Here is a 288,358-nt window from a genome sequence, read left to right as displayed (position 1 = left end):
ATATTAATATTCAGATCTCTGAGAATTACTGAATAATCATAGGCCACTAAAAGATGTGGATCCACTTCTTCCAGGAAATTTATAATTTCAAACGCTTTCTATTTAGGGGGCCTGTATATTTTAGGTATTGCAATATTGTGTATACGAAATTTAACAAGTAAATAGTAGCTTAAGCCGGCCTCACACGACTGGTGTACTTGACAAGTACATCAATACTCGTATACTTGGCAAGTATCTCAGCTCAACACACCAATACACAAGCCATGGCGTTCACACGACGTGTGCATTGTTTGTTGATGTTGCTGTTAAATGTTGGTGGTAGTTGATGTAGGTGTTATATGAGTGTCGGCCATCATGAATAGAGTTTGTTCTGAAAATGTCATAGCTGCTGCAGCGTTTGTGGTTATGAGTGGGTGTTATTTAAAATAAAATAAAAAAAAAACAAATTAAGCAGAGACAATGGTGGATGGTATCTTTAAATAGAAGTCGAGAAAGGTAAGAAGTTACGTGAAAGGTACCACTTTATTAAAAAAGTTTTATTTAACTGATTTGACCGCCTGACTGTTGTCAGCATATACGAGTACATATATACAGGGTGACAATTTGAAAACTTGAAATGGCCATATCTTAGGAACAAGAAACTAAATAAAAAAAAGGCTGAAAACACTTTCTGTAAAATAAAGGGGGAACAAAAATAAGCATATTATGCAACTATTGTTAGTTAGTACACTGTATATTGTATATCTTGTAGAAATTTGTGGACATCTGTTTGGACCCTGGGTTTGTCGATGTTCCGTTTGTTGATTAAATAAATAAATAAATAAAATAAAATAAAAAAAGAACTTTCTATATAAAATTTCATCCCCCATTACACGCCCTTAATGTACCCCTGACATAAAAAAAATTAAAACCGTAATTTTTATTTCAAATGAACTGCTTAAATACAAATTTTCATAAGTATATCTTCATAAATAAAGAACTGTATATAAACTTTCATCCCCAATTACACCCCCTTAATGCAGCCCTGACATAAAAAAAATTAAAACCGTATTTTTTTTTAAATGAATTACTCAGATACCTACCAATTTTCAAGGGGAAGGAAGTAACTATTCAATATACACGCTATGTATTATCAAAACTAATTTAAACTATTTATAACATTTAAATAATAAAACGTAAATAATAAATTTATGCTTACCTCTGTGTTTTGAGTATTTCGAGGTTTACAGATTCCCTGTAAAAAACCAGCCATTTTCTCGTAAGCAAACCAAGTTGGTTTGTAAACTTCATCTGCACCGCTACCTGTTCCTGATGTAGCTTTAACTTTATTTAATAAAGGACGCAATGTTGACACCAAAGATTCTTTTTTCTTTTTTAGCTCTTGAACATTCAACACTTATTTTGTTTTGGATTCTTTTCCAAGCATCATTAACTGCATTGCGGTTTTTATGTTCTGAATATTTTACGTACCATATGACGGATTCGTTTTCATATAAATCCAGAAACTCTAATACTACTTCGTTTGACCACTCCATTTTCAAATGTTAAACGCAAAAAAGAACCCAGTTTTTAGACCTACAGACCCACTCCCTACAACATTAGAATACACACTATTTAGTATGACGACACCGAAAGGCACAGGCATACTACAGCTCGTGTGAGCGCAACCACAAATATAGAAATGCATGAACTGGTCAAGTGTACCAATGGTAATCCCTTTGACTGGCGATAATTTTTACCGACAGACGGCGGGACTCTGACCAGTACTCACCAGTCACCAATAATTGTAAGTAAACCACTCACACGACATGGAAAGTATTCGCCAGTGACAAATATTGGCCAAGTATACCAGTCGTGTGAGGCCGGCTTTAAATAAATACATTACTTGTCGAAACTAATTTTGTTTAATTTGAAGTAAAATTTTAAACTCCATTGTGTTTTTATGCAAGAATTTACAAGTAATGTATAGCAACTTAACAAATACAGTTTAATTCTTAATTAGTTTTAGCAGGAAAACTAAGACGGCGGCATAACGATAGAATGATTTATAAGCCAATAGTTCAAAATTATAACATTTATTTAAGAACCAAGGAATATCGTTTATTAAAAGTTTTATTAATATATTTTTTTTATATATTATAAGGTCAATAAATTTATTTATTAAAACAGCTTTAAAGTTCAGCACGTACATTGTAAATTTAAAATTCTAAAGGCCAACCCGTATTTTGTTTATTTTAAGCTTGGCCGCTAGAATTGTTTGTATGTAGCGTATAATGAAAAGCAAAGAGACCTGCCTGTAACTGAGTTGGTAATTTATTTATAACACTCAAATGGAAATCCTGAAAAGTAAAAGTCTTATAGCCGTATTTGTGGTTACTCCAAATTCATTAGTACCTAAACGTGAAAATTAACGTAGGTCTTATTGTAAAAAATTCACGTTTTGTTTAAAATTTTTCTTTGTCAGATTTTAACTCATATTTAATTCTCTACAACCAGATTTCTTAATGTGCTAAAAATGTTTTATGTTCTCTTTTTGCAAACGCGAGAACCGCGCTAGGGATTTCTCTAGAAAATTTTCAGTTTATTTCTTTTTAATACAGAAAAAATACTTTTTAAGTTTCATTTATTTTGCACTTTAAGTCAGAAACTTTAGTCGCGGTTTGTGTAACTGCAGCTCTAATTACGTATGAAAATTCGGCTTATTTCTGCATAATGATTTTAAATGAAGTTTAATTATTTTTACGTTTTATGTGCTTTACTGTAATATGAACTTATTGTCTTCAACAAATAGAGCATGATATAAAATACTTAAACCTATGGGAATGTTTCTAAAGGTTTCCTTAAGGATTCCAGATCAATGAGCATAGAATATGCTGCTCCAATAGCCATAACATTCACTGAAGGGAAACGGATCTTTTAAAATGATTAATGAGTTGGCTTGATTTGTAATCTGATTTTGTTAAACTTAAGTTTAGTTAGAAGGAGTAGTCAATCGAGAAAATGGCGGTTATAATACAGTAATTCCAAAGTTGATGTAATGGACTAAATAAAATATTACCCAAATTATTAAACTCACACAAGTGACATCTATGTTGAGAAGTTCTTGAGACTTTTCACTAAAAGTCTTGGTACTTTTCGAACTTCTCAACATAGATGTTACTTAGGTTTGAATTAAATAATTTTGGTAATATAATTTAGTCTATGGCACCAGATTTGGAAACATTGTAATAAAACTGATTTTTTTAACTAAAATTATTCGCATCTTTTATCGATTTATAGTCTCCGAAACTTTCCTTATTACAACCAAATAATTTTCCCACTATACATAAAAATGAGGTCTGTCAAATGCCCTGATGATGGACACTGCTGTGTCCGAAACATGCTTGGAATAGTAAGCTATGTGTAGAAGAAACGAGTGAAGGAAGACGGTGTGTTTTTCGCTTTAGCTTTATAGTGGATTTTTCATAGCACACTGTAAGTAACAAGAAGCAACGAAAACACCTAAGAAAACATCTTGATCTATAGGATTTTTAGTGAACTATACTTAATAAAAGGTCATTTCTATTACTAAATGAATGTTCTATGAAGAACTCCATATTTACTAGAAGTTTTATTTATCCAAACTAATTTATTAAAAACTCTACTTTTCTTAATTTGGAAAATCATGACTTCATCTAGAGTTTCAGAGCGCGACAAGTTCTACTACTACTCTTATAATAACATATTTCAAAAACAAACTGCAACGCCGTATGTGCTTTACAATTCCACTTTAGTTGGAAAAGTTACTAAATTGTAGAAGTTTTGTACGTTTAAAATTATTTTGTGTTTTGTAAGTTGTGGTAACATGCAGGGGTTGAGTATTCTGTGTAATTGCATACGAAACCGACTATTGTCTTAATCGCGGTTATGAGTCCATTAGAGGTTGTCAACGTTAGAGGTTTTGATATTTTATCGTAAATTGCATATCATAGCATTTTATTAGCTATTTTAATTCAAAATAAGATTTTTAATCTTTTTTATAAATGTAACTTTATGGAATATTGTTGCTATCTAAATAGTTATGGCTATTCACTGTAGTATAGGAACATTACAAACATTACTACTATTATTATTTTTGTGAATACTTTGTTATTTATTTCCACTTTTCAATATAATAATAAATACGTTCCCTATTAACGCAGGTTTTGGGTTCAGCAAGCAATATATTAACTTTAAAAGAGAAGGATAGCGTTTCTTCGACGCCATCTCGCCTAACTATCGGTCTCTCTTTAACTTCACGTTTTGTCTATGAATTTTTGCTAATGCATGGGTATTGAGGCGCCCAAAAAGGAAATTTACCAGGCGTGTATATTAAAAATAATGCAATAGAAGTAAAATATAACATTGATAAATCATTAATAAATCACTCAATTACTTCTGGCACCTTTGCTACAGTATTTAAAACTGCAAAAGCAATTTCCCTCCTTAAGGGTTAGGGCTCAGTTGATGATCATAATAATTACCGTCCAATCTTTCTTCTGCCTATCCTTTCTAAAGTGTATGAACGCATTTTAAAAACACAAATTAATGACTATCTTGATTGATCAATTTTTCAGTTTGGATTCCGTAAAAACAGAACAACACGTCTTGCTGTGGACCATCTTACTAGTGTTTTGAAAGGATTTTAAAAACTTTTTCGATACCCTAGGCACTTTCCTTGATCTCACGTTTTCGATTATGTAACATGCAGTATTCTTCTTGAAAAACTTTATGCCTATAATTTTTATCCTGAAGCAGTTGAGTTGATTGAGTCATACCTGTCCCACGGAGTTCAATATGTTTGCTTTAATAAGAATAAATCTGATATTAAACCACCGAAGTATGGAGTGCTACGTGCATACCACTTTTCCGCTATGTTTTTGAAAAAAACTTACTGGAAGAATGACATTGGGCGGCGAAAATGTAATTAATGGGCGCAATCAGTAAACATGTTTACCATATGAAATTTTAGTACAGGGTTATTATAAATATGTACAAAAAAGTAAAGAATATGTTACTGTGATTTTTTAATTCATCCAGATGCAAAATATCAATTTTCTAAATTTCTACTTTAAGGGAGTTAGACCACTTTTGCGCTGAACGGCTCATATGTTTTTGTAATTGCAGTGTTATAGTTTTTGAATGTAATAGTTTTATAATTTTAAATTTTTATTTTAGTTTTAGTTCACATACCTTAATGAGCTTCTGCTTTGGAAACTTCACCTCTATGGTTTCAGTAATGGTAAGGTATGGTTTGTAAAAAATCTCAGATAGGCGTCATGCAAAGACCTATCTTCTATCATTGAATTTGAATGAAACGAAGGTTTCGTGTTTCAAGGGTCTTATAGATGGAATCTGAATTGAAGGTATTCCAACTATACAGGAAAATACCATTAAGTTTCTTTGCTAAATCATAAATAAAAAATCGAAGTTTGAAGAACACATGCAAAATCTTGTCAAAAGAAATACTTCTGGTACTTTTGCAGTGAGGGTAATAATTTAGAAACTTGGTCTCTAGGTTGGTAGGTCACTATATTTTGCCTTACTTTCATCTTAGATATGGAATCTTTTTTTGGGGAACTGCTGGTCACTATCTTTTACAATTGCTCTTCATAATACAAGAACGTACCGTTTGTTCTATTTGTAATGCAAAATCTAGGAATACATGCAGGGCTTATAAATATTAATTACATACTGGAAGTTGCTAGCTTTTCACATAAATATCGCCATAGGTTCTTTGCAGATAATCCTAGGTATGTGAGATGCCAACTATGAAACTTGCAACTGCCTATTCCAACTTGCACCCTGACGTGGAAATCTATCTTCTATTATAAAGGCGTAAGGGTTTTCAATTACTTACCACACAATATTAAACTGGCATCGATACTAGCTGTGCACAGTATTCCCTTGTAGAATTTTATTCTTGTATTTTAATATTCTTGCTTTTCGTTTTAAAATATAACTATCTTTTTATAGCGTGTTTTCATTTTATATCGGTGAATATCTTGTCGGATATTCATACATGTTAGTGCTTAACCATCGCAGCATACTCTTTACCTTGTGAAAAAAATTAATATTATATGAAATACTAAATTTAATATTTAAAAAAAACAACTTTACAACTTTGCCAAGCAAAATTACAGCTATTCTGAGAAAATTATGATGTTGTTTTATTGATTAACAGTAATATTTAGAGAATAAGATGATCGTCTATGCGAAAAATAATGGTACTTTTTTTAATCTTAAATGTATTAAATTTTTGGAAGTATAAGAGCTTTCATTTGACCTATACTATTTATTTGAAAGTATTTACATCAGACATTTCTACATAGATCACTTCGGATGACGTTTTTGATAAACCTCCACAATAATAAGAAGCTAATAAAAGGAAAAGAGGCAGGTCTTAACTTACAGGTACTCACCTGGAAATCTAAAGAAGAAATGAAAAGAAAAGGTGTTTTGGTTAGTTTTGAGCAAAACCTGAATGTGTATTTTATGGGAGTTTCCCTTCATAATGGGCTAAAAACCCAGACTGCCGTTAACCGTTGACATAATAAAAAAAAATTAAAAATCTACTTTAAACAAGCATTTGCTTAATCAAAATATCAAAGTATTATGAGTTTATCGTTAATGAAATACCTCGACCCAGCACCTGTCTCTTTTACAAATAATACATATATATTCTTCATATACAAATATATTCTTCAGTTTTAAATAAGAAGTTAGGTGAATCTAAGGTAAACATGCAGAAAATATACTTGTATATTTTTTAATACGAATCACATTGTCAGTACGATCATAAATTCAGCCGGCAAATATCTAACTAGGATAAACTAAAACTGCAGCTACACGGTCGGACGTTCTAAGTTTCTTTTTAGAAGGTCTAATTACAAAAGTAGCAGTGAAACTTTACGGCTCTTCTCTCGCAATAAGAAATAAAGAGACTATTTTCAAAACAATTCGCAAGAACAGATATCGCAAGAAATTTAGAGGTTTAGTTTACTAAGATGTCTGGTGCTGTTTTTATGTTTTCAGTTGCAGAAGCCAAAATTTTATTCAAAAAAACCAAAGCTTTAGAAGCCATAAGTGTAATAGGGTTTGAAAACTCTGTTGACTCTATAAAGTAACTCTTGCAGATTTAATAAAGTTGATACATACAATGCACTAATTAAAAATGTTAATAATTTTATTGAAAGTTGTTACTTGGCGAAAGTTGATTAATTATAAATTAATAAATTGACAAAATTTTGAAATTTTATTTGAGTAAAAACAATGTTGATTTTCAACAAAATTCAGACTAATTCAGAAAAAACTTCAATAAGCTTGGAACAGGACAGCACAGTAAAAAAAATAATTAAATTTTTTTAGTGGCATAGTTATTGGGAGCACCACTTCTCATTTCCCTAAAGAAATTTTAATATCTGATTTACCTGTTTAAGAACTGTCTTAGCTAAATTTGCTGAAAGCATCTTGAAAGTTCAATCAAAAGTGTTGGCTTTAAAAACTTTAATAAAAACTACAATAAAGTTTTAAATTAACTACATAATATTAATATTGTGTAATTATTGTTCTAGTTCTGTCTATAGGTTTGTACTTAAAGTTACCATAAAAGAGGCGTAAATATAGAACTGTATAATAAATATATTTTTTAGCACTTTATCATTTAAATATGAATCAATTCATAGGTTTTCAATAAATTTTGCATTTTCTCATAATTCTGAATAGGTATGCCTAGTTAGCCACTTTAAATTTGGCAGTTATATTCAGAATTAAAAGACCTTTAAAATAAGGTATCACACGACCCCTCTTTCTATTTAAGATTTTAGGGGTGATCCCACCCCCTCGAAGAGGGTTACTGGTGTGAGGGTGCCTTGGTAAGGAAAAGTTGTCCCCCTCGAAAATAAAATCGACGTGTTCGAGATTTTTGTAAAAAATTTTTTTTTCATACCAAAAATACCTCTGTTTCGTTTTCGCTGGGACACCCTGTATAGCAAATTGATCTGACTCAACGAATACGGTGAAAGTATATTCGAATAATTCTACCTATAGGTTGAAAATAATAAGAATATAATACATATCAATAGAATTAACTTGCCAATAAAAAGCCGTCGTATGCTGACGAATTATGCCTTAGTATAAAAGTATAAGTTGCTTAGGTAACTAAAGGTTGTCACACTAAATTCCCATTGTAAAAATAACATACTTCTACTTTTGGTTAATAAGTGAGGTTGTAGAGGAACATTTGCTGAATGTTAATTTATTTGTGTATGTAAAACTAGTAAATCATTTCTTCTTTTCTTCTGTTAAAAACAAGACATTTTAAATTACGGAAAACATATTAAAATGTAAAAACAAATTACATTATTTTACTATTTGACAAAGAATATAGCTTCGACACAAGGATAGGTAGTTTGCTATAAGTAGATATCTCCTAACGTTTTGAATATGAAAAATGACACGATATTGTGAAAATAAATAAAATCGGATATATATTTAATTAGGTAATAAGCATTTCATAAAACTTTAAAACTTTTAAATATTTAAACAATTCTTTATAACAAATAACTAATTAATTTGAATTAACAAAGTATTTTTTTTTTCAGGCTCTTCTTCAAGCCCACGACGTAGTGGCCCATGAGGTCTATGGAGAAGACGCGGTCCGGGTCACGCCTCCCCCTCTGCTGCCGTACCTCAACGGAGGGGATGACCTGGATGGGCCAAATGGGGATGTGGAACTGGAAAATGTTACCAGGGTGCGGCTGGTTCAATTTCAAAAAAATACGGATGAACCAATGGTAAGATTTAGGTTCTGGATTTATTAATTATTTTTAATTTGTTCCTAATCTACCAGTAGTTTTGAATCCGTTAGCTTTTACAAAATGAAAATTACTATTGCCTTAAAAAATTGTTCATTGTTGCCTCATCATTTATAAAAAGAAAACCTATCAAACCCACATTTCAGTAAAATTTTCTTAATATCGGAAGCTTCAAGAAGCTACTCTTTCTGAAGTATTTAATGTTATAAATGATTTTAACATAAACCACTGGAACTCTGGATTAGATAAAAAGTCTGCTTAATTAACTGACAGGACCTTTATGTCATATCTTTATTAAATAATTAGCTACAATTCACAATAATTGCTCTTGCTATAAAAGCTCACTATTGTTAAAGTTCTTCATAAAAATGTCACAAAGATTTCCATATTCTAGAGAGCTACAATCCAGTTATTGTATTCTTTGCTAAAAAGTTTTTCAAAACGCTTTGCAATTGCAATTACGTTTTTCTTTATAAACTAATATAATAAAATCTTATTAACCTTTGTTTTTTACAGAAGCTTATAAAATTAGATAATTTTAAATTTATTGATAGCAATGTGGATAGTCTGAAGAGACAAGAGATAGGTTTGGCTAATTAGTAGAACTTGTTAAAAGCCTTTAGCTATTTGGATTATAATACTAAATATATGAGTCATCTGAGAAACACCAATAACACTAGTGAGATCTTTTTGTAGACCAAAAGCAAGTTGTGTGATAAGGAGGATCTTAATTTTTATTCTGTGGATATAATTTTTTTTCCGATTCTCCCAAGAGCCAATGTCTTATTTCTTATACTGCATAAAGGAGCTTATGGTCAGATTTAATTCTGACTTTTTAAGTTTTAATTTCACAAGACATTCAGACTACAAGTTTTTAGCATTTTAAAAGAAAAAAGTGTTTTGGGAAATTTTTAAAAAAATGTTGGAGATTAGAGTCTGGAATATTTATATGAAATCCTGATTCTTACTGGTTTCTGTGTACAGTACTTTTTATTACTTCTTCCTTCTTTCCACTTATATTTTTATGGAAATCTTTAACAATTTAAAAAATTCAAAGTTCTGATATAGAAATTAATGCATGACATTAATTAACGTCTACATTATATTGATAATTGAAAATATTAAGATGAAGAAACCTATATTATATATTTTTCAATAATATAGTTGTATAACGTCCTAAGTGTGGAGCTGTGAACTATGGCAGAACTAGTAATCCCGAATAAACTTGCCAAGTTAACAAAGATCATCATGGAAGTGTACTATGGATCGAAGGGCAGCACGAACCCTTTCTACTACATTTCTTCAAGCCTTCTTATAATAACTTTAGAGAAAGTAGTAAGGAACGTAAAAAGGGAGATATCTTTTATTCAGAAATCGGCTCCCATCTTATATCGGCCTTTATGGGTGATATATACATCGTTGTTAAAGAAGAATTTCTAAAAATCAAATCTGCAGCGGAAATTATAAGACAAAAAATAAATGAGATTATAACCAAGAACATGGTCACATGAAGAACTGAGCGTAGCGTAGTTAGCGTAGGATAAAATTTGACCATGTCAAATTTTATGAATTTAAATATCTGAATGCCGCTAGCACGTCAGATAATAATATGACGAAGAAAATTTACATCAGAATACAAAGTGCCGATCGTTGTTTTGCATTACAGAAAATAATAAAATCCAAAACTATATCTTGGATGACTAAAATAAGAATATACCACTCCATTGTAAAGTCAAATATGATTTATATGATAAAAAAGATCATACTGAGAATTCCAGAAAGAAAATTTCTATGGAGTTTATAGAACTATATCACCAAGCGGATATTGTTTTAAAATAATTAAAGCCGAATGAGTGAGATGAGCCGGCCATGTCAAAAGACAGGAAGATGCAAGGGTTGTTAAAGGGAACAGACTACAACCGGTAGAAGATCATTAGAAAGACCACGACTACGGTCAAGGGACAACATAGCTTCAGATCTTAGAACTTGATTATCATGAAAGCTGAAGAAATCTTAGAAAGATTTCTTCAGCTTGAAGGCCTTTCAATGTTCTAAGGAAGAAATAGTGATGAACAAAATTCAGTGAAGAAAAATTGTTGAGTCAACCAAGACCCACCCTGGGTTGTAACAGCTACAGAGACAAAGAAAGCGTATAACAATAAGCATCATGCTGCAATTTTAATTTAATAATATTTCCACAAGTATTATTTAAAATTTAATGATACTTATAATTAATCTTTAACAGTTTACTCTTACCACTGCATAAAAATAAATTTCACCCGTAGAATATCAATTAACGAAAGATGACTCGGACCAAAGAATATCTTTCTGTAAAAAAACTACTCTTTTACCTACCTAGACTATCTTATCCACATCGTCAGTATATTTTTCAGATATAAATTCCTTCCTAATGATAATGTACATAGACAATATTATCGTTATTTGAGTAATACCAATCCTTATACTTTCAGAAAAACCATTTTTAACTTAAAAAAAAAAACAGAAATTTTATAAGGAATCCGGTTCATTCTTAATTCTGTACTTGAAAAGGTAGAAAAAAGCCCTTAACCTGATAATCCTTATGAATTTGATATGAGCTTTGTATTTTAATAAGATAGTAAGAAATATTCAAAAAATTTTAAATAGTCTTTTTCTTGATCACTAGATTTATCCTTGTAGCTTACGAAATGGCCAGCAAGATCAGCGGACTTAACAGCTTTTGACTCTTCTTTCTGGATTCACATAAAGCAACAAATGTATGTAACCTAACTATCTTCTATTTTCGATGATGTTGATGTGAAATTTTGAAAATATTTAAGGGAAAATATTGAGTAGGTGGTTTTTAAGTTCATAAGGAAATACTTATCAAAATTAAGACTTTCTTTTTAAATATTGAAGAAGTAGTCCATCCTGCAGAGGAGTAGTATAAATTGATAAACAATTCACTCTAAGTCATCTTCCACTCAATTTAAAAAATAATAAACCAGTACAGGATAACAGAGTGAATTTTTCGATTACGCTTTTGAAACGATTTAGTGAAAATGGCGTTATATTCTGTAGTACTTTGATACCAAAATATAAGAGTCAGTTTTTGAGTTTTAAGGATATAGAAAAATAATAAATATCCCATCATTTTCAATGATTATTAAGTTGAAACTTAGTATTTGGATTTAACAGTCAATTTTACCCTACAGTATAGTAATCATCTACCAAATTGTTTAAATAGGGTGGCAAGTTCCGAATATAAATTAAATTATAACTTAATTTTCTATAAATGGTTTACGTAAATTTTCATACTTAAAATAGTTCTATAAGACTCTTTTCTGAATAAAGAAAAGCAAAATACAAAGCAATTTGTAAAATTTGTGGGTATAGAACAAGAAAGAACTTTAGCTTTCTTATTCAAAAAAGTTTCAATGTTTCAACTTTATTTTTAAGTCTCCATTAAGGGTACAATGAGAAACAAAAATTATTTACAGCTTAGCGAAGAAAAACTCAGCATGTATGCTGACATGAGCAATCATAAAAAAATGCTTCATCACAAACAATAACAAATTAATTTAATCAAGAATCAAGCAGACCTAATAACTTAAAAATGATAATTTTTTATCCTAAGCCTTTTAGGATAGCTGCTTTAAGTGTTTGTTTTTAATCTACAAGCAAAACCTAAGAAAAAGAACTGATCTGTATCAAATTCCAATATCGCAAAAGGAGAAAACATATTTTTATTTTATCGTTTTTATTTCATAATTGCCCATGAGAATTATGAATAAAAGCCCATCTAAAATGCCTATACAATCCCCAAAAATGCCGTTATGTATAAAATTGAGGCCATTCGCTCTCTATTTTATGACTTTATAGAATATATTCCGCTTAGGGATAAAAGTTCTCGGCACCCTTCATGAAAAGAACCCTTTAAAAGATATTCTAATATAAATTTCCTCCTAATGAAAATGAGAGATGCACGGTGCCGCGCCTTTGTAGAATTATGACTTATAATATTAAAATGTCTTCTTTAAATAGATCCTAAATGAAATTTTTGTCAGAAAAATATCATTTTTAATAAAAAAGAATAAACCATTATATGAAAAATAACTTATATATTAGCTTAAAATCAGTACTGATACTTTCAAGTTATTCTCTCAGATTTTAGGCATTAGCTTAAATTAAGCTTTAGTCAAATTACTTTTCGGAAGCCTAAGTATTTCTCAAGATTTGCATACACCTGGCCCGAATCCTGGAAGTGCAGCGTTCACATTGAAAGTAAATTGTAGGTTTCCATTGCCAGTCAAATCATGGAAATTCAGCGCTTAAGAAAGTTTGATCTACTTTATGATATATGAAAGCGGAAATGGTGCTACCGGTAATGGAATTTGGATAAGAAGATGTATAGCCGTAGGAAATCAGTTGTAAAAAATATATATCTTTATTTTTAGTTACGAGATTTTAAAGTGGAAGTCCTATGTATTTGCCTTGTAAAGGCTCGACAGTTGCTAATAACCTTTTATATTTGCGATATCATGAAAAATGTTATCTTATAATTTAATTTTAACAAATAATTGCAAATAGTGGCGAAAAAAAATTAAACATGGTTTTACAAAAACACTACTAAAAAAAACAAGAAACAGCATTATAGTGAAGTTGTTTTAAAAATTTGCCTTTCAAATCCGCTCAATCTTACTAACATATATATTTTTATAATTGTATTTTTTTTCATGTAAAATGTTTTATAAACTTGTCTCTGATATGTAGTATGTATTATAAGATGCATACTATATTTTCTTAATGTATACGTCAAATAATTCAGATCATGATATAAGATTGGCTAAGCTAAAGGAAAATTTAAAAAAATCTGGATTGGACATCGAAAAAATTTGTCATCCTTTAGACTAAAAAACTAGTTTCTTTTATCGCTTTACAATAGTAACTTTTCTTTTTTAAATTTGCTTACATAGTGAATGTTCAAGTCCAATGGGTTGTCAGAAACTAAGTGGAGAACGCAGCAAATATCTGTTAGTAGCAACCAGCACTGGGATTCTAAAATTACGATTCGACACGATTACTCGATATGACTGATCTAAATAAAATTTTCAACCGTGAGTGTCTTGCGGATTGCCTAGTTTTTATCGATTTGTCGACGACACGCTTGGGTATATCGTATGCACCAGACGATATAGCTTCTTCCTTATTTAATACGTGCATAATATGCCAGCATCCTTTTTTAAATGAATTTGTTGCATTGATTGTTTACCAATAGTCATACCAAGTTTTCATTAGTATATTATCAAGAAGCTTTCTTAAAAACAACTAATAGATCTAATTCGACCCTATTTTCCACAATCTTCTGTTAATAATAGAGGCAGACGAAGTAGAGTTACCATTGAATGGGCAGTTTTAGAATGTCAAGATTTTATTTCACAGATTGTTACTAAAGATGCATTGGACAAAATTTTAAATTTGGAATTAGCGAAACTACTGCAAGTCGTTGGATCCATAAAATTACTGAAATAATTGACAATTACCTTGCTGATCGATTTATTAATTTTCCAAATATGAGAGATGAGAGACAAATTAATAAATTAACATTTATGGTGAGATCAAATTACCCTGGCTATTGATTGCACCCATGTTGCCATATTAAAATCAAAAGTGAACGAACACAACAAGTTTTTGTGACTTTCCATGAATTCAATTATTATTTCCCAATGGGTAGGGGTGATTTTAAATGGCATTTTTTTTTATTTTAAAGAAATAGTATAGATATATATTTAAATAAAAAAACACGGAGGTGAAAAAAATTAACAAAATAAATGAAAATTCTTAGTGTTTATCAATAGAAAAGACAATTGACGCTTCCATCTGTCAAGTATTAGGGAAAATAACAAATATTTACCAAGAAACCTAAATCAAATCGAATAAAACGAGTTTAGCTGACGATTGAAATTTAGAATCACCCTTGTCTGTGAGTCGCGATCGAATTCGAAGTCATGATCGTATCGAGATCGAGTCGTGATTTTAGAATCCCAGTCCTATTTATTTATCTGAGGCCATTGTAAATGTCAAGACAACCCTATATAAATCGATTGACATATTCGTCCTACATATTTAATTTTTAATATGAAAGTTTTACAGGTTAGTTAACCCGCGATCACTCGCGCGGTTAATTATTACGTTGTCACTCGCGTGTTAGATTTAATCTAACATATGAATTTCAGACAATTTTATATAAAAATAAAATACAGTGTGATATTATTTTGTTTTAACATTTATTCAAGAAACATAGAACATAAAGTACATTCGTAAAATAAACAGAAATTCGCACTTTGGCCATTAAAAGACAATTGAAGGGTGCAAGTGCTTTTTTTCGATAATTTGGTTTTCGGCCATAATTCAAAAGTTAAGATGCATATTTATTGGAATAAAAAGGATCCAAGTGATTTTTAATACTCCTAGCGCCATCTCTTGGTCACTGAATTAAGTAGGTTATTAAATGTTAATATTTGTTTAGAATAGAAAAGGTACAAGTGCACTTGTACCCTTTTTATTTTAAATATTCTAGAATATTTAATACGTTTGGTATACGCACATGCGGCAATCTGAGGTGTTTTTTTGTATGAAATTGACCATAAATTTTTGGAGCCTGGTCACACACATATATGGAATGTGATAGGTCTTTTGGCCTTATTGAAAAATCCAAAAGAAAAATGCCACAAGTATTTATTCCTTTCGATTGGATCAACGTAATAAAATCATCTTCGAAGCGATTTTTGGTACAGGAAATGACCAAAGAGCAGTTTTACTCCTTTGAACATCTCAATGCTGCAATAGGTGATCCAAAAAAAGATACCAACATGAAAAAAAATTAACTTTGGACAAATTTGTCACTTTAATTATGCCAAAACTTCAAAATCATATTTAATTTCAAGTGCACACTTAACAATGATTTTCCATTTTGTACGCGTGAATGTGATTCATTGGCTTCTGGTCGACCATGTAATCGTATGGAAAATATGTTCTGAACATTATTAAATAATGAATCTTTATCTATCAGCGTTGACAAATGGAAGAATTTACAATCTCTTATGGAGTACATACCACCTCGACACCATAAGTTTTACCAAGAGTTGACACATGGAAATAAAAAGAAAAATCAAAAAGTTAGTGCAAAAAAGAAAAATAATAATAAAACAGGAGCATCTACATCGGCTGTTATTGATAATGTTCTTCCGAACGATACATCAGAATCTGAAGGGGACGACATGGGACTTCTAATATCTGATGATGATACTGATTAGTTTTAAGTTTATATTAATCACTGTTTATTAAAATTAAATTTTATTTTTGATTTTTTTTTAATTTTTACTAAACTACCTCTCTGAGTTGTTAGAATAAAAAGGGTATAAGTGCTTTTTTTTTTGTTAAAAACACTTTTATTTAAATATCATATTATAAATTTAATAATACCATATTTTAAGTATTATATTTAAAAAAAAATGGAAGTAAAAATATTTATTGGATTTTTTTATATTAACACAACTTTAAGCCTAATTATCTCAAAACTGTTTCTATGTTACTTGCACCCTTTTTATTCTAACCCCTTCAATTATTAAAATAGTGCAATCAGTCTATTCGTCTTCTTGCATAACACAGTCATGGCATAAAACTGTAGTTTTTATCGTATGTTCCTTACAAATAGGTTTGGAGCATACATCACACTGGTAATTTGTAAATCTATTTTTTCTGATTTGACAAAAAGAGCATCTAGGTTTTCTCTGGGTACCAATTCGTTCTTCGCTGGCTCGTTCTGCTAGACGTGCTTCAGAACCAAGGACATTTCGAATTTTTTGCTTCAAGGGGATTGAAAAATGTTGAATTCTAGCACGCTTTAGTAAATGTTTAGCAAGTTGTTTTGCAAGCTCACTAAGTAATTGTCTTCGAGAAACGTTATTTTCGATGTTGGAGGTATAAATAATCCTGGAATTTATTCCTCCAATGTTTAGCATTGAGCAAAAAAAAGTGAGTGGCCACCTGTTGCTTATCCTTGTAACGGAGTACTCCGTTTTCATCCTGTCTACAACGTCCACTGCTCCCTTTGTAAGGTTATAAAATGTAATAACCGAAGGCTTATGTTCGTCACCAGATTCGACATGAATTTCGTCGGTATCGTGGAACGTGGATAACATAAGAACATTTTTGCTAGGCCTTGGTATGTAAGATGTAAACATGAATTAATTGGGGTCTTTCCCATATGCAAACATACTACTTTTAGGTTTACGAATTTTTGTATTTAGAATTAAGTTAGGGATTTCCCTTTTGTTTTTCCTTAGCGTTCCTACTAAGGTCAGTTTTTGATTTTGATATAGATCATTCGCTAGCGGTACCGAAGTAAAGTAATTGTCAACGGTTACATTCCTACCACTTCCATTGCAATGCGTAAGAAGACGTTTTACGATACTTGCTGCATCATTAGGTAATTGAAACTGGCCATTGGACATTTGACATTTTATATCTCCAAATTGTGGGTATAAAATGTTCTTGCATCAGCTGCTGCATAGATTTCGATACCATACTTTGCTGGTTTATTGGCAATATATTGTCTGAAACGGCAACGTCCCCTAAACGCCTCTAGCATTGCGTCTATGGTTATGTATTCCCCAAGGGAATAGTACTAAACACATTTTTCCACAAAATGATCAAAAATATAGCGCAGTGGAGCCAGATTGTCTTCTTTTGCTCTTTCCTGCCTGGTTGCCTTATGGTCGAATCGAATACCTTGTACTAGCAAGTGAAATCGGCTCTTAGACATAACTGCCGCAAAACACTCCGGAGCTGTTCCATCTGTTAGCCATAGCTCATTTGTATTTAAATGTTGAGATTTTTTACCCCAGCTAAGTACAGAACTCCCAAAAAAGGGTGCATTTCTTCAAAGTTAGTCGACAAACAATCTCTCTCACGTTGATATTTAGGTCTCATCAGGTCAAGCTGTAGAAATGTACATTTCACGATATACACTATAATTTCATCTAGAAAAAATATTTTCCAGCAATATATGTTTTAGCATTCTTAGCAGTATTTTTTACTCCCGGTAATTTTATTACAATATTTTTAGAACGCGTTTTACTTCGAATAATGCCTTTATGCTTTCACCACTTTGTTACACCATCTTTCCCAATGTAATATAGTTCATTGAGAGTCACCGTTTTAGTCCATTGAGGTTCAAGGTCGTCGATATCAGATTGCTCGGTGTCCGTGTCATGGTCGCTGTGTTCAGATGGTGCATCTTCATCTGAGACATCACACTCTACTGCAGGTAAAAAATCTGTTTCTTCAGAAGCTTCCCAAAGTGCTAATAACCTTTGCTGTTCCTTTTCATATGACATTTTGTAAAAGTGCAACTTTAAATACTTCTAACAGGATCACTCGCGTAGTTAGATATTTTCTAACAACTTTGTAAAAAAACGTGAACGTAATAACTCGCGCGTTAGATTCCGTCTAACAGCTTCGTCATGCTCGCCTAAAAGCTACTAAAACAAATTTCGTGGATGGCGTTAGACAAAAGGCAATATGGGACGAGTACTGCGATAGATGAACTAGAAATTCACCGGACCGACGTTGCCGCACTACTATTCTTGGTCTTTTACTGATGGAAAATGTTAAAATGTTAGAAAAAATCTAACAGCGCCAGTGATCGCGGGTTAAGTTAGAGCGAATTTAACTTTTTTCAGCAAAGTTTTTTCCGCAACAGACATAAGCTGCGTTCTTAATTTTAGTTGCTGACAACCAATGGAACGCTAACTTATTTTTAACAAACATATTTTTAAAAGACTTTTTGTGGAAACTAATAGGGGAGAACGGTATGAGTCACGGGAGCAATAAGAGGCTTAAAATATTTACGAAAATATATGCAGGGCGACATCTATTAATAATTTCGTCAAATATCAGTATTTTTGGAATAAATCCGTTGAGATGAGTGTTATTCGATACGCTGCATCAGTAAACACATGCATTTTTGCGGTGAAAGGTAAAAAACACCTGAAATAAAAGCGAAAAAGACAATATTTTGGTCAGTCTTCGTGATTTATCTTACTTTTAGTAAACGTGAAGACACCTTAAAGGTAAGATTCAGTTTTTTTTTTAATATACATTAACACAGTTTAATAACCGATTTTCGAGAACATTGATCTTGGGGTAACAACGAGACGATCACTAAAGAGTAATAATGACGTATCCATTATTCCCCAACGATAAATAACTTCGTTTATAAAATTAAATTATAATTACTTTAGAGTTAATAAAATGCAAGAAAATATATAGGTTCCCCTTATATATACCGATTAAATATAAATTATCTTATGATTTATTAAAAAAAAATTAAATCGAGCCTTTTTTGTCAAATGTTTACAACATTTTTCCTCAAGGATCAAGGATCTTTTCCTAAAGAAGTAATGCAGGACCTTGTAAACCTAATAAATGAAGGAAGATGTATTCGTTCAGTAGCAAAAGACAAAAAGCCTGTTCCTGCTACTTTGGCCAGATATATCCAGAAATAAACCCTGGGCAAATTATAAGAATGACAACCAAAAAATTAGCGTTAACGAAACAAGAAGATAATCTAGCGGATTATGTATTAACATGTTTAAAAATATTCTATGGCTTGTCAGTGGTAGAAATAAGACAGATAGCTTTTGAAATGGCGGCCATAAATCAAATAAAGTGTCCGGATAAATGGCAAAAGTAACAAATAGCAGGAATTGAATGGATGCCAGGTTTTATGCATAGACATAAAAATTAATTTTTGAGAAGAGTGTTGCTTATCACGAGCTACTTCATCTAATAAACATAATGGTTCAAAATTTTTCACTAATTTGGAAAATATTAGCAAATAGCAGCAGAACTTTAAACCTAGACGAAACGTCTACAAAAACTGTTTCAGGCGAGTGTCGTGTTCTTGCGGAAAAGGGTAATAAACAAGTCTGTAAAGTAACTAGTGCTGACAAGGGTACCTTGGTTACAACTTGTTCTTTTGTGAGTGCTATGGAAAATTATCCCCCCGCCATGATCTTCTAGGATTCATTTAAAGCAACACATGTTACTTGGAGGACCTCCTGGCACTTGCGTACCTTTGGGACTTGCGCAGCCTACAGGGTGGATGACTTCTCAAGTCTTTGTTGAAGTGATAAATCATTTTATTCAGCACACCAATATCTCTTTACAAAATCTATCTCGATTAATAGTTGACAATCATGAGAGCTATATAGCTTATCAGGCAATTAAATAAGTAAAAGAATCTAGAGTCAAGATTATTACCGCCTCATGCAAGCCCATGATTCCGGGATGTCTAGAAATCCAGGCAAGACTATTTCTACCTATAATGTTGCAGAATGCGTTGGAATCGCCCAAGCTAAAGCATTGACTAAATTAAGTTATTCTTAAATATGGTATCTGACTCTTCAACTTTTAATATAGCAATTCCATTAACATGAGCTCCTCCATCGCTAGCTTTAATTAATCAGCTTATGAAAAACCTCGCGAGTTTGTTTCACCGAAGGATCTTAAAGGATTTCCTATAGCGTAAGAGGGAAGTCAAACAGGAAACCCAGAAAAAAGGAAATAAATGTTATATCTACAGACACTCCCATGCTGGACTTAAAGAGTCACAAGTCCCTAAAAAAGTAACCAAAGCAATTAATGAAATAAAAAAAAATATTTTTAATCAGACAAATCTGATGTTGAATCATTCAATGAGATTTGGCTTTTAGAGCACATTCATAAGAATCCTGAGCAAGGAGATTATGTTTTGGTTAAATTTAATAAATGCATGTTTTATATGGGACGAGTTCTTACTGAAATAGATAATAGAATGAAAATATTTTTCTTGCGATAAGCCTTAAAACTAAATGGATTTGTAATACAGAAAAAAAGTTTATTTAGGCATATTTAACTTAGATTCAATCGAAATGGTATTGCCAAAATTAAAGCCAATTAAGCTGACAAACCGTTAACAATCAGCAGTGTCATTTGAGATTTGAAAATGTAATGTACGTTAGTTTTAAATATATAACTACTTTTGTATGCATTTTTTGTTATATACCTACTTAAAATATATATTTTTTTATTTATTCTGATGTCTTTTTGTACCTTTTGAAATGTCTCACTGTTTGTCTACTACGAGTCATTAGGTCTTTTGACAAAATTTAATGAAATTTATGTTTTTCCCCAATAAAATGTAAATTTAAAAAACGTTTTTTTTTTATAGGAATTATTTATATATGAGTGTTAAACTAACATTAATTAAGGAAAAAAATATTGAAAAATTAAAAAAAGTGTTATTGTTACCCGTTCACCCCTAAAATTTAATGGTCTATAAGTGGTTTCATACATTAGTATGTGAAATGTAGGATTGTGCTGTTCACTTAATTATTTGTTATGAAAACTTTCCCAAAAACTTAGGACTTTAAGGCAAATAATAGAATTGTTGAATACCTTTCTAACTGTGCTTCCATTATTATTTCTTATACTACATAATGGCTGACATTAATTATTCTTTACTTGTTCTTCCTTGATTTCCCTATCCGCATTATTCAAGATTTTCCGGACAAGTAATTTTTAATTTCCTGTTACTTTATAAAGGTCGAAGATTTCTATTTTTTGACGGGTTTGTTAATATCCGACCCTTGTTCCTGCAAATCCCGCTGGAATCAAAAAGAAGTTTTATTAGAAAATTTAATAAGAAAAGGAACAGAATTAATGTTTTATTAAGTAATTTTCCGTTTTCTGGAAATTGTGGAAATCAGATTACTTTAGTAGCTTGCAGTCATAAAATTATTTTATTTCTATATAAGTTAAATACGCTTAAAAATTTGTTTTTTGCAGGGAATTACATTAAAAATGAACGAGGATGGAAAATGTATAGTAGCAAGAATAATGCATGGAGGGATGATACATCGACAAGCAACTCTTCATGTAGGAGATGAAATTAGGGAAATAAATGGAATACCTGTTGCAAATCAGCCAGTCGGTGCATTACAGAAAATACTCGTAGGAAATTTTATATAATAATTTAATACCACTTAAATAAATATGTTATTTTTAGAGGGAAGCTAGAGGATCTGTGACGTTTAAAATAGTTCCCTCTTACCGAAGTGCCCCACCGCCCTGCGAGGTAAGCCTATATGTTTATTTAGAGGTAGTTTTTAGGCATCATCATCATCATTTCGAACTATTTTTATTTTTCGTTTTTTTTCATGTTATTTTTAGCACATCCCATCAAACCAGTGAAAAATATCTTAGTGTTTTTTTTTCTTTATTGCTTTTTGATCAATTAGAAAACGCTTTAATGCGAAATTTTATTAGAGTTTTTAGTAGACTTTATAGTTTATTTTAAGGCAATTTTGAATAGTGTGCCTTTTATAATGTACTGTTTTATTATAATTTAGATATTTTAAAAAAATCGAAAAATAACAAATTTAACACTTTTTAGGATAAAATTGTATACAAGCACGTTGTACATAATAATTCATCAAGATTCTTCTCATTTCATACTATTTGGCTTTTTACAATTTAAAATTGCTTTACTTTACTTACTCTCTGCTGCTTTCAAATTAATAATAATTTTTATTTTCTTTAGTTGTTCAGGATTAAACCACTGCCGGTACTTGTAAGTACTTAATTATTTTAGTTAGGACAATTATAATATTTACTGGTGTTTGGTGTGATGTGCTGTGTGTTTAAGTTACTAGAATTTTTATTTGTTTTTTTCCCAATGCGAACATATCTTATTATATTGGATTTTAATTTGTTCATATTTTTCTTTGTTTTTAAATATTGATAGATTCTTTTTGCCACTAAGCCATAGGCATTCCTCTTACTTATTGCGAAGACATATTTGGGAGCCATTAGGGTTAAAACTTTGTCTTAATCCTACATTATAAATGAAAATATTGTTTTTAGGTTCAGGAAATAATAAGTAATAATTTTATTAGTCGTCCACATAAATGAAAAACGAATCCAATCAAATTATAAACTTGCTCACTTTTTACAAAAATACTTGTAACATATGAGCATTTATTGAATTTGTAATAAAGAAGGAACGTTACTCACTATTGACACAATTTATTTATCGAGAGCAAATAAGATTTTCATGGATTTAAAAAAGTAGAGAAATTTGTAACCGCTTAGATGAAGCTGCTAAGATAAAGTGATTTTCGTAAACGAAAGATAGAAAAAGCTAAAATTTACGTAATATTGGATTCAAGTTATAATAAAATCAGAAGAGATAAAATAGAAAAAAAAAACTTCTCAATTCCTACACCATATCCAATATTTAAAGCAAATTGATTTTAAAAGATTTTATATTGAAGTTACTGAAAAGCTTACTAATTATACTATCATTAAGAACGTTGTATGTTAAACTAATGTTACTTTTATAACTGCTGGAATAAATTATATTTAATTTTTTTTTCTTGAGATCTCATTCAGATCTCATGTCCGGAAATCAACTTGCAATAGCAAATCTGAGAGATAAAAAAAATATTGATAGATTTTCGGCTAGTCGTCCTCTTCTATTATATCATATATAATATTTAGGTCCATATAACTATCACCGGGAATAAAATTGTAGATCAGTTAGCTAAAAATGGTACCGTCAATACAAGTCCCATATTCTAATTAAGCTCAATGACGTGATTAAATTAAACAGACGCTATTTACTTACGTAGCTATAATAAAGATATAATAATTTTCTACAAAATACTTTTATTTCACCCACAAGATTTCTTCAACATATTATCATAAAGTTCTTAATAATGTTCCTAAGCTATTTATTACCACTATAATTAGAATGAAATTTAAATATAGCTTTTATCAAGTTTTTTGTCAAATATCTAGTCAAACTGAACTACGAGGAAATCTTAATAAGTTATTTTTTATTTTTGAGAAATATGCCTTGCACATTTTTTTTTCATCAATCAGCACTTACTTTACCTTAAAGGTATAGATAATTGTACAATTTAGTGAAATGTTAAAACTTAAAGACAATTTAAATTAAAATTGAATATTTGTATTAGTCAGTATTAGATTTACTTATGCTATAATAGGACGAAAAGATCTACCTTCCTGCAAGTCTTGTAACATACAAAATTTTCCCTAAATTCTGTTCCACGTAGGTGAACAATGGGTTCGAGAATTTGATGCCGATATTCGTTTGCTATTTAATGGGAGCAGATTAGTACGAAAACCTATCAAAACTTTAGTTCAAACAATCAAAATTCCGCCTTGGTACCTGTCAACTTCTTGAATAGCTTCTTCGTTGCCAGGTATTTGCCACACTGCCAGCCTTTTTGACTTAGAAAGTAGACCAAACCTTGATTCATCAGTAAGAAAAATGTATCTCCATTCACGGTCTTACCAATTCTGATGTTCTTCGGTCAATCCTAATCTGTTTCCACGATTTCCACGGGTTAGTACTGGACATCTTACGGGACGTGTGACGTCAAGATAGTTTTCGTGTAACCTATTATTGTTTGAATATTGACACCAAACAGACCCTGAACATTTTGAAACTCGCTTTGTAACTGATTGGTAGTAATATACTGCGGGTTCCTAATGTTTGAAGGCGAATAACCTATCATTTATATCTCCTGTTGCTTTTGCTAGCCTATGTTCTTTCACATCACTAAAAGTCTCTTCAAATCTCTGTCTATAGTACTCTTGTTATAATTTACGAGATCGCAGATGTTTATACCTCTCTATGTCATACTAACAACTAGTAATTCTGTTTCAGGATCCAGATTTTGACTATGTTGCATACACAATCAAAACAAATTCTCACTACGCTAGCAGCAGAAATTAAATTTAATACGTTTTTCAGTTACGCCCTAAAGATTTTTAACACTTTATTTAAAAATAACTTAATTTAATAAATGTGATTACCTATGTTCAAAGGAACGCCCAGCAAAATAATAAACACAACTTATCTTGGAAACAAATTTTTTCGTCTAAGAATAAAATGATATTTTTTCCTTCCTTTCCATTTTAATGTGTAGTTTCTCTTATACATATGTATAAGATGTATATTTTATGTATAAGATGGTTAGAAGAAAGAGTTAAAAAAAAAACAAAAAATAAATAATAATTTAATTGTGTTTATGAATTACTAACTTTAGGAATATACTTGTGCTCCAATTTTAGCCTGGAATAGTTTATTAATTCGATGTTTTGTATAAAGTAATTGATGGTACTCGCATAATTATGGTAAAATTTCATAATATTATCGTAGATACGCAACCCAAGGTCGCAGAAAAACAAACACTACAATTTTGTGTCAAAAGATCTTGACAGTTTTGACTGTAATGTATGTATAAGACTTAATAAAATTTTGACGGTTTGTCGGATTCGGTATTAGCAAGATTTTTGACATTCATTCCCGAAAATATTAAATAATAAAACTCATTTAGTTGGCTTAAAACTTCACGTTCATTGTCGTTAGCATAATGTCAGAAGGCCTGGTTGTTAATAAGTGATTCTGATAAAAGCACTGGATCCTGGAACATTTTAAAGAGAAATAGATAAGGGATTTGAAGTATTAATTTTAAAAAATTAAAAAAAACATTACTTTTGCAGAATAATAATATATACAGCCAAATGTAATTGTTCAAAAGTTGTTTTAATCTATATTTGCAAATGACAAGCAATTTTTAGTTTATTGATTAAGGGTAAAATTAATTGAATTTGTTTTTAAAATGAAAAACAAAATATTGTAAATTAGCGAGTCAGGGTTTTTTCTCTTTTTAATTTTTTGTTGTTTTTAATATCCGTGCTCTACTAAGTGTCTTCAATAAAAAAATATGGGGTCCTATTATTAATTGATATGAGCCAAACCTAGTATTTTGGTTCACTATAGCCAACTGACAATTTTTTTACAATCCTATAATTAATTTATTTATTGTAATTAAATTATTATTATTTCACCTGTCAATATACAATATACAATAGCATCATTCAATAAGTCATATAAATTAGTTGCTTTAAGTATATAGTTATACAATTTTTGCGATTTTAGTAAAATCAATCTAGTATCTGGTGTTTTCAAAAATTCAAACCACTTGTGGTCCATGAATTAAGCTTTAAAATGAAAACCTATATCCGTAGACCACTTGAATTTTATTTTTTAGCTAAACGGTAAGTCCTACAGAAAAATTTATACCTATAGACCAAAACATGAAAATAATTCATTAAGGTTATTCAATATTCATTAACGAGCGAAGCTCTATAACCATCAAATTTGTAATTTTTTTTCTACGCAAGGTTTTATAAGGTAAAGAGCACCGCAAAATCTACTAAATATATGTTTATTCCTAAAGCATGCATTTTAGTTTGCCAGGAAGTTGTAATTAAGATTAAAATTTGTTAAAAATGATTGGTTTGAAAACCAAAAGTTAGAAATGGAACTAAATGTGTCTTAAATTTTATCATATAGAGCAAAATAACTTTTGCAAAAGTTAGATGTTGAATTTAACAACAGTAAGTTTTGCTACTAATTAAAAAAAAACTCAATAAAGCCAAATGCACCGCAATTGAGTTACTTCAAAATTACAAAAATATTACTAAAAGACAAATTATTTTGGTGAATTTGACGACTCCAATTTTTTCTCCGTTGTTTGTCAAGCTTCGGTCTTTCCAAAGATAAAGTGTTAAAAATATTAATAATCTAATTTTTTTTGTTCTGGTATGCATTGGTTTGTAATGCTATTAGTAAGAATATAATAATAGTAAGTAAGAATATAAGAATATAAGAAGTAGAATTTTTACACTAACATATATATTATATAGATAATCTCCCTAGCAAACAATTAGATATTATATACGATATATGATAGATATAATTACAAGTAAATTAGATTTGCTTCTATTTACACATTTTTTTTTAACAATATTCCATTTTATATCTATTTTCACACCAAACTTTTTCACTTTCTCTACTTTTATATTAAATATACAACTAAGGCTTCCAACATAAGACCTGAAGTGCTTATATCCGAGGCCTTTTTCGAAATGCAAACACATTTTTACCGATATCGCGTTGCACGTATTCTAGTCTATTGGATTTCGATTTAGACTCACACCTATAGAAATGGTAATGCACCCGGGGTAATACTTTGCAGCAAAATATAAGATTGAAATTTAATTCTTCAATAGATTAGAAATTGTTTTTTTATTTTAGTAAGATTTAATAAGGTCTTGTGCTATTAGTATAAAATGAGATAAAATAGTACTGTCAATCTGTAACTTTTTTTGCTAAAATTAGATAGGATTTCTCTGATGAAATATTGATGCTTTGCGAAAAGTTAGTGTTAAAGTTTGCCTTAAGAAAAACCTAAAAACAACAAATTGCGATCCCTTTCTCCGTACTTTTTGGAAAACTCAATTTTTGTTTGTAATCTAATGAACTATCTAATGTGTACCTTTTTGTAATTTAATTTTTATTTCAGGATCTTATCTGTTAAATAAAATGCGCAGAAGTTAGAGGGCGCTAAAGCTATGATGTATGCATTTTTTTTCATTATCTCGTTATCGACATACAGCTCGGTTATTTTCCAAAATTCACATTATATCAATATGAATGGCTCGTAATAATTTACTGGCGCTGTTCTATTTCACTTAAGGTTCCGGGAGCATGTTATTTATCAAAAAATTGTGTTATTCTCCCCTCCTTGGATGATCTTTGGTTTACTCAAAATTTTTTTGGATTTTCTTTTTTACGAAAATTACTCAATTTAAAGAAAAATTTCTAAGACAAAAGAAGGGTAGAATCTAATTGTCTACAATAATTGCTACCTGTATTTGTCACCGTACATCAATAATTGCACAAAATAGAGGCATCAAAGACACATACCACCTCCGTTTAGTCGTCTGTGCATTACTGACTTGGTAATAGACTGACTCTCTCTTTTGGGTTGGGTTGAAATTTGTTCTATTTTCTATGTTTTTTTTCATACAATCACAAATGAGGATTTCGTTTCAATTTTTTATTTTTCACTTTTTCACATATAGAAGACTAACACTTTATTAGTTTATTGATGGAATAATTCCACAATAAATCAAATTAATTCAAGTATAATGAATTGCAAAAAGAATTATGTAGATTGTATCTTAAAAATTGCTTTTAAACAAGTTTGTTTTTAAAGGACTTAAATAACTGATATAGTATGGATAGATGGACCCCATTTAACTTGAAGAGCCTAAAATATCCTTATAGATCCAAAACCACTTTTTTATGTTCATAGCGAAGCTTGATTAGATCTTTGTTTATAACACATGTTTTTCTTAAAATAACTTAAAGAATCATGGTTTGGTCATATCTTAAACTCATTTACTTTACATACTTTTTACATAAATAACTGTTGCGTAAAACGATAACTCTCTTGAAAATCACTCTCACTAAGAAGAAAAAAACGTAAACCTGTAAGCTGGTTAAGAGAAATGAAATTAATGAATCTTATTTTTAATGCAACTGCAATGCATGCAATAATGCAACAATGCATTTAATTTTTATTAAATAAGAAAAATACTTTTGCTTGTTTCTTCTTGGAATATCAACTCGTAATATTATTAAGCTGACTCTGCAGTAATCTTTTTTCCAATCAAATAATAGAAAACTAAGCCTACGTATTAAACAAACCCATTTCTATTTTAATTTTAAAAGAAACTGTCATCACTTAAAATTCTAGGAAAGCAAATAATTTCTTTTAGTAAAAAAAATAGAGAAGGAAATGAAAATTTGTAGTCAAAAGATTAAAGGTACTTACTTAATTTTGAATACTTACTATAGTCATAATATAAACTATTTTAGCTAGTTTCATTAGTTTAAGTAGTTTCCATTTTATCATACAGTAAAACGAGTAAACTCATTGATAGTTGGAGCACGGGATTTTGTTTCTTTGAATTTCAATTCAACTTGGATAAGTAGAGGAGTGTATAGTTTCTGAACTTTGTTAGGACGGTTCAAAGTAACTATTTATGTCAGCCAGCTAAGTTTTTGTGGATCTTAATGTTAGGATTTTTTTTATATGTATTCTATTTAAATTTTTAATAACATTCTTTGACATTAAAGCTGAGAGTATAATATTTATTGAGTGGCCTCTATTTGTGTTCAGATAAATTTAATCTAATAGATAATTTTTGATTGTTTCAATTACAAATTATTATAGAATGATGCAACGGGAGTGTGAAACTATATAAGCCATCAAAATGTAAAGTATAAGAAGAGTTTTTAGAGACTATAAAAGAAAAAGGTAAGCGTAGATTTCGCCTAAAGGTTTTGTTTTATGAAAAGTTTATTGCATAGAGTTTAGAATTTGCGGTTCATCATGTAGTTGACTTAAAGAAGTAAAATCTTTACATTTTTTAAAGCCTTTACTGTTTTTGTCAGAGTCAAATATTTTCCAGAAATGAAATTTAATTGAAATAATATACGTAATAATTAAATGCATTAAATTGCATAACGATAGTCGTGAAAACTATGTAAAAGGCAAAAGTTAACAAAACTTGATTCTTTTCCGATAAAATTAAAAAAAAAATTATACCAAATTCACTGAAATTAGGTTACAAAAAAAATTATTGGCAATTTTATTGTTTCCGTTTATTATGCAGTTTCGCTCTCGAAAGTGAATGATTGAATTATCTTCATTTTTGTTTTGTACATTTTTCTATACGACCAGAAAATCAAGTTCAAAAAATTAGCCCCAATAAACCGCAAGGGTGCAAGATACACATTTTCCTTTTTCAGCATTTTTTCTTATAGACCACTAATAACTTACAAAAGATAAAGGTGGATTGGATTTTTTAAGCCCACAAACCTGTTTAGATATCAGGTTGACTGTATTATTGATAAAATTTTGAATCTCATTCAAAGAGATTTCTTCTTGACGAGAACACGTTACAAAATTAATTTTAGCTAATTTTAATTGCTTAGCATTTCTCAAAATTCTGCATTTTAGCATTCTTTTACACGATGAATATTGTCGAGTTAATATGAGCCTTTCTATGCCGTCCTTTTGAAGGCGGAATTTTCGGAGCGGAATTCTGGCCAAACATTTACGCAAAATTAAATTTGAATTCGCAACTCTTTATTGTTTCCACATTTTAGATTGCATTGTTTTTTTTTTTACTAAAACTACCACAACTTATATGTAATGTGCAACCAGATTATTTTATTTTAAAATTTTGCTTAAGGCTTATTTAATCGTGCACCATGATTGATTTAATTAACTTTTTGTAAGAAGCTTTTGAAATAAATGGATTTTAGAAGTCGAACAATCGCCCTTTGAATTCTGAATTCGGATATTAGAGAAGAACTAGAGAGAAGAGTAGACAATAGCTTATCCAAACCATTAACGTGTTAAATTATCTGCAATTGAAATCAATCTTATAAGAACCTACTTCCATTATGTTCCAGAAATTAATTGAACCTTTTAAGTGAATAAACAAATTTCCACTCCTCTATGACGCCCCAAAGGAAAAATCAGATAAAGTGTCCACGGCAGAATGTCTGTATTCGTTGATTGAATAGTGCTTCAACTTGTTTTCAATTAACGGTTTAATGAAAAGAAAAAAATTTAACTTATTCACCGATAGGAAATTTAAAAAGGGATTTTATCTCGTTCAATGCTTCATTCGAAATATCTGTTAAAGTAAAAATTGCCAGTGGTATTTCCATATCTTTAGTAAATGTAAAATTTTTGTAACACACCAAAAAGCTTTGCAAATATTTTCTAAATTATATTTAAGAATATCTTTGGAATTGATATAAAGACAAAATAAGAAGAGATAACAGAGCTTGTTTTCGGTTTTTTTTTAACATTGTTTTAAATTTTTGTAGGCGTCTTTAATGATTTGCTTTGGTATAAAGAAATGAAATGCTGAAAATTATATTGTTACCCTTCGTTTATTGTGAATCGTCAAACAAAGCGTCTTTTTGTTCATTCACAAAGGGAACTTAATTTATTTGCTTATTTTTCAATTATAGTTGTAAGAACGAACAATGGAGCTTAAAGTTATTAGATTAATTTAAAGATAACGGATGATGTAAATGTGAATACTAAGACATCAACTTGAATTGACTTGAATGTATTTAATTAAACTCAAAAGGGATGAAATCTGGTACGAAGAATTCATAACGGTAACAATATGCTTTGTATCAATTTATTCAAGTATTGCAAATATATGTGTGGTGTGTTGTTTGACTTTCACTATTGTGCAGTATTTATATACAGGGTGTTTCACTAAGCGTAGATGGTAGCTATATGTCTTCTTCTTCTTCCTCAAATACAATGGACTCGCGTCGTATTTCGACGGCCGCCCAATATTGTTGTTTATGGACCTACAGTTTAACGTGGGTTCCGAACCACAATGTTTGGCTTTTTATAAGACAAACACAAACAACTATGCCCATGCCGGGATTTGAACCCGAGACCACACGATTGCATCGTGAAGAATGGGGACGAAAATGCTGAAAATTATTTGTTTGAAACTCGGCCATTAGGGGGCGTAATAAAAAGTCAATAATTAAATTCTCTGGATTCATTCTCTAGAAAATCTTTGCTTAAGGTACCTTCCCTTAACATAATTAAAAAGCTTGGAACATTTTTTATCATTTTAATAAAAAACTCGTTGCCCTACCGACTTTTATAAAGTAGGGAAAGCTATTGAAAGTATAATTGTTTAAATTGCTATAACTTTTAAAAGACTTATCTGATTTTGTTTAATCCGTTTTTTAACAGTGAAATGTAAGGACTTTTAACTATTGTATCCAGTAGCACTAGAAAGTTTTTCGTACAATTGGTAGGAGGCGTCGTTTCAATTAAAAACTGTCGATTTCATAATGCTTTGAAGGCGTACCATCTGGAAAAAGCCTTGTACGCAGTGAAGGATTTTTTTCTAGGATAACTTTTTGGGTATCACACACACACTGGCTCTTTTTATATCTTAAAATAGAGAATATATTAGTTTTTTTTTAGTAAATAAATTGCACTTTCATTTTGTATTTAATTAATTTACTGTTATTGACTATTGTGTTTATTTTTATTGACATTTGATATATCATGATGTATATTGACCAGGTACATTGCTTTTGTACAGTTTTGCAGGTATTTTAGTAGTACATTTTGTTTGTATATTTATTTTTATTTTTTTATTTTGTATGTTTTGTTTTTATATGTTTTTTTTTTATTAGCTTTGTCTATAAAATTTTGTAATTTTTTGACAATAAGGCATATGATTGATTGATTGATTGTTACTTTGATTTTTCCACAAAGCTATAAATGGTACGGTATAACTTTTATAGCATAATCGAAAAGTAGATTAAAATAGAGCTGTAACATTTCCTGAACGCACGCATTATAGCAGAAAAGTATTTCGATAACAGTAACTGGGTATACGTTTAAGGACAACAAGAAGTATACAGCCCCTTCATGGTCCAATTAAGAGGCGTCCGGTAAGAAACCATGAAGAAAATGTTATAAACGTTTTCGCATACGTTGAAGCTGTACCGTATTTAAGCACGAAAGAAATTTTGCTTTATCTATAAATTAGTCATCATTCACTATTCCAAATTTTGAAAGAGTCAGCACTATCAAAAAATTATTTTAACAAACCACTCCACTATTGTTAGTGGCTTGAAAAAATGTGCAACGAGAACTCTCAGTTTCTCTTTTAAATGGTATGGACTGAAGAAGCTAGTTTTTCTACTTGTGATAATGTTAATTTGCATAAAATGTAATATTGGTTCTGGGAAAACGTTCACTAGATGCGGCAAGTAGATCACCAAAACATGTGGAGTCTAATTAATTATTAACTATTGAGCCATTTGTTATTGATACACATTTAAATGGTGAAACTTACTCTTTACTTTCTAAGAAATACCTTGCCAACACTATTAGAAGACCTAATAACATGGACCCATAGGTTTTCATTAACCTAAGGATAAACATGTGGAATCAGTATGATGGTTATCGAGAACATTTATTTTCAAAGGGTTCGTTTTTTTCTAAGCGACAGTTACCTAAACAGAGCCCACAACAAGGAAAGATGTAATATATCGTCAATATTGAGGAAGGTTATTGGGTGGAGTCATAAATAAATCAGAAACTTGTTTACTCAAATGTCTACGTTTCGACTTATATTAAGTCATCCTTAGGACACTAAGTCTAAGTTTCTTTAGTTATAATTAAAATACATTTATAATAGGAGCGCAGAATTGTTTCTTGGCTTATTGTTGATTCTAGGTTGCTTACAATAACACCTACAATTAAACCCATGTTAAAAATGTCTTGGTGTCCTAAGAATGACCTAATATAAGTCGAAATGTCTACATTTAAGTAAACAGGTTTCTGTTTTATTTCTGACCCGACCCGACAACCCTCCGCAATATTGAAGATATTGGGTCACAAACACGAAACTGAAAATAATATATCATATTTAAAATGCTCAAAATTCCACTCCTCAATCGTCAATTGAAATACCTGTTCTGTTTGTAGGGAAATAGTTAAGATCTGTATTTTATAAAATAGTGGACACTTGGAACATTAGTAAAGTTTGTTTATTTGGTAAAGTTTTTGTTCTTTAATTTTAACTTTAAACATATTGTAACATTTAAACATACTTTAATTTCTTTAGAATTATTGTGTTTCAATTTAATTATCTTTTTATTATGATAAATTTTAGAAATTTTGGTTATTTGGATTAGTCTGGTGCCTAGATAAACTGTAAACTGTTTGGCACCTCCCTGCCAAATGAAACTCAATAATTATTAATGTTAAGTGACATATCCGCATTAAGCGTCAGAAATTCTAATTTCGGTAATGGCTCGAAAAGTTAAAAAAACCGACTGCGAGTCTCCAGTTTTTCCTACTTTTTGATTTTACTAAAAAATTCTACCGTACTATTTAAACTTACTGAGGCGTCCGGTTTCAAAAGTTTCTAGATCCAAGTAACCAGTTTTACAGAAAATGTAAAAAACCTGTAGTATCAAAACTATTTAAAATACATTTATAAAATTTATTATGTGTAAAAATAGGACCCTTCTAATAAGGTTTTTTGACAAAAAACATATTTTTAGGTGTAACTAGAGAAACAATTTGATAAAAAAGTTTGGATGTAACGAGTTTTGTTAACAAACAGTTTTTGTTAAAAAACAAATTTAAAGAGTTATGAAAACCCGAAAGTAATAAATGATCCGTATAGTTTATGAAATAATACGAAATATTTTGAAAGTGTAACCTACAAAGTTATATTTTCATTAATGTACAAAATAAAATTAAATTCTAAGCCCATCGTCTTAATATTATATAGTCTTAATATTATTGTCTTTAATATTATAGATGACATCTTCAGTATTTGCATTGTCTTCCTGTTCTATCGCACTATTATTGTCAATAATATTCTTGTAGAAAGTCAAATCTTCGTTTGGTGTATATCTCCAGTCCAATCCGAAATGTTTTTTCAAAAGAGCATCAACATCTTTAATTTTAGCTTCTTTAATAGAACGAACTTTTGGCAACGGCTCAGGCTTTATTAAAGTAAGGCTTTTCCCTTTTTTTAGCACTGATTTATAGGTACCAAGATCCGATCTAAAGTTTACTTCTCCTTTAATAACAATACTTTTACCTGTTTGTTGGTTTTGTTTCTTTATAGATATTCTCTTTGCAGTTGAAAATTGGAAATGCCATTGATTAGGTGGCTTAATACAGACCTCAATTACTCTTTGCCAGTCAAAGATATCAAAATCTTTTTCAAGATCAAGTACGGTCGCACCATCAGATAATATTGCTCGATATTCTCGTCGATGAAGGATAACTTCCTTCTTTTTAATTTTTTTTTTAGCTCTTCCAAAGACTCTATCAGGTGGCAAAAACGAATGTCCTACAATGGGAAATATTACGTGAATCTCTTGAACTGAAGTTTCTGTAAAGTAAATCCAATGCATAAGCATGCCAATCATGATGGAGTTTTTATTTTGCCCAGGACAACCATCGCAAAATAGTTTTAAACCACTTAGTTTCTGCCAGATTAAGTGTGGACAATTTGTGATTAACCATTGAAACTATTTCATTAGATCCCTTTCCTCCTATGTTCTCGGTCTAAGTGTAAGAAGTTACAGTATCTTTTGTTTGTGTTGCCTTAGAATGACCTTCACATATGGTAAAGTTATACCAATAAAATTGTCTTGAATAATAGACTGACTGGTTTGGAACGCGCGGCAGCAACAAGTTTTTTTTACAATCAAAACTAAGTTTAATGGTATTATCTTCTGGCTATTTAAGAAGCTCATAAAATGCTTTGGACTTAAGTTTGTGAACTCGTGATTTGCACATTAATTCTGCCTTGGTTTCAGGATTCGAAACAGCTGTAATTTGACATTTTAAGCTAATGCATTCAGAACTTGCATCTGTAGCTGGGGTTTGAAAGCTTATATTAAAATCTTTTGTAAAAATGTCCCTGAAGTAATCATATTTCACTATCAGATCTTTATTTTCACTACAGTATATTTTCCAAAGTTTCCTAATACTCAGATCACTTGCCATATATTGACGTTCGGACTTATTTCTCGTGTAATGAGACTCTACACAGTTTAATCTTTTAATAAAATTTGTGACCCATTGCTTTTTTTGAACATAATGCCTGCTTTTTCGGTCACCACCCCGATTTTCTTTGGGAGGACAACCATCCGATAAGAATTTTTTGCTCAAATTCTGAACTCTAAATCTTGAGATTTCAAGAATTGATAAAAATGCATTGCTGCAAACCGATAGTGTTCCTTTTTTTGTTTTAATAAAATAAGATAAAGAAATTGAATTGCTGCGTGTGCCTTTAAGTGGACGGCGTCTCTTCGGAACATTTTGGGAAGTATGCTTCAGAATAAAATTGTCCTGTTCAATCTTTGTTATTAAAAATTATTTTGATAAAAGCATGCATGAAATTTCCTAATTTCCTGCATACTCAGATCAGTACAAGCAAAGGTCTTCTTATGGCTTCATTTTGGTAGACTTGGAAGCGATTTGGGTCTGTATCTACAAAAAAACGTACTTTTATGTATCTAACTAATTACATAAATACATGAGTACTGACCTTGCACTTTTTGCTTGTGTAGATTTCCATTTCGAGGAATATGCTATTTTCTTTCTACCTTTACCAGGTGTTATAACCATAATAGAATAATTCTCCATAACGCTTTACTCACAGTAAATTAATAATTGTTATAAGTTGTGTTATTAAAAAAAACGTGGAAAATAACAAAACGAAAATGAAATCGTTATTGTATTGCAGTCGGATGTTTACTAAACGCGGGCAAACAAAATCAAAACAACTTGCAGAATTAAGACAGTTTTGAAACCGTACGACAATAATATAATATTTTATTATGGGATGTAAGCAGTTTTGATAATGGAATAAATGAAAGGACCTAAAGAGTTTTGAAATAGTATCTACAAAGGAGTGAGAGAGTTCTGCTACCGTGGCCGGAATATTACATATAATTTTTATTGGATTGAAGAAGTTTTAGTGCAGATATTATTTAGAGAAAGATAAAAAAGCAATTATAGATGGCAGCAGGGCCCTTACCTCGTTTTTTGTATAAAATGGATTTAGAGAGTTTAGAAACCGGACGCCTAAATTACACTTTCACTATCTTGAATCTTTGACCCAAATGATGGAAGATGTTTCAAGGTTTCTAATTATGTTAAAAAAAGGTACCTTAAGCTGACATTTACCAGAGAAAATTAGAATAGAATTATGGACCTTTTGATTCTGCCATTTTGTGGTCAAATATTAAACTTGAAAATAATCTCCAGCATTTTCTTTTGGCTACTTTTATAATATAAAAAAAAATCAATTAATTTCTGAATTACAGTTCTCGAGACAGCTGCGATCCACGCTTAGTGAAATACCCCATATAATTTAAAATTTGTTATGATTATGTGGTTTAAACAGAATTTTTTATTTTCGTTTTACCAAAAACCATTTGAGACATGGACGAGTGTGTAAATACTGTTACGCAAAATATACTCGTATCAACAAAAAGTTATCTAATATATGAAAGGCAGGGATGCAAGAGGTGTAATAAGATGGACGTTAAATACTTTTTTAAAGAATGTGATTAGTTAACGTTACTCTTTTAATTAGAACTTAACTACCGAAGGAAAAAGTCACTTTTCCTCCTATGGCGAATACAAATTTGATGAATTGAGTGATGATATTTACTTATGAACAAAAGAGCCTAGTAAAAAATAATTAAATCGAATAAGGGAGAAACATGTAACGAATTCTGTTAAATCTAATAAATTACGTTATTGAGTAACCAGATGGCACTTAAATGTGAGTCTTTCATTTTGCACCTGATAAATAAATAATAACATTTGGTGGATTTAGCTTAGAGTATTAAAAATATTTATGTTTCCAGTGTTTCTTATGTCCCTAGATATTAAAAACTTATTTTTAAGTATTTTTATATCTCACGACATTGTCATCCGGAAAAATCGTCTTATAGAAAAATTAAATACTTTAGCGAACTTAGAAAGTTAAATAATGATAGTTATTTTCAACATAACCTAGTATTCTACAAAAGGTTCCTTGCTGAGGTCTGATAAGAAGATATGATACGAGCTATTTATTGGTCTAAACAGTTCTAACCCTAAATAAGGTTTATAGAAGGTACACAAAAAAATGAATAAAAATTAATCATGACTGTGAAATAACAAACATATAAAAAAAAGAGTGAAAATCTCCCTATAAAATAATTGTTTATTTTTCAGTACTTAATATTTCCACTATATTAAATATAATATCTTTTTTTTACTTTTGATTCAAATAGATTGATATCATTAACTAAATATAATAATAATATCATTCTATTTAAAGTTCCAAAGAAAATTAAAAAAAGGGAAATATGGTAAACAGAACTATGGTAACTCGTTTGCCTCTGAGATACAGGGTGAAAACTAAAGATTTGGGTTTTGTGGTGGCTTCAATTTCCAATATAAGCTTAATTGTATTTGTTTCACAAAAAAGTAATATAGGTTTGCCATAACTGCAAAATTAGATCATTTCAAATTATTGAGATACCCTGCAATTATATTCAAAATGGTACACAGTTTATACAACAACTATATCTAGGAGTAAGTGATTAGTTATTATAATTAAACCAAAATTATAAAGGCTTTTAAAACTATTTTTTTGCCTCCCCTCTTGCCTTATTTGATATTCTGAGCACATAGTATTAAACCAAAAATATATTGAATTTTAATGAGATTATCGATATAATATTTTTATTTATAACTTTCAAGGGGATGTCTAAAATATTTTTTTTTTATCTTAACTGTAGTAATTACGTCCCCTATTAGCAATTTCTGTTGCCACTTTTATCAACCATTTTTTTTCTAAGACTCCTGGATTATGCATTCTCGATATAATCTAGCGTTGATTAAATACTGGTTATTCAAATATTCAATCAGCGAGACTAGCATTGTGTTAACGACCAATTGACTAACTGTACAATGTGCTAAGACTATTATTGGATCGGATAATTACAGCGGGAATCCAATTATTGCCGGAACCCTTTGAGATACTAATATGAAGGTATTTTGTGCTGCACAATGACTAATGAATATCAGTTCAGGCGATGACACTTACTTAATTTAACTGCAGGTGCCTTACTTAGATATCTAGTAAATAGTAATAATAACTCTAGTTTATTTAATTTTATATAGCTTGTCAACGAGAAATTAAATTATAAAATGTTTCTCCTAAAATATATTCTTTTCGGAATTACAATACCTAGTAATAACTACTACAATTTTTTTTTATTACAAAGATTAACACATAATGATAGAATCATATTATATCAATATGAAATCGTAATTCGGAGTGAATTATACCAAGTTTTATTATTTTTAAAAAACTGTTTAAGTTCTTGAATTTGCGATTCAGAATTTACAATATGGTTTATATCAATCTCAATCGATCGATCTCAGATCCACGTATGTTTTTTTTTATTAAATTTTAGAAATATGCTCGACTCTTGAATTTTTGATTATTTGACTTTTATTATGAATCTATTCTGCATAACTTAAATGCCTACGGTAAACTGTTTACTAATACGTTCAAAAACTAATGAACCACAGGCAGTAATACGGCGAAAGTAAAGTAAAATTTAAAACTATTAATTATGTTTAGGCATTTACCATGATTTACGCAGCTATTGAAATATAGAAGAAGCAAGAAGAAAATAAAGTCAGAAATATACTGTTATTTTAGAGATGAGACATGGGACCTTTGAACCTTTAAACACAAGCAACTCAAACAACTTTTCTGTTATTTGTTCTTCATTAAAATATTGATGGGGATCTGGTTTTCATAATTTAAAGGTAATTCGTTTATTACCGACGAACGAATTATTTGGAAAATTAGAAATCAGGGATTTAGTCAGCAGTAAAAAAAAAACAGAAAGGAGTTTTAAGGGTCGAAATTGGATCTAGTGTCTATATTAGGGTTTTAAGACCGAGAATAAAAATACGCCGAATAATATTAATTATTTACTAAAATTTTAAATACTGATCAGCATTTTTTTCTACATTATTATCGAGAAATTTCATAGAATGGTCAAATATTTATTTTTTTCAATTTTGCTTTTGACATATAATAACTAAGTATTTTTTGCATTTAAATGACATGCGAATGCGTTATTTCATTAAGGTTATCATGTTTTTTTTTAATTACCTAAATATTACATTATAAAGATATTATTATTGTAAGGAAATCCGAGAAATAATACCAATTCTTGTTTAAAATGATTCTTAAAATCTGCTTTGAATTATTTCTAGTAGTCTAGTTTGTATCTAAATTAGATTTTTCTAGTTTGTTTACAATATGTTTAATCAGATTAATAATTAAAAAAACCCAAAAAAGAAAGAGCAAGTATAAATAATTTTAGAATACGTCACCAAATAGAACACTATTGCTCCTGAAAACCTATTGTATCATAAAGAGGAGGTTGTGATTGTTTCTGAGATCATGTGCTGTAGGTGTGAGTAACTTGAAATTATCAAATATTTTTCTATTTTTGTAAACATACACAACTTTTTCTAAAATGTATATGGAGAAAACTTAAAAAAAGTATCAAAATTGTGTTATCACTGAAAGATGATCAGCATTATTTTATTATTTGCAGTTTAAATTGAATTCTCATGGAATAGTACTAAACTAGATAAGCTCTTTAAATCTGTGCCTAATTAAACCATATCTTTGATAGTCCTATGGTTAGAACCTTAGATAGTCCTATAGTGGGACCTAAATCACGAGACAGTTTAACTAATAACCAAAACTCTTTATGTCAAATTTGTCTAGTGATTTGTATATCTTAGATGACTAAGTTGTTTTCCTATACCGTTCTGAAGGAGTTCTGAAGCTAGAACAAGAATTACAACCTCAAGTATATACTTGTTGACTCTATTTAAATTTGTTGTTAAATACAGTTCATAGCACACTAATAAATTAGCGCTCGCAAAGAAACGATTTTCTAAAATCAGCTCAGTGATTTAACTTTTGCTTTAGATGACTAGCTGTGAAAAAAATATTATTATCATCAGTATAAGTAAAATCTATATTGTTGTGACGAATTCATAATAAGTGACCTATTTTTTTGGGTACGACGTCAGTACTTCAGTGAATAAGCATATTATTGTATTTAAGAATTATTGGAATACCTTTAAATTATCCTATGCAATACAAGTCTCATAATATGTGGATAACCTCCCCGAATGCAAATATACAAGAAAAAAAAGCGAACTTTTAACCTAAAGGGCGCCTCTGAAAAGCATGTTTATTTTAAATAATTTTTAAAAATTTTAGAATTTTGATTAGCAGAAGAGTCTCCTTAAAATTAACTTCTTAGATATCTGGATAATTTTGCTTTCGGGCGAACTACCTTCAACAGGTTCTTAGCCTTTTTTACACGTTGTGTGTTAAAAGTAAAAAGCATAGTATAGTTTTTTTAATAGTACGGATCTTATTCTAACAAAAGATACTCCGAATCATTGTCGATAAAATAAACAATTTTCGAGAAAAAAACAATTTTTATTTTATTAACGAATTTATCGGCATTTCAGCCAAATATTTGATTCTATTTGATAATTGAGTAGAAATTAAATAAATTGAATTTAATAATAATAATATTATCTTAGTTAAGTTAAATTCTCATTATCCTCACAATAAAATGCAAATCGTTTTTTTTAAACTGATGTTTTATGCATCAGATACTAAAAAATACAAAAATTATAAACTTTATATCTTAATTAGTTTTAAAAACCTACCAGAACATTATAAAAAGCAGCACAAAAGTCTTACAAATTTTGACCAAAATATTTATTTAATGATAAAATTAACAAAAATAATAGAATATTAAAAATAATACAGCTAGAAACGCCTATCTTAAGTACACTACCGCTCAAAAGTATTTGCCCACATATGACTGTTTTAAAGTTATAACTAAAAATAATAAATCTAAAAATCTAAAAATCTAATTAAATTTAAAAAAATCAAATTTTAGATTCATCTACATGTCCTCCTCGATTTTTAATAATAGCCTCACAGAGTTTTGGTAGTCTTCTAATTAATTTGTCCAAAGTTTCCTAAGGTATCTTGTGCCACTCATCTTGCATGATCCTCCACAAGTCTTCTTTTGATGTGGGGCATGATTTTCGCACTTGTCTATCCAGGTCATCCGACAATAATTCGATAGGATTGAGGTCCGGTGATTGTGAGGGCCATACCATAACTTTCAGAAAATGTTGCCTTTGTAATTGACCTAAATATTACTTGCACAATTTCGACGTGTGCTTGGGATCATTGTCATGTTGAAAGATGAAGTTTTCCCCAATTATTCGAGTACCAGAAGGAAGTACATTGTCACTTAAAATTGTTTTGTAACCCTCTTTTCAAAGAATTCCCTCTATTCTAATTAGATCGCCCACTGCAGATCCTCCAAAACAACCCCACACCATCACCGAACCACCACCGTACAGTTCTTAGCGATCCTTTCATTGCCATAACGGCGAACAAAAACTCGCCTCTTCGTTCCAAAAACCTCGAATTTCGACTCGTCACTCCAGAGAACTTTCTTCCAGTCATCAATGGTCCATTTTTTGTATGATTGGGCTCACTCAAGTCTTTTCTTCTTATTAACATCCTTCAGTAGCGATTTTGATACACCTAAACGTCCTTTAAGACCAGTATTATAAAGTCGCCGTTTTATTGTCGAAACACTGACCGCTTTTTTACGCTCCTTGTTGATTTTTACTGTGATTTCAGGGGCGGAAGGCGTCTATTGCGTTTGCTTGTAATTATAATATTTAAATCCTCCTTTGAACTTGTTGCCCTTAGCCTTCCCGATCGAGGTTTGTTGTAATAGTCCCTTCTCTGGTGAATTTTCTAACATTATAATCGACAGTCCGCCTTGGAATTCCCAAATCCGTCGAAATTTGACGGTTAGTCTTTCCAGCCCTATGAAGTCCAATGATAATACCTTTTGTTTCTACTGATAACTCTTTTGTTTTAGCCATTTTAAAGAATGTTGAAAAACCAGCAAAGAAACGGTGACAATCATCAATAAGCAAGCGAAATTATTTACACAAAATCAATTCTTGAAGGCTAAACAGGAACTTAAGAGGAAAAATATGGAAAAATAAATATTTATTATTATTTATTTCTTTAAAAGAGCTAAATAAGTTCAAAAATCGCAAGTGTCAAAGTTAGTCTGTTTATTAACGTCAGGAGATTATATCACTCTATTTATTTCTAAAGTTTGCAATAAATCCAATTTAAACCCGTTCTGAGAGATATAAAGAACTTCTGTATTGAGTGTCGAATTAAAGTTATGATCTGACTTCAGAATATGTTTGGCAAAAGAAAAACTTTTTTCGGTTTTCATCATTTTAATTATTATTTAGGTCTGATGATGCTCTAGTCGAGCGAAACATGTAACCTTTGTCGTTTTATTAAATGTATATTTTGTGATGCTGTAGATTTTGTGTGTTTACCTTTTATAAAAGTGTATGACCAGCATCTTTGGGATAATGGATGAATTTTTGAGAGTTAAAAATTGTTGTTGGTTAAATTAAAGTTTTCTGTTAATGAATCTGAGGTATTCGTTTACTCTGACCTCAGTTCTCTTTCTGCTTCGACCCACGTAGCAAACCTTACATTTTAGATGGCAACAATTAATTCGGTAAACACCAGACCTGTGTATTTTCACTGTAACTTTGTCTTTATTGTTTGACTAAGTGTTTCGCCAGCCAAGCTATCCTCTTTTAAAATATATATTAGGCTTTAATTGTGATTCGTTAGAGTGAAAATACTTAGCCAGCAGGACACAGGCAGTACGAGACATTCCCAAAATAAATCAGAGAACAGTATGTTTTGAGTTTTGGAAACTTCGGCAGATTGCGTCAAAAGCAGTGATTTTCTTTGAATGCTGAAATGCATAATACACTTATTTAAAAAAATGTTTTATATTCAATTGTGGGATAAATGACAGCCTTGCTTAACTTACATAATTCCACTAGTACAGACTTCTTCACTAATATGGTATAGTCATTTTACTCCTAGAATCTTGGACAGTTTTATAATCCTTAATATTTCATCTACATTAAACTATGATAAATAAATGATTTTATTGACATTTTTATGTTATGGATGAAAATAGGATTTTTTTATTGGTTTTGGTAAAAGTTATTTTATAAATACTCTAATAATTCTTTAATATATATTTTTTTCAGATATTCGTCAGGGCACAATTCGACTACGATCCTCTAGAGGACGATCTGATTCCGTGTGCGCAAGCGGGTATAGCCTTTAAAACTGGTGATATATTACAAGTAAGAGTTTCGTAAATTATCATAAGATCTTTAAAGTAAATTATTTAAATTTAAATTCACTAAATCATAACGCATTCTTTAGATTATTAGTAAAGATGATCATCACTGGTGGCAAGCTCGCAAAGATCAAGCAGGATCAGCTGGTCTGATCCCATCACCTGAATTGCAAGAATGGAGGGCTGCATGTGCAGCAATGGAAAAGACTAAACAGGAACAAGGTGCGAATTATAAAAATTAAAATAATATATTTATAAGAGAAACTAAAAATTGCTGTATATTTTTGGTTGCCTATTAAATAATATTGATATATATGTACATATAAAGTTTCTTGAATAAGTAGCCAAGAGTAACCAAAATTTGTATGCACTTCATAATTAAAATAATTATTTTATAATTCTGACAACTTTTATTAGATTTATTTATTACTCTTCGTTTTTCATCGTAAAAGTGAAAACTAAAATGAGGCATTCTCTATTTTTAAGCATATATACAAGACACACATTCAAATAACGCTAAAAATATTTTGAAATTCGATTTTTTTTTACAAGCTAATCTTTGCGTTATTTTGTCGATCACCCCAAGTTACCATAATTTTTTTTATCAACTAACTGAGTGATGAGTTGAACCAAACAAAAATAACCATGTATAAATAGATGACATAATCACATTAAGCATAATATTTTTATTTACCTAATTATATTTTTAATTTATTTAAGTACTTTCTTAAAAATCTTTACTTAAGTAAAAAAAATGTTTTATTTTACAGCAGATCATTGCAATACAAATTGAATATTTTCAACTCTTTGCACCTTTTTCTTATTCAACACTATTTACTCTACTTATTAGCATTTAACGTACACCTAGACCCTATGCATGGTACATAATTCTATTTGTACCTCTAAATCCTTATTTACGAAAATGCTAAATGTAATATACCTGTACAAATATATTTATTTAATATTTTTTACTTAAAGCATGTTACACATTTTAATTATACGATATTATATGGTTTTAAGTTTTTTTTTTACAATGTGTATTTTAGAACTATGGGACCTTTAAACTTACATTCAATCTTTTTAATTTTTATATTATTATTTAAAAATTTGTGAAACAAAAAAAATTGAAAAAATATTGAATAAATATAAATATTTGTGTAATATTTAACAAAAAAAAGATCTGATTTTCCCAGATACAATCTATATTTGTATTATCTTGATATTAATTACAAATATTAAAATAGTTCTAAACTACCTATATAAATGTAAATATGTATTATATGTTGTGATTTATATTTCTGTTGTAATGATAGATTTCGAAAAAGGATGTACTTCACACGCTAACGGGTGTGATGGTTCAACAGGTATAGAATAAGAATCTAGTTCAGTTTGTAGATAAATATAGCAGCATATATTAAATTAAAAAATATGTATAAAAAAATTAGAAGTGATTGGATTTTTCAAAATAAAGAGTAAAATATAAATTTTATAATGAAGCTTTTATCCAAACAATTCGTGCCGATGGGAAAATTCACCCTATTAGTCTAGATTTCGCTTCTCTAATCCATCGATTTAATTCAAGCTTAACTCGAAGATACGATTTTGCTTTTAGGCAATATTTTATTCTATTTTCATCTTAATTTTAGCAAACTTCTTTTTTCTCTAACAGTCTCTGCATGCCTTAGGTGCTTTTTGATTTATATTTGTCTCTAGATGTGAATGAATGATATGCTGGGAAAAATAAAACATTTAAATATGCATGCGGTTAATTAAAATGAAATCTGTACAATTAATTAACAGATGCCTTCTTTACAGTCAATTGCTCAATATTTGGAAGAAAAAAGAAGCAGTACAAGGATAAATATTTGGCTAAGCACAACGCAGTTTTTGACCAATTAGATTTAGTTACTTATGAAGAAGTTGTCAAATTACCTAGTAAGTTTTCTTTTTTAAAATTAATAAATTGAAATAATTTAATATAAATCTATAGTGACCGATCCAGCATTTCAAAGAAGAACTCTTGTACTGCTCGGAGCACACGGAGTTGGCAGGAGGCATATAAAGAACACACTTATAGCAAGACATCCTGATCAATACGCCTACCCAATTCCACGTAAGTATATTACTGGTTCGTATGTTTAATAATTACAAAAATGTTAATATCAATGCCTGTTGATGCATATGTTGTACGGGCAAACTTTCACTAGCTTTTCCTTCTCAGTTCGTTCATCAAATAAACAAATTACAAACTTTGCTGTTCAACAACGCATTTTTAATGTTTTAGGTTCAATATATACGTTAAACTTTTTGACATTCGATATTGAACTACTTCTACAAACCCAGCAACACTAAGTTGACAATTTTCTTGGAACAGAGACTTTCTGAATGTTAATCAAGGAGTTCGTTTTACCTAAGAATCAAATTCAACTGAAGATTTCTTTTTATCTGAAACATCGTAATCTTGTTGTGTGAAATGTTTATATGAACATTGCGCTCTTAATAAAGATATTCCTAGAAAACTATCACTAACTTTTTCTTCTTCAGTTTGGTCATGAAACAAGAACAAAATTTGCTGTTGCAACAACAATGCGTGTTTCAACTTTGGAGAAAATATTTTAACCCAAATTTATAAAGATCCGATATCAAACTCCTTAAAGCTCTGTGATACTAAGTCAACGACTTGCCTGCACCAGATCTGTGACTTTCTATGAACGAAGTAGTTCGTCCTAGCTAAGAATCAAATTCAACTAAAGATTACTATTGAATCAAGGAGGGCACTTGTAAAATCTGAAGCATCGTAATGTATTTGTGTCAAAAGTTTTGATAAACATTTTCTTTTATTTTACGCTGTTTATGAAGAACTTTTTTTGCAGCAAACTGGTATTATCTTCTTTTTAATAGTTTAGTCATCTTCAATTTTCTTGACAAATTAGCCTGAATTTATCGAGATCCAATAATGAATCCCTTGAAAGTTTTCTGGCAGTAACTCAAGAATTTTCCCGCATCGGATTTGTGACTTTGTGAAAGTGAATGAGGAAGTTTATGCTAGCTAGCTAGAGAATCTAATTCAACTGAAGATTACTTTTCAAATCAAATTAAAACAATTTTATTACCCTTTAGAAATACAAAAATAAAACATAAATAGTATGCTTTTAACTATTAATTAACTGTATATTGAGCTGTAAGCAAGTCTAGTATGTGAAAAGATACACCTGCATAGTGTTGCATTTTAGAATATTATAGGCCATCCTTCATATCAGCTACATAGTTAGAAAGTAGTAGTCCCAATATAGACCCCTATGGGACACATGTAATTAATGGCAAGAAATTTGAGTATCTTAGATAAGAATCCTTAAAATTCGACTTTCAAGATAAGATTTAAAAAATGTAATACTGCTTTTTGAAAACCCAGTGCTGTAATTTAGCTAATAATCTTAATTAAACTCCAGCAGAGTTAGACACGCTATTTATTTAATGTAATTTTTGGGCTCTGATATCATTAATCGTACTCAAAAGACTTGTGGTAGTATTAAATAATTTTCGGAAACCTGATTGAAATTAATTAATTACATATATTTTAAACTTACACAGAGACTCCAAAATTTTATTCTAAATATGAGGTACTACTTTTGAATCAACAATGCGACTCGTAAAATCTTATTTTAAAATATTGAACTTTTAAACTAAGTGCTTCTAAAACTACTACTATTTTGAATAAAATATCTTACAAGTTTGAAGCTAGTCGCTAGAATTTGCTAAATAATAATAATAATAATAATAATAATAATAATAATAATAATAATAATAATAATAATAATAATCGTCTTTTATTCAAAAAAAAACAACAGATTGACAAATATTACAAATGAAAAAAAAGTCTAGCCTAAGGCTACTCAAACTTAACCCTAATGAATAATAAATAAATGTCGGTAATCATACATAATAATAAGAATAAGAAAAATAATATTAAGATGAAATATTATAAAGAAATAATTGCTCCCACCAAAAAATACTTATACCATTCTTTATACCCAAGACGGGGGAGATATAACACTTACAACCTGCACCAAAACAATACTGTACACAAACAAACACCCTTGTATGCAATCGTATACAACCATCATGCTACCTCTGGAGCACACGATACTAGTGAGTTAAAAAATAGGAGCTTAACTGTTCTCTAAATAAATACAGCCTAAATCCTGACTTAAACTTGGTTAAATTATGAAGTAGTAAATCATTGTTTGGCAAGGAGTTACATGTTTTAATCGCATTGTAAGTAAAAGACCTCTTGTATGTTCTTGTATTATGTCGAGGAATAACATATTTAAATTTTCAAAGCAAAATAATAGACGAAGGGTCCTGTTTACTTCACAATCTTTATCTCAAGAATCCCGACGCGTTTCGGTTGTTAAACCATTGTCAAGTGAAAAATGATAATATTACAAAATGTCCATAAAAAGTTTAAAAAACGGCACACACATAACATTAAAATACATCAATACAAAAACATCTTATCACACCGTATTTACAAAAAATAACAAACATCTTATCACACTTTCAATAAAATTTTTTTCGATGTGCTGAATTTGTTGTCTTCGTAAAATTCTATAGTTTCATCACAGTCATTAAATCTGTTGATAAAAAATTGAGAAAAATGCTGGTTTATTAAGTTTGGATCTGTTAAATTAGGAGATAACTTGCTATCATTTGAGTTTAGGACACTTAAAGATCTTAGTGCTGATCACCTTTTTTGTCTAGAAATAAGATTGAAATAGGCCTTTTTTTCGGATCTCACTACAGAAACTGTAAAATTACGCAGTTCTTTGTACCGGTCCCAATCCTGAGGTTCTTTAGTACGCTTAAATTTTTGTAAGGCTTTATCTCGCTCTTTCATGACAGCCTTAAAATTTTCTGTTAGCTACGGAGCATGAGGTTTTGTCACTCTAAAAAGTGTGTTCAGATTCAAATCAGTAAAAAGAAGTAATTTTTTGTCTATATCGTTCTCATTAACAATGTCCATCCAAGTCAAATTGAAGAGATCGGACAAAAAATCATTTAGAACAAAAACTTTAAAACAACGATACGTAACAGGTTTTGATAAAGGTTTATTAGATTTTACTTTTAAGTCAACAAAAACGAGTCTGTGATCAGAGATTTTATCGGCAGAGGGTGTACCAGAGGATGTAACTAATGTGGTATCACTGATAAAAATTGGATCTATAAGCTTGCTTGAATTTTGAGTTATGCGAGTTGGTTCGTTAAGTACCTGTACAAGATTATATGAGTCAAAACAGTTAAGGACATCATTACTAAAATCAAAGAAATTAATTTTAAAGTCTCCTAAATATAATACCACATCAAAATTTGGAACAACTTCAGATAAAATATTATCAAAATCTTTCTAAAGAGGACCTATTCAACTTTTTATTTTAACCTTTTCTACATATGTATGAGTTGTGTAAGAATGTAATAGAAGTAGATCCAGAATACCCCTGTATCACATTAACATCGACTACGAGAAAATACCAGGAATGTAACCGATCTGAACGATTAAACTGTTTATTATAGTTTTTTCGGGCAAAGTTTATTAATCTATTTGGCCGAATGACTTGCTGATATCCATATCGAGCTGACTTTTCTTGACTTTAGTAAAAGGGAGAACAGTATTAATGCCACAAATTGCAAAGATTCATTTTATATGATGTTTTTGAAAAAGAGCCATGTTGGTCAATTAAAAGTGATGATTATAACCTCAATTTAAATAATATAATAATTTCAAAAATATAGAGGTAAATTGCTACGGAAATAGGGTTATACTTTTAACCACGTATAATTTTATCTACGAAAATCGATTGGGATATATCAATTAAAACTGTGTATAAAACTCAATTCCTAAATTGCGGTAAATATTACATTGAAATAACAAAACAACATCTGCAGGATTCTCTATACCGACACAAATACGACTGCAGGGCAATTAGCATAAATAAAAACAAAAAAACTGCTTTGCTCTCAGCAATTTTCTTCACGAGTCGTATATTTAAATTTTAATTGATCACCATATTTGACAATAAAAAATTTTAATTAAGGGAAATCACTGCAAAATAAATAAAATTAATAAGGTAAGCTTTAATAAGGCTAAATTAGTAAAGAAAAATGACTAATACAGCTCGTGCAGGCTTTTGCGGTGAGGTCTCGTGTATCTGCAAGAGCTACTCTCTGGGGAACATGCTACTGTAAACAAAGTTGTAGTATTCGCTCTGTTAAAATACTTATACAATATTTCTAATTATCGAATACTCTGATATAGCAGAGCTGCCATTGACCCTCCAGAAGTCGGATGGGGTCTGTCAGGCCAATGAGAATTTTACAGTATTGGCCCCACTATTATTTTTTGTTTGAACACGTGTTGATTTTCAGTATCTCTTCCTCTGACGGTGAAGAATCAGTTGTTTACGGGTCATATGGATAAATACGTACGTAAAAAATCCAGACATTACAGCAGTTGCATGATGAAATAAAAATTGAGAATATCGATTTAAAAATCACAATACGGATACTGAGGAAGAATTAGAGAAAGAACTACAAAAAAGAATTAAAGACTGAGCCTAAAACTTCAGATTACTTTCAGGCTAATGAAAAAAGTCATCGACACTTTTATTAAGCAAAAGATGGTGCAACTTGAAAAACATGCCCTCCCAAAAATTTTTGAATAAAAAGTTGCAACATAATCTGAAAAGTGTCAGAAGTAGTTATGCTAACAGCATACCCAAATTATGTGTCAAGAATGCATAAAAAATGGACAAAGATGTTTTTTATTCAGAAAGAATAAAAGAATTAATTAAAATAAATAGAAGATTAAATAAAATAGGTAAAAACAATTATTAAAATTAAATAGATGTCACAAATAAAATAAAAATTGCGGTCTAGCAGTATTTGTTTATTTTGTTTTTCAATTTTTAGTTGCCAAATAAAATCTGGGTCCAATAGGCCTTGCCCGAATATTAATGTAATTTTAGGGTACCCGCTTACTAAAGGGTTAAGTCTAATTCAGCCAAGAAGGTGAGCTTCAAACTTGTGCAGTTTGCTAAAGACCTTATAAGGTGTAAGTATAAGGTGAAGAAGGGCTGCAGAGTTCAGCTTCTCTGAAAACTGACTATGGGCTATACGCAGCAGGCATACGTGCTAGGTGCCAAGACCCGGTAATACAATTTGCCCAATGATATATATATCTCAGGCTAGTGTGGTACATTGGCTTTTCCAAGGCTATTAATTTTTATTAACCCTCTGTGGGGTATGATGGATCATATATGCATTACAGCCTCCTTGGCTTCCTACTGTCTAACTTTCTACCTCGAATTTCAAAACTACAGTTAATTAAAATATGTATTAATAAACAATGATAAAACCTGCAATGTGAGTTAGAAATACAGAGAACGTAATTATTCCAAAAATTTACAAATAAAACTTAAGAGCCGATTATTTCAGAAACGGTTAAGAATCGGATTAAAACATATGGCTTAATTTATCTTATTTTGACCTTCTGAATATGTTCCCAAAATATTTCCCTTTCCTTCCGAAACACCCTGCATATTAAATGAGTTTTGAGATATTGTAGCAAATTAGAACTATTTACCTCTTATTATTTATTTAGGTACTATGCCATTTATTTTGAATTGAGAAAGATTTTATTAAATTAAAAAAGATTTATTCTCAAGCTATCGTCTAATTGTTAAATATAATAAACTATATAAGTAAAATATAATAAATCATCATACAAAATTGTTTATATGAAGCCTTTGCTTTTATATTTTTTTTATTAAAATTATAAAAGAAAAACCTAATTTTTGTAAATGAAAGTTTAATTAACGTCGCAGCAATTTTACCTCTAATATTTTTTAAGGCAAGTTATATACTACTTATCAATATTTTTCCTTGAATTTCGAAATGCGCGTTAAAACTTATCTACTGCCACAATGAACTTTTTCGAAGTTTTAATTTTAACTTTAACTTTAACCTAAAGTTTTAAAGTCTTGTTGAATAATTTAAATTATTTTCCTGGAATCTATTATCAACTTCATCTACTTGCCGAAACTTTAACCAATTTTGGCAAAACTCTTTTTGATAAATCGAAAAACGAAGATTACCGTATTTTCCTTAGGCAATTTAAACTTAAATTTAGTTTATGATATAATACTCCTTTTAATATACTAAAAATATTTTTATATAGATACAACGAGACATCCCAAGGCAGACGAAGAAAATGGACGGAACTACTTCTTTGTAACTCATGACGAGATGATGACCGATATTACAGCTAATGAATATCTTGAATATGGAACACACGAGGATGCTATGTATGGAACTAAGGTGTGAACTTTCCATTATACGTTTGAATATATTTTTATAATTAAAATATTTATTTTAGTTGGACACAATAAGAAAAATACATCAAGAAGGCAAGATGGCAATATTGGATGTGGAACCTCAAGCTTTAAAAGTACTTAGAACAGCGGAGTTTGCTCCATATGTTGTTTTTATTGCTGCACCGCAATTACAAAATATTGCTGATGTAAGTGCAATTTTAAGGTAGCAAGCAGATAACATGGAAACTGAGTATTTTGTTGCTGCTTGATTAAATTTTAATAAAATATTCAAACTCTTAAGCTCTTATTAAAGAACCAACGAATAAAAGGGTATTAAAATAAAAGCAAAAGATAAAACTTGCCAAACTTTTTCGCGTAATATTCCTATAAACTCTGAATTGCTTTTAACTTTTCACAGCACTGTTCATAATACTTTAATACCAATTTAATTGAATTGTGCAACTTCTTGTTTCGCATAAAAAAATATAGTGAGTAACATAGCTAATAATTGAGGCATAAAATGTATAAATCAGGTGTTGGATAATTATTTGATTTATTTTAAATTACCATAAGAAAAAGTTAAGGAGAGTTTTTGGGCAATATTTTTGGCACTGTTGAGAGAACTTTCCATCTTCTTTTCTTGATGGTAGTGTTAATGGTAACATTACAAAAAGTAGTAACATGAAATTTTACCTTTCCGTTAAAAACAATTTATTTGATTTATGATTGTTTAATTTTTGGACGCGATTTTCGAAAAAAAAAAGTTTTCGCTTCTATATTTTTTGGACTACAAGGAATTGAGTATCAAAAGTTTATTTACTTTTAAAAACGGGTAATTTTTGCAAACTTATTTAAATTGAATTAAACCGAGTTTTGCATTTTTTTGAAATTAAAATTAAAAGTAATTTAGAATTAACATATATAATATTATTTAATTGCATATATCAAATTCTTTACAATGTTTATAAAATAAATATTTTTTTAAATATAAAGAAGAATAATGAATAATATTTTGCATTAAGGTCTTTTTTTTAAAGTGGAATACAAAAAGTTTAAACTACTGAAAAGAGCAATTATACCTTTGAAAATACAATATTGCTTGCAACTGGGAGTTTTTAATATTCGACACGTGTGCCGTGTCGTAAAATTTTTCATTAAAAATACACAAACAGTAAACTTCAGATAATCAATAAGTCCTTTGTATTAGTTTATAATGCAAAAACAGTAAATATTTTTAACGTTTTAAAATAAATTATATTGCGTTTTGATATTACTCGATACGTATATTAGGAGAGAAAAGTCGACTGTAATTACATTCTGATAAATGGAATAAAAGATACTTGTACTAGGTTAAAGGAAGAAGGGTTTAAGGGTTAAGGATTTACATTGTAAAAAAATTAATAATACAAACTATACGCGATCGTGTTTTAAGATGTATTGAAATATATATTAAAATATATAAGGAAAATACATTCGGTTGACTTTATGTGAAAATACACCCAAATTCAATATAAACTAATTCTTCATTCTGCCGATTAAAAAAAAGGTACAAAACACCCCTTTTTTTAAAAAAACTAGCTAGCGGATATAGTTTAACTATACGTTATGTTTCAATAAACCATTCACAGTGGCACGCACTGTGAATGGAATCAATACCTTAACTACGTCAGAGTATGGATACACTTCTACAACTAGTCCCATTCGGTACTGCATGCTGGGTAGATCAATTGTATTAGGACAGTTATCATCTCCTCGTATGTTAAGTTTTGAGTGCCAGTAACTCTAAATAGATGAATTTTTACTGACTTGACTCCTAATTCTCGTAAGCCACCGAAATGGGGTGCTGAAGGCGGGTTAAAATTCCACTAACTATTTTCAGACTTACTGATGCGTTTTCCATTAATTTATTCAGGAGTTTAAGTCTACCACGCCTTAATAAATCTATGAAGTGCTACTAAGAAAACATCGCTAGATAAGTTGGAAACTAATTTCAAATGTACTGCTTTCGTAGCAGAACAGACTTAGCAGACTTAGACATAAGCAAAAATATATCTTTGAAAATCTAGCACCTCTATGTCTACACATAAGTATATTAAAGAGACCGGCAAAATGAACCCTGGTGTGAAGAAAAGCCTTGACTTGACTAACTCTTCGCTTTGGAAGAGCGCTTATAGAAGGCTGTAATGATACCGGATTTCTTTTCCAACATCTCAGACACAAAAACATGACAAAACATGACTGATATTGGGAAACGATATATTGAACAGATTGATGCATGATTGCATGTTTCAAATGTACCGTATCAAAAGCTCAGTAAAATAACAACTACTCGGGAGTAATGCAGGGAATTTTTATTGATATGATAACTTCAAATGAAATTATCTACTACCAAGCCTAGATAATCTAGATTGTATGTGCTTTATTAGACGAAACAGAGTTTGAACTACAAGGCGTAAAGAACCATAAATATGAATTTTAGTCTTAAAGTTATTTAAAAATCGCAAAACATAAGCAAACATTTTTTTTAGTTTCTCAAAATTAGAATATTTATTAATCAGAGCAACAAACATATGTGGTTTAACTAGGTCCTAACAAGAGAAATTGAACGTTCCTCAGGGAAATCATCAGATTGCGTAATGGCATCTAATCCATCCATAAGAATCTATGGAAACCATTAAGAACTTAGGACCAGACCACCACAATATGGAACTCTCAGCTATCTGAGGTGGTATATAAGGATCCTCGTGAACCAAGATAGCGATATTGTTTCCTGAAGAAACGTGATGCCAGTTAGAAAATAATAGACTGCTCTTATGATATAGGCTCTTAAATAAATGTAATTCTATAACTAAAAAATGCCTTCCATTGATGAGGAGGCAATTTTATTCAAGAGAGAACTATTAATGGCAATCATAAAACATAACAAGTGACTTAACAAAGCCGCTTCATAAAACTCCAATCAAGGAATTGAATTGAAATAATTGTTTTGAGATGAGCAATTTTAGACTTGAAAATTACAAATTTGACCTCCATTTGACGATACTCAAGACGAAAGTATACCACTGCACAATATCCTTATCCAACCATGTACTTCACAAGATTTCTAATCAATTTACGGTTAATTTTACAATTACACAAGATGTAAATTTTAGTAAAATATTTCTTCCAGATCTATAATACATCCACAGGTGTATCAGTATCGCAGTTTAATTTTAAAGGCCATAAGTGTCACTGGAGTTAGGAGCCCTAAAGGTTCGAGTATTCTAGCATAATTACTAAGGATATTACGCTTGGTATACAAAGTGCCAAATGAGCTAATGGAGAACCGATAAACATTAAAAAAAGGATTCCATTCTAACTGTAACACCTTGTGAAAATTGTTTAGATCAATATCAAATGATAAGTTTTGATTACATAGGTATGCAGCCGGAAAATGACTTAATCTAGGACTATTCGCATTTCATTTACATAAGTTCGAAACCACCTTTTTTTAAAAGACGTATCAGATCTTATTGCAATTTGAGAGCTTCGTCAATGGTAAGTCATTTTATGAATATATAGTCAATATAGGAATGAGATATGATTAATTCAGCTGCTTTAGGGTAATTTGGTTTTTCATGTTCAGCCAGTGATAGTTGTTCAGACACTAACTTACGTTGTACAAACATTAAAAATATTAACTATATGCAACCGCGTTTTAAGGTCTAGTGAAGTTTGCAAAAATACATTCCGTTAACTTTATGTAAAAATTTGTCTGTCAATGATGATCTACAGAGGGAATACAGGTTTAAAATATCCTTTAAACAAATAGAAAAATTATTAAAGTAATAGTTACCCAAATAAAATTCAACTTAAAAGAAAATATACCCACATTTCAAGAAAACTCAGCAAATTACTTTATTTAAAACTTTTTGTTCCTCCTTAATAATCACACGATGTTTTTAACCACAGTTTGATGGAAGCTTAGAACGTCTCGCCAAAGAGTCCGAAATGTTAAAGCAAGCATATGGACACTACTTCGACCTGATCATAGTGAACAACGACATCGATGAGACCATTAGCGCACTGGAAACCGCCATCGAAAAAGTCCAGACGACGCCCCAATGGATTCCGGTGTCGTGGGTGTACTGACATCACGCAAACCTGGACTACTACGGGTCTCTTCAGTATTTTTAACAGTGAATATGACGGCGACCTTGTGTAAGGTTCGCCATGGATTATCAGGAAAATTAATCAGTCTAGCAATGTAACGTGTATATGGTATAAAAGTCAAGCAGTTTTGGTTACTGGTTTAAATGTTATTAAATTTATGAAATTTGTTTTTAAATTCAAATATATAACAGCATATGGTGCTTTAAGCACTAAATGAGTATACAGTTTAAAGAGTATTTTGTATATTAATAGGATTTAAAAGGTTGTCTTCTAGTTCTCTGGTTAAATTTGCTAAATCTAGTTTTTTACCACACAATATTGCAATTTATCAAATCAAATTATATTTTAAACTTAAAACAAATAGGATTCAACGGACATGATATCATTAAATTAATTTTCAATAATCATGAAAAAATAAATCATTTTATAATAACACAAAGCATATAGAGGCGATCATTTCAGACAAATTGGCTTTCAAAGCCTATAACTTAAATATTAATAACAATTTTTGACAATTATTATACTACGTTCTCAATATGATATAGGCATCAGCAGGTACGAAAAATTGTTATAAATTTTTTAATTAAGTTGTGTCATTGGTGGTGGTTGTACTACATTAATGGTGGTTTTTTACACTAGCATATGTAATAAGATCTGATTGTTTTACTGAATACTTTAGGATTTCTTTAATCTATATCTCAATTAAAAAAAAACATATTTCATATTAATAAACAAATTGAAGAGCCTTTCAAGTTTTTCATTATGAGAGTTGTATATAAACTAAGAACTCTATTAATAAGAGAAACCTATTATAATTCATTATATCCTATTATGAGCTGTTTTTGGGGAGTTTTAAGAAAGCCATTAGAATTCCTTGTAAAGTCAATAATTTAGTTTGTTTTTTTAAAATACTACTCTTTAAATATATTTTAAAAAATTTTATAGATAAATTAGAAATAACCAATATTTAAATGCTACAATTGCATCTGATTCGCCTTTAATAAAAACTCTTTCGAAAACTTACTTAGCAGTGTTTTTAAATGTTAATTTATTAAATGAATTTAAAATAATAAATAATTGTTTAATAATGAATTATTATTAAATCAAAGCTACTAACTATTAATATTAATATATATTATATTTAATATTTAAAAATTAATAAATATTTAATACGAAATAATTCGTATTCGGAAAATGAACTATAGTTAAATGAAGCCTGCTTGTAGCGTTACTTGCTTATGAAAGTATACTGAGCTATTCTTTTGATGTAAAAAATCTTTGTTTTTTTTTAAATATATAAACGATTGATGCTATTATAAACTCATCAATGCATTTATGAAGATACTCTAATTAAATGTAACACTCTTTGGCGTATTTAGGTTTTATTAAGATAAGCGAGTCTACGGCACCTTTGAAGTGTAACATATTAAATAATTTAATTTTTTTTGGCTTTACTACTTTACGATAACATTTTAATAAAACATTTATAATATCGGGTATCTTTTAGTTTTATCGGATTACTATTGCTATGCCTTAATAAAATTTCTTCGCTTTATATTTTTTGTTGTTCGTTAAGTTTAAAGTTTATTTCTAAAATTAATTTTTTTTAATTCCTGTAAAAATTACTTAAAATCAAGTTATTAAAACAAATTGTAGTTTTTAAACCATTATTGAAAAACCAGCTTGACTTTTATATGATATTTTTTAGCGCAAGCTCTAATACAAATGTAACTAAAGAAAAATACTGATTTTACTCTTAAAAATTACACATTTAAAATGTCATACTTTATTTCTTTAAAACAACAATTTCATATTTAGGCAAATTTGATTATGTTCTTATAATTTAGGTTATTATTAAGTGTATGAAATTTTCTATAATTAAATATTTAACCAAAAAACTAATACATTTAATCTAGTTTACAAGTGAGGAAGCATTTCTCGACGATCCACTTAAATTAATTACGTGTTAACAATAATTTATATATTTTATAAATATATGACACACACGTTTTTTTTTTTGATGAACTTTTATTTGTTAGCAAAATCAATGCACTTAAAAAAATCGGTTAAAATATTTTTATCAAAATAAGTACGGATGCATAACAAAGTAAAGTGAATGTCCTTTAAAAGTAATGAAATCTCCGTTAAACACAAATGGACTTCCAAGGATCAATTATACAAGTTAGATAGGTAGATTTTTAATTACATCACGATGTAAACTGTAGTGTTGCCTTTTGCCTTAATTATCGTTTAATATTAATTAATCATTTAGTTGTAAGAAAATGTTATGTTCGTAGCAGAAGTGTAAAATTATAAGGGTTTAACTGAATCTATCATAATTGTTTTTTTTTTATGATAATTAAACAAAAATTATAAGGCGAAAACAAAATGAATGTATTGCGGTAAGTTGGCATTGTATCATTTAGTAGATTGTGCTGTATTCTAGTAAAATTGAAACAAAATATGTTTACATTTAAATAAGCTCAAAAAATAATATTAGTAGCAATATTTAAGTATTATTATGTGGTAGGGATATTTCATTACATTTATTTATTCTTTTTAAATTTCCTTTTTAAATCATATCTTGTACTTGGGATTATATGTAGATCGTAAAAATTGCTCAAAATTTTTGGAATATTGCAATTGATTGGATAGGTAATATCAAAATTATCTATCATATTTTTATAATATTTTTCCCCCGAAAACCTAAGAAAAGTGATAAATTAAAATATAAATTGACGGGGTCTATATTTTAAAAAGGTTCGAAAGTTTGCGTATATCCTCACTTATTACAGTCTATGGTAAAAAAGTCTCGTACATAGCCATTCTATTTATTTGAATTTATTTATACTGAACCTTTTCCAAATAAGGGCTTAAAAGGAAAAACCAGATATTAAAACTTTTCAAATTTAGGTATAAGAAAACCTTAAATCTAATAACAGTAATGCATCATCTTAATTTTTTTTTTTTTTAATTAATATGAATTTAAAAAATACTTGAATTTGAAGATATCTCTTTTATTTCCTATTTCGATAATTTTAAGAATATGATATTATCTAAATTTAAAAAGAAACAACGCCATTCAGCTCTTGAAATTAAAAAAGATTATTTGAAATTTTAGACATCTTTTTTGAAGTTTTATAATCTTCTTAGAATCTTATACCTGATTCTAGAATAATAACCTTTGCCTTCAGCCAAGCCTAATATATACCAGTTAAAATAGCACACATTATCAATAACTATTGAAACATATACCACTAAAATCAATAGCACAATTGGGACAGAAATTCATTAAAGCTAAAAAGCTTGAATTTGGCTTGAAAAATGTGGGATTTTTAAAAAAAGATCTACGCCATATTTTAAACACTGTAATTTGAATTTAATCTATTATTATTTATTAATTTAATTATTTAAATCTAAAGAGAGTTAAATGCACAAAGCTTAAGGAACCTTAATCTAACAAATCCTTTAATGAACAAGATAAAGACTAGGACTATTTATTAGAATTGATAAATATAATGTAACTAGGAGTTCACACTAAGAGTTCCTTGGTAAGAAGGTCTGTCATAATAACGAAAAGATTGAGTATGGATTTAATGGCTAAACAATTTAATTTAGAAGCATTTAAGTTTCTTCAAAGATATTTGGATCTATTTTGAATTCTTGTTTTATACTTAGTTTGGTAAAAAAGGAAATTCCTATGTTGAGAAAAACGTAGTCAACAGCCTGAAAAATAGTATCAACTACCTGAAATAAACTGCTTTCACCACATATAAAGACCACTACGATTTCTGGGAGAAACACAAAATGAGTTTAGCAACCTGAAAGAAAAAGAAATTAATGTCTTCGACTTTGACTTCTTAGAGAAATACAGTTAGAAGAAAAATAAAAACCTCTGTAGAAACTCAATGAAAATATTAATAGTTTCAAACAAAAACCTAATCATTTTCGATAATCTTTATAAATAACCACTAACATGCAAAAGTAAATGTGGTTGTTTGTGCTTACTGCCTCTATTTGAAAGTTAACAGTCTAATTAATAATTTCTGTATTTTATTTTTTTAGTTGTTAGCTTTACTTGAGGTGATATCAATATCAGTTTTGTTAAGTAAATGTTACTCTCTAAGTTTATGGGTTCAATTTTTCTCATACAATTTGTAATTTTTTTTCAAAAAAACTTAATATAGTTTTCATGGGTTCTCAGCCCCCGATTACATCTATTATGAAAAAACTAAGTAGTTTATTCTCCTGTCCTGAAATTATTATGATTATAGTAATTTAGGATACGGAAGAAAATAGTATCAATTAAATAGTTTCGTGTTATTTTAAACCTAATAAGGCAAACTGCCTCCACGATGCTCAATAATCCCAAGTAATTCGTTAGAAACTTACTGAAATATTAAAGAAAAACTGTTACGAAAAAAGTAGACTGTATATTCATGTGATATATACGTTCTTTGCTAACCTAATTTTTGTTAAAAATTACGAATTAAATGTTAAAATTTTATGCTTGCTCTGAATTGAAATTTAAAAAAATACTACATTTGAGTTACTTTATAGTCTAAAACGTTAAAACTCCTTTCTACCCTATAAAATACATAAACAAAAACATAGATACAGTTTGTCTTAAATACGTGTGTCACTACTGATGTATCCAAATGGTTAAATGCCAGAAAGTTCGATAAATTAAAGAGCAAAGTTGTCGTTTTTAATGGTCATTTGAGATTTTATTGCCTTTTTGCACTGTTCTTATTTTTCATCAGAATACAGGGTAATTTATAAGAACTTCTTTTGAATTACTGAATTTTGTTTTTAGTTTTTAGAGCTAAAAATCATTATTAACAATTTGCTGAATCATCTCCTCTAAAAGAACATGACGTTTATGCCTTCCGAGATGGTTTTCCTAAGATATGGTCTATAATATTTTCAAGAAAGCACATTGTGACTATAAATCCTCTTATAAGTATTACAACTTTCACGTAGCGCAATGCTTTAAGAGAGACAGGAAAATAGATAGGTCTACAGAATATGCTTGATTCACAGCAGATTGAAACGTCACTGAATTTTTCTCATCTCTTTGGCCTTTTTTCATGGCAATTCCTAGCGTTTTCCTTAGATTTTGTTGGCATATTTTCATCAATTTCTACCAGCGAAATCATCGGGGTCTTTTAATCGCTAGCCCTGATAGACTCTCTAATTTTGCTTGCTTGTTGGTCCTATATCGTCGTTTAAGTTACATTTTTATTCTTATCTTAAAACCAGTAAATTGTTAAAAGCTTGTAAATCTTTGGAATTTATTCACAAAAAAGTTAATCATCTATTTCCATACTTTTATGAGGTTATTATTCATATTGACTTCTAATAACATAAAACAGATCATTGATTTAGATATTTGACCCACTTGGTTTTTTCTTTTATGAACATGACATCTCTGCATCTGTTTCGCCCGTAATCAGAAAAGTCAGTCATATGCATAGTATATAAAATGTGACAGAAAAAGAATGAGACTAATTATTTATTTATCATAGTTATTTGTTTTTTAAATATTAATGTTACCCACTTTAAAATAGTTCTTATAGGTAGCTGCAAACCAATAAAGACGTACTTTTTCAGTGTTAGTAGCAACGCTGCAGGTCTTCAACCGTTATGGCTTTCAGCATGTCCATTGAACACTTTTGGAAGTGACGTCCTTTGAGAATATTATTCAGTTTAGAAAATATAAAAAAGTGGCAGGAATGCAATCACAGGAGTGCTATTTAATGTCACAAATTCTGCGATGGAGAGAATAGTGCGATGTTAAGCATTGTGATGATTGAGCATTTTTCTGCATGCAATGTCTGGGTAAGGAACCACATTTCTTCTTAGCCTCTCAAGAATACCTTCATAAAACACCTGTTTGACAATTTGGAAGAATACGTTCTTTATAGATGATTCTGTCAAAAAGACAAATCAGCATTGATTCGATTTGCAAGTTATTCATTCGGGCTTTCTTTGATCGAGACGAGCTGCTCTGAGCGTGCAACTTCTCAGTTTGCTTGTTAGTCTCTGGTTTCGAAATCCATGGTTCATCCATCACCTGTTTTCACATAACTAAAGAAATATTGCCCACTGGCAATTCTGTCAAGAAGATCGAGACACTTGTTTATTTAATTCTCCTTCCGCTCTTGCTTTTTCGGCACTATTTTGGTACAGACCTTTCGCATCTTTAGATGTTCAGTAAATATTTGATGAACAGAAAATTTGGTCAAATTTGATTGCTCAATATCTTTCTATCTGTAACTGCAGAGGGTGATGAGAACTACACTGCATTTAGGCATCAGTAGGCCCATTTTGTCTCTGTTCAAGGCGTTGGAAACCTCTCCCTCAACTCGTCATTCAGCCTAACGAATCAACTAGAGCAACAACGTCACCAAGGAACTTCTTGATTTCTTTAAGTAATAAGTGGAATATGCCTAAAATTCTACTGCGTATAGACGAGAGAGCAGGGCAGTTTTAAAGTTTATGCACCATTGCCTCGTCTTCATAGTTGCATTCTCTACATAATGGACTTCTGCTTAGATTCATTTTAAAAAGGTGGTTATTTAGTTGACAAATTTCAAACTTGTGTATCATCCCACCACTTTTTGAAAAGCATTTGAGATTATGATTTCATTAGTTCTGAGATATTCACCATCCACGAAAAGCTCTGGCACTCTTAGTAAGAGAGTCAGCGGCAGGACTATTCTACTTTTTTAAACATAACATTTGCCGATCGTTCAAACCTAAACAAAATTTAATGGAATAACGCTTCTCTAAATTTTGCTTCTTTATTTTGCGTAATGTAGAAACAGAAAGCAGCTGAAAAAATTACATAATTAATGGAAGGCGTTGAAATTCGCAGTGTTGCCAAATTTATTATTTTTCTTCTACATCTTGTAAATAAGTTTAGGTTAACTTTTTTCTAATTTGTATAAAATTTATTTTTCAATCTCTATTTTAGGTTGTAAACTAGCCCAGCTGAGCTCTAAAGATCTTGAATGGATTAAAAAGCAACCTTTCTCTAATTTAACTGTAACTTTTTTCGTTTAGAAGATAGAAATAGTGGCATGCGCTATTTAAGATAGACCCTGAATTCAAGATACATAGAAAATATTTAAATAAGATTTCACCGCTTGCGCAATATTAGAAAAGAATCTAAAATATTCTCTAATATAATTTTATCAATGGAGGAAATATTATTAGATTTAGTAGATTAAATCACATGCTTCAAAGACTTTAATAGAGATGTTAGTTAGATGTGCTTTGTTATTTTAAAATAATTTTTAAGTAGAAAAATTAAACAAGAACCTAATTTATTAAGCAGGAGTTTGATTATAAATTTTCTAATGTAACTATAATTAGGATATCGTTGAGTATTAGCCAAAACAAGTATCATCATTTAAATATTGTTGTGTACATATTATTTCATTTTATACATAGATATGTTCACTGTTGCCTGTAAATTGACCCATTTAAGACATCATTTTATATAATACCAAAAAAAGCATATTGAAAGATGCTAGTGTTCATCTAACTTGTCCAAGAAGAGACTAACATACGTAAATACTTATTTAAAGAAATAAAAGCAGATTAAGTCACTTAGTGTTTAACGGAAAATTATATCAATCCTAAAGAATTATACTGATTAAAATACTAAGATGTTTGCGTTAGTCTCATTTCGGACAAAGAAAAAGATAAAACCCCAAATCATGAGACGTAAAGTAAGTTTTTTGCTTCCTGATAAATATAAAAAATGTACCTATAATAAAATTTTTATAAGACTAGGTTAAGAAGGATCTTAAAAGAAATTAACAAAGGAGTCTAAAATGTCATTAGTTATTTGTTAAATATTTCTAAGAGAACGTTACCCATTAAAACTACTGCCATTAAAAAAAAGGCTACGTAAATGAGTCTTTTGAAGCACAGCTCTGCATATTCTAAGCATTTTATTTTTAATGTGTGGAAATGAAGCTCTCTAGGCAATTAATTACCCATCATGTCTTAAAAAATTAAACTTTTAAGATCTTTCTCTTTTATAAAATGAAAGCATTTTAATGGATGAAATCGATGAAAAAAATCCAATATTTTAGAATAGAAGAACGAGTTCGCATTTATTAAAAATTAAAGCGATAGGTGAGAACAATGTAGTTAAATATTTCTGAAATAAAGAAAATGTACCGTTATGATTTAATGAGTTTTAATGCAAACCTCTTTATTTTATTAACGTAGGGCATATACACAATATTGTTCAAAAATAATATAAAAATGCAAGAAACCTCCTTAAGGTCCAAATTTCTATCTTTATCTGCTCCAATTCACATATTTTGATCAAAATTTTCTTTCTACTTCTTCTTCTTCTTCTTTTCTATAGCTATGTCAGCGTCCAGGCCTTTACTCCGCGTATCAGCACCAGGATAAGGTAGCATTTCACTATTAGTATCTTGTCTGTGTCGTGTCTAATCTCAGGTCACCGCAGCACAGTGAGTATAAATGCGAAGCGTTTATTAAATTGAACATTATCAAATTGAACGCTTCGCATTTATTATCCCAGTAAATGCGAAGCATTCAATTTCGATTCGGACCTGATTCCCTCAGCGTGATCCTATTGCGAGTGGGATGGTTCCGAGGTACACGAATCTGTCGACTCGATCTCCTTACTTTGTGTCAGTAGCGCCCTTGGGTCCGAATTGGTCCGACAGATCGTCATGAATTTGATTTTTTCTGATGTTCAGGTCTAGGTCTATAATACTTCTTGCTCGTATTTTTCACACGATTCTGTAATAACTGTAGGTCTCACAGGCTGGTTGCGAGCAGCACAGTGTAACCGATGTTACCGTAATTCGAATTCCCAGTTCTAATTATGGACGGTTTGATCTGTGTTGCATCATCAAAAGACATTTCAATAGAGTCAGTTAATTTGTAGAGCTCAAATAAAATTGTTTAAGCTCGTTTAAGACTTGCTTGACCCTAATGTCACCAAATTTTGCTAACCTGTTTTTCTTTTCTTTAATATCTTCTACTTCTTTAGATATGTATAAAAGTTGTCTCACTTCTGAAAATTTTTCATTTTATCAAAATGTAAATCAGATCGTGTAAGGATATATTTTACTTTTTTACTTGAACATGTCACTATTTTAGTTTTCAAGCCTGCATTTAGTTCCTATATAAACTTTACAGAAATCGGTTCTGTTGGCAAAAACCTTGACTTGTATAAAATAAAAACGTTAAAGTTACATTCTTGAGCATGTTGCTATAGCTAACTCCAATTTTGCTTTAATAAAGAAGTAAATCGTCACAACTGCAGGTATTGCAGTGACAGTAACCCCCATTTAATCCGTGTAACGCACACCCAGTCTCCTTTAAAGCTAAACGTGTGGGCGTAAATTCTAGGCAATCATATTGTTGGACCTTTCTTCATAGAGGCCAATTTTAATAGTAAAATTTATTTAAATTTACCTAAAAATTTTTATCAATCCTTAGGTCACAAGAATTTTACAAAACGACCCGGATTTAGTCGAAGATCAAGTCTTTTAACAAAATCAGCACCATATTAACCACCACCACATTAACAAAAGGAGCACCTCTTCACTACGCTCGTCCTGTAAGAGATTTTCTAAATTAGACTTTTGCTGGTCGATGAATTGGTAGGAGAGGCCTAATAGACTGGCTGGCACGATCACCTGATTTAACACCGTTGGAGTCGTTTCTTTAGAAACACCGAAAATCAGTTGTTTATAAAACGCAGCCAGAATCACTTAAGTATTTAAAACAACGAGTCGTAGTTTAATGCCGTCAGCTAACACCTGAAACATTTCAAAAGGTTCGAAAAATTTTAAAGCTCAATTGAATCACTGCATGGTAGTAATCAACGAACATTTTGAACAATTTTTAAATTATTCTTTGCACAAAACATTAATTACATTTAGTATTATTAAAAAATCACACAAAGTTTTTTGTTTTTATCTCAACACGAGGAATACTCCAGCAAAAAATTTTTGCCTTTTCAAATTAAAAAAAATGTTTGAAATAATCCCATCTAATCGTACAAATTCCCTTTTTTAAACTACACTTTGGTTATTTTAACATCTTCTCTACATCTTCTCACCCCCGATCATTAGTCTCGAAGTTTAAAGCAACTAATTTTTGTGATTAGTTAATTAAAATTAAAAAATATCAAATCTACTTACTATTTCAACAGAAATGACAGTACAGACCTCAAACTTGGCAGAGATCTGTGGCGCTATATAATTAAGCTAATCTAGATTAAGCAGATCAGACAACAAGACAAAATAATTTATGTTTCACGACAAAGCGGCGGCAAATCTAATATATTTCCTAAACAGTTTTGTCTCTTTTTGGTATAATTTTCAAAATCCGGTGATTTTTATCTGTCCCGAGTCGGCAAAGATGAAAGGGTCTCTGTTTTTTTATGTGTATTTTACAAGTTGTCAGTTTAGTGTGGCAAAAGTAGTAGACCAGAAAAAATCAAGTGAATTGAGTTTTGTCATATTATGCTATAGTAGGAATCGCCTATTATTGCTCAATCTTAAATTGATTGCTAATTTTTATGTTAAACTTATAGCAACAAACGTTTGCATTTTCTCAACTTTGCAACATTCTATAACGAGAAAGAGATAAAACCTAATTTCTTATTGAAAATTTTCTCCCGTGCTTTATTTTTATCTGCCTGGTCTATGCCCGTTATAACCGCCATGTTTTAAAATATTAAGGTATTGTTTTTTAGTCGTAGATTTTTTTTGAATATTTCTTTAAGCACTGCATTAAAAATGTAAACTTGACAAGCCCTAGAGAGGACGAATGTATTTTTTGCAATTTTTCAATTAATTATTTCCCTTTATTAAGTTTTTTTTAATATTGGTTTCTTTTACTCTGTATTTTTTTGCTGCAAATTCAAAGCTTTACTACTACAAAGAAATTACATTCACCTATTTCCTTACAGACTATACACTCTATATAGAGGAATTGTGCCTGAGATGGCATACTTGGATGAGATGGCTTATGTATCTCTTTTGTTACTTTTTAATTGGTTTGGCAACAGCGGGCCTCGATTTAGGTGCACGTGGACGTGTAACGGCTGCTTCGGGAATTTAGTTTGCTTGTGAGTGGGGATTGAGAAGCTATGGTCTATTTGCATCAAAGGTAAGTGCAGACTTTTTACCCAGCATCATATAAATTGGTGCTATAATTAAGTATTTTGTTTAAAAAAAATTACAAACCTATAACGGTGTTTATTTATAAAATAGTTATTAATATGCCTTCGTAAATAAGATAGAATAGGAATTGAAATTTTAGAAATGTACGTCGAAAGTAAAAAACTCAGCTCAGGGTGAGACGTGTAGCTTTTAGCATTAAAAACTTGCTTTAAACGTGCCGCAAACAACGCTTAGGAGAAGAGCTAGAAATAATCGTAGAGCCAGTAAAGGTTACCTAGGATATTCCAACTTTAAATGCAGATCAGGAAGATGAGTTAGTTCGACATATAAAAGAATTGTGTGATGTACGTTTTCTTAGACTTACAACTTAGACGTAAACATTCTTAGAATTGCCTGTAAAATTGCCAAGATAGAAAAAAATTCTGAACAGTTTTCAAAAAAAAAAAATCTCCCAACTAAGATAAGCTTAAAGGATTTCGCTTACGAAATCCTACGATCTCGCTTCGAACACCAGAGGCAACATCCGCTACAAGAGCTCGTGCTTTTAATAAAGTTCAGATTAATAAGTACTTTAATGATCTTGAAACAGTTTTGGACGAATACAAATTTTCGCCAGAAAAGATATATAATATAGACAAGTCTGGACTTTCAACAGTTCCATCAAAAAATACTAAAATACTAGCAACAAATCGTAGAAAGCAAGTAGGTATTTTAACGAGTACGGAGAGAAGACAACATCTTACAATTGCGTGCTACTTTAAAGCTGTTGGAACCTTTGTACTTCTTGTCCTATGATTTCCTAGAAAAAATATGAAGAACCAACTAATGAGCCATGCTCCACCCAAGCAGCCTTGGGTTTAGCTCAAGAAAATGGTTTGGTGCCTGGAGAAGGATTCCTTTCCCGAAGTACTTTGGCAAGTATGTCAAAAAATAAAGTTGTTCTTAGATGGACACAGGGGCCATAAAAGTTATACAGCTCTAACATATGCGAAAGAAAACGGGAATGTCGTATTTTGCTTTTCTCCTAATTGCATCCACCGGATGCAACCTGTTTTTGAGGTTTGTTTTTTGGGGTCACTTCCGACATACTAAAAGGAGTAATTATCACATTGTCTTAAATTAAACCCTGGAAGAAATAATATAACCTATTTTCAAGTAGGTGATCTGCTAAGAGAAGCCTATAATAAAGCTGCAACAATAAGAAATGCAGTCAACAACTGCAGTTAAATACCGGTATACCTTCATTTAATAGAGACGTCTTTCCAGATTGGATGTTTCAACCAGCAAAAGTTACTATTGCCCAAGATAAAGATAAGGAGATAAGAGGATTTGAGAACATTTAAACTGTTTTAAAAAAAAGTAATAAAACTGCCGATCTATTTAAAAATACAAATATTTCAATGACATCTACGTCAGAAGAAAGTAATTCTCAAAACTTTAATATTTCTATAAAAGTGTATTTTTCTACTACCTGTTAATTTTTTGACAAAAGGTTGTAGATCAAGAAATAGAGGAAAATACGCTAAAAAGTACCCCTGAAATGGAAATTGTCATCAGTTAAGGAAAAAGAAGCCATAATGTTTCGAAAATTGGCAAGAACAACAAAGAGAAAGTTACCGCTCATAGAAGAAACTACGGAACACTATCAAGGAGATGAGAAAGAAGTTGCATGTACTTATTGCATATATGATTTGTATTCCCACTCCCCATCCCACGAAAACTGCATTCGCTGTCAGGAATGCAATAAGTGCTGTCATTTGTGCTGTCTGTTCTGAATGTGCTAGAGTAAGCAAAGGAGAAAAGAGTTGTATTTGCAAAGTATGCCAATGGGAAATATAAAGTTTATGTTGTACGCTCTCCTGGTATTTAAAATGTTTATTATGTCAGTTTTTGGTAGAAACTTATTTTTGTTTATTACTATTTCTTACTTATCTATGTTTGGCAGTATTAAACTATTAAAGTATTATTTATCAGAAACATGAATTTTATTGCTTTGGGTAAGATGCACGATAATTTGCCATCTTACCCTAAGCTATTCGTATGAAATGGAATATGACCACTTTTTTATCTCATAATTGGAAACAATAGATTTTTAAATTACATTCATTTTACTCTTTTTAATTAAAGGATATGTTAGCAAAATTAACACGAACAGGAATTTAATCATTTATGGAATTTGGATTGAAGGTTTACGATAACCTTACCAAAAAGGATGCCACCTTAGGCACAATTCCCCTATAACATAAGAACCTATACAATTTAAATAAAAGTAAGACTCTTCTGCGTTCGAGAATGCTTCAACTCTCACATGTAAACCCATGCAAAAACCCATGTACACATTCGATCACTCTCGCTCTCTAACAGCCGATAGACATAACTCACATCTTCGCGATGCGATGGCCTTTTACCTCTCCCACGAAAGGTCGCACGATACCGGTGCTACGGTGCTTTTTTGGAGAAGAGCATCTTCAGGAGGGTGCATGGTGGGGAAGTACCGAACTGCCTGGGGGAAACTCTTGAGGCATCTTCGACGGTTCATCGAAGAAGCGGTTCGCGGTAGTCCATCAATGCCGTCGTGCTCGACTGAATGCGACCTCATACTCATATTGTACATCACCGTATAATACTTTCGTAATATTTATTTTACCGTGTGGTTAAGACAGTGTTTGTCGCGAAGTTTGAGACGTTGCTTTAGGCGCAGCAAGGTAGTTGGACTTGCGGGGTGGTTATTGTGACTTTTGGCTTATATTTTGTTTAAAGGTGAGTAATTTTTTGTTATACTTTTTTTAGAATTTTTTTTCACCCTCATAAATATTTTAAGATACTAATATGGGGTTGAATGTTAATTTTACGTTGTGATTAAATATTTTGTTTAATATTAAATTTTGGCATTTATGTAACGAATAATAATGAAGCGCTATTTTTTAGTCTATAAATATTTTAAACGAACAATAACGAGCATTAAAAAAAACAATTGCTTCTTTCTGCAAGTATCTTTTATTAATAATTTTGTTACTTAATTAAAAATAAATAATTAAGTCTTTATCTTGACTGGTCTTCCATATGATTACCTATAAATACGCTTCTTATTTGCATATCTTTATTTCATTTAATCATAGGGGAAGGATGTACAACACTTAAAACAATATATTATCAACAACCATTTTTCTATTGTAGAAATCACTCAGCGAAATATTTTACTCTCATAGAAACAAAGTCAAGGCAAAAAAAATGAAACTTATTTTCTTACTAAATTGTAAAATAACACAGGCTTATTTCTAACAGCAAAGTTCACAAATATATATTTTGTTTTTCTGTCGGTTCCTGGGGAATCTCCATGAGCCCGTTTTGTGCAAGAACAGCGCTGGAACGGCATTGGTTTAGCTGTTTTCGACATCTTGTATGTTTCTGTGCAGTATAAGCAAGTACTTTCTACATCGTCGTCCTCGGAAAAAGCTTTGGTTTCCTGTTTTAAATTCCGATTTCTGAAGAACTTTTCAAGTAACAAGAACTTTTCTTTTCTCTTTTTTTATTGGTTCAATAATTTTCACCATTTGGTTTTTCTTCTTCTTTTAATTTGCATCTTTTAATTTGGGGTTGAATCTATTACACGCATATCTTAACGTTTTCTTTTCCCTTGTCCAGATACAAAACGATCCACTGGAGGTGGGCTTACGTCAAATGGAGTGACTTTAAGCGTACTCGGTCCTCTATTGTTGGTTTGTGGTCAGACTCAGATTAAATTTGCTGGACTGGCTTTGAATAGCTGTAGAATCAGAATTAATGTTGTTGGTGGTGGTTCCAGGTTCAGAGTTTTCATTAAGTGAAACGGATGCAGCTTATCGTTAAATAAAGGACAAATTTGAAATTCCGTGACCGCTTTAGCTGGATGCTTTTTTAGACTCGAGTGACCGTCGACAATTAACAAAACTTTATCTTGCCTTGGTGTGTTTTTTGAAATGCTCCAATTATTTAAGAAGAACTGGACCTGTCTGTCCAGACTTTTGAGCTGGCAACCATGTTCCTGGAAAAATATGATATTCTAATTCTTTCTTCCAAAAATCCTAAAGATATTTCTAAAAATTTTAGATGCTCGAAAAGCGTTCCACATCTAAAAGAATTATTGTTTTATGTTTTCCTAGCATTTCCTCTTCTGGCTTCAGCTCCTTTTTTTTATTTTTTTTAATACAAGCCTTCGTAATGTAGCCTGAGGCACAGTACATACTTTTGAGGTTTTAAGCCATCCCATTTTATTGTTTTTTATACCTTTTATAGCAATTACCATAGGCTTCAATCTTCAGTACTGCCTTTCAGTCTTCCTCTTATAGTTGCGCGACATAATCTGCAATCATTATAAAAAAACAAGCAAAAGCCTATAGGGCAAAATGGAATACGTTATTGTACGGCAAAATTGTATAGTAGGTCATTTTGCCCTACTCAATCACACATAAGAGAAAAACTAACAGAAATAAAAGTTAATAGACTAGTTTTTGTTAAAGTTAAATCCCCACTACTCGATCTAAAAATATTGTTTTATCTGGTTATTTTGTTTACACATTATATGCTTTTCAAAAAACACGAAAATAACAATTGCCTTATTAACCACGTATCACTCATATAGTTCCTCAAGGGAAACTAAATTATGATACACACTACAGAGTAGCATAACGGCATGTACTAAGGATTGCAGGGGCGCCATCTAGCAAAACGTTTCGGCAAAACCTATAATATGTCGTTTAGCACCATTATGTCGTTTTGCACGCCCTTCCCCTATATAAAATATTATTAATAATTTGGTTATGTTTTCCTTAAAATTAGATCAAAATATGGTTATAATAATAGATAATTTTAGTTACTATCTAATTAATAGTTATAAAATAAATAATAAGTTAAAACTTTGTACTTACGCTATGATTAACGATATGAAGCAATTTTTTTATGAAAAAATTAAATTTATTAAGCGAGAAATGACGCCAATTGAAAAGCAATTATATAGATTTGCAGATCATTATAACTTTGGTGTTTTACTTAAGATTTTTTTTCTTAAAAATTTAACAAAATTTAAAGAATGTATTCTAAATAATAATATTAAATAATATAAAAATAATATTAAATAATTATATTTAATAATAATATTATATAATTATATAATATTCTAAATAATAAACATTGTTTTGTATTATATAGTATTACATAGTACCAGTTTTAAGACCACTTTAATATGAATTTTAATTTTCTCCGAAATTTTGAGATAGATAAATAGCAAATAAATTTTCATTAATATTAGAGCTTTGGTAACTATACTGAAAACTCATTCGACAGTCAAGCATTATGCTGCAACCATTTTCAACAAACTTATTATGTTTTCTAGTGAAAACAAGAATTTTTAGCTAATATGAATTTAATGGCAATTTTCTAACAAATTTTCAAATGAAATTTTCATAAAAAAATCTCTCCTTTGTTATCATGAAATGTTTTTAAGTTAACTGAAAATTTCCTACTAGCAACTTCTAGGACATGTCTATGTCTATAATTTCCCATAGCGCAAAGATATGATGCATGATCTCTATAAATCGTAATTCCATAAATAAATTTATATTTATTATCGAAACTTTGGAAGGTAGTAGTGATAAAAACCACATCATTACCGCTAGTTACCCTCTCTAGTCTTCCGTAGTAAGCGACCCATCACCCTAGTGAGATATAGCAGGCCTTCTTAGTTAAGATCCTTTAGTTCCTCTTGTGGCAGGAAGGAAAAACCCATGCTTTGCTCCTGATCGTACCCCTGAATCTTTCTAATTCTCCTATAAAATGATATCGGTATATAATTTCCCCACGGCACAACTAGGGCATCACACCTAAGATATGCAGTTGTTGGTTGAGTCTACAGTGACCTGTTAGGACTCCAGTCAGCTCTGCTATAATCCCTAATGCTATATATATAATATTTATAATTATTACAAAAAAATCTATTCATTCATAATATCAAAACCAAATTTTGTTCCTATTTTTCATAGGAATCATTGTCGACTCGTCTGTGTCAAATAATTGTTTTCCGTGCTTGATTTCCAGATCATTGGTGATTCGGGTTATGTAGATTAGCTTCATCATATTCTCAGTAAACAGTAAAAATCAAGGTAAATACACAGTATAACAGTTTTTAATCTGTCTTCATATTGTGTGTTTAAGCACATCCCTGCAATCAGTGTAGAAGTGGTCATGGCTACTTGGAAGAGTCCTGAAAAAGATGTATGTCATAAATAAGTTTTTAGAAATGGAAAGTTTTATTACAATTTAAATCATTTTAACATCTATAGTTTCAAATATCTTTTGGAAATATATATCTAAGCATGCAAGCACCTCATTATTATTAAAATTTTTGGTTCATCAGAAAATAAAATTGGTTTAATGATTAAGCAATATTATCATTTTAAGATAGCTTTAATAATAGTTATTTTCATGTCTTGCTGGACCTATAATATGATTGACAACCAATAATTTCTTATTTAAATATGTATGATTTAACTTGCCTGGAGCTAGAAATAATTGTCATTTATTCCCTATAATTTTAATAAATTTTGTTAGGGTAAAGAGAGTTTCAAATTTCGTTAAAATTAGTTACGTTATTGTTGCCACTTTTTAAAGGTTACAAGGACTGGTTTCTGTTATAAGTTTGAGTAATTTATTGCAACTTATTTAAATAATGATCTTGTATTAATACATTAAAATATAATTAATTTTACGAAAGTGAAGTAAGATATTTTGGGCGTGAGCGTAATTTATTTATTTTTGTTTGGAATTAATTTCTTAAATTTATGTAAGATCATAAAATTTTTAAGTTTATTTGTAGTAATTTAGCAAAATGGTGACCAGTAAATAGGTTATCCTCTATAATTTGTGCTAAGATGTTTTTTTTTAATATTAATGTTTTCTTTTTTGTTACTTTTTGGGTGACCTGTTAACTAAAATAATTAAAATAAGGTATGTAGATATGTTACGAAAATGTGGATATTTACCTTGTATGGTTCCATCGCCCTGAGCTAACTGACAGGTAAAAAAAATCGATTTAGTTGTAAGTTATTAACTTAAACTTTCAGCAGAACTAATCATTTTCTCCAAGAGTTTAAACATTTTTAAAGAGCAAGGTGATATTTAGTTTAAATAGTTTTTTACAAGTTTCAAGTTACTGACCATCATCCCACTTTACACTTATAATTTAATATACTATGAGATATTCAGTTGCTAAAAAGTGGCACATAAAAAATATGTATTGAAAAATTCTTATTATTCCGCAAAATTATATACTAATTTCTTAAATTGTTATTTCTCTATTTAAAAATATTCCAACTGACCTCACCATACAAATAATTTAGAAAAAATGACCAGACATTCAACCACATTGCAATCTATCAAAAGAACAATTTCTTCAACTTCTAAATTTCACATTTGATAACAATTATTTTCATTTTGATGGAAAATTTTATAAACAGATTTTCGGTTTGGGTATGGGAAACTGTTTGTCACCAATATGCGCAGATATCATTATGTCAGAGCTACAAAAGAGATGCTTATCAGACCTTAATTTTGAAGGCTCTCACGAGATGTGTAATGTGGACGATATTATTACTTGTATTACTTGTTTACCAATAAACGAGGTTCGATTAATTATAAACACATTTAACAGTTTCCATGATAAATTACAGTTTATCGCTGAAGTTAAGAAAAACAACAAAATTATATTTCTAAATATTTTACTTAGGACAGAAAACAACATTATTGAAACTGACTGGTTTTCTGAAAGATTACTCAATTAGAAGTCAATGCATCGCTTTCAACACAAAATCAATATAATTTATAAGTTGAAACGCAGAGCTTTAAAACTATTACACCCTCATTTTTACAGCAAAAATATAAAGAACATTAAAATCTTACTTACAAAAAAAAGCTACCCTGTAAAACTATTCAATAGAATTCTAAAACAGGAACCAACCACCCATAATAACTTAACCTTCACCACCAAAAAACATTTTTTTTAATTCCATATGTCAAATATTTGTCTAAAAGATTGACCGGTAGGTACTCTTAATAATCAACTCTTCAGAATTGCGTTCAAATGTGAAAATACAGTACAACAACTATATAGTAGACAAAAAACGCCAACACCCTACAAAGAACTACAAAGTGGTGTTATTTACAATTGTTTACAATTCCATGCTCTGACTGTTGAGGTGTATATATAGGTCAAACAGGTTGTTAGTTAAAAACTAGGATATCCGAACACAGAAGAAGCGTCAACCTAAAACACTATTAAGGTCAAAAAATAAAACAGCTCTGGCAGAACATGCTGACGCAACATACACCAATTTTATTTTGAAGAAGTAAAGATCATCTAGATCTAAAATAGCTATAAGAAAAGATTAATCTCAGAAATAATAAACATAAAAAAACATCAAGACAATGCAAACAAAAAACAAGATATTGACAACTTAAGCACATCTTATACAAATTTAATTAATCTAATAAAACTTAAAAATTAAATTTGAATACACTTTAAATAACCATTCAACAACATTTAAAAACATACCTAAATATATTACTTATCTTAAAATATTTATATCGATAACTTAAAAAAAGCGGAAAAAAATCCTTTTTTGTGATTACATTATCTAAACACCTTAAAAATTAAAGCCCAGAACTAAAATATTGTTCATTATTGTTAAGTACGTTGATACTTACACACCAACAGGAACATATTCCTTAACAACAAATAAACCAAATACAATCATATGAATCCACTATATTCTATTTATCACAATTAAACGAAGAGCTTTTATGTTTCTGTTATAAGTATATTCAAATGTTCCCATTTAATTTTTAATTTTTTAATTTAAACCATAACTCCTTTTAGTTTTAATATACTTATTTAATTTGTTTTTACAGTATTTTTAATGTATTTTAATTGTTGATATTTTTTTTGACCACTGTATAACATATCGTTTTGACTGTCTATAAATGTTTTTACTATGTTTTTTTTAAATTTTGTAGTGCCCTGAAGGAGGCCTAATATAGGCCGAAACGTTGGCAATTAAAGAAAAAATTTGAAAACCTTGGATTTTTTTTTAACCATTTATCCAACTAAACCCTTAAAATTTAAAAAATTCTTAAAATGTTGAATAATATGTATTTAATTAAAAAATGTTTCCTTTTAATTTTAATTGATTAAGTTGTTAGGCAAGGTATTATAAAACTTTACTGCATAGAAGGTTAGGCCGCTGTGTAAATGGTATTTGAATATAGTCTTCGATACGAAGGAGAAGGCACTTCTACTAAGTCGTGGGGAATCTAAAAAGTGTCACAAACGTAGAATAGTCATTAATGCTGCTTCATAATAGGGTCAGAACTTTTAGATATTTGAAGTGAATTTGACAGCAATTTCTGTAATCGTGTGGTGCAATTACCCTAAAGCTTCGACACTGTAGTCCATCTGTTTGCTTACCGAATGTTATTAACTAAAACCAGCAATAACCTATCCAGAGTACACATAATATACTTTGTCCTTATACTAAACCAGACATGTTACGGGTAAGAAATATCAGCATCTCGATGAGAAAAATAAGTTCTAATTTATTTAAACGCTATTTAGAAATAGCCCGGTCTCTAAAAAAGTAGAAGATAATGTGCCCTAAATTAAATTTTCAAGTAACTATTATCTGCAATCAAAGAAATAATGTCGTCAGCATAAGAGATTGGTAAGTCATTAGAGTTCCAGTAACTTGCTAAGCTGAGAAGTTTTTTCTAAAGTAAAAAAACGTTTACCATTTAATTAAATAGAACTACAGTAGTATAACACTATGATGGTAAATGCATAATAATTGAGCATATAAATTAAAATAGTCCACTTAGCACAATGATCGAAATCCCTAGAAAAATAATAAAAAGTAGCATAGGACTAAAGAACCTGTTCGAGTGCCTCAAGAATACTTTGCACAAGTCCATAACTGGTTTTCAGAAAGATAAAATGGCCAGATACTCATCAGATAGCTCTGAGTTATTTATACTTCAGTACATTTGCGGGTGTGTATGATTTTTTATTAAAATTATAAATTCAATTCGAACTAATTAATAATAATAAACATCTAGTTAACAATGATAGTTTATTTCTAGAAGAGTATTTTAATGATTATCCCTAAGATGTTTCTTTTTTATTTATTTGTAAGTTCTTTCGTCAATTTTCCTACACTTGCATTAAAACAATGGGCATACGTAACTTGATCTTGAATTAAAAACAAGTTTTTTAATACTTGACTTGCAGTTGTGAGTATTTTCGTAATGTATTTTTAAGGTTGTTAAAGTTTACCTGTGACTTAATATTGTTTAAAATATGTATGAATTAACGAATATAATGGTTTAATTTAAATACTTAAGTCTAAGATTTTATCTATAGTAAGTAAACATGCATTTTTATTTATAGTTTGTATATAGTATCTAGTTGAGTTTTATCTCAAGGAGATGGCTTATGAAGGGTTGCAAAATCGAATAAATACGAAGTCTTGTTTTTAATAATGTGTCATAGATCTTGTTGTTTTATCTTTTCATTTAAAACACATAATTTTTCATTAGAATAAGGCTTATGAAATAAAAATTCATCAATTAGCAATATTACCAGGTGCAAAACACAATTCATTAATAATGATTTTATTTTAAGTTTTTTTCAAGAAAACTGTTGATAAATCTTGCTCAACTTCAAAATAATAGATTGTCACAGGTCTCAATTTTAATAAGATTAGTGATAGCTAAGTAAAAAAACAATAAAAAAAGTTTGCCCTTAAAATTAACCTGTTTTAAATTCTTTTTAATTATTTTAAAAAAGGAAACTTGTATCTTAAATAATATCAATACTCGCATTTGTTAAATCTTTGCTAACACATCCTTTACTCTATACCACTATTAATTTAAAACCTGGTAAAGTCCTTATAGCAATGCAAATTTATAATGTAATGCTACACTGGTGAATCTCTAATTATCCAATTTATTGTAAATGATGCGGATTTCCTTGGCCTATAGCCTAAATGGGGAAATAGAAATAATTATACTATATAACAATTAAGGTATTAAAAAGATTGCATATAATTTAAATGGTGTAAAACAAATATTGTAATAGGGTATTGTAATAGGGGAAGCGAAAGTCTCAAATCATAATTTTCGAACTATCAATAATTTTTTTGAGATTAAATTTTTGACGGTAATAAATATTTTATTAAATGTATTTTAGGAAGTGTCAGAAACTAAAATTCGAAAATATTTAGAGAATTTTTTCATATTTCTTTTCTGTCTGGACCTTTATAAATAAAACAGGTATGATTTTTTCCTGCGTTATTTACAAAGATTTTTAAAATAATGGATAATAACTTTGTTACTAGCATTTTTACTCCTAAACAATATAAGCTTGCTAAATTTAGAATCCGATGTATCGCTTTTAAGCCTTAATCATTAGCTACATCTTATTAATTGGAACCATGTGTTTTTATTTAATTTTTGTTTTACTTCAAGGATTTTTTATACAGCCATGGCTTAGTAAAATTATTATCAAGTCCAATTTCTCTAGAAAAAAAAAATTATTTTAAAATAAATGCTTATGTGTAAAATTAGGTAAAAAAGTTTTGTAAAATTAGGGTGATATAAACTTTTAAATGTCTATGTACAATAAAATAGGTAAAGGATGCAAATAATAAATATATTTGGGATATTAAGTTGATAAGCGTCAATCAAAGCTAAAACGACACAGTTTAAAGTTGTAAGCATCTTGTTCATGAGCGATAAAAGCTCAAATTTCATTTATTTGAAATTTTATATTTTTTTCATATAATTTGTGAACAGTGATCAATCTAAATTAATTTAAACTCCAAAAATATTTTGTCTATAAAATGAACAAAACAAATTGCTCTTAAATAAATAATTTGCTCCAGATCAGAAAAACAAGTTTAAGAAATAATAATACAACTTTCTTAATTAAAGCGGAGAATCAGTTTACTGAAAATTTTGTATGCGATAATTTGATCTTGAATTTCTTTGCGATTATTAAAGCATCCCTGGAAGTAGAAGCCATTCAATTATAAACAACCTTTTAAAGAAATTAAATTTTTTCAGTTTCGTGTTTGTGACCCAATATCTTCAATATTGCGGAGGGTTGTTGGGTGGGGTCAGAAATAAAACAGAAACCTGTTTACCTAACTGTCGACGTTTCGACTTATATTAAGTCATCCTCAGGACACTGAAATGGATTCAAGTAATTACAGAAATAAAACAAAGTAATTTCAAGTACATAAAAAACACTATTAAAATAAATGTTCTTTAAGTGTACAAAAATTAAAACAACAAAAAACAAAAACCACGACACAGTTAAAATTACATTCAGGTACAATCCGTTAATTTTTTCATCATCATAATCTCTTTTTTAAAAGTTTTATAGCCCCTAGTAGACACTGAGATTCCCATATACAGGGTGTCTCGAAATTACATCGCAATATTTTACCAGCCGCATGTTTGTCTAAAAATAAGACAAAAAGTCCATATACAGTATGGTTCAAAAGTGCATCGTTTTGACCAATTGATTTTCCAATTGACTTTTTTTCTAGCAACTCCGTGATAATTTTGGTATTAGAATTAAAAAGAACAAACATTTTTACATAAAAAAGGTGCTCCTGTCTAATTTCGATAGGAGCTTCCGTTTTCGAAAAAATCAATTATTAATAAATCATGAATTAGTATTTCAAAAAGTAACTACAAATAACATCTTGTAAAATAATAGTTGGCTGTATTTGTTGACAATTAGTTTATTTGTTAAATTTTGTTTAAAGTTTTGTTGACATTTCACATTTTCTAAATTTGCTTTGGCAAAGTAAATTAGTTCTTTTTTGTGATTCATTTTTCAAAAATTATCGATAGGTAGATTTACAAATCAAGAGTTAGCTAACATGTATTTTGTTTATGGTTTGTATAATGGCAGTTCTTTAGCGGCTGTCCGTGAGTATCGCCGAAGATTTCCCCTAAGACATGTTCCAGATCGTCAAGTTTTTATAAAAATACACCGAAATTTATGCAATAACGGAAGTTTTCAAAGAGCTCGTGGACAAGGCAGACCACAAGAAGATTATAATTATTTAGAAAATGTTTTAAATGTTTTTGAAGAAAATCCGGGGGCAAGTATAAGAAATGTGTCAAGAGCCATACATATCCCTCGCTTTATAGTAAGTAATTACAAAAATTACTTATTGTTACGATAGTAATTTAATTTTTATTATATAGGAAGAATACTAAGATCCCAAGGGTAACATCCGTTTCATTACCAGCGGGTCCAAGATTTAGAGCCAGACGATTTTCCGTTGAGGATCCAATTTTGTCAATGGGTAATTAATAATCCAAACTTAATTCCTTCCATTTTATGGACGGACGAAGCCACTTTCACACGAAATGGTTCATTTAACATGCATAATATGTATTTTTGGGCAGATCAAAATCCAAGAGCCATCAGGCGTAGTAATTTTTTAAGAAGGTTTCGGTAAATTTGTGGGCGGGATTAATCGGGGACCAACTTATTGGCCCGATAGAATTACCCAATCGGCTAACTTCGGAGAATTATCTTCATATGCTGGAAAATAATCTTGTGGAGCTTCTGGAAGAAGTTCCTCTTATCTTACGCCAAAACATGATTTTGCAACAAGACGGAGCGCCTGCTCATTTTGGTCGCAATGTGCGTGAGTGGATGAATAACCATTTGATTGGTCGAGGTGGTCCTATAAATTGGCCTCCTCGATCTCCAGATCTAAGTTCGTTAGATTATTATTTATGGGGACATTTAAATGAGTTGGTATATGCCGTAGAGATAAATACCCGTGAACAACTGATGCAAAGGATTAATTGGGCTGTTAATGAAATAAAGAGAAATCCGTTTTTTGTTTTAAGGGCTACTCGCGCAGTAACGCGTAGGGCAAGATTGTGTCTTCAGCAAAATGGAAACCACCTTGAATATTTGTTGTAATTTGTGCTTTTTTGTTTGGTATTTTTATGTTTTTTTTTACGTAATAAATTAATTGTTCCTTTTTTTTACCTATTCAATTACATTAAAAAAAAAACAATTGAACTCGAAAAACAATATTTGATCTTAAATAAAGTATTCGTGATAGTCTTAGGTCATGTTTATCCCCAACGGATTTTTAAGATGCTTTTTAATTTTATTAACTGTTACCAAAATAACTTACGCGTTCTCTTTGCAAAACATTTACATCTAATTTTTTCGAAAACGGAAGCTCCTATCGAAATTAGACAAGAGCACTTTTTTTATGTAAAAATATTTGTTCTTTTCAATTCTAATACCAAAATTATCACGGAGTTGCTAGAAAAAAAGTTTTAAAAATTTAAACTTTACCGACCACTTATTTTACATGACTCGGTATACATTTTGGCAAAAATGGTTGCAATATCAGTTTTTAATAAAATCAATAGTAAATGTTGAACATTTCAAAAGATAACAACTAGGCGTTCCGAATATATTAATAAAAAACCATCTTTAACATGATTCATAAAACACCCTATAACTTAAAAACGATGCACTTTTAAACCATACTGTATATGGACTTTTTGTCTTATTTTTAGACAAAGATGCGGCTGGTGAAATATTGCGATGTAATTTCGGGACACCCTGTATAAGAAAGAAAAGGAGATTCATTTTTTAAAAAACAGTAATATAGTCTTAACATTTTAACATGATCTTATATTGAATGGAAGTACTGAGTCTGCGCTGTGTAATTTCCAATGTCACATTGTTTCGTGTATGATTTTTTGTAGGTTTTTCACAAGCTTTCGATTTTGTACTTCATATTCTTTTATCAATAAGTATGAGAGATATGGAATTAGAGGCAATTGATAAGTCTATTCTCTAGCAACTTGGAGAATAGGCTGCAGACTGTCAAGGCCCAATACTATTTTAAGCTTTTATTATTGACTAATAGACGTAACAGTCTATTATAACCATTATATTATAATGGCGAAATGTCAGTTCTAAATTGAGCATCTAATAGTAAAGTTACAACAAATGAAGCAAAGGCACATATACTGATGCTTAATAACTTCATCAACCAGAAAAGCTTTCTTTAATGAAATTATTTCTCTCAAAAATGTTGTGCTTAATTCTTGATTAGAATATTAGTTGGCTGTCATATGTTAACAATATACAGGCTGTTCGAAAAATAGACGGAGATATTTCAATGGGTGATTTCTTGTAAAGAAATATGAAAAAAAGTTTCTATAAACCTGGGTCCGGAAATGCACAGTTTTCAAGATACAGGGTGATAAATTTTTTTTTTAATTAATTTTTTATTAATAATAATAATAATTTTTCTAGGAGAACTGACACTTTCTGACACTGTCAATGTCAAACCTCCATTCAGAAATAATTTTTTGTTTTCCAAGGTACCTGTGATTTTTTTACCAAAAATTAATAAACCAATTTTGTCCAGTGGTATGCAATAAACGGTAAAGTGAGATACGAAAAAAATACAAGAGACAAAAAAGTTACTTTTGTACTTTTAAATATTTAATCAAACAACAAATACTAAAGTTGAAAGAAAGGCAGTGTCATAAATTTTTTTGCCAATAATATTTGCTAAGATGTCCCGCGGGACGCCACTGCACCTTATAATTTTAATCTAATTAAGGCTAAATTAGTCTTTTAATATAACAAGTAATACTGCCAAATTTCAAAACAATCGAGTACATTTTTTTATATTAATACAAAAATAATATTTTAAAAAAAATTTATTACCCTGTATCTTGAAGACTGTGCATTTTCGGACCCATGTTTATAGAAACTTTTTCTCATATTTTTTTACAAGGAATCACCCATTGAAATATCTCTTTCTATTTTTCGAACACCTTGTATGCTGCTACAAGCTCAGGAGCAGTAAATGTGCCTTAAAATATATATCGAATCACCATAGCAGAAATATTATTATGTTCTTTTATTATGCAAATATTGGTTTAAATGTAAGATATGGTATATTAAATTGAGGTAATAGTTCTCATACCATACATATTCTTGAATTGTGTGTATATATTTTAAGGAATATAATGAAATTTTGCTCTACTAATTCATTACATCGCTACAAAATATGATATCGGCTTTTGCTACTTGCTGGTCTACATAGCACTACTATTTATAAGCATGATGCATTTTTAATGGTTACAAACTTTACCATAAATTGCTCCTAATAAAAACGATGGCAACAGCAGGCAAATTTAAAAGATATTTAAGAAAATACCAAATGGAAAATATTACATTAATTAGTGTTCCTGATATAACTAATTAAATGCGTAAATTTATCTCATTTTAAAAAATTCTCTATATATTTGGTTCTTTTACTAAGACTAATAAGAAATAATATATTTTTTTGAATTTATGCATATCTACAATATAATTCATATAAAAAGAATATAAGTATAGTATAAATACAATAAATAATATTAATATAATAAAATTAATTTATAGAAATTAGAGTAACTTAGTAGTTATGTCATATGTTAAAAATTTATAAAATATGTAACTTAAAAATACTGAAACAACTAATATTAAGGTATAACATATAGCAACTTATTAATATTACTTGTTAACTGTAATGTAACTTTGCACAATAAATTTCAGTACCCACATCAAAATTAAATTGGCATTTCTTTAGAGGACAGCAAAATAATAGAAAGAAAATTTATATTCTGTGTCTTAGTAATTTTACTTAAAAGGTTCATATTATTTAGAATTCAGTACTTCTGGCAGTGAAAGCGGCAAAAATATATAAACAGTGAATGAAATGCTAACTTATTAAAATAACGAAGCATTATTTAAGTATTTTTATTAGTGTTAAAGGTTAGTTGTCTATAAGTTCTGAAATTTATTTCTTTATTCATCATATAATCTATAAATGAAATTTCTGTTTAATTATTTTATTGTGTTAGACTTTTTACTACAGTTTGTACTCTCTTGTCTTGTTTTCATATCAAAAAAGTAATCAAATAATAAGATTAAAGAACTGATCAATTGCAAAATTATCTTGTAATCATGATACTTCAGTAAATATTAAAAAGCTCTTCACCAATTTGTTTGTTAACTGACCCGCGAATAGGTCAAACGTTTGCTTAGTTCATTATTTGAATAACTAACAATGTTTATTTTGATTTTACTCTCACTTCCCTAACCGATGTTTATCTTAATATACAAATTTTGTTATAGTTTATCCAGCTTGGATTAGCTTGTTAAATTTATTTTTTTTATTAGCATAACAAGGAACTAAACAGACTGTATAATAACTATTATTATTCGCATGACTGCGAAACTGAAGATTCTTCAAATCGAAGAATGGCAGAAAAATTCACAAGATTATAATTTCAATTATTCGAATACCTGATTTATGCAAGTAATTAGTTTATTAGGTCATATAATTATTGGGAATTCAATTGCATAATTACAGGAAAAAAAAAATTATTGCACAATTAAAAGGCTTATGATTGATATATATTATATGATTCTTATTGATATAAATTAACAAGATCAATAATTAACAACTTATTTTGGCTTATCCCATATAGCTTTTAGCTAATCTTAAAAACTTTAACCCAAAGGTTTTATATTACTGGCTCCAATTTTACTAGTACAGTACCTTGCTGCTAAAATTTTGCAATTTTTACTAGAGCTAAGAAAACTATTAAAGAGTAATTTTTAACCTCTCGAAACATAAAATTATTCGTCCATATGTCTCCTTATTTACAATATCACCGAAAATATTATATAAATACTTTAAATATTGCCAAGTCTTTTGTAAAATACATACGTAATTATTTTTCTAAGATATGTAATTCTTCTTGGCATATTTAAGAACTATTACTATTTCTGTATCAAATGTTAAGTTTTTATAAGATTGCTGTCGTTTAAATTTTTCCTTGATAAATAAAATAATTCATATTATTTCATATCAATTTTCAATATTTAGTAACTACAGATGACCCATACTAATTAAAAATAATAAGAATCCTCGTGTTTCATAAAGCAGCACTTATTTTAACTATCGTTTAGCTTTGTTAGTAACGCAACTCTGTCAAATGTTGTTTTCTCTATAATCAATGTCTTCTTATTCTTCCTCAGCCATTGCTCGTCCACTTCTCACCTCAGGCCTCTCCAATTTCCTTTCATGGCTTTCTGTCTGGTGCAATCTGTAACCAGCTCTATCCGAAATATTCTTTACATCATCAGCTCTGCTTTCCTGACCTTCTTTTTGTTTATCTTGGTCTCCATCTTGTTAGACTTCATGTCCAGCTATCTGTGTCACTTCTTGCCCTGCTCATTGCCATTTCTTTATTTGTTAGTTTGTCTCTTAGACTGATACTCAACATCGTTGTTTCTAAAGCTCTTTGACAAACTCTGAGTTTTTCAGCTGTTTTTTTAGTGATAGTCATGGTTTTCAGTCCGTAAATTGTTGCTGGTGAGACACAACTATCATACACCTTTTTGTTCAGGTTTATTGGTATATCTTTATATTTAAGTATACATCTCATCTTCGCATATCCAGTCCAAGTTAAGTACAACTCTTTTAATTTCTGCTGTCTTATTTTCTATTCTGATCCTATGCCCCAGATATTTGTACTCGCTGATTTTTTTTATTTTTTTTGTTTATAATAAACATTTTACATTCATCAATCCTCATTGCTTTTAATTTTTCTTGGTGCTTTAATAGTTGAATAGTTTCTACAATATCATCAGCAAAACGGAGGTGGTTGATGTTATTATATGTAGCGTTTTAAAGATGTCATTACAGGACAAGGTAAATAATTTGGGAGAGACAGTATCTCCTTGTCTTATGTAATAAAAGAAAGTCCTTAAACTTTACAAGGAATATAAAAAATATTTTGTCCACCCTCAAGAGTGAGACTTAAGAATTTAAGGACATACAAACGCCATTTGGCTGTGATTTAAAACAGGCAGAACACAGTTTTAAGATAAGTACCAATTTTAAAATATTACATAGCATCTTCTATGGTAAAAAATTAAATGTTCTAGAAAATTTGGTAATTGTCACTAACTTTACAACACTCTGAATGTCATTTCACTAAATGAATCTATTAGCAGAAGATTTGTTGAAGCCGGACTTGTGATCAGGTTATTTGACTTTTTTTAAACGTGATAATTTATTGCCTCGCCTTTTTTACTATTTTAAATAATTTTTTCTACCACCGTGCGTAAAATACTCACTTTACACACTTCCCAGGGTGTGTAAAGTTACACTTTTTACACACTAGTGCCTGAAAAATTCATGAAAAGGTCATTTGACGTTTAATTATACGACATTTAATTTATAGTTTGTCAACAAATGTTTTGACGTTTCTTTACCGTAAAGTGGTTTAAGTGCGAAAAGTTATTTGATACTTTTTATTTTTTTGATGTTTTCTTCGGTAGTAGAAATAATGTTGACTGTTACACGTATGTAAAATCCCCTGTTTTTAATTCATGGGAGTGGGAAATGACAAGTTTCCCATTCATCAAAAAAGGATTATTTTACACACTTGCGACATAAGTAACTATTATTTTATCACCTTTAATTATTATCTAAACTTTGTACATCTACTTGTTTTTTTTTATTTGCTTATCTGAAAATATAAAATATATTTAAAAAATTCCTTTGCGAAACATAGGCCTGTTTATAATAGTCAATATTTTTAATATTGTGTGACTTGTATGCGTACACCTTTGATCGTAATATACAGGTCAACTATATATATATAGTTACGTCTGGTAAACTAAAGTGCTGCCTTTTCAAATTTACTCTCAGAAAATTGAAAGGTCTTTGAATGTCTAAGAATTTACTAATTAAAACTATTAGAAATTCAATAAAGGCTTTTTCATTAGCCCTTCAAAAATATGTCAAACATCAAAACGTATCGATGTTAGAATATGACTCACTCTGAATTAGAACTCGATAAACTTATATTTTTGAAGGTAAGGAGCTCATCTCTATTGTATTATATTGATTTACTTTGATACAAATATTTAAAGTTTTTGGCTATTTATCAATAATTGGATTCAGCTTTTTATTTATAATTGACATGATGAATAATTTAACTTTAATAAATAAATATTTAAACATTCTTTTGCAATTTTACTACTGCAAACTATCTAAAATCTTAAGAGAAGTTAAATTGCTTGTAGTTTTGAGCTCTTAATAAAAATATTTCTACTGCGTTACTTAGGTTTCACTACTAAATACAATAGAACTTAGTATGTGTTAGGGGCTATAACGTTCAATAATACATTCTAAAATTAGATTTTAATAAAGAAAGAATCAGGGAAATAGATGATATCTGCACAGTAAATATTGTGCATAACCCATCTAACGTAAAAAAATTCAAATGAAGATGAAATTGTGTAAAATTATATGATGTTATTTGGTTTCTTTAAAAACAAAACTTATTATCTTCTTCTCCTTTTTTTTCTTTTTCTTCTTCTTCTTGTTCTTCATCTCTTTCGAAATTTCAATTATTTTGCCTTGGACTGTGAATAGCTATTAACGGCATGGTAGCTTAAATCTTCTAAAAGACCGAAAGATTTCTGTACGCAACGATGCAAATTAAAAGTTACTAAATGAAATACTATAATAAGTTTCTCATAAAATTTTAAAGAACCAATCGACCTATTGTAATAATCTATATAGATTCCCTTACGGGATAATGTAAACTCAATTTTGAATTCAGAATAATAATAAAAATTATTGCTTTATATTATATAGATCTATTGGTATATGAAACATTAGTACATTTTGCGTACAATCCAAAAATATAATGTTTAAGCTCTTTGCGAAAATGTTTAATAATGCTGTTAGCATATAAGATTACGCGTTTTGTATTAATCTTTATTACGCGTAAGTTCTGATTGCAATATAATGGGTTGAATATAGAAATTCATCCGCTTGTCGACGCTGATGAATTATGACTATTTAGTAGATTAAAAGATCCGATAACAAAAACCAAACCAAATAATTTTTATTATAAGTAAAATAATTTTTCTATATTTTTAACTGAATAAAACTTTAAGCTCATATATCAATGACCAATACTATAAATTTTATTATTTATTTATCAAGATAATTGCTTCATATAAAATTCTATTTTTATCGTAACCATCGCTTCTTCATAATAAGAGGATGAATCCATCTAATAACCGTTTAGTTGTTCTCCTTAACCTTTCCATGGTTGAGCAGCTAAAAGGTACAAGCAACAACATAACGCAAAGATTATTGATCAAAATTACCGATTACTACCAAGAGAGATGTACATACACCTTTCTAAAGTTACTTCACATGTATTACCTGTTTTAGACCTCTTGTTTTCGATAAACCACTTTAAAAAAATAAACCAATTAAGTACATAATTGTTTGTTTGTAAATAAACGTGTTTAATACGATATACGCGACTTACTTTTAGTTCGTAAAATATTAGGTTGGTGCTATTTAAATTAATTATTATCAAACAATTTTATTATGAAGCGATTTTTAAAAGTTGTTAAATTCAATTCGCCTTTTTTCTTTAACTTAATCAGTAGCACTTAAATAATTTCGGTTTTTGCAATCGAGACCTGTACATAAGCCCACATTCTGAGACTAGCGAAGGCAACCTTAAGTAGAACAACACGCTAACAGCATAATACCTTAAAAAAGATTTTAGTACTCCCCAATTAAACATTTCTTTTCCTTTGGTCGTAGAAGAAACGTAGGTGTATATATTTTTTCTTAACTGCTTTTAAAGCAATTACAAATTGCCGTTCTTTTAGTTATACATAAACACTTCTGGCCAATAACATGATGACTTAGTAGTATCCATATTTTAATTTATTTTAAAGAATCTTATCCTCGTAACATCATTTTTTTTCTGGCTTCACTTATAGCTTCTTTGCTTGAGAGAATGTATTTTTTTTAAATTACGTCTATAAGATACTCTTGTAATGGTTTATTTATAATTTGTATGTTTTGTCAGGTTTAAATCAATCGTCTTATTTATTATCTAATTTTGTATTTAATGATTGTATTTTTCCTTGTGAAGTGAAATCCTGTCATGCTTCCTAATTATGTCGTTCCCCTTCCTATTTTATTCCATCTTACTTGTCTTTTTACTAATATTAGGCTAATTGAAATAACGATATCTATAAATGTTCTTATGGTGTCACTTACCCCATCCAGGTTTTTAGGGTTAATTATAACGATTCTTACCTAAAACCCCTAACCTTTTGATAAGCATTTTAATTTTTAAGATGTTAAATTCACCATATATTACATCTAAAGACCTGAAAAGCTTACATTGCTTTTAAGATCAGATTAAATATCCTTATTTATTTACGTAATTAATAAACAAATCAAGTCCTTTAAGTAGCTTGTGGTAATTCAAACTTGGCGTGATGAATTACTATCAGCTCGAGTTATTTTTAAAATATATTTCAATTATTTACGTAATATTATAATGCGAGCTAAGAAAAAGGGCTAAAAAATTAATGAAAATAATTGAAGAAGAGGCAGCACGATGACAGCAATGAAGAGTGGAAGAAATAGAACAATATGGCAACTATAACTAGTCTAAAAAGTTCTATAAAGAAATTGGAAATATTTAAAAATACTTTAGACCTAGAGCAGAAATCAAATAGAAATGAATCAAATAGAATCGAAATAAATTAAATAGTAATCGAAGAGTAAAAGAAATACCAAACTGCAGAACCGCAAGTAGAACAACCTACGTACAAAGAAATTATACAAGTTTATAATGAATTCAAAAATAACGAAGAATTCAAAAAAGCTTCAAGAAAATACAATATATTAGCAGAGCTGATCAAATATAGAGGAGAAGCACTGCATAGGCAGCTACATAGAGTCATTACCCTTATATGGAGTTAGGAGAAAATACCAAAACAGTGGAAAGAAAACCTGATTATTCCTATCCATAAAAAGGAAGATGGAAGGAACAAAATGTAATACAGAGGGTTATCCTTAATTAACACGACATATAAGATCCTTGTAAACATACTTACGCCTCAAATTCATCGTATGGATTCACTTATGGTGGATTCATTTAGGATATGAACTACCAGTGTAAATTCCTTAAAAATAGATCTACTGTCGACCAGATTTTTACAATAGGTACAAGACAAATGTTCGAAAAATGCTTCAAGCGGGAAAATTCAATAGGGTATTTCATTAACTGCTTATCGAATTTAAAGAATCTGACAAGCATACGATAGTATTGTAAGAGTTAAGCTATGGGACGCAATGTTAGACCTAGGAGTTCCAAAAAAGCTAATAAAGTTAGCAAGTATATGTGCCAACGGCTTCAGAAGTAGAACATTATTTTTAAACTTTTTTTTGCAAGAGCTTTGGACCATAGAAGTGCCATCCAAAAACAATAACTGACTAAGCTCTATGAGGAATCAAACATTATTAAAGCTAGACTCTCTGATCAAAATGGTCTGGGAACAAAATATGGAACAATCGATATCTATGGGGAGACCATGTTTAAGATAAAGAGACAACGTCTTTGCAGAGAGTGATGGGAATATAATAAGAGCCTAAATTGGCGAAGATGAGAAGGATGGAGAATGATCGTGCAGTCTGCCAAAACCCACCGAGTGTTGTAGAGCTAGAAATGATGATGATGGTGAGTACATAATAATGATTTTATTATATTACATTTATAGTTGTGCTATACGAGTCCGGCAAATTGCATTCTTAAATGTATAAATGTCCATGTATTGAAATGCAATAAACATTCATTGGCAAAGTGGTTAAATAAAGAGAAAATTATGGTTTTTCATTCATTTCTGTTGTTTCTACATTTAATTTGGAGTAGACTATATATAGTAGAGGTGGAGTAGGAGGAACCCTGTTATTCTCTTTTTAACTTTAACTTATTATTGTGAATTAATACGTTCGTTTCGACACCCAAGATCTTTGTTTCTTGGTATATTAATAAATAAATTATAGCCTAACTGCCTTAAAAAACCTTTAAAAAAGATATATTGAAGAAACTTTTTAATAGCATATAGATATGCATTTAAATTTTTTAACGATACATTTTAGGTCCTTTTCTTTTTCTAGACTTTGCGTTTTATCACAGACGCATTAAAAATATTAAGTTTAAGAAAGTATAATAAGTCCATGGGTGGGCCTAATTATATTACTTACACATATTTTATTAAATGACTTAATCGTGTAATATGTAATTAAAAACTATTTTTGAATTTATTGGAAATAATAATTAGCACTTTCAAATAATTTTTTTAGCAAAAACTTTTTTTTTATTATTTTTTCAATATTTTGTATTAATGTATAAAATTTAAATTATGCTTAATTAAAAAAAAATGGTATTTCTTTTCCCAGAGGCACCTGTAACACTTTGGATAGAAAACTATGAGCTGCTTCTTTACAATTGGATTCTTTTAGTGATAGTAACAAGATCTTGTCTTGTATCAGTTAGTAAAAGCTTTTAGGATTAGACAACTTTGGAACTTTTGAAATTTGGGATTTTTATTGATATTTTATTCACAAAATGAAAAGTCATTAAAAAAACCAGCACCTGTTCTTTTTGCAATTTGTCCTTAAACAAATAATCCAGGATTTTAGGAAAGAAAATATATTTTTACACGTTCTTATGACCTTATAACTTGACAGAAGTGAAATTCTATTTAGGGCACATGTAAACACAAAAAACTTCAACACGCAAACAAAGCACTAACCTTTAAAATACAGCATTGTCAGAATGAGATTCAATAAATTTATAAGTGTGGTTTATTTTAAAACCTGTTTAATATAAATGTCCCCGTTCAGTGCTGATTTAAGCTCTTATGTCATAACATACATAAATATGCATGTGTTTATTTTTGGCTGCTTTTTCGAGGTTTTATTATTTATTCTTGTTTTTATGACACTATTTTTTATCGGCTTTGCGTTAATAATTATGTATGTCGTCAAGTAATTTAATTGTCTGCATTATATAGGATACTTCGTCTTCGATTTGTTTTATTAATATGATCAATCCAAAATAATGCCTCGCCCGTGCTACTGGGTGTATTTATTTCATAAATACAGCTTTATTTATGAAATAATTGAAATAATTAATTTTTCATGAACATCCTCTTTAAAAATTAAACGGAATGTTATTTAATACTAATGTAGTGTTTTTATACATAGTGAAAGGATTCATCTTGAGCATATCCGGAACCGGATTGGTGATTTATTGTTCATTTAACATGTTAAGTAACAAATTTGTTTTTGTTGAGTATCAATAGATATTGCTATTGTCTACTTTGTAAAATAAATGACAGCAAAGATAAAAGAGTATTTAATAATAATATCTTATTTACTACAGATAATAAAAATAAGTTATACATTAGTATATACAAGGTGTTTCCAATTTATCACATGTATAATAAGCGCTAATTAACTAGAGAACTATTATATAAGGCAAAATATATATAAATAGGTTTATGATTCTTATTTGCATTTATAGTAATTCTGTAAAATAGACACTTTTTCCTATATATACAAATATATTTATGTAATTATATAAGTAATTTACAAAACTAAGTACATAATAATAACATACAATATGCCTATTATTATAAGTACAAAGTGTTTTATGTTTATTATAGTCTAGGTATTCAAAAGGTTCACATATAATTATTTTAGTGATTTTAGGTTACATCCTTTTTTTAGGTGCATACTAATATCTTGAAAAAAAAATCTGATTTACCATTCTCTACATTTAAATGTTTTTTATTTAAATATATTGTATTTTTCATATAAGAGATATAAGTAAGAGAGATATACTTATTAATATAAATTTAACTAAAATGCAAGTAATGGTAGCCTTATAGCGTTATAATATGAATAGAGTTATTTGAGGGTAGTGGCTAGTGTGTATAACTTAATATACCTAGACTAGATTAAATAAATGATGAAAATTAAAAGCACATAGATCCCAAAGTTGAAGCAGATTTTTTAAAAGAATTTATTAAGAACCTACATTTCGGTCTTAGGTGTGAGACTATAACAATGGCTTCTTATAAAAAATACATACTACCCTTTAAAGCCTTTTTGTCTTTTATCTTTCAAAGAAAAAAGAATTAATTTATCTGTTATTATTCTTTTGCATTTTTAATGTTATCCATTTATCTTGCTCTGTTAGTACGAGTATCGAGTATAAAACAATAAAAGTTGGTTTAGTAATATCTGAACTCCATTAATATAAATATTTGTTCTCCAATATAATAATTTACAACTTCATATTTTCATTAATGATTTAGTAAATTATTACATGAAATAGTAATAACTAATTTATTTATAAGTTTTTTTATTCAGAAAACTTTTTTTCTATTTATCTTTCATTTTTTCTAGTTAGCAAATTCCTTTTAGTTAGTTCCTTCCTTTTAGTCCTTACTGATAGCCACATCATGTATATTCTGCCATGCTTCTTTTCCTAATTGTGTCATTTCTGTTTCTATTTTATTTCATAATTTATTTCAAATGTTCTCATGGTGTCACTTTTACCACATCCAGGTTTTTATGACCCGGAAACTCTATCATGCTACTTTTTCGTATTGTTACTTTCCTTTCTATTTCATTTCATTTGGCGTGCCTTTTTAATAATATTAAGCTAATTGCAGTAACTATATCTGGAAATTTCCTCATGGTATCACTGTTACCTCATTCAGGTTTTTAAAACCTTCAGGTAGTAAAAGGGCAGTATAACACTCCAAAATTTTATATTTATTTTCTGTTTTTGTTTTTCAATTTAGATAGACTGCCCCAGCATAAGGCTGTTATTTTATTTGCTATGTTCTTTAATATTTTTGGATCCAGATCTTATTACTTTTAAGAGATTTATTTCTTAATAAGATATAGTTTTCTATCCTGGATTAATTATAAGACCTTATGGTTACCATCTAAAAACAACTTTTGAATCAGCATTGAGAGTTTAATTTGACTTGTTAATAGGTTTTTTATAAAAATTCTTACCTGAAACTCCTTAATTTTTCTAAAAAGGTCAAAAATATCCTCTTCTACTCCTTTATTGCCTAATCTTCAAATCTTGGTTAAAATACTGCAATCAAGTGATAATAATAATTCTATATAATATATTAAGAATGGTACTAAATAAGCTATTAGGTTACCTAAGATGAAATATTTATCGAAAACTTTTTCTAAAGGTCATAAAATTTCCTGAACAATATTTTATAACAGATTTTTTCATATTATCCCGAATATATACCTATCGTATAAATGTTATCATTTGGCAACTTAGGGTTTGTCTTTCTTTTTCATGATAAATATATATTATTATATTTTAAATAAATAATATAATATTCATTAATATATTCAGCAAACCGTAAAATAAAACTTACTTGCAGCTTTATATTAGTTTGTAATATTGGCAAAGGAATTAGAAACGAAAATAGTATATATCGAATAAATTAATAATCAGGTAAAATAAGAACAGGGTCCAAATACAGCTAGATAATAAAAATATTATAGTAGTAGGTGTGATTTTCGGATGTCTATTATAAAGGTATAGTAGATAAATTTTATAATTTTTTACCCCAATTAACGAGTACCTTAAATTTTAATTACTTATGTTTGATTTACCAAACAAATCTTAGAGAAGGATTAAGAAGTTTATTCTATATAACATCTAAGTAACACTCTTCTAGTTAAAAAAGATATTTTTTACTAGGCTTTTATTTAATTTGTTTTCATATTTTTAATAACATGGACGAAATTTTTGCTAATAAATTCATTGACTAAAAATCCACTCAATATCTAGTCAAGGATTCTAACTAATCAGAAAAACAAATTAACCAATAACAATGTTATGATTTTGAATTCTATTACAACATTTATTTGTTCGTTAATAATGTGTAAATTATTCATGTGTAAAGAACTTTAAACAACAGTATGACGATTATCGTATTTTTATGCATTTATTTATACATTCACCTTTTGACAACTTTTTAAAAATAAATTAGAAGTAATGACCAGATTTAAAGATGAAGTCATGAACCCAATCATTCTGTTTACTGATGCAGTATGCAAGTATCATAATAAAATTCATTAGTATCAATAGCTTTTTACTTATAGTTTGTCTACATTTTAAATTTTTATACAATTTTTCTATCCTATTAAGATTCACAAGCAAATTTAATAAAAGGTAAATTGTAGAAGGGTATATGATGATTAATTTAAGTTTAATAAAAGTAAATTCCGTAATCCAAAATAATGTTCAGAGCACAAGAAGAATATTGGTGATGGTTTATACTTTAAAATAATTCGAAACGGTGATTAGTTAATAAGTATTAAATTACTAATCATAACTTAATAATATAGATATGTATATAACCAGTTTTTAAGGAAAGACATTTAAGGAGGCGCTATTATAATCAAAGGAAACATATTTTAGAGGTAAATTAAAATTTACACAAGACGAAAATATTTTTGTTTTAATAATTGATGATATTTGTTTCTTAAATAAATAATAGTAACTCATGGCGTTTTCTAAGAAAAAAAATGTAGCTAAATATATAACCAGAATTTGTCTCCCAGTGCATCATATGATCAATGAGGTGCTTCGGAATTTGACTATAATTATAGGGACTAAAAATGTAAATTTAATGGTACTACATAGTTTATCTGCTTCGTATTTTAGTGATCTTCTTACTATGATACTAAAAAAATGGGTGTTGAAATAAATCGGGCGAAAATTTGAATAAATCATGGTAAAAACTTCTACATATTTTAAAAGTTCATTTAATGCATAAGGACATTATGGTTATGTGGAGATAAAAAATAGTAATTCTGAAAAAAAACATATGACAATATGGAAAATTAAAGTTAAGAAATTCGGTCGCAAAGTCGCTAAAAGGTCGCAAACATCTACACCACCCATGTTTTCGTTGTATGATTTAACAACAGCTGGGAATGCTATGCTTGAACGTTTTTTTTCTGTTTTATTCCATCTTTACACCTCAGTTTCCGGCTGTCTTCCAAAAGCTGTGGATATCATTAAAACAGATTTATTATCTTTCCACTTTGTAATGCAAAGTTTATCTGGGTCAGCACTACTTCCCCGAATGGCTGAGAGGCCATTATAGCATAGACATGATCTAAATAAAATTAATCCTGAAACGGGAAATCAATGTAAACCACTTATAATAACAGATCATAATAAAGCTAAAGGTGGTATCGAGATTCTAGACACTGTAGACAGATTTTGCAATAATTACTTATTAAGACTATTCACGAAACATCAGATAATGGCCTATGATAGTATTTTATAACTAAAAAAAAATTAATATAAGAAATAAATAATAATATAATATGCAGGTTGTTTTTCATAAAACATAGTTGTTGTTTAAACATAGTTCATCAGAATAAAAGTGTTGTCTTTATTTTTCAAAACGATTTTTTTTAAAGATTTAAATTAGAAAATTAATGGCTTTGCAATAATTTAGATCATACCAAATTATTTCTGAAAAAAAATTCTAATGGAAATTTTGTTCCCAAGCTCGGGTTAAGTCCCTTACAGTACCGAGATAAAAAAATTGAGTTTGAGTTTTATATTTATTTTACGCCGATAAGGTTGGGTCAAAAGGTACGAAAAATGATTTTAAAAAATATTCGAAAGGGTTAAGGGAGGGATTTAGAGGGTACACAATTATGTGTCTAGGGAGCCAACATTAGAAAAGCACAATTGTGAAACAAGATTTATTACTTTGTATGGAATGAAATAAAACAGTTTTTATCTTTGGTTAAACAAAGAAAAACATTCTGTTTCCTCCAATACACGCTTCTCACTACCGGCAATCAGATATTCCCCAAGATTAAGTCTAAATTCCAAAAGATCCATAATATCTTTGCTTCGATGGTTTTGACTATAACAATCCCTTCGATACTCCATCCAGCTGTTTACTATTGCTAAGTCAAACAAATGTAGGATGGCTTTAAGAGTCCATTTCCAGGTTTGAAAGAAAGATCGATAGTATTCCATCATTTGGTCGCAAACATCTACACCACCCATGTTTTCGTTGTATGATTTAACAACAGCTAGGCATGCTATGCTTGAACGTTTTTTTTCTGTTTTATTCCATCTTTGCACCTCAGTTTCCGGCTGTTTTCCAAAAGCTGTGGATATCATTAAAACAGATTTATTATCTTTCCACTTTGTAATGCAACAACTTTTTCTGATTCTCCCCTATTTATTAAACTGTCTTTTTTAAAATCAAACCCTTTCACTCTGTTGGACATAATTGTAGCAGTTGCATCTATATTCAAACTCGTCAATTTGTTCATCAAAGCAATAGTTGAAAAGTATCTGTCAAAATACAGGTAACTATTTTGAGGTAATGTTTCTGCTAGACGCAATATTATTGAGGGTCCCAAGCCTAAATCCCTATCTTTTAGTGGGGTAGTATTGCCCTGGTAGATTTCAAAATCCAATACCAGTTCGTCGGATGTTGTAAGAATAAAATTCTTCAGTCCCACTGGTCTTGGTTTATTTTTAACAAATTGTCAAACTGGACATCTTCCCAAAAAAGGAATCATTTGTTCGTTAATAGAAAAAGCTGTCTTTTCTTTTCTTTCAATGGCTTTACATCTATTGCGAACCAAATCAATTACCGGCTGTATTCTCCACAATCTATTCTTTTTTTGTTCCTCTTCTGATACGCTGAGATTGTCAACGACATGTAAATTTACACGTTTCATGTAAAGCCTTTGTCGGGTCATGGCCCCATCAATTAATGGGAACTTATATTTTCCATTCCAATACATATGTATCCTTGGAAGATGAATACATCCCATCAAAGCATTCATTCCGAAAATTTTCTTTATTTTTTGAGAGGTAAAGTTTTTTGTTTTCTTTTGCATTTTGTTGCAAGAAATGCTGGGAAGTGAAATTTGCGGCCGACTCAAAAAAATCATCATCCAAATATTAGGAAAATATTCCTTTGGAGTTTTTACGATGGATGGAGTATAGTCCTCTTTTACAGGAAAATCCTTGCTTCTGAAGTTTCCATGCTTCCACTGGAGAGTTTGGAAATATATGAGGGGTAAATCATCTTCTGAATCTGAAGAGCTATCAGCTTCATTTGGTGCTACAATTTTTCGTGAATTTCAAACTCATCTTCTTCATCCTCAGACTCTAAATCCGACCCAACTTCGTCTAGAAGTTGGAACAATGCCTCCTCGTCATCCCTTAGATGGTCCAAATTAATAATTTCCTTACTTCTTCCTGTAACGAAGAATTAATTGTATCCAACTTAATTAAAACCAAACCACGTTAACTCCCGTGGCTCACAATTGTGATATACAGAACAAAACCATTCTTGGAATCAACAATTTTAAAGATATTTTCAATCTCTAAAAACAATACACTTAATTGAAGTTTATTATACCTATTTAATATTAAGCACTTCTTTTTTCCCCTAAATTCTATAAATAAATAATAACTTACCTGCACGAGCCATTGTTGAAAATAATCTGAAACTTTTCAGGTTATGACAAGAATGCACTCCCGGCAAAATAAACGATTTGCGCGTGCACACCTATAAGATGCACTATTCACAATCATGTCGCACGGTTCTCCATCCAGATTAAACATTTTTTGATCCTTATAACACTAGTAAATAAGGAAGTCACAATTGTGACATCGGGTACCGTAAGGGATATTCAAAACCGAAAGTGACAACTGTAAGGTGTGCTTTAACAAGTATTTTTAATTTTTTGAGGTACATATTGGCTATAATATCAATTCCTTTTTTAAGTCTGGTCAGCATTAAAAAAATTATTTGTGATAATCCTTGCTTGATTGAAGAATTGGTAACAAAAACCCAATAACAAAAAAAGATTAGTAATAGATTAAAATTTTGTTTTCTAATCACAATGATATTTCATACAGAGGTGACATTTAACAATTATTGTCTATACATCGCTAGCCTTAAGCAATCACAAGTAAATCACGATTTTATAAATGATTGTACTTTTGTGAAGATGGGTATATTTTAGGATGTAGCAACAATAATAATTATGCGATTAGTTTGGGTACTATTGTTTACCATTACTGGTCACATTATTCTATTTGCACCTAAATAATGCGAAGTATTATAAAACATTTTAACGCAAACATAAAAAATAATCACTCCTTTACTACTTGAGTATTTTACCATTTATTTAATCAGCTATGTAAATAATTTAGCTTATGTTAAATACATATTTTGTACAACCATCTCTATTCCTTTCAAAAACTGATATGCGTAGTATGCACGTATTAACATCCGCACTTGATGGCTCTGATATAATTTTTAATACGAAATATACTTTTACTTTCACTAAATTACATGAAACCAACGAAGATTCTATTCATACAGTTTGAATAAGTGTTATTTTCACAAATATTATGTCATCAATGGTAATTCTTATTTAGGTTTTAAGAACTGCAATTCGATTACATTGCTACAAAGTATAGATTTTAGTAATAAGTTTACAAACAGAACATAATAAATCGTTAGAATGTTATGATCATATTAGAATATCGCAGATCTTAGATTAATATCCCATATGTTAAAATAGACTTCATAGGGTCATATATATATTTATGATGGTAAAAATGCTATCATGCTCTGCAATTTCTTAATATATAAAATTTGTAAATAATTTTTTTTAATTTCTCATGAAGACATTTAATAAGAGTGTGCCCAATTAATGTGTTTATCAAAAAACACTCCTACACAAAGTATTTAAGTAATTTTGTCATCAGCTTTAATAGTCTGCGAATAACATTTTTGTGGTAAATACATATAGGTATATTTATACACTGAATACTAACATTTCTGCTGACGTGTACCTAAAAATTTATAATTTTTATTTTAAAATTTACAAACTCGACCTTTATAGCAACTTCTAGTATTTATATCTTATTCTCCTTATTCAAAATTTGACATATTAGCACTCCTTGGATGGTATAAGCTGTTTCTGTTATGAAGCCAAATATAATATCACTTAAGATCATATCTATATGATCTTAGTATAGACGTAGCGTATAATGTGATATATTAATAAGATAAACCTTAAATAAAAAATTAAGCTAAGGTTTCGACAAAGAAGATTCTCTAAATTAGGTATTGTCTATTGTGAGCCATTTGTTTCTTGTTTTGCAATTTTGACATTTGGTTAAATAATATGGCGCGTGGCATAAACAGTATTGATTTCTAACGTTTAGGGCGATAACATCTCGAGATTTATCTTTTAACAATTGATCTGTGTTTCAGAGACGTACTGTTAAGGAGGCAGAAAGAAAGTATTTTTGGGTAATCTACTGAAACCAGGTACTTAGTTTTTATTAATGCCTTATAATCTCAATTGTCTTAGTAAATTTATTATTCTTCTTAAATAAAAATCATAATTCAATTTGGGAAATAAAAATCTTTTTTAGAAAACGCTTTATAAATAAAATAATTTGTTATATAGTTTACAATTACAATAGTTAACAATAGAATTGTTTTGTTACTTTTTGATGCATATGAATAAATAGAGAATTACAGAGTACCCTTAAAATATAGCTTTAGCTTATTAATTTGAGGAACTCAAAGTTGTGACATAATGACATAAAAGTGGTAAATTAAATTTTTACATAACTAGGTAATTACATCAGCATATTTTGACATATACTGGACGTGACAAAATAAACTGACAATGACACTCTCAAGTATAATTTAGTCTAGAAAGATCGAGAGGGATTCCCTTAGAACATTGAAAGCTAGAATAAGCATTGCCCTGGAACTATCAGCAGTTTGTTTGCTTGCAACATCTCTGACGCAATGATGCCAAATGCTTATGTACAAAATACTTTATAATGTCATAAAAATTTGTCATTTATTTTGACAGGCACAAAACAATTCTACTCTTCCTCTTCAATAAAATATGAAGCATTTTTTTAAATTAAAATATGATAAGATACTCTATAATTAAGGCGTATGCAAATTTAAATAAATATAAATACCTTAAATATTAAATAAAAGGCAACATCGCAATGCCACTCGATCGCATTCTTGATGCTACCAACACAAGGAATCTTTACCAGTGACGTCGTCAAAAATATTTACATGATAAATAGTTATTATAAATAGATTATGCTTTAAATTTAAAAAAATATTACCGTTTATGAAGTCTTTGTGCGTTTTTTTAACGTACTTCATTAGAATAGAATTACCTAAAATAAAAAGCATTTTAATAGAATTTAATATTTTAATTTTATAATTAATATAGATTTCTTAACTCATGTTTCAAGCAACAAATTTTTAATATTTTAATATGCCATTTTTCTGCCAAGACAAAAAAAAATTTAATTAGTTCTATTAATAAAACCATGGACAAAACTTAAGTTTTTTATTCTTTATAGCCTATTAGTAGATAAGTATTTAAAAAAAATATTTGAATTTAAAATTATAAGCATTCTTACATTTTACACACTTTATATTCAGGTTTTTGTTTAGGTTTATTTCTATGATCCCCTATTCTACGTTTATGATGACGGTTCTCCCTTGATGTGATGTTATAACAGTATCGGTATTTTCTTGTAAAAAGATCGGCTTGGATCGTCTTTTTTCCATAGTGCAGTAGTAGCGGCACAAGTTTTTGTAAATAATCGTAATAGTTAACACAAAGATACTCAATTAAGACCTTTTTCCTCTTTCAACCAGAAATTAAATAAAAAACACAGAATTTCACAAATGCCGATTGTAAACACAAAGTCGTTTGGCAAGATGACCAATTTTGATCAATGATCAAATTTTTTTAAAAACGGTTTTAGGAATATAAATGTTATGAATTCTTTTCTTTAGTTTGAAGATGGTATTTTTGACTATTGGTATGACTATTTCTACTTTTTATTTTTAATCCAAAATCCAACACAAATAAGTTAAATTAACATATGTTTTAATATATAGCTGAAAATTTGCTGTTTTAAAAATACTGTGTGTAACCTTGGCAACAGAGAATCGGTTAATATTTTTGTAAACCAAACACCCCCTTGCTCATGAGCATATATGTTGAACTCAAACAAACAAAGTTGTTGTTTACTGTTGATTCTTGTGTTTCAATGTTCTTAGGGGATTCCTCAGCACATTTTCTCCTGCACAGCATGCTGAGCCTGTCTTTTTCAATTTTATTGCAGATAAACTAAAATATATTCTAGCAAGATATTGTAAAGCTTTTGGATAAAATATCATTCCTATTAATGTCCAGCAGTCTGGACAGCCTTCGATTCCTGACAGCTGAGTATAAGCTGTGTTTATGAGTATTGTAACAAGTCTGACTTGACTTAATTTTTAGTTTTACGAAAACCATGATTATAGTAGTGTTTAATATAAGTTTATTGACCGATCTCTCTATGATTATGATCGTGGAATTAGAACTGACAAGCACCAGATTTCTTGATGAGAATGAGCATTAATTCTAGTCTGTCTACGTATTGATGACATATCATTTGAGAACTTAGAGAATGTTTTGATATTAGACGATCTTATTTTAAGAGCAGCTATTTACAGCCAGTTTAATTTAAATACTATATTATACAGATCATGCCAAAAAGCATATTACTTTTGTAATGGGTGGTAGTTCTTCAGGACTTTGATAATAAATAATTTCAAAACATAGGTTAACTAATAGAAATAGAAAAAGCTGTCTTTGACTCTAAGAATTTGTATTAATTTGCTTCGAAGAGTGAAGTTCATAAAGAATATAATTAAAATTAAGGTTATTGTTAAAAATGTTTTATTAAGAGCCACATTTTATGGTATTATGTAATTTGTTAGCTGGTAAAGTCACACTTGATTAGTTTATTCTATCCTTAATCACTACTTTGTTAATGTAGCTAAAAATCTAATGGCTACCATAACACCATGGAAAGGAGAAGAAAATTACACATATATGCCTTCATATATAAAATAATAAAGTCGGGTCAACCCCCTTATTTAAATAAATAATTTACTACTCTCTCGCATTTACATAATACTCGTAATGTTGGGAATTTTAGGATACCTCAACATAGAACAAGTAACTTCCACAAGTCATTCTCGGTTGTCGGAGTTACAATGTGGAATAACTTGCCAAATAATATTAAAGATTTGTCATTTAATAAATTTTACACCAAGGTTAAGCAAATTCTTCTCGACTCCCAACGAGATGCCTAATAGTATGACTAGTAGTAGATACATAGTAGTATAAACTGCAAAATCAACTAAGACCAAAGAAAAGCTGGCCTGTCCAATCTTTCTTTTGTGGTTCTTTTTTGTCTATTCTTGTTACTTTCCGTCGCATGCCAGCCAAATTGCTCTGCCATTTTTTGTTTCTACCCTTTTTTAGTTTTAGTTTTGTTCTTTTTTAGGTTAATTAAGAATTTTTTTTGGGAATTTTGTGTTTATTTATAATGTTTTCAAGGCCTGTTTCACGCAAATTGCGCTATCGGTTTTATATAATCGCGAAGCAGTTCCTTTTACCAAAAATTGTCAATTTTATTTTCTCATGTAGCTAATTATATTTATAACTATTTTTTTGGTAATAAACTTTTTTGACTTTTTTTGACTTTGACTTTTGACCTTCTCACGATCCTCGTTCATATCTCCCAAATGAAAATTCACACAGCTTCTTTTTTACCCCCATTGTATCAACAGAGCTTCAAACTACAATAAATGAAATAAAAAATAAATCATCGTCTGGTATAGATAGGCTCACTCTCAAAATGTTTTCCAATCTGTCAAATTGCACCTTAATCCATCTAACAAACTTAATTAACAAGTCATTCCAAAATGGAGTCTTTCCTACCTGCCTTAAGACTGCAATAATTATTCCTTTCCTAAGAGATAAATAACAAGCTTCAAACTATCGCCCAATCGCACTCCTTCCCACTTTATCAAAGATCATTGAACCATTGGTTAAAAAAAGGCTCTTATCGTTTCTGTTTAAATATAAAATTCTTACTCCCCACCAATTTGGATTCTTGAGTAACAAGTGCACAAATGATGCTATGTTTTCTCTCTTTAATAGTGTTTACACCAGTATAAATGATAATCATTCAACAGCAACAATTTTTTATGATTTCTCTAAGGCTTTTGATTGTGTAAACCATAACATTTTAATTGACAAATTGAATCACTATAAGTTCAGAGGAACGCCTCTTGAGTGACTTAAATCGTATCTTAGGTACAGAAATCAGCTTGAAAGGTTGATATGACGAAGTCTTTTTGCAAACCAATAGAATGTAATAATACCTCAAAGTTCAGTCCTGGGCCCTATTTTGTTTCTGATCTTTATAAATGGCATGGCCAATCTTAACATCAGTGGCAAACTCTGCCTTTTTGCTGACAATACTAGCTTTACATGGAGAAATCCGGATGCTAGGGCACTACAAGCTACTATTTCTAATGACTTAATTACCATTAAATCGTGGTGCGATTGTAATCTTCTGTGCCTAAATGTCTCAAAAACTAAAGTCCTATCATATAAGACTACTATTCTACCCTTTGTACTTAACAACACCAGTTTGGACGTCGTTGAATCTGTGATGTTCTTGGGACTTAATGTTGACTACTCCCTAAAATTTTGTTTTGTTTTGTTCTTATATGTTTTTTTATTAGCTTTGTCTACAAATCTTATAATTTTTTGACAATAAAGCATGTGATTGATTGACTGATTGATATTCCTGGAAGCTTACTTGAACTTATTTAAATTGAATTGGATATATAAAACACAGCATCCTTTATTTCAATTCTACATCAAATGGCTCTTATTGAAAAACCTTTTACATTAACTTTCTTAAATTTTTTAAACTTTCTAAATTTTAGTAAACTATCCCTAAATTTTTACAATTATTAAAATATCGTGAAATAATAATGTACAGGGTATAATAAATATGTGGGTTTATGTCGATAATACAACTTATCATATTTTAATCGATTTTGTCATTCACAATGAAATTCGAACTTACAACCATCATATTGCAGTTATGTGCATTACGTAATAAATTTTAAGCCAATGTCTAAGAATAATTAGCGATAATTTAGATATTCATCTGATTTTCTCCTCTGTTAATGCGTTTGTTGTTATGAACCTCGGAAGAGTTAAAGATCTCATTAAAAGTAATGTGGGTTAGAATTAAATTGTTATAATTACATTTTATTGCTTACGTAGCTGCGCGCTACTTATTAAGATAATTTCCTATAATAAAGTTAGTATATAAAAAATAATAATGGTAAAAGGTTTTCTTTGTAAAAGGTATTAAAAATATTTTTTTAATTTTGTGCGCAACTTGACGAAAAACACAAAGTCACGGTCTCACAACATGTAATAAACGGGCAACACGTGTTTCGCTCTAGTTAGAGCATCATCAGGCCTAAAATAAAAATATTACTGAAACAAAACTAAAAACTTACACAAAACAACAAAAAACCTTTAGAAGCCATCCACACACTTCACAGTACATAAATAAACAATAATTTTAAGGTTATAATTGTACAAAGCAATAAATAAAAAATTAAAAAGTGGAACGCAACAATATAGACTCAACGAGAATCTAACCCGGTACAACAAGGTTAGAAGTATAAGTGTAAAACCTATCGGCTATACGGACCTAATGCTAAAACATCTTAACACGTTAGCCAATGTAAATTAAAGAAAGTGACTACAAGGAAAATGTTAAACGATACTTAGCTAAATTAAATTGTTAAAAATTAAATTAGGTTCAAAAGTAAACACGTCATTCAAACACACGAGAACAGGACTCTTTTTAGCTTTTGTAATTTCCATTTTCTCCAGAAGGTCAAGCTTCTTACCTTTAGGGCATTCATGAAGCATTTCAGCTCCTACCCCCGGAAAAAAACGTGTTCTTTAATGCGTGTAGAGATTTTTCTTCCAGACTGGCCAATGTATACTGCGTTGCAATCGTCACATTTTAAAGAGTAAATTCGCGATTTAGAAAGGATGCCTGTCTTATCCACTCTACTGACCAATTGGTTCTTTAAATTATTGACTGTCTTAAACGCGATTTTTAAATTTACGGAGATAGAACCAAAAAAAGTCAAGGATCTAAAGGAACTTATTACGTCGCTATTATGAATAATATTGTAGGTCAATTTATATTTATTTAAAAATTTGTAATAAATTTTGTCTATTAAATGAAGGGGAAATCCGTTGTTTGAAAGAGAGCAATATGTTTTATAATATTCAATTCTTTAGCAAAAGCTTCTTTTGACAAGGGGATATTAAACAATCTATAGAAAAATGAATTAAAGGAGACAAATTTATATGAGTAGGGAGAATTTGAAGAGTACTGAATTACAATATCGGTAATAGTGGGCTTACGATTTATTTCAAAAATAAGTTTATTATTGCATGTCTTCACTAGAAGGTCAAGAAAAGACAAACAACCATCTTTTTCTTCTTCGATTGTGAATAGAATATTAGGGTGTAAGGAATTTACGAAACTAAGAAAATTTGGTAGGTCTTCCTCCCTGCTATTCCAGATTACAAAAATGTCATCCACATACCTCTTATATACCGTGATGCAATCTCTAAGCCTACCCTCGACTATTTATCTAGTTGACTCATGAAAATCTAGCTTAGTAGAGGGGAAAGACAAGAACCCATAGCCAAATCTGAGACCTGCCTAAAAATTTTATTGTCAAACTGGAAAAAATTTTGGTTGATCACTATATTGAGTAAGTCTAAAAGACCCTCAATGACTATACGAGTAAGAGATGTTTTTAAGAGGAGAGTTCTCACTAACTTTAAACAATCTTTTGGAGGGATGCTGGGAAAAAGGTTTTTTACATCTAAGGAAATAAGTTTAGATCCATGAGGGATAATAAGATTGTTCAAATTGTTGGTTAAATCAACAGAATTCTTAGTCGAATAAATACTTTTAAAGTTGGTCACCTCCCTGAGAACGTTATTCAACCAAGAGAAAAGATTATAGCATGGGGAGTTAACAAAGGAAACCACTGGTCTTATGGGAAAATTAGTCTTATGGATTTTGGGGAGACCATAAAGGATCGTAGTTCTAGGATTCATAGGATATAGTTTTTCTTTTTTGGTGTTAAAGAAATCGAGAGTTAAGCAAAATACGAATTGGTGGGGTCTCTATTAACTGTAATGAAATCCCTCGAGTCCAGAAAATCCAATATCTTTTGAATATAGTCAGTCTTAATAAGTATGACTAAGCAATTACCCTTATCTGCTTATGACAATATCAAATCGTTACTCTTTATTTTATTTTTTAGCGAAATTAGGTGCTTTTTATTGATGTTATTGTTTATGCTGTTTGAGCCACATCTAGAATTTAAAAAGTTTATTATGTTGGCGCGTAAGATGTTCTTATTTCTTGTATCAGTCTTCTGCAAAACACTCTCAACCTCCACAGCTAAAGTCTCTCGTGTTTGTGAGTCCACCTTATTATAAAGATTAAACTTAAGGTTAAGGTTTAGTATACTTTCTTCGTCAGAGGTAAAAATAGCATCAGAAAAATTTAAAAATCTTTCATGGAACTGAAAATGACAAAGGCCTAATTTTATTTGATATTCCCTAAAGTTATTAGACCTAACGGTGGCTTTAAGACGGTTCAACTTATTGTTTAATTTATTAAAAGTATTTCTAGAACTAACCGCTAATTTATCCCTGAACAAACAGTCTAAAGTACTAAATTCCAAGTGATTTAGAAATGAGTTTAACGTGAAATAGAGATATTTTAGTAAAGAGTTCACCTTGTTTAAAGTTCTATAATGACACTTCACTTCTTCCTTCAACCAAGTTGTTCTGGCGACGTTCACGGCAGTTTTTGATGAATTCGTTCTTGTTTTACACCTCAGATTGATGAATTTCGGGGTCAAACCGAAAAGTAAATATTGTTGAAGAAACCATATTTTTAGCAGCAGATTCTTCCGTGCAAAAAGGTTCTTTTGGTAGTGGCGGATGAGTTTAGCTTGACTAGCATTTTCAAATCCAAAAATTGGATTTGAAATTATTATTGAAATGATATTATTATTGAAATGATGCACAACAACGAAAAAAAAACATTTTTTTTTTACTAATACAAATATTTTTGAATATATTGATCAATTCAAAACCGCCTTGTCAAATAAACTATCGATATTATGAACTGCCGTATACAAAATAAAGACTCGTGAAAAAAAAAACGGGGGTCAGCCATGAGCTTAGAACTTATATACTTGTCGCTTCGTGCTAATAATTTGCTTATGAGCAATTTTTGTGATAATATATGATAAGGTGATTTTTATTATTGCTATGTTTTATTTGGTATTTTCTCATTTTTTTAAAACTCAATTTTTTATAATTAAATTTTTTTTAAGAGAATTTTAATTAATATTGTCATTTTTCTTAGCCTCGTTTTTAATGTAATTACAATAAAAATAAACTACACTATATTATATTCACAGAAGCTTCTTAACATGTTAAAATGAGTTGCTACTTTGTAATTCTTTCACTTTATCAGTTACATATATTTTTTTTAACTTTTTCTATTTGTACTGTGTATTTCTATTTCTGCAATTTTACATAATTAATGTATAATGCATATTTACATTTATTATTCGATCGGTGAAGCTTAGTTCCTTAATAATTATTTTTTTAGTCAATGGCTTAATTTTAACTATTATTAATTTTAATAAATAGCTTGAAAAGAGGTTTTGCCTATTATTTTTACTGATATTAATATTGTTAAAAACAAATACATTTAAATAAAAGAAATAAAGTAATAATTCTATTTTATATACAATTAGTGAATAAGTTTGAGTTCTGTATACAAATTAAGAAAAAGAAATTGTATGCATATTGGTGCTAAAAAATTAATTGAATCTTTTACTGTAAACATTTTTTTATTAGATCATTACTCCCAGTATCGACAAAGTCATGCATCATGCCTACTCTATAAACTTACAATCTTACTAATTATTTTTACAAAATTGATAAATATCTAGTTAACAACTACTAGCACAACCAAAACAACATACTGTGAACCTGAAAAATAATGTTGAAACAATTTTAACATAAACAAAACCTAAAATCACGAAGAGCACGTATTAGCAATTACTCGTGACGCAATTGAGTTGATCAGGAGACGACCAAATAATGACCCTAATGCAGTTTTTTTTTTTAAGTTTTTAAGAAATTTAGGTTAATTCGGTAAGAATTAATTCCAAACGGCAGAAGTCATGGGGTCTAATGGTTGCATGGGATGCAACCAGAAGGTCGTTCACTTTGTTAAATTACCAATTGAAAATTGGTTTGTTTGATTGCTTTGAGATGGGACTAAATGGTGAGGTGCAATGGAGGTGAATATGGCAAGGACGTTGACAGACTTCATTTGGTAAATGTTTTTATGTATTTAGGTTATTTATAAATAATTTCTTTAAAAAAAAGTTTATATGGCTATATTTTTATATTTTATACCAAAATGATAAATTATGTAAACTTAATGTATAATTAGAATTTAAAAGAATTTGGAAGCTTTTATAAATAAATAAGTCAAAAAAATGCGAGGAATACAAAACCATTAGTTAAATGAGTCACGCTTTAAAACTGTTTCTTCGGATAATCCATGGACGAATGTAAAATGAATTAAAAGAACTTACAGGTTATACTCAAGTCAAATTTAGAAAGAGAATAGGTACAAAAGAAGCTTTGCTCACGGTATAAACACTTATTAAAAGATGCAGAAAAATGTCAATAAAAATGTTTGATAGACTTTAGTAAGGCGTCTAATCTCGTGAACCATGACAGACAAACTTATTTGAGATGTTGGCTAATGGTGTAGAGGTTACTGATCTTATTATCTTAAACTTGTATTGAAATTAAATTGCCTAAGTTCGAACTACAAACAATACAACTGATAATATCAGTAATAAAAAAGAACTATGTTGCTTCTTCCTGGGTGCATCCTGTCACGTCAACTGTTTAAAGTATATCCAAAGAAAATATTATAAAGAGCACTGAACAACTTAACAGATGGCGCTATTATCAATGGCGAATCTGCAATACGCGGAGGAGACAATGATCATGAACAACAGGAAAGAAGAATTGCAGCGGCTTTTGAATTAAGAAGTTACCATCTGCGAAGAATATGGAATGAACTTATTATGAATAAAACTAAAATTAGAGTAATCAGTAAATCCAAATGTAAGGGCTATATAATAATCGTAAATAGGAACACCCTAGAAAAAGTGAGGAAAATTACATATTTCGGTTAATGATAGTTAGGATCGTTTGGTTGAGATAGAGGATAGAATAGAAAAGACGAGAGGAATATTTAACAACATACGTAAAGTGTTGTGTAATCTCAGACTCAACCTAAAAACTAGGTTCCGTGTGTAAACGTGAACGCTAAGAGAATTAACACAAAGAAGAGTGGAGATCTTTGAAATGTGGTGCTACCGCAGGATCCTGAGAGTTCCTTGGATAAGCCCTACTACCAATATCGAGATCCTAAGCCGTGTGGAGAAATAAACATAAATAATGAATACTGTTAAACAGGGAGAAGCAAGTTACTTTGGACATATAATAAGAGGCGAAAAATACTGAATGCTTCAGTACTTATTTGAAGGGAAACTAAAAGAAAAAAGAAAGAATTAAACTTGAAAGAATGACTGAAAAACTTGCTACAATGGACGAATATAACAGTGGAGTTCTTCTGAGCTGCAGTTAGTAAAGTTATATTTTCTAATGTGATCGCTAACGTCCTGAGAAGATAAGGCACAGCAAGAAGGAGATGAATAATAAGGATATTTCATAATAGTAATAACATAAAGCTTTATATATTTTGAAATGAAAAGGCCAAGGAAAGTATTTGACATTAAAGATTCAAATTTTAAAATTTTGATTTTTATTGCGAACAAAGGCATAAAATGTAAGATAAATTTGAAGAACTTTATTATCACTGTCATTAAAACCATAATTACCATGATATTAAAAACAGTTTAAAAATATAATTAATATATTTTATTACTCTCTTGACATATAGAATGACAGAAACTCATATTACATGCTTTTTGTTACGTGCGGACACATTTTTATCTTAGAAGATAATTATTAAATATTGTTTAGAGCAAATGGGACGAGAATTTCATTAATGTTCCCATGTACCCTGATTGCTTTGATTAAAGAGTCCTTTTAAAGAAACCACACAACAAATCATTAAGATTTAAAAACTTGTTTTATTGTTAAGAAACTACTGTTGAGTTTCTTTTATACTCTAACAAAACCATTAAAAAACAACTGGACTCATTCGTAGACATGTTTATACTGCATTGTTCTCTGGTCCAATTAATATATTTTTTTGCAGCCAGTGTTGTCTCTCTAATGTGTAAAAACCAAAGGTATTACTCTACATCCTTTAAATTTAAGATCCATTCAACATGTCTTACATAGACTTTTACTATTTACTTTCTTACCTGCAAGTTCTGCTGAAAGGCTACAACTATTCTTGTAGCCTTTCAACAGTAGTTTTTTTCTTAATATAGCTATTTTTGCTCAGTGCAAATAAGATTTTATATTCATAGTATTAAGAAATTTTAGGATATATTCTTCGCAACTCGACTTATTTTAATTCTCGACCAATTTACATCTCTGTAAAACACATCATCCAACGCCGTTAAGTTTTACGAGGATATTACTTTTACAATTATCATGAATAATCACAAGTTTTGTCGATAAAAAGGGATCGACAAGGGGGTAGAGGGCGCGGTGATGCCACTTTCGTAAAATCTAACCTTCAAGTCTAAATTGTAAACAACAGCAGATCATTTTGTATGTCTGTATCATCCTCCTTTCACTGATAAATATTTAGTTTTGGATTTTTTTGAAATTTTGACTGTTCCATTATTCTATGATAAGTTTATTCTTATTAGTGATTTCAACATTGATTTTTCAAGTGGTTTGACATATCTTACACAATTTTTGAGGCTTCTTCATACATTTAGTTTAAAAATGTGAATAACATATGAATAAACCGATTCGGTTTTGCTCATATAATAAGACTTCTAGTTTTCTTAATTTAGTTATTACAAATAATGAATTTAGTATCAAGAAAATGCTTCTCTTCCTATTTCAGATACTTGTTTATACACTTATTTCAAATCATTGTTTGGTGTATTCCACTTTCAATATGATATTATCTAAAGAAGAAAAGAATTATCCAAGATTATGAAACTAAAGGGTGTTTTTTTTAGAGGCGGAGAACTTTCAATTAATTCAACACAAATTTTTTATTGACTCTGACCGACATTTGCTTTTATATTAAACATTTTTTTTTTGGCAAATTCAAAATGATAGGGCATGGACCCACGGCCTGAGCGTACGTGGGTAATCCAAGAGGTCAATTTTCCACTCTTTCAGTACAGCAGGCTGCTATTTCAGAATCACAGCGTCGTATGTGGCTTCCAAGTGCTCAAGTGTTTTGAGTTTATCAGCGTAGACATGCGACCTTAACATAGCCCCAAAGAAAATAATCTAATGGCGTCAAGTCGCACGAACGAGCTGGCCAGTTTACAGGTCCATTCCTTGAAATTATTCGTTGCTCGAATGTCTCTTGCAGTAAATTAATTGTTTGGAGCGCTGTATGGCACGTGGCACCGTCCTGCTGAAACCCACATTTCTGCAACGCCTGCAACGGCTTCCAATTAAGGCACAAAAAAGTTGGTTATCATGTTTCTGTATCGCTCACCGTTTACTGTAACGTTCTGATCATTAGCATTTCTGAAGACATAAGGACCAATGATTCCACCGGCCCATAAAGCGCACCAAACGGTTAGTTTTTCTGGATGTAACGGTTTTTCGTCAATAGCTCGTGGATTATAGCTCGTGGATTCTCATCCCCCCAAATTCGGCAAATCTGCTTGTTTACATAGCCATTTAACCAAAAGTGTGCTTCATCACTGAACAAAATTTTCATATGAAGTCGTGGATCAACAGCAATCTTTCCTTCTGCCCATTCAGCTAATGTACGGCGCAAAAGATGATCCTGGGGTTTCAACTCCTGGACAAATTGAATTTTATATGCTCGCAATCCGAGATCTTTGCGCAAAATTTCCATAAAGTGGCTGGACATAAGTTCACTTGTTGAGAACGACGACGAATTGACACATTTGGATCACTATCAATACTATGCTGCACAGCTATCGCTTGTTGCGTGCGCATTGTACGGCGTCTTACGCGATGCGTATTGTCGACTAGAGTAAAAGTATTGCGAAAACGATCAACAGTTTCTCGAATTAATCTCTCTGAAGGACGATTATGAGCACCATAAAACTCACATAATGCCCGATGTGTTTCTCGAATAGAGCCATGTCTTTCAAAATAAATTTGAACAATTTGGAAACGTTGCTCCGGCGTGAGTCTGTTCATGATGAATTGCCAAACCAAACTAATCTAAAAATAACCCAGAACTGTCAGGTCAGCTGTCATAAAAAACAGTGTTGCCAAATGAAAGTTCTCCGCCTCTAAAAAAAACACCCTTTATAATAATATAATCAGCAATTATCTTTTTGAACGGGTACTACTCTTAAAAATCTAATTAATAAATATGCACCATTGCAGTTTAAAAAATTATCGGATAGGCCTTATACTCCACGGATCACCAGTAACATTAAGTTACTTATTAGATTAAGATATAAAGCTCATAAAATATATTTAAAGCATAAAACAGAAAATTATATGAATTATTACCGTAATTTAAGAATATTTACTAAAGATGTAATTATCCGTGAAAACAGTGCTTACTTTAAAAGTTTGTCAGAAACAAAGGATAAACGATTTTAAATACTAAAAAAATTAAATATTATACATAGCACTAACTCCAAATTTTCTTCTAATTTAAATTATGCTAATATACTTAATAACTACTTTGCTCATTGTAATAATTTACCTGATAGTTCTTCAAATGGCGTTATTTATTTTTATCAGAATAATATTAACTCTAACGATATTAATAATAAGCTTAGTTCTAGATTAATGGATGCATTAATTCTAGTAAGCTTAATGAGCTTAATCAGTACCAACTCTGTTGAGGAACATGATCTTTCTATGAGAGATTTAACCTCTTGTTTACCTTTTTGCAAAAAATCACTTTTAAATTCCATAAATAAATTTACTTTGGTAAATACATTTCCTTACTTGTGAAAAAACAAGCTATAATCAAGCAACTAGCTGAAGTTGCCGACCCTAAGGAGCTTAAAGATTTAAGGCCTATTAGTATTCTACCGGTTGTTTTACAAAATTTTGGAAAGATATATGTGTTTATAAACAGATAATAGAACTTTGCAACTCTCTTAATATCATTTCAAGCTGCTAGTCCGGTTTTTGGTCTACTGAACTGTTTACGAAACCTGTTTAGGAAACTCACAACTTACCTCTGTTTTCTAGACTTTAGTAAAGCCTCTGATGCACTTAAGCATAAGATGTTTCTTGCAAAATTGCAGTATTTTGGTTTTTCAGATAATTCACTAAATTTATTAAAATCTTATCTTTCTGATAGATTCTACTGTGTTGTAATAAAAAATCGGTACTCAATTTCAAAATCGAACTATGTACTTTTAAAAACTAGAGTACCACACGGGTCTCTTCTAAGACCTTTATTATTTTCCTTGTATGTAGCTGACATGGAAACAAAATTGACTTCATAGTATGCTATACGTAAAAAACTTCAGCAGTATGCTGATGATTCACAGATGTATGTATATGCCGTTTTGTCCCAATTCTTTACCTCTTTCCCGAATCTTTCAGCTTTGTTGCTATTCTAATGTGGAATCATTTACCTGCTTATTCAAAAAATTGCTCTATAGACTCAAAAAATATGATAAAAGGTTTCTTTTAGAATTTCGGAATTTTACTTTAGGTATACCGTAACCAGCAGCAAGACCGCCCTATTTCCCAAAATATGAAAATGAGACTTAAACTAAATAGACAGAACTAGTCGACTAGTTCGACTAATGGAGCGATTCTAGAGAATAAAAGAAACTATCATTTTTAGTGGGACCCAATTATGAAGATTGATGTTAACAATGCATTAATTTTAATACAAAACAATTTCATTTATTAAATCTGAAATATTTTCACTCTTTTTTAATTAATTCCATGATCCCAAATATCCTTAATAATCAATTTTTTTCTTAAAATTCTATTCCATTTTGATCCAAGTCAGTAGAAAAAAAACAGTAACGGTATATCCTAATAATTACAGGTATTATACATAGAGGTAAGTTAGCAACATAACCTATAATATAGGGTGACACTAAATCAATGGTTTTCTGTTTATTTTACTATGTTAAATAGTATTCTTTATTTAATTAAGTAATAAAAAATTTGTTACTTAAGTGAATGAAATGAATGAAATAAATAGAAAGCGTTTTCTTCAACACTGCATAAAAGCACACAAAACACTTGTTATAAAGTACTAAGTATTTAGATCCTAAAAATTGAAAAGGGTATATATAAACTATTCTATACATTTTTTATATGCCTATACTAAAATATCAAATTAGATATATGATTAAAAATAACTACAATAATAATAAAATGTTAGATAAATAATTGAATACAAAGAAATAGAAATTCCATTAATATGTGTCGAAAATTGGAAAATTAACCTATAAGACTAAACTCTAAATGTCATTTTTCATTTGAGGTGCAGAGTATATTTTTGTCGCAACCAAATAAAAACAAATTAAATTATAAAACTTAAGGACAATAAATGTATTCCTATTTACTTATTTTCATGGCAATTACATTTACATTAATGAAAAAAATATAATTAAACATCGGGACATGAAAATTTCTTAATAATTTTAACTCAGCTTGCGTTACAATAAATTAAGGTTATACCATTACATAAGCCGCAAGGATCCGTTCACACAGCAGCGAATTAAAGGTGTAAACTGATGGGTAAATGATGCGTACTTCTCATAAACATTTTAAACAAAAAATTTTATTGTTATTTTTATGTAGGTAATATAATTTGCCGATAGGTTAACAGTTATTAATGGATTTCTGCTTTCTGCACTTAAAAGAAATTTGTTGGGAAATATTATTGTTTGTATTTGGTAATTTTTAATGTTTGTTCACGCCATTTTAAAATTAACCAACCATTTTACAAGGTACATTTTATGTTTATATTAGTTTTGGGTGAACTAATGGGTGACTTTGATTAATGTCAATTTAATAGTTTATTTAGTCGAACCGTTTAGTTTATTTAAAGGCCAAATGAGAAACTAATAATTATTAAACGAATCGAATGAAAAAGACATTTGATGAAGCTCACTTAATACTAAATTTAAGCCATATATTTTGGATTCTAGTCGATTATTTCAAATTAAGGAGCTTCTGAAAACGTACCGGTTTCTGAAAAAAAAAATGATATTAATTAATGTTGGATATTATTAAGAACCCAATTTTCATACTTTTAACCCTGCCTTTCCATGATTTGAAGACTTATTTTTATCAACAAGTCCGCCTAATTTAAAAAAAATATATTAGGTTCTTATCTGATTGCAAAGCTTTAGAACTATAAGTTTTTAAAATTATTAATCAATTCCAAAAAAAAAAATTAAATGTATTGACTACATTTTATTGGTTTGTCCTCTTTCAAATGAACTACAAATAATTAATTGTATTAGGAGAAAGTAAGGCTCTTACTACAAAATATACTAAATGTCAACTCTATGAACCTAACATGTCCGAGATACAATTCTTAAAATAAATATACATAATTCTATTGAACTTTAATGGAAGTGGAACTTTCATTGCATTTTACGTCCGGCTTCTTACATTTTTCAAAGAAAAATAATAAGACCCACGCACCTGCCAACAATACTACCAAAAAATGTTTTTTAAATGTTTATTTATTTAGTAGTATTATGAAAATATCGCAAAACTTTCTACTACCCACACATTTTACATATCCGCCTTTTAATCTTAACAATATCTTGGTAACTACTGCGCAAAGTACAAATAAGGTAAGTCGAAATAAAATTATTTTGAAATGATTCTGCTTATTATTTACTAAGGAATTTAATAAGCTTTTATTTTATGACAAATATTGGGACGCCTGCAGTCTGGGAAAGTGCTATTGTTTAAAACTATGTTTTTTAGCTTTAAAAATATTTATTTACATTTGACTTTTAAAAATGTAAATATTTTCAGTTCGAAATATAAAAAAAAAAATTTGACTATATAAGATACATATATAAATCTTTTAACTGGATCCTATGAAATAATTGGCAAAAATAACTAAAATTTACCTTAGTTATTTTACTTTATTCAATAATTAACAACGGTATGAACGGAATTTAATTAGGTCAAAAATGTAAGTCAAGTAAAAACAGTAACTAAACTACAACTTATTTAAAGCTTATAAACAACAGACTAGAGCTATTATAGTATCAACCTCTCTAAATACATATCTACTTAAGTTGTGTGTCTACTTAAGTTGGCAACATATGAGAAACTTTTTTATTATTAGTTTTAGGAACAAAAATTTAATACATTTATGTTTGTTTATGTCAAAAAATGTAAATTTTGCTCGAGAGTAATGTACCTATATTTTTACAATAAAGAAAATTGTTATAAAAAGAAGTTGTTAAGAACTAAAAATTACATTCAAATATGCAATTATATTCTACTACTTACATTTTTTCCCTATTTAGACTAACAATGTAGAACTAAATATAATTAGGTAAAATTTAGGATGCAGTGATAAACAACTGCTTTGTTTATAGCAAGAAATCTTTGACAGTGAAGTTGAAAACATCAGTTGTTTTTAGTATTTGACAAAAAGTATTTATAAAATTTAGTAGAAATGACAGCAACACTAAGCATTAAAAATAAAATTGTGTTAATTGTGGCAATTGTAAAACGTATCGAGAAGCTGCATACATTTTTAATAACGGACACCCAGAGAAAACCCTTCAATATGCCACAGTAACATAAAAATTAACCCAATACAAGCCTTTTGGAGATATAAGTAAAGAACAGGTTTCACACATACAAGCCCTAATTTATTCATAAATTAAGATACGAAGATCGTAATAGACTCTTTGAATTCTGCTATGATATTCAAGGAAAGTCAGAAAAGAACTCACTTATCGGAAAACACATTATTTTTTTGAAGCAACATCTTTGTTAAATGAAACAATCTTTTTCTAAAATTGCCTCTAGTGGGTTGTTACTAATCTAAATTTTAACATCAAAACTCGCAACCATTTTATTAATCTATAAATACGAAACATTATTTACTCTTTTTAGAGAATGAGTTTTCGGAAATTTTTTGGCCACCTCGCTCTCTAGATTTGACGCCACTCGATTTTTTCTTAAAGGATTATTTAAAGGAAAACGTATATTTCATTAATATTTAACGGCTATTTACAGATGTTGCTCATTTGGAAAAAATCATTACAGAACAGGTTCAGAGCATTACTCCTGTTATGATTAGAAGGGTATTAAAAAACTTTTGTGATAGAACAGTTAACTATAATGAAAAAAAGGCGAATATATTGGGGCATTAGCGAACTGAAAGAGCTAATAATGTTTGTTAAAATTATGACAACAATTAATTATTATGGTATTATATATTTAAATGCATCCCTATAAAGTGTTACAAGATAGACATTAAGTAATTGAAAACGAAAATGTTATCATGTTTATAATAAATAAAAAGTATAAATGTTCGATATCCCTTGGTAATTTGAGAAAAAACATTTTGACAAACCTCGTATACGACTAATAAAATTTGATATTTGATTATTGCAATTTAGGTTTTGCAGAACTTTTTATAAAGAATAACTCTTTTTATAAAACTATTATTAAAAAAGTTTTCCATATATTGTCAACTTGAGGAGACACATTTTATAAAAAATTTATTAATAGATAAATTAATTAAAAAATGAATAAAATGAGTGGAAGAAAAGTTTAAAGTTTTTATTAGTATATTACATTTTTTTAAAATAAACTTAATAGAATGTTTCTTCCACTTATTTTCTTCATTTTTTAATTTACAAATATACAGTTTCAATTCTTTTTTATTTTTATACTTTTCACGACTTGATTCATCTATTTTTTTTAACTAATTCCGTTTTTTTTTTACTTCTCTTTTGACATATTTTCTAAATGAGTTTCTTAATAATTTTATTTTGATTCATTTACAAATTAGCCGCTTTAGTCAATTTGGTTTCTTTTAAAAGTATTGTTAAATGAGGTTAATAATCACTAAGAAAGTCATTAATTTAAACAGTCAGGTACATCATTGATAAATAGGATAATACAAATATTCTAATATAGTATTAACTTTAGAGTGATTATATATATTTTTAGGCCTATCATTATTTACTAACTTAACTTACTAAACATACTTACAGACCTATATAATCGACCAGGTATATTATAAGACCTAAAAATAGCTATGATATCACTCACCTTTCAGAAATCTAGAAAGATACCTGTCACCAAAGATTTGCTAAATATACAAGTAATATGAATTGGTCGTGATTCTTCTGATGTTACTTATAAACAACAAATGTGGTGATTAATTTCCGTTCCTCTATATAATGTTCTATTTGCAGCTTCTATTTCAAAATTGTTTTATATTTCCATTTATTGTTTGACTAAGTATAGCAATGATTCTTAAATGAATAGTACTACATCAAGATATTTTTTAAAATTCTGATCAGTGTTTTCTATTCCCAGCTTAATTACCCGTTGATCGTAAATTTACATATTTTTTGTAAATCTAATTATCCTCGATTTTCCTCAATTTTTAATGAATTTAAAAAAAATTTGTAATCTAAGCAGTTTTAATGTTTTTGATAATTAGATTTACTAGAGATTTTCCATACGGCTTTATTAAGATGTTTCTATAGCTTTTTGTTCTTATTGTTCATATTCAATATTAGTTGACTTTATGGTTCTATGGTTGGAACCTTTGGTATGACACTCAAATCACAAACCAGAGTTTTAATTTATTGTGATTAAATTTAGTTTAATAAAGGTTTATGAAATTTTTCTTAATTTTTTTTTTATTACATTCAATCAGATATATGAAAGTATGAACCTTTTGCTATTTTCTAAGGTACTCTGAATTTAATTCCCTGATTAACCAAAAGTTGTAGAGAGATATTATAGAACAAGAAATTAATAAAAATAAATTTTGACACAATTTACCTTGTGGGAGTGAAACTAAACTAACACAAAAAGACTTGTGTCTGGTGTACTATTGAATGGTCATCAATGATCTCTTCTTTTTTTCAATTCTATAAATATGGATTTTTTTAATATTATTAAAATATGTATGTCTGATGGTGATCTTACTAGAACTATCAGGGATCCCTAAAGAGTGAGCAGATGTGACTTTGATAAGTCTCCAATATTATTGATTAGCGTGGTGCAAAGCTTTTTTCAAAATTCAGTTATTAGAGTCAGCAAGAACATTTTAAATTTTTTAAACAGTCCATAACATTTCAAATTTATGCGTTGATACTTTACTTCCATCTCCTTCTTTTTCATCTTCGTCTTTTTTTCCATCTTCCTACGTGTCTTTCAAAAGTTGGCAATTCAAGTAGCAACTACGTCATGAAAGAGGTCAGTAGAAGAGCATTCATACTATATCTTCAGGACTTGAATTCTGGCATCTACCAACTGATCGTTCTTATTACGTGAATATATTGTGTTTTTCTTCCTTTGGTAGTGTTAACTAATAGCTAATAATTTCGTTAAATATTTTACACTAGACAAGGAGAAATGTTGGATTTATTGATTTATTTAGAAGAGAAACTTTCAGTATGAATTATCCAAAAATGTCTTCTTTATTTTTTGAAATTATTGAAATTTGGAAAACGTTTAGCATTTTATCTTATAAGCATAATACAAATTTTAGTCTAAATAATAGTCTTTGAAAATTTTAAGTATATAAATTATAAAATACATAAAAACATTTAAGAACTAAATACTTTTTACGCATTCATAAAATTTTCAAACCAAATTTATAGACCAATCATTATTTTCACATTCATGATATCGATTTAAAATGATAATAACCTATACTGTGTATTTGCTACTAATTTCTTTTCATTGTTATTATTTACGCAATTACTGCTCTTGCAGATAAATAATAGCCCAGAAGCATGCATCTTAAATTAAATAGCTTCGTAATAATTGTGATTCAATTTACACTACCTAAATAACGGTATTCTGTTGATTTCTGGTAATGTTCATGCAAGATCTCGTAACACCTCGACTACCGGTATAAACAATTCTCTTAACCATTAGCAGGCATACACCAAATGGTTCTTGTTACTTAGCGAAAGTAAAATGATCTTCCGGTGTCAGCGAGAAAAGTGAATAAATAACTTCTTAACTGTTTGAAGATGCGTTCACAAACGATGCGACGTATTCTCCGTCGGCGACCGTTTGGGTCATAAAGAAAGAAGAACTTTCGATTATTCGTGTCGATAGAACAAATTTATTTGTCTGCGATTGTGGAATTTTTTCGGAAAGACCGATTTTACTTTCACAGGCTCACTGGTACACCACAGAAGTGAGTCATTTATTAACATTGTGTACATATGTGAATCTTCCATAGTCGTATGTTTATTTCCAATTATGAAGCATTATGTATTATATATATCCAATTATGATTTTAAAAGTTATTCTTTAATTACTTTTTTTGTTCATGGTTTTTGACAAAAATTATGTAACTTTACCTGTAAATAAATACAAATATGTTATAAATGATCAAGCTCATTACACGCTTCCTCTTAGGAAAAGAACATGACACATTAAGAAACAACCATACCATAAAAGAACCTAAGCGAAAACAAGAAGATAACGCATACTCATCAATCGTTTATACTTTAAAAAAGCTAGTAGGTAATTCTTAAATTTAAAACAAGTCTAGTAAATACTCTTCTCTGCTTTTCCGAATTTATAGATAAAATATTTTCAGCATTTTTACACAATTTCCGTTTATAAAATAAAAAAAAATCATTGCGTTAATTTTTCTATATTTTACTCTCCTATCATAATGTTTGAATCATCAGGACAAATATAATACAAGATGAGTCGAAAGAGTTGAAAATACAACAAAATTTCCTACATTAACATCCTTTAAATTAAAATGCTGTTTTAATAAATGTTTAAAAATACCGCCATTAACACATTCTACTGCGAAAAACCCTTGATGCTTTTCGAAGTGATTCATGTCTTTTCTTCACAAGCACTGCCGCATTTCTAATGCGTAAAATTAGGGCCTCCCGAGTGTTGATTTTCCCTTTGTATATCTCATTTTTTAACCAGCCCCACAAACATTAGTCCAGTGGTGTGAGGTCTGGAGATCTTGGAGGCCAACTAATATGACCACCGCGACCATTTCACAATTCTGGAAACTCTTCCTCCAAATATTGCTTGACCTAACAAGCGCGATGATGCGGAGCTTCATCGTGCTCATAATACAGTTCTGATGTTAAGAAGAACTTCCTTTAATAAGTAGTTCTCTGCTATGAAATAATTTTCTAAAACGTGTGGGCCAATTAAATAACTATTAACCATACCACACCACACATTTACTAAAAACTTGTATTGAAAATTAGTTTCGACTGTTGCGTGTGGATTTTCGTGTGTCGATATATAAGAATTGCCAGTATTATTGATGCCATCACGGGTGAATGTTGCTTTATCGGTAAAAAATTTATGCGATACGACAGGACGATTATTATGTATCCAACCACAAAATTGCATACACCTAATATATTCTTTCGGTTGTAGATGCTGTACACGGTGTATATGATATGGATATAGGCCTTAGTCATCTGATTACTCTTTTCTGTGGACTGACTAATTGAGTAGCAATTCTTCGTTAGCTGGTCGTTGCATCATCTCCTATCAAATTTAGAATATTTTCTACTTTTTCTAAACCTTAACGAGAGGCTCGTGTCAAACACACTGACACTAACATATGTCAGAACAACAAAGTGGACCAAACAATGCGTACCTACAGCATTTGTGATAAGAAGCGATAAACTATTTAAAACATTTTAATTACTAATATTTTTGAAATATTTGTTAATTGTTAAATCCGTTTTGCCTACTGTTTAAAAAATTACAAATATGTTATTATATGGTATACATGTTTATGGTATATATAATATGTTTTTATATAGTAAAAGTAGTAGTTTAAGCCTAAGCAGCCTGTGTCTGAGCGCTATTTAGATAAAGACCTTGAATTTGAAATTCAAATAAGTACATAATTTGCTATAACTACTAAGTTTAAAAAAAAGAAAAACATGGATACACAAGTAACAAAACACCAATAACTTGAACACAAATTAGGATATAGATAAAGGTATCAGCATTAGCAAATCTTAGACATAACGGTTTTCAATAAAAGTAAATTTAAAAATAAGACTTATTTAGAAATATTATAGGTACTCTTGTTTGCAGAGACTAAAGCCAATTTTTATGCCAAAGATCTGGGTCTAATATACGCGGAACTGAGATTTAATGAATGTTTTAGTCATCGCATTCAAAAAACCATTAGAAAGCAATGCATCATTAAAAATTCTTTATCTGCATAGGTATTAACTAACCATTTAACATAAAAATCAGCTGGTACAGAAACAATGTCAAGATCTGTCTAAACAAAATTAAATAAAAAAGTTTCGAAACGATCCACCCGTCATCCATAAATCTGTGTTTTATCCTTCACTAAAGCAGTATTATCCTTCTTAAATAAAAGGTTAATTACGTAGTATGAACTTCACTGGGTCTGTAAACCTAAAATACCTTTAATTAATAATTAAAATTTGTAAATTGAATACTGGAAGGTATATTTTAGTAATTTAACTACTATGCTTATTTTTAATTTTCAATTACACATAATTGTTGTGTGGACTTTTTGACAAAAATAAATTAACATAGTTAATTGTATATTTTGTAGATAAAAAGCCATTACTCAGATAAGGTCATTCCTAAAAAAATAGTTCTTAAAATGACTTTAACCAGAAAAACATTTTATTTATAGGATTAGGTAATTCTGATGAGTCACAATCTACACTACAAGAAGTTTACAAAACTTTACAACTGTCATAGTAAGAATAAGTTCCCAAATAAACATTTGCTTTCAACTTTTTTTTAATTACTTTCTATGCTAATTCCACATTTTCTAATCAGCCCCTTATAATATTGATTTACAGTCTCTTCGTTGAAACTTTTTTTTGAGACGATTCTATGAATAATAATTCTGTTTTTAGATATCTCTGTCATAAATATGAATATATTTACTAAATGCAGGATTTAAAAACGGCCCCATTATGAATAATATGCAAATATATAAGTTCTGTAAGAGGTTTTTATGGGTCATTTGCGAAAATATTAGGTGTAAAATAAATTTAAATTATTGTAAAAAGTGTAAAAGTTTAGCAACAATAATTCAACTTTCATTTTATTAAAATGAAATAAATTAGACATGTAAGCTATATCCCGTCTAAATTAATTCATGCTGAAGTCATGCTTGTGGGAAAGTGATATCTAATATTTTTTGAGTAACGTCCACCCATCTATTTAGTGATCGACCACGCCTTCTGTTTCCATCAAGTTTTCCCTGTACAATAAGATTCCCCATATACTCTCAACATTTGTCCTTATGACCTCATCTCAAATGGATTAATCAAATGACGATCTACTTCTTTGACAGTCCATGTTTCTGAAGAATATAGAAAAACCGAATAGACCAAGGTACTTACTAGATTTAATTTAATTTGTTTTTTGGTATTCCAATCTTAGTGCGACATCATATTCCTTGATATTTTCTATTAGGGCTCCAAGATAGATGAAACTGTTGACAACTTTAAAATATTCAATTTAATATGTTTTCTCTTAATGATCATAAATTTCAGATCACATTCTTGTATGTAGCACCTTGATCAGACAAGCATTTATCAACTCTAAGCGATGCAATATTGTTATGACATAATTGTCGTCGTATAAGATACACTTGATGATCTGGGACACTCATTTACAATATCGACAAACCATAAATACTGATGTTCTCCAGTTATCTGGCCATAAACCAGTCCTCCATATTCCCTGACATAACTGATGTATTATTCTCAAGCCTTCCTGCTCTATAGGCCTTGAAGCCTCGGCTGTTACAGCATCAATTCCAGGAGACTTATTAATTTTTATTTTGTCTTCTGCGTGTAGATTCGAAGATTTCTATGATCTTTGTTATTCTCATGAAGAGTTATCACATGAAGGGTTGGTAGCTCTATTGATGATTGTCTTGCAATAGAGTTCCATCGGAATTATTGCTACACAATATCTGGAATTATGGCAGTTGGATTCAGTTATAACGCACTATCTGCTATATTTTGACAAACCTAGATCTGGAAGGATCATCCTGGCTAGTGTTTTATGTATGGTTGTCTGACATTTTTTAAAAGATGATTGAAATGCGCATATAAGGAGTTGGTAGTCAGAGTCACAATTTCAGTCTGATACCGTCTTACACAACCTTTTACGTGATCGCCAATAATTTTTGATTATCAATCTGGTGATATTTACCATCTAGTTTACCATCTGGATATCCAAGTATATAAGCGATAAGGGTGTTATGCTTTCTTCTAGGGTTACGATCAACGGTTCCAAACTGTTCACGGTAAGCCTTGTCTGATTATTCAGATCTGTGTTGGAGTTAAAATAGGGTATCAAAATAGTGATCTCCCTATTCGGAATGGCTCGCAATGAACGACTGTACGCTTAGCATTTAACCGAACTGTATGTATATCGTATTATATCCCCTGGTTCGAATTCTTTAGCTACCCAGAGACCAGCGTTATTCAAATAAGATGCAAAGTTTTTTTCTTACTACGTCGGGTCTCCAACTTCTGTTTTACCCGGACGAAGACCAGCGCCGATAATAGTTCCAAAAAATTTCAACATATAAAAATCCTATGGTTATTTGACTAATGATCTAAAGCAAAAAATAAAATTAGGTAGATTATTCTCTTTAATTTGAGTAAGAAGCTTTAGATTCTTATATTTGTATTTAAAAATAATTGTTTTATGATGGAAACGTTAGCCAATTATAAGTTATATTCAAAAAAATCGGGTTCCGATATACATTTGCGGTTATTAGACATATTTAATAACGATAGGATCTCAAAAACGTTTCATATTATCAATTTTGACTAGAACTGCCTTTTCTGGCACAAAGGTTATGAGCTATTTAAAAACGACAGACAAATGCAAATTCGTAGCTAATTTGGTTAATCTCCTTAAAACAAAATTACCCAATTTTGAGTTTATGCTAGCAAGCCAAACCTAGTGCAACAAAACTAAAAATGACTAAATTTAGGGTACAAAGTAAAAGTCGTATTTTGAAAATTATTGTTTATTGCCATTAAAAACAGCCATAAAAAACTATTTTTATTAGCTATCAAAATCCAGGAGATTACCAATTTTCTCTTGGTATATTATGTGTAAATGCTCAGAACTTTATACAAATTACTGTTTATTTATTTCTTATAATCTAATATTCCAATTAGATTTTACGCCACAAGTTAATCCAGCACAACAGGGCATCCGGTATTTAAAAAAAAAACATTGCATCGATCGAGAGCGACCTTTTAACAAGGAGCCTATATTATTAATGAATTTTATTGAAAAACGGAATCACGGTGAATCTGATGCACGATGCGATGGCGTTTGACGGTCAAATAGTGATTGTGTGGGACGATCTGAAGCGAGTTATCGTCTTGTGTGAATCCTTTTTACTAGTAGTTCCCTTTAGATTTGCCTTGACCTGTTCAGAATTTTGATGGACGCTTCCTATTGACTTTAATTGTTAAACGATTATTATTAATATTATTGTATTTGATGCCTCTTTCGCTTTGGTATGCGATGATCTTGAACTTTCGGTTAATGGAATAATGAATAGATATTTGTTTGTTGATGCCATGATAGTTTGACACTTTATTTGCATATAGATTTTCTATGTTAAATAATTTAGATATAAATAAAGGCAACTCTGCATAAATTGCTTTAAAAAATGCCTACATTTATTTACATTTTTAATCTAAATTTATCTAAGTTCAAAGTTATTATTAACGAATTACTGCAAGTTATTTAGACATTGGCGCATATTCAAATTCTGATAGCAGTCAAATATATCCTTTAGGAGAGTTTAATAATATTATTATTCTCTAGTACATGTTGTGTCTAACTAACTATAGCCGCTAATTTCAAGAAAAAGTCATTTTTTTCTTAAGAGATCCGCGTTTTTTTTTAAATAAAGAACACTGCAATATTACTCTTAAGTACAAGTGTGAACCTTGACTTTAAGTTTAATTTTTTGTAACTAACAGCTGGTCAGTTAGTTAGTTAGAGAAAATAATAGAAGAACTCAAAATAAGCAGATTTTAATAATGTCTTCCCAGGGTTACATGGAAGCTGGTATGGAATTTTTTACTAGAACTAAAGAAACTGGGAAACAACAGTGTAAACACTGATACGAAATTACAGCATTATATTAAAAAAAGGAAGCCGATAAACTTATTAGAAGAGGATCAGGTAGTCTCTTTGTTGGAACAGAGCCTGCATTCAGGGTGGCAAAAAGTACCACATGCAGAGAAATACGGACCTAGTTGTAGCAATTAAAATATACTTTAATAGAATTGAAATCTACCGTCGTTTTTCCAAAAAAACAAGCTGAATTGCAGCAGGCAACAAATATATAAAAGTCACACTAAACCTCAGGGAACTAAATACCACAGCAGCAAAGACCACGGATGCATAAAACAGAGATTTGTTTAAAATTAAACAAAACCTCAGTGAGTTCATGATCATGATGTGCAATATAGCATTTCTAGAAATTTTAACGGAATTTGTTTCACTTTTGCCTTGAGTGTCAACAGTGTCTCAATTTTGTCTTATTCTATTAACTAAATACTAAATTTTTCGATGAAATTTAAATCGTGTTTTTAGATAAAAGCCTCTTTATTTTGGTTCTGAGTCAAGCTGAGAACCAGTCAGCTTGTAAAGGTTGATATGATGACATCCTCTTGTAAGCCGATAGAAAGTGGCATGTGAATGAGGTATTTCCAAGGTTCAGTTCTAAGGCATATAAATGACACTTTTCACTGCATATAAATGACATCAGCAGTAAAATGTGTCTCTTTGGGACGATACAAGTTCCTGGTCACCATTAAATTTAGTTGCAATTCAAATTTCTGTGCATAAGTAGAGCAGGGTAGATAAACCTATTTGTAAAGGTTTTCTACATCTGGACTTCGCCTTTTTTCACAATATGACAATTATGTTTAGGATAGAATTATTTGTAAATCTAACTGAAATAGTAAAAATAAAGCCTTTATTATTATATGCTTCTGCATGTTTTGCACTTAGATTAATTTCCAGAGAGTTAAACTTGGCGACGCCTAGATCAGCCTATTACGCTTTTTTTGAGTTACATCTTCGATTCGCCCTTCCAATCTGGGGTAACCGATGTGCTACTCAATTTGAGCGTATTTTTAAACTACAAAAAAGATATGTTCGTTATTCGCTGCGACTAAGTAGCAGAACTCCCTGTCAAGAATTTATTGAATTCATTAAAGTATATAAAATATTAGCTGTTCATTCTTTATTCACAATTAAATCCGTTTGCTTGAATCACAAGGATGTATCAGCAATGCTAGAAGGGCCATCTTGCAATCACCCGCTTAGAAACGGGAAGCCTAATTTTTATCGTCCAACCCTACGAATAAAGTTATTATTAAATAAAAAAATCTACACAATGCAAAAATAATGCATAATCATCTTTTCCCGCATTTCGCTAGGCTTTGAAATCATACTTGCTAGAGAGAGCCATAAATGCAGTAAGCCACATTTTTTTATAGTATTCATTTATGTTTATTTATATTTTTATATGTATTTCGTATTGTATTTTATATTTATTTTTTTAGTATTTTACTAACCTTGTCTACAAAATTTCTTAATTTTTGTTTTAAATAAAGCATTTTTTTAAATTTCAACATTATATAAATTTGATTTTTATATTTCAGGCTTTTGGAGTTCGATACTATTCTGTTTTAATCTTTTGACTTCATGCATGATATCTTTTAAGTATGTGAAATAATTGCCCATGGAATTTAAAGACACATTATTTTCCTTTTTTGTTTTGTTCTGGTCTGTTAGGAATAATTCTTATATTACTGATTCCGTTTAAATCCACATCAACCAATATTGACAAGTTAGGATTGATGATTTTTTAGATGTTTTAGAAAATTTGTTATCATTAAAGAAGGATTTCATTGAAGATAATTGCATTAGATAAACCTAGTCCTATAATTATAATTTTTTTTAAACTGCCTATATTATTTAGTCAGAGGTTACATCAGATGGAAAACGAATAAGAAGATAATTAAAGTGCGATTATATCTTTTTTAGTTTCTATATTTTTTAGGTAAATATAATAAAATAGAACGCATGTTAATAGTACTACATCTACTCTTTAAAGCTGATCACAAATATTCTGTGGAAAATACGAAAACAGCTTCAGAGATGCCAAAAATTTTCTCTAACTACCCTAAAAACTACCCTAGATTTATATTTATCAGAGTATCGGATTAACTGATAATTTAATATGTAATATATGTGGATTTCTTTGTTCTCTATGTATTTTTATTATAATAGTAAAGAAAAAAATTTCATTACCTGCTTAAAAGCCATATATAAAATTAAACTACACAACGGCTTATATAAACAATAAGTTTTTATTTTTTTATTGGTGAAATCAGAAATCTTAGTGCAGTGCTTTAACAGTTTGCTCTTTGCAAAACCTGACAATTGATATAATATCAGGAACTACTTAAAAACGCAAAAAAATAAATGTTAATCCTAATCAAGGACAATTCTAGCTTTAATTAAAATGTGACATATGAATTTTTAAATGTGACTTGTCCGTAAACCCTATCTTAGTAGGTATATATTTTGGTTTGATCCTTGGCATTTTAACAATAAAAACGAGTTCTTGCAAAAATTGGTTTTGCCGGCTACTTTAGAAAAAATTATATTACATTTACATACCTGAATATGTCTATTTGACGATTAAAATATAAAGGAGAAGTTGGTGACATTGAACAAAATTAATTTCAGTTTTCTTGAGCAATACCTAATATTAGTAAAAAGAGCCAAAATATAAAGCTTAATAGTCGATGAAATGCCTAATAGCTCTAAATAATTTTAAAATACTTGAATCTCGATTCCCCTTTTTTTTAAACTAATGTAGTAAGATATACAATATGAATTAACAAAAATATATTTTACGTGATATGATACACGTAAAAACAGCTGAAAAAGTGGAAATAGAATGGTTTACCACACTTATTCCTGCTGCTCAGATCCTTAAGAGCAATTTATTTATCACTTTTTTGTATTTTTACATATAAATAATAAATCAAAAGTTGACTTTGATTTATTATTTAGCTGTGAATCGAACGTGACATACAAATATTATATATCAGATTATTGCTTTAAAGCCACATTGTTATTATTCTATATAAAATAAATATTATTATCTAGTTCTAAAACAGAGTTTAATAATTTTTATTTTAAATCATCTACAAATTTCATTCACTGAAAGTCAACATTAGTAGTGAAAATCTAAAAAAAAAAAACACTTAAGGAACTCCGGATGGAGTTTCAAACTACGACTAGTCAAAAGACTCTTTAACTGATCTAGAGCAGGTACTCTAATATTTTAAGGTTTCAATTTGTCTAGTTATATATACATTGTTTTCGTTTAACAACCATTATGCATTAATTAGTATAAAAGCCACTTCGTCTTACCATTTTGTCATATGCATTCACTCGGCAATCGTTGAGTTTTTAGGACGACTCTCATGGAGCATTTTGTGCCTATCTTGCACAAGATAAGATAAGAAAGCAAAAAACTTTGAATAACAAAAAGGGTTGTCGGTATTCTTAAAATTACCTATTTTTCTAAAGAGTAACTTTTCGGAGTTCTGAAGAAAACCAGCATGAAAAGTTACTTCTTATACGTTTTCATAACCATAATAAATACAATCATAAAATTAAAGTTGAAGAAATAACTGATTCTTATAATGAAGTTGGGAGAAAAAACTTTTAAGTCTCTCTACAGTCTTAAAAGCGGCAAACATATCATATAATTACCTAAAATGTATAACCAATCCAAAAAAGAAAACTACCAATTAATTTCACCTAGACTTGCATTGAGAAACTCATAATATTGTGTACTATATTGAAGTACGAATACTAATCGAATAATGCACTTGATAATAGCACTTTTATTGATATAGACTTTTTATTTCAACCCTTGCTTCAAAAACTTAGCAATTCTGTAGTCAAAGAAACACAAAGCAAAAAAACTATTAGTATTTTTTTTTCTTTCCTTACTCGAGATATCTCAGAAATTAACAATTTCCCAACAGTATACTCTGACCATAGGAATATATTTTTTTAAATCTATATCAAGCATACTAAATAATATACGTGTTGTTATCGTAGAGAAGATTTAAGAGAAGTTTTGAGAGCAAGAAAAATCTTTATATTTATTTTATGTAGCAGAGTATTGACTACTAGTTTTTCTCTATAGCGTTTGTCAATCTTATTTGGAACTCCTTGCTTCCTAAAGTCCAAAATATTCATTTGTTTAAATCTTTACTTTTACTAAATATTTCTCAATAGTCAGTTTAATCAGTTTGTTTCGTTAGATTCACATCAAATCTAAAGCATTATTCTTCAATCATATAACATCGCCAATATTAAGAATAGGAGCGGACATATCAGGTGGCTCCGAATGAAAGAAAGCCAATATAACTTAGCATTGATTCCGAAACTGTCTGAAAATGTAAATTTATTCAGCCAAAACAATACCAAAGCATCGTAAAATAAGGAATTTTCTGTACAAAGAGTTTTATTATGTTGGGTGGGAATTCGTACTAACAATTAACGGCTACGAATTTCACTTGGCACGTAACATCTCCAACTATAGCGAGATTTATATGTTCGGTTATTTTAATGTGCAACGAAGCACGGTGAATTTCAGTATTACTTTACTTGCATTAACTGAAATTCCAAAATGCACCCAATTTTTTTCGGTTGTATCAATAAATAACAATATTAAATGAATCTTTGGATAAGCACATTTGCTACTTAATACTGCTATATTAAACGATCAGAAATATATAGATTTATTTTACTTAACTTAGACAATATAAAAAGTAAACAATTAATTTTTTTTTAAATAAGGAAATGTCATCTTGTGGTTATTGATGGGTGGCCCTTTAAATCTATCTGGTCTCAGCAGATCTACTAACCTAAACCCCAATAAGAATAGCCTGTAACCTTTGCTATTAAATTTTCTTACAACTTCTTCAAAATATACTTATAATTTTCTGCAAGGCTCTATGAGTATATATATAATATATATAATATATATAATACTTGAATAATATCTCATTTGTTCATTTAATTACCCTTTGTTCTTCAGAAAAGGTTTGCTCTACAAAAAATAATATAGCTAATTTGTAACCTTTCTAAAATCATAAATATTTAGTAAAGAACTTAAATGACTTTAATGACTAATTTAAAAACCGTTTTGATCTTTTGAGATTTTTCTTAAATTTAATTTTTTTCCCGAACATCCTTCATTCAAATAAATAGAACAAAATAGAAAATTTTCTATAAATCCGTTTGTAAAGATTTTTACTGTAGAATGGTTTATGGGGTGACAAAGTTCCATATAAATGGAAGGTGATCCGAGGTTAGCTCGTGCAGTACATGAACTTGTATGGGCATCGGGATGTTTTTGGTAAAGAAAATGTCGAGGATTTCGGATGAACCATCTCTATGAGTTGGTTCTTTATCAGCTTGGACTGACAGCAACATCTAGGTATCACCATACTGACAACAGATGGTAGGTAAAGGGATGAAGAACACATGCTCTTCCTCCATACTGATCAAGCAAATGAAGCAAATTATAGTTCCATTCAGATGATTTAACTAAGACGAGAATACCAAGATTGCTCTTTGAGGTAAATTCATTTTGCAAGTTGGGTACAACTAAGCTTATAGGGTTTCAGCAACCCAGGCTTTCACTCTACCATGAAAGCTGAAGTTTGTACATCAGTAATTTAAAGTTTTCATCAGCAGTGGATCTAAAACTTATTAAGTCAGAAAAAGTAATGTTGAAATACTGGAAAGCAGTGAAATCCACTTTTAAAGGCCTCATTTACTTGGATTGCAACTTCAAGGTGTGACGACAGTGAACCACTACTTCAGAAAGTAACATGGCGAGAAGTGTTGCCGGCCATGTGCACTTCCTCTATACAATGAACGGTTGCTGAAATGAATGGTGTTGAAATATAGAGTTATTTGAGTAATTCAACGAAGACAAGAAGAAAAATTCCTCATGTCCCGTGAGAAATTATAAACCCAAAACAGTGAGGGTGTTACAAAAATGTTAAATCCCATGCTTCCGGTAAGGTTTCTTGTAAGTGCAACTAGGATTTACAATGTTTTGAAACAGTATGCATCTCTACCTGGTATTCATTAATATTAAACTTTATTTAGCTCAGCTACCGATTGTTTTAGACTTTTTCCTTCAACCATTACTTACTTAAACAGCAGGATTCTTCAGTCCTCTGCTGGAGATTTAGTTGCTTGCAAATTAGGTATGGCAAATGTCGTTTCTGGCAACGGATAAAGAGTTTGCTCAAAATCTTTAAGGCACTACATCGATTTTCAAACTTTACTTGTGACTTTCACTAAAGCTTTAATAAAATCTGGTCTGGCCCAAATTTTAATTTTAATTTCTCAAATTCTCAAAGTACAATTGAATCTTGTTGCCAAAAGACAGTTTTCTTACCTTTAAACCTTAAAACTTACCTTAAAACTAATTAAATGGAATAGCTCTTGCTATTTCCTGTATGAGAAACCTTTGGATTTGAGTATTTATACCTCTAGTCGGGAATACAGAATATAGGACCATTTCTCATTTAAACTGTGATAAAAGTAAATTCAAGTGTTGTTGTGGGAGTGAAAGTGGGGATTTCTTGATTCCTCGGAACTGACAAATGCAAACATTCAAAATTAAAAAAGATTCTTTTCTTCCAACGGCGAACAATAGTGCGAAAAGTTATATTTTTAGTTCCCTTTACATATAAATAGCTAAAAGTAAAATTATTCACTCGTTAATATACAATAATTAATTGTCAAACTAGTATTTAAAGGCAAAAATCATCTACAGAATTGAAGATGGTTTAATTTCAATTTATGAAAAACTATAGAAAAATTTATGTTATTTATAGTTGAATGAAATATAACACATAATGCCAATACACTGTTGTAAATCCAAATAATTGACAGTCTTCTAGTTATTCTAACGTGCAGTATTCATACATTCTAAAATAATTAATTTAATCAGTTCATGACTTAACTATGCAATTTTCTGTAAGTAAATTTGGCTGAACCCGGAAAAAATAGTCACCTCTAATTCCAAAGACATTACCATTTCTAAGCAGTTTTCTCACCAATGAATGTCACGTTCTGTCTAATCTAAGCTTACGTGAAATTTTACATTTTGCAATGACCTCACGTCTTTACCGAGCCCAAAAAGATTCATCTTCGTTACTTGACAAGTTTATTTGTTCTGTCTTCGTGTCATGACATAATTTTTTTCTGTAATAATTAATAGTAATGATAATTAGGATTTTTTAAAAATATTTTGCTTATAGTATATAGTAAAAATATCACTACAAACATTTAACTTTTTTTAATAAGCATAATCTAATAGCTTATTAACTTGCAATGTATTTTTTAAATATACATCTTTTTTAATTGGTGAAAGCTCTGCACAATTACATCTCAATCAATAAAAAGTTCTATTTTAATTCGTGACGGTTCTAGGAATCGTTAACCGTATTCTTAGAACATGAGGTGGAAGGTCAAGTATCAAGATCAGTTTACAAATCTAAAATAATACAACTTTATTCTATACAAATATAGACCTACATGTTGGATGCGATTTTAGAAAGCGTAATAGATTTGGCGAAATGTGTCTCATTATAAAAATGGTGGGTTTGACATTTACATTGCCATTTCTGCTACTATATGGGATTTAGAAGTATACCTGTGTATAAGAAAATGAAAGTACCTATATATGCAGCATAGACATGTCAGAGCCTAATAGTATTATAGTGGTTACGGCACTTTAAGGCTAACCAAAATTTTTGATAAAACCCTCTCTAAAAATCTATAAGTCAATCCCAAGCTTTATCGTAAGCTATTGTAGCGTCAGTGTTAATTGCAAATCAGCAAGACTATGATCAGATTCAAGCGTTTATTAGAAATAAAAAGCTCTGAATAAACTTAAAATTTTGTCACTAAGGACTTCGAAAAGAAAAAACTCATAGAAGTGTAGCTTGACTTAACTACCATAACATCTTTACTAAGTCTATTGAACCTTAAATTTATACCACAATATTTTACAATATTTACCTCTCTGATACAGAGAGGTTTTTAATATTCTTAACCTGTCCATTTTTACCTACATATACTCTTCTTTTTATCTTCGTTCTCCTTCTTTGCAAGAAAACCCTTTTAATTTCTATCTTTTATCCCTATTAGATTAACTACTCTATTATTAATGGCAGTTTAACGATTCTTCTTCCATAAAGTATCATGGATATGGTTACAAAAATAAAAGAGTTCTTTTTTATTCATAATAATAAGTCAGGTAACTAAAACTACCCTCCTTGGTTATAGGTTTATTTTTTCTACCCATTTATGTACAGTCCTAAAAAGCAGAGTCAACTAATAAATGAAAAGGTTAGTTTGTATGCAAAGAGTCTACTTTCAATCAATTGCCTATGAAATTAGTAATTTGGTGATAGCAGCTTAAACTCTTTTACCTATACTAACTTTTACCGCTTTAACTTTTTGACAGTTCACTGTTTAACAATTCATAAATATTAATATATGAATAGAGGTAACTTATTCACCTCTAGTGTACTTATGACCACTATTTCTAATTTACTATCAATAATTATTATTATATAATCCAGTGTTCTCGAATGTGAGCCTTTACCCATACTCTGTTTACCTTAACATAGGATTCATCGTTGCAAAGTGTTTCCCGTATACATTAAAGAAATATTAATGCTTTGAAACTATACATTGTTCTTATCAAGAGATGTTAAATTGCCTATTTAGTAACTAAGTTTTCATATAGGATTAACTTTTTTGCCTACCATGTCATCTCTATACAGTTTTGCTCATACAGTTAATTGCATTTGCATTATTAAATACACTTAAACTAATTAGTGTTTTATACTTTATGAACCGAAATTTTAGGAGGTCACGAAGAAGTCAAATAATTTACTCCTAAAATATTAATATAATTTAGAATATTATACTCTTCTTTTTCTCAATAATTAAAAAGTCTAGGCACCGTCATTACCAGTGTGTATGTAAGGCGTCTATTCATCTCAGGTTAAACAGTATGTTGGAATATTAACTTCATATTTTACATGCTAGACTTTTCTCTTTTTGCAGAACAGCTGTTCTAAGAAATCTTAGACATTTCAAATCTTTTTTCTTCTCAGCTATTTGGTTCAAAAACCTGGAGCAAATAAGAGGTTTGTTGATTTTTAGCTTCAATTGCTGAAAAAAAACAAAAAATTTAGTTATTTTTACACTTCTACCCAAAAGCCAGAAAAAATACAAAATTTTAATGTTAACCCGAAACCTCTGCAAGAAACTCCTAGGTCAGTTCAAGTTCCCACCTAACTAAATTGAAAATTGACCTAATAGATTTTTTTTTAATTATATATGACTGGTCGAATGGTAAATCCTCAATTTTTTGTTAAATTATTTATGCGAACACTCCGCGTCGACAAAAAATAAAATTAATAAATGTATAGCACTTAATATTAAATTAATTAAAATATTAAATATAATCAAGATATTGAAACTTGTATTCCAGAAGCGCCTGTAAGAAACCAAATGTTTTCTCTTATTAACAAGTGAATATATTATGATTCTAATAGTCAATATTTTACAATTCATTTATTTTGTATCCAAGTTAAGACATTGGAGTTTTTATTACAGGAATGCCTGTGAGAACCAAAATGTCTTCTATTGACACGTAAATATCTTGGGGTTCAAGTAGTGAAAATTTTGCAATTTTTGATTTACGGACTACTCTGAAGATTCTTTTAGCATTTTCTTAAGAAATAACTAAAACTGAAACACTAAAAGTCAAGAAGTTGGAATTTTTATTCCAATAGCTAAAAAATTAAAATATCAGTTTAAGAAACAGTTGTAGCGTACATAATATTTAAAAAAAATATTGTAGGTCAGTCAAAATTTTATCATCATTAAAATTAACATTTTTAGATATTATTTCATAGCGTTGATCAATTTTTAATATAAGCTTCTCAAAATATTTATTTAATAATACAGCAACTCTACAATGGATGTACAGAAACTCCATTGAGTACAGTATTGTTTTGATATCTAACGGCAAAAAATTTAAGTGTACTGATTTCTGAGCAAACAAAAAAATTCTGAGGTTTACTTATAGCCAATCAATGATCAACACTACAGACAGTTTAAGTTGCTGCTCCTACTGGTCCAGTAACAATTGATAACCCAATCTTTTAGGTTCAGAATATTTCCTTTAAATATACCATTATAAGTAAGGAATTAATTCACAACTGCAGTTATAATACAATCCCTAAAAATTCTTGACTATCACTTTTAACTTTCGTTTGTGAGTCTTTCGAAGAAATTCTCTATTATTCGACAATCTATAATGCCTCTTTTCCTCTTTTTGTTTATTTAGATCTGGTACTAACCCTACAAGTTTATCTACATATATATAATATATTTCCTCATATGATCTCTCTAAGAAGTCGTAAGTTAATATGTGATAAATATAAATATTTCTCATAAAGGCCTCTTTACCTAGGTGTATTGGCCTCCTTTAGTCTTCTTACCAGCCTGACTATAGCGTTACTCTATCAGCCTGATGAGGTGAATCCAATGCTAATAAATTCGTCTCGAAGCAATAAAAAAAGACTTAAACTTCAACTGCAGTTATAGTTATAATGCAATAGCTATTTATGTATCATTGTAAGGACGATAATGCCCGGAAGGTGGAATAGTAAGCGCCTAAATCTTCTTCAATGATAGTAAAACTTTTTGAAGTTGAAGTTTTAGTTTCTGGTACCTTTATAACCAAGACCGTCAATATTATATAGTTATCTTCAATATCATCAATGGTCATTTTGACCAACTCATCTCGTCTTAAACCTCCAAAAATTTGCTATTTCCACCTTCCGGGCATTATCGTCCTTACAATGCCCTTGATAGATAAATAGTACGTTTATTCTTTATTATGAGAGAAATAAAATTGGATAAGCAATAAAATTGCCGGGCATTATCATAATGCCCGCTTATAATGCCCTAGGTGTGATAGCAGGTATTATTGCTACCATAACATATTCCGTTTCTAAGGTATTATAAATCAATAATAGATAGGTAAAACATAAATACTATAAATCTACAAAAAAGCATAGGGGTTATAAGAGCCGCAAATATGTTGGTCAATGGACCTTTTCCTGATTGAATCAGAAAATATTTTATTTTGTCAATTGTCATAGAGGTTTTTGTTTGTTGAACCTTTTGATTTTTAGATTGGTTAAGATAAAGAGTCATATATGAATGATTCACTAAAAGCAATTAAGTAACCATGCACTTTAATTTCAGTTTCTCTTTAAAATCTTTCAAGAATCACAATATAAATTTTAAGGAATCGAAGCCTCCAGATACCTAAAAACAAATAATTATTATTTTTTTAATTGCCTGCAGTGTTTATAATAATACTAAAAGATTATATTATTGAAATACTTTTTTTATCAAGGTTCACATAAACGTAATTTCCTTAAAATCCTTATACATCCATCTTGTCCCAAAAAAACGTTTCAATAATCCAGTCTCAAGCCAAATATCATCTGATAAACAAAGTCAACCGACCTTTAGCTATCAACCCAGTTAATTACCTTGTGGAAGAACCGCTCTGGTTTTACGTAACAATGTGTTATAATGAGACAAGTAATTACCATATTTCTTTACATATACATACGGCTCGCCGCATACTGACCTTGATTTCATCTGAAGATTGTCACATTTCATCGAATGCGTTTGTCCATTGTTGTTGTGGGTAAAGGTAGAACCAGTTAAAGCACGTTTTAAAAAGATTGATTGGATTTTTGTTATGTTGCATAATTTAATTGAGATCAAGGAATTTTAAGATGCGTTTTCTAAATGATTTGGCAGATTTATTGATTGATTAAAAGGTTAGGCTGAGGCAAGAAATAATTTTTGCAGACATTCATAATTAGTGGTGTGATTTTACGTTGAATAATTACATTAGAATATCTGTTTTTTAAATTAGTTTTTTTGCTTCTGAATATCTTGATCATAAGGAGCTATGGCAGCATAGTTTTAATAATATTCTACGAGTTCTTAATAATATTATTTAAGCAACTTTCCGGAGACAATATAGTAGCATACTATAATTCACACTGCTTATCCTAGAGAATTTTACAAAAATGAAGATATATAGGTGTATTTTTAAAGTAAAAGACATCAACGAGCTTGAAAGTTTTTTTCATAGGAGTTTAGTATTTTCAAAATTAATTATATTCTCTAATAAATTTTACAATATCCTGGAACTATCTATAGACTCCTTGATTACGTGTCATTAAGTTGCCTAAAAAAATATTTTTTGTAGGATTCTCTGAACAATATATTAGCATCAGATCCGTAATTAGTGTAGACATTATCAATCAGTTGTATAGTCTGATATTGCAAAGTTTTTATTCACTTCTTTTTATATTAATCACATGTGATTCCAACGCTCCCTGGCAAAAATAGTCAGCCTCAGCAAATAGTGAGATTAGGCTATCTATCTAACTTTGCTAAAATGTAGATAAGTTTTCCTCTACAGCTTAGAATGCGTCATTGGTTCCTAATATTAGAAAATAATATATAATTTAGAAAAGTAACTTTGGCATTTTCACTGCATTTTGTTACTTATTCAGAGTGTATTTATAACTTTTTATGAAAAGAAAACAGAAAAGTTTTACTTTCTGTGCAAAAAAAAAATTTACATGATCACTTAGTCCCAATATCCCTAATATCTATATGTTTTTTTTTAAACCTATTTTTATTAAACTGAGAGAGAGAATTTATTTGCAAAATTGTATACCTTTTAGGAATTTGCAATCACTTCATCAATCATCATATAAATTAACAAGTACTATTAAATATAAAGACTTAAAAGGTAACACCATCACTTCATTTTTCCTGTAGTCTGATATTTCATTAACATACAGATCAATACCATTGATTATACTTCACAATAATTTGTAATGGAGGAATCGATTTTTTCTCTTCTTTTGTTCTTTGTTCACAGTCAATAATTTTTTTTGGTATGTATTTTACGGTCTTTTTTGTATCATGTTATATAGTCTTTCTGGTCCTATTAGTATACAAACCTTTTCTCTAGCGAAGCAAGTAAATCATAAGAAAAGAATTATCGAAAACTATCCTATAAACAAGTGGTTTGAGAAAAAATTATATTAAATCTAGCTAAACATTTCCTCTTAGTCATAAGGAATTTTTTTTCACGTTCACGTTTTAACACGTTCTTTTCATTTACCATATCAAAAATGACCAATTTTGAAAATCTGTCACTTTTATTAAGTTCACTGTTCTCTGTAAAATGAATGTTTTATTTTATACAGTATTTCGTCATTCTGTTTACATAATTTTTATATAAATAAACTTCTTTGTCTTCATTTTTTGAAGATTTTCTGAATTTTTCAAAATTTGACTAAGCATGTCACAATTTTATGTTTAATTTATCACAAAATACTTTTTCCTTTTCTTTATAGTTTTAGTTCCTACTCCTTTTAAGAAGTCTTTATCAGATAAATTTACATAATTATCATAGGTTCTCCTAATATTGAGAATAAAGAGAATTGACTATTCTCTATCCTAATAAAGAGAATTGACTATTCTCTTTTGGCTATTTCTTTACTTTTTCTATGTAGGAGGAAGAGGATAAATCATCAATTAGAATGCAATGACTCTTCGTCTTCTTTCAATATAGTCTAGAACTCGTAATAAAGATTAAATTTTACCTGAAATTCTGTAATTTATTTACTTTAAACGAATTTGCCCAAAACCTTTGCTCACGAATAAATACTATGCTCTAAGTATAGTTGATAAAAAGAACTACCTTATTACCTAGAAGTTAATAAATTGAAAAGCTTTAGTAAGGAAATTAAGCAAATCAATAAGACTCCTATACTTTTTTTTCTTCTAATATCTAATTATTTTATCTAAGGATTTTTGAGATTTGTCTTGATGAACTTGTAGATACGTTTCCGATGAATAAAAATATTATTTTGATTGAAGACACAATTCTTTACATACTTAAATACATATAGATTCAGAAGTTTTGCGTCATCCTAAATTTCCGTAACTTTTTTTATCGGTAAAACTAGATTAGAAAATTATTAATTGATTAGTTTTTATTTAGAGAATAACTAGAATGCTTTTAAAAAAGGTAGAGTTTAGGAGGTCTAGGAGGGTTTCGGCATGCTATCACTGCCCTGGAAAGCACGTCCCAAGCATGTTCTATCGCATTCATGTCTGGCGATATCATGGACTAGTCCAAACGATTTATGCCTTCCGACTACAGATACTCCTTTATGGGATCGGATATTATCCTTCATAATAACGAAAGTCTCAACAACATACAGCTTCGCCATAGCCTTTATGTAATTGTCACCAGCCATTGTGCCTTAAATATAAATTAATTCCGTGCGAGCATTAGACATGATTCCAGCTTAGAATACAGCACTTCCACCTAAAAGGGTGGTTCGCGGTGTGCATGAGCAAGCTGTGCAGCACTTAGATACGAAGTACATAAAAAACACCGAGTTCCAAAATTTTGCAGGTAAGTCGATGTGCTCTTCTCCTCTATCAGTGGATCATTGATAGTCAGTGCAAAGGTTTCCCAAGTCATAAAATTGATATTCAAACATCTGTTCAAACATTTCTAAATGAAACTGATAGAAGAACACTATTCAAAAATAATTTACCAGGCGATAAATGGTTCAACCATTTTTTAAAGCGGCATCCTGAATTAGCAAATCGAACTGCAGAGGCGGTTACTTCAGCTTTAGCAAATGTAGCGGAAAGCGATATTAAAAAGTGGTTTACTGATATCGAATTTTTTTTGAAAAAGAAGGACCTATTTGACATCATGAAGGATCCCAGCAGAATTTTTAATGGCGATGAAACCAACTTTTATTATGTGCCAAAACTTGGACAAGTCGTTGCTCCAAAAGGCTCCAAGAACGTTTACGAAGTAGATATGGAGGATGCGAAACAGAATCTCTGTGATGTTCACCTTCTCAGCATCGGGTACAATAACACCGCCGATTATCATCTTCCCAAACAAGAGATTTCAAACAAGGACAGTGTTCCAGAAGGATGGACATATGCATTAACTGATTATGGCTGGATGAAATCTGAAACTTTTTTCTTTTACCTTGAATTTGTCTTGCATCCCAGCCTTATCAAATCTGGAGTTGTTTTTCCAGTAATAGTATTTGTTGATGGACACAAAACACATGTCACATGCCAAGTAAGTACTTTATGCTCTAGGCTGGAGATAGTCCTAATAGCCCTATATCCCAACTCCACTCGAATTTTTCAACCCGCCGATGTTGCCAGTTTCAGACCCTTAAAAAATCTTTGGCGTTATGGGGTTTTGCACTGGAGAAAAAATCATCCATTCATGAAACTACGAAAGGAAGATTTTGCTCTTATTTTGTACACGGCAGTGGAATAACTTGATGCAACAACTATATCAAACGGCTTTAAAGCATGTGGATTATTTCCTTGGGACTCCAATGCAATAGACTATACCAGGTGCCTAGGAAAAAATACCTATATTATTGATAGTAAAGGAGAACCAGAAGCAAATATTAGTGAAGGCCAATCAGAAAAATAAATTTGACTTTGTTCAAAAAGCTAATAGGTGATAGAAAATGTATGGAGCTGGGACAGGCGGGAGTGACATCGGACGATGAGAATTTTTCAGCCTTAAAAAGGTTATTTAACTACCTTAATAAAATAAGCGAAGAAGATCTTTTTTCAAAATCCTTTAGGCAAATGGCAGAAGGCGATTTTGAAATAAATTATTCAGAAGAGGAAATAGGAAATATGTCTATTATTTTAGAAGGGGAAAATTATAATATCCTAAGACTTTCAGACCTAAATTCTAAAGAACAGTTCACCATTGAACCCACAGTTATTGAGGTAATCGGCACAAATATAGAAGAAAAGCAGAAGAATAAAGCCAATGAAAAGATGAATACTGATAGCGAAATTCTGACATCAGTTGATAATTTGTCGTCCATAGAATTATTTTTACCTAAACCACAAACACCTGAGAGGAAGGGCAAAAGAGCAGTAACCAAAATGCCTGAAGAGAAGTAGAACCAAAATGTTATTTCGACGTCAGGTTTCAAAAAGATTTTTTAGGAAAGAGAACAGCTTCAGAGGGAAGAGGAAGAGCAGAAGAATCAAAGAAAAAAAGAGAAACCCAAGCGACAGGCTGCATAAAAAAAAACAGAAAAGGGAAACAAAGGCAAGACTCTAACTGCAAGGAAGGATGATCATCAAAGCCATATTAGAAAAATTTTCAGTTCTCCGCCAAAAAGCGTCTTTCCCTCTGCACACCTTTGACGGCATCCACTTCATCAATGGAGAACCTGTTACAAAATACAGTTTGCTATGTTTGCGTGAAAAATATAAACAGGTCGAAACCAGGACTTAAGTGTAAAAATTGTACGAGAACATATCATGTAGAATGTTTGGAAAAGAAAGGTCTATATAAAAAAGAATTTCTTTGTGCCTCTTGCTTGTCTAAGTCTTAGGCTGCTTTTTGTAAATATTTTTATAAACCATTATATTATTAATCATACTTTTAAGTTTAACTCTTCGTTTTGTAAACCTTTGAATATTAGCTCGTTTTATTTATAAACAATATTATTTTGATTTTACTTTTAGTGATATTACATGTTATAATCAAGATCAATTGTTGTTTTTTTAAGAAACTGATATTATAATAATATCATAAAATTTTTAGTCATTAATATTTGAGGTGCCTACTGGTCAATGTGCCAATAACTGGTGAGACAACTACTGGGGGGTACCAATAACTGGGATAATTTCGAAAGCCAATGACTGGGAAAGCGTGCCAACAATTAAGCTCTAATTTTTTCTTTACTTTTTATTATTTTGCTATTATAATTTCAAAAAAGAATCTTTTTTTTCATTTGAGAACAAAGTAGAATCATCAAACAACATAAACTTGTCACAAGCTGACTATAATATCAATTTTCTGAAAACTAGTGGATATGTGAAACCTGAGAAGTCCTGAAGGTACCAACTGGGTGATTTACCCTATATATTATTAATAAATAGGCCTACAAAAAATTTCGGATGCTAAAGTCTTTCGTATAAAAACAAGGTCTTGCAATTTTTTTGAGTTTATGTGTAGTTTCATAATATTGAATTTAATAATGCATTTTCCGAACTTTTTCAGAACCAATCCAGAAACTTAAATTTTTTATATAAATACATTCTTTCTGTAATCTCAAAATTGAATTAAATAATCATATTTTACCAGTCAAACTTGCAAAATATTTGTAATAAGCTGTTGTATATTTTTTCTGATTGATTTTAAAATGTGCCATTAGATAAGTTTCATATTTTAACACTAATTTGGGTCAAGTATATTATTATAACTTAATAGAGAAAAAAAAATTTATTAAAAAATTCAACAGAAAGGAATCAGTTGAATACAATAAATCAATTTGTTTACAAAAGAAAGGCTTGATTAACATGTTTGCTTTTACTGGCAATATTAAGCTTTATTTAATTACTTCTTTTAATAATATTTGAAAAAGATAAATACTAAGATCATCTGACTCTGTCAAAAGTAATCGATATAAAGGTAACTATACAAACCGCTCATTAATTCAAGATAATTCATCTTAAAGTTCATCAAACATAAACATCTACCGCTATGAAGGATAAATTAATTTAAGCAACACCTCGATGCGCACATAAAAATGTTAATTGACCTTTGAGGCAGGAATAATTTCAAACAAATAAACTTTTGATTTACCTGACATTTGCTTAGGCCTGATTAGAGATCTATTAGGTATTTGCGAAATATTGATAGGAAGGTTACCATGTTAATTCGTATATTACAAATTGTATTATATTATATTTTTTAGAGATGACCGAAATAGTAATTAAAAATCCATTGTATGATTTGTGTACATGTTGATAGTCTGACAGAAGATGAATAAAATGTCGTTAAGATAGATCGCCTACACAAAGCTATGATGAAAGTAAAAAAGCACGACCTCCTGACCAAATGATTCAAATATATGTAACTGTCTGAGAGAACAATGATACAAATTGTATTAACAGCATCTGTTCCTTCTCGTGAAGTGGATCCTAATTAAAATCTTTTGTTTCTTTTAGGAGTTTTTTTTAAGAATTTCATCAAAACTAATAAGCAATTAAAAGACTTTACAAAAGGTGTAATTTTTCTTTGAAAATTTTAGATAAATATATGTGATGTTTAGCAATAAAATACATATTTCAACTTAAAATACACTACTGATTTAACCTTGGTAAATTATCAAGTTAAGCTTCCAATGCATGCCAATAGAACAATCATTGCCATAAATAGAAGCATATTTATTAAGAATTTAATACAAAGTACATAAATGTATAGATGTTCTTCACGAAGAGTTATGTAAATAAGAATGCTTAAAAATAACTGCAAAAAGTTAGCAACAATAGAACACAAGGTTTTTGTAAAGATTAAATGTTACAAGAGATGAGTCAATCTACAAACAAAATTAACTTTAAAATTTGCAATTTCACGGACACGATTTTATGCAAATCTGTAAAAAAAAGTTGATAATTTACTTTTATCTTGTGTGTGTCTTTTTTAATGAGCAACATAGTGGAACTAAAAAAAGAAATAAATGTTTTATTCGATTGAGATTTAATTAAAAAATTATTCATTACTTAATTAAGTCCTATGGAAATAACTCAACATGTATAAAGAAATAAAGAAAAATGGCAGAGGGATTAATTTTTAAGAGGTAATTTGTGCTAGTGCTTTTTTTTAATATCGTTACTGAATTCTAGATATATCTTATGCTTCTTTTTTTAAAAAACTGCATTGTAAAGATAGGGGCGATTTGGAATATCCTGTGATCACTAAGGATATCGTTAAGAAGAGTATTTGGAAACTAAATTAAATAAGGGCACAAGAAGGGGTCAAAAAAAGTCTTAATTATCCAGAAAATTCTTATTTATTGGCCAAAAAGTGTAGGAGAAATATAAAAATAGTGGACTGTATCTTTAATTAATTAATGCATAAAAATTTAGGACGGCGGCCAAGACAACCCCAAAATAATTTGTGGCTCACCTTGCTGTCGCTTCTGTTCAGGACTGCTCCTCCAGGTTCACCTCCAAATATTTGCTAGGTTTGACAAGCCAATAAATAGGAATTTTCTGGATAATTAAGACTTTTTTTGACCCCTTCTTGTGCCCTAAAGAACTTCCAGAATATGGACAGCATTCTCCTTAATATACAAATTAAAAAAGCCGGTTATTATTAGTAATATTTTTTATTATATATTTAAGGATTCTACGGACAGTTTAGTGGAACTACTTAAACTTCTTCTTAATGTGTGTTTAAGATAAAATTGCTGTTTAAGATAATGAAAAAGTTGCCTAAAAGATTCTACTACATAAAAAAGGCAAGAGAACATTTGCAGGTACCTACATTTTGCTCAAATATCTACTTAATCCAGTTGCCAAAGTGCTTAATTCGATCATTTGCCAGACGAACAGTGTTTTGTTGCTGCTCCGCTGCTGGATCACCAAATTGTATTGTGTCTCTGCTGCTGGAAACAGCAAGGGTTATTTGTGGACTGTATTTTCATAGGTGAATTAAACAAACAAGTCCATCGTGAACCACTTCTTATTTAAGAAATGCACTTAATATGAAAAGAAGGTGGAGGGCTTATTTTACAGCGTTAGTAGTTGAAAACAACATGCCACGTTCACCTTTCCTTTCCGCCATGAGCTTCTGACTTCGACGCTGTCAAATTTTATCTGATAAATGATATACCAAATACCCCCTACAAATAGTCTTAAAAAATTTTATGCTTTTTGTATAATAATTTTAGCATTATACAAAGATTGATATAATTTTTTAAACATTAATATAAAATTAAAATGTAATTACTTGGCTGCACCTTTAGTGATATTAGCCCATTTCGTTTAAACAGGAATGAATCTAATACAAAAGAAATGACATAACTTTAACCTTTCTTTTATTCTCTTCTAGTTCTAAACCACTAATTTCTGTGTCACTTCGTTGATAAAACACCTAATTTGTGGACCGTACTGAATCGTGATTTTAGCAATATCTGAAAAACGGCTTCTTAACTAAAGTTCAGCAAATGATAATAATGGGTTATATACCAGAAGTTGATTTGCTATAAAATTAAAATGGTCTCATCACAAAGTTTTTTTGTTGCAAAATCGGGCAATACTTTAAATTAACCATCAGTTAACGCTAATCTTGTTTTCTAATTTCTTTTTAGCTTTTTGTTTATTTGTAAAACCATACTTATATCCATATTTGAAATATGCTACTTCATGTATGATTTTAGGTGTTAAAGTTGAAATGAACATGTTCTAGTTTCTTTTATTTATATGCCACGAGATTGTGCTTTATATATTTACTTCTTATCTTCTTAAACTGTAAAATAGTATTTATATATGAAGGAAATTTCTTAAGAAATGCAATAAACATTTCTAATAATTTTTTAGTGATTCTGCTCACTATCCGAGAATTTAATCCATTATTAGCACGAAAGGCATTTTTTGAAATTTATGCTAACATGAAAATAGAACTAAGCATATAGTTTTCATTGTAAAAAAACACTTCCAGTATTAAATAGTTTATTTATTCAGTTTTCACGTAAACACTTATTAAAAGAGGTGCTTTAACTAACTTAACACTTAAAATATTTCAAAATAAAGTATAGCTATGCTCTGCGAATACAGACATTTTATTATAAATCATTTTTTATTGAGAAAAAAATATATAAGCGTACATTTTAATGTACTTTACGTCTACAAATTTAATGGATTACCTGTTTTGACAGTAAGTGTATTCTTTTGCTTATCTTCCAGTTAAATTGCATGGAAAATAATTATCTATTGGAATTTTTATCCAATATGTTTTTGTTTTCAGGTGTTTTTTTCAAGCATGTCTATATTTTTGTCATTTTTTTTTAATAAGTTTTTGAGCATCTATTAATGGTAGACCGTTTCTACATATTTTTCAAATCTGCGATAGAAGTAGCTAAATGTTATAGTACAGACAACTCTTACAAAAATATTAGATTAATAAAATAGTCAGCAATAGCACATTTTTATAGATTGAAACATTCTTTTAAAAATTTAGCTTAACTAAAAGATGATTAAAATGTTGAAATTAAATATTGGGAAAGTACTTTTTTACTGCATAACTTAAATGTATATGACTCCCATTTTGTCCAAGTGGTAACTGTATCATGAAACAATTTTGGGTAATAAAAAGTTCAAGAATTTAAATCCATATACACTTTTCAAGTTTAATTTGTATCTTGTATATTTTTTTAATTTTATATTACCCGCATATGAGAATGTAACGTCTATAACATTATGTCATATAATATGACTGTATTATAATATTTGTATTTATTTATTATCTCAAGTTTTAACTGGGAAAGACACTATTATAAATCTTACATATATCTCTGTTGATACAACTCTTAGAAGACCAATGATTTCAAGCAATTCTTAAACTTATGAAAAACGTATAACTAAAAATTATTTTAAATTTATGAAGTTTATAAACTAATAAAATGAAAAATTTCTTAATTCCTTCCTAAATTTGGTAATGAATTTACATTCATTACCAAATTTAACGTGAAAGTAGGTAATAAAAGCGCATTTTATACATAATTTTTAATGATATTTTAAGTATATGAGATTTTGCTATTAGACCGCATTTTAAAAATAATAATAAAATAGAGAAATTCGTAGTAACTTGAGTCATAACTCTACTTCTAGTGCTCAGACCGATTTATTTTTTTGTTTTAAAAGTTTTAAAGTAAATCCATGCATTTAAAATTTCTTCATGTATATACCTGAGGAAAGACAGTTTTCGGTAACTTGTGTCACATTTAGAACTAACTAAATAATTTTTAAGTTAACTCTTCAACACACTTTTTTTTACAATAATTTTAATTACAGCCCTTACAAAATGCAAATATAAGGTAAAGTGGATCAGAGTTATTTAAATACAATAACATGCTTACTATCTCCTAATCCTACCCACTATTACTAGATATCGTCCATTAAATTCATTCTTCAGGAAGTATATTATACTAGTGCCATACCTACTTTCCTTAATGTCTCTTTAATATGCAATTTTATATTACATCAAGAATTTCTAATACCTTTTCTATTCTTGGCACCCGTTAATTCACATTTCTGGGCGATTTTAGATCTAAGGATAGCCTTTGCACGAATATTTGATTACCGGTATTTCGTTTGTCTTTAACACCTTTGAGATTGCAATATTTGAAGGTGACTAAATTACCTATAAATATCTTATTTTCAACGTACATTAAAAAAAAAACATTAGTCAATCTTAGTTGCTGGTAACGTTTTATTTTTTTTGTATGGCTATCTTTTATTCAATAAATGTTGATTGATAAGATTGATTAATTATATCTGGAAAAAATCATGAAAGTTTGTTTTACTTAAGTAGTCGTATATATTTTATACATATTTCGATTACTCGTTTCTTATAAATGCATTAAAATAATCACCTAATGCTTCGACCCAGTTCAAGACGTCCATCCGCCCGCGTGAGAAAACCACAAAGAGCACTTATTCTTTTTTCTTCTCGCGTGTTCGCATTACGTCGGTACTGAAATTACGAAATAATCTATTTAGGGCGTCTATGATCTATAACTGCCAATCAATTGTTCTGCAACTAGATAACTCGCTCTTGCATCTTTTCTGAGGAAAAAACTTTAATGAGGTAATGAGTCCTAATTATTTGTTTTTATTGCGTCTTCCTCTGTAGTTGAATAGTAAATAACGAACAAATTGATAATTTTATTAAGAGAATTCTTGATAATAGATTAAAATTTATATGTACGTCGTATTTTTCATATATATTGGCTATATTTTGCCATCCAGAAGGGCATATGTTTTACCCTTTAAAGACCTTTATATGTTCTGAAGCGATGTTTAGGAGCATCGAGATAACTTATTCTTAGTGAATTTTAAATTTTTTTTATGTTATTTTAGCCCCTTAAATTTTTTTTAAATAAAATTTAAAAAAGATTAGGTCTACAAAAGTTCAAAAGAAAGTTAAGACCTGTTAGGACATATGATATATGACATTTTTGTTCAATAGATTAGCACAAGTGAAATAAAATAAATTGTTTTACAGAAATACTTAAGATATTTTTTTTGCCAGCTGTCTATTAAAATTGTACCAATCGATCGATTCAGGCATTTTATTAAATCAAAACACACAGTTTCAAAAGTTTTCTACTTTTAAATCGTGATTAAAGAAGAATAAAATGGTGAATAATTAAATCATAAAAATAGTCAGGATTTCGTTAATTGATATTAATGTTTCTAGACCTTTATATTAAGTATAGTGATAAAAAACTTGTAATTTCATTTTAATGATGCAAAGGCTACTTTTTTGTAGGTATTGTAGGTATTGTAATTAAGATGAAAAGAATAAATAGACATGTTATTATAGTTAATAAAATATATTTAATTATATAGTGGGCATAGGTAAAGTGATCTGGTTTCAACCTTAGCTACATTTTGATGTATAAATCACAATTTTAAAATTACAGATGAACTAATCTTGACCAAAAAAAATTAAACACAAAATAAATTTAAATGAAATATTATTCTAAAGGTATTTTATACAGATTCCAGAATTTTGCCATTACTTACTTTTTTTAATTTTCCTTACTAGGATTATATCTATAATGCTGCTATTATGTTAAAGATTTTGAATTATGTAAAGTAATTTAGACGAATTATAAAAATATAAAAATTTCATCTCTAGTAAATATAAAAGTTTTCCTTTTAAAACGATTCGTAATAAAAGTGGCATCTTGTATTTGGAGAGTACCTCTTAAATAAAATCTAATTAATAGAAGTTCAATCAATATTAGCTAAATAGATAAAGAAATTAACAAGATCAAAAATAATAATTATACATTTAGCATTTTTATCTAGTAAATAAAATACATGAACCCAATTCACTCTGTGATCTGTCCAAGTCCTTCGATTGTGTGGATCATGGAATACTGCTGTAAAAGCTTGATTTTTACCGATTTAAGGGAGTTGCTTTGGGGTGGTTGAAGTCATACCTGTCTGGCCGCACCCAGAGGGTGGTTGCATCTGGATTTTCGTCAGGGATAGCACATCTTAAATGTGGTGTACCTCAAGGGCCAGTGTTAGGTCCTATTTTATTTTTATTATACGTTAATGACTTAAGCTCTCTATCACTGCATGGACTAGTGGTTCAGTTTGCCGATGATACTACAATTCTGTGGCATAACAAAGATCAAAAAGTAGTCAGATCTCTCATAGTAGAGGACCTTCACAAAATTAAAGAGTGGTGCATCTGCAATCAGCTTGTATTCAATGCTGATAAGACTTTTGTTCTGGACTTTAAGTGTAATGTAGAGGGTTTTTTGTTTGATAAGTAGAGCCCACTACATGATAGGGATTATTGTCGATTTCTCGGCCTCTTCATTGATGAGAGTTTAAGGTTTGACAACCACGTTTTGGGCCTCGCTGCTAAACTTTCTTCTGGTTGTTTTGCAGTGAGGGTTGCCAGACATGAGTTGGGGAGGTTGTTTGCTCGTTCAGTTTATTTCGCCTTAATAGACTCTCATATCCGTTATGGGTTGCCATTTTGGGGTTTGTGCTCCAAGGGACTCCTTATCATTTTTACTATTCAGAAAAAAAGCATTAAGGTATCTGTGTGGTGTTGGTCTGAGAGTCTCTTGTAAACCTCTTTTTATAGCTGAAAGAATTTTAACAGTTTTCTCACTCTTCATATTGGAAATTGCAACACTCATACATAAGTCCGTAAGTCCACCATCCTGCACCAGTCATAATATTCATCAAGTGGGCAACTTATCTCTTCCAATCCGCACCTCCTCGCTTACGAGAAACACTCTTATATTTATTAGTCATAAAATATTTAATCATGTTCCTTTTTCGATTAGGACTGTTACAGACCTTAAAAAGTTTAGGAGAGAACTAAAAAAATTAATCTTACCAAAAGCTTACTACTGCATTGAAGAGTATTTTAACGACTCATTTTAATATTTAAAATTAATTATATATCTGTTGATCTGATTTATTTTATTTTTTCTTTATTATTCTTGTTTTATGTTGGTTCTCGCCTTTTCTTTTCTTCTTTTTTGGTTTTTTCTTTGATTGTATAAAATATGCTTCTATGTACAATTAAAATCGATTCTGTATTCTGTTTTTGTCCTGTATCCTATATAACCAAATAAATACTTGTATTATAAATTCTAGGATTAGGAAGCTTTTAGCACAAGTTTGTAAACTTAGCAAATAAAGTATATTTTGACTATTTTAACTTTGACTCACAAAATTATGATTTTTTTTAGAAATTACATTAAAAGTATGGTTTAATTTTAGTTAAGTACATATTTAAGTACAGTTTTGAAATTAAACTAATAATTCTTTTTTAAGAAGTAAAAATGTAAGATATCACAACTCATTAGAAGAAATCGAGCTCGTACAAAATTAAAAGTTCTAAAACCAGAAATAATTTAAACAAGAAATTTGATTTTATATCTAAGCCATAGATTTAAGAGATATTTAAAATTTTCCTATGATTAATAAAAAGTTTATTTATTTGCTATTGGCAAAAGAGACTTGGATGATAATTTAAAAAACATAGGTTTTACAACGAATTCTTTGATGAGCTGCTTTTACAATTTTTGAAAGAGTCAGTTTTCGAAGGATAAACACGTTTTAATATTTTAGTACGTATTATTATTTATAATCAGCTTAAAAGTTTTTAAAATTGTTTTTATAAATTTTTGTTACATAGTTTGTGAACACAAATACATTTATTAAAGTGATTTTTTTTTTGTTTTTGTTAAACAGTTTCACTTTACTACTAAGAAAAAAAAAATTTAAGATATTTTCTATCAAGTCAAAAATGAAAAGTCAAGAAAAATGTATAAATAGAGTTCTAACTATATTTAAATGATTAAAAGCTGAGGTACCTACATCTTCAGATAATTGCTTGTTAAGAATCTAGAAAGTAGTAAAAATTAAAATGTAGTTGTAATAAATTGATAAGATTACCTGTATTTTCATAAAAACCCTCTTTATTTTTAGGGTAAGATCCACCGATTCAATAAATATAAAAATACAGATATAAATATTTAATAAGATATAAATCTTAATACAAATAGTTACAGTGTTGAACGCCTCGTCTTATTGGATTTTTTTGTAGGGATTACCTATTTCAAAAAAAAATATTATAAATAATTATATAAAAATCAATAAGTATAATTTAATAAATATAAAACATCTTATAATAAAAAAAGGTAAAGTGATAACTAATAAAATTGTATTTTAAAATGTTGCATATAGTACCTAAACATTCAGAAGCGGAATTTGAGAAGATTTTTGCTTATATTAATAACAATATAATTAACCCTTTTACAAATGTAAAAATTAAATAGCATAGACTGTAAATCTATAATAATATATGTATACTTTAGTAGATGTACTAGATAGTTTACTACAAGTGACCATTTATTAAAAAAAGATATGTATATCTTAAATGGAATCTCTTCTTTTTATTAATTTTTACGTTTCCTATATTTTTATGAGAAACCAATACTGTAAATATTTTTAGCAAAGTACCTAATAATATTTTGAAATAAAAAAATATACTTACCTGAATAACAAATTAGTTTTAAAATTAAAAAAAGTTAATTAATAAAAAAGCGCTCTTGCTTACCTTTGAATTAAATAAAATATTATATTAACAAAATATGTAATAAATCACTTCACTGCAAACTAATATTCGGTCGTCCTAAAACTTTCCTTTAATATAGCAATCAAATCAACTGAGGAAATTCTACAATCATTCTGACTAATTGCCAATTTTTATAATTAACTCATTTGACTGTTGGTTATTAAACGTAATTCTTATAGCAACAAATTTCAATTTGATTTTCTATTAATGACTCATAGTTTTCAGATAAAATTCAAAGTGTATTTATGGGAATCCTAATTAATAATTACCTTCTACAGCATAATGTTCATTATATAACCTAGCGTAACATTCTTCATCCTAACATGTTAATATTAGTAGGTGCAAAAATTATCTTAATATTACGATATGAAGAACCGACACACCCAAGTGAGCACGAGATCGTCAAAAACCATTATACGATAAAATTCTATCCATAAGGAAGTAATCATTTTATACGGTAACAAGATCGTGCCATACTGTTTCTTTAAAGATGGTGCGATGACCTTTGAACCAATTCTGATTGCAAATTAATAACTGCATACTATGCGCCCTCAGGGAAAATTACAATGTGGAGAAACTAGTTTTTTTTGTACTATAGCTAACTGGGCTTATATAGTGATTTATCTTCATTGGCTGCCTGTTTGACTAGAGGGTACTGATCTGAAGATTTACTGTATGCCTACGTTGGTTATATTGCAAGAAGGAAGCACCAAAAATCCATTAGAAAAGAGATTGTGGGTTAGTGCGCCCAATATTTTGCAAACTGGAGTGCAAGATACAAATACAAAAATAAGTTAATACATTAAATGTTGTAATAATGTAAGAAAATTTATAGCAGATGTAAATATAATTGCTGGTTACTTTATTATTCTTGTTTTCAATGCTTCTCTTTCAGACAAAGTGATATTTGCCATTTATAGTAATTAGTAGACTAAAATTGATAGTGGTATTCTTTGAAAGAAATTGTGTGAGTACTTTCCAACTAAAGTTTAATATAAATTGTTACTTCGGCACTAACCATACTAAAAATATTGATTTTATGATAAACAACTAATGCTAGACCTATTGAAAATTCCGCTTTGTGCGCCATGAAAAATGCCACCCTAAGTTTCTAAACTTGCTTAATAATAAAAAATCGTTGACACAATTTAAAGGGGTATTAAAAGCATTTCACGTAAATGTGTTTAATTCTTAATGAACTGTAGAAAAATAATTACACTAAATCTAAATTATATTTTTCTAAAAAATTTTAAGAAAAAGTGAAGATTAACAGAAAGAGAATCAGAAAATGTGACAGTAAGATATCTAATATTATTTTATTGAAAACATAAATTAATAATTCAAAGAAATTAATATTCAATATTTTAATTGAATCGTCAATATTTTAACCGCGTATTCTATAACCCAAAATAAGGTTAAAATTTCATATAAAGAAGGGTTCAAAACGTCTTGTGTTAAAGATGAAGAGAATATAACTGTTTTTTTAAATAATATGTAAATAACATTCTAAAGTATTATAATTAAGCATTCGAATATAAATAAAATTTGGCACAGTTCCTAAACTTTTAATGTACTATTTAACGAACTAAAACTGGAAATTGGATTACCTTTAGGAGGCATGAAGAGGGGGTGAGAAAATTTAGCCCCAAATTTGTTATTTGCCGATTTTTTCTAATTTGGGTTACGGAATTAGAAAACATAGAAATTGAAAATAGATGGTTACAAAAGTTTTTTAAGTAAATAAGATACTCTTGTCGCACCTCCCTGGAACCCACCATTTTCAAGAAAAATGTTTTTAAAGATTTCATAACAAATTCTTTTTTTTATTTTTTTTAAGTGCGGATAATAGTTTTTACGTGAATTGTTTTAATACATAAATCTTTTTCTTAACGAAAGACAAATCAAACTATCAATTATAAAGCTAGTATATAGGACATGAAACTTCGAAATGGGTTTTTCTCGACCCTAAAAATAGTAATCTAATGGATTTAAATCCTGGGAACGACTGGGACTTAAATCCACGGAATAGGGTCACCTTTTCTAATCCATTTATCTGGTTGCCTCTCGTTTAGCCAGTTTCTAACATTAACACTGAAATTAATTTCGAACATTCAAGGGAAAATCGTCTAAAAAGTTTTTAGGGTGAGTTAAGACTTGCTAGAATCTCAATCAACTTAATAAGATTTTAATAGCTTATTTTTCATTGTCAACAAAATTTAAAGTTGTCAAATTATTGACTTTTAGTTATTGTTTGTCGAGCAACATAACCAGACAAAATACGTTATTTTTTTCCTAGTTCAACTATTTATCCCCACCTCAAATGTAAACGTTAAAATAAAAAAATGAATTTGTAGAGAAATTTGGGAAATAAATTTACTAACAAAAGTGCCTTATTCACTAAAAAACTTTAGATTTTTAATATGTGTAGTTCAAATTCCTTAAAATCAACAAACAAAAAATTTGGCGTAATTTTTTCCTATGTCTTCCCTGTATTACCCACACCTAAAGACACTTCAATATTAAATTTAAGTTCGTTAACTAGAACATAAAAGATTTAAAAACTATACCAAATTTTGTTTAAAAATCTCTACGTGTTTCGAAAATATTTAAAAAAAGCGCCATCCCCTCTTCATCTTTAACACGCCGTATCTTAAAAACTAAGACGTTTTGAACCCTACTTTATATGAAATTTAAACTTATTTTGGGTAATAGAATACGTGGTTAAAATATTGACCTCTAATGCTGGGATCCCCTGTATGTATATGTAAGGGTCACCCTGCATACCCCTTTTGCATACCTAATAAGGTTTTATTACTCTCTACTCTATTTGAAATAGCTTATTTAACTAGGCTGATATTAAATATTTTTGCAATATTTTAATAACAGCATGGCAAATTTCAAAGGAAGAAATGATAAAAGATTTGCATGAATGTTGTTTTGAGTCGCTGTATTTGAATTCGAAGTTCTCTAGCTTCTTGTGGCAAACTCGCATCTTCAGTTACATCTTCCTCAAATAAGATCAAAGTATCAATCATTTTGCCCTAGTGTTCACAAAGTATTTTAATTGTATCTTCAAAAGCTTATATCTGACAAAGATTTCAATACAAGGTTTTTTCTAAAACGCTTAAACTGTATTAAAAAAGTAACTGCTTTGGTACAACATTTTGATTCAACAAATTTTGCAGTCTCTTTTCGGAAGATTATTCAACCCTTATTCTAGAAATGATACTTTTATATTGCATTGACTTTGAAAAAAAAAGATGAATTCATTTAAATGAATATAAGTGAAATCTATAAATCCCAAGATCTAAATTTTGAAAATATTTTTTATTAGATTTATCTCTGTTTAATTTATGTGTTCGTATTGTTAAATGAATTTTTGTTTAAATTGAAATTCGACGTTAATTTCGTACACATTTTATGATAATTTCTATGATAATAGTTATGTAATTGATCATTTTTATTCAGTACATTCGTCAGAAAATTCAATTAATCGTTGTAAAAGATTTTATTCAAATTTTATGCTTCAAATTTCCACTCTGTGCATGCACACTGGCAGCACTTACTGTGAATCTTCTACTGCAAACACGATTACATTTTTCTTATTATTTTTTTCTTTACTATTATAATTTAAGATTAGAGTTATATAATCCGCATAAAGAAGACAATAAGAAATAGGAAAATAAAATAAAGCATGAGGAAGATCATAAGATAAAATGGACTGAGACTGGATTCTTGTATTACCTATAGGTAACTTTACTCCTTAAGAGATTTTGAATAAAATTGTCAATAACTATTTGACCTTCGTCCAAGAAATATTATTGTACCAAGTCATAGGCAATGCATTCCAAATCCATAAAATTTTAGACGTAGAAATCCATAGTCTATAGTATCAAATGTTCGATATAGGTCAAAGAATATGCCAATAGTATCCTCTATCTAATTAAGTGAATCATGAATAGTTTTAAGGAAATCACAGACTACTGTAATGGTTCACTTATCACTAGAAACCAATCTTAAAATAATGTAATATTTTGTTCTTATTTAGATAATTTATAAGCTTATTTGGGTGGCAGATCTTAAATGCTTTTGATAGTTGTACATAAATTAATCTATAATTTAGCATGTCAGTTTCTAACGCTTTATTTTTAAACATTGGAGACAGACAGAGAATCTTTATAAGGGTAGGAAATTGGTCATTAGTAAAGGCTTGATGAGTTGTGTCAATCTAAGTTTCACAAGACAAACATTATAAAATATGTATAAATAAAATTTTTAATAATTTCCATCAAGTTTATAAGAGTTATTGAACGTGCTTAAGGTTTCTGTAGGAACGAACAACAGAAATACGAAATGTCAGCCGTGATGCGATAAATTATTCGCGAAGTTCAAAGGAAACTAAAACTAAAAGAAGATAAATTTTGAACAAGAAAGAGTCAAGGTAATATTATAAAATTTGTTAGTAAAAGAGTCAAATACAATAATATGTACTTAAAATATTTAAATTCGCCATCAGAAACTATAGATTTAATGCCAGAAGTTATGATGGGATACGAGATCTAGTTGAAATAACTCCTCTGAGCCTTTCAGATTGTAGAACTAGACACTAGCTGGAAGAACAAAAATGACGGAATTAGGTACGTGAACTTACTTCACTAGTCTAGTTAACTTACTTCACTAGTCCAGTTTTTAAACAATGGTTATAGACAAGTTTTTAATAAAGTGCAAAGAGGGCTGGGAAGTATTAATTATCTTACGCTTCGAAGAAGTTTATCTTTTTAATCTTATCCTAAAATTAAAATTATATTAAATTGATCACTAAAAATATTATTAAAAATTAGAAATATTTTTATAAAATGAAGTACATAGTTGCAAAATCTACAATAGTCTGCAATTAAGCAGTTTTGACGTAATACTTAATACTTAAGTGCCATTATTATACTCTATTAATTGTCCCTTTAAAACATACACCAAACAAAACTTGAATATTAAATATTGCATATTTACATCTCATTGTTCACTACCTTTTGCCACTTTCAAACACAAACCGAGGTAATTATACGTGGAGACCAAAAAAATGGCCTGAGAACTTTTTTGTTTTATTAATAACGCAACTTAATAATATGACAGTTTAACCCAGATTTGTTATCAGAGTTTTCAAATCTGGAAGGGAATCAGGCCTTTTTCTTATTACTAAACTGAAAATTTAATATGCGTTTATCATATGAAAGTAATTCATTCGTTTAACATTAAGGATAAGACGCAGTTATATTTTGACTAATTTTAGAGTGGACTATTAAAAGAGGTTAATTAAAATTTGCCCAAAAATTATGACATACTTATGTTATGAGAACTAATTCAGACGTCGCAGATTTGACATGACCTTCCTAGCGTGTTTATTATATTTTTAACATTTTATTATTTCCTAATAAGCTGTTTTTGTTTCAGAAATTTACCTAGAATGGGGAGGTATCTCATTTTAAAATTAGGTAAGTGACCTATGGGATGCATATTAATCATTAGGACCTAGTTTTAAGATATATGGTATTTATGCAACAAATTTAAATCTTGAATTTATATGGACAGTAACCTCAGAATTTAATAAAAAACATTTAATCGTAACACGAAAAAAAACTTTTTTGCCGTTGTTGTTTAAATCGTAATAGATAAGATCATAAGAAAATGTCTATTATTACAAAAAAATAAAGTCTAAATGAATCGAAATGGTCTAAATTTAATTTATATATGCAACTTTTACATTATTTATCAATAAATTGAATAGAAAAATCACAGTTTAAAAAATCATATAATACTTCTTAGTTCATATCCTACAATTAATTATTTCTAGTTATCGAGAAACGTTAGCAGTTTGTTATCACAATTTCTTTTAGAGCATATTAAACATGGATTTTCACAAAGGCTAAACTCCATGTCAATATTAGTTATAAATTGATATTATATTTCATCCTCTACACTAATACTAATTTACTTAAGCAACATATTTTGTTGTATATCTTTTAAGAAATACCGCAATCATTAACGATTTTGAAGCATCGACGTAGTCAAATGCCCTGCTAATGTCAACGAGTACTCCTAACAGGGTTCTCTCAGGTATCGACTAAGTAAATCAGTTGAATATAAAAAAAAATGGATTACCGATGTAATTAACCTTTCTGCCAAGAATTTTTTGGAAATCCTGCTGACCATCATTTTCTTTAATAAACAATAATAGTTTATCAAGAACAATTTTTGAAATAATTTGGATCATTACAATTATAGTGCGATAATTGCTTATCAGATGTACGTACATAAACTTTTTTATGATAAAGCACTAACCTAATTTCTTAGTTTAATCAGGAAACTTTGATTATAAACAACACTCTTACTTTCAGTAATAAAAGGTTTGCTATTGCGCCTTTTGCCTGATCTCAGTTTTTTCGTTTTCTATAGGGCAAATTTCTCTTAAAAATTTAAATGTGTTTATACATAATTGATTAATCTGCAAACTAAATTATTTTCTCTTACCTCATAGAGACACGCACGATAGATAACCATGTCGATAAACTGGACTAAAAAATTGGTGTGGCAATTGTCTTCTTTTGTTTCATCCTATCAGTACCGTGTGAATCTTCAATGGGTTATTTGTTTTTAGATAGTTTGTAAGCAATTTTACGCAAGAATCTATGCTAGATTAGACAGATAATCAATTTTTTACTCACGATGGGTTAAATATTTACGCCTACGCGTGCTAAGATGGATAGGTGTAGATGTAGGAACAATACAATGAATAAAGTTATTCTAATTTGTAACAGTTTAGCAAAAAAGAAAGTTTGATAAATTGATAAGCCACAATAAATAAAAAATGAATTTAACATCGTCTTAAGCAGGGTAAGAACAATGGTATCAATTTAAAAGGTATTCACTTAAAATAAAAAAGCAGCTCTAAGGAAGTACGGTTTTTTTTACAAATTTGGAAAATATATAAAACACCAATCTTAAAACAGAGTCAAGGTTTATTGAATACATTCATTACCTCTTTTTAATTAGTAGATAATCTTGTTAAAAATCGGTCAATGGTAGTGTAGATAATCCTTAATTGCTTTTTGTTCAACAGAACATTTGCGCTTTTTTAATTTGTCTTATTTTTAGGTTTTAAATTTGTTACTATAATTATCGGATATTTTGTAAAATTTTTTAAAATTTAACGGAAAATGACACAAATCAATAAGTTTAAACATTGTCTTTTTTAAATTTATAGTATAAAAAATTACACGATTTTTCATATTTATAATTCTTAATATTATACAAGGTTCTTTATTCAGTCATTTCTAAAGAGAGTCTTGTGAAGGATTTTTCTATGAGCAACAAACACTTTACACTTGAATGTATTCCAATTAGAATTAATCTTTAACTTAACAGCTTTTGAGATTTTCACTTTACCTGCAGAGGAATAATAAGTGCTTGACTTGAAATTTTTTTGTCATCTCTAATCAGTCAATGTTAATTTAATTATTTTTATTACCCAGCACTATGTTGCTAACAATTTTGTGGAGTGCTAATTGTTGTATCAAGTAGCATACACAACTAGCTCATCAAGATAGTGTTCCTCTTCAAAAATTTTATGTTAGGGAAAATTTTACATCATTAATTATTGATTTTCATAAACTCTTTCCAGCTAAACCAAATTTTTAAGAAATTCAGACGAGCTCTGATCTTGTCTTCCTTCCGTAAAGACCTAGGTGAAAAACATTTATGAATATATAATTAAAAACTTTATTGTGCTGCGAATTCTGCTAATTTTGGTTTTATTTTATTGCTATCTCGTTTATGAAAACCTTTACAAGGTAATTTTATATTAGTATCTAGCTTACAGGAAAAAGAGGTAAGTAATCTAGCGAAGTTATGCATACTAATGATATTTATTATTATTTTATCTTTTTTAATTTTTAATTTATTTACACAAACTACATTCTAATGAAAAATAAAAGAATACGTTATATTAATAATAATAATAATAATAATAATAATAAAAATTTCTTATTATAATTTACACAGTAAATTACAACCGAAGTTGTAGCACGCTTCCTACTTAAAAACCTATATACTTTGTTAGAAGATTTTGTAATAAATATATGGATAAATGTAAATTATATGAGCTAATTAGAAACGAAATATAATAAAAAAGGAGAGAATAAAATTACAATTTATTGCAAATACTAAGTACAGGTTTAAATTGATTCTATAAAGAAACTCTTAATTTCACGTCAAATTTCAGGTCAAATTCCAGGTCATGAGCGTCATATCTGAATTTAAATTTTTAATATAGGTACCCTGGATATTTCTTAAATACAATTTTGTTAAATATCAGAAGTTTATGTTGTAACCTCCTTTTATCCGTATCCAACTACTTTATCTTATGCATCTGATCATCTGACACTCACACCTCTATGGTGCTTTCTCATACCATTTATTAATGTTACTCAACATTTCTGGATGTATTTAATATGCTTTGAATCGATTGCCAGAAGGCAAGGACCATATACATCACAATAATTAAAGTGGGACAATACAAAACTATCGGACAGGGCTTTCCTAAGATTTTTATTAAGTAGATGTATTTGACTATAAAGTAATTTTAGGTTTATAAATGCATGACAATGTCAATTTGTTTATAAAATCTTAAGTTAACGTCCAATAGTAGAACAAGATTTTTAGCTACAGCAGTACATTTTATCGTTTTACCATATATGTCAATTTTTACAAGGTTTTCACATTATACTGAATCCTACCAGAGAGAAGAGCGTGATAATTATTTGGATTTAAGGTTAAACAGTGATCTTTGGAGGCTCTAGCGAGTAGGCAAGTTCTTAAAAAATACGTTCGTTAGCTTCATCAATTTTATCTGGGAAAAATTACAAGTAAATTTATGTGTCGTCAGCAGATATATGCTGCGACAAGTATCTGAGATAAGAAGATAATTAAAGTATATAAAGCGAAGAATAAAGGTCCAAGGTTTGAAGGGTCCAACCTTGGACCTGCATACCTTAAATAAGCATAAAAAAGAATAAGAAAAACAGCTGGCCATTGATTTTTACTGATTGTTTCGTCTGTTCAAATACTCCTTGAAAAAGCTATGTGCATTTCTTCTAAAGCCCAAATAGCTCAAGATCGCCAGTAATAATTCATGATTTAAATTGTCAAAGGCCTTGGAATAGTCCAGTAATCTCAAAGCTGTTCATTCATTACGGTCAGCCGCTTGCAAGATATCATCCATTATCTTTAGGAGGGCATGGAACAGCTGTAATCCCTTCTGAGTCCAGATTACGCTGGAGGCAAAATAGCAAATCTATCCACATAAATTCTTATTTGATTTTCCTAAACTTTGGAAATAGTAGAACGAATTCTGATAGGTCTAAGTTCGGATAATTGACTTGGTAACGCAAGTTTTGGTATTGAATGTAGATATAATTTCCAAGTCTCTGGACAAGTAGACCATTCTACACAGCAGTTAACGAGATGCACAATAAAAGAAAGAATAATTAGACAATAGTGTAGCAGCATAACCAAGCTTATACCATTTATACCAACAGATTTCAGCTTCAGATTTTATAGAAAATAAAACCTTTCTCGAGAGATACAAGCAAAATTTCCAATTTCTTCCCTTAAATTTTGGAGATAAAATGCCAAAGTTTCTGAGTTTGGAGTATCCGAGGTCGCTGCACTTACAAAAATATCCTGACGTAGTGTTTGATCAAGGTAGCACTTCTCTCGGTCAATAGCTATTGTAACTTGGTTCCAAAGGTGACGATAATTTTCCCAATTATTTACTATTTTTTCCCTTATATATTTTGAACAAGCCCTATTTCATTGTCTGTAATCCAAAGACGTTTTGTTATTTTATTTGTCCCATACGGTGGGTGCATTTTTATCGAAAAGACTAAAAATACACGCATTGAAAACCGCAAACTTGTCATTAATATCTGTCAAGTAAAATATGTTGTGTAAATTTGAATTAACTAAATCATTATAAAAATCGTCTTGTTCAAAGCTAAAGTTACTGTATTTCAATAAAAAAGAGAAAGGCTTAGAAATCGAAGAGTCGAAGTTGATACAAAATGACAAAATGGTCTGACACCTGCAAGGTCTCAGATTTTAGTTTTAACCTCGGAAATCATATTACATATTTCTGTATCTAATGTACATTTTTCCAGTATTTGATTTTTTGAGGTCGGACCTTTAAAGGTAACAATGACTGGCATTTTTTTGGACTTATCGCCAGTTGGGACGTTTAAATCAAAATCATCATTTGAGATAGTAATATTTAGCGCCTCAAAAGCTTTCAGTACCTTATTCTGATGATTATATTTTAGACCTACAATTAGTAGATTCTTACTCTTCGCTTCAAAAACTTTGAGATTGCTGGACCTCATAAATGTCATTTCCTTTTCTAGATAAGTACCAATAAAAGATATGCAGTGTTTTACCTCTTCATATATTCGCTTGGCAGATTTCATAATGTCATAATATGAAAGATTGACTTGATCGAAGAGCTCATCAATTTTGAGCATCTGATGAGACGTTGTAGATCGTGAATCTCCTGTTCATGACGGGGGCAGGATGAGGTGTAATGCTGCTAATTCGGTTTTTTTAGTTGATCTCCTAGAGGTACTTCCGCCGACATCATCTGATAGACAGTCTATACAGGCCTATTTCTGAGGCGTCTGTTATAGTTCGTAAGAGGAATATTCTACAGCTCTAAGTCCAGAACAGTCCTTGTGAAGCCTGTTTCGCCTGCAGTTTCGACAGCTAAGTACTTTTTTCTTGTTGGTCATTTTTCTAAATCGGAGTCCTAGTCCACTTCGCGTAGCGTTAGTCAATTTTAAAAAATATTTTAGAGCTTCTTAGATAAAATTAGCTTTTCAACATTCACTAGCTATTTTTACAAGTATTGAATTAATTGCTAGTACAATATAGCTTAAAACAAACCTGCAAAAACCCTCGCAATAGCAGAAAATGCTGGAAGACTCGTTAAGTACGTCGTACACTTAGCAAGTCGCGCGTCACAACTATCTATAATAATAGTTGCCTACAATAAGGCAAGAAAAATAAATACATTTTATAGTTGCTATCTAGGAAAAGTGTTTTTTTTTTAATTTCGACAAACTGCAGTTGAATATGTCACATGGATCCTAAAGGCTCTGTGCATTGGGGTGATTTTTAAAATATTCGTTCTAGGTCCAGATTGGTAAAAAGTTTTAGAATTTCTGGATGATACGCAGGGCACATAAAGGTTTAAATTGCAGATCAGCGGATTTTCTCCTCTCCTTAAGTGGTATAGTATGGTGATCACACTGTAGAAGTATAGTCCAACATTCATATCACATAAAAGAAATACAAAATTTTCAGACTAAAGATCTGTACATTCCAAATTGTAAAACAGAGCATTCGATAGCTTCGATTATGATGGCCTGGATACGTGGCTGAAAAGAAAAAGTGCTATCGAACGTCATTCCTAAATATCTAAATTCCGTTGCACAGACACGTTTTCTATATTATAATCATAAATTATTACGTTTTTCTTTGGAGAATAAGAAACTACTAAGTTTGTGGTGGTATCTATAGTCCATAAATCCGTGTTGACGATAATCTATAAAATATTTTATTAAGCTGAATAGATAACACGTTCAAAACATTTAGAAAAGTTGTTAATTATTGTAATGTGCGAGGTGTTTATTATTTTTTTATGTACTGGAATAATCTTGGATCATTTTCAAAGGTTCGGAAAATATTCTTGTTTTAGTGCTAGATTAAGGGGAATTGTTAGCGGTTTGACAAAAACACAAGGACAATTAGATAAGAGAGGTGCTGCTAATTTGTCAGGGCCAACTAACAAGATAGATAACTCAAAAATCTAGATTACTCAGAAAATTTAAGAAAATTATGAAAACACATTAAAATATCAGTTAACACTGAAATTTTAATTTGGTCCTTTTTTAATATAAAGTAAAGATTAAAATTAAAAAAATATAAAGATTAAAAAAATTAAAGAAAAACTAACGTATTTTCATTTTAAAATATAGTTAAAATTTTTAGTTTTTTATTTTATTTACTTCTGTTCCTGCTCCGAAAATGCACCTAAAAACTAGTAAAAATATTTTAAATTCAGCAAACTTTAATGAAGCCGAACTTAGAAATTTGAAAAAAATACTTAAAAAAAAAGCTAGCAATAGATATTTCTTCTTCTCTTCTTTTTCATCTCGTTATTTTTTCCTAATATACATTAAAATTTGCGATAGTAATACCCAGACTAAAACACTAAAGGATTCGCCAAGTTTCGAATCATCTTAAGCAATCCATCCATCTATCTCGTCTTAATGTACGATAATGACCGGAAATCCAGCAGAATAGACTAGCAATTGACTTGATGAAACAAATCCAATTGTTTTACCGAAATATTTTAGCGGATTTATTTCGTCTTGCGTAACGACAAGTTAAAGTGAAGCAAAGTACTGACAGTTAAAGGCCATTTAGATTTTTATCCGCTTTCATATTACTTCTTAATTCCTTGGCTGTGATTGATGTAGAAAAATAGGAATAAATGTTTGTATTTTTGTTATCTTTTTTTTTAATATTGCAGGTCTGGCCATAACTTTTTACGCTGTCTACTGCCTTAGACCTATGGTAAGCTAATTAATTACTAAATAATGCAAGTATTTCAACATATTTTTTTATAGCTTGTGTATAGCTTGGAGGCTGACAATGAAGTAGACCACTCGAAAGTGACCCAACCAAACCATGAGTTCTTTAATTACTTTCAAGGAGTCGACGGACGGCCTGGAATAGATTTCCCTGTATATTCCTTCATTCCGAGAACCTCTTTTAGCTGTAGGGGGATCGAGTCTGGATACTATGCAGATCTTGAAACAGATTGTCAAGTAAAATTTATTAAGTTTATCAGATTTACTTGATAATTCTTTTGAAAAATTTCAGGTTTTTCATATATGCGAAGATAGCCGAAAAATATCGTTTTTATGTCCAAATGGAACTATTTTTCAGCAGTCTGAATTAATTTGTGAATGGTGGAATAAAGTAAATTGCTCAAACTCTCCCAATTTATACGAGGAAAGCGCCGAAAGGCTACAAAATGATGTAGCACGTAGAAAATTAGCCAACCGAAAAGTTGTACCTGGTGGTAAGTATTATTTAATTTATTTTTTTCTAAATCGGATCACTTATATTTTTAAAAATAGTAAAATATTCTATTATGAGAAATACATGATTACACTCTTAAAATTGCTTAAAAATGTTTAGTCTTTGATCTTTTATTCGTATTTTATTAATGTTTTAATATTTATTTTATAACTCAACAGACCTAGATATTTTTTTTACATCAGCAGCTAAACTGATAAATGTATGAGGTCTGATTAAAAATAGTATCGATAATTTTTTTTCATTTTACGGGGTTTCTGTAACTTTAAATTTGTATTAAGTCGTAATTATATAAAATAAAATGCTACATTTTAAATGCCTTAGAATTGCTCCGAAAAACTAACTCTTAATGAAAATAAGCATTAAATTGAAGAGTTTATCCATATTTACAGTTACCAGCATATTAACTTCAAAAACCCCCAACGAAAACTAATGGAAAATGTATAGTATCACAACTTTTATGTCCATTGTCAGAGAATTGTAGATTTTGTGTTTGTTTTGGTCGTATTTTTCAAAAAACTAGGCATTAGCAATAAGTTTTCTAAAAATCTAATATATTTAAGACTAGAACCAAAATATACCTTATTTGCTAAAAATTTCTTTAAGAACAAATGTGTATTTTAAAATCAATTAGTTCCTGTAAAAAATACAAATAGAAAAACTTCTTAAAATCAGTCAATGATATCACTAGTACCGTTATGTTTGAATATCTTTTATTTGCAGATGACTTAAAAATATTTCGCATAACAGAATCCCGCATAAGAGGATTGTGATCTATTGCAAAGAAACATTGATGCAAACTTTTTGATGCACAATTTTGCACACTAGTTTACAATAAATAATCTACCTCTGAATATTAAAAAAACTTCTTAAAGTAAATATACAGTATACAACTAAAATTACTCAAGATAATTTCTGCATCATTAGTAGTAGTTATATCTAGAAACTTGGTTATCAAGTAATTTGCTAGTTTTAATAAAATATTATTTAGCACCCAGTATTGATATTAATCATTTAAGATATTGAAAGATATTAAAAAGTACAGGCGTTTATTTACAAGAACCGGTAAAAAACAAAATACTTAATAATATTTGTCATGGCAGTGTTTTTACTGTTTCGCTTTAATACTTTTGTCGAAAGTTCAGAGGAGAAAAATATTGCTCTGGGAATGGCACAAAGGTATATTGCAGAAACGGTGAGGGTTAGACCGGAAGTTATTTCAAAAACCTATTTAAGATTTCTGAAACTGGGAACACTAAAAAATAGACCGAGGCGAATACGTTAAAGAATCACCATAGAAGAGCAAGATCGTTTTCTAGCTTAAATAGCAAGAAAAAATCTTTTGCAAGGTACGAGTTTTAGTGTTTCTATCAGAAAAAGATTTCGCGCTCGGGAATTACTTAGCAGAAGACAGTTAAGAGTTCTGGAACTTTCAAGATCGTTTAAACTGATGTTGGAAGTATGAAAATTGGATAAATGTTAGTATTATATTTATTTATTTTCTGGCGAATTTACATTTCGAGAGATAGCGGGAGACAAGCTAAGCTCCGTACTGGCAAACCTATCCCGAAATACAAAGGAGGGACTGTAATGTTTTGGAATGAAATTATGATTGGTGAACGAACTCATCTAAATCTCATTCGACAAACTAACAAGTCAAAGGTACTTTGCAACGTGCTGTCAGTTTCTAAAGAGCTGGTTTTATCAGTTTTTGTTTATTTATGCAAGATAATTCACCTCCACATATCATCAGAGTTGCAAAATGTTTCCTAGAAGGTGAAGATGTTCCAGTTTTGGAGTAGCCTTCTTGCTTACCGGATATTAATCCTATAGAGCACTTATAGAATAAGATCAAAAGGAAGATTAATGCTCGACAAAATAACTCTGATAACATTATTCCGGCGGTTTTAGAAGAATGAAGGAGCTCACCAAGAAGAATTTAACAATTTGATAGATAGCATGCCTCGTCGAAATAGTGTTTGCGTCGATGTTGGAGGTGACAATACTAATTATTAAAATAATTTAAACAGAATTATTCCTGGTAAAATTGACATTTTTAGAAAAAATATTATTAACAGGGATCTACACTTTTCGATATTTGTATTATTATTAAGAAAATTGTTATAATTTTTATTTATTTTTGTATTATCTTGGTTTGAAAAATCTGCCCTTTACTCCTCAATGGCTTTTTTTTTTCAAATTAAATTCTTTTTCTTGAAATTATTTAATATCAGTTTGGTTATGTGTATAATTTATATTGTTGCTTGCTTTTATTTTAAACTCTTAAAGGTTTTATCTGACTAGCGACATCTGTGAATCACTTGATGTTAATACTCAAGTCGATGTTATTTATACCGACTTCCAAAAAGGATTTGATCGGATAAATCACTATATTTTGCTCCATAAATTAACTCAGTATGGTTTTTCAGGGAGATTATTTAATTTATTTCATTCCTGCTTGATTGGTAGATCTCAATATGTTGAATATGAGGGCTTTAAATCGAAACTTTTTAACGTAACGTCGGGTGTGCCACAGGGCTCGAACCTGGGTCCGCTCCTGTTAAGTTTTTTTATAAATGACGTGATTGAGTTACTCATTTGTCATAGGCTGGCTTTTGCCGACGATTTGAAGCTATATTTAAATGTATATGGTTTGGAGGACTATGTTTTTCTTCAGAACTGCCCAAATACATTGGTGGTATGGTGCGCTGTTAATAGGTTAGGCTTGAATGCGGCTAAATGTAGTGTGGTCAGTTACTCTAGATCAAAAACACCCTTAAATTTTGATTACCTTATTAATGATACTATTTTGAGTAGATTAGAGCAAATTACTGATCTTGGTATCACCTTTTACTCTGAATTTACATTCGTTCCACACTTAGAAGTTCTCAGAGTTTTACTTTGGAATCTACATTAAGACTGCTTTTCTGTTGCTTTGTGAGATCAAAACTGGAGTTTGGCTGCATTATATGGAACCCGCTCTATCAGAATCATGTTGGTCTTCTTGAATCTGCGTAGATTTGCTAAGTTTTTGTCCTTCAGACAGGATGGCATATATCCAGTTAGAGGATTTGATCATCGGCAACTATTGGAACGCTTCAATCTACATCCATTACATCTCAGAAGAATGATCTTCTCTGTAAAATTTCTGCATGGGTTACTGAATGGATTAATTGATAGTCCTGTACTTCTTTCTGGTGTACGTTTTATGGTGCTTAGGCTTAGTGCTAGGCATTCCCTAACATTCTTTCTGCTAAGGCCTCATACTAACATCCTGTTGAAATCGCCACTATATACAATATGCGCTATATTTAATGGGATCTGTCACATGTGCGATATAAATTTCTCTTCAGTTCATGTGATTGTCGAAATCTTGGTGGATCATTACTCTTGAGATTAAGACCCATGTGTTTAAGTTATAGTTAGTAGGTATATTGCAGTTAATTTAATTTCATTTTATTGAATATGTGATTATCTTGTTAAACTTTTATAATTGGGTTTTTATATCATATTAATAGTTGTTTGTTCTAATTTCTTGGATCACTTTTGAGATTGTGACTTTACTTTTTTTCTTTTTTTTTCATTCTTTTAGGTGTGTTTTGTGTTTTTTTTACACTGTGCAATCTCATGGAAAACACACTGAAGTTCAATTCGCTATTTCTCGTACTTACATCTTATTTTCATTTGAGGCCCAAATAAAACCCCAAATGCTAATTTTATACATTTATTACACCACTTATTTGTACCTCCACTTATTCACATTTATTTTCATACTTAGAAACCCCATTTAAATGCAATTTTATTTGCTATTGAGCCCTAGAAAAGATGTGGGATCGACAGACATGTAGATTCCACCACCTTTAAAAATGAACTGAAAAAACATCAGGGTTGCCGCTTATGCAAAGACGATAGGTGGTCCGGTGGGGCGGGGGACAGTTCCTAAAATCTTAGTTCGGCAGTTTTGCCTAAAGAGGTCGAATTATATTATCTGTTTGCCACAGACGAGCAGGGGCGTATCAAAATATATTATTATATTAATTTTTTAAAATAATTAAGTAAAATTACGGAACATTCACTATATTTTTCATTGTTTTGCAACTGTTATCCTGTTATTGGGCAGGTTGCCTATTGGAAATTAAGACTTATTATTATTATTATTATTATTATAAATTATACAAAGTGTTCAAAGATTAAAAAATTGACTGAAAAGCATATAATAGGTATATATATTTACTTCCCTCTGTTAAAATTTGTTGACAAAACGGAAAAGTTTCAAGAAGAATAAGTTTATCTATTTTTAATTAATAAAAAATTTAAAGAAAATCCTACTATGGTCTCTATAACCTGCATCAGGTAAAACCGTTACATTTTCTTTTATAAGATGAACAGGAAATTCAGTCTGGCAATATTAAAATAGGACCCACGTGCATTTTATACTTCATGGAATGGTGCATAGAAACTTTCAATGCAAGTATCTCTAAAACTAAAAAAGTAAGAAAACCGCAATTTGGTACAACTGTTTAACGGGTAGGGGGAGCTACAAACACCATATTTTAGTTATAGGGTGAGTCACCTTTTAGGCCCGATGCACCCCAACCACAAAACTTTAAATAACACCACCCCTTTTGTGATACTTTAAATTAAGATCTTTTGGAGTAGTATTCACCTGCATAAGAAATTTTCCTCAATTTTATGTAGGATCCAAGAAAGATAAAGTTTAATACAAAAATAAACTCTTTTCTTTGTTAACAGTTTCATAAAGTGCTATTTTATGCAATTAGATGTTAAAAATGCTTTCCACTTTAGACTAAACAAAAATGATAATGTTTTTTAAACTCATTTGTAACATTCTGAAAGCCTTCCCTTGGAATAGATAAACACTTTGTAATAAATCTGTTGCCACAGATAATCAAATTACGCTGAACTGTTTTTTTCTTATATGCTACTAATCAATATCCAATTTAAGTCAACTATGTAAGATTGTACTTCACAATTAAAAAAGTCAAAAGTAACAATAATTGTTTTAGTTCTATTAAAATGTTTGTTTATTAAGATAAAATGTAGTATGTTGGAATGCAGGTCTTATGTCGTACCAGAAAATAGATGTTTGGAACTAGTTTTAAAAAATCTTTTACGTTGTATATCGTCTTGTGACTTTTTACCGACTCACCCAAATACACATGTGTTTACAGTATGGCTGAAAGAATTGAAATAATTTATATCTATAGTTCTCAAAATTGTTGTGCTTTAAAGACTGCTGCATTATTTAACGAAAGAAATCCTGGAAAAATTATAAGTGACTTACGTAAGGCAACTAATTCTCAAAGGTGAAAAGTATTAGGACAATTTGCTAAGAATCCTACATTGTCTCTACGCCAAGCTTCAGCGTTTACAGGAATTTGTCATGAATCTAAACGTCAGGTACTTAAATTAAGTCATCTCTATCTATATAAAATGCAAATTCTCCAGGAATTGCGTGAAGACGACTCTGACCGAAGAATAGAATTTTGAAAAACACCCACAGTATCCAGAAAAAATCAATGTGCTGGCGGGAATATGGGGTTATAATATTGTCAGGCCTATATTTATTAATGGTAACCTTAATGGCAAAACTTACTTGGAAATATTGGAAACCACCATTCAACCTAAATTTGTTGAAGAAATAGAACTCAGTTAGATATTCATAAGGTTAGGAACCTAAATGAACATTTATTAGGTTTTTACCAAGATGCCGCTCCGCTCCATTATGTTCTTTCTGTGAGGCAATTTTTACATAATGGGTTTCCAGATCAGTGGATTGGGAGAAGAGGTCCAGTGGCATGGCCGGCGAGATCACTCGATTTAGCACTTCTCAACTTTTTCTCTGGGGCCGCTTAAAAACTGTTGTGCATAAAATCCAAACAAGTTTCACTCAATAATCTTCAGCAACGGATTATTGCAGAATGTGCATTTATTGCAAGATAATTTTTTTAAAATGTGAGAAATGAGTTTAAAAATAGATTATACTTTGGCTTAGCCAAAAATTGAATTCATTTTGAGCCTTTAAATAAATAAAATAACAGTTTCCAAAAAATGTGCTTATTTTATTTAACCTAAACCTTTCTTTGACCCTGTATAAAATTTAGGAAAATTTCTTGTGCAGGTGTTACCTATTTCAACGCTTCTAGAGTCATGGAGATAGATCTTATTAAAAAATATTAAATTATTACAAAATATATATATTAATAAATAAATACTTTGCCGAGATCGTAATATACCTCCACAATCATTAATATGTTATTTATATTGTATATTAATCTTATAAATGTGTTCTAGTAAGTCATACATAGTTTTTTTGATGCTGGTCTTGTTTTGAAATTCAAGTGGTAGAAAAGTATATTAGTAAAGCTTAGGGAGAATTATTTTTCTTTTTAAGATCATTGTATAAAAGCAGCCATTCATTGTCCATACATTCAAGTCCGTTATTAAGTCATGCGCAATCTTAATAACTTAGCGGAAGTAACATTTTGGAGTTAACACGAGAACAAGCCTAAAGATAAAATACCACTGGCAAAACTTTTGTATATACTTACCTTAATTTACATATCAAAGTTTGTTCAATGCATAATCTCCTCTGTGCCGTATTAAAGGCTAGAATTAAGACAAAAGAATAAGATGAAACGATAATGAAAAACTGTATTTTAATAGTTGATGCCAATATAGAAGCAACTTAATTATCTAATATAAAGATTTAGTTAATTAGAATTTAGATTTTTATAGATAGTAGTTTCTAAAGAGATATCTCGATATCGTATTATTTAAATTTTTTGACTGTATAGCAACAACATTGGAATTTATATGTTGAAGTTCTTCAATAGGTGCAGGTACATCGTCACTCAAAGCAATCAAATCATTTGAAGCCACTAGGTTATCTTTCGTATTTAAAGATTCGTGAGATAGAGTGGCTTTTGTAACATTAATGGCTGGTGCATTGTTGCGCAAGAGAAAGAACGCATGATATCCTGAGCAGCACTATTAGGATGACCAAAAATTTGGTGCAGGAACTTACAATTTCACTTTTCAAGACCGACTCTACTTCTGATACAGCATAAACTCAACTGACGCGCTGATACAAGTATAACAAGAAATATGTCCCGTTAATGGCTATTTATTAAGAAATAGTTCAACATATAATAACAATAAAATTGTTAGGAACAGATTTTGATGTAATAACTTTGTACCCCTAATAGAGACTATTAGCTATTTTAAATCATGTTTTAATAATTGATGTTCCCTGGTTTATTAGGTTTTTATACCTTAATTTATATTAGTGACTAGATATATTTAATTTTTTTTTGCAGCCGCATGTTATCTGATCTCGAACTATGTATAAAAGTTTGCTGATTTTTGAATTTATTTAGTTTTATCATCTGGCCTCAAGACATAAAGATTAAACTTTTGAAAGGAGACGGAAAAACAGCTACTTGTAAAAACGATTTAAGTCGATGACTCTCGAACTTATGCACTCATTTGATTTATGTGATCTGAACATAAAAAGTCATTAAAGAACAATGAAATAATTTATTGATATTCCCTAAACGCCATTACTCTTCAACTAAACCCTCCAAGTCAAAGTTGGCATTTAGATTTAGCAAAAATCTAAAAAATAAGAGTATGTATCAATATTGAAGTTCTAGTAAGGAATAGATTGCTATGTAAAAAATGGTAGAATGTTCTCATTATTTCTTAAATAAATTCAAAAGAGGGTACAGATGTGCACATTTTTAATTTGTAGCTTATAGACTTGATTACCCCAACATCTCAAAATTGCCTTCTCTTGACAATCGGCTCTTATTTATTATTTAATTATTTGCAACGTATATTATTTTATGTACATTTATTTTGCTGCTTGAGGTATTTAGTATTGTTAAAATTAATAACAGCCTTCACCTTTACGTTATCTTAATATTTCTCATTATAAAAAGTATTCTTAGATGATTCAGAGGTTTGTTTCTTATATTTTATTTTTTATTATCTTTATTTTAAGAGATATTTATAAAAATCATTAAAAATAATTATATTTCATTTTAGGTACTAATAGTCAACATGGTGCAATTATGCGAACAGAAGAACGATCATCCGTACGTGTAACCCAAAATGGTAAAAATTATCCAGGACGTCAGCAACAGCGGCAAAGTCAAAGAATCAACAATTACAGAACACCCAGCAATAATGACATTGAGCAAATAATTGAGGAATCAGAATCAAACAACAGATATTTAGCAAATGCCCAAAATAATTTGGTATCAAATAGTCAGTACGATCAACTAGAACAGAGACATCCAAACCACAATTACAATGTTGACCAAAATAATAGAAATAGTCAAAGAGGCAGATCTAAAGCATCAAAGAAAGATGTCGATAAAGAAACTGGAAATTATTTAAACACTAATTATGATAAACACGTAGCTCGTAATTCTAAAAGTAGTATCAACAAAAATAGTGATCAAACACAAAAAGATTACTATGTACAGTTTGGAGCTACAAATAGGGAAGCTGAAGCTATTACTGAAACCTACCAAACAACTTTAAATAATTTTTATTCAACTAGCAAAAAAAAAGAAAACAGCTTCAGCAATACTCGAAATAGTCATGAAAGTAGAAGTAAAACTACTTATTCTACAGAGCCTTCTACAGCTACATATTATGATTATAGTGAAGAAAGGGGGTCTTCAAATAATGTCTTTGGAACAAGAACAACTTCAAGAGTTAAAAATAATTTATTTAGTTCTAATATAGCTTCGACTACAACTCAGGCTACAACAACAAAACAACCTTATTCTGTGCCCTCTGTTACATTTATTCAGAGTACTACTGCTTCCTTAGAGGAAACGACAACTGCAGATCCATTTGCTTATGGGACAGCAGTTAAAGAAAGATTTAGCAGTTATGATGCAAGAAAATCATCATCCAAAGATAAAACTCTAAGAAAAATTGATGAAATATACCAAGCAAGTTTAAATAATATCAATAACTTAAATAAATTCAAGGTTTCCACTCCAATAACTACATATTCACCTCCAATTAAAAGTTTAAATATTGGAACAACCAACTCAATAAATTATCAGGACTCAGGAGAGACTCAAGTTCCACAAGAATCGTCGTCTTTTGTAAAAAGCCCATTCAATAGCATATCTGAAGACACAATAAAATCTTCATCTAGCAAACCTTACCCCAATCACAGAAGTACCTATTCTGATGTACAGAAACTTATTCATTTAGAAGCCCCTAAAGTATCAGCAATATCTTCAATTACTCCTCATTTGGTTACTACACAACCCATTAATAAGGGGAAACCTTTTGTCGGAAGTAGAGTCGGTAGTACTATTTTACCCAATCAAAAAACGACACATTCAAAATATACCTATTTACCAACCACAAGTCCCAGCACCAAACCAACTGTAATCCTAGGAGTTCTTCGTCATAAGTCCACAACCTCATTGCCACCCTATGGTCCTCTTGAACTACATACAAATAATTTTGAACAAATCGAAGAAAATGATCTATTTAATACTGGAAACACAGACAAAGTTCTACCAGAAGTTCAAACATTTGCTCCTTTAGCAACAAATTCATTGCCAACTGATATATTTAATGTTGGTAAACCTGATACAACTTTGCGACCAAATATTTTACCTGATATTGAGAATTCGAGCGAAACAGATGGATCTTTTGAAAGTAAACGCACAGAACTGTTTAACGTAGGAAAAGTAAATCATGCTTTACTAGCAAGTATTACCCCGAAACTCGAAACAACTACCGAACCGCAATTTAAAATTAGCGTTCCAGAACAAGGCTCTTTAAATATTTATCAAGGTCAAGAACCTGTTAATGAACCACCATTTGTGAAAAAGACCGTATCATTGCTTTACCCTGGTTTAAGTAGTACGGAGAATTCAGTTGATCATGCCACAGTATATGGCAGGTATGTATCTAGTACCGCAAGAAGTTCTACAAAAAATACGCCCTATAGTCCTACAGTACCCACGGTTACGCAAAGCGCTTTTATTACCAGTACTACGACGCGAAAACCAAAAGAATTTACGAATCAGGGAATTCCAGTAAAATTCACCAATGGGCAAGATAAAATTTCTATTCATCTTTCAAAAAATGTTGGTGGTCAAAGTAATGAGATACCGGCACGTGGAAATGCTATTCAGCCATTAAAAATTGGTGCAGTATTACGATTTGGCGATAAGCAAATTACAACAACTATTAGACCAGACGGATTCAAAAATGGATTCTATATTACAAAGGGCTTTAGTGAGGAAGTTGATGACTTTTCTAGGGTGCCAGTCAAATCTAAACTTGAAAAACCAAGACCGTTTGCAAAAAGTTTAAGTTTTGAACAAGAAAATAATGCAGGTGAGCCCTATTTATTTGAGTAATTTTATTTGATTATATACAATAACTTTTTAGGTTTATCAGTAAACCAGCCAAATATAAATTCAAATAGTTTTCCGCCCTATCAGACCTCTAGTGCAAGACCCTTTGAATTAAACGATGTAACTTCACCTACCACATTCTCCAAATCTTCTTCTAGTATAAGTAATAATGCCTATGAAAATCTCGATAATATGATAGGAGTTTTGCAAGAAATTGCCAATTATAATTCTAAAAAAAATAGTGATGGTGAAAACCAATCAGGTAAGGTAGCTTTTATTTTTAAACAGGTGTTTAAAAAAATTATTTAACCGACAGGTTTTGAGATCCCACCCTCGGTTAGTCCTCAAACACTGCATTCTTTAGTTCAATATTTTGCCCATGACCTTCATCAAAACGACACCATAAATGAAGTTCTAGAGCCTGATACGAAAGAAAAAATAACAACACTACTAACAGCAATGACAGTTCACGGGTAAATTTACTTAATTTCTTGCTCATTTAGTCAAACACTTACATTTATTTCTCTTTATTGTAGCTATCACAACTTGTTTAATGTTGGTTTGACATCTACGCCAATTCCGCCAACCAGTCCACCTCAAATAAGTAGTACAGAACCTACATCCATAAGATTTGGGGGAGGAAATAATGAAAGCTCAGTAGGAGGTAATCAAGTTCTACTTCTCCTATCTTTTTAAATAGACATCATTTTTATTTAGTAGACACGACTACTACCGGTGAAGTTGAACTTCTACCCACCACTTCTATTCCAGAACTAAGGCAGCTAGCAAGAAACTTTTCTTTGGCTTTGTCTAGTTACCTCAATGATCCAAATACATTTAGAAAAAGTCTTGAAGGATTAAGACCTACAGAGCCTCCACCATTAGATGGAAGTGATAATATAGATTCAAGTAGGTATAAAATAACAAAACTTAAAATACCTATAATTTTTGTTAGTTTGTAGGTTAGGCACTTTTATGCGTCATAAAATTGAGATAATAAATGTCTTTGTTTCAATTCTGTTTTACAGGGCTAAAGTTAAATAGAAAGCTATATACCAGCCTGGCAAATTTGTTTCTTGGGTGCCAAAATACCCATATATTAAAATGTAACAGAAATTCATAGGCAAAACTTATTGTAAATTATTGTGTATTATAAATTATCGATTCCCCGATTTTCGATCGATTTTTTTTACTTGGAAATACAATATAATACATTTCAGTCATCGCTATGTTTAATTTTAAAGGGGAATTAAAAGAAACGCTATCGTTCTCCTTTTGACATAGTGCGCTTAAAGTTAATACATTGATTTGCGCACCCAAGAGCTTCGTTTACCGGACTAGTATATATTGTTTTAGGTATAGCATATCTTTTACCCACTAGTGGTTATCTAATGTTCTCTTTCTGTAATGCGATTTATCGTTTTTCTTGTATCTATGTTTTACTTGGTCAGGCGAAACTTTCATTTAAACGATTTTTGTCACACTCATTTTACTAAGAAACTTATATCATTAGCAATAGTTAAAAAATGATTATATTTAAGTAACTCATAAGTAAAATCATTTTTAGTAAGCACCTATTTTCTTATTTCGCTAACTTCTGAGGCTAGAGTGCGACATATCTTTGAACCTTTTCACTAATATCCCACACGCTTTATTCTTTCTTTCTTTAAAATCTTCCTAATTAATAGTGCACTTTAGCCTTTAGGTAACCTCACAAAAAATCCAGAACATTTAATCTGGTGAAAAGGCTATTCTTTGGGACCACACTTTCCTATCCAATAGTTATATTAGAATATTGTATACAAAATGGAAAAACTGTAGAAGCATAATTCTAGTTAGTTCCTGTTACTTCCTGCGCTAATCGTTGCCCTTTTTTGCATTTTTTTTATTCCAAGAAACCAAATAGATAAAAAAAAATTCTTCAAAAGAATGAGTTCGTGAATGATTGTTGGGGAATGTTGATGAATGCAGTAAATGCAATTCTTCACACATATTTATAATAACGACAATGTTAATTTTATAGGTACGAGCGAAGACGAGCTATTAAACTTCTCAGACGCTGATATTAAGCCTAGTACTCCGGCTGCGCCTTCACCTACCTGGGGATATATCTTAGCTGCAGAAGCTAGTAAAGCTCAACAAGATGAAGTTAAAAATTCTCTCAATCCGGACCTACATACAGCTGATTCTCAGTCATTTATTCCCAGGTTTAATAAAGTGCAAGTTGAAGAAAAAACTACAAAAGCGTTTACTGATTTACCAGTTAATCACTGGACTTCTAACACTGCTGCTACTAAGCTATGGCAAAAGGCATTATCGGTATGATTAATATATAAAATTAAGGCTTGTATATTTATAAAAAAAATAAATATATATTTTAGGTTAATCCGGCAATAGTAAATGACCACTTTGAAACTACATTATCTAGTATAGTTTTAGATGATGAAACGACCGAACCAGAACTGTTTAATGCAGAAATACTACCAAAAATTAGCGAGCCTCTTTCAGAAGTCAAGTATGACTTGAGGGAATTACCTCCTTTATCACTAAATGCCACACAGGTGCGTACAAGGCTTAATCATAAAGCAATAGACAGAAAAACTTGACCACATGTGGTAACTGAACTAAAGCCACATCTTGCTATGGTTACGCATCCAAGATTTTCCCTTTAGAAACAAAGTTGTATTTTTAGATTTTGCTGAACAGTCCACTATGTTTTTACCGTGTTCCGTGTAATACCTTATGAAGAACCATCTTGTCTATAATATAAAGAATATAGGCAATAAATGATATAATCTATACATTATAGAATCAATTGTGTTTGCCGCACTTTATTTAATTTTAACATATAAATCACTATTTATTTTCATAGTTCATTTACCTTCTTATTAAATGTATTTTTACAACTTTTAGGTTCACGGTATTCTGATCGATTTCATGAACCATACGAGGTCCGACGAACATAATCGCCTTAGTAGAATCTTAAAGAAACTCAACACTTCAGAAGAGGAGTTCTTAAATCGCATGCAAGAAATCGAATCCAATCCACTCACTAAACGACTTGTACTTCTATTAATCAGCGAGTGTGGAGCTAATATAACACAAGATCTCGGACTACAAAGCTACAAAGCAAATAGCGAAAGTAGCGAGTCGCAAATAGTCTCAGCGAGTAGTTCAGCCGCTACAGCCAGGTCAGTACATGGAGCCAGTGTAGAAAATCACTCCTTAGGAAAGCTACTAAGTGAGAGTTTAAGTGAAGAAGATCAAGATAGTAGGGCATTGCAATTGTTGAATAGCTTGTATACTATTGCTTCTAGATTTGGAAAAAAGCGATAGCCTTACGGAAATAACAGACTGTTATTAGTATTTCTTCCATCAATATACCATTCTTACTAGGGTATCATAGGGGTTAAAAAATAAAACTAAATGTATTTTTAATAATGACTTTGGCCTACGTGACAAGTTCTATCTTAGTTATCCTTATTTAAATTGTGTATAATATATAGATCTTTTCACGGGGTTTTAGTTGTGATTTGAAATGCTAGTAATAATGAATGCATTTTTGCTATAATTTACTTTAATATCTGTGAAAACAACTTTTACTAGTAACGCTTAATTGTAAAAATATGATTTTATGTGTGCAACCTTGCCTTACTGCAAACAGTTTTTTTAGTTTTAATTATAAGACATTTTATGAAAAAAATGCCCTTACCTACATGTAGCTGCAAATGCTTAGATGCTTAGTGGTTTTTGAATCGGGAGTGCATGAAATAATTTAATGACTAAATAAGGTCTTAATGTTATGCTGATTATAAGCAGAGTATTTTGATAATGTACAGTAAAATGACATTTTAGTTTTAATATTTTCTCTTTTGTATTCCCGTATATCTACTTTATGCTTAGAATATATTTTGGGATATTTTGTTGATTTTTGGTTAGTGTAAATCAAACTATGTACTGAAAAAATATAAGAGCTTGTGAATATTTTTTAAAATAATTATAGAATAATCTGTAAGTTATTTATATCATTTTATATAACCAACATACTTTTTTTGGTATTTTAAAGTTTCTTAAAACGAAAAAAAACACAAATTAAACTGGGTTTCCTTATATAAAACTAATTAAGTTTGAGCTAATTAAGCTAATATTTAAATCAAATCTATCTTAGTCTAAGTGTGCCTGTAGAAAGAGAAATCTAGCTTTGATCACATTTGAAAATAGGTAATTAGCATTTTTAACATACTTAGACATACATTTTTTTTACATTGAAAAATTACTCAGTTATAGCATTTAGAATAAGTGCCTTAAGTCTATGTTTAATATAGAGGCCATGTACAACCTCTACTATTACTGTAACTATGTATATAGTCTTGCTGTAAATAAAATTTGTATAAAAATTTTCGATTTTTATTCTAATTCTTTTAGATAGTTCTTTATATCTAAAATTACCTCGTGTACCATACCGTGTGTGGAGATAGCAGAGAATGTAAAAGAATAGTTTAAATACAATATGTACAGGTTTACTGGTCTACATGATATCGATAATGGTAGTGTGTCCTAAAACCTACATAGAAATCTAGTACTTGTTGAGCTGTTAGCACTTATGAGCCAATATTTAGATCTCTTAGATCAGCTACCTACTAAGCAAAATCGAGTAGATTATGTATATTAACGTAAATAAAGTAAAATTTAAATAGTAGACTCTCACGAGATGTGTCAAAAACAAATCACCACATACGTACCGACAAATGAGAATCACTACAACCCTAGCTCAGAATTTTAAAATCAGTTAATGTTCCCATTTTGTTTTTGATGTCGTCAAGCCAGAGTAACTGTGTGTAACTACATTTAAGTATGCCCTCCATTAAATGATGCATCTTAACTATCTCAAGTCGTCCTTAGAAACCGCATTAATGCTCTCGTTTATAATGTGGTCTCTAAGGTTTCATCCTAGCATCATCCGTTCTATTGCTTTTTGGGTGGTCCTAAGCTGATTTAACAGAAAGTGTCATTTGAAACATTGGAAACCTGTTTTAATGTTTTTTTTTTACATCTATTGGAATAGTTCAATTTCTCAAGACGTGTGACAGTTTATCTGTAGCAACATAAATATATTTAATGAACACGTCTGTTTATTTCGGCGGTTTAATTTTCTTTGCCTAATTTGATGTAATGTCCCAAATATAGGAAGGCTTCGACGTTGTCAACGATTTCTCCTATATGCATTTATATATTGTCGCATGTCATGACTTTTGTTTAATTTAAATCCATGGCTAATCCTATTTTTGCGGATTCTCTTTGAAGTTCTTCCAACAACTCTTGTAACTCCATTAAACTCTGGCTAAAGGGCACTTAATCGTCCGGAAAACGTAGATGGTTCAGATATTTGCCGTCAATTTTATTGCGTTTCTTATTTTAGTCTAGAGTTTTAAAAACCTCTTCCAGTGCAAGTGTGAACAGCTTTGGCGAGATGGTATCGCCTCGTCTTACTCCTCTTTTCATTTATACGACCTTTACGCAAACCAGCTTGTTCTGGAGGTTGCTAGGTATCTAACCTGGTTGTATCTCCCTTTTTATACAGTAAAATCATCTGGACATTCTGCCATGTTTGAGCTATTACGCCTTCTGTTAGGCATTTACGAGGGTGGTTCAAATATGATCGAGGCAACCACGTTTATTTCGGAAAAATTTACAAAAATTTGGAGTTTTTCTAGATTTTTTCCCTCACTAGTTACACAGTTTGTTCACCTTTTCAAAAGCTTTTTAATAGTAGTATCGAATGATTTCTTGGGCAACTCGGACAGTCCTCATCGTCAGTGTTAATTTTTGACCTCTGAGGGTATTTTTCAGTAGTTTAATCATGTGGTAGTCGCTGGGTGATAAATTCGGACTGTAAAGGGCGTTTTTTAGCACCTCTCACCCCAATTTCGATATTGTATCAAGCGCGGTATGAGGGCGCATCATCCTGGAAAAGAATCGCACTTCGTGTTGCAATGATCTTCCGTTTCGAGCAATAAGCAGGTTTCACGTCTGTTTTCAGAAGGTTAGTATGCAGCATTGATAGAACGTTGGGTGCGCAGGAAGTTGTGCGAGTCGAGTGTTGTCTGGTGTAATGATGGTTCACGGTCAAAGGTCATGCGGCTCATTCTCAACGGTTTCGCGGTCATCCTTTAATGCTTTACTCCATTTAATCCCATCAGCCCTACTCAGACACTCACTACCAAACTGATTTAAAAAAAAACGAGAAATTTTTCATGTTTAAAACGCCCTACCACACTAAAAAACGAATGACAATACGTTGCGCAATACGGTCGGCACTTGATGTTCACTTATGGTCTCTAGCACATGCGTGAAACATGCGCCCCTAACGAAAACTATGCCAGAGTGTTTGTAAGGGACCCAAGTATCACATACTCTAACCACGACCTTCAAAACATACATGCCTACATCATTTGTCTCCATCATATCTGAACTGCCCTCGTATTAAGAAGAATTTTCGTTGATTCTACACTAGTGTTTTTCCCACGTTTTATTATTTTTGCTGTAATTCCATCTTCCCATGGTGCTTTCCCATTTTTTATTTGACATAATGCTAGTTCTACTTTTTGTATAGTGATGTCGGGCATGTCCTCAGAGCGCAGATTGAGAATCGTTTTATCAGTTTCAATTTCTTGCACTAAGGTGTTTTCCGTTTAAAGTGCGCTGTAAATTTTCTACGATATTTATTAAATCTTTTTTTATCTTCTTTGATATTTTTGGTTATGTCCTTTAGTTGATAGATTAGAGGCGACCATTATTGTGAAGTTTTTTTAGTGATTTCATGTTCTTGTTGTTTTCGAAAGTCATTGTTATCAGTTTTGTATTATACTACCTTAAATCTTCTCTTATTTTCTTTTTCATAGATTTGCTAGTTTCATCATTTTCAAGATTCTTCTTTTCGCCATGCGTTCTCTAATCTACTTTTTTATTTTGAATTGTGTCAATGTCAATACTTATTTTGTTTTCTAGGTCGACTATATTCAAGTTGTTCAGTACCTCTATATTGAACAAGTTCAGCTTAAAATTTTTGGAGGTTTTCTTGATTTGTTTTTGATGTGGGAAATGGTTGTATTTTTATTAATTTATTTTGTCCTCTTTCTTATTTATTTCTATTTTATCTTTTACCATCTTGTGATTGCTACCCGTATCAAAGCGGCTTAGGGTCGATAGCTTGGACTTCTTCATGTCCGACAACTTTTTTCTGATTTTTTGAAGGAGTTACAGTACATTCTTTTTTTTTTTTGGAGATAATTGATAAGTCTTGGTCCTCGTGAGTTAGTACAACCCAGTCCAATTTACCCACATATTGATTTCAGTCTCTCGCTGGTACTTCTAGTTTGGCATTGAAGTCGCCAAATTCGTAGTGTGCTTTTTCTATTTCTAGCGCCTGTAAAATGTCATCGTAGTCACGTCTCTACCTCTTCATCGGGTGCAGAGCTGCAAGGGATATATACTTGAATTATTTGGACACTATACCTTATTTTTAGCGATATTTTTACTACTATATACATGACTTTACTCGATATAAATTTCATCTTCGTAACGAGCTGCTTAACACTGGTATGAATCATTATCGCTGTTTCGCAATGTGTGAGTTTTTCTCGTTGTAATTTTGAGTCAAAAGGTGGCCTTATTTCAGTGTGATGCATTTTTCGTCAGGCAACCTAGTTTCGCCTAGACCCAAAATATTCCATTTGATATGGGATAGTTGCACCTCTAAATCTTTTAGATGTCCGGTCGATCTCATTGTTCGAATATTATAGGTGGCAAGGGAAAGTTTAATTTTGCTTTGTATTGAGATTGGAGGTGATGAATTGCTGTCTCACCCAGATTTCTTGATACTGACTCTGTTACAGTTGTGAGACTTATCATGTGATGATCTAACCACTTGAGGTACTATTTCGTTTGTTTTAAAATCAATCCTGGTTTACGAGTAATAATCCATAATCTTCCACGCTGGCTAGATGGGTTGGAAGATGTCGGTATCAGCCGCGCCTGACATGGAGATGATAACATATAAGGATAATGGTAGATCTTTTCACGGAACACTGTCAGCTATGAAGATAACCATGAACAGAAAACCATTTCTATAGTTAGAAGAAGGCAGCAGATGGAACAATAACACATTAAGAAGGCCTAACTTCTAAAGCCTGTGGACTATTCTGTGAACTCAAAGCTAGAACCAAGAAGATATAGGGTGAAGCGGATTTCAAGTCTAATTAGAAAGACAGTCTGACAATTTGAAGGAAGTACTATAAATCTTTTTATACTGCTATAGACAAGAATAAGTTAGGTCATATCATTGACACAAAGAATATATAGTTATTAGATTAATAACAAGGCAACGGGGGGTTAAAGATGCATATATGTTTAGCAAAATATATGCATTACAACTTTATCTGTTTAACTAAGTATAATCACTTGTTTTTTTGTAAATTATTTACATATAGATTGTTACGCAGTTAAACTAATTATTTATCGGAGTAAATAATACAATAAAAAACAATTAAAAACGTAAACGACATGTATCTAAGATTTAAGCACTTCTTATTGAAATTAAGAGCTTAAAAATTTTCAAAGGTAAAAAACACGTAATTTATTTAATATTTGAGTTTCAAATTATAAATATTAAAAACGTAGTGAAAAATACCAATTTTAAAACATGGTCCAGAGTATATAAGCCGATATTAATTTTAGGAAGTATTCAGTTAGTCGTTACCGACTAACGTGCATTTTAGTGATTACAAAGATGGCAACTAGTCACCTGACTTTAGTCCTTTTCTGTGCATTGTTATGTAACTATTACAGTGTTTTTGCTCAAAGGTAAGTTTAAATTAGCTTAAAGTAAAAGAAAAGTATAGAACGATGGAGAGAAATTTACAAACTTTAAGCATAACAAAAACTTTTAGGACTTGAATGTTGATTTGAAATTGATGGATTCCCACCCAGATTGTCAGAAATTACAAAATTCCTAGAAGATCTATTTTAATATAAATCTATTCTGTTTTAATTGGGGCTTATCAAAGTTTCTAATTTTAAGGGTTAGTTAGAAATATTTCATAAACAAACATTATAATGAGTGTTCCGAAACCTTTGACCTAATCTGAATGTCAAATTTTTCATGCTTTTCCGGTATTGCGTGTTGAAGTAGAATTTTGTATCTGTACGCGTATCAATCATGTTTATCTGTTATCTGCAAATGTGGCAATAACAAAAATCCACCAGTTCGAAAAAAATGCTTAGCCACATTAAACCAAAGTACCTTCTTTTGTTTATCCTAGCTAGTGATCAAAATGATGCCAGGTTTTCAGAATACGCATAAAATAGGTATTAATAAAAATAACATAATCCTGGACATTTCAGAGAAGATACATATCAAACATTCTATGAGGTTGATCAGTGAAAATATTCCAAGCTAATTCCCTCTATATCTGAAACATTTAACGTTGGTACAATTATACATAGTGTGTTAGGAACTTGTCTTTATATAATTTAATACCACCCTAGATCATGATCTGCAGATGACCTACTTATAGAAATTTTCTGTGATTATTATTTAAAACTTCGGCACTGTTTTGACTGTCTTCATGTAGTTCAAGTAAACTTAAAGTCGAAAGCTGCACATACCAGAATATTTTCCGGTCTTATTTAAATATCTGGAATACATTCAATTATTCCATTAAGCTAGTTTTCTCATTTATGTTTTTATTTTTGAACTTTTAGTATGATCTTACATTTCTATTATTAGATTTAATGCGAAATAATAATTAAGTTTATTTAAAGTAATACTCCTGCGACATGCCAACATTCTGTTACGATTTGCTTTATGGAACCTTACGATTAAGTGAAAAAGTTACAGCGTTCATGTTTGCTTAAATTCAAATCCACTTAACGAAAATTTCTAAATTTTTTTGATTTTTAAATGACCTCGTTTTCAGTATTATCATTGAGTATTATGAGATCTTGTAAATCTATATAGTTATCATACCTTTTGACTAGTTTAAGTACTGAAAAAAAGTTCCAGCAGAGAGATGATGGACATACATATATGTGTTAATTCCAAAGCTTTCCATTGAGGCAAAGATTTGAAGTTTTCTTATATATGGGTACTAAAACTTTATTACACAGTTGTGTATATATCTATGGAAAGAGAAATTGTTTACTATGAAATGAAAACATTAACATCCAAGCATCCAACTTACTCAGTAACTTAAAATGTTAATTTACTTAAGTGACTGAGGGCTATTCATCTCCTAGCATCACCTTTAATAACTAATGTAATATTTACTGACGTATTATCCTTAGCGAATCTGATACTTGTGGAGTAATTCCAACTTCTTGTCCATGCTCATCGTACCGTTCATATGATGGATCATGTAATAATTTGCAAAATCCTAGTTGGGGTTCTGCTAACACGACTTATGGCCGATTAATTGCTGCTAACTATAGTGATGGTAATGTATTTATAAAATTCTATTAGACTTTAAAGTATAAAAGTATTAATTTTTTAGGACATAGTTCACCAAGGGCGGCACAAAGTGGAAATCCTTTACCCAGTGCGAGGCTATTATCCACTGCATTTTACCCTAATCTGTCCCTATTAGACATCTCATATACTGTCAGCGCAATGCAATTCGGTCAGGTTATCGCCCATGACATGAGTTCTCTAGTTAATATCCCGGGTAAAGTATCATATCTTATTAAAAAATATATTTAAAATCAATTTAGTCCTAACTAGTAAACCAACTTGTCTTCTTTCAACTTTGTCTAGAGTTTTGTTTATCTGTTTACATTGGATCTATATACAGGGTGTCATTGAAATGGTGTAAAAAAATTCGGGGGGTGATAGTACTCCTAAAAATTTTAAAAAAAGTTCCTATAACTATAGGGCGGAAAATGCATATTAAGGGAGTTAGGGGCACTGAAAGGGTAAATTTAAAAAACGGTTTTTTGAAATTGTAGGCTTAAAAAACGAGATAAAATTTCGAAAAAAAATCCTCTGCCATAAATTTTGACCCAAAATCAAATGGTGATACTGAAAAATAATTTGGAAAATCGGAAAGGGTAGTTTTTGCAAGGGTAGGGGGTTAATTCGTGAATAACTTTTTTTAGGTTATTTTTTTCGCAACGTGGGTTCATTTTTTAAAAACTACATACTTTTTCCTACAAAAAAGGTACTCTTGTTGCACATCGCCCAGAACGATGGTTTTCGAGAAAATTGAAGGCAAAAAGTTTGCTCTGATGGGTTGCTAACTAATTAAACAACATAAACCTATGAAAGTTATGGGGTTTCAAAAGTAAACACGTAGTTATTAAATAATTAATTGAAAAATCTAAATTTTATGATTTTTAAAACATCTTATTGCTTTAAAAAACGAAATAAACCAATTACCAAAATTCCTTATTAAATGCATACTTATTTGATTCATTAGCCTAGTTTACCCCGCGAGTACCAAATATTCAGTACGCGGACTAAAACCTCTACATTATTCTCAAACCTATTAAGTCACAATTTGGAATAATTTACGTGTAAACTTGTCAACTCGCGCACGTTGAGTTTGAGAATAGGGGATTGGGTCCGCGTATTGAATATTTGGTACTCGCGGTGTAAACTAGGCTAATGAATCAAATAAGTATGCATTTAATAAGGAATTTTGGTAATTGGTTTATTTCGTTTTTTTAAAGCAATACGATGTTTTAAAAATCATGAAATTTAGATTTTTCAATTAATTATTTAATAACTACTTGTTTACTTTTGAAACCCCATAACTTTCATAAGTTTATGTTGTTTAACCAGTTAGCAGCCCATCAGAGCAAACTTTTTGCCTTCAATTTTCTCGAAAACCATCGTTCTGGGCGATGTGCAACAAGAGTACCTTTTTTGTAGGAAAAAGTATGTAGTTTTTAAAAAATGAACCCACGTTGCGAAGAAAATAACCTAAAAAAAGTTATTCACGCCTACAATTTCAAAAAACCGTTTTTTAAATTTACCCTTTCAGTGCCCCTAACTCCCTTAATATGCATTTTCCACCCTATAGTTATAGGAACTTTTTTTAAAATTTTTAGGAGTACTATCACCCCCCGAATTTTTTTACACCATTTCAATGACACCCTGTATAAGGGTTTTGCCAGTCTTGAATCGCAAAGCATTAGAATGCTGTAGTAAATATTAAAAATATACAGGGTGATTGATGGTTGATAGCAGATCGAAAAATAAAATAATATACAGGGTATTCTATTTAAAATAATAAATTTGCTACTATTTTTTGGTAAAAGCGGCAACGCTGTATCGCTAAAAATATTTTTAATCGTTAGACCATCAGCTAAAATCCATGATGCCAAATTTTCAAATAAATTCTATTTTCCGTTCTCCAAAAACGTCTAAGGTACCATCAACCATCAATCACCTTTATTCTGCTTATCTGTATTAGTCAAACTCTTAATTCCAAACATTGCGTAAAAATAAAATCAAAAATAGTAACTTGATCATCTCAAAGGAGAAAAAAAATTTGCATTTCCATAGTAGAAACAACTTCAAGTATTTTCCTTTAAACCTTTGCAATAACATTATCAGAGGAATATCCAGAATAACTTAAAATTTTAAGAGTTTTCTAAAGGAAAATATCATCTATATACTTTTTTATCTAGGAACCCCATAAATATATACCTTTCCTAAAATGTACAAAAGTTATATACCTATTTGACCACTAGCCACGTGACTTTTACCCAGACACTAGTTTTCTTTTTATCCAACTTAATCCTAGTTGATTATCACCCGAAAATATGCCGTAAAAAATTCTACAAATCAAGTCCAAAGACTGGCCAACCTGCAGAAGCCACCAACTCTTTTACAGCAAGTTTACTTGAAATATTGTTTAATTTTTCATCTGGCTTTTGACTGTTGTTTTAAAAATTTCTCCTGCAATAAAAAATAATGAAACTTGGCTTACTCATTTGCCACTTGAGCCTTTCCAAGTGATTATCGACTTTTTCGTTTTCCTGGTGGAGATAAACCAATAATTTCTGAGGTAATGAAACAGAATGATTGGTCCTCAACTGTGTACCTACATAAATAACTATATATCTAGTAGTATAGTATCTATTTAGTTGCGTTTACTGCATACACTGGCTCAAATAGTTCCAACTTCTACCTGGAATATTTTGACATATCTCGCCCGAGACATATGCTTAGCACCATGATTGCCACACCCCAGTCATCCGTATTTTTGTCTAAATCCTGCCCTAACTATAATTTCTACCATGAAATGTCAATATTTTTCTGCTTATGCCCTTTTTTAAATATGTGTTATTCAGCCCTTAGTTCTGCTTATATGAATATGTGAGTTGGTTGTAGGTCTATTATCAACTAAGTAAGTATGTTAGACTCTAAACACTTTTGGAGTTCGCTAATTGATAACGTTTGTGCAAACTGCCTGCAATTATCTTATATGGACGTCGATTTTCCTATGCTCCTATTTACTTATGACCACTTTTTCACTTATACCCACTTTTTGACATTTAAACCCATCTGAAACTTTATGTCTTACCAAAGCATAACGAAAGTTTCTTTTTTGAGGTAAAAGTCGACAAAATCTGCATCTACAACCATATAGATTATTTTATTTTTGATTAATATAATTTTGTTATTGAATACATATCTTTGGAAAATAAAATGTTTATTCCATAAAATATTGGGTCTTTTCTGGTAGAGTAATAAACCACTGATTTTCGATTAAGAGATCCTTAATGCTTAACCCTTCATTAATATAAAAAGTTTTTAAATTCAACAGATAAATGACTTGCTAAGGAAGTTTAAAAGTCAGTCTGATCTTATGCGTTTTATTGATAACATCAAACGTGATCTAGATTTTTCTTTTTTTAATTTGAAATTATTATTCACTATAACCTTTCAATTAATAAAAACAAATTTATAAAGAAAAAGAATAATATATAAGAAAAAATCTAATTTTGTTAACTCAGGCGATCTGGCAGGCCAATTAACAGATCCATTCCTTCCAATGAATTTTCCTTCAAAGACCACATTCAAATGTTCAGTAACATTTCGAGATTCAGACCGACTACCAGCATAGCTGGTCAATAAATGGTTGGGGTTGAATTATTGAAAGCACTATTATCAGTCCCTATTTTTTAATGGTCATCTTAATGGAGAAATGTACCTTCAATTCTTACAAAATGAACTTCCTAAATTACTTGCGAATGTCCCATTAATTATAAGGAACCGAACGTGGTTTCAACAGGGCGGAGTTCCTGCACATTTTTCACGAAATGTCACTGAATATTTAAATGTGACCTTTAAAGGAAAATGGATTGGAAGGAATGAACCTATTGGCATTGATGATACATTGGCCAGCCAGATCGCCTGACTTAACAAAATTAGATTTTTTCTAATTGGGTTTTGCAAAAGAAGTTATTTATAGAAATCTACTTACAATGGCAGTAGACATGGAGCAGACAATACGACATGCGTTTGGTCAAGTAAGTCCAGAAAAGTTACATGAAGTAAAAAGAAGTTTTTAGAAACAACAAAAGAAGTAATTATAAAATGTGTTTAATTATTATGGTGAATAGTTGATGAAAATGACTAAAGATAGCTGATAGGCTTACATGATTAAAAGTGTTCATTTATTAATTATTCATTAAATACATAAAAAATATACAGAATATTTCTTTTAAAAAAAGCGTGAAATTAAGAATAAAATTTGAATGATAACGACGAACACCCTATATATATGACAAAAAGAAACCATTTAAGTCAAAGTAATCCTTAATTTTTCTAAAATCCGAATTTTGACAAAGTAGCCATATTTAGTGCATAGGCTAAGTAGCCTAAGGTGGTCCTAGAAACTGAATAAAAAGAATGGCACTCCATTTAAAAAAAAATACCGCTTATATCGCCACATTTTTTGAAGGACTCAAGCATACTTCAAACTATTTTCCAGGCATGCGCAATCACGTCACAAAAAAATATTTTAAGGGGTTATAAAATGTTTTACCCTTTTTTTTAGGCTTTATGGAAGACCGACGCACTGTTGCAGGACCCTGTATATTAGCTAAAAATGAACTTATTCAATAAAAAATCAAATATCCAAATATTAATTGAAAAAAAAATTGACTTAAAAGTAAAATAGTAAAATAAATTGTTTTATTGCTTTTTAAATGTTTCGCCACTGATATTTTTTTTTCAGGAGGCCTGTGCTGTACTGAAGATTTTAAAATGCTCGCTAATCCACCAGACTCTTGTTTTCCAATTCCAGTACCAGCGAATGATCCCGTCTATTCACAGTATGGATACACTTGTCTGCCTCTAAGTAGATCCGCTACAGACGAAGATTTTAATTGCCTTGGAAATAGGTCAAGAGTTGAACAGGTACATGATTTCTTTTTACACATGCCGGTTAATTTGTAAATATAAATTATTGTTATATAAGACAAGGAAACGTTAATCCTGATAGCCTCCAAGCAAGCAAACTAGTCATAATTATTAGAATTACATAATAGAGGCTTTAAAGTTATATCTTTAAAATTATACATATTTTTTAGATTACCTCTGTATCAGCATTCCTTGATTTAAACATTGTTTATGGTAATAGTGTTAGTGAAAATGCAAATCTACGATCATTTGTCAATGGCAGGCTAATAATGAATAATGTAAACAACCAAGATATGCTTCCAACACATCCTAATCCCACATGTTCCACCGTTGGTGGATCAAATTTACCATGCTATATGTCAGGTATAATAAAACGTATGACCAACGTCATGAAATATATATTTTACATTTAAGGTGATCCTAGAGTAAATCAGAATCCCGACCTCACTATTCTTCAAACTCTCTTGGCAAGAGAGCACAATAGAATTGCAGATACTTTGGCTGCATTACATCCTGAATGGGAAGATGAATGCATTTTTCAGGAAGCCAGAAAAATTAATATTGCTCAATATCAATACATTGCTTATTACGAATGGTTACCGATATTTATTGGCTCATTAAATAGTTTAACAAACAAGATTACCTATTCGACTCTTGGATTTGTTGAAGACTATAATCCGTTGGTAAATCCTGTAATATATAATGAGCACGCTACGGGTGCCAGTAGATATTTTCATACTTTAATTCAAGCAAGGATTCAGTAAGTAAACAGGACTCATTGTCATCATTTAGTACTAGTAGCCTTTTAGGTTAATGAATGAGAATAGATTAATAGAAAGTTCTACCAGGCTTAGTGACAATATCAACTCTCCTCGTATATTAGAGTCATCATCAAATAATTTTGATAGTCTTACCAGAGGAATGTGTACTCAAGCAATGGAAGGCGCCGATGTTTACCATACATCAGAGGTTAGTAAATTGAACTTGGATTAATAGATATTGGATCATAATTTATTAATTTTAGATCACCAGTAATTGGATCAGAACTCCAGAAACTGGGGTAATTGGTAGAGATTTAAAGGCCATTGATATTCAGCGAAGCAGAGATCACGGAATTGCCTCCTACAATGATTATAGAGTATTATGCGGATTGTCTAGAGCGCACAGTTTTCTTGCCTTCCTAGATTCTATTTCCTTACCTGTAAGATATTTTTTAATGCTTCGTTCTAATAATTTTTCAAACCAACGTTTTTCAACTTTTTAATGTTATCACCGAAAATATATTAAAATACTAGCTTTTTAAACGCGCTCCTTGTATTCCTCCTAATGTACTAAACAGTGAATGTTTCTTAAAATATTAAATCTTATACATTAAACGTTAAAAAAATTAACCTTCTTTAAAATTCCTTTATAATTCTTAAAAATTACACAAATTTTTTATAGAATATTTTGAGACTACAACAACTTTACGAAACTCCAGACGATGTTGAGTTAGCTGTGGCAGCATCGTTAGAAAATCCAGTGTTAGGAACTTTAGCTGGAAAGAGTAATTTATGTATTTTGATTAGGCAATTTTATATAAGCAGAGTTTCTGACCGATTTTGGTTTGAGCGTTCTGGAGATACTGGTAAGCCGTCGAGTTCGTATATTTCTCTGTAATTCTTGAAAATCAAATTTAATACCTTAGGATTTAATCTGGGTCAACTTCAACAAATTAGAAAAGCCTCGATCTCTAAGATAATATGTGATAATTCTAAAAGCATCGAGCGTATGCAGATAAACGGATTTAAAACAGTGTCGTTTTTGTAAGTATTAAAAATTTTTCATTTAAAATTATTTAAATATTTTTTTAAAGTAAAAATCCCATTTTTGACATTGTTTTGGAATTTTTAATGTCAATATTTTGGCCACAATATACATATCTTAACTTTGAATTTTCTAGTAATCCACTTCTTTCTTGCGACTATTTGCCATCAATTGATCTGTCTCTCTGGAAAGATGCCACATGTAAAAAGTGTCAAGACACAACGTCTACCATTACTACAAAAACGACGACATCAGTAACTACACCAACCACTACTGCCTCAATTGCTTCTTCCACAACATCAGCGACTACACCAAGTACCACTCCTTCTACTACCTCCTCGACATCCTCAATAACTACACCAACTACTAATCCCTCGACTACTTCTTCCACAACATCAGCGACTACACCAAGTACTGCATCTTCTTCTAGTTCTAGTATGGAAGAAACTGATGGGCCATGCGACGCATATGAAACAGTATATTATTGAATAGACTTACTGCTTTGTAAATTAAATTAATTTTATTGATATTATAAAGGTTGCATATTAATTATTGCATTTTAATAGTTATTTATTAAAAAACATTTCTTGCCATCAACCTTCACCCTGCAAATGAGCAAAAGAACGCCTCTTGAGGTCTAAAAATGTTGTCAATTAGTTTTTAGTTAAACTTTTTTTACTCTTCTGCGATAAACAAATGTCAGGAAAATGCAGTAAATTTAATGTAAAACTGAGGGGAATTATATTGTGGAAAACTAAAAAAAGAGACAGCATTTTTAGCTGTAGAGCAAATATTATCTGTAAAGCGAAATTAAACACATACAGTAGTTTTTGTCGAAGAACGGAAATGGTCGCCGAGGATTGTACGATGTGATTATTGAAATCTCTAGTCAAAATTAAGGACATGATATTTGTGCCAATATGCTGAAGATTCAAGCTATTCCTACTTGAAGATGGCATATTCGGAAACACATTTAATTCTTTTCATGAATACAGCCCATTTTGACTATTATGGTTAAGTTAATACACATAATTGCCATTAGCACCCCCAGAAAATCGAGCTACCAAATGCCCCACATTCCATATGGCTGCCCAGAAGTTTAGATCTAATGCTATTAGACTTATTTGTTGGCCAATTGCAAATTACGCTTGCGTTAATAAGATAATCCAGCAAAAACTCTGCATGGATTACGAGTATTCAGGCCTGAGAAAAGCGGATGTAGACAAACTGTGTAGATGGTATCGTTTTTATTTAAATTAAATTAGCATAAGATACACTAGTATAATTTGGTGGCAAAAACATATTTTGTTAAATGTACACTAAAACGCAATATATCTAAACGATTAAAGATGAACAGAATATAGTAGATCTCATGCTAAAAAGGTCGGAGCATTCACATATAGGTTAGAATAATTTGTGGTTAAACTAAAAGCAGAATGTAATCATTTCTTTGTTCATATGTCATTATCAGTTAGTATAAATTATCATCTCCTTGGGACAATATTAAGATTTTTTTTAGGATGTGCTAAAGGTAAAATATCTTTATAATAATTCTGATGATGTTGATTTAATGGTAAAATCTTGTACTGGGAGCACTTGCTTGATCTATCATTATTTGTGTCATTGACCAAACAGTATTATAAGACTATGGTTGCTGGTATGAACATTCTTCATCTGATATGGGAGTTGAATCTTGATTAATTGGTTTATGCCTGTGCTAAGTTCTTTTTTTTTCTGCATCTACTTGTAATATAGCACACAAACATAAGCCACATAGAGTCATTTAACCAGTAAATCTTTCTCTAATTAGATAAACAAATAGATAACTTACAAACTTATTTTAAGAGCTTTCAGCAAATGCTCTCTGTCGGTCTTTTAACGAGATACAAATATAGTAACTGACAGAAAATATCAAAGGCTTAATGATCCTTTGTCAAACTATAATAATAACATATACAAATATCAAAGAAATATAAAGAAATTCTGCAGTCCTCAACTTACAGCAGCAGTCGAGTGTAAACTCAATGCAAAATGAGTCGTTGATGAACGACAAAAGTATCAGACCTATAACGAAATGAAGCTCGAACCTTACGGTTGAAGAAGTCGACTACATAACTTGAAGGTAGCAGGTTCCGATCATATCATGTCAAACTGCTCAATTAAAGGTACAAAGTCCTCATAATACTAAGCAGCATAAGATTGAAAGTCGGAATTCAATCTATTTGAGGTTTGACAAAAATTGATCAATACAAACACGTAGTTAATACTGGTTGACCTCAAGTCTGCTTTTCTCTGAACGGTTTTTAGCGGCTATAAAAGATCAAGTGATGCCAACAAGTAATGAGTGTGATCGAGCGATAGATGTATGAATGAATGTGTAAAATTGGGTTCTATCCAGCATGTTATAGTAGTCAGACATTTGCGCCAAGTTAATGTAAAAAACCACACGACCAAGTAACCAGAATACATTAGGAGCAAGAAGAAAAACTAAAACATATTTCCAATAGATATAGTACCATATTTCAAGTTAAAGCATGCATGAAGAGTATTCTGGCCTGTAAAAAATGACTGCAGACAAACCCTATGGAAAATGAATAGTATTTTCATTTTTGAGTAAATTGTGGTTTAAGTACAAGAAGAATTTTGGAAAATAAATATCTCTTAAGAGTTCACGCAAAATGCTTGTTAAACATATTTTTTTTTATTGAATTTTGGAATTTTAGATTTATTCATAATAAATAAGAAACTTAGAATTAGTAGTTATTACACTTTAAGTCAACTTAGGTAAATTAATTACCTTAAATGATTTTTAAAAAGTAATAAAACATAAAAACACATTTTAATTTTAAATATATTACCTCTGACTTATAAGGTATAGCAGTAATATTTTTCAAAGTTTTTACAATCATAAATTTGCTAAAAGCGCCCTAATTATTTTTTAAATAATTTGTATGTTTTTTGTTGATTTGTGTATTTACCGCAAACTAAGTGCGAATTACTGTTTAAGTAATTTTATTTGTGTAGGTTATTGTTAAATTTTATTCAATGCCTATGTAGGTTCTAGTGTAATAAAAAGGGTTAATCCTCTTATCGTTCTTTTATTCGTTAGTTTATTTAATATCTTTTAAAAATCTATTCGGTACCAGATTTTTTTTCCGTAAGTATTAAATAAGTTCCTTAATTAATATATTTACCTTATAATTTTTTTTACGGTTAAGGGGGAAAATAATTCATATTTCAACAAAGAAAAGATAAGTTTACAAAATTTTAATAAAATTTAATTATGAATTTTTAATTTGCTCGATTTCAGTTAACACAAACACTTTCCTGATTTATCTACAAATTCATCGTTTACTCAGCAAAAAGTTAATGCTCATTTTAAATACTTAGGATAATCTTAATACTATTACAAATTATTATTTTTCAATCATTTTAAGGCGGCATAAAGGTGTACATGTTCAAAATTAATAATATTTAACTTTTATTTTAATTACAATATTTTTTTAATAAACCAATTAAGGTCAAACATGACTATAATTGGTTGAATATTTAAGTTTTCGGTAATGCCAGTAATCCCAATCAAAATAATTGTATTTTTCTAAAATTAGGATTGAATTCGTTTCTTCTCTATGAGTTTACACCAATAAAAATTAAACTATTAATAAATTTGTTTTAATAATTAGTGTTTTAGCATTTGTTTTAATAATAAGTGATTAAGTAAGCACCTATATATAATTTTAATTAAGCGATAGAACTAATGGAAACCTGTCTTTAATATTACAATGGGGTTAGGGATTTCGAAACAACACGTTTTTTTTTAATTGGTGCTACTTTGTGCCTATAGCTTCTTATGCCTTAAAACGTATATTAACTTTATCATTTAACCATATGCTGATAGGGATTGGCTTAGAGTAGTTAAGTTAATTTTTTTCAACATATCTATAAGTAAATCTAATGAGCATGCCGGTTTTTTAAGCTTAATAAGCTTAATATTAGCACTCACTTTGTTATTCGAATAATTATCAAGATCACCTTGAGATTTCTAGGACCTACTCCGAGACCACTGCCTGTCAATTTTTAGTTAGTAGAACATAAAAATTTTAGTTTTTGTTATTTGTTTAGTTCTTGTTAATTGTTTTTCAATTTGTTTAATAAAAATACATATTACAAAATACATACATATAAAAGACTGATGATATGATGTTATAAAAAAAATGACATTTCCAAATAATAAAAAGTATAAGCTATATTAAAACTGTAGATGATTTCCTAGTACCTGGATGAACAATGAATATATGACAATCTTAAACTCATTCTAATCATTTCCTTATGGTAGAAAAGTGAAAATATCCTTTTGTAATTTTTAACCAAAATTGGTTAAAACACCAGAGAGACAATAGAAAAATAATACTTTTAAAACGTAACTGTCTGTATGATAATAAAAAAATCCAAGAATCTGCAGTGTTTATTAAAAAATATAAATTTTTACTTTTGAACTTAGTGCCAACTATATCGCGGAAGCGAAGTAATCTTAATCGCCCTAGTTTGACTTGGAACCGGCAACACCCACACCAGCTGTAGATAAACTCTGCACCAATATCAATAAGGAATTTGAGCAAAATCAGCCCACACACACAAAAAATAGATCGATAAAACCCAAGGATATAAGAATCTTAACAGATAAGTAAATAGGAGCATCTGCAAAGATTTTGTAATAAGAATGAACTAATTAAGAAAACAATCGAAAATAATAAAAGTATGAAAGTTCTTAAATCCAAACTATCAAATGGCAAATTAAAAATTACTAAAATAATAGACAAAGAGGGTATTATCCTTAGCAATCGTAAGCAGATGGTGATTGCTGTTTAAGATTTCTCAAGTCCAGGCCCTTCAATATCTGAGGAAATTAGGATAAAATGAAGGATCTGAAGAGATCTCAGAAATAAATATCAAAGAAATGGAGACAGCACAACATCAAATGAAAGACAGAATGAATCCAGGCAAAAATCATATCACAGAAATTATCAAAATAGGACGTCAGACGCTGATAAAACATTTAAGATTATTACTTAAGGAATATTACGACCGAATGAATGGAATAAAAGGAAAAATCCTAACCAAGGGGCAAAATGCAAAAGTTTTACAAGAAAGGAGACAAAAACAACATATATAATTATTGTTGACTCTGTGTTTTTCTTTGTTTTCGTCAATTTTGTATGTTGGTCTCTTAGAGAATAATGGATGAGATTTTTGGAATCGACCTATCAGCTTATTACCTTTATAACCCTTATATAAACTGCCTACAAAAATAATAACAAAGCGGTTGAAGAACAAGATTGACTTATACTAATCACTCGAATAAGCAGGATTCCGTAAGGTGTTTATTACATTATCTACTACCTATAGATATTTCGTATTACTATTGAAAAATCCACCAATCGAGTGGACTATAGCACTCCATTTAGCCTTTGTTGACTACTAGAAGGCTTTTGACTGTGTTGAAACTGGGGCATTCTGGAATCCCTTGACAACGCAAGGATCGACTGTAGATACTCACGCCTTATCAGACGTATTTATAATAATGCTTGCATTCATGTTATAATAGAGAGTGAATTTGCTGGGCAGTTTTTGGCAACCTAAGATTTATTCTTAAATCTCGTGAATTTCGTATAAGTTTGAAAATCAGACTGTTTGACTCCTGTGTGATGCTTACATATGGACTCGAGACAATGGCAATTATCCAAAAATTTGCCAATAGACTGCAAACTACTTAACGAGCAATGTAGAAGACTATAATAAGAATCGCTTTCAGGGATAAAGTTTGCATAGTATTGCAAGTAGAATTCCATTTTTGAAGTAAAGTAGCTATAATATAGCGGTTAGGAAAGGCAGGAAGACTTTTTTCCACAAATGAAAATAAGAGTAATGCGTTTCAATAAGTTAACTCATTATCATTAGACTCGTACACTACAGAGCTGCAATGTTTACATGAAACATTTTAGCATACTACTGGTCTTTAATAATAATACGTTTCACTGATTTCAGATAAGAAGTAAACTATAGATTAATATTTAAATTTTGCCTAACCTTCTGACTTTGAAACAATAAAATTTTACAAATTAGTCCAAATGTTATGAAAAAAACATTAAAATTTCTAAAAAACTTAAACGTGTGTTAAAGTCGGTTTTTTATCAATAAATTTACATGATTTAAAAACGTGAAGAATGGTAAATTATAACAAAATGTAAATAATTTGTGCGGAAACTAGAAATTAGATTATTTGGTGCAACGCTTAAGTAATTAGGTTTGTGTTTAAAATCAGTAATCCTTTCTAAAATCAAGTCACAATAAAAACCGCAAAGATACCACAACTCATAATTCTTATATAAATAAAATATTTACATAAGTATTAAGAGATGCAATAAATTCAAAAACAATTTATCTTACCTGCTTATCAAAGAGATCCTCTAACAAGCCTATAAATATAGTTTTTAGGTTTCAGACACACGTGAGGTCAAATTAGTCCTACAGCACAACTAGTTATATTGTGTTACCAACAATGAATGCTATTGCAACAAAAGGCTTGTGGTATATACTGCTCACCTATGCAGGCTTATTGCAAAACGTAGTTTCTTTATGGTAAGTACTAAAATATATTTTGTTAGCCTAATTGGGCTCAAACTAATAGGTTTTAAAAAAATCTTACAAATCTAACCTATGATCAGATATTAAATTGTTTTATGTTTATTACTCCCTATATTTTTATTACTGCTTACTTCAAAACTGTACTATAAAACTAAATATTCAATAAATTATTTTATAATTTCTACTATGTAAATAGTTGTAATTTCCAACGTTCCGAGTCATTTAAAGACATATTATTTTGTATTATGAGCGGTACCCAAAAAAACGAAATTATTTGTTAAAAGCATATACCCATTCTCCCGTCTATAACCATTCCATTGACATGGTATATCATGATTTTATTTTATTGGCAACCAGAACCAGATAAACACACTTGGTAACGACCCTTTCCATTCCTAAATCTTTCCTTATAATTAGTGAAACCAAGGTCTAAAGTTCCAAGAAAACCACCTACTCTGTCGATGTGAGCATAAGCATTTTTTAAACATTTTTATCAATTCGAGAAAGTAGTGATGGATCATGAATACATGAAAGTAATCATTTATAAATTCTTTTATTTATAATAATAATAATAATAATATATATTACGTTATAAATTACTCTGGTGAGTTTCTTATTCTATATAATCTAATTCGGCTTAATTTATTACGCACACATATGCATTCCCTCCTAAGCAATACTTATAAAAGATGTCCTGACTATCTGGTTGGTCAGTCATCTTGAATAAAGTTCCGATTTTACTATCCTACCACTACTTAACTTCATTATTACATATATATATATTCATATATATTCGCAATTTAAAATTTAAACCAGTTTTAAAATATACTACCTTAGTCAAAAAAATGTACATAGAAAAGTAATTTTAGATCCCACATTTTAAATTTAGACAAATTGAAAGCTTAAAATCTAGTGCAAAGCCTATTAAAAACACACAAAGAGAGACTCATTAAGTAAATTAAAATACGAACGATTATTTTCCTTTTCTTCTTCGATAAATCAGTCTATTTCTACATGAAATGGTTTCTATATTCTCTGTAACCCATTTATTGAGAGCTTTTTGAAAAATATTTAAGCTTTTACTTTCTCTGATATATCTTGGCAGAATATTAATTTTTTAAGGTTTAGATCTGATTGTTGTGTATGATCTTTTTCAATGTCGAAATTAGTTTTCATACAAATTAAACAATGTTAGTTGCACTTTATACATATATTTGATTAGGTATTAATAGCAACATGTGAAGGTATAAAAGTTTGATACAGAGTAATTTTTGATGGTTTCTTTTTGACATGACAAGCTGTCGCAGTGCACCTGCGACGTCAAAGTAGAGCTGGGCTGTGAGATTTAACATACCGCCCCCCTTGAGGGCCTTAAGGGCCTTCAATAAAAATACTTAAAAATTACATAAAATTCATAAATCCAAATTAAATAGATTAAAGTTCTTGGTTGGGGAGTACGCAAATTTTCACTACCGGCCTTTTAAAAGTTCCAGAGTTGTTTTTAATTGTTACGGCACGTATCACGTTATCTGTTCCGGGATGAACTTCAACTATCCTTCCCAGGCACCATTTTAAGGGAGGAACTCCATCTTCCTTCACTAGGACTAGAAGACCAGGTTTGATTATTTCATTAAAGTGCTTCTTCCATTTGTAGCGAACTTGAAGAGTAGAAACATATTCTTTCATCCAGCGGGACCAGAAATGTTGTACTATTTTCTGGAATCGTTGGTACTTCGAAAGCAGGTTTTCCTTGGCATTGAGCATTGGAGGTACAGGTAAAGCTTCATTGAATGGTTCACCAATTAAAAAGTGTGCGGGAGTAAGAGGAGTATAATCATTAGGATTAGTAGACATTGCATAGAGAGGTCGAGAGTTGACACATGCCTCGATCTGACAAAGTACGGTGTAAAAATCTTCAAAATTTAAAGGAACATTACCAATTATACGTTTTAAATGGTGCTTAACAGTTTTAACACCGGACTCCCAGAGACCACCGAAATGTGGTGCTCTTGCTGGAATAAATGAAAATTCAATGTTCTCATTTGTAAGTTCAGTTTTAATTGCTATTTCGTTTTGTTTAAAGAAACTCTTTATTTCTTTGGCTGCACCAACAAATGTAGTACTATTATCGCTATATATTCGTGCACATTTTCCGCGACGAGACATGAATCTACGTAAAGCTGCAATGTAACACTGGCTGGTTAAGTCACTAACGAGCTCAAGATGCATAGCCTTTGTACTGAAACAAATAAATAAGGCTATGTAGGCTTTAATCATTTTGGGATTCCTAGTATGTCGATCCTTTAATAAGAAAGGTCCAGCGTAATCGACACCAGAAATTAGAAATGGACGAGAAGGTGTACATCGGTCAGCAGGAAGGTCACCCATAATGTATCGCGATTGTAGTGGATTCACCTTAAAACATGTAATACATTTGCGTACAACATCTCTGACTAAATTTTTGCCATTAAGAGGCCAGAATTTTTGTCGCAGACAAGCTAGGAGTGCCTGAGGACCACAATGTAGTTGAGTGATATGTTCATGTTTAATGATCAAATTTGTAAAATGATGCTTGCAAGGCAATATTATTGGGTGTTTTTTCTGAAAACTATAATTTGAGTTAGTAATACGCCCTCCAACGCGAATTAGACCCTTTGAATCAAGAAAAGGATTTAAACAAAGCAAGCGGCTGTTAGATTCAACTCTTTTGTTTTTTAATAAATTCTGGTAATCAGTATACAGTGATGAAAATTGTATTAATTTTAAAAGAATATTCATAGATTCTTTAAGTTCATTACAAGTAAGAGGACCTATTGTTCTCAAATGGTTTGAAGACTTGCAGTTATTTTTAAAACGAAGGATATATGCAAAAATATGTTGTAGTTTTATTAAAGATGAGAAATGTTGTATAACATCTAATAAATCATTATGTGTCGAAATTAAAGAAATTTGGTTATTTTTTAGTTCTGGAAGTTCACTAAGATCTCCTGAAATTGAAGTGCTAGGCCATTGATCTTTAGATAAAATTAGCCAAGCAGGACCGTTAAACCATAAATTACAATTTAAGAGGTTTTCAGGTTGTAATCCTCGACTGAGAATGTCTGCAGGGTTCTCAGACGTTTTAACATAGTTCCAAGATGATTGGGGTGAGAGTGATTGAATTTGTTCAATTCTATTAGCAACAAATTGTTTCAAAAGGTTGGTTGATGTATTTATCCAAGCGATAACAATGGTTGAGTCACACCAGTAGTATGTATTTTTAAATGACAAGTTCAGAGATGATTTAACCTTATTAATTAGTTCGGCGAGTAATAAAGCAGCGCACAATTCTAGTCTGGGAATTGTGGCGTGTTTAAGTGGTGCTACTCTTGTTTTAGCACAAAGCAGATGTGATTGATATTCATTATTTGAATCGAGAAAAGTAATATATACACAAGCTCCGTATGCTGTAGTAGAAGAATCTGAGAAACCATGCAAATCAAAAACAGAATTATTGTCGCCAAAGATGTTGCGAGGAAAGTATATCTTCTTAAGATCTACTAGTTGAGTACAATAGTTAGTCCACAAAGAATTAAGTTCCATAGGCAGACTTTCATCCCAGGCTAATTTTAAGCTCCAGAGGCGTTGCAAAATAATTTTTGCTGTTACAGTTACTAGGGAGAGCAGACCTAATGGGTCGAAGATTTGGGCTATTGTTGACAAAATATGTCGTTTGGTTATGTTTAAATTTGGATTTTTCTCAATTTTGTATTGTAGAGTATCGGAAGATGGGTCCCAAAGAAGACCAAGTGTCTTGCTAGGATGTTCTGAGTCAAATTGTACGATATTATTTGTATCAGTCAGTTCCGGGACATTGGAAGACCATTTTCTAAGTGTAAAACCATGTGAACTCAAAATATCAAAAATTTTAGTTTTTAGAGATTTGACTTCGTTGATAGTACTACCACCTGTTAGTAAGTCGTCGACGTAAAAATCATGAAGGATGATATTACTTATTATAGGGTCAGTTTCTCTGTGCATAAAACCAATTTCTTGTAAACATCTAGTCGCCAAGTATGCTGAAGATGCCGTGCCATAAGTGATTGTATTCAATTCGAATGTTTTTAAAGACTCAGAAGGATTTGACCTCCAGAGAATCTTTTGTAAGCATCTTTGTTCAGGAGAAACAAGAATTTGACGATACATTTTCTCAATGTCAGCATTTAAAACAATAGGATAGGTTCTAAATCTTAAAATAATTGAATAAGTCGTCTTGAACAGTGGGTCCTACTAACATTAAGTCATTTATCGAAAAACCAGATGTGGACTTGGCTGAGCCATCGAAAACTACTCGAAGGCGAGTTGTTGTGCTAGAGTTCTTTATCACGCAATGATGAGGTAGATAAAATCCCGAAGTATTGTTTTGTTGATCTGAGAGAGCCATGTGATTTAAGCATAAGTATTCATCAATAAAATGGGTGTATTGCTGTTTTAAATCTGAATTTGCATTAAGCCTTTTCTCAAGTGAATAGAATCGATTGGTTGCAGAAGTATGTGAGTCACCAAGCATAGAGTGATGATCGTGTTTTAAAGGAATTTTAACAATAAATCGACCATTGGCAGTTAATTTGGTGTTTTGTTTAAAATGAGTTTCACAAAGTTCTTCTTCCTCTGGAAGGAATCTTTTATATTTACACTCCTCTAGCAGCCAAAACTTCTCTATTTGTTTCTCTAATGAATCATTGACCGATAGATTACATAGGGAAACTTGTTGAAGATTACTGTTAATTGCGGGTACAGGACCTGACACAATCCAACCTAATTTCGTTTTTTGTAGTATAGGACAACCCTTATTTAATTTAATTTGTCCCACCGAGAGTAAATCATAAAAATGTTCAGCACCTATCAACAAATCTACGGGCAAGCTTTCATTGAATGTTGGATCAGCTAATGATATGTTTGTAGGGACAGAAATTAATTGGGAATTAAAATTAAAAGTTGGTGTATTTGATGTTATTCTAGGAATTACTAGACACGAAAAAATCAAATTAAAATTATTGGTGTTGGAATTTATCTTAACAGTTGTACGATAATTTATTGTTGAATAAGTTTCATTAATTCCCATAATTAAGATATTTGTTTTAAATGTTTGTAGGCCTAGTTTGCAACAAAGATTTTCAGAAATGTAATTGCTCTGTGAGCCACTATCAAGAATAACTCGGCATGAATGAGGATTTTCAAATTTGTCAAATATTGTTACAACTGCTGTTGACAGTAAAACGCAAGTGTATTTTAAGTTATTATTCGATGTCATGGTTATAGAAGAATGATTTACAAGCGTTGTTATATTAGTGTTTATATCATTTGTGCTAATTGGAGCGGTTCCTTCGAGAACAGCTTGTGAATTTGCTCGATGGATGTTTTCTAAATGAAGAAGAGTATGATGACGTTTATTACATTTTCTACAATGTATTGAATGACAATCTCTTGTAAAGTGACCAGGATGTAGACAATTTATGCATAATTTCAAGCGTTTCGTTTCATTTAACCTATCACTAGGAGTGAGTTTAATAAATTCTGGACACGAAAACAGTAAATGTTCTTTTGAACATAATAAACAATGATGTGTTTTAGTACTTGCAATAAGCGATTTCGAAGTTTTTTGATTGTTATGTAAAAATGAATTAGGCTTAAACGTAAAACGAGGTTTGTCCTCATTAAAGTCTAACGACTCAAGTAGTCTACACTTTTCTTTTAGAAAAGTTGTAAATTCTCCATAGGTAGGTAGATTACCTGTATTCGATTTTGTAAGTGAGTGTTCCCAATCCCTTCTAGTTCTGTGATCTAGTTTTGTAGAAATAAGATGTATTATTAATGCATCCCAATGCTGTACAGGTAGTTCTAGTACTTCTAACGCCCTAATATGCTTTTGCATGCTATCTAGGAGAGTTCTTAAGCTTTTATATGATTCTTTGTTAATTAATGTCAAATTAAAAAGTGCTTTTATATGATTGCTGACTAAAAGAGGTTTGTTTTCAAATCGCTCTTGCAATAAGCTCCAAGCGAGTGTATAATTTGCTTCAGATATCTCTAGGGATTTAATTGTTTCAGAGGCTTCAGCTTTTAAAGATAATCGTAAGTAGTGGAACTTCTGAACACCAGACAAAGCAGTGTTTTCATGTATTACCGAATTAAATGTGTCACGAAAGAAAAGCCAATTCTCATAGCAACCATCAAATGTTGGTAACGACAAAGTAGGTAATTTAATGTTAGAAAATGATAAATGTTCAGAATTATGATTACTATTTGCTGTATGAATACTAGCGTTGTCGGTATCTACAGAAGATGCTGATTTGTCAAAAATAAATTTCTTAACTTCAGCTGTAATGCTATAATAAGCCTTTTCAAATTCTAGACGCTCTTTCTCATGTATAGTATTAACATGTGTATTATAATCATCATCTTCTGCCTCAATATTAGATTGTACAGTGTTAAAATCGTCAAGCAACCTAAGAGCGTTTTCAAGACGAGTTTGCAATTCGATAGTGTTAATTTCAATAGATTGTGTTTTTAAATCTTCAAAATAGTTTTTAAAGCGAGTTAAAGTACGTTTAATTGTAGTACGTTTGTTTTTTGCAATATCTGCCATTATTTATAGCAAATTTATCAAAATACCAAATAAAATATTTAAAGTAAACAAGTGAATATACCGACAATTTTATGATGTAGGTTGTAGCTTCAAATAAATAAATGATATTATGTAGCAAGATGTATCAATGAAACTGTATCAATGTATGCAAAATGTAAGTAAGACAGGCTTTAAATGCCCCAAAATAATGTTTGCAACGAAAGTACCTAAAACATATGCATAAACAACAAACCAAAATCATTAAAGTTAGAAAAATGTTCAATCAGTAGGTATATATTTAAATAAAATGTATTTGTTTACCTTTAAATACACCAAACAATGTCAAACCAAAACAAATGCAACTATAAATAAATAGGGATCAAAAAAGGATACACACTTTATACACTTACCAAACAAATTAGCGAATACCTGATACCTGTGTAGAGCTTTCTTGGCATAATTTCCTCAAGCGAACCATTAAAATTGCAGGCGTCAGCAGTTAGAATTCAAAAATGCTCTTCAGACAATGTTATTAATTGAATACTTCTAGCGCGTTCCCCTGTATGAAGTCAAAACGATCGATCCGTTGGTTTCTTGGCGGTGCGAATCACCGCACAAAGCAGAGACGCCGATTAGTAGATTTTTGTGGCGTTGAAAATGGACGATTTCACAATTTTGTTTTATGTAAATACGATGGTTCATTCGGTTTGAAGGACCATGATTGTTGTGTATGATCTTTTTCAATGTCGAAATTAGTTTTCATACAAATTAAACAATGTTAGTTGCACTTTATACATACATATATTTGATTAGGTATTAATAACAACATGTGAAGGTATAAAAGTTTGATACAGAGTAATTTTTGATGGTTTTTTTTTGACATGACAAGCTGTCGCAGTGCACCTGCGACGTCAAAGTAGAGCTGGGCTGTGAGATTTAACAAGATCCGCTATATCTAAAATGTTTCTGTCCGATAGCCTTATATGCTCGATCTGCCTTGATTAATTTATTTTTAGCTCTTGTATGATGTACATGGTCGATTATCTCGTATGTATTTATTAACATTATTTTCTTAGCATAAAGTTGACGTGAATCACAGATATACGGTTCTCTATTTGATAGGGAGGTAGAATATTGAAATAATTTACCAAAAATTATTTTTAGAATTCTATTTTAAATAATTTTCAATTTTGCAACACTGTTTTAGAATAACTACCATAACCGATATTTCCATAATTAATAAAAGACTTGAAAAGACCAAAATAAATAACTTTCAATGCCAAAATACGTAAGATATCTTTAAGTTGTCTGAATTTAAATGTTTACCCTCTCATCTTTTGTACCAGGTGTTCAATATGAGTTTAGTGATTATCTAAAGTAATTCTTAGATATTTGAAATATGTTTATGTTTTTGTCAATATATAAAATTGTTATTATAATATAATCTGGGAAATGTTGAGTATAGAATAAAAAGGGCATATAGTTAGTTATATCATAGTTCAGTGTCAGCAAATTACTGGTGAACTAGTCAAATATATTTTTTAAATCTCTCTGTATCCTTAATTTTAAAGCGTCCCAAAAATTTGCTTTATAGCGATCAACGGTATCATCAGCAAATAATGCAATAATTGATCTCTCTAAGGCTAATTTTAACAACTCATTGACATATAGAGAAAATAATTAGGGCCCCAATACAGTCACTTGAGGTATCCCACAAGTCATTTCTTTCATACCACAAAAAGTTTCCTTTATTTTTACGTATTGTCCTCGTAACAAGTAAACTCCCTGCTAAGTAATTTTTGCAAAGAGTTTGTGCTGTACCCCATATTCCAATATTATATAAATTTTGCAATACTTTATCTAAATCTATAAATACAGCTATTGTTTTGGACTTCTTATCGAGATTTTTATATAAGATTATTGTTAACATCGATATAGACTTATTGTTTTTGAATTTTTGAATACACGACTCAATATCACTTGTATGGATAGGATATAAGAATAATAATTGAAGTATTTTTGTTTTCAAAAAAAATCTAAATTATTTGTATGTATGTTATTTGTTAGGGTGTTTCCAATAGGAACCAAGAACGCATTAAATTATTATTTGTTATAAAGCTTGTTAATTGATCTGTCGACAATCTCCTCCGTAAATTTTCAGTTTGCTTCTTCTATTTGCAATTTCATTGGTTGCTTGCCATAGGCCTTTAAAATTTCCATTATTAGTTTGTATTATCTTATTGAAGTAATTATTTTTTGCTTTCCCTATTAGACTATTTATTTTTATATTGTTATAGATATTAATATATTGTTATTAATAAATTATTCACTTCTCAGATTGTGAGTGGCACGGGTTTTCAGATATCAGGGCATTTCAATAATTACCAATTTAGTTTATTGTTTAATTATTAGCTGAATTTTAGTTATTAATATGAAAATAAAAAACAAGGAATTTAAGCTATAATATAATAAAAAAAAAATGCTTTTTTATTTATATTATTTTTTTCGAAAATTTTATAAAATGTAACTGTTCTACCTACTATCCTATTATAATATACCTAAAGCCTACAGTTTTTTTGTATTGCCACGGGTGGTTCTTTTTTTATTGGGCTGCTCTGCTTCAAGTACAGTGAGTGCGTTTTCTTTTTCTATTGTTGAGATAAGGCGGGTATTGGAATAGAATAGCTTCATGATTTGAAGTATAATTTTCTTCAAGGGTCTTATGATGGTAGCTGTTAAAAGAACTCGTTTATTTCGTCCCGTATTGGTACTGTTTTGATCTGCTCGTAGTAGCTTAGAGATACCTCGTTCTCTTGTGTATATGAGAATGCTTTTCCATTAACCTATAAGACCTATTTCTTATTATGCATTTGGGAATTGTTTTTTTTTGTTAGTTCAAGGTTTTCTCTCAATAATTTTTTGTTGAAGTATTCTTCTTTTGTATAATCGTTTATTAAGAAGATATTGGTGCCTTTAAGGTATTTAGCGTTCTTTAATATACCTAGCTTTACACGATATTTTACGAACTTGACGAAAAGGAGAGGGCGGAGTTTTTCCTCAAAAACAAGACTCAATCGATATACATCTCAGAAGTTCTGCAAAACAGCAATCAATCTCTACCTTATTATAGGTCGAAGAAGAAATGGATATCTTAAAGTTTACTAGAGTGTTTCGGTAGACCATATGCAACCAAATTAAATTTCTTTATCTTCGGTTCCGTTCTTTTCACTCTTGTACGTATAATTACCTATCAGCTCCTTTTAATTCTTGATTCTCCTTTCGTAGAGTAGTTAGTTCTTTCAGAATGTCAGATATAATGCTTCGAATCTCTTCCTTAATTTCTTCACGTTCCTGATTGTGTTGTCCTTGTAACAAAATATTTTGTTCCGAAATACTCTTCATGAAATTGTATAAATCTTGGATTATTACAGTATTTTCTATATTAAAGCTTCCCGGTATAGTAACAGATAGCGACCCTCTCTGTTAAAATTTGCACATACAAATACCAATCTCTACGCGATTTTAGATGTTGTTGTTACCATTTTAACGTCATGCATTTTGGATTTACTAAGCTCAGTAGTTGTACTTACAATTATTCTCCCATTAAGTCAATTAATCATGATAATCAGATACTAGCATACTACTTTTTAATATTTAATTTCCTTTTTATACCATAGAATGTGATTGTGATTAATCTAAGGACACAATATTTCTTATGCCTCTATAGTAAGAAATTAAGCCGCACTTTTCTCGGCGAAGGGCTGTTAACCGAGTACACATAAAATTACAATATTGTTATAAGATTTTTTTTAAAAAAGCAAATAAAACATACAGAAAATATTTAACTAACTTAATATACAAAAAAACAAACAAAAATGTAGACTTAAAAAAAGGAAAAAAAAGCCTACGTAGCGCATGACCGACTTGACTTAACAATACAAATACTCAACAAAAATTAATGATATTCTACAATAAAAGCAATATAAATAAAATAAAAGAACTATTGTTTCGTTTTGTATAAGGTTTATTTATAATTATTAATTTGTAGCGACACGATTTGTATATCGATATTGTCGCTCCGCTCCATTCAATCAAATTCAGTTATCCTCTTCTCTCGTCCGATGTATGGTTGCATTCCCGTGTACCTGCGATTATTCGCTTGCCTTCAACGGCCGTGCAGTGGAGGGAGATGGACTGTGCCTCGTCGTGTCGATTCCCGCCAGCCGTTTGCGTTGTGTGAGTAAGAGGAGACGAAGAACGTCGTTCTGCAGCTCTCTCGAAGGCGAACGCGTGTAGTATATAGGTCACAGAACACAAATATAGAGAAATGCGTGTTGCCTAATGAACAGACAGAAATTCTGTTGACAGCTTTATTGACGTTGTTGACAAAGACGGGGGCAACCATCTTGGGTGGCGTGTGGCGGGAAATTTATGCCTGATCTATTGCCAGATATTTAAATTTGAAGTAATTTGCAGAATTACAAAAGTTGATGCGTTAACTGACGAGTGATGAGATATATTTAAATAAAATTTTATTTTATTTAAAAAAAACAATATGCTTATCAGTTTAGAAATACCCACATTTAATTAAAATCGTTAATTTTAAATGTTGAGAAAAAATTAAAATATTGCATCTCAGACATCCCTCATCACTTTAATCAAGAATTAACACATCAACTAAAATATTATTTAATTTAAATTTGGTTCTCAAGACATTGCTTATATTTAAGATATTTAGCTATAGATACTTATCAAGAATTATAAATTGGCATGACAGATATGGGACCAAATTTTAAATAAAAAAAAAACAAAACTAAGTTGTTTTAAATATTTTATTTTAAGATGAATTAAAATAAACTTTTTTTGTTTCCATAAGTGTATAAAAGATTATAAGAAACATGTAACAAACATACCTAAATAAAAAATTAAACATATATATATTTTTAACCATCTATACAATTGTAACAAAATAATATATATCCACATATTATGGAAAATAAAATATAAACTCTTATAAAGACAGAAACTGAACCTCTTGAAATATATCTGACTTTTCATTGTAAATAAGTTAATTAATAATGACTAGATATAACACAAATACACATGTACAAGTTAATATGCATGTTTTTTTTCATTTTATTTTTTTAGTATAAGCAAATAAAAACAAAATATAACTTTTGATTTTTGGTTCTTCACAATCGGGTAAAGATGTCACAAGTCAGTGGGGTTTTTTCCAGTAAGTATGCAACATGAAACATAATAAAACATATTAAGGCAGTATATTGTGTATGCAATATATCCTAATCGGGTTAAAATTAATTATCTTAATAAGTATTTCATTTTAATGATTCAAAATATGTAAGTCTTTATTATTACTAAGTACTGATTATCACAGTAGTTGTGATCACAATTTTATTAAGGTTCTAAATAATACTTTAAAGGGTTTTATATTAGTCTATAATTTTACTTTATATTTTTTAGCTAATGACATGATTTTAATTATGGGTCAGTAAATAAAATAGGACTGTAGAAAGGGTAGCATTTATTATCAAAATGTTACCTGAGACATTTAGGTATTTTAAAAAAATAAGATATTACATACTAAAATCTTTCAAATTTCAAATCATTAACTAAAAAGTAAAAAAAACAAAATTATTCTGATTGTGTATCATGAGTATTAAATGAGGATATTAAAGATTTTTGTTTTTTTGAAGGCATTTTAGATTGCCAAAACTTTTTCTGTTTTCTAGAATGACCAACACTTAAAGATTGTCATTGTGGTTTTAAAGTTGGCTTTTGATTTCATCCTTTAAATATTTATAAACCAACCAAAACTTTTTCTCTAAATTGACTAAATGACCACGGCTATCCATAAATGTGCATAACTTAAGGTGGATTAAGTCGATTAGGGAAGTCAGTTTTTGAGAAGGATATGTGTATGAACAAATAGGTGTTTCTACTCCATGTGAATATCATTTCTACTCAAGAACCATAAAAGTGTTTGGAGCAAACTCGATAATTGGTGACATTTTTAATCGGACTGACATGACAGACAAGTTTTTGGAAGGATGGATTCAATGGAAATTAAAAAAATCTATGATTTCTGTGACCGTCTGGGCAGTTGCATGAATTTGCATAAATATCTTAATCTAGATGAAGACAAGGAAAAGGAAATACTTGATATTTTCCCAGTGAAGGTTCATGAATTAAAACTGCAAAAAAAAAGTTAAATTGAGAACAGTGACATAGATATATCCAAAATAGGATTAAATCTATAATTATATCCTGGAAAATGATAATACATCCAAGATGCACCTAAACATTATTAGAAAACACTTAGGTATATCATAATTGAAATTTACCTGTCTCCTGCTCTATGTAGTTGCACGATGATTCGATTTTGGCACGTTTGTAAAATAATTAATCAATCCAGACTCAAAAAAACTACAAAAAGCTATAAAATTAATTTAGAACTTTAAATTGGAAGAAAATCATGAGGCTTGGCTTGTTTTCCTCCCAAAGAGAACTTAAAAGAGACAATACAATCGTCAAATACGACAGTTAAAATGTCACTATTGTCATATTTGATGTACGTCAAAAATTAGACAATCAGAATCAATCGGCCATATTGGGTGGCAGACTATTCCGCCCCGCCACATTCAACCTTCATACCGGTGATATAGGTATTGTAGTAGACATAGAGAAAGTAAGAAGGGGAAAGTGTCCGAATGATAGGCAATATTTGTCACATCGTTCAAAACCTCTGCGCATCTAAGTCGCGCCAGTCGCGGAGGAACTAATTTCCAGAAAAGCCCGAGGCCAGCTCGTGCCTCGTGGCTTCGTGCGTGCCTTTGCCTTACCTTTATGCCTTTTTCTTTTCCTTTAACTTTTTACTACTTTCCTTTCTTGGTCGTTGACACCATTTTTGTGCTACTTTTTATATGCTACTTTTCCAAATTATCCAAATTTTCCGCTACCGCCAACTCAACAACTGTAATATCCAAATAAATGCAAAATTCACTAATAAAAAGTAGCACAAAAATGGCGTCAACGACCAAGAAAGGAAAATAGTAAAAAGTTAAAGGAAAAGAAAAAGGCATAAAGGCAAGGCAAAGGCACGCACGAAGCCACGAAGCACGAGCTGGCCTCGGGCTTTTCCGGAATTTAGTTCCCCCACGACTGTCGCGCTATGCGCGACTTAGATGCGCAGATGTTTTGAACGATTTGACAAATATTGCCTATTATTCGGACACTCTCCCCTTCTTACTTTCTCTATGGTAGTAGAGAATAAGTTTTTGCTGTAACAGAAGCTCTGTAACCCGTAACCGACTTTTTTTCACGATTTTAAAATAGATTACTAGTGTAAGATGGATTAGTAGTTTTCCTGTAACCTAGCATCATTCAACTATCCAAAAACAAATAAATTGATGAACTAAAATTAAAATGGTTCCTAATGTGAACACAATCATTAAGCACTCTATTTTATTATTGACTTTCAACCAAAGCTGTTTTTAATCTATTTTTGAAGCTTTGAAAAGACTTGTTAACATGTTACAACATACTCACTAATATTATATGTATTTATTAGCTTTGATGCACAGAAAGAAAATAACCTTTGAAAAATTACAGTGCTGTGACGGGGTAGGTATATTAAATTTTAAAACCGTGCGTATTGTTCGGTTTTGTCTAGAGATTCCTGTTTGAAGTTTATTACGTAAGTAGGCTGGATAATTGTTTTTTTAAAAGCTCAAACAAGAAACAACACTAATGAAGTTTTTCTCTATTTTGCACATTGAGCGAGTTTAATTCTTTCAGCTTACAAGTTACGTGATCCCATCTACTTAACTCATAAACAAAGCGAATGCAAGAATTTTGTATTTTTTGCAGTTTGTACCTACTGGAAACATCAAGACGTGGTCCATATACAAAATTAGAATAATTACAATGCGATAAGACGAGAGCTTCACAAAGTTGTCTCTTTAGAGTAACACTTAAGAGAGCCTTACTTTTGTTCAAGTTTCTCAGAAACATATATGCTCTTTGAACTACTTTAGATACCTGCGTTTTAAATCTTAAATTTGTGTCAAAAACAATACCTAAGTTTTTATGTTCTTTTAAATTCGAAATGTTTTCACCATCTATCATGAGATCACATTTCATACGACACCATGATGCCAAGGGGCCAATATAGATGACAGCCGATTTTTTAGGATTTAATTTTAAACCATTTTGTTTTGAGTAATTATGTACTGCATCCAAGCACTTATATGATACATGCCCTTTATTTTTTGTTTTTTAGCCCTTATACACAGATTAGTCTTCAAAAACAAAACGAACTGCATAGTTTAAGTAAAAAAAGTAACTCCAGCTTATGCGGAACAAATCCTTCTTCCTGTAAAACATCTGCTTACCGATCTTACGATGGATCTTGCAATAATTTAGCTAATCCCAGCTGGGGTACAGCTAATAATGTTTATGATAGATGGTACCCAGCAGATTATGGCGATGGTAATAACTTTTATAGAAATCTTAACTATACAGCAGTTTACAAAGATCATTTAAGAAATTTGTTTCTAAGCAGTCCGTCATTCCTATTTTTATAACATTTTTACTTTTTTTAGGCGAGCGTACCCCCAGATTAGCCAAAAATGGCAATGATCTTCCTAGTGCTAGAAAGGTTTCTACCACCGTTTATCCTTCAGAAACCTTTAATAATCCTCTGTATACTCTCGTTGCTATGCAATATGGGCAATTAATTGCCCATGATATGGGATCAGTGGTTTCAAGTAAGTTTCACTTATAATAGCATTATAATTAAACCATATAAATATATTTTACCAGGAAATACTAGGATTTCTTGTTGTTCAACTGATAATAGATTACTTAATCCACCTCCTGATGAATGTTACGCAATCGAAATTCCTTTAGATGATCCTGTATATAGTCAACATAATTACACTTGTCTCACTTTTACCAGACCATTGACCAATGAATTAAGTGGTTGTCGCGGTGAAGGAGCCCAAGTTGAGCAGGTTATCTAAACATTTCTTTACGAAAGAGGTTGTCTCTTCATACTTTGAGTTTTAGATTACATCTGTGACACCCTTTATAGATCTTGACATAATTTATGGTACTACTATCAAAGATAATAAAGCACTGAGAGCTTTAGTAGGAGGAAAACTGCTCACCAACATTAGCAAGGGTCAAGAGATGCTTCCAACCAACTCCAAGCCAAATTATGTTTGCTATTCTTTTAATGGCTCTTACTTACCGTGCTACTTTACGAGTATGATTATCTAAAGTAATTTTAAAACAGGATCTAATTATATTAAATTTAAGGTGATATAAGCAGAGTAAATCAAAATCCTGAACTTACTATTCTCCATATTATTTTTGTTAGAGAACATAACAGAATTGCAAAAGAATTGTTATTCTATAATCCTCATTGGGATGATGAACATATATTTCAGGAAGCAAGAAAAATCAACATTGCACAACATCAACACATATCGTATTACGAATATTTGCCTATTCATCTTGGACCTTTACACGTATATTCTAGTAAGCTTCTATATAATACTACTGGTTTTGTAGATGACTATAATGAAACAATTAATCCCGCTGTTTATAATGAACATGCTACTGCGGCTAATAGACATTTCCATACCTTGATTCAAGGCCAGCTGAAGTAAATTTCTAATAAATATCTATTAAATGATTTGACGAAAATTTTGACTTGTAGACTTATGAATGAGCTAAGAGTAACCAAAAGCAGCGACAGATTAAGCAACAACTTTTTATCACCCCATCTTTTGGAACGAGATTTAGAAAGCTTTGATGATCTTACCAGGGGAATGTGCACCCAAGCTATGGACCGTTCTGATGCATACCATACATCAGAGGTATCTATATTGTACATTTATATATCTATTTTAATCGGATGCTATTCTATATATTGTTAATAGATCACCAGTCATTGGTTGAGAAATCCAAAAACTCATCCAATCGGCCAAGATTTAAAATCAATTGACATTCAAAGAGGCAGGGTTCACGGTCTTGCTTCTTATAACGAGTATAGAAAATTATGCGGACTTCCTAAAGCCTCTACTTTTTTAGGTTTTCTTGACCATATCTCGTTATTAGTAAGTTTCAATTATAGCTTACTTCTGACAATTTTAAGAAATTGTTTTTAGAATGTACTAAAACTAAAATATCTTTATAATAGTCCTGATGATGTTGATCTAATGGTTGGTGCTACTTTAGAAGATCTTGTACCAGGAGCACTTGCTGGACCTACCAATCTTTGCATCTTGACCAAACAGTATTATAAAACTAGGGTTGCAGATCGTTTTTGGTATGAACATTCTGAATCTGGTAGGGGAGTTAATGTTATATTTTTCATTTTATTTATTCGATTTTTTTAGGATTTTCTTTACCTCAACTAAAGCAAATACGAAAAGCAAGTATTTCTAAGCTTATTTGCGATAACACCAATATTAAGCTTATGCAACCATCGGGATTCAAGCAAATTTTTCCAGTGTAATAATATTTTAGTTTTGCGATAATTTTTTGTAAGAATAATTATTTATATTTTAGTAACCCACTGACCGATTGTGATTTGCTGCCATCCATAGATCTCTCATTATGGAAGGATCACTCGACGTGTCCAGATGATGAAAGCACTACTATTGAAACAGGATCGGGATCTAATGAAGGAATAACAGATATCTTTTAATAGATAAAATATTGTTCTTACATTGTTTTTTTACCTTGATCATCTTTATTTTGTTTCAAATATATTCAAGCCAAATCTATTTTAAGAGCGACATGAATAACTAAGAAAAATACAAAACAGTAATACCTAAAATATTTTAAAGTACAGGCGACCTCTGTGACTCAAATAAAGTAAGATAAATTATTGGGAAATTTTGAAATAAATAGAATTTGTTTTAATTAGTTAACTAATATAATTTTACAGACATATATGAGAATAATTGGTAGTAATCTAGTTAATCAGTAGTTAACAATCTACAAACACAGAGCCCCATGCTTATACAGTGTCTTAATAATGATAACTGCTCAAAAAAGATCAAACTTTATCGGTATACATATATTTTAAAAAAATAATAAAAAATAGCCTTTTGAAATGCCTTTAAAAAAATGATGTTACGTTATACTGCCGTATTCTATCGCTTAATGCAAACAAATATTAAATACTCTAGAAAGAATAAAAGTTCAAAAAACACATTTTTAAGAAAAAGTTTTCAAAAACAGAGAAAGGATACTTGGAAACGGATGTTACAATAACAACTTTGCAAACTGATCAAGAAACCGACTTTTCATAAATATAATCTTTTTAGTAGCCAAAGTTAAGATCTCATGGTATTTTGATTTGAAAATAGATCTATTTTACTTTTATTATCTGAATATTTATAAAAGTTATAAGTTATTAATCTTACAAGATAGTTAATCGTTTTCAAATGATACGCTTAATATTTTATTTTCTTATACACTACTTGTTCTCCTGAAGACTTTCGCTATTGGTGAAATCATGTTTTTAAGCTCTATATAATAATTTTCTATATTTTCATATTTCTTCTGGCTTATTTGAAATAAAGCTCCTCGAATGCATTTTATAACTTTTCCTATTTTGATAACAGAGCACTTTCATTCCCCAACTTATTTTTATTAAGCTTCTGTTATCTTTGGTTCTTATCACAAATGTCGAGGGGCTTTTAAATGCAAGAATCATCACACATCTATGCTCAGGACTTTATTAATGACAATTTTTCATAAAAACGGTAACGGGTAGGCCCTTACCTGATATCAAAATCAATTTTGATACTATAATGACTTTAGGTGCTACTAAATAGTTTGATATAGTAGTTCTCTTATAACTAACACATGGTTTGTTAAGGTAAAAGTGAAGAGCTGAAGAGCTGAAGTGAAGAGCTGAAAAGACAGAATCTGATAATATTTGGATACATTAGTCTCAGCACAAATTCACTAAAGTATAACATAATACCTAAAATAAATAAATAAATTCAGAGAAACTTAGCGGCATAGAACTCCACACGAGAGAGCCTAAAACTTGAAAGGGATTTACAAGAAATCGCCATACCAGAACAATTAGACACATAGGATATGTGGGATGAAATAAAGAATATCATAGTAAAAGTTCAGAAATAGGACCCTGAGTTTAAGAAAGACAAAAAGAGCAAGGAATGGGTGAGAAAATTCTGGATACTGAAAATAACTGAACTATAAGGAGATAAATGATCATAAAGAAGATGTAGAAAAACAAGAGAGTTGTATCTGTCTGAGAAATTGAGTTATGGCAGCAAAAACGTGCATAGGAAGACAAAAGAGCTGACTGTTCGATAATAACCGGCCGGAGTCTAATAATTACAGAGAGATGGGACCTACTATTACTTACAGCGAATGCTCTGGTCTCTTTCACTATCATAAAGCATTTGATTGCAGTAGGCATCAGAAGATGCTAGACATAATTGTCAGCAACCGGGATGGACAAGAGAGACATTACAATCGTAGCACAGCTCTACTTGAACTAAACTGCGGATGTGAGAGTAGACAGAGGGACCTTGGATGCCGTGTCAAAAAGGAAGAAAATACGGCAGGCGCGCATTTTGTCTCCGCTCATGTTTAATATTTACTCGGAAGCCATTCTCAGAAAGGCTCTAGTAAAATATATGAGGGTATTAAAGTAAATGAAGTCCGCATCACTAATATAAGATACGCAGAAGATACCATGACCCTATCAAATGATAAATCACACTTGCAAAAAATGATGGACCAAATTACACAACACAGTGAACGATTTGGACTAGACATAAATACTTCTAAGATGAAATCAATTCATTATTTTCTCCAAGATACATATTACCGAAATCCTTTTGATCAATGGTAGAAATTTCAAACTGGTATAAAACTGCAAATATCCTAGCATCATAGTAAACTCGCTGTGCGATCCGAAGTGGAAGATACATTCTAAAATATGAAGCAGTTTTTCGCCAGTCTTGAGCTGACCAAGCTTAAATTATGCATGGTCAGGTGCTATATCTTATTATCAGTATATTACTGTACGGCTGTGAAGGCTTGACTCTTGATCCAATAACTGAGAAAAGGAGCGAGGCTTTTGAGATGTATGTATAGTGCCGCTTACTTCGTATCTCATGAATTTATAGAGTTACAAAAGAAGAGGTATTAAGAAGTATAACAAAGGCAAAAGGCTTATTTAACATCAGTAAAGAGAGAAAAATAAGATATAGACGAAAAATATGAATTACTCAAGCTGATAATTAAAGGAAATATTTAAGGAAAAAGCTCTGTAAAGAGGTGAGAACTCCTAGTAAAAAGATATTGGATGGTTTGAATAGACTTCGACTGAAATTTGTAGAGCTACTGTATCCAGATCAACCATGAACCACTAAATCGCTAACCTTTGTGAGAAGAGGACATGATAAGAAGAAAAAGAAAAAAAAGAAGGAGAACTATACCATCTACACGTACTCTTAAAAGCATCTAGCTTGTAATTGTTGCTCTTTCAAAGAAAACTCGAGGTGAACTTCTACACATATTCTATAGTCTGTTTATCCAATAAGGACATAATAACCTAAATTTGACATTTACCCGATTATGCAACCACAAATCACGCACAAGTGCTTATAGTGACCTTTTGATATTTCTAAACGTTTATATTTTTTATTTATTGTATTGGTTAATAAGTATATTATGTATATTGTTTAATAAACGTTATTATTATTATTATTATTATTATTATTATTATTATTATTATTATTATTATACACATGAACTTATCATCTGCGTTGGACTAATATGCATTAGAGATTTCAAGATATTTGCATTTTTAATTCATTTTCTGATGATCTTAACAAAATCATTGTATAAACCATCTGACAAAATAGGCCAAAATAGCCTCTTCTTCTTTAAATTAAAAAAACACGACCGATTTCAATGACAAGCTCTAGAGTATAATTTGCAGAGATTCTGCAGATTGCATCGCGTTTAGACTGATTGGATAATCTGATGACCTGATCTGAAAATTGAATATCAAGGTAATTTGCCAACATAGATAACTTATGAGTCGTCCAGTCCCTATATTTTTTAATACATTTCAATTTTTTTTTATTTAACTGGATATTTTTCTAAATTATTTTTTCAGATAATTATGCAGAATTCAGTTTTTTTGTGATCAGCAAAGTGCAAATTTGCTAGAAGAAAAAAAATCTTCGATTTTTTAAAATAATTTATTCTTTTTTTTTTCTATACAATTTATTCTTTTATATCTAAAATTTTCTATACAGTATCCAGTTCTTTCCTTATTATTTTTTTTTTGTTTCTGTGTCCTTTTTTGGCTTATTTTTAAGAACGATACCCCTAACATGGTATGAGTACAGCTAAAAACTTGATTAGTATAAGACCTATCCATTAGTTATTGTTTTTAGAAAATAATGGTAGCTATAAATAGGCTTTTACAATATAAAACTTTTCATTCTCAGATCTTTTAGAAGCAAAGTTTGAAATATTAGTTTCTTTATTTTTCAAAGATTAAAAAAAAATTGTCATGATTACTATAGATTCATCTAAAAAGGTATAAAATATTATTTAACATAATAAACTCGATAGACTTATTGATCTTTACTAACTTTACTTAACTTATTGGTTTATTTAAAATCTACTTTAATTTACGCTGATCTCAAACCATCCAAAAACAGTTCATCGAATTGATTAGGTTTAAAGTTTCTTTGGGATAAAAATAATATATCAGCAATTTTACTTTATTTTCTTCTTTTTCAGCTTCTTTTTCTTCTTAGTATTCTTCATGTTTTTTGCAACCTTGTAAAAAAACCACGTTCCAAAACCAGAGTGTTATTTTTGCCTGTTCTATTTATGTAGATAGTGATGGATAAAGTTGAAATATTTTAAACGAAATATAATGTTCCTCCTCCGGTGATTTAAATTTGAATGTGAAAAATCCGCAATGTTTTTTATTTGTCAAGGTCAACATAATCGATCGAACCTTGTTATAAAAATATTATTTCTAGAGCTGTAATATTTATTTTATTCATGCACATAATACAACTTTACTCTGATCAAAAATTAATCTTTTTTGGTCCGTTGTATTGTAGATATCCTTCACGAGTTATCAGATTTTTTTAAAAATTACAGTCGGCGACTACAATAATCAAACTTAAACAGTATAATAAATTCTGACCTAATTTAAATCCACCTACAAAGAAATGAATTATCCTAATTACTCTTTATATCTAATTATTTCCATAACGGCAATCATTTTTCATAGTTGAACAACAAAAGCATTGTGCCCACTACTCGTCAGACAAAGGTTATCGCGATCTTCATTTAATCTTCTCTCGGAACTATTTGACGTAACTACTTTTAAATCAAAATTGTTCTTAAATAAATAATTTTTTTATATTTCCTTTCCATGAATAATCAACGCTATTAAATGATATCTATCGACAGAATTAGTTGCTACAAGAAATAATGTGACTGATATATATGTAAGTGGTTGACTTATCAGACAGTGCTATTCAGATTTATTGTTAACTGTGTCATATCATGCTGTGCTTTAAAACTTTGTGGTATGGGTTTCTGCATGTTGTTTAATTCAATATGTTGATAATTGATATTATATTCCATTTCTAATTATCTTTTTGAATTGACGTAGTTTTATTTGAAAATCACCTTATTTTCTATATTGGGTAAGTATTAAGAACCTCTTAAAAATATATATATATATATATATAGATAAATTTAGTTCATTTCAATAGGGTTAAGAAATTTTATTTAATGAAAACATTATATTATATTACATTATATATTATATATACATTACATTATATTATATTATTACATAGATGGCATTTAAAATTAAAAACAAGGCCCTTGATTCTAATATTAATTAGAGAAATCGTTTAAATTATTTAAAGGAATAAAAATCCAGAGACGAATTTAAATCTTAGGTGTTTTAATTTTATTATTGCCAACTTGCCTAGAATAGAATAATATGATGCATACTTTAACTTTGTTAAAATATTTATGGCGGCATATGTTGTTATTTTTCTTATTCTGCTTAGATATAGAATATTATTTCCTACAGTAGCTCTTAAAGGCTTCAGAGCTGCTGATCTAGATTAACTATAAAAATATTGCATTGCGAGTTAGGCCTTTGACTCATAACCTTATATATTTTAGAAACTTATAACATTATAGAATAAAAGTTTACTTTTTTCTTTCTTTATCAGCTTATATGTAATGAGAAATAGTACAACAAAGAAGTTCCTCGTAATTTCTTTAATTAGCAATATATTTTTTCCAAGTACTTGATTTTTATTTATTTTTTACAAAATATACGTTTATATATAATTAAATATTGTTTGAATTTCATTAAAAATGTTTAAGGGAAATTTCTACCCTATAGATTGATAATTTTAAGCGGATTGTATTTAAAAGTTTAACGGCAATAAATAATAAATTTAAATTGAATAAAAAAATTAATTCATATGACCTGGGCGTTAGGTTTTTAAGTTCATCCGCCAAATTCAAATATTTACTCTATTGCGTAGTATAACTGATTTAATTTTTAGATAAAAAATGCATTTTATCAGTAAAATTCTAAAGTGTATTTTGGGCAACTGTCCTACTATGTTACTTTATTTTAATCATGAACTCGGTAACTCACTTAATTCTTCTGAAGAGTATGCACTTTTTATCTTTTCATCAATTACTATATATTTTTTTATGTTAAACACCAAGCCAAAAGAAAATAATCGACTCAACAAGAAAAACAGGCCATAAGTTCAAATTATTTTTTTTTAATTTCATAATTCGTAGGAATCTATAGATCTGGACCACGTTTTCATTTGAAACAAGCTTTTCCTGGAAAATGTTTTACCTCTCTTAATAATAACTCCTAGATAAGCTAAGGAAATAAAACGCGTCATTATACAAATGCATTTAGCGAACTATAAAACATACTATTTGGTTAAATCCTTTCTTACTTTTCAGCACTGATTTATTTAAGCCAAAACATTAATTTTTTTGTTGCTGCCTTCCTTTAATTTTTCCTTTGCACGGCTGATTTCTTTTTTTAGAATGTTTCCGTTATTTATTTTTTAGCACCATATTTCTTTTTGCATCACCTTGTTCTCATTTATATTCTTCTTGACATCTTTAATTTTATTTTTTCTGGTTTAACTTTTTTTTATTTGTGCTTTACTAATTTGTGTGCCTTTTTTGTTTTATCCAAATAAAACCAAATTAATCATTGTCTTCTATATACGCATCTGAGGTTCCTATATTAAATCAACCCTAGTTATTAGCGATGAGCGTACTCTTATCGATGGGTAAGATCACGACAAGAGCTTTTTTTATATTAAATAATAGTTTAGACTTAAACGCACTGAACCACTTATCAAACCAACCCGCTTCTATTAACATAATCTCCGAAGCAAATCGTGGACTTTATACCAGGGCCGTATATCTTGACATTGGCAAGGCTTTCTACAGGATGTAGTACAAGGGTTTACCTTATAAACTCGTCGATCCTTATTAATTTTTAACCAATCTATCACTTCGTGTCTGTGCTCACCAACTACCTCATCAGAGCAAATTTCCTTATTAGGGGACCCTATTCAATATAATTACCTACTTCCCCTGCAAAGCAATAGCTTACTGCAGTATGCGGATGACACCACGGTAATAATTATCACCAAAAAATCATTCCGATATTAGATGTAGCCTACAAAGGCACCTGTCATTTACTCCTGGATGGAACGATCGTGATTGGAAGACTTTATTCAAAAGAAAAAGAGCCTCATCTGGCCATCTCAGATGGTGAACCCAGATCCAAAATCTAGGTACACTTGGCTTATGAGTAATAAAGATAGCAGTAGTACACCATTAAAAATTTGGTGCAATTTTGATGGATCAATCAAGACTAAGAGCCAATCACTTTGTTAACAGGTCATTTTCTAAAATATTTGGTGAACTTGTCAAGTCAAGACAACCCAGCTGAATTGGACTTAATATCTTAAGTTTTTAAGTTTCCTGAAAACTCTTAAGAATTCCATTTATAATCTGTTGACTTTCTTTAGTACTACAAAATAACTCATTCCTTATTTTTTTTTAACTTTTTTTCTAGAGAGTTTAGTTTTAACCGTTTTTTAATTATGAGTTTTTTAATTTTGGGGTCCTTGGGTTACCTCTACAGAATATTGAGATGTTAGGTACAAACTCCACTATTTTAGTGCCAGAACTAAACCAGAACTAGAACAGTTCAATGCTAAAAGAAATCTACTCAAGAAACTGGTGTTTTTTAAATGTTGTTCTATGTTTTTTGTCTTAACTATTAGCTACTTTGAATCACCTTGTGTTTTAAAAATCATATATTAATTATTTTCTATATGATGTCTCTTTTTTTGCTTACACATTTCTTTTTCTTTGTCTGTGATTTATTTATTCTTTTTTTTCTATAGTAAGTTTCATACACATAAATTCTGCGGTAAAAATTTTAAAAATCATTATTTTTATTCATAAAATCTTAAGCAAGATGTAATACATACTATAAATACAGTTTTCTTTAGGTATAGATGACATAATGTCTCATTTATCAACAAACGTCACTGCACCATTGCCAACCCTCTATGAATATTACACATCAAATGGCATTAAATCTGGTTTTAATGCCGACCGGAGCTATTTTACCCTTAATGAAAAAAATATAACGCTATATTCTGGTGCAATGCACTACTTCAGGACTCCCAAAAAGCTATGGCGAAATCGTCTAAGGAAAATGAGAGCTGCAGGGCTGAATGCTGTTGAAACTTACGTTCCTTGGAACTTACATGAGCCTAGACCAGGTGCGATTAAGTTCCAGTGACAAGAAACATTTTATTTTTCAAGTGCTATTTTCAGGTGAATTTGATTTTGGCAATGGGGGATCAGATATGCAAGACTTTCTAGATATTGAAACTTTTCTCAAAATAGTACAAGAAGAAGACCTTTTAGCGATTTTAAGGCCTGGACCATACATTTGCGCAGAATGGGAATTTGGTGGTTTTCCCAGTTGGTTATTACGTGAACGTGATATTAAGTTTAGGACGTCTGATACCAAGTATTTTAGTGCTGTTAAAAGGTAAAATAGACAATGCATCATATTCTTTATGTAAGCTTAAGAATTTTAGGTTTTTTAATGCCCTTCTTCCAATATTGGCAGCACTGCAGTTTATAAATGGGGGGCCGATTATTGGATTTCAAGTAGAAAATGAATATGGCAGTACTGTTACTAGCTCCTTTAGACCTGATAAAAAGTACTTAAGACAACTTAGACAAATTTATTTAGATAATAATATTACTGAACTCTTAATGACCGCTGATGGTGTGACAGTTTTTCGAGATGCAGGAACTTTACCGCAGTACTTTTTGGTAACTGCTAACTTTAATGGTAACAAATGCACTATTTTGATTAGGCCTGATGATGATAAAGCTGAAAGTCTTTAAATAACTTTATTTACCCTACTATGCATATTGGTGAATAAGAAATATATAGATGTGTCAGATTTGAGAAAAATTATTATGATCTGAAAGAATATGACAATAAGGTATAATAATGTAAGACTTAGCCACTTACATTATTATATCTAAAACAAGACCTAAGTAAAAACTATATGATAATATTAAATCACAAAAAAAAGTTTCTGATTATACAAATTACAAAATGGTTTTTAGGTAATCCAGTTAGTTCTTTCAATGCCCTTGAACAGATTCAACCAGGCAGACCTAAAATGGCGATGGAATACTACCCGGGGTGGTTTGATCACTGGGGCGAAACCCATCACACTACCTCTGAGATGCAGTTAATGCTAAACCTCTACTCAATTATTGCCTATCCGGGATCATTTAACATTTATATGTTTCATGGAGGCACTAGTTTTGGGTTTTTAAATGGGGCTAATCTGAATAATCAATTAACTGATAATAGCGCTTACCAACCTGGTAAGTTACTACATATTGAAAAAACTATACAACTATCACTAAGTCACTTGTAGATATTACTAGTTATGATTATGCGGCTCCATTAACAGAGGCGGGGGACTACACAAAAAAATATGATTTAATAAAGACGTTGCTTCAAAGTTATGCATCTCCTAAAACTAGGTTACCAGAAAAACCTCAAAAGACTTTACGGATAGCTTATCCAAACGTATCAATTGTTGAGCATATTTCTATCAAAAGCCTTTTAGGTAAGTATTTTTTTTACTAATAATACTTTGCTACCTACTAAGATATTTTCTTCTTGCTATGTAGATTATGTGTCATTATCTTATATTTTAATTCATGCAAATGCTTTAAACAAAAAGTTCTAATTAAAACGAAATCCATGCGTTTATAGTCGACTTTTGCTTTTAAAATTATTGTAGTTTCTCTACCAAAGCATAATGTTTCTACGGGAGTGGTAGCAACTCAACATGCCTAGATCTTAAGTTAAACTAAGACTAGAGGTAGATAAAAACTAAACATATTCCAGATCTTATTCGAAAATTATTAACTATTGAATTAAGAGATGTAGTGAGAGTAACTGAGAATGCAGATGTTAAATGAACTACGAACATTGAAGAAGATGTATGTTTGCTCTCACTGGCTTGATCATAACTGAAAAACAAAATGAGTTACGTTCCAGATTCTCAAAGAGCTAGACAAAAACAAACATAAAAGACCTTAAGATTTTTTTTTCTATTGTTACGAAATATGTGCATTCCAATATATTTTTTGACAAAGGAATAGCTTTATTCTATATACAGTGCGAAAATATTTATTTCTTTATTGATTTTGGAATAAGTACCTGTGGCGCTATCTAGAAATCATGAGTTAAAGTCACTGGTTCTGAAAACTTCTGTTTCTCGAAGCAATCCAAATAAATATGAATTAGAAAAAAAACTAATTTCATAGAAAAAGTAAAAAGTTAAAAACATGTGTGAAATTCAAGACTGTTAACTCGTAGAATCATTCACAAAAAAAAATAGGTTTAATAGATAATTAACATGTCTATCATGATTACTGCAATGCTATGGAAATGAAACCAGAATATTTTGTTCTGCTTATGACAGACCACAATTTGCAAAGCATATCCTAGAAATTTTAGGGGAGATTTAGAAATTTTAATTTTATATAATGATTCAATTACTATAGAAGTCCTTCCTTCCTTGGAAGTGCCAAATGCCATTTCGCTAGATATCAGTCACATATCAGTCGCTAGAGTGAGGAGGTTTACAGCAAAACCGAGTAAATCCACCAAAAATTATTTTTGGGAAAATACTATTTTTCTGTAACGAGAAAAGTAGTATTTTTTTCATTTTTCTTACTAGCAAGCACTATTAGAGAAATCATAATAAAGCATTGGCTAGAATATGAATTAAAAAAAAAAATTAGTACAAAATAAAATAAAAACAAATTTTTACAAAAAAACAAAAAAAACAGGATTTATTTGATTTTGCTCACAAAATTAGAAAAAATTAACAAAAGTGCTATTCTTACTACTAATACAAACAGAAACATTATGGCATTTCGTTAACTAAGAGCAAAACCAATGCGGTGCATTTAAATATGAAGTGCAAACTCTTCTTTTAAACAGTGACGCTCATTCACCTCAGTATGTTCAACTTGATTATTTTCACATAACATATTCTTGTATCACAACAAAGTTATGTGACTTTTCCATAAGCTGCTGGACACTTTTTATCTTTGGTGGAATGGCACTTAGCAGGTTAACCTCGGATAGTACAAAGTTTTTTAGATTTTCCTCTTTTAAAAATTGGGCGTATAATTTCGGATTGTGCTTCAAACCGATTATGCTAAAAGCTTGCAATTGAAATTTTAATTTCTTTAGTTTTTTGAATCCGAGTCTTTTCCAATGAGCTTCTTCTTTTTAAGTCTGATATTCCAACAATCTTGTTAAGGTAATTTTGTAACTTCTTAATGTCAAAAATCTTCCAGTCTAGTCCTAAGACTTTTGGGCTTCCGACTTGTGTATAATAACCAATATATTCTTCTTTAGAAACAATGGTTGGCTTGCAATCTTTTCAAGTGGCCCAAAAACTCTATCTGCTAGCATAAAACTATGGCCTCTTACTGGGTAGGTGATATTTTGTTATATTTTTAGGAGAATACTTTTACAGCCAAAACATTAACATATGAATCAAATGGGAATTTTTGTTCTGGCTCCCACGTCCATCTAATCTGGGTTATATTATCCAGTTCCCAGGATTTTAGGAAATCAAACAAAGCAGATGCATGATCTTCAGTCCAAATATAAAACGTTGGGTTTTTGGAGTTCATACCAACACAGCAAAGAATAGAGGCTTATTTGATGTGAATAAAATGCATCGGAAATTGGCGTGCGTGGTAAGGGTTGAACCTGCTGCAGGTCAAAGCAGAATATCAGGGATGCTTTTGCTCTTCTTTTATGAACTTGCTATTCAGTCATATACTTGGTTTTCTCTCTTTGGTCTTTTTCAGACTTATTTAAATGCTTTAGACGCGTGCATTGGGAACAGGTATCAGAAGCCGGGGATGAAAATCCAATATTAAATTTTGTTAGAAAAACTTTTCTAAACATGTGGTAGCCAACTTGGTACTTACTTTCAGCCTGATCATTATACATACGTTGTAACTGTTTAATGCTTATATATGATAAGTTTTATTAGCATGTGAGCAAGAACGCTTAAATTTCTTTAGGTCTGGATCTGAATCTAAAATAAAATAAATAATGTTAAAAAAAATGTAATTGCCTAACTTTTTTTTATATTCTTATTTTTATTATCTTTTTTTTATTACTTTAAAACTTTTATACCTAATTTTACCTTTCATCTTTTCCTCTTAGCTCTTTTCCTTATTCTCCTCCCTTGATTGGCTTCTTCCACAGCTACTGAATCTCCCAAAAAATCTTTCTCCATATTTTTTATATAGGACCTATTACTGCAGCTTGTATTTATTTTATTTAAAAACCACTTAAAGAACAGTTCAAACCAGGAATAATATAGAGCACGACTACAACTCACTCAATCAAACTAGTAATTATTATTCTTGGTAGAATTCTAGAAAACTTTTTTTCTAGGTTGGCAAATAAAGGTTAGATAAGAAATATAAAATCTAAAAAAGAAACCTTCACTTAAACTAGTATTAACATCTGCTTTTTGTATAGATATACATTTTTACTTAATCGAAACGTAGACCACGTATCATAACTCGTATCATAACGTATCATAACTCTCATAATCGATACTAGTCTGATGCCTGAAGTTTAGAAAGGACATAATCAATTTTCTAAGCAAAATATCTGAGGGGGTTTCTTGTTGATCTGATTTTTAATGTCCAGATATTCAAATGGAGATTTGGAATGAAATATTTTGGCAAAGAATAAGTTGTTTTTCAATAAAGTGAAGCACACATTTACGTCGAAGAACGACCAGTTAGGTTATTGAATTTATCACGACATTAAACCAAACTTTCAAGTTGCAGGCCTGATGAGGTAGGCGAGATTCTTAAGGTGCATTCTGTCATCTATTCAATAAGTTTAAGATATCTACGATGTGTCGGTTGTTTACATATTCATGATTCTTTAGATATTTTTTTCTTTCTTTATTTGCTTAAAAATAATTAAACTAGAATTTGGTGTTTTTATTCCTAAGTAAACTCTGTACGTATTATCAATATCCGCCTTATGTCGATCACGGCAAATAGATCATCAATAAATCATAACCAAACTCGAAGAATGTATTGGAATGTATTTTTTGCATATAATACATTCCACGTACATTCCACGTAAAGAAACAAAAATGTTGTAGAAACACTCAATAAGTGTTTTTCATCCAATATTCACTTTAGTTAATTAAATATTTAACATAAAGTTCATTTTTTATTTAAAAGGTGAGGCAGATTACTGAAAGCCTATTATATATACAGTTAATTTTGAAAATTATTATATATGAAGGCTAGGCAATATATAATAGCCAAAATGCATAATTCATTGTTTTAAAGATATTTTGCAATTTATTGTGAGGAGACCCAACCTCGCTTACCCTATATAGGTCCACTCCTCTGCTAAGTGAGGATTTCTACACTAATAATACTATATATGTATGTAAATCTATTTACGCTTCCGTAAAATAATAAAATTCTTAACAAATTAAATTATCGTCCCTACGAATCGATCACCTTCATTGATTTGCTGCTACTATTAAGCCTATTTTAGATTCTCAACAAATAAAACTGGAATATGCTACAACTATCCCTATGGAGCTCTTGGATATTAACAACGGAACTGGTCAGTCATTTGGATATATTACATACAGAAAAGAGCATCTTAATTTGCCTGCAAATGCTATATTAAATATTAGTGGACATATTCGTGATACTGTTATGGTAACTCAATGATACCATTAAGCAATACATTTTTAAATTTTGTATTTAGGTATTTGTTAATGGAAAACTTATTTCACTACCCCTTCGTACCTCTGACGATCTGGATCACTTTGGTTTTTGGAGACTCAATAACTCACAACTAATTTTAACAGAAACCGCTCTTTGGGATGCCACTTTGGATTTGGTAGTAGAGAATTGGGGCAGGGTGGGTTATGGAAAATTACCACAATATTATCAGTTTAAAGGTAATTGAATAGTTAAATAAAATTATAATAAACGATTTTTTAAATTTAATTTTTAGGACTTTGGCAAACAGATATTTTAATTAATAATAAAGCAGTCATATTATGGCAGCACATTCCATTAGAGTTTAAAAAGGTATGGACTAATAACTTGCGAGGTTGGCAGAAAGTAAGGCAGTCAACAGGTCCAGGATTATATAAAGGTAAAAAACAGCTGTTTCTCTAATTGATATAATTTTTTTATAAATTTTAGGATATTTCTACGTGGATACCGCCCCATATGATACCTACATTGATATGAGGCTATGGACAAAGGGCATAGTGACCATAAACGGATTTGTACTGGGAAGATATGCAACAATAGGACCGCAACAATGTCTTTATTTGCCAGCACCCCTCATTAATAGGGGCTATAATGAAATTGTGATTTTTGAACATTATGAGGCTTCTGATACCATCGCATACTCTCACGAGATGTGTTGGGAAACTAAGTAGAGTATTCGGCATATTTTTTTTTATTTTTCAATAAAACTAAAAGTTACATATTTGAAGTATTAACTAAGTTCGTGAAGAATCCAATGTAATTGTTGAGTTGAATAAATATCATGTACTGAGTGTACTTAATAGGCCTAAAAATTTAATTTTCTATTTTACATTAAGAATACTCTCACGAGATGTGTTGTACTATTTCGCTTATTGTTCTCAAAATTCTATATGAATATGGAATAAACATTTGAATTGAAGTAAATCAAGTACTCTGGCTATGGAGAGTTCAGAAGAGTAGCTATGCACATGAAGTAAGGCTACTCATTGGAATCAGTATACCACTGTTTCCTTTAATTTGAAGAATAATGATAATTTATATTGTATAATACAATTACTCTTTAGCTTTTATTTAGGTTTGACGTTTTTAACTACAAGCAATATTAGATTGCTGAAGGTGGAAAGAAACTTATTTTGAAAAAGTAAAATAAGTAGGATACTTTTGTCAATGTGTCTTATTTATGTTTTATTGTTCATGCAATGTTTTATATTTCGTGGCGATCATATTGGCTGATCATGTAAGCTCGGGAAAGTTGAACTTTAGATTGAACATTACGCAAACTTTGATAACCACGATGTTCTTCTAGACTAGAAGAACATCGTGGTTATCAAATTTGTTCTAGACTAAGCTTGCCTAGGATTTTTTCCTCTATAATAAGATGCAAGATCCTATATTTCTCCGGGTGTCTTATAATATGACCAAAATATTCTAGTTTGTGCCATTTAATAGTTTTAGTTACTTCTAAATCTTAGGCCATGGGATTAAGCCTATGTTGTTACTTATCATGGGTACACCCACATCTCGAATGATTGTTTGAACATTATCTCGGTGAGTGCCCATGCTTGCATGCTGAACAAGAGTGAAGACATAGCAGCGGACCATTTTTATTTACAACTTTAGCGTTAATTCGTGACTGGTTAAAAGTTTTTTCACTTTGACAAAGGTGGTTCAAGCTTTATCTATTTTCGTTTTGATTTCTACAGTTAGGTTAAACTGATCATTCATGTTGCTATTGAAATACACTAACCTATTAATTCTCTTCATCCCAACTTTTCATTTAATCCCTTAAAAAGGCCCAATATAAGGTTCTCTGATAATAATCATCTATTTTGGTTTGCTTGAGGTTGATTGAGCAATTTTTATCAGCACATGAACAACAAACAACGCCTCTCTATTACCTAGGCCGCTCCAAAAACCGAAGTGACTGTCTCCAATTTTTTCCTTGAGCTTTCCTTGAGCACTCCCAAAAATAACTTTAAGATGTGACTCATTGGACTAATTATTGTTAGATGGTTTTTACATTTGGTTTTTCTACTCTTCCGGATCAGGATAAATGTTAATTTTAGCAAATCCGTCGGTATTATTCCGGTAGATGGAGTTAATGAGTTTTATAAGGGGTTTAATTCCTTCACCGCCTAACAGGTTCAAAATTTTAGTGCGCACTTAATTTTTAATATGAATTAATTTAAATTGTTTTCAGTAAGCGGTTATAGACAGGGTCCATATCCCAGCAATGAAAAATCCAGAAGCTTTTGAGAAAAAATCTGTAAATAAAAATGACCGAATAAAAATGAAAAAAATAATTTGTTGTGAATAGTGTTTGAACAAAATAACTTTGTACAATGCGTAATTGCTAATATTAACAAAAAAATACGTTTGAAGTATCCTTCTAAAAAATAATGTATCGATATTTTTACTATGATTGTAAAGGAAAGAAGGGTAAGTTGGTGAACTTAAACATAAATCCAAGTTACGCTTCTTTTTCCAAACTAAAAAGATTTATTTATTCATATTTTAAATTCTACTTGTCACCGTACTCGACCTACAAAATATAGCTCTAGCTAAATACATCTTCATATAATTAAAAAAAAGGTTCCTTATTCATCATCTTACCCACAAGCATTGATAAGCTGGCCAACTGAAAAAAGGATAAGGCCTTTAGTATGTTAGTGTCTTTTTTAAGCTTCAAAATCTTATTGGAATAGCCATGGTGTTAATCTAATATGATATGCCATAACAATACAGATAGAATAAGAAAAAACAACAAAATAAAACTGCCAAACTAGATTGTTGTTCGCTTCCTTTATACGACTTTTTCTTAATTCTAATTATAACAAAAGTTGCACATTCATGCCTTGGCCTTTGCTTCTTTTAAGTTTAGGTGCGTGCATTCACAATGAACCCATTTAGAGTATGTATTACATCGAAACCATAACTCGTTGTTTGTTTTTTTCGTTCTTGATCGAGTTTTTCCTTTTCTTTTTCTTTCAGAGCATCTTTTACCGGTGTGGTCGAAAGGATGAGAGAAGGTAGTTTTTTCTAGGTAATTTTTTACGATTCCATGAGGCAGAGGAGGTAATCCACTTGTCATTTGGATTTTCTTGGTTGGGGTTTGTGGTGGCTTCATTAATTGACAGGATGAAGTTGAAGGCATGGGATGATTGTCTACTAGTAATAACAGTTTAGCTATGTTTACACCAGAAGTTGAAGGCACTGGCTCTCGAAACATATTGCCTTCCCCTATTTCTTGTAAGTTGAGATTTTCTATTTGTCGTTGAAGTTAGTTCTCTTTCTGTTGCTTTTTATGCTTCAAAATCAAGTTCAGTAAATATTTGTGAGTCTAATGGTTGCTGCCAGTGGTATGCCAGTGGGTCTAAAGGTATTTGCAACCGATGCCACTTGTACGTATGCTTTGGCAAAAATTGAGGCAATATCATGGCATGAGTTAGAGATTTACCGGGGTTATTTGTTAGGGAAATCATCAGATGACATACTGTATGTCGTTATCAAAGGTTCATACTGTGACACATCTAACGGCTAGGGTGACGTGACTAGCGTGGTTGTTCATTACCAATAGTATTCGATTATTGTCGCTGGGTTGCACGTTGGATGAAGTAGTGTAGGTATTTTATGAAATTTTCTGAATTCATCCAACCTATTTCATGTGCAACCTCAACGAATCCAGGTGGCGCCGCGTTGGCCATATATGCTGATTGCATTCTCACTCTTGGGAAAATCAAAAATGGTAGTATAAAATTCCCAGTGGTATTCATGCAATAGACGGTTATTACATTGAAAGCCATAAGCCTTGCAATGGAAGTTTACTTAGGCTTTCTTAGTGTTATATATTTTTTATAGCTTTCTTAGTGTTATTAATATATATTTTTTCATAAACCACTCAACAACATATCAACTTGCTTTCTTTTTGGCTTTGTTGAATTTATTAGGATTTTCTCGTATTTTTGCGTAATTAAAAATTATTCTACTAAACTATTCTTTAGTAAGACCAAATACACATTTATCAATATCAATAATATATTGTCGTATTTCTTAGTTTATTTCTTTTTAACTGTTGATCAGAAAAGGTATTTTCAAAACGGTTGGACGGAAAAACATAAAAATAAATTGTTATGAAAGAAAAATGTTTTAAAAGAGAGAACGACGAATAATTTTTTTTACCTTAACTGTGAACTGGGATTCCAACCAGGATCTTTAATATAAATCTCAGTCTCTAGGCCACAAGTTATTTTTTTAAGTAATTTTCCGCTTTCTAAGCTATAAACATTTTCTTTTTAATTTAGGTAGAGTGTTAAATATTTCTTTATTTTGAAATTTCAAATAGAGTAGTGCTGGTTAAATTACCTTATCAGGACACTTCTTTTAATATGTTAGTAAAGTTGTTTCTGGTATGTTATACATTTTAGCTGTCTACTAAATACTCTAACATTGATAAATGCTTTATTCATATACTCTTTTACCCAAGATTGTCGATTTGTTTTGTGTACATATTTTCTGCCCATTAAGGTAAGTTGACGAATTCGTCATTTTACCTACTTTGTTATTTACTAACTTACTCCCCTACGTTATTTTAAATAAAAACGTTGGTAATAATAAAAGTAAATGAACTGGTTTGGTAATTCGTTTCCTAAAAATTACAGTATAAACATGCGTAAATAGCTTGTAACGGTAAATAAAGTGTGATTACATTCACCTAGCCACTCACGTATTTTTGAGTTTTCTAAAATTATAATGCAGGATACCTGTTACACTCCTTACTGTTTGTAGTCTCACTATACGCACAACCAATTAGGTCGGGAGTACTCGTCAAAACGGATTGTAGACAAAGTTGCCATTGCATCAAGAATTGCCACAGCTTTCTTTTAGCCAGTTCCTCATCTTACCTACTTTAGTTTAACACTTCTTACTATGATGATCTACGATGCACATGTGATGAGGACGAGTCTCTCTTCTATATGATCTTTATCCAAACATAGAAGTATTTATTTCTCAATCTAACATATAATTATTTCGATTTATTACTGAGTAAGTTACCTTACTTACTAGAGAGTTTAAGCGATGTCAAAACTTATACAAAAGTTGTTGTGCCTAGTAAAAAATATTAACTTCCTTAATTAGATTTATTACAGGAGAAGATAAAATAAACTGTTAGCTGCAGCACCATAGTTCCAACGTTCAAAAAGTTACCTTATAATATAGTCTTTAATCAATTTACGGCATATTAGTTCTAAAACTAACAAACGAAACATTCAAAATGCTATTTGGAAAGTTTCATAAACGAGACAAGGGTTTAAGTAAGGCAACGAGTGCCTTTTTCTAATAATTTAAAAAATAATCCTAAACTCATTAGAAAAAACAAGTAAATATTTAGACATTTATTTAACTTGAATTGCAATTCTTTTGATGCTTCTGTAAGATACAGATTTCAACCAAACATATATGTTGAATATTGAAGCAAACACCGACAGATGTCTCTGCTAATATTAAAATAAAAAATACGTTTCTATATCGACCGCTTGACCCCATATCATACAGTTTCGTGTCAACAATGAAAAACTCGAATTTCCGTGGAAAAACAAAACTTACTTAGACGTGCCTTTATTTCAATCAACTAATATAACCAAAATTAGATTGAATTTCACTATTATGGCTAATATGATTAAAGGGTAAAATCGAAATAATCAGGCGCATTTTCGGTGCTCATTTTTTATGTCATCGGACAGATCTTTATTTTTAAAAGTGAGTCAGAGATTATTGTTGTTTTTCATTGCATTTAATAACCAAGAAGAAAAATTGTTGTATCACCTGCACGAAGCGGTCAGTTTTTTATTGGCGTCTTAACTTTCGATTTTTTGGCTATTTACATAAGTAACGTCATTTAGTTTAATTTATCTCTTATGAGCGTTTTCGTAATGATACCAATTTATCTTAGAAAATTTTTGTATTAGATGTTTACTTAATATTTAATTAAAATGACTTATTTATGTATTTAACTAATTAATATATGTGATCAATAAAAATGTTAACGTAAGATGACGCGAACATTTTTCAAAGAAAAACTAGAATAAGTTTTAGTGTTTTGTGTGGTACGGGTGCTTTTTTGAAATGTAATGATAGACAAAAATATGAGGTAAGTTGGTATTTTACCTATTATTATTAGTATATTATTAGTTAATAAGTCATTTAAAATACATTTAGATATTTTGTTTCTTTGAAATACGATGCTTTTTGCGAACATCTCATAGTTAAATGAACTGATATAAATATTAATCAAACTGACTGAGACAAGATCACACTACTACTACCACATGTTTAACAACTGATTTTATCTAAAATCATTTACATCTGATGCCGCCTTTAAATATCATTAGTACTATTTTTTTAAATGGTTTACCTTGTATATTCTTTAAAAATGTATGTATATATATAGTGGTTCTTCCACTCTAGTTATAGTTTAATATTGGATCATTTCCTAATCTATTTAACAAGTTACTCTATACTGAAATAATTCGTTTCACGAATATATCTTTGCTTTTTTTTAATTAATAAAAAACTTATTTAAACGATATGCATGAAACTAATATTTTTGTTAAGGACGCTAAAGTAAGAGGTCTAGTAAAATATTTGAAATTTCATAGCACGACGACGCGACGCGCAACTTAAATTTGATAAACGAAACGCCATTTTAAAATAAATTTAATGCTCTTTCAGAAGAATTAACAAAGCAAATCCCTTTGATAAGAAAAAATAAAAGTGAATGTCGTCTATTACGGGGTAAAGTGTTAGTGATGGAATTTATGTGTAAATATATTCCCTTCAAAACAAATATATATATATATATATATATATTTCACATTATATACGGTAAACTCGGCTAGACTGTTTTTGATATGCCTTCATATACATTGTACATAAACAATATTAAAAGACCTACAACCTAAAGATACCAACGTTAAAAAAATTAAAAATCGTTAAAAGGTCTGAAAGATACTACCATGTATAAAAAAAACATGAGCAAGGGCTATCTTAATGCCATATTTGAGTTTATGAATCACAAAATGAAAAATATTACAGTAGGTGTAATCAATTAAGATCTTAAATCATATTGAATTTTTTTTTCCAGACAACAAAGGTTTGTTGGCTGGTACAGTTGGTCAAGGTTTCTGTAGGTCAAAAATTTGATCATGACCCACCTCAAATTCTACCATAAATTCACAAGGCAAAATTCCATCGACTTTGCCAAGAAAGGTTTTTTCGATGCCAGAGTCATCTGTACAGAGATCTTGAAAAAGCCTTCCCCTAACAAGCCCACCTGTCCTGATGGAATAGTGCTAATATTATTTTAAAAAAAATTAATTAAATTACAAAAAAAGCAAAAAGGATGATTCCTAACAACTACCGTCTGATTTGTTTAGTCCCGGCAATCGGCAAGGTAATGGAGAAACTTGTCATCCAGCAATTTTTGAAATACCTGAAGTCACCAACATCATTTGCAAAAACACAAGTCTATTGACGGCCTGGCCTATGTCACGTATATTTGAACCAAGGCTATCAAGAAAAATGGTAAATCCCGTATAATACCTTTGGATGTTTCAAAGGCATTTGGTAGGCTCTGGTATGAAAACTTTTTAAACCCACTGTATTTTAATACAAATATCTCATTCATTCTTCTCAACATACAAAATTAACGAAAACAAAGAAAACACAAAGTCACAGTCTTACAACATATTCTAATATATGTTGTGTGAAAGCTGTGTATGGCTTTTAAAGGCCTGATGATGTTACCTAGAGTAGCTAGCTAGAGCGAACCAGGTGTAGTCTGTTATTATATGTTGTGAGACCGTGACTTTATGTTTTCTTTGTTTTTGTTTGTCAACTGTATTCTTATGGTTTGGCACCAACTCTCGTTGATAGACACACCTCGCAGATGTTTCAAATTAATGCTTGCTCCTTCAGAGATGCTTCTTGATGATGCATCTTTTTATGCTGATCATTATACATTGAGTTCTGGATTTTCTGTATGCGTGCGCTGTCAAAAGCGGTAATGCATGATCCATATACGATATCACAAAAATTAAAATGTGAGAGCACAAGTGAATCACATAGGGTAATAACTAATTGTTTGGGAAAAAAAGATCTATTTTGAAAAACCGCTTTTAGGTTAATAAAACTATTTTGTAGATAGTTAACCGGAGTAATGTTAGCAACGGAATACCAGCAACGGCGGTTGCCGGGTGGTCACGAGTCGCGCGCGATGTCGAAGCGGCGCTTATGAAAATTGATAGTTTATTTAACACATGCAAAACTTTAGATGCATTATAACTTCCATTAGATGCATTTTCTCAACGCAAAAAATTCCTCTTTACTAAATTTGTTATGTTACGGCACAATTAAAAAAATTATGAAAAATTTTATCGGAAAAAAATTATTTTAAATTCGATATAAGTCGTTTAAAAAGCAAAAAAACACCGTTGTTATGGTCGCAATTTGAGGATTTTTTTAGAGATGACAACTCAATATCTCTACTAACTTACTGGATATACCGTTTGAGAAAGTCAACCAATTTTAAAAAACTATAACGTTTTTACTATGATAAAAGAATAGTCCAAATTCGGTATATTCGACATTTGAAGGGTAAAAAAAACACCGTTGCTACGGGTAAAAAATTAGGATTTTTTTAAAAATTATAACACGGTATCTGTAGATACTTACTATGTATGCCTTTTCGAAAAGCCGACGTATTTTAAAAAACTAGATATTTTTTAGTTTGATAAAAAAATAGACCAAATTCGGTATATTTGACATTTGAAGGGTAAAAAAAACACCGTTGCTACGGGTAAAAAATTAAGATTTTTTTATGAATGATAATACGGTATCTGTAGATACTTACTATGTATATCTTTTCGAAAAGCCGACGTATTTTAAAAAACTAGAATTTTTTTAGTTTGATAAAAGAATAGACCAAATTCGGTATATTCGACATTTGAAGGGTAAAAAAACACCGTTGCTACGGGTAAAAAATTAAGATTTTTTTATGAATGATAATACGGTATCTGTAAATACTTACTATGTATGTCTTTTCGAAAAGCCGACGTATTTTAAAAAACTACAATTTTTTTAGTTTGATAAAAGAATAGTCCAAATTCTTTTTGAAAAAACATACATAGTAAGTATTTACAGATACCGTATTATCATTCATAAAAAAATATTAATTTTTTACCCGTAGCAACGGTGTTTTTTTACCCTTCAAATGTCGAATATACCGAATTTGGTCTATTTTTTTATCAAACTAAAAAAATTCAAGTTTTTTAAAATACGTCGGCTTTTTTAAAAGACATACATAGTAAGTATCTATAGATACTCTGTTATCATTCTTAAAAAAATCATAATTTTTTACCCGTAGCAACGGTGTTTTTTTACCCTTTAAATGTCGAAAATACCGAATTTGGTCTATTATTTTATCGAACTAAAAAAATTGTAGTTTTTTAAAATACGTCGGCTTTTTCAAACGACTTATATAGTAAGTATCTATAGATACTCTGTTATCATTCTTAGAAAAATCATAATTTTTTACCCGTAGCAACGGTGTTTTTTTTACCCTTCAAATGTGGAAAATACCGAATTTGGTCTATTATTTTATCGAACTAAAAAAATTGTAGTTTTTTAAAATACGTCGGCTTTTTCAAACGACTTATATAGTAAGTTTTTATAGATACTCTGTTATCATTCTTAAAAAAATCATAATTTTTTACCCGTAGCAACGGTGTTTTTTTACCCTTCAAATGTCGAAAATACCGAATTTGGACTATTCTTTTATCAAACTTAAAAAACTCTAGTTTTTTAAAATACGTCGGCTTTTTGAAAAGACATATATAGTAAGTATCTACAGATACCGTATTATCATTCATAAAAAAATCTTAATTTTTTACCCGTAGCAACGGTGTTTTTTTACCCTTCAAATGTCGAAAATACCGAATTTGGTCTATTCTTTTATCAAACTTAAAAAATTGTAGTTTCTTAAAATACGTCGGCTTTTTCAAACGACTTATATAGTAAGTATCTATAGATACTCTGTTATCATTCTTAAAAAAATCATAATTTTTTACCCGTAGCAACGGTGTTTTTTTACCCTTCAAATGTCGAAAATACCGAATTTGGTCTATTCTTTTATCAAACTTAAAAAATTGTAGTTTTTTAAAATACGTCGGCTTTTTCAAACGACTTATATAGTAAGTATCTATAGATACTCTGTTATCATTCTTAAAAAAAATCATAATTTTTTTACCCGTAGCAACGGTGTGTTTTTACCCTTCAAATGTCGAAAATACCGAATTTGGTCTATTATTTTATCGAACTAAAAAAATTGTAGTTTTTTTAAAATACGTCGGCTTTTTCAAACGACTTATATAGTAAGTTTCTATAGATACTCTGTTATCATTCTTAAAAAAAATCATAATTTTTTTACCCGTAGCAACGGTGTTTTTTTACCCTTCAACATGTCGAAAATACCGAATTTGGTCTATTATTTTATCGAACTAAAAAAATTGTAGTTTTTTAAAATACGTTGGCTTTTTCAAACGACTTATATAGTAAGTTTTCTATAGATACTTTGTTATCATTCTTAAAAAACTCATAATTTTCTACCCGTAGCAACGGTGTTTTTTTACCCTTCAAATGTCGAAAATACCGAATTTGGTCAATTCTTTTATCAAACTAAAAAAATTGTAGTTTTTTAAAATACGTCGGCTTTTTCAAAAGACATACATAGTAAGTATCTATACATACTCTGTTATCATTCTTAAAAAAAATCATAATTTTTTACCCTTAGCAACGGTTGTTTTTTTACCCTTCAAATGTCGAAAATACCGAATTTGGACTATTCTTTTATCAAACTTAAAAAATTCTAGTTTTTTAAAATACGTCGGCTTTTTCAAAAGACATACATGGTAAGTATCTATAGATAGTGTGTTATCATTCTTAAAAAAATCATAATTTTTTACCCGTAGCAACGGTGTTTTTTTACCCTTCAAATGTCGAAAATACCGAATTTGGTCTATTATTTTATCGAACTAAAAAAATTGTAGTTTTTTTAAAATACGTCGGCTTTTTCAAACGACTTATATAGTAAGTTTCTATAGATACTTTGTTATCATTCTTAAAAAACTCATAATTTTCTACCCGTAGCAACGGTGTTTTTTTACCCTTCAAATGTCGAAAATACCGAATTTGGTCAATTCTTTTATCAAACTAAAAAAAATTGTAGTTTTTTTAAAATACGTCGGCTTTTTTTAAAAGACATACATAGTAAGTATCTATACATACTCTGTTATCATTCTTAAAAAAAATCATAATTTTTTTACCCTTAGCAACGGTGTTTTTTTACCCTTCAAATGTCGAAAAATACCGAATTTGGACTATTCTTTTATCAAACTTAAAAAATTCTAGTTTTTTCAAAATACGTCGGCTTTTTCAAAAGACATACATGGTAAGTATCTATAGATAGTGTGTTATCATTCTTAAAAAAATCATAATTTTTTACCCGTAGCAACGGTGTTTTTTTACCCTTCAAATGTCGAAAATACCGAATTTGGTCAATTCTTTTATCAAAACTAAAAAAATTCTAGTTTTTTAAAATACGTCGGCTTTTTCAAAAGACATACATAGTAAGTATCTATACATACTCTGTTATCATTCTTAAAAAAAATCATAATTTTTTACCCTTAGCAACGGTGTTTTTTTTACCCTTCAAATGTCGAAAATACCGAATTTGGACTATTCTTTTATCAAACTTAAAAAATTCTAGTTTTTTAAAAATACGTCGGCTTTTTTAAAAGACATACATAGTAAGTATCTATAGATACTCTGTTATCATTCTTAAAAAAATCATAATTTTTTACCCGTAGCAACGGTGTTTTTTTACCTTTCAAATGTCAAAAATACCAAATTTGGTCAATTCTTTTATCAAACTAAAAAAATTCTAGTTTTTTAAAATACGTCGGCTTTTTCAAAAGACATACATGGTAAGTATCTATAGATACTCTGTTATCATTCTTAAAAAATCATAATTTTTTACCCGTAGCAACGGTGTTTTTTTTACCCTTCAAATGTCGAAAATACCGAATTTGGACTATTCTTTTATCAAACTTAAAAAATTCTAGTTTTTTAAAATACGTCGGCTTTTTTAAAAGACATACATGGTAAGTATCTATAGATACTCTGTTATCATTTTCAAAAAAATCATAATTTTTTACCCGTAGCAACGGTGTTTTTTTACCATTCAAATGTCGAAAATACCGAATTTGGTCTATTCTTTTATCAAACTAAAAAAATTCTAGTTTTTTTAAAATACGTCGGCTTTTTCAAAAGACATACATGGTAAGTATCTATAGATAGTGTGTTATCATTCTTAAAAAAAATCATAATTTTTTACCCGTAGCAACGGTGTTTTTTTACCCTTCAAATGTCGAAAATACCGAATTTGGTCTATTCTTTTATCATAGTAAAAAACGTTATAGTTTTTTAAAATTGGTTGACTTTCTCAAACGGTATATCCAGTATTGATATTGAGTTGTCATCCCTAAAAAAATCCTCAAATTGCGACCATAAACAACGGTGTTTTTTTGCTTTTTTAAACGACTTATATCGAATTTAAAATAATTTTTTTCCGATAAAATTTTTCATAATTTTTTTAATTGTGCCGTAACATAACAAATTTAGTAAAGAGGAATTTTTTGCGTTGAGAAAATGCATCTAATGGAAGTTTTAATGCATCTAAAGTTTTGCATGTGTTAAATAAACTATCAATTTTCATAAGCGCCGCTTCGACATCGCGCGCGACTCGTGACCACCCGGCAACCGCCGTTGCTGGTATTCCGTTGCTAACATTACTCCGGTAGATAGTTATTAATATGTGAAACAAATTTCAGAACTTGATCTATAATTAACCCAAGGTTCTTTCCTTCGGCTTTAAATTCAACATGGTCATTATTATTGGATATTAAGTGAGAATACTTGGTTTGACATTTTTTCTATTAGCTTTACTCCCAAATATTATACCTACTGTTTTATTATTATTTAGTTTTAAACGATATTTATTTGAGAATTCGGATTTCGATTCTGCTAAGGTCACAGTTAATAGCTGCGATGACCTATTCATTCTCTTCCAAACTAACTGATAAGCACCCTTGTATATCATCAGCGGAGCTGTGATTTAAGAAGTATAGGTAAAAACTAAAAGGTGAAAATTAAATATTGGAGCTGACTATCTAAAATTTTTTCAAATATTTTTGAAAGGCCGGGGAGTATGGTAATTGGTCTAATGTTATTGAAAGAGACTAGATTGGAGTTCCTAGACAAAGGAATCATTTTTGCTTTTTTCCACATACTTGGAAATACTGAATTTTTAATGCAGTGGTTTCTAATATGCAAGATATGGCAGTAAAAATGGCACACATAAGTTAATGATAAGGATATTTATCCTGTTGATTCCCATGGCTTTACATTTTTACGTCTTTTATACCGTTCAGATTCGGTCTGAACGGTATCTTCTGTCGGTTTCATTTATACAAGCAAAGCTAAAATTTAAGTGTTTTTTGAATTCAAAAAGAGTAGTAGTAGAGTTTTAATCTAGCCCAAAAATCCTTAAACTTTTTTTCTTTTAATTTAAGGGAAAAAATATGCTTTTTTTCTTGTCTTGCTGCTACTGTGACCATATTTCTAAGATATCCATAATTATTCTAGTTTGCTTTATCAGTATATTTCCTGTAAAAACTAGTGCCTTATTTAGTAGTAGTATTTGGAAACCCTGTATGTAGTGTAGGGAGCATGTCTATCTAACAATATATTAATATTATCGCACAAAAATTGAATTTTTTCATCAATACTGTTAACAGAAAATATATTATTACAAGGTATTGACCTCTGTTTAGCCGAAAAATTATTATAATTGAACAATTTAAAATTTCTCACAGTTAATGAAAAAACAATTTTTTTTATGTTTAAATATGACAAAATTAACTCATGGATACTCGCACCCTCATGTAGCACCCCAACTCTTGAAACTAAATTATGATTGTTTGTGATGTCCAAAGAAAAAGAAAACAAAAAACCAATTGACACTATTGGATCCTCTAAAAGTAATCCAATAATAAGAATGAGTCTTTTGTTATTCTAGTTGGTGGGTTGATCAATTGATAAAGTCCGATCCCCTCAAAAAAATTGGAAACAAACTTTGATGCTTGCAAGAATGATACCTCGAAAAAATTCAGATATCCACTAAAGAGTAGTTCCGCGATACCTAAACCCTTCATTTTTCCTAAGAAGACCTCATGATTGGCATGATCAAAAGCTTTAAAGAAATCTGTATAAATCGAGTTAACCTAGGATCCTCCGTCCAAACTAATGAATATATAATTACAGATAAAACCAAATTGTTCCTTTATAAATCCAGATTTAAAGTTATTTTAAAACTCTAATTTAATCTCTTACTAATAAAAAAAACAATCTAGTGATTTTGGTAACTCTGATAATCTCATATCATTTCTATTCCCAGATTTAAAAATAGGTTTTAAATAGCTTTTTTTCAGGGTGCAGCAAAACAACCTGAACTAAGAAATAAATTCAATATAAATCATATTGATCTTGTAATCATACACAATCAAGTTTATTTATTTAGAACAATTAGAAGCAGAAGCTGTAAATAACAATGATCAAATTACTATATAAAAACCTTTCTAATTTGCTTCGAATATTTAACTAGCTAGCCATATCGGTATAACACCCAGTATATAGATCAAAACTAGTTCACACCTACGAAAGCACTAAAAGGTTTGCACAATAAGTAAAAGGTGATAAGCCCAAATTTAAATGCGGAAAAAATCCGCCTAACGAGAATAACTGGGCGCAAACATAGAAGTTACTCGGTCTGAAAATGGACGAGGCGAATGTATAATTTATCTGGGTGACGTAAGAAGTAAAAAGAGCATTTGAGATTTTTATGAAATTGGTTTATTTAAAACAAAACAAAACGAGAATATTTGTGAGAATTACTGAATCGAATAAGTGAAATAAGCCATTAGATATGGAAATTGTACCAGTTAAAGGAATTTAAGATATATTACCTTACCATGTTAACTTAAAACGTTAATAAAATATCTATAGAACTAAAAAACTATATATAGTTCGTTAAAAATCAGATTAATTTCATAAATAAGATAAATAAAAAATAATATAATTTTTATTATGATTTTTTTTATCTGCTTATCTTTTTTTTTATCTTTTATTTTTTAATAGATATTGATCGAGTGGCGTCAGATGACAGAAATGCAAAAGATTAATTTATGTTACAACAGCACATAGAATTAAATAGAGTAGACTTTTTTGAAAATTTCTAATAAAAAAAAGTCAATTAGAAACGAAAAGTAGTTAAAGCATTTTTAATGCATAAGCTTAAATATTCACAAATACTGATATGATATATGCCGGATTTGGATTCCACACAAAAAAAAACTTAGGAAATGATACCCGCTTTTCAGCAACAATCATGACCCCAATATTTGTAGGTCTGTGTAATTATAGACTTTTAGTGATCTAAAAATAGGTTAACATATATATTTTGGTATACTTAAAAAGTGAGGATTAATTAGACTTACCCCTGAGAATTATCTTAGATGATTGGAAATAAGAACTGCTCTCGGCTTATAAGACTTTACTAGTACCATCACACAGAAATATATGTGAGTCACAATAAATAATAAAAAACAAAATTCTAGCATCAACATTAAAATATTAAACAGAATTATAAAAGCAATGGAAGGAACAATTAAAGTGAGAATTATTTTTAAATAAGACAACGTTGAATTTTGATGATTTCCTAAGTGCAATTTAAAAAATTTTATACATGAAATTAAGAAATTTAATATTCTTTTCTTGTTGAATATCATTTTTTTTCAATTGATGTTTTAGGTATTTTTTCATATCTGATTTAAAAAGTTTTTTTTTTGAAAAACTAGAGAAAAAATTGATCTATTATTCTGATCTACTATATTTCTAACTACAAACTACTATATTCCTTAGAAATAATTTAGAAGGTTCTTTATTTTAGATAGTTTGCTATAATTCAATTTATTAAAAACTTAACGTTAATAAACTGAATTTGTTTTTCAATTTTATTGAAACAACTTCTATAAGCTCCTTTATAAAAAAAATATTATATTTATTCTGTTATATTTATTTGTGAGATATTGGCTACATCAAATCTTCTTAATATGTTTTTAAATAATAAAAGTTCCTTTTCTATGTAAATTCTTAAATTTAAGTGATTTAGACTTCGTCGTTTATTTTTTTCAATATAAGGAACCCTTGGATCTACGAGTACAAAATGATTTAACATTTTTAATATTTTTGATTCTTTCACATTCTTTCACATTCTGACGTTTTAGATTAATTTGGCTTACTTGCTGATTTAATACATAAGGTTAAATTCCATGTCATAATTTATAGTTCAATGTAATCATAAGGTTTTTTATGTACTTATATCTAAAGTAAGTGATGAGAACACAACAAATTGATTAAATTATATTTGATGAGTTTGTTTTATTCAATAGAGAAATGTATTTACAAATAAGCGATAAAAAAGTTTTTTATAGGAAACTTCCACATCCAATACAATGCAAATTAAGTTTTTGGCAGGGCAATCGGCGAAACGTCATAGCGTATATTAATTTTTTTAAATCTTAAAACCCATTTCATTTAGGATTTTTCCTAACGTAATTAGAAAAAAGTGATCCTATATTAAGTTTTTGCTTGCCCAATTTTATTAAACTTAAACCAATCTTTACTATATTTGCTATTTTATTTTATTTCATTTTTAGCACAAATCTTCAATCATATCGACCCAAATGCCAAGAGTCGTTCAAAACATCCAATATAGAATTCCATAAAAAAATCTTCAGTAAATATGACAACAAACGACCCCTCCGATGACCAGCTTTTTAGGTGGCCACATAGCAGGCCCTTTTACAAGGTAATTTTTTTTTAGATATTTTGAAAATAGAATAATGACTAAAATTATATGTTATACTTTTAATTATTTTGACTTCCTTTAATAAGCAAGTCATGGAAAAATAGAAAATGAATGTATATCCAATCACGCACATGCATGATTGACGTGGTTACAAAACAAAAAAACAAAAAACAAAATATCTAGGGTTCAATATTTTGAATATATTGTAGGTAAGAGCGATCTATTTCTAAAATTTCTAACTGCCTAGTTCGAGAAGTTACATTATGAATAGCGGCGCTAAAAAATAAAATATCAACCAAGACAACCAAGCGCTGAAATAGAAAAGGTTCCTCAGTACACAGAGAAGTTTTCTCAATTTAAAATATCTCTTCATATATGCAGAAAGATTACTGGTGCGTCATATTGTTTCGATTATTTTTTAAAGCAAAAAATACCTTAATTTATATTATAAAATTTAATACTCTCTTATGAGACTAAACTATGATATGATTTAATTACACTAATTTTTATAACATAACTCTGGTGGTTGGTAGTGCTAACGCGGCCCTTACGAATGCTCAATCAATGCCCATGACCTTCTCAAGCTAGAACAAGAAAAGGAAAACCATTTCAGTACCCCATACAACATTCCAGGCACCGTTATCATCGTGCTATTGACCATCATATCCACCCCATCCTCCGTTATTCCATGCACCATCTTTCGTTTTTCCATACACTAAAACGAATCCATACACTAAAAAAGCGTCAGGTCCGTGGTGATGGTACCACAGGGTCATTTTAAAATTATTCCATCACCATGACTTCCCCATCTAGCTCCAGCTCTATTCCAGCCACCGTTCCATCCACCTGCATTTCCAGCTCCTCTACCAATGTCAGGACCAATGGAACCATGAGGGATGTTGATGAACACCTGAGGTTCTTTTAGAAACCAAATGAAAGAAAAGAATCGAAAATGAAGAAATAAATATTGAATGCTGAGACGCTGGATCTCACAATGGAACCATAAATGTAATTAAGGAGACTTCTGAGCTGGCAGTTAGGCACAGACTTAAACAACAGCACTAAATATCAATTAACTGCAGGTAGGGACTGGTAGAAGAATATATTGTAGTCATTTACAAAAAACATACGTTTTTTTCAATGTTCTATATCTGATGATGGCTGTTTACATAGCCGAAATGCATAATACATTTACCTAAGTGACCTACATGCATTTTTCTTGGAGATAAAGACTCCCCCTATTTGTAATCTTTATATACACATTCTCCTACAAAATATGGACTTCTATTCAACCAAAAAAACTAAAGGTTATAATTCCGAGATTAATATTAAAGTGATTTAATAAGTTTAGGTTTCACCCCTTTGGAGCTATATGAATGTTCTGATAATACAATTTTTTTAAATATTTATCTTTTTTAGACTCACAGTTGTCTCTTATCTTATTCATTTTGTAGCTTTTTAATAGTTTTAGGCAAGTTACCGCGTGATCCTTGGCCCTTAAAGATCCATTAATCTCATTTTTCCAATATTTGAGGTTAGGCACAAGATCTTAAAAAACGGTTTTCACTGGTTGCTTTGGATATTATTTGGCTACCATTTCATAAAGAAAAAGTTATATTATTCCATTTGATTATTTTGATTTTCTTAGGATTGACTGAGATGACCCAAATAGTGTCAAAACTAGTCTCCTGGCGGAGAAGGGTTCAACTAAATTAACTATATTTTGGTTGATTGTTATTGCGCAAGGAATGTTCTTTTCAATGATAAAAAATTTGCTAAAATCGATAAAACTAATAAGAAGTTAAATCAGGTTATGACAAAAACAATTGAATCCCCACCATCATCTTTATTTTTGAAATATCTACTATTTTTTTTTACATACGAATAAAAAGACTTTAAAAATGTTAAAAAAAAAGATTAGTTATTAGAGGAAGTTAAATAAGATGCAATTTTAAAATTAACGTTGGCAGTTTTGCTATCTGATGGTCGTTTTTAGAATTTGAAAATATTTTCCACCGTGACCGATTTAACCAATAATTTTTTTACCCTTTTATCTAAGTCATACGACGAACGGTTTCCGGAACATGGTCAAGAAACAGTCTTCATGGGTCACCCGGTATATCGGATTTAAATATTTTATTATCTAATAGTGGGGGAAACTGATAGGCAGCAATATTTAGGTATTAGATTTTGTTAGACTCTGCTTCTGGTACGTGAGGATCACTATGCATCTTAAGCATTTCCCATGCCTTCTTCATATAAAGAAAAGAGTCTGGGAGTGTAAATAGAGATATACATACAGGTCAGTCAATATTCCCAACTCTTTCAAAACACTGTCTATACTTTTCCTGATAGTTCACTCTTTTTATAACACGAATGATTTCTTTTGCAGGCTAAAAGTAAGAGACTCTTGCGCCACGCCTATTCTAGTAGAGTATATGAAAGAACTAAATGAAAAGGAGCATAATAAGCTATTTTTAATTATGATATATACACATATTATGATAGGCCTCTGTGCATAGAACATTTAGACAACTTATAAGCTTTTTAGCTACTTGTTTCTATGTAAACATCCCATTTAAGATGTGGGTCAACATAGATTCCCAAGAATTTAACAGGGTCTGGTTTGTTCTGAAGTTTGTTTTGCAAAAGACTATTTGAATAAAGCCATACATTAGCATTGGACTGTGCAACTTCTCACCTTAAGATGTACCTGCGCGAGCCACCAATCCCCTTCTCCCATATCCAATCCTCTTTCACGAGATCTCTCCTCTTCTAACTTGCATTTAAGCGATTTAATGTTCTTTGCTCTGAAGACAATAATACATTTTGACTTGTAATGGATAAATACAATTATATCTTAAAAAAAACCTGTGAAAGGTCCTAAAAGAAAAAAGTGCTAGTATATAAATTCCATATTAATAGGTATACTATTCAAATTACAATGCCTTTCCACATAAAAAAGTAATATATTTATTGAAAGGTACCATTCGTCCTGTCGTATAGTGGTGCTAGCTTAAAATAGACGTTTGTAAACTGAGAAACATTTTTGACTGACTTGCCCACTGGCAATGTTTGCAAAATAAAGTTTTCCTGAAACAATCTCAATTTTTATCCAAATATTATTTGCTTACTAATGAGCAACATTCTTATCTATGAATTCATTGTAAACGACATAATAAATAAATTTACAAAACTACTAAAGTGATTGACTAATTCTATAAATCTTAAACATTTCAAATATAGAGTTATAGGGTACATTGTCAAAGGCTTGCTTGTAATTAATAGACGGATTAAAACGGTTTTTCTTTTTGGTAGAGTCTTCATTCCCTGAGACTCAATAGTGAGTTATTCTTTATATAACATACTCGTCTGCAATTGTATTACTGTACTAATTTTAGCCTTCGTGTAACCTCTGGACAATGGAGAAAGAAATATGTGGTATTCGTAAACAGGTGATTAGATTTTATTATGCAGAATCTTGTTAATTGACATGATCTTTGAGTAGAAGACATGATCTGCGATGACTACAATAACTCTTCCTAAATAGTATACTTAAATTTATTTTTGTTCGTATCTTCTGTGATTTATGCTTTTGAATTATTGAATAATTTACCTAATCTTTTTTTTTCATAATTTTAGAAAATCAACTAGTCTTACAAGAGTTCAAAATATATTAGTCAGCTTAGCTCATTTAGAAATCTTAGTTGTATCTGAGGTACCTACTTAACAACTTTCAAGATATTTTTTTGCAGTTTATCTGTTATTAATTTTTAGCTTCAGCAAAAAAATGGATAGGTTCATTATTGACCACTGACTGAGAACATTAAGCTACCTTTATTACATTTTTTACTAGTAAGTATTTTAATTGCAGCTTTCGTAACTTTCTCCGTCTGACTTATATATAAATCTTTTTACATTTGTCATTATCTGTCTTGATTTATCTTTATATTTAGCTATTCAATTTCGTCACTCCACCAATATGAAACTCCTTATTAATGATATCATTAACCTAATTAATGACACTTGGAAGATTAATATAACTAATTAAAGAAATATATTTAAAAGGTTGATCGTGAAATATTTTTACCATGATAACACTTAAGCTTAATTGGATAATATTAATACATCGGTATAATAATTTTAAGCATTAAAAGAATATAAATTAAAAATTTTGGCAACCCACAATACTATTACCGAAAAAAGATTCGCAAGTGGTAAAAAATGTATGTCAAGGCTCTCCATGGCACGAATTTAAATTTAATTTTAAATAACATTTTTTTTTATAATCGAAATAATTAGAATCTGACAAAAAGCGTATTCATCATTATTTCTGCTTCACATAACGAGTTGTTATTTTGACAGAGTAATTGATATAAATATATTTCGTGACGGATTGCCAAACCCTAGTGCTGGTAATCGAAAAAACCTAATGATATTTAGAAAAAAAATGATCACATAATCTGATGACATTATAATTACGCTTAGGTCAGCATCATTAAATGCTATCTTTTGTACCAATGTCTAAATTAAGATATGATATTTCAATGTCCAATAATTTTTATGTTAGTTTTCGTAGGCATGATCTTGAAAGTAAATATTTTTAAGCGTCCCAAGCGCGAAAACGAAACATAAATCAAAGATGCCTGCTTGGAAAATTAATGTTTTCTCACGCCTCTTAGTGATATAAGCGTCTTTTGACAATTGCATTAATAAGAAAATTGCAACCATGATTTACAACGTTAACGTGAGATGAATACTGAGTAGGATGTGGTAGATGTTATGTCTTATTTATTATGAACCATATGAAAGTGCGTATTGCAACCATTTGAATATTGGATAATTTTAATAAAAAATGCTGATTAGATTAACATTTAAGTAGGTTTTAATTTTTAAATCTATTTAAGATTAAAAAAAAATATATAAATAGTATAAATGCCGTATATATATACAATGACCGCCTAAAGTTCCGCATAAATTCGATAAAAATTAGAGACAAGATTTTTTGAGAAAACGCTGGGACCCGTCGATTTTTATTTTAAGTTGCGCATTATTTCACATAAATTTTTATATACAGGGTGGAAAAAAAAAGATATGACGTCATCGGTAATTTTCTTAAATAGAATGCTATATTTTTGATTGCATGTATGAAATATAGGCGAAATTCTAAGCAAGTTTCGTATAACACAACTTATCTCAAAATTCAACTGTTTCAGAAATATTTACATTTAACCAACAAGAAAGCAAGTAAGTACGTCTATTTACAAACTAAGATAAATTAGAGGATAAAATGTTATAAACTGTGAAAACTCTTATTAATCTATCAAGTGTTCAAACCGATTTGACCCCATTTACTTCTTGGAATAAAGCAAAACAGTTTACAAACTCATGTTAAACACTATCAATTATTTCGGGTGATATACGTCTAATTTCATATCTAATTCTATTTTTCAAATCTTTTACGTTGTGTGGCTTCTCAATATAAACTTTACTTTTCAGGTACTCCCATAGAAAATAGTCGCAGGGATTTAGGTCTGGTGACCTGGCCGGCCACTCTATTGGCTCTCTTCGTCCTATCCAGCTTCCTGGGAACACTGTATCCAAGTAATTACGGACATCTCGAAAGAAATGTGACGGGACATTATCTGTCGGGACAGCAGGGTCTTGTTCGTCTGAGTATAGGGCAGCCAAAGCAGGGATAAGATCTTCTTGAAAAAAATTCAAATAGCATTTTCCTGTTAAGTTTTCTTCGAAAAAGTATGGCCCTGTTACTTTATTTTCCACGATACCAGCCCAAACATTAATAGATTTACGGTACTGTGTATGAGCCTCAGTTGCCTAGTGTGGATTTGTCACTTACCAGTACCGACAATTTACGATACCGTTTAAACAAAAAGTTGCTTCATCCGAAACCAAAACTCGTAACACAAACTGACGGTTATTATTGCAAATGTTCATCATTTACTCGCAAAATTGGTTTCTTCGATTAGAATCGTCCTCATTTAATTCGTGTATTAGTCTAATTTTATAAGGGTGGTATTCATTTGCTTTAAGATCTGCGTTTTACTGAGGTTCCGGCTATATTATTAACATCTGAAATTTGTGAAGTTGCATTGTTTGGATTTTCTTCGACGGAGAGCAGAACGTTTAATTTTGTTTCTTCAGAAATTTTTAGACGACCTGATCTTGACAAATCCCTAACATGACCTCAAGTTATGAATTTGTGCTCTATTCTACTAACTGTTTACTGAGAAATAGGATGGTTTGGGTATTTGGCAATAAACAGTTGCGTACGCACTCGATCCCCGTACCCTAGCATCATCAAAATTTCAATTTGTTGGATTTCCGTTAAATTAGCCATAATTTATTCTGATAAAAACTATTAATTTTCGAACTGACAGTGACATTCGAAAATGGAGATTCTTTACAAGTGCAACCATGGAAAGAAAAACAATTGGCAGTGTTTATAACATTATTTTTATCCTCGATTTTACCTTAATTTGTAAATAGACGTACTTATTTGTTTTCTTGTTATTTAAATGTAAATATTTTGGAAACAGTTGAGTTTTGAGATAAGGTGTGTTATAGGAAACTTGCTTGGAATTTCGCCTATATTTCATAAATGCAATAAAAAATATAGCATTCCATTTAAAAAAATGACCGATGACGTCATATCTTTTTTTTGTTCCACCCTGTATACAAACATTTATGTGAAATAATGCGCAACTTAAAATAAAAATCGACAGGATTCTTATCGAATTTATGCGGAACTTTAGGCGGTCACTGTATATATAGTCCGTCTAAAAAGATTTTTTTTAAATTTTATTACATTTACTTTTCGTAATATTTTAAGATAAAACTAATGCGTCAAGTAGATTGTGACGATATTGGGCTAAGGACAAAATCGTATGAAAGTAGTATCTATCAAATATTGTTGATTGTATATAGATGTGAGTTTTGTGAAATAATGTCGCAAGTAGAAAAAAAATGGTGAAATTTTTATATAGAAAGGGTGTTCGAAGCCTTAAGAAACTAGTGCAATTGACTTAATTCGGAAAAGGTGCGGTGTATGAGACAGTTAAGAGGATAAAAAACTGGCACAGATATAAGACAGAGCGAAGATTCGCGGAAACAATTTTAACGCTCTAGTGAATTTAGGGCGATAAAATCCAAGTCTAAGTTTTTAAAAATTGTCTAGCTGATTTAGAAATTAACGAAGAATAAATGTGTTTCTAAAACGGCTACATATCAAGGAATCCAAAAAAGATCCCTGCAATAACACCTCTACAAAGGCAACGAAGAATGAAGTTTTGTCAACGTTTTCAAGGAGATAATTTCAACAACATTTTTATATCTAACGAAAGTTACTCCCAGATTAGTGCAAACCATCTCAAAATCCTGTCAAGCGAAAATGTTACCATTCAAATTTTCCACTTAAATAATCGTTTAAGGAGTAACATCGCAACGTGTTACTACTCCCGGTATGGTGATATTTTAAATGATTTTCTTCTTGAAACGGCTTATGCCTTATATTCAGAGGAGTGGCGTGTTCAGCATGATAATGCAAACTGTTTTTTCTGTCAATACTTCTGTTTATGATTAAGCTTGGATGCAAGAACACCAACTGACAATAATTCCATGGCCAGCAGCTTCAGCTGATCTTAGTTCCATTGAAAACATATGGGGATTGATTAATGGAAATTGAAGCGGATATAGCAGCCCCACGTAAGAAAGAAGGTTTGTATTCATTCAGTTTTACAGGCCTGGACCGCCATCACCGAGCAGTATGGCAGCCACCTAGTTTCTGGTATACCTGAACATGTAGTTAAGTGTTTTTAATTAAATACAAGTTGTATAAATATATGAAATGAATTGTTTGTTATTATTGTATATCGCAAGTAATAAAAATATATACTGCAAATTTATAATTGTGCCTTCTTTTTTCCGGATACCTTCTAGATGGTCGTGTGTCCATATTTACGATGTGCTTAAGCTAAAGCATGAAATAATTACATTATTAAATATAAAAAAGTGCATAATGAGCCTACGAAGTCCAGTGTAGTGGTGTTTGCACTATCTTTTGTAGTTATAGGGATTCAGGAGTACGAAAAAACAATATCAATCAAATTTAAAAACTTTTATTATTTGATACTAGATATATTGCTGATTTGAAACTTTGCAGAGTCTTGAGGATGATCTCATAGAGATCGAAATGTCGACCAAAATATAAGTTTAGAAGAGCGTTTTACTTTGGCCTTATTTGAACAATGCAGAAAAACTCAATATAAACTGCGGTCACGAAAAGTTATTTAATTTTTTTTTCTCCAAGGATCGTGCCTGTGTACCTTACGCTGTGAAAGTTAATCACACAGCGTAACTTGACCCCTAGTAGCAGGTATACCAGAACATTTACTTAGAAACACCATTGAAACACAATTTTCAATGTAATTGTATATAGAAATTCTCGAGTCTCGAGACAAAAGCAAAAGTCATACTGCAAAAGTCCAAAAATTTTCCAAGGAATTCTAAAATTTGCAATTTTGATTAACGCTATTTGAATATATATTTTGATTATAGCACTCGCTGTAGAAAGTTTTTTGTAACTTAAGATTCGCCTATTATATGACTACTATATTCGTAGAAACTTGCAATACGCTTACTTGTTAATAAGCAAAAATATGTTATTCGCTTATATTCGGCAAGTATCTGAATGTATTTGTGTACAAAGCAAATTTTTCACTAATCTGATGGTAAACTATATACATTTTTATTTGTCATAACCGATTATTTCATTTAAAGATATTACTTGCGAAAGTAAATTTTCGAGTCTCCTCATAAAAGCACCAGGTGGAGCTGCTCTCAGAAGGTAGGTACCTATTTTGGCTTGCTATTGATTTATACAAGATTTTTGGTCCAGAACACAATTTACTTTTATCTCAGTAATTTTTATTGATGAAGTTTGTTTCGGTAGAAGCTAAATACTTTACCTACTTTTAGTATACCTAAACTTACAAAACACTAAAAATAATTAAATTGATGGCTGATAGAGATAATCATAAATAAAAGAAAAGCTATTAACAGCCTGGCTAAGAAAAAGGATTACCTAAAACTTTCGAAGATTATACAATATTATTAAGTCTTTTGCCACAAAAGTTAGCTGAGTCTTATTTTCTACGTAACATGATTTAATCGTAGGTATAGTTAAATGCCTTGCTAATATCCATAAAGAGCCTATAGGACCAGTTTAAATTTTTAATATCATCTAGAACCTTCCTTAGTGCAGAGAAGTACTAAATTAGTTCTTTGCTTAAATATGCATGAAATCTTGAAACTATAAGAGAGTAAAACAATTTGAAAAACCAATATAAGAACGTAAGCAGATTAATATTTAACCTGTAATTCGAAAGGTCATTCTGTCTTTATTTAAAGAAAGGTTTACCTTCTGCAAGTTTGGAAAAACCGTTTATCTCCATAAATATGTTGACAAAATGATCCTAGCTCTCAGCCATGTCTACTTTATTGAGTGTGGAATTTTATCAATTCCTGTACTATATTTATTTTTAATGAAACTTTTAATGATACCTTGACTCGAAAGCAAAATTTGTAAAGCTATTTGGATTTATTAGATTTAAAAAACTAAACTCAGCTTCTCTTTTCAAGGCCCAGTAATTTCTGTAACAGTCTGCTAAATAGCTTTACGTTTGCTAGCCGACTTATTAATTTTATTGCTATAATGATCTCTTTTTATAAGTTTAAAAAGCTGTATCAATGTGTTTATTAGATTTTACTACAGCTCAATCTTCTAATTGACTTAAACTCTTGGTATGCCTATTTAGTTATGTGTTATATCATGTGAAGATTACTATCACATAATAATTCTCAAATTCAAATTATTTATTAATGCTCTCTATATTTGAAATGCTTACAAACGTCAATAAAAAAATATAATAATAATAATAATAATAATAATAATAATTTTCAATGGGTAACTAAAAATACTTCGGTCATCCTCCACTAAATTTATTTGAAAATTAATAATTCTATATGTTTCGGACATACAACATGACCCCCATCATCAGGGATACAAATTGAGGGTTTTCGTCAATACATATTAAAGATATAGTGCCTCCGGCAAGTCAAAAGGTTAAAACAACTAACAGTGAATAAAAGTGGCATATTAGGATGCATGAGAATGGGACTAAAACTGGGTCTACACAAACATTAAAATCACATGATTATAATACTACGATAATTGTTATCTATCTATTATGTTATCTAGATTCTATTAACTCCACTGCAAATATGGACTACTTCTTCAAGAATAATAATTTTATTTTTTTTTATTTTTAAGATTGCAGTAATTCAGCTTACTTTCTGTCAAAGTAACTAAAAAAGTTTGATAGCCCAATAGCTTGGACCAGTTTGACACCTTTTTAGACGCTATAGATTGAAACAAGATGCCCGTATTTTGTGTTTGGTACTGGTGAACTTCTTCATGGGTTACGAATTTAGATATTTCTCTTTTTATATAGGGTAAATTTTCCTATATAAACAAAAAAAAAGCAGTTAACATTTACAGTTCTAGAATTGTCCTTGATTGTCCTTTAGATTTCAAAGCAAAAATAAATTCTCTCGCAGTTTGGAGGCAACAGAATTTATGTGAGCATCCCATTAGAGACGGGGGTTAACAAGGACTTCTAGAAACCTAGTGTAATTGGATCATTGGATCATTGGAGTTAGAAGTTTCCAGTACTATTCAGTTTTATTATTCCAACAATTTTAAGACAAAATTTATACGCATTAATTTTTCTTAGCATATTCCCATGATCCACACAATCAAAAGCCTTGTTAAGGTTGCAAACATTTAGTCAAAGCTACCCAAAACAGTATTTTTATTTTTTTTTTCTAAATTGACTTTCAATATATAAATTATTAGTTTCAAAATACTCAACTATTTGTTTTGCCATACGCTTTTCCAAAATTTTTGAGGTTAGTGCGAGGAGAAAGGTTGGTCTGTAGTTTTCTGGTGCAATATGATTTCCTTTTTTATAGATAGGAATTAATACAGTGTTTTTTTAATATAGATGGAAAGGTGCGTTTACTTTTGTTTGACTTGACATTTATCAAGTAATTAATAAAAGTGCCGGCAGTAATATTATTTGGCTCATCTTTTTTATTATTATTATTTTAATTTCCTTGATGCCTTTTTATAATATCCCACATGCACTTAGCGATGTTCGAACAAGATTATCATAAGCAATAATTTTAGAAATCTGTATTGCCTTTCCATATTCTTTTTTAAACTCTTTATAGATTAGTTTATTTTGTGAAAGCTTTTATTATTTTTGGAAATTTCATCAAGAAAACTTAAATTCTCCCTCATAGCTCAGGGATTATTTAAAAACTATGTTATGCCATTGGTCACAGTGAATAATGAGCTTTTGTCTCGAAAAGATTTCTTATAGGCTCTCAGGAATAGTCATAAACTGTGTAAATCACTGTTTGATATCAAGGTTATTGTCCCCAATAAAATCCTGACTTCTGATAAAAAATTATGAAAGTCAAATAACCCTTTTTATAGTATAAGTCGAAAAACCCTGCTTTCCTGACCTGATGTTTTTATAGCCCTAGTTACTGACATCTTCACTACTTGCCCCTTATGATTAGAAACATCAATTTCCACCCCAGCAGAATGCAGGAATGGGCGTTGTTTTGCATTTAACCTAGTTACCTCAAAGATGCTTTGCTGTATACCGAAACTTGAAAAAAACAATACACAATTTTGTTTAATGATTCCTTGCACAATTCATTAAATCCCCAGCTACAATCATGGTGCCTTTTAAACTAAGTGAACTAACTGTTTCTCGGCTAGGTCCAAAAAAATGTCAAAATGGCTCGCCAATGCTCTTTAAATAGTTAAAACTTTAAGATTACAATAACATAGAATAATACAGAAATATTCAATGCATTTTTCTAATACAGTACAGAAAAGCTTATAATGATATTATCTAATTTGAATTTACTGTTGTCATGTTACAGTCATCCATAGTTACAAAGCATTGAAACTATATAACACATTCTGTTTTTATAAAATCATTTATAGTTTCCAAATAAATATTAGAATTATCTGCTGTCAATTACTTGTAAAATCCTCGAGTTAACTTATGACTTATTCTTTAGTGATTAAGTTTTTTTTAACAAAAATGACAACAACTTCACCGTCACATAAAATAATCTAAACTTGACATTAACCCATTCTTTAAATATATGGTGTATAATAACTGCAACCTCGTGTAACCCTTATTTGGCTTCGAGCCTTCTTTTTGGAAGTGAAAATCGTTATTTTGATTAATTCTGTATAAAATGCCAATTAATTGGGCTTTGGTTTTTGATTGCTCATTCGTAATACTTTTAGTTCCGATTAATTTTTTACATTTTGGCTGGTCAAATATGGTATACGGAAGGTCAGTGTTTTATCCAGTAAATCATAATAATATTTATTATTATTTAATTACCTATATATTTTTTAGATACATTTACTTTTCTCTGTAATTTTCTTTAATGAATGAAAAGTTCACATGACTCTTAACAACTGTTTATTGACCCAAAAGATGATCATTAGCCAATTAAAGTTAAAGGTTAACTTTACCGGCTTAAATGACTAAGACTAATGATGGATTTTAGTCAGACTTAATTATGGTAGACATATATTTTATCTGTCTTTTATAATAAATCTTTATAAATGCATTTTATACACGCCATAATTTTTACATTGAAGCCAGTTCATAAATTATAAAAAATTACAATAAAGAATAGATTATGTTACGTTCACTCATTATTTTTCTCTCCTTCTCTGTCTCTCTCTCGTTCTCCCCTTTTAACTAACGAATTAAAGCAAAAAATTTCTGTTATAATAAGGTGGATTGGTCATTGATATATTTAGAAGACCACAGGCGAGCGGTCATCGCTAAATATTGCAAATATCTTGAATAAATAATATTACGAAACAGGCGATACCTTTAGTATCAGTTTCGTTAAGTTTTTGCGTTGTTAATGATTTAACATTTGAAATCATTTTAATTTATTATTGTTTTAGTATTTTAATGGTATTTTGTTCAATTTTTGAGTGTTTTATTAGCTGTTTTCAATTAAGGTTTGAAAAGAATATGAAATAAGTATTGCTGCCTTTATGACGTAAAATTGTATCTGAATATTTGTAAGTCTACACAAAAGACAAAATTGACCAAAGTTTATCATTCTATAGCGTATTCGTAATATGATCATAAGTGAGTTAGATTTATGAAAGCCAAGTTTTTTTTTTTAATATGAGATACGTCGCTTTATCTTCTATAACGAGCTCAAAAGTCGATAGAATAAACCTTAGCTCATGGAAATCAAAGAAAAAATATCAAGTAAATTATTATTTTTAACAATTAATAGATTTAGATTAAATTCAATATAATAAAAGGTATCGGTAAATGTTTAAATTCATGTTAACTACGTACGTAAATAAGTCTATTTCCTTCTTCTTTCCAATAATCGAGCCTATGACATATGAGGAGAGTATCTTCTAAATTAATATTTATTCGAATACTGCCGTATAAGCCGACCAAATAGGTAGGTATACATAAATACTTTGTATTAAAAACACTTTACTCAAAAATAAATAGGAATTTTTAACTAATATGGCTATAATATTAAATCCGTGTGCTGATTTGGTTAATATTAGCCGATAATTTTGGTTAGCGATTGGGTGTTAATAAATTCTGGTCTGGCCAATACTAGTTGCTATATGTTTGTTTACCAAAATAATGTATTTATAACTATAGTAATAAGATTTGACAAAAAATACATTGTTTTCACAATTCAATTTATGATAGCGACTAGCGAGAAAACAAATCGATTTAATTAGATAGTAACACGTTCTCAATGATTAATTGGCTGCTTCCTCCGACTACAACAAATCCAAATTAAACTACTTTTTCTTACTTTTAGCATTAGTAGAAAACATCGAAGATCTGATTTAGACGTGAAAAGCACCAAAAGCTTTACGGAAAAAATGTTCTTGATTTTTTATATCCACAGTCACTTATATTTCAAAAAGTCTTTTTCTTTTTATTTCACATTCCTAGACTAGATGGTTCCAATTTAGAAAGTTATAATTAAATTATGTATTTTTTCTAAAGAAGTTCTAGGGAAACTATGTTTAATTTATATAACTAAATGGATCACACTATTCCTTAAATTTTAATACAAATATACACCTAAATAAATCGAAACTTCACCATAAATCAACAAGTCTCTTTGAAAGGAAGAAATATTTAAATACGCTTTTGTTTTGAAAGGTGATTCTCAAAAACTATCATGAGTTTTACAAATCTTTACCTCGTGTTCAGTAAAATTATATTTTTTATTAAGAGCTTTTGTTTCTTTAGTTACAATTTAATTTTAGAATTTGAAAATTTTCGAATTTTGCTTTAGGTCTACTAGAAGACCTTTGGTAGTATCTGCGGTCACCGAATCTACTTATCTATCGCCAAGTCTCTCTTCACATATGATTTATTTTTTATCATTTGGTAGCCCTGAATAAGGAAATAAAAAAATTGAGTGCATTCTAACGCCTTCCAGATCTAACCATCACCGGATGTATGCAACCTTTCACCCCTGGTGATAATAGTTTACCACATGTCTTGCTGTTCTTATCTCAAAATCCAGTCACAGCTCGTATTGAAATGTCTTCTCCTTCCGATGGAGAGGGACTATATGGCACTTACGATAGTAAAATATAAAGGCTCCGTAAGTTATATGGAAAGACTCTTAAAGGCTGGCATTAGTAAACAGGTAAACCATCTGGTTTACAGACGGCTCCAGAATGAATGATAGAGCTTATGTAGGCTTCTATGGTAGAGCTTCATATGCCAGCAGAGCCAATCATTTTAAATCATTCATTGATCACAATCAATCATTGTTGCATGCGACATGCAACCATATCGCACGTCTTCGCAGTCTTCTCAGACAGTAGAGCCGTTATTAAAGTTATATACTGTTGCAGAAGTTAGAAAAAATGTTGGTTTAAAGGTTCGCCTTTGTGATGGTTTAGATCACACCTTAATAGGTGTGATCTAAACCGGTATTTCTGAACACGACCTAATGGTCGTGTTCAGAAAAAGCATTTTAATGGATGTTGCTCATATGAAGAGAAGAGTCCCACAGGGCTGTCCTTGGACCGCTATAAACCCCCACTTCGATAACGGTTTTACATCAATGACCTGCCTTCTATCTATCTTCTATCTATCTGTAAAAGGAAAAGTAATAATGTTTGCAGATGACACAAATGTTAAGCAACTTAAGATAACCCTAAAATCTGACTTGGTAAAAATTAAGGATTACTGTAATGCAAACAATCTAATCTCAAACTAACTTATGGTGCTTTAAGAGTCAGATGATAATATGGTTTAAGACAGATATCGAATAAGTTTTTAGGTATAACATTTTATATATTGGCCTTAGATATCAAGAACATATTAATAGCGTATGTAATAAGGTTTCTTCTGGTTGTTATACATTGAGAATTATCTCAAGAAACCCGGATTTTTCCATAGAAGAAAATGCGTATTATGGACTAGTAGAATCCCGTATAAGCTATGAGATTTACTTGTGGGGCTCATATGCTCGGTATCTCTTTAAGTGATTTTTTTTATTGCAGGAAAGAGCAAATCGAGCTCTGTGTAAAGCAAGTAACTATAAATCTTGCCATTCTCTTTTTGTTAACAGTAAGTTTGTTAAGGTGTAAGATTTTAACACTCTATTCTTTATTCATTTTGCAACAGCTACGGTTTTTCAATAATACTGCAAGAAATTATTAATAAAATTATTAAATGTAGTTTTTATGGGACACCGCTGACTTACAGGCTCTTTTTACCCATTCAACACACTGAAAATGGTAGAAATTCCTTTGTTTGCATAGGTAAGAAAATATTTAGTTAAATTCCTTATAAAATTAAAACCTTACATTGCCTCAATACATTAAAAGATTTTTTTTAATATTAGGAAGTGTAGTTATACTCTTAGTGATGATATGACCTGATATTAGTTGTTAGCTTCTTTATTGCTATAACCAATTTTATAGTAAGTATAGTAAGATTGTTAATTTGTATATATTTTTTTATAAACCTAACTATTTGCCAGCCATATTGACAGTTTTGTTAAATTATTAAGGTTCCCTTTTGAATAGATCTTAGATTTAGAAGGGCTTTGTCAACAACCCAGTTAGCGATAATGAAGCTACTTTTGAGTTTGGTTTTGAAAAGCTATTACGGTCAAAATGAGAAGTTCAATTCTGGGACTGAAGTGTATAAAGGTGTTACACTAACTGCTAAAGGAGTACTGTAGGATAAAGGTTGTCTGAGTGCCCGGTCATCCAAGTACAGCTGGTAAGGTAGAAATGGACTTCCCTGCAAGACGAGGATCCGCTAAACTGCCTGACGAACGTATAATCAGCCTAACCAAATATGAAGCTATTAAAGGGATGGAAGTACTTGATATGAGGCACATATACTGCCGATTCCTTTAATTGGATTCTGGCACTTAAGATACCATATCCATACCCTAGGTATTTCAGACAACCTGGAGTACCATTGGTGTTGCGTGGAGGCAGAAACGCTTGCAATTTCTTATGAAAACGCACAGTGCCCAGCACTCATGCGTGCTAAGTTTAAATATTTAGTCTATAATATCAGTTTGCCCAGCATAAAATCTTACAGATAGATTTGTGTCTTTGAAAAGAAATGCTAATAACGGCCTCTGATATCCTTTCCTCGGGTTCATTACGAGACCTATGTGTACATCTGCTATCTTAACTGCCCACTCTCCCCTTTAAATTCAAATTCATTTATAAGACTTTTTTTTAAGCATTTTGAACACATTAATGTTCAGTATATTAAATTTAACATATTCTTCTTATCTTGGCCTATACGCTTCTTTTTTTTCATTTAATTTTATCATACTACTATATAGTCATCATACTGGCTCTTTGTTTATCTAGTTTATTTTCTTTTCAAACGGTTGTTTTATTGTTCCTCTTTAAATTTTTGTACACTCTGTCAATTTTCTTATACAAAATATTTCATTATTAAATAAACCTGTCCTACTTCTTATACAGTTCTTGCAAACTATTTTTTAATGCAATATATTTTATTTTAATACAAAAAAAAAGTTTAAAAAGTTGAACATTTGATAATAAAAGTAATTAATACCTTAACGAATAATGCAAACCCTAATTCCAATTTAAAAAAATTATCAGGTGATGATATAACATGAATTAATAGTTTACGACTTCTGAGAAGACCTACCTCACTCCTTTGTCGATACTTTCCCGGAATTTTTTATGACCGAATCCTATTTAATATCTAACTGCAGGTGTATCTGCCTATTAACGTTTTTTTATTTATTGATTAAGTTGTTGACTTTTCGTTTAGTAGTCGCATAAATAAACAAAACACAATAATGGATTATCTCGTGTCAAAATATTAATGTTTATGTGAATCATTTGTTAATTACTTTTTAGACACATGTAAATTAATATGGTCTGGAGTTCTTTGATTTATGGTATTTATTTACTTTTTGGACTAAATCCACTTATAAAATCGTTAATAATGACATTTATAATCCGAGATGGATTTTTTTTAATGTTTTGATGAAGATTCTGAAAATGAAAGAAAATTCTGCTGGTTTGAATAGATGAAATAAAAATTATTAGGAATAGTGGATTCATGTATAAATTGTTTGATTAAAACTTAACATTATTGTACTAAATATTCTGTAATAGATTTGATATATGTATTATGAATTGGATAGCTTTACTCATGTTGTTTCCATTGTGCACAGCCTTTGCAATTTCAATAAAATTAGTAAATACCTTCATGCTTTGATAGCGGCTTTAAATGCCAACCCAAGTGTTCTATTCAAATTATCGTAACCTACTAAAAGTATAGTCTTCAGATAACGGATATTGATTTTAAAGGAACGTCTTTTGAGTATTTAGAAAAATCAAATTGATAGCAGAACAAATCTCAATCATCCACAGAACATGCAAACTTAGGTCACGTAAAATATGCAACTTAAATCACATTTCCTAAAAATTTCCTCACTATGTAGCAGGTTTGCAGCAGTATGGCACGCTGACTTATATTGACAATAGTTGCTGGCAATCCTAATAATTGTAGATCCTTAGTAAAGTTGTTTGACATTATTCCTTCCGCGGAAATCACCAACGGTTGAATAAGTATTACTTTCAGTTTCCACGTGTTCTTTAAATTATTTCCCAGATCCTCGTACTTCTGTGTCTTTTCTCTTTCAGTCTTGATAATATTGTGAAAAAGTGGGACTGCTATATAGAAACTGCTATAAGAAATCTTTAAAAAGTCATTTTCTTACAATATTGTGGCCAAAATTAATAAATACAAATTTTGGAATTTTTGTAAATCTACATCGGCTTTTAAAAAATCAATAAAAATGGTTCTTTTATCTAAACAAAATAATATTTAATGCATTGAAATAATTTATGTTATTTCTTTTTAATATTGACATCTCTGGTAAATCAGTCGCCCGGGTTCTGCTCTCTTTTGTGTCGGGATTCCGTGTTTGGATCTGGCGCGCGTTTGGAAATATAAATTTTTATATGTATATTTTTCTCTACTATAAGAGTCTACAACAGAAATATAGTCAATATACCTGTACCCCTCGTTCCTCCTTTCTTGCCTCCTATTAGTAAATAATAAGTAAGCTAGGATAATTTAGATTTCTTTTCTTTTCGGTTAGTTATGGATGTAGGGTATGCATGCTACTCGTACAGTTTATAATGTGGTTCGCGATATTTTTTTTTAAATTATAAGTGTAATATTCAAGGTCCTAACAGCTCCTTCTTCTGAGGGTAGCTGAAACATGACCTTTATTTCCTGTTTACAGTTACATGCTGAATTAATATACACTGATGGATTTCTTTTTCTTTGTATTTATATTGTAAACTTATTTATATCTATGAGTGAGCATATGTAATATCTTATGAGGAAATATAAACTGTCTATTATTATTATTATTATTATTATTATTATTATTATTATTATTATTATTATTATTATATCGATGATGATATTCAATATTTTTTGCTTCTTTATAAGCCGAATATGGAGTCTATTGTAGTAGATTATCCTGTCGCTAATTATGGGCCTATCTTAATATGATAGGCAATCCTCCGACTCCAGTACTGGTTGTAGCTCATATTTATATTATGGTGGAGAGTCCTCTTTCCGCAAACCGTTCTTGATGACTAAATATTAAAGCACTAATTTGGCCAACTGATTATGTCTTTCGAGATATGCATTGTCCGACAGTACTCGATATCCGCCAATTACGTCGTTTATTATATCTGCAACGTGGCCATTTACGGTATTTATCTGGTACATCTTCTTTAAAATAGGTTGGATTGTAGTTGTTAGTTGCGATTATCTTATCCTAAATTGCTATCATGAATCCTTCTGTTTCTGAGTATATCCACATGACTGATATTCTCTGAGTTATCTACATCTATTCCTTCACTCTACAAAAGTGTCGTATATCTGGCTCCTTCTCTTCAAATTCTGATGTTTTCTGTTGTCGCTGGTATGTCAAGTATATAGCTAGGCTGACCAAGTCTAAGTGGTGTATTCTCTCTCTTAGCAATACCCCTCATCAATTCATCATCAGCTCTTCATTCTCATCCAGAAATCTTTGCCGCCTCATCTTTTCTTGACCAAGAAAATGTTAATGTAAAAAAGTCCTCTTTTACTTTCTACTGACAAATTTGATGGAGTTGAGATGCAACTTCCTAAATTTTGCGAAGATTATGCGTGTTAGTCTATCCAGCTCTTCCAAGTCTGTGATAGACCATTTATTAATTGCAAATAAATACATAAGTACTGGTATTGCCCATTCATTCATGTTTTCATCTGAAAGATAGATGTTCATCAATTTAGTAAACAGCTTATGATATTCTTCCTGAAACTCTCTCTTCAGCATTGCATGATCTAGCTGTTGATTTTGCGGCATCTTTTGAGGTAACGGTAGGTTTGATAGTTATACTTGCACACTTTCAGATGACCTGGCTGTACTCCTTGACGATGTTCATCAGTTCAAAGAACTTGTTTTCTGTCTCACCATACAGTTTAAGGTTATCCAAATAATTTACATAAGACAATTTCTTCTGTCGCTTTAATAACTTTAACTTTAATCTTCTCCCGAAAAGCTAGTATTGTTAACAAAACGAAAAAATAATAGGAAAAAATTGAGTTTTAATCATCTTCCGAAGATGCTATGAATCGTTACCGAAATACATGTCGAGAGTAAAATTAAAGAGTTTGGTTAGTGGTAAAACTGTTTTGTGATTTAAGTGTCACACCAGAGATTCCACTCATAGGACTATTATCCATTTTACTTGAATATTAGATGTATTAAGATTGTGCGTAGCAGTAGGCATCCAGAGAATAACAAATATAGCAAACGAAGCCCTTCTCAATAAAAAATTTGAGTAATGTAATGAAAGACGTAATGAGTAAGATAACAGATTACAAATATCAGCATTCTTTTAATTTTTTAAAGGTTAGTTAAATCTGCGTAATTTATCTGTATTGAAGTTTCCTGGCTTGTGGAAAGCATCCGCCATTTTAGAAGAGGATTATTTATATTTATCAAATAAGGTTTAAGCAAATTAAGTTATACTCTTCTGTAAAAGTTCTATTAGTATCTATTACTTGACGAAATTATCAAAAAATCAAATGGTCTGAAGTACTGGTTCGAACATTTTGAGAAATCTTTATAAGTGGTAAATCATATTTCCCAAGCTATCAAATATTTTTCAACTATACTTGCAAAACGTAACTAAGAGGATTGTGATTAGAGTGATCACATTATATTTATATTTTGGAATCAACAAAATAATAGCAACAATAGTTGATAGAAATCTCATAATGCAGCCTATTTTTATAAGAGAAAAACTCTATGGGACTTAGATCAGCATGTAAATTTAACAAACATTTGTTAAATCTTATGAGGCTTCACCAGACCAAATTAAATATTTGTTATTATTTTAGTTAATAGCAGGTATTTAAAATATACACCCCGCAATTTAGTATTCAACGATTTATTATTCGTATTGAACTTAGATTTTTATATTTTATTTAGAGTTAGTAGATTCTTTATATTTCTGTACCTAAACTATATTGGTAGATATATTGATAGGAATAAGCTTGCAAAAATTCAATATAAATTCGTTGTGATTCTCTTCATATAATATTTGTAATAAGATTCTCACTTTTATTTCTTTTGATCTGAATCTAAATGAAAAAATCTAAAAGAAAAGATTATTGAGTTAATTAAGTTCAGCGTATGTATATTGATTTAAACTTTAGTTATAGGTTACAATTTGACTCACGTTTAAAAAACTTCATCTTAAATATTAGAATAGTATTAAGGTCAATACCAACAAATTTGGAAAAATTGTTGCATGAAGGTTTACTTTCTGTCAAAAAAATATAATTTTTTTATTCAGAAGTTGCTGTAGCTAAGTCTATTTATTTTTTGTATTACAAAAAAAAATTATTCTTTATTTGGAAGTAATGCGTTCACGAAAGAAAAGAATATATTACATGTAATAGAAATTAAAAAAAGACACTAACTTTATTGCTGCTTCAAGAAATAAAGACTTAAAACCTATAGCTTAACTATAAGTTAAGGCTTACAGCTCATGGTACATTTTTGGAAATTAAGATTTCTTAAAAGAGAATCCCTTTGGCCATGAATTTTCTCCAGAAACCGATGGAGAAGTAGAAGAATCAGGTGTTTGTAGTGGATAAAGAAGCCATGAACAATATTCCTTAAAAGCTATTCCCGCAATAATTTTATGTATTACCCCCAAGTATAGAACCATCTGCTACATGACTATAACAAAATGACATAATATACTATGATGATGGTTGAATCAACCACAAAGTTCTCAAAAGAAAGTACTAACTTAGCCTTTCATCAAGAGCAATGCTCAGCAGCTTAACAGGATCACTAGTCCAGTATTATAGTCCAACCGTTTACTCAATATATTATATTTAGTCATATTTAATTACCTTAGGTCAAATCAATCGTTACCTTTCGTTGGGCAACCATCTTATCACTCATCTTATCACAGTGACACGAGGTTTATTGATATTAACTTCAATGTTCTGCAGGTCAATTAAAAATATAAGGACAATGATACATAATGTCTGCGTTTAGCTGCTCAGTAAACTACTCAACGTAGCAAAAACTTCTACTTAAAATATAATAAAATCATTTTTGAAAGTAAAAATGATCTTTTATCCATAGAATTTGCAACTGAAATTATCTGATAAGAAATTTTATTTCAATTAAAGTATATTATTTCTAAATTGACAATTTACTCTCTAATATTTTTTCTGCCAATTTGATTAAAATCATTATGTTTACTATTTTTTTGTCAATATCGACGACGATTTTTTTCTAGTCAATTGAAATTTTTGAAATGTCCAATATCACATTATATAATATGTTTCTTTAAACCAGAACTCTATTTTTTTAAATAAAACTTAAACACTCTAATTTTCAGTTTATTATTTCTTGATTAAAAAAAAATCTAATCGATTATTTACAAATTTTGCCTAATAATGTAATCTTCTATTATTAGACATTACTTCATAATTTCCCAATTCCTTCTTACTCAATCATTGATTATCAAAATGCGAAAAATATGGTTTGACGTCACGTGTCAATGCAACATAATGAAAGTAACAAATGCTGATTAATTCTGACTAGTAAGTCCATGTACGCACAAATTCATAAATAAACGCACACGTATTTCATTCATTATTTAAAAAAAATGCACCAAGTGCAAAATTATTATATGACGGGGTAATGCATGTGTGCAGGCAGCAGGAAGAAAAACAACAATAAAGCATGAGTAAACAATACAGCGCAACAAGGAAGAAGTTATGTTTGACCGCCGACCAAGAAACCAGAGACCTTTCCGTGTTTTATTACAACATAATCGTGCGCCTAGGTCAGTGAATATAAATGTCAACGAATATCTACATTTAGAATATTAAATCACTAAATGCTTATTTTACTTGTAATATACAATGCATCCCAAAAGTTATGTCTAAATTCATTTAAAATTCAGGGGTGTGTTCGAAAAAAAAACGCTCGGACCCGTCGATTTTTATTTCAAGTTGCCCATTTTTGTATGTGAAGTTTGTATATACAGGGTTGCTTAAAAATAAATTACGACGATCAACTTAATTTTTTCAAATGAAAGCACCTTTTTTTATGTAATTTTTGAATTTCGCGTGGAATTCTACGTATGTTTCATGCATCATGTCCTATACCTAAAGTCAACAGTAATAGAAAAAACGACCAAACATTATTATTGAAGTTCATCTTACGAGTCACCTTATCTCTGAGAATTTTTATACAGAGCAAAATTTTATTCATTCGTGTTTTTTGATTGTTGGTTCCAGCATTACTAGCTTTATTTCCAAATCCATTGGACCCAGACTATCCTGACAAAGAACTAATTTTCCAGCAAGATGGCACTCCGCACTATGCTGCCACTGTGCGTATATTTTTCGATTAAACCTTTCCCAATCGGTGGATAGGAAGGAGAAGACTCATCGAATGGCCTGCTAGGTCGTCTAATCTAACACCAATGGACTTTTTTTGTGGGGATACCTCAAGTCGAAGGTATTTGCTAATAGGCCAAATAATCTAGACGACTTAAAAATTCGCAGAGAAGTGCGCGCCATAACTCCGGAAATGATTGAAAAGCTGCAACGAGACTTTATTGATCGCCTTGGATATTGTCAAGCCGTGAATGACAACCATTTTGAACATTTAACTTAATTTTTGTTCTTTTTATATTTGTTACATGAATCGTCTTTTTTTCGATAACTGTTGACTTTAGATATAGGACATGATGCATGAAACATACGTAGAATTCCACGCGAAATTCAAAGATGAAATAAAAAAAAGGTGCTTTCATTTGAAAAAATGAAGTTGATGGTCGTAATTTATTTTTGTATATACTGTATAAATCACGTACAAAAGAATTTTAAATGAAATTTAAACATAACTTTTGGGATGCAATGTATATTATATGTGTGTATGAATGTGCGTAATGGAAGTTCTTGGATCACCATAAGCTCGCTAGCTAGTTCTAAAGAAGAAAATATTAATAAAAGACGATATATAAATTGAATAAACTTTTTCTTAAAAAATTATTGTACTCCTACTCGACTTGTGCTATGTGACTCTCACATTTGGTAGTCGTTCATAGAAACTGATTTTCAGACATTCTTATAATTCGCTGTGATATTTTATTGTGTGCTACATTCGATTATAAAATATCAATCCAATTTGCATAAAAGAATCATATCTTTTTACCAGAAATGAATTTATTACAAATTCAGTTATTTATGACATGTGTTAAAAAATATATTATCATAAAGTTCAATAATTATAGTAGTTTTTTGCCAAATGAAAGAATATTAAAAAGAACTAAATATCTACTTGGGTTTTATTGGTTAGAAAGTGTTTCACAACTCCATTCTTCAACCTCCTTAAATAAATGCTATTTTACTTTTAAGAACATACCAGTTCTACGTACGGTTCACTTTGGATTTAATTTTATTAAACTTTCTCTCGAAGACTTTGTACGCGAAAGCCTAACTACTTTTGCAATATAATGCTAGATCCAAATCTTATTCATATAAAAAAATTGTTCGTACCACAAGGATCAGAGTTCGAACAAGTTCAGTTGTTGCCAATTAGTATTTTTGATGCATTTCTACTGGAACTAGAAAGGAAATGAAGATTTATTCCTAGTAGTTATGATTTTATTTTCTCATATTTTAATGTTTCACAATCCAAACACAAACATTTTTGCATAAGATTGGTAGATGATGTCAGAAAGCGAAGTAAAAGTAGTATTCTGCAATGGATTGAGCTTATGGTGAGCATATACTTCTCAATTTGACACTAATTTACAGTATAAGTCAAATTTATCTGTCATATTTCAGGATATTTCTTGTATGTCTTTCTTTAATGATGTTACTATATCGCCAAATTATTTACTCATACGATCCATATTTTGTGAAGCACTCATTCATTCATTAGCCTTGTTGACTGTAGCTTTTTTTGGAACTCTTTTCATACCCATTACAATCTATCTTCCCATTTTGCTCTGCTTTCGTATTTGCTTTTATTTCCCATTAAATGTTGGTTTGGCTGTCATGTAGTCAGTGTCATCAGTAAAGAGTCAGATTCAAATAGAAAACATTATGAGAAGGCGTCGTGGATGGCAAGCAAGTAGTATTCTATATGTAAATAATTCTTTAGCAATGTCTTATGTGTAATTGAGGATGCAAACTATAACTTCCTTTATGCAAGTTGAGTTCTCAGGGACCTATTTCCGATGGAGGAGTATTTGAGATTGCAGCTTTTTATAAATTTAAGGAAGGCTCTTTATTAAATCGATCAGAAATTGAGATCTACTTGGTAGGCAAAAACCTGTCTCATATATTTTGGTAGAAGATGACATTTTTCCCTTGTAAACTGCTAAAATTAAACCATATAGGCCCAATCCAGAAAAATAATGAAACAATCGTAGATTAAATTGCCCTCTCGTCCGAATTACTTTCCTGCTGAGCACGTAATATAATTTGTGTAATTGTATTAATGTAATTTGTATAATATATAATGTAATGTAATTGTAAAACTTTAAATGTTATTTAAATATACTAAAGACTTTTATCCTAAAAATCGAGCTATGAAGTTACGTAAGTCTATATATTTTAACATGAAATGTTACCAAAGCATTCCACTGCGCTATTAACCTGAAGCTTTGGCTTAAAGCTTTGTAATAGATCCTTGGATGTTTCTTAAGAGATTTTCAATATTGTCATGTATTTCTCAAAAAAAACAATATTTGCCAAAAATAATTATTAAAATGCAATTGAGTTTAAAAACATGATTTTAAAAAATTAACAATATTGTTATACTAAAGAAATGAATATATCTTTATACTAAAGTAAAAAAATTGAATATAGTTATATTAGCTTTTAATTGATTTAAAACTCGTTGGTTTGCATAGCAAAGGCAGGAAACAAAGACTCAGCAAAATATCGATGTGGGCAGGTGAAAAATATTATGTCGTGCAAAAATATTACTAAGAACCTAATTAGGACAAGCAGAAACATTGATCATACGTCAGTCACATTTAAAAATTTTTGCGAAGGTAAGGTCTACTTGAATCTAAATCTTATTTAACTTCTTAATGTGTATATGTGACATAGAAGTATGAATACTTTATTTTTATAATTTTTTGTCTGTATAATTTTTATACTTGAAAAATAATTTATTAAGAAACTTATGTAGGTGTATGCGAGGCACTTAAGAACTCTTACTACATAGAGAGTTTTATAATATGTCAGACGTGTTATACAAAATGTGTATAGAAGAAAAGTATAGATTATCAATATTGTAATGAAGAGTCTAATATAATATCGAGATTTAGTGGTTAAAAGGCATTTGAATAAAGACCGTCCCAAACAACATGGCATACTGCAAAACAGATTCCTCTATTTAAATATTTATCAACTGCGATACCTAAATATTTCATGACAGTAACTTCATTAATCATTAATCGGAAAATTTTTTTTTTCTATATGTAGCGTTTAATATTTTATGATCCAGCCAATATATACTCCTTTTATAAGAGTGGATGCAAGACAGTATCCTGTGATATACTTTAACAGATCTTTTGCCTCTCACTTGAATAATTGTTTAATCTCACTTTACCTTCCAGTAGGTTTGAAAGACCCGCAAGTACCCTTATTACCATAATGTTCAGAAGTTTTTTATGAAGCACTGTGTAAAAAGCCACTACAAGATCAATAAAACATTCATACACATTTTACTGTTATACTTTAACTGCATAACTATTATTTAGTAATGGTAAGCAAGCATTTTTCTTCTTGATTTAATATTAAGTTAAAATAATCCTACCTAAACAATAAAAATGTAAATTTACTTCAAGTTGCCGTAAAATATTTATTTTTCCGTTTAAGGACTTTAAGAAATGACAGTAAAGAACAGAATTACATAGTTAACAAAATATGGATATGGCAAATCATATTTTATGGGCGATAAACTGATATTGAAAAAAAGAAAACAATTATGTAATTAAAAATATATATATTTTTATGTTTTTTCATTTATTTAATATTATTGCTAATTTATTTAGTTCTACAATTAATTTTAGATTACTTTAAATACAATTTAATATATTTTAGCATTTATACGTTTTGTAATATTCAAACTTGACCTTTATTTGTTCAATACAAGATATTTATATTTTTTAATTGATTTTGTCATCTTAACTTAATAAGAGAGTAATTAGGAGAAGTTGTCAAGAGTTATTGTTTTCGAGATAGTTTAATTAGCATCGGAATTATTTAATGCAAATCAAACTTTTGGAAAAATGTCTATAGATTTATAATTTTCTGGTCTGAAGTGTCTAATTACCAAATTTTAAATCAATATATATTTTTTATATTATTATTTTGTTAACCAAAATTTAGAACAAACTTTAGGAGGTTAAGTAGAGAGTTATTATTGGTTATTTTATGGCATATCAAGGATCTGTAGGGTGTCAATTTTAAAACTTTCAATGCGAATATCTTTGAAAGCAAAAAAAGTTAAATCATTTTCATCCATACAAAAGTCAAAATGCAAATATTCTATAAAATGTTCATTGTGTGAAAAAATATTTAAATGATATATTTCCAGTTCATTGGATTGGAAGAACAGGTCCAATAGAATGGCCGCCAAGATCACCAGATCTAATATCCCTCGATTTTTAGTATTTAATATTCGGCAACGAATTATAATAGAATGTGCAACTATTCCTAGAACATTATTTCAAAATGTAAGAAATGAGTTTTGAAATACATTATGTTTTTGTTTATCCTAAAATAGTTTTTTTGATCTCATGATTTTTTTTTATCCTATATTAAATTAAAAAAAAACATTGCGTTATTGAATAATGCTTAAAAAGACCTTGAATTTGAGATATCACAAATGGGGTAATGCAATTTGAGATTTAGGGGTTGGACAGCATGGAACCCAAGGGCTTGCTCACCTCATAACTTTAGTATGGTAGTTCTTCTTCTCCCTATGTATAAAACATTAACACCGAATTTTTTAAGCTTTTTTAATTTAAGAGATATTCGCATTAAAATTTTTCAAATTCACACCCCGTATATGTGTAGTGGATAAGATTACCTTAATTTAAGAAAACTTCTAATATATATAAAATATCGTCTTAAATAACCTTAATTTTTTAATTTGAGGTTTGAGGTATTGTCCCTAAACCGTCTAGTCTGACTCTTCTTTGACAATAATAAAACTACAAGCAAACTTGATATTCGATCTAGAGATAAACAATCTTTTTATGTTCTCTATCCCAGTTTTCGAGGAAAATTCAAGCATCGAAATAAGTATTAAAAACAGTCTTTACCAGGTGAATTATGCTTTGGATATCAAAACAGCTTAGATGGTACAATTCTTTTACTATTTTCCTAAAATCAATTAAATGATCAAAGGTACATTGATGAAGTTTTGAAGCCGTTTGCTCTACTATATATTCAAAGACTTGATTATGTTGTGTTTTAGCAAGGTAATATCCGGCCTCATACTGCAGAAGTTACATTACAGACCTGAATAATAATATCTTTCTATCGCTCAATCTTTGATCCAATAAACATGTCTGTTATAAAATAGTAATATTTAAAAAGCATCCAGTGATCTTACAGCACCCTAGAATGACATATTTTAAGTTACCCTAAATTATCTTAAGAGAAAACATATTAAATTGGACTAAGAAATAATGCGAATGTTCTAATGAAATTTATTTATTTAATATTATTTTCCTTACAAATCGATATGTGAACTTTTTGTTCCCAAATATGTACTGATTAATTAGATTTTAGATTTAGGCAAACTAGAAAACAATCAGGAAAATGATTTAATCTAGTACAACTAAATAAAGACTCAACGAAAGGAGGAATTGAAATCCAAAGTCTTAAAAAAAAAAAAAAAAAATTAAAATTTTGCTACCTAAATATTAAGCAGTATGTTTCTTAAATATTTTGTATAAGAAAATTGAGTTTTAAAAACTACAAAAATATTAGCATATTTAATGTTAAATTACAATTAAAGTAGTTAAATTAACAAAATAAATACCTGCCATAAGTAATAACCCCATGTAATATTTAACAAATATCAGTAATGTAGTCATAGGCAAAATATTGAGCTCGATTCTTTTAGCACCAGTTACAAAGCTGAAAAAATATGTTGTGGTTTTCTATGTCTGTCTGAATTTAGCGACGATACCAGTAGAGTCATACTTATAGGAATGTGATGACTACCTCATAATTAGTATGACGCATTATGTCCTTAAAATGTTTCCAAGAATAATTATTAGATACATAAACCTATAGAAAATATGAAAAAGCGTTTTAGCTGAAAATCTTATTTTAGGTTTTGGCTCCAGGAAAAAATATAAAATGCAATAATTAATTATTTTGAAAAAACAATATTCTCTAAAAGCAGGAAATGACTCATTTCTTATCAATAAATTATTAATTATTCATTACAATACTAAACGTCTCAAGAAATACAAACTGATTAATTTGACTAATTAAATTTGAAAATCGTAATCTTACATTTTATAAAATTAAATTATTCCATGGAATTAAGAACAAAAGTATGTTTTACTTACGTACTTATTAGTAACTTTTATATTTTATTTATTGTCGACTTACTTTTTCTTTTTATTTCAATAAAGATTTTATTTTTGTAGAGGAAGTACAGGAATAAAGCCAGCGTTCCGGTTTTCAAGGTAACCATTATATGGGATATCAGTCAAAAAGTATACATATTATAGTATTGCTTTACCTCAACTAAGAAAAGCATCCATATAGAATAAAACATACAGTGGCAACATTTTGGCATGGAGCATATGTACTGGTACTATTATAACCTTAATTCTCCGATTTGTAAACAATTAATAACGAATTGTTTCCTAACTGACATTCAACTAATAACCTATGTAGTTGCTAGATCTAACACGCAATGACAAAGTTTTTAATTCTACGTCAAAAACATTTCCCAAATTTATAATTCAATAAACGCTAACATACTGTTCTTAAAAGTAAATACATTAATTATTCTCATAGTTTTTGTACTGTTTTGCTCCTGTTGTTGTAGTTTAAGTTTATTTAGAGTTTTACTTACGTTTAGTTTAATATTTTTACCCACAGTATCCAGTTTTTAGTGGTTCTTTTTATTCGATGGCTTAGTTTGGAGCCCAATTTAGGTTAACTAGGTTATTTTATTGTAATTTCTGGTAGTTTAAATTTTGTAGAATTTGTGTACTTGCTTATGCTTAGATTGTATTCTCTTAAATCTTCATTGGGAAAAATATTGTAGAAACTACTAAGTATTTCCAAATTGTTTCATAAGTCTTTAAAAGAGAGACTCGTTTCGCTAAATATTAATCAGTTTTGTTGTTGATCTTTAAAACAATTAATAGTCAACGCGAGTCAGGTAGAGGTTTTGACGCTGACTGTGTTCTGAATCTGTTACAATACGATATTCCTCTAAAAGCCTTTGTGTGTGCTAAAGGAACGCATGCTGCTCCTGAACCTGAAAAATTTACCCTTTTTTCTTAGTAGTCCTTTTCAATTAAGCATTTTTTTATTATAATTTACCATTAAAATAATAATGAAGCGTAAACTAATAATATATTGTAAGATCGATAATAATAAAATAATATATTATAATATAGGGTGTTTCAGAACTATGGGATCAAACTTCTAGGGGTTGTTAAGTGCAACAGTAGAATCCATTTGAGTATAGGAACCCATCTCCGGAAATGTGTCACTACGCCACTACGGCCCTAAGACGCGTTTAAATTTAGAAAAAATATTAATTACCTAAATAGGATCTGATGCATTTATTTTTACCTTTTGTATATGATACCATCACAACAATTGTTCAAAATGTCTTCCTCCAACCTCAATACACCGATTTAAACGACGCACATGATTTCGGCGGACTACACTAAAAATTTGATCCTCGTTTTGAATGATTTCAAATGCTGCTGTTATTCGTCCAATTAAGTCTAGCTCTGATTTTGCTGGAGTTTTGTAGACTAAAGACTTTACATGTCCCCACAAGAAAAAATCGAGCGACGTTAAATCGGGTGACCTATAGGAGGCCAAGAAACTGCTCCACCTCTGGCAATCCAACGGTGCCCAAACCGCTGAGCCAAATACTCGCGTACTTGTACAGCAAAGTGAGCCGGCGCTCCATCATGCTGAAACCACATTTGCTGTCTAACGTTTAGTGGAACATTTTCAAGGAGTTCTAGGAGAACTTCCTCCAAGAAACGCAGATAAATGGGCCCTGTTAACCGTTCCGGTAGAAGGTATGGCCCAATTAAATAATCATCTACAATGCCTGGTTTCGATGGAACGATTCTGATGTTTTCTTGAAAAATTTCTTTTTCAAGATTTCAAGGATTTTTTCGTCCCAAACATGGCTATTCCTACTATTAAAAATACCGTCTCTTGTGGAAGAGGCTTCATCGATCCACAAAACATATCGTAAAAAATTTGGTTGTGCAATGATGTGATCCAGAAGCCATCCACAAAATTGAACTCTAGGATGATAATCGGCTGCAGTCATAGCTTGAACTTTCTGGAAGTGGTAAGGATGGAGTTGTTGCTCGTGTACTACCTGCCAGACAGAAGCGTTACTCGTTTTCATATTCTTAGCGACGTCACGTGTGCTATTTGATGGTTCATCGGCAACTCGCTGAACCACCTCTTCTTCAAATAACATGCCTGTCTCAGCGAGCCGCCGATGAACCGCAATAAACTTTTTGTATCCAGGATGCTGTCGTTCGGAATAACAGACAAATAATAGTAATGCGCCTTTACATGCTGTTATCTGCTACACCATACAAAAAAAAGATTCAAGTCTGTAAATACCCTTTAAAGTTAACTTTTATTCTATTAATGAAATATGGGGTATTATCAGTAAAATATATTGAAGTTCTGCTGAGCAAGAGACTCCTGAAGCCCAATTGGCCGTCATATAATTGAATCTATTCGTCTATTTGAAAATAGATGACTCTAACATTCAAAATGATGACTTTAATGTTTGTAATGAACACAACAGTGATGATGATTGTAACAAACAAGACCTATGGTACTAACGTCATAATCGTAAGATCATAGACGTCATACTGAAAATAATTTAACTGTATTTAAATATAAAATTTATGAAAACTTAGACTCATCAAGCATCTGAGTTTTATTACATATTTGTAAATAGTATAAAGTTGATAAACCTCGTTAACCCTTCACCAGCAGAGGGATTACTCTAGATTCTGGCCACTCATCATAACTGGCTTCATTTAATGATACAACTTCTATTATATGGTGATGTTTCTAGTACAATTTAAATAGCTGAAAATCTAGAAACATTATTTATTATAAATGGCTAGGGATTGAGCTTTAAAATTGTCCTAGAACCGACTTTAGCTATGATCAGACTGTTTTCATCAACAACAATGTCCTAGTCCTAATATAGGTTATCTAAACAGTGGAGGGGCTCTAGCCATGCACTGGTCTTTTAGTGCCATATTTTAATAAAATTTAAAGTATTATCAATAAATTATTGTGAAGTTGAAAATACTGTATTAAAAACATTAAAATATCTATTCCCCTTTTTGGCGTTCTAAAGCCAAGGTGATCTACAGTCAAAAATTTACATATTTCCGTTACATGAAGTCTTTTTTGTTTAAAACGTATAAAATAGATACTGAAAGTGTACTGTTATATTGTTTTTATTTTATTATACTTCATTTATTTATTCTCTTATCTTTAAGAACACAACACAGAGATAAATAATTGAATCTAACACCAGTGCAGATAGGGCATATAAGCTATACTATTCCTGCTTGGCCAATCCTCGCAATAAGAAATAGTGAGTTTTAGTAAACTATTGTCTAAATTACTTTATTACCCAATCTTTGGTGCAGATTTTAAAAGCAGATCTCTAGCTAAATTAAAACATCAACTGCATTAAAAAAAAAGAAACACTTAATGTAAATTCAATTTGGTTAGTAATTCACACTTTCATAATTCTTTTTCAAAACCGCATGTGTCCATTTATACAGGGCGAACGATTAGGCCCAACCATCAAAACAACATTTAAACGCCAGGCGTTTATAACCCCCACCTAACTCACTTACTACACCTCGTAGCATTCTAACTTTAATCTCAAAAAACAAAGACGACTAGAGACTATATTTCAACAAGTTAAACAGAAACAGAACGCATACAAAACCGCGTGGGGGACTTCGAGAACCATCTGACAACATGGCCTTTACAGTTCACCATTTAATCGCATTGCCGGTAGACGCGATATTATTACTCTTTTGTTTTGACCATTTTCGTTACGCTTACGACACTCTGATCGTATTTAAGGTTTACCCTAACAGGCTGATTTTTATATTTAAAAATATGAATAGGTAATCATCGATTTGGAGTGGGGGGTAAAAATGATCTGTGTGCGGGAGAGTGGTGCTCGACCGGCTCGAAGGACCATACAGGAATGACAAACCAATTTTTTTCCTATAAATAAAAAGAGGAGATACGATGGGGCAAGAGATTGAAATAACCAGATAGATGTTACAAGTAATAAATTAAAAATGGAGTCATCGTCATTAATGCAAAGATCTAGTAAATTGCCCAACCAAAAATTAAAATCTTTTCGGTTAAACGTTAAAAACCATCCATCTAGATCTAAAAATAGTGTAACAAAAAATAGTAATATTCATCACAACCACCAGCACCACAGTCTAGGATCACATTTTCGAAATAGGCACATATCACGCGCCCGCAGCAGTAAAAAATACAGTAAAGTTAACGGGAATGGATTTAAAGATTCTGCAAGAAACAACAGTTATATTGATAAGACTGATGGTCAAGTAACATCACTGTTCGGATATGATAATACAGAGCACGAGAAAAATCAAAACGATCTTGCCATTTCTAAAGAGGATGTTTTAGTGGGAAATTTTACTAGGTAAGTTATCAGACCATAAATCTATTACAGGTGTAAGTTTATTGACCATAAATTAAGAACACAGTAGTATTAATTAAAGCGTTAAGTCAGACGCCATAGAAATAAAAGTTATATATCATGGTCCATTAAGTTATGCCAAAAATTAAGTTATCTGTTCAGATACCAATCACAGTCAATTGTATAAATATAAATGAAATAAAACGTTAAAAGACCCTGAACCTTATGCTAGCTATTTGACCTTATAGTCAGGATTTTTAAACAAGGATGTTCGGAAATAGCCGCTCGTCTAAAACATTTCGATCTTCTGTATTACATTTTTTTTTACTTTATTGTTTTGTCATCAAGGAAATTTGCGAAATGATGTCAACTCGTTAAAGGTCAGTTCTCGTTTGCTAAGAAACATAAAATATCGGATCATGGGATAATATTATAAGCTTCAGTAAAAAGTTTACATAGTATATTTTTATTTTTGAATTTTAGAAAACTGAAAAGCTCGTACAAATATGATTTTAGAAGTTTCAAAATATTTGAAAAGTGTAAGATTATTAATGATTGTAGGAAGTCCATTTCAAGATTTTACAACTCGAATATCCCAATAATCTCGACTAGAAATTGTTTTGTTGCTTTGTTTTTCTGTTGTTTAAGAAAATAGAAAAATTAACCGATATATTATTTCTACGAAAATCTTTCAAAAGGAATATAATCCTAGAAAAAAATATGAATATGTATTTAATTAAAAGCATAATACCTACATTATTTATTTAAGAAATGGAAAGTAAAAGAATGTGCATTTCTAGAAGACAAAACCCATGATGAGGACTCTGCGCTGTGTATAGAAGGCTGGTGGTGCCTCTCGATAAGCCAGATAGATATAAATTAAATAATAATTTAATTATCTAAAAAATAAATGTCCTACGTTACCGCAGTCTGTGGAGATTTATTCTTGCATTGCTAAATAAAGTATTTTTGATTAGACTCCAAAGGCGGATGCTAATCAGCTAGCTCTTATATATGTCTTCCTGGCTTTTAGTCTCCCTCACTATCAGACTTAAATCTGCATAATCCTTTACAGTGACATCATACATGTTCAAAAGTTTCTTCCTTTTTCTGATAAAACTTGCGAAGGTTATCATCTGTGATCGGAGGAGTTTAGGAATAACCCATCATTTTCAGCATGCTATGGTTTTGAGAGCTAAAATCTGGGGCCAAAGTTATGACTATATATATTCGCTAAAGACTGAAGACATACTAAATCAGTCTACTTAAGCGCTCATCAATTTAGGTTTTTTGAAGATTGATAAGTAAATTTTATATAGGATTGGTCAAGATTGGTCTTAAGTGCGCAAAGTAAAGTATGAACTCGCGCTAAAAAATTATAGCGCTTTTGCTTCTCTACTAACTAGAGTACAAGTTAGAGTTTGGTCCAAATTGAACGTAGAGACGACTGAGAGGCAAGATATGATTTGTTGTTGCATGTTAATGCGTGGATGTTTCGTCACTCAGGATTGAAAATCGGTTTCATGAAATTGACCAGTCGTGTATTATAACATTTAAAATAACTCTCTCTAACTCTAAAAGTAACTATTTAAATAAATATTTTGATGATGACGCAATATAATATAAATGTCCATTATTATAGCCAAAGAATGGTATATACACTATTTAAATTCTTCTAATCAAATTTGTTTAAATCCCTATTTTTAAAAACAACTTTGTTAAAAATAATTAGGTTGAGGAGTATAAACAACAGACTTTAAGTTACCCCTGAATGATCTAATGAGCTCGAATCAGGCCTAGTCTCTAGAGCAGCTTATTCTGATTAATAACATGTCTGCTCAAAGAATATTTTTTTAGAATAAGGCGTTTATGATTATATTGCCCAAATAATGGTAAAATTCGCGACGCACATTAGCTGAAATATATTTTTGTACAGCACTGTAGAATTGAATTTTTTTTCTATGAAGCTTTTCTAAATTTTGATGTTAAGAAAATATAGACAACAGACTTAAAATTACACAAAAAAATTCTAATGGTGCAATTTAGCAGACCTATATTGGTCTTTCTCAACGAATCTATGGAAATTCATTAAAAATATACTCCAGATCAAATAGAGGATTTATATCCTGATTTTCAATAGCTTTACTAATTAAGTGATTGATAGTATTTTCCAACATATCGAGAAAAATTTTCTGCAAATATCAAATCTTGACTGCAGGACGTGGAAGTTGAAAAATTACAGTAAGTTTTAAATATCAGAAATAATTATACAAAATTATACGTAGTCTGAATTTCTTGTTACGGATATTACAAACCTGTTTAGTATGTCTAAGCCTTTTTAATATAACTAGTAGTAATAACTTTATCTCCTAGATTTTCCAAAAGATCCTTTTATCAAAATGTGATCAAATAATAATTTAATTTTAACTATGGTAGAGGCTCTTTGAATCTTAGATCTATGTCTACTTGTCATTTTATTATTATAATCATTAACTCTAGATGTCTCTGTTTTAAATATATTAGTTATAATTAAAATAGAAGAACCTAACGAGGACTTAAAAATGTAAATTAGCCAGTTATGATAAAAATATCTGAAACTGGCAATAAAAGTTTTTATAAGGGATAATTTTAAATATACAAATTATAAATAATACAAATTACAATAATTTTTTACAGTTTAATCAAAAGTTTATCAAAGACTTAGAGTTTAGGCCTACTAGCTTTATTATAATTTTCATATCAGGTTGCTTTGATTTCTTTATCTTACAGGATCGTCTTGTATAATTTTATTAAGCTACCAAGTCGCCATATTGAGTCGCTAAGTGAAGATAAAAATTCGATATTTTAGATAGTGTAATACTTTTCCAGTAGTTACTTTCTCTTAGTAATTAATATGGCAGTTCTTAAAACATATTTTTACTTGAGTTATACAAATACTTCTCTTCTTCTTCTTTCAGCAACCCTTCACAGTCCACTCCTGGACATAGGTCTCCCCTATATTCTTCCATGTTTCTTTGTTCTGTGCCAGTTGGTGCCATCTGTTGCCCACTTTGTTTTTGACATCATCGAGCCAGCGTAACTGTGGTCTGCCAACGCTGCGTTTATGTATGCGAGGTCTCCATTGAACGATTTGTCTTGACCATCTCAAGACGTGTCCTACCCTGCTCCATTTCAGGTGGGCTATGCGTGTTATGACGTCTTCAACTTTAGTTCTTTGTCTAATACTCTCATTTGTGATATGGTCTCTCAGGCTTATTCCTAGCATCATCCGCTCTATAGCTCTTTGGGTGGTCCTAAGCTTGTTAGCTGATTTAACAGTGAGTGTCATGGTTTCCATTCCGTAACGGGCAGTAAGCAGGCATTGAAGACCTTTCTTTTCAAATTAATTGGAATAGTTTCATTTCTC

General features: G+C 30.2%; 6 protein-coding genes across 15 annotated transcripts in view; all 6 read left to right on the top strand.

Moving 5' to 3' along the window:
* The window catches only part of LOC126734519 (peripheral plasma membrane protein CASK), a 681,912-nt gene extending 617,437 nt beyond the window's left edge, over window positions 1–64,475 (top strand). For 4 of the 5 annotated variants that reach the window (XM_050438187.1, XM_050438189.1, XM_050438190.1 and 1 more), the window contains 11 exons: window positions 8,622–8,813; window positions 21,708–21,872; window positions 21,928–21,996; window positions 22,462–22,491; window positions 43,658–43,756; window positions 43,839–43,974; window positions 45,568–45,687; window positions 45,743–45,865; window positions 51,986–52,125; window positions 52,184–52,327; window positions 56,073–64,475. In XM_050438187.1, the coding sequence (XP_050294144.1) occupies window positions 8,622–8,813; window positions 21,708–21,872; window positions 21,928–21,996; window positions 22,462–22,491; window positions 43,658–43,756; window positions 43,839–43,974; window positions 45,568–45,687; window positions 45,743–45,865; window positions 51,986–52,125; window positions 52,184–52,327; window positions 56,073–56,252 (1,398 nt within the window). In that variant the 3' untranslated portion in view covers window positions 56,253–64,475. The remainder of the gene's footprint in view (window positions 1–8,621; window positions 8,814–21,707; window positions 21,873–21,927; window positions 21,997–22,461; window positions 22,492–43,657; window positions 43,757–43,838; window positions 43,975–45,567; window positions 45,688–45,742; window positions 45,866–51,985; window positions 52,126–52,183; window positions 52,328–56,072) is intronic. The other variant, XM_050438188.1, reaches the window with a different exon arrangement.
* Window positions 64,476–69,938: 5,463 nt separating this feature from the next.
* LOC126734281 (uncharacterized) lies at window positions 69,939–182,919 on the top strand. Of its 3 annotated transcripts, none has more exons than XM_050437833.1 (13): window positions 69,939–70,225; window positions 160,439–160,479; window positions 167,628–167,671; window positions 167,725–167,925; window positions 167,981–168,182; window positions 176,270–178,603; window positions 178,667–178,885; window positions 178,940–179,096; window positions 179,160–179,287; window positions 179,341–179,532; window positions 180,647–180,942; window positions 181,005–181,184; window positions 181,537–182,919. In XM_050437833.1, the coding sequence occupies exons 2-13, from the start codon at window positions 160,452–160,454 to the stop codon at window positions 181,957–181,959; spliced, it is 4,404 nt and encodes a 1,467-aa protein (XP_050293790.1). In that variant the 5' UTR covers window positions 69,939–70,225; window positions 160,439–160,451; the 3' UTR covers window positions 181,960–182,919. The 3 variants fall into 3 exon arrangements, with proteins under 3 accessions (XP_050293790.1, XP_050293789.1, XP_050293788.1); XM_050437832.1 differs by having other exon boundaries at window positions 69,941–70,225; window positions 178,658–178,885; window positions 179,344–179,532; window positions 181,537–182,917; XM_050437831.1 differs by having other exon boundaries at window positions 69,941–70,225; window positions 178,658–178,885; window positions 181,537–182,915.
* A 4,426-nt stretch (window positions 182,920–187,345) lies between these two features.
* LOC126734514 (peroxidase-like) lies at window positions 187,346–196,408 on the top strand. The gene is made up of 11 exons (XM_050438178.1): window positions 187,346–187,485; window positions 188,968–189,116; window positions 189,174–189,344; window positions 193,869–194,050; window positions 194,224–194,416; window positions 194,468–194,813; window positions 194,863–195,022; window positions 195,078–195,254; window positions 195,497–195,680; window positions 195,741–195,858; window positions 195,996–196,408. The coding sequence occupies exons 1-11, from the start codon at window positions 187,412–187,414 to the stop codon at window positions 196,345–196,347; spliced, it is 2,106 nt and encodes a 701-aa protein (XP_050294135.1). The 5' UTR covers window positions 187,346–187,411; the 3' UTR covers window positions 196,348–196,408.
* A 2,513-nt stretch (window positions 196,409–198,921) lies between these two features.
* Window positions 198,922–219,866, top strand: LOC126734193 (peroxidase-like). The gene is made up of 12 exons (XM_050437735.1): window positions 198,922–199,016; window positions 202,355–202,498; window positions 217,411–217,619; window positions 217,733–217,897; window positions 217,953–218,143; window positions 218,199–218,397; window positions 218,451–218,799; window positions 218,854–219,013; window positions 219,077–219,253; window positions 219,305–219,485; window positions 219,536–219,650; window positions 219,708–219,866. Exons 2-12 carry the CDS (start codon window positions 202,419–202,421, stop codon window positions 219,844–219,846), a joined length of 1,965 nt encoding a protein of 654 aa, XP_050293692.1. The 5' UTR covers window positions 198,922–199,016; window positions 202,355–202,418; the 3' UTR covers window positions 219,847–219,866.
* Window positions 219,867–224,513: 4,647 nt separating this feature from the next.
* Window positions 224,514–234,455, top strand: LOC126734426 (beta-galactosidase-1-like protein 3). 2 transcript variants are annotated; one of them, XM_050438055.1, is made up of 10 exons: window positions 224,514–224,674; window positions 227,759–228,034; window positions 228,090–228,309; window positions 228,359–228,618; window positions 228,903–229,169; window positions 229,223–229,417; window positions 233,425–233,594; window positions 233,644–233,839; window positions 233,896–234,039; window positions 234,090–234,455. In XM_050438055.1, the coding sequence occupies exons 2-10, from the start codon at window positions 227,773–227,775 to the stop codon at window positions 234,329–234,331; spliced, it is 1,956 nt and encodes a 651-aa protein (XP_050294012.1). In that variant the 5' UTR covers window positions 224,514–224,674; window positions 227,759–227,772; the 3' UTR covers window positions 234,332–234,455. The 2 variants fall into 2 exon arrangements, with proteins under 2 accessions (XP_050294012.1, XP_050294011.1); XM_050438054.1 differs by lacking the exon at window positions 224,514–224,674 and adding an exon at window positions 224,701–224,875.
* Window positions 234,456–239,585: 5,130 nt separating this feature from the next.
* The window catches only part of LOC126734610 (uncharacterized), a 171,129-nt gene continuing 122,356 nt past the window's right edge, over window positions 239,586–288,358 (top strand). For 2 of the 3 annotated variants that reach the window (XM_050438303.1, XM_050438302.1), the window contains exon 1: window positions 284,264–284,955. In XM_050438303.1, coding sequence (XP_050294260.1) covers window positions 284,579–284,955 — 377 coding nt within the window. In that variant the 5' untranslated portion in view covers window positions 284,264–284,578. Of the gene's footprint in view, window positions 239,809–250,549; window positions 250,702–284,263; window positions 284,956–288,358 lie in introns of those variants that run through there. The other variant, XM_050438307.1, reaches the window with a different exon arrangement.

This window comes from Anthonomus grandis, chromosome 3 (genome assembly GCF_022605725.1).
Source record: "Anthonomus grandis grandis chromosome 3, icAntGran1.3, whole genome shotgun sequence".
Classification (NCBI taxonomy): Eukaryota; Metazoa; Arthropoda; class Insecta; order Coleoptera; family Curculionidae; genus Anthonomus; species Anthonomus grandis.
Note: the sequence above shows the minus strand (reverse complement) of the source record. Positions and strands in the feature narration are given on the sequence as shown.

What these genes read in the sequence shown, in the direction of transcription:
- LOC126734426 (XM_050438055.1), top strand. Translation starts at nt 227,773, where the DNA reads ATGTCTCATTTATCAACAAACGTCACTGCACCATTGCCAACCCTCTAT. An exon ending in TAATAGCGCTTACCAACCTG is followed by an intron (nt 229,170 to 229,222) that starts GTAAGTTACTAC and finishes AGTCACTTGTAG; the next exon opens with ATATTACTAGTTATGATTAT. An exon ending in ACAATATTATCAGTTTAAAG is followed by an intron (nt 233,840 to 233,895) that starts GTAATTGAATAG and finishes TTTAATTTTTAG; the next exon opens with GACTTTGGCAAACAGATATT.
- LOC126734193 (XM_050437735.1), top strand. Translation starts at nt 202,419, where the DNA reads ATGAATGCTATTGCAACAAAAGGCTTGTGGTATATACTGCTCACCTAT. An exon ending in CAAAACGTAGTTTCTTTATG is followed by an intron (nt 202,499 to 217,410) that starts GTAAGTACTAAA and finishes TTTGTTTTTTAG; the next exon opens with CCCTTATACACAGATTAGTC. An exon ending in CCCAGCAGATTATGGCGATG is followed by an intron (nt 217,620 to 217,732) that starts GTAATAACTTTT and finishes TACTTTTTTTAG; the next exon opens with GCGAGCGTACCCCCAGATTA.
- LOC126734514 (XM_050438178.1), top strand. Translation starts at nt 187,412, where the DNA reads ATGGCAACTAGTCACCTGACTTTAGTCCTTTTCTGTGCATTGTTATGT. An exon ending in TTCTCTAGTTAATATCCCGG is followed by an intron (nt 189,345 to 193,868) that starts GTAAAGTATCAT and finishes TTTTTTTTTCAG; the next exon opens with GAGGCCTGTGCTGTACTGAA. An exon ending in TTAATTCAAGCAAGGATTCA is followed by an intron (nt 194,814 to 194,862) that starts GTAAGTAAACAG and finishes GTAGCCTTTTAG; the next exon opens with GTTAATGAATGAGAATAGAT.
- LOC126734281 (XM_050437831.1), top strand. Translation starts at nt 160,452, where the DNA reads ATGGGGAGGTATCTCATTTTAAAATTAG. An exon ending in TGAACAAGAAAATAATGCAG is followed by an intron (nt 178,604 to 178,657) that starts GTGAGCCCTATT and finishes ATAACTTTTTAG; the next exon opens with GTTTATCAGTAAACCAGCCA. An exon ending in AAGTGATAATATAGATTCAA is followed by an intron (nt 179,533 to 180,646) that starts GTAGGTATAAAA and finishes TTAATTTTATAG; the next exon opens with GTACGAGCGAAGACGAGCTA.